We start from the raw sequence: 234,355 nt of genomic DNA on the forward strand, positions 1-234,355 counted from the left end.
ATCTATTTCTGGATTGTCCATGTCATATATTCCTGGTTCCCTGTACATTGCTAAAAGTACCTCATAAGAGTTATTAGAAATGAAAATTATGAGTAAGTGGGATAATTGCGTAGTTACTTCAAAAAAACATTATAAATCTGGTCTAATTCTGGCCAGGGAAGCGAGATGTCAAAACATAACATTTTGTTTTTGGTAGCCCTGATTCAGATTTCAGGTAAGGACAATAGTGATGCATTATTATTCTGAGGAAAACAATGCAATGCAAAAATATATTTTTTTAAATGATGCTGTTTTTTAATTGTGTGTCTTCCATAAAATTGTTTTAATGTTCCCCCAACATACAGTACATACTGAACAGAATATTCATATCGACCTGTTATGATGACAGTGGTTCAGGAGTTGGATCACTGAGTGCATTTTATAACATTGTATTCTGCATAGTAGCAACAACCAATTCCTGATCTTCAAATTCTAAAAGAACTCGAATCACCATGCCAGCTAGTCAGTCATTCAACAAATGCCTACTTTTATCTGAAGTTCTCAATCATTTATGAATTGATCCTGCTGTTTGAATGAAATATCATGTCCTTTTTCTGGTTAAACAGAGATCAAACAGAGATCCACTGATATGGGCTACCATTATGCTGTATTTGATTATCATACCTACAGAGAGAATGTTTGACACTGGGTCTGTGGAACATAACATTAAATTACATCATTGGCATTTAGCAGACGCTCTTGTCCAGAGCGACTTACATAGGTTACAGTTTTCTCTACATGTTACCCATTTATACAGCTGGATGTTTACTGATGTCATTCTGGGGTAGGTACCTTGCCCAAGGGTACAACAGCAGTGCCCTAGTGGTGAACTGAACTGGCAACCTTTCAGTTACAAGTCCTGCTTCTTACCACCATGCTACACTGCCGCCCCAAACGTGGGGATGTTAGAGATCCCGTTGATTTAGTCATGATTCCTCTTATTTTGGAGTAGGGGAGGGACGAGGGGCACTGACAGCACACAGCTCAATGCTGTTGTTGACAGTTTAAAAGTTATTTGGCAAAAAAGTTTGTCATATTTTGTATGTCTCCCCTCCACTTGACACGTACTTTCCCCATTAATTACATCGGTTTGCAAACTTAAATCAGAACAGTATCTGTAAAACAATGGAAGCTCAAGGTTGAATAACCTCAAAAACAAAATTAAAACATTGCTTAGAGATGCTTAATTTTATGAGCATGAATAAATGACATGCTTTTCTGTTCATGTCAGTTAACTTTTGTGACCACACCATAACCACAGTTGTTGAACAACACCAGAAACAACAAAAGATGGATTATATTTTTTTTATTCAATCTGTATGGCTAATGTTACACATTTAAATGGCATTTCAACGCTGTAAACAAATGAACCACAAAACATATCTGTATTTAAAAGAAAATGAAATTCACACATCCTTATCATATGATTATATGATAAATAACCATAAACCATAATGATAAATGATCATTCTCTTTAATATTACAGGGTAAAAAAGACACCTAAATTGATAAAAAAAAAAGAAACAGCAACAATATGTACACCTGGACACAAGAGAAAAATTAAGGCTTTAAGATTTACATTTAAGATGTGAAATGTCTGTACTGAAATTTGCAAAGTTTATCATTTCGTACACAGAGACCTGCGCAATTTCAGAAAATATATACACTGACTGACAATCAATGGAGAAGCCTCTGTGAAAGGTGACTGAGTTCCAACCACTACAGTTCTTCTCAGTTTTCATATTTGTTACACACACTGGATTTGCCGAACCCCTCTTGATTCAAAGTAATCTGTTTCAACAGTGATTGCCTCACTCTCATGGAGATTTTGGGAGACCGGCTCACTCCTGTGCTGGTTAAGTTTATCTGGTTAAGTTGTGCGTCCATTCACATGCTTTGTATGTGGCATATGTGTGAGCTGGTCTGACTGAAATGAGGTACAGGATTGCATGTGCTGCAGCTATGTTTGGAGCAAACATTCGGATGACTTCACACAAAACACACTGTAAACACAATGCTGATCTATGTTCCATCAATTATGGTACCGTTGACACTGAGATGAACGTTTCGACATAATTCAGAGGTCTGTGATAATTTGGCATTTGTCATGTACATGAGGATTTTAGTTCATTTTGGAAATGTGCAGCAGCGTACAAATAGAATGTGTGCTGTGTAGAAGCTCCAGTGTGTAGAGATTTTTTTTTCATTTTCAACACATTGAAAGTGAGCTTGGTTAATTTATCTCATGCTAAACAATGGCTGTGGATTAAGGGAATGGTTGCGGTCTGATTTATGGGAATGGTTGAGACAAAAGAATATGATTAAATAGTATTTGTGTTTTCAACCGCATTTTACAAACCATTATTGCATTTTACAAGCGTTACTGTATTGTGGTATGCACATTTTTATACATTTTAGTTGCTGTCACACAAAATAAGGTCAGTAATTGGGTGTAGTAGCCCATGCAATGAGGTGTTTCCAGTGCGTGTGTTTAACCAAACAAAATGAATGCATCAGCTTTTTTCATGAAAAGCCGTGTTTACACGTTGGTCATTCTGCAGAAAGGTGTGCCGCAGAGCTTACTGTATAGCAACCATCCAGATAGGCACCATCTGTTCTGGGAAGCCCTCTTGCTTCTCGAGTCCTATGATGTTCAGGCCAGCTTTGACAATAATGCTTTGCATGATGTCCAAGTGTCTCATGACACTGCTGTCGATGGGGTCCAGCTTACAGCCCTGCCTGGCCATGTTGTCTTTGATGATGATGACTCCGTTGGGTTTCAGGCTGGCTTTGCACTTGATCAGAAACTCCATCAGGTCCCTGTCAGTCAGGTGACCTGGAAGAGTGAACACGAATGAAATTTCAGAATGAAATAATCCCTCAAGTCACATCGACACTAATGGTCAAGTCCAAGAGTCAAGAGTTAACAGTCATTTTGCACGTCCAATTAATATTTATACACACACATTGGCATCCATCATGCAGTGAGTCAGATGTGTTGCCTGAGAAGATGAAACCAAACACCACAACAAAAGGCAGTTTTAAAAATAGCTTCTCCTTCTATTACGCTTTAGGGACTCGAGAAATCGAGAGCATGCACAACTGACTGAGATTAATGGCATAGCTATGTCTCTTAAGGAGACACCACAGACACCTGTTTGAGCCGATGTTCAATCACAAGCAATCTGGCTGTGAATTAATTGAATCTATTGCATTCAACTCACACACACTCAAACACAAACACAGATGTATGTACACATATGGCACACTCACAATCAGGCACACACACACACACACATGTACATACACAAAAATACAGACAAGACAGACACACACACATGTGCACATACTTACCTATACACATATACTCACTGGTAGATACACACACACACACAAACACACACACATTTAATATCAACTCAGATTAGACTTACAAGCGACCCATTGCATCCAGATGACGTCATACTTCTTCAGTGGGGGCGTGAGCTCCTGCAGGCTGTAGCAGTAGTAGGTCTCAATGCGGTCAGCATCGTCTCCCAGGTAACACTCGTGGGCATGGAGCAGGAATTCCTCCATCATGTCGGCCATTTCCATTGTCTCAAAAACGGGCAAGAGGACGTTCTTGCTGACCCTTCCGATCCCACAGCCGCAGTCCAGGGCACACTTCGTGCCAGCCTTTCCTGGGCCCTGTCACAGAGACGACATGGGCACACAATGCCTAGTATCACAATCTGCCTGTTACCAGGGTAACTCTACTCCTCCTACTCCTGAAATTACTTTCTCTCTGTGAAGTCTCATAATCTGATGTGAATGGGAGCCAGTAAAAGACACTGAAGGAACTATATGGTGGATAAGAGCCACTTCCAGGTTCTTGTTCACAAATTACTGCCACATTTTCACTACGTGTTGCCAAAGACTGTCCAGGTTTACCACTAATCTCAGTTTCTGCGCAATACTGTGAAGCACTTTAATGCAATAGTCTGGACTGGAACTCAGAACTGTTGAAGTGGCTTCTGGAATCAGCTGAATGAAATGCAGTTTCACAGGATTTTCAGTACTGGCTGGTGTCCTTGCACTTTTATTATTGGTTTGAGTTGAGCCACAAGGAGGTCAATGGATAGTTTGTGGTGGGCCTGTAATACTTGCCAGGTCATTCAGACCTACCGCTTTGCTCCATTAGATAAGGACAACCAGCTTTAAATATTGTTGAAAAGCCATTATACTATAAAAATGTAATTCACTAACCAGACAACTGGCCAGACAACCTGGAACAATTATTCAGTGCTTCCCACAGCAATCTGAAGTTTGCTGCAGGTGCGTTTGATTTTGTGCCTGATCTCTATTTCTTCTTTACCAGATCTTTTGTGAAGCCATTTTTTTTCAGTAACAAAATATTAGGTTACTCTTACGCATGTCCTGCTGTGCATGCTGTGATTGTTAACATGTATTATAAGTCCAGTAAGTCATCATGTGGCATGCCACAGAGCCAGTTCTTTCTGCATGTCCATGAAGAAGAAGAAGACCTCATTACCAGGAAAGACAGCAGGTAATTTTCCACTTAGTTGCAGGTGTAGTTTGAGCATGACGCTTGAAGCTTCACTATTACTTCAAAAGTCACCCACAAGGTGCTGGTGGGAGAAATAGCAGTGTTGAATACCAGTGTATCATTGTACTGCCCTTCCATTGTCCATTGAATACTTGGCCTAATCAACAAGAAGGAGACATGGTAAGGAGATATCTGACCTTGTCATATTATAGCAGTATAGTAGGACCGGGGTTTAGAGAGTTTCATTCTCTGTTGGCTTCCTTTACTAACTTCTAAATCCCAAGAGATAACAGTGGACTTGGGAAGCATACCAGAGAAGGCACTATATATAGCATGTCTCAATGGCACACACATTCATACAATTAATCAGCAGACACGCGCGCGCGCACACACACACACACACACACACACACACACAGATGCAATGACCTGACATTGCTGGCCCTTACATTCCTGTGAGAATGTCAGCCATGTGTATTTGCTGAAAAGCTGGCACACTGACTATAGGTGTATGAGGGTTACTGCAAGGAAATCAAGACCAAAAGCGAGGACATGCTGAACTAAAGTCAGGATTACTTTCTGGATGACACAGTATGACTTCAAAATGCATGCACACGAATGGTGAATCATAAAATGTCAAGTCAAAATACAGTGTCAATGTCGGTTATAGGTAACTGAGACATACCCCAACAAACTTTTTCAGGAACTGCCTGGAGCCTTCAAGGTCAACTTCAGATAGTTCTACGAAGTCTCCCATCATCCCCTCCACTGATGGTGGGACATCTTTGTAGAAATCTTGGGCGCGGGCATAGAACTGCTTCTCTCCATCAATGTACTCACAGGTCACAGCGAAAAGTTTGACTGTCAGACAAGGAATGCAAAAGTACAACTGCATACATATGCATTGCAACTGGAGTCCTTAAGCAAGAGGATATGCATGACTGCACAAGGAGATGCTAAATGCTACTTCAATTTCAGGATGCCAAAAATACCAAGATATTTACTGGGTCAGACTTTTTCAGTGTGTCAGAGGTGATACGCACTATAATTCTGTAATTATAACTACAATTATTTTAAGTTGTGGTTGGAATAGGTTTTAGGCCAGTGGTCGAGTGGCACAAGTGTACAGTATATTTTTTGTGCACATATTTTCAGAATTTCACTCCAAGAACCACACTATGTTACACTGCTGAAAAAGTGTAGGTACAAAGGGGTAATTGATTATGGAGCTGAATCATATGTTTATGGAAACCAGGGGTTTTGTGTCATGGTCATGCATGTGTTTTTTCAATCAGAGTCCCAGGAGAATCATGCTGCCCAGTTATGGAAGCAGTCTAAATCCAGAAGATTCGACAAGGTCACGCCTCACACATCACTCAGAGGTAAGATGACCAGCCTGTGGCTGTAGGGGGGAGCTCCAAAAAGAGAGCTGGTATGTGCCTGTGCCAAAGTTTACCATGGCATGATGAAGCTTTACTTTACTCATTCTTATGTTGAGGGATTTGCTTTCAGCTGGAGAACATCCACTAGGCCAAGTGACGTCAGAAACGTGGCAGAGCTGTGTTCCAACCAAGCGCTTGTCTGAGTCAAACCTGACATTAAACATGTAGGAGTGAACTCTCTCATTACCTATGATAATGAAGCAGATCAGATCTGACTTTTTAGAAGCCTGAGGTGACAGAGGTGGTAATGAGAGTGTATTCTGATATGTGTGTGGATAGTCATGCGACTCCATAGTGAAGCTTTCAGATGTGGGATAAGTATAGTCAGAGAGAACCAAGATGCAGAATTGTGGGTTTCTGTCCTCCCCACTCCCCTGGATATAGTCTGATACATGCATATTAATACTAATACTAATACTAATAATAATGATAATAATAGTCTTCATCATAAATACCATTGTATTGTGGTATATATTGGTATATTTATAATGTCATCATCACACCATCACATCATCACTATCATAAATCTGATTAATAAACTAACACCTAAACACCTATTTTGATTTTATATGTCTCTCTAGTATGGATCCCAGTTGATAGGTAAATACCTTTATTTAATAAACTGTGTCAGAACTGTATGGTTGACATTTGATACTGATATTTTCTTTTTTCCTTACCTGTTCAACGTTGTATTCCTTATTGATAAGAAGGATCAGTTCATACAAATGACCACCTTCCCATATATTTAAATGAACAATTTTTTGTAACATTTTGTTGTATGTTAGATCTTTTTTGAACTGATACTGTGCAAGGAGAAATGATAATTACTGGTGAATTTGTCTGGAATGCGCAAATAACCAGTACATAAGTCTCCAGTTGTCAGATTCATATTATTCAACCTCTTAGGTTGTTCCTCTCAGAGTAAAAGCTGACATATTTGGTCATTAATGTAAACAAAATGAGAAAAAAAGGAAATTTTCTCTTCTCTAAGAGAATTTTTACAATTTTTTGGCCTAATAACTTTCATAATAAATTTCCGAAGCAGGATTTTTCATGCAATAAAAGTATGATATCTTTAATTTTTGCATTCCATTCCTGACTGATTAAATTTTCAAATACACCATTAATGCAGGAATGCAAGATAAGTAATACCCTCATCTATTAAACAGTATTTGAATAAACATTGGACACACACTGCTTGGTGCAGGATTCTCTATGTTAGTTTTAGCTGAGTAAAGGATTGAAAAGTGCTACCATTTGCTTTCAAATTGGTCTGTTATGGGCAAAAGACACTGCAGACATTTCCACATGGTTAGCAGCTCTTGGCAGCCCCCACTAAAAATAATCTGCCGCGAACACATAGTACGACGATGGGCGGCAGATACCATAATGCAATGCAAATTTTCCCTCCTTCTCTTACCCAGGGGAATCTGTTCCAGTAGATACAGGTAGCTGGCAAAAAAATCATGCCTGAGAGTGTTGTGGAGGACAAAGGACATGCTGTGTCGGCAGAGATCATTGTCTGTCTTCTTCCAGCGCCTGCGAAAGGCTTGGTGAGCGCCCCTGTACTCCATGCCTGTGGTGCAGCTCAGAGCGTCCAAAGTGCCAAAGTGCCAAGTGTCTGAACGTGTGTGAGACTATGAGCGAGCCCGTGGCTCTGACAGGGGCGACTGCTATATCTGTAGGACCTTGGCACCGTCATTGTAACTGATCAGAAGTGATCCCTTTCCTGGTATGTGCAGAAAACTGTCATGGCTTAACGGATTGACTGCTTCGTGAGGGGGAACACTATCTGGGGCTTATGCAGCCACCACTCCTCTCCCCTCTCTATTCAATTAGACTTGCTGAATGGAAACCGAGCTTCTGACCCGTGCATACCAGAACACACCGAGGGCTATACATTAACTCCAAAGCTGACAGGAAATAGATGCAGCTATTCTTAGCATTGCCATAGGTTACGGGGTCCTTCTTATTTTTGTATGCTTAGTAAGAATGCTTTAGTGTGCTTACCATGCTCTTAAAAGTATAGTGTTTACTTCCGAGCAACACATAATGCAAGGCACCTATGGCATCCATGCATGAAACAGACACGCTTTCTCTCAAAGTGTAAACACACAGGTGCCATTTCCACTGTTGGAATACTCTTCCTGTTGCAAACACCCCAAAGTTTCATGGACTTTTCTTCTTTCACAGATCAAGAAGCAGAGTGGGTCACACAGTCAAAGGGAAACTGATTCTCTGCTTCTAGCTTTTTGTCATCTCAGCATTTCTGGCTTTCTGTTACTATAAGTGACCATGCAATCCATGCAATCCATGCAATCCTGGGTGATGGGTAAATACATGTCACCCATCTGAACTTCACAGTAAATATACGTAAACATGTCTATGGCTATGCATTAGCCTTACTCCCTTAAAAGACTGGAAATTAAAATGCTAAGATAAAGGTTGTTTGAAAAAGCATACACACACCATGAAAAATGTCCTATGAATTATGTAATACCAATGGAATCTGTTCTGCCAAATTATACTGGAAATGCTTATAATCAGGGGCCTACTTATTTTGCAATTTCATGATTATAGCAAAAATGACAAAAATTAATACAACCTGTCAAATTACATTTAAATGTCAATGTAAAAAAAAAAAACATTGAGTAGTAAGAAGTAGGTAGGTAGGTAGTAGCTAGGTTACTGAACTGTATATACATTTGAATGAGAAGTTAAAGAAGTCAGTTGTGGAAATATGGAAATACTTGAAATGAAATCTGAACCCAAGCATAAACAAACTTTGCCATGATGTGATAATCTAAAAAGACTGCATTGTAGTTTCAGTCAGATGTGACCACCACAACAACATGCAATCAGAGAAGCATAATGGAACATATTGCAAGCATATGTTGTAAAATATCATATTATTATTATTTTTTTCTTTAGATGATTATTCCCCCTCCTCCCAACAATCAATAAATAAGTTAATTAAATTTTTTTTAAATAAAATAAATAAATACAAATTTGATATTTTGGTGAGGAAGATAGTAGAAGATGTCTCCTTGGCCCCCTTTGTCAATGGGAGATGGACTTTAAGAGCAAATCCATATTGTCTGTTTTGGTACATGGAACAATCTTGAAAGGAAACTAAGATTTACACAAGACAGCAGAAATGCACAATTAATTTTGCCTTGGTTTCAACACACATGGTAGAATGGTGGAAATGTATCCACCCAGCATATAATTTAAACCATAGCAGAATATATAATGGTTTAAATTAACCACCTGCTGGTATTAAGGACGGGATTATCAAACAAAGAATGTTATCCCCAAGGTTTGATAAAATACAGATGCTTAATGTTCAACTTTTGAGTGACTACGTAAAGCTGGATACACCATTTGAAACCCTCATAAAGTTCACATTACTTTTAAAACCAAAAGGTGTGGCTCCATCTAGTGCTTTTGATTCAGCAATCAAAGGAAAATTAGCTGAAAAATTATCTGAAAATTAGGCTGCATAAATCACTTTCGACTAAAGTTATTCAGCTAGTGGCCCTGAGGCTAAACCTAGCCATGGACTTCCTGTTGGCCCTTTAATCATTGAGAAACAAACAAACAAAAAAAATTAATAATTAATACACCTCAAAATTTGACATTGCTTGAAACTACAGCATAACATTTTCCAACATGTGCAAAATACTTGTACTGTGATTTAATATAATCACCTGTTTTTCTTAATAAGCACGGTATTTCTGTTAGTTTGGTTTTGAACTGCTGTTGATATCCGATTCTATTTATTTTTCAAAATTGTTTCATTGCTCACTAAGAACCTACCTGTTCAAAACTGAGAATTTACCATACATTAGGCACAAGCTGACAGTAATGATGATATTTCCCTCTGAACATGACAGATAATACCCATGAATATGTATAAAATGTGCCTGTAGAGTTTATACACATATGCATATTCCTTATTTGCACATTGTTTCATCAATAGGATGTGGAAAATGTTTGTCAAACCTGTAACATAAAAAATCTGCCCCCCATAAAAGAATACTTGAAGAGTCCTACTCTACATAGGACTTTTCCTTTAACTTTTCATTTAGTCATATACACCCATCTTGGGAATTTTCACTGGCTTCACAGCTAAACACTACAGTGATCTAATTTGTTATAGAGCAATCTTAAAAGTCTAGTTTCAGTTTTTTGAAAGCCCAGCCAAATCCAACTAAAATAATGATAAACAAAACATCTGCAGATATTGCCCTAAGGAACAATCTTGCACAGATATTCAAATAATGACAAGCAGGGTGTCAGAGGCTGAGGTGCCAACGGACAACAGTCAGACTACGGACGCTTCCTGCTGTCAAGAGGTTGTCAGTGTTTATTTGTCATTCCCCTAAAAATATCCACCCTCAAGGTGAGCTGCTAAACTATGTAACGGTATAGCTCGTTCCGTGCTTTTTTCCTCCTGGCCTGTGGGTGGCGTTAAATGTACAACTGTTTTAAGTCTTAATGTAAACTACCCCTCTCGTTCAAAATTGTTTCTCCATTGCATGCTGGGACGAATGGTGTCGGCCCCTAGCAACACCACCGAACAGCAACATTTACATGTAGCCAGATATGAAATATTGTAATAACGAGACAGTTGTCTGATCATTGAAGTATAAAGGAAATATTCATCCCGGTAACTCAGCTTTCGGTAATAGGGGCAAGATGCAGTCGGAGGATGCACGGTATTTAAAAAGGTAAATGGCAAGATTGCTGGTAAATAGCTAGATCTATCTGAACTAGCTAGCTGGCCATCTGAGAATGGATGTCAAGAATGTCAATTGTGAGCAAACAAGATAGCTAACGTTATGGCTAGCTCAATCGATGCGATGGTTGTCCAGTCACCCCACCGGTGAAGAACAGTTTTATATTTAAACATTAACGTCTACATCACATTAATGTACTGACATTAATGTTATGCGATCTTATCTCACGATGTTCGTTTGGCCATTGTAATAAATGAATCACTGTCGTTCACCCGTTAGCTCGCCAGCTTGTTAGCTAACCTGCTTCGATAGAGGCTATCTAGCCAGCGGACTGGTAAGATAGTTAACGTTGACTAGCTGTGTAAATACCATAGTCGACGCACTGATTTTGTTAACGTTAGGTAGCTTGTTTAGCCATCCGTCTTCGGGTGCTGCTGAAACATCCAAATATGGGTCATCAGTCGGTCCCTAGAGACCCTGCTGACTCTGGATGATCTTAAACCTTCTTTTACGTGATTGCTGGGTTGGATTCACTGATCATGAAAGCACAATTTTTAAACAGGAATGTCCATTACTCACAAGACCGCTACCTAGCTACCGTTCAAACTGTGTATTCAGTTTCTGAACCTGTGTGTGTTTTCATTCATAGGAAAGTGAAAGGAGGAAATTTGGATGTTCACCCAACTGAAAAAGCGCTTGTGGTTCAGTATGAAGTGGAAGCCACTATACTGGGAGAAATGGGCGATCCAATGCTCGGAGAACGGAAGGAATGCCAGAAAATGTAAGGAATGCCTATATGTCGTCTGCTGATTACGTTATTTTTTAGCGTGTTTTGAGTCTCTTAATGATTTTGTTTTGAATGTTAGCTAGACATGGCAGTATAGTGCTGGAATAAATGCCTGCTACAAGTGATTTAATAGAACATATGTATTTTGTCATATCATGATTTACTTTTTCAGTCTAGTCCAAATTAACACAAACCCTTTTTGTTTTGCACAGCATTCGCCTCAAAAGCCTAAATGCCAACACTGACATCGCCTCACTAGCTCGCAAAGTGGTAGAGGAGTGCAAACTTATACACCCCTCCAAACTGGCAGAAGTGGAGCAGCTGTTGTTCTATCTTCAGAATCGCAGGAAGCCCAGCGGTAAAGGTGAGCGTGCAAGTCATACCCATCACAAGCTTCCAGAGGGAAGGACACTGTAAATATAACATGCCACAGTACGATACCATGTTCGAAAGACCAGTATATCCTTGACTCGGACTGAATCAGACTGGTTCAGACTGACATATAATTTATCTGGTGTGGTTTTGCATGGTGACAGGTTTAAGTTAAGCATACTTGGAAAACATTTTCATCTTTATCTTTATCTAGCTGTATAAATGGGTAAACATAATGATCCTGCTACACATCGCAAGTGCTGCCTGATTGTTTTGTATTAAGTCAATAGTAAGTATTAAGCCACACCCTCTAGCCCTTAAATAAAATTGATATGTTAGCAATTCTTGCTTGATCAATCAACTCTGAGAGGTTGCCCACTCCCTATCGCTGGGTTTGTCAGTAGTGAAAGAAACATTTTACTGATTGAATAGAGACCAGAGCATATGCATCCCTATAGAACAGAGATTTTTTTTTCTGGTAACTAGTTTTAATGTGTAATTGCTTAAAATGTGGATGACTTTGGATTGTGCATGTTTTATACACAACCTTGATGAATTTACCCTTTTTGTGTCATTTCTTCCATGCAGAGAAAAAAGAAAAAAGACCAATCAAACCGAGAGATCTAACCCCATTCGAAGGGATGGAGGTATGGAGAGGAATCCATGTTGTTTCTTTGGCTTTAAGGTAGAGTATTCAGCTTCTCTCAGCTGATCGATGACCTCATGTTCACAGATTGATGAGGAGGCCAACATCAACAACATTGACGACTATGTGGAGCTGCTGTATGAGGACATCCCTGAGAAAGTCCGGGGCTCCACCCTCATCCTCCAGCTGGCCCGCAACCCTGACAATCTGGAGGAGCTGCTACAGAATGGTATGTCACTGCTGTTGCTAACATTATTTAAAAGCTTCTGATGTTGACTTAATTGAAGGTATTGAAGCTTGTAACAGTGATTACTACAAAACTATGCAATGCTGTCTATTTGCATGGTGCCATCTTGATGCTCTGGAATGCTGAATGTTGGGTCAAGCTGCTCCCTAAAAAGGGGTCTCCCTAAGAAGAGGTCGCAATGAAATGGGAAAGTGAAAATAAATGCAGACCCTGGATTGTGTGAATTAATCATCATAAAAAGGCTGTAGTTTTAGCTTGAGTTTTATCTGTTAATCTAGAAATGCTGTATTAATCGGTAACCAGAAAGCAGTGAGAAATCAGGGCATCGGTGTGCCCCATCACTAAGTTTCGTATGCTGTGTAGTTGATTTGGTCATATTTTTTCTCCTTCTCTGAAAGGAAGACCGGCCCCATTCCTGAGAAAACTCTGCACACATTCAGCATGCCCCTTCCTGACAACAGGACTGTTTTCTTTAGCAACAGCAGAAAGCAGTCATCCATTTTGCCTGTCAGAAAGTGTCACGCATCTGAACAGTGACTCTGAGCCTCACAGGCAGCTGACATTGCAGAAAGTGTGAGAAAATAGCAAGATGAGCAGCAGGAGTGGAAAGCGCGTAATGTGTCTTCCCGCTGCGGAAAAGCCTATCCCTCATGCTGTGAGAGCACTGATGCCACCGTCTCTGTTCCTCCTCAGAAACCGCCCTGGGAGCCCTGGCCCGGGTCCTGAGAGAAGACTGGAAGCAAAGCGTGGAGCTGGCCACAACCATCATCTATGTTTTCTTCTGTTTTTCGAGGTACCCAGGCCCCCTGCTCTTTTGTTTTCCTTTGAACCCCACCCCCCACACCCTTCCTCGCACGTGAACCCTCTTAGCTGATCGCATTCCTGTGAGTCAGCATTTGTCTTAGGAGATGACTATTTCTGTTTTTGGCTTTTGGTTTTGTGGACTTCCTTACACAGGCATGGAAAGATGCTTTAGGGAATAAAGAGGTACATTATCTAATTACAAAGGTAAAATCACTCTGTATTTGAGTAAGTTCAGCTAACTTCTCTCCATTGAAACCATTTAATTACAGAAGACATCAGAATATCAAACTTTCAAAACCACTCAGTCAGTGCTCTCATTTTTGTAATTGGAAGAATGGTAAAATACAAAAGTATGAAAATGTTACATGAAACATTTTTCAAACTGAGCTATAGACTTACTAAATTACAAGCTATTCCAAAGCAGCTGTCAAAGATGATTTAAAGAATGAGACAATACACACTTTTTGAAAACTGATAGTCTTTCTTGGCTTGGTACCACTGCAATATTAAGCTATTGAATTTGGAAATTATTTAGTGTCCCTGGCTGAATGTAAGTGAGAGACACTGTTTGACGGCAGCAGTGGGGTTTTTGACATGTGAAATTAATTACTTGGCTAAATGTAACACTTAGAAATTAGATTATTGCAATCAGACATCCTGCCTCCTTCCAAATGCATGGGAGTAATGCAGCCCAGCTTTGGAAAAACACATTCTTTTCAGACTACAGTAATGTCATTTTAACATTTATATTTTGCGTAACCCGTCAGTCGTTTCCATGTATTTTTTGGACTATTCCCTATAAAACAAACAACAAAATGTTGTGTAAATAGCTTTTCTTTGGTGTCTCAGCTTCTCTCAGTTCCACGGGCTGATCACTCACTACAAGATCGGGGCGCTGTGCATGAACATCATCGAGCACGAGCTCAAGCGATACGACCTGTGGCAGGACGAACTGCAGAAGAAGAAAAAGGCTTATATCCTTCCAGCAATTCAGATTCAGAGATTCAGATTCAAAGGTTTAGCGAGTAGAGTGCCAGTCTGAAGTTCCCCTCAGCATCAAGCCTTTCACCGGCAATACATATCTAAATGAACATCTGGGGTAGGGGGTGAGGTATGTGTTCACTTTAAAGAGGACTGCAGTTTCCTAACGTAGGCCTCCTCTCTAGTAAATAAACGCCTGTCTGAGGAGTGTGATTTGCGCCCCATGTCCTGTCATTGCTGAACCATAAGGCAGTGCTTGTCACAGTACTGTGTATTTATACAGCACTTACATGTGCAAATATGCTCATATTTTTATAGTACAAATATCTTAAGAAATGTGAGGCTAAATCCCATATTTATATTTTTTGTGAAAAAAAAAAAAAAAATTTGATTTATAGCCTATGCTCAGGAACATACACTTTATTTGACAGGGGGTCTTCAGGAACATGTTTTATTGTATAAGCGGGGACAGCTTGTATTGACATTTAAAACATGGTTCACCTATAAAACATTCAATGATGAATACAGACGAAGCCATTGCTTGAGTTGATTGTGTTCATGCTGAAAGTGGTCAGACGCAGGTCTATCGCAGGTCTATTTCCGAAATGGAATAGTGAGTCCCTCCTTGACGCACTATACGTGAAGATGACCCTGATAACCAGAACCTGAAGAAGGAATATGAGAAAGCTTTCAAGAAGTACCAAGGCCTGCTGACCAAGCAGGAACAGCTACTGCGAGGTAAGATGTATGGGGAGATTGTAAACTCGCTGATAGTGCCTGCAGTCCTTCACATAACAATAGAAAATGAAATGATGATGAAGTGAAATATTGTAATAAAAATTACAAGCTGAAATGTACATACAACATGACAATGCACTGACCGAGGGGAGCACATTGTGTTTCCAGTGGCTCTGTACCTGCTGCTCAACCTGTCCGAGGACACACGCACCGAGCTAAAAATGAGGAACAAGAACATCGTCCACATGCTGGTGAAGACCCTGGACAGGGAGAACGCCGAGCTGCTGGTCCTCGTGGTCTCCTTCCTCAAGAAGCTCAGCATCTTCCTGGAGAACAAGAACGACATGGTGAGGCTCAGGTCTTCTTGTGGCTCGTGGCCTTGTAAGGGGAAGCCGCTCAATCCCCTTTGACCCCAGTGTGAGCCTAGCCCTTCGCATAATTTCGAGTGTTTCCTTCCTGCCTGTCTGACTGCCTGCCTTCACAGTGAAGCACTGTGACTCGTGAATGTTGACTTTCTGTTCAACCGTTTCTGCTCGCAAAATACTTGCCATCTTGTAAGTACTTGATCTGATTATTCTTCAGTTGTTCTAACAATTTTCCGCATTTGGACTCAATTCGAGTGAACTGGGTGTCCATAGCAGTGTTTTCAGGCAGCACTGGGAGTTCCGTCTCCTACCGTGGCATGGGAATATTAGTGAGGAGAACAGCAACAGGCCTTTGCACATCACTTTGTGCCCCTGTCTCTGCCTGAAGTTCCCACCTGGAACCAATCTCATGTGCATTTATCAAGCCCAAATTAGGAGCAGTTGTTTTTATCTTCCATTTCCCTTTACTGTATCTTTGGTCCAGATAAAAGAAATGTGCTGGACTTTGAAAATCTTTCAACATGTTCTTACAAAAAAACACGTGTCCTTCAGAGGAGCCTGGTGATTTCCAAACCAGGGGAAAGTGGAGAGAGTTTTTTCCACAGCTATCATCTTCCAAAAAGATTCCAAATATATTGTTGATTGGCCTCATTCGTTAGTGATTTGCCTCCTGATCGTTTTTTCACCAATGAGTAACACCATATGGTTGTTGTCAAATATTATATCATGTTTTTGGCTTGGGTACTAATGAGTTGTAACTAACAATAGATGTACAAAGTTTTTTTTACTGTAAAGTCATGATTTGAAAATGTGTTTACTGGTGTGAAACAACAGCTTAATTGAGGACAGACTTTTACATGGCTTCCACATCCACAATGGGTAAATGAGACCACAGCAGAATGGAGGGAGACAGCAGTTAGACTGGTCAGACACACAGGGTTAGAGGAAGGGGAGAGATGACAGACAGGCCTTTGTTACAGTTCTTTGTGACTGCCAGTTATTTGTACGCAGAAAAGCATGCTTTCATTTTGACACCGAGACCGCTGTATGTTTGGTTTGAACTGTCCTAGCTTTTAGTATTTAAGTTTCTCTTGTATTCTGAAGTTTACTGGAAAATGTTGTGTTTTATTCAGTAGGCAGTAATGCATTATTGTATGTTATTTCCCTTCTTTGGTTTATGGATGAAAATTTAAGTATGAGGTGACAGATAAACACCATTTGTATTTGTCAAAATGATGGTCATGCTGAGCTGTTCCCCTGAGTAAGTAGTGACTGGAGTGGGATGGTGTGCATGCCAGTAGGACTCACTCTCGCTGTCAGAGAACGCCATCATAACAGGACCCAGAATGAGGCACAGGGTCCTGTTATGATTCTGCGGGGCGCAGGCAGGAAAATCTTATTTTGTTTTTTTCTTTCCATTTTCTCTGGCAGGCTGAAATTGATACCATTGAGAAGCTGGCCAAACTGGTTCCATGTGAACACGAGGACCTGCTGAACATCACCCTTCGCCTCCTCCTCAACCTGTCCTTCGACACTGGCTTGCGCAACAAGATGGTGCAAGTTGGGCTGCTGCCAAAGCTCACCACGCTGCTAGGTACAGTCTCACACCTCCTATATCCCATCATACATCTGTCTCCCAGGACTGACCGCAGTGTGAATGCACAGTAAACACAGGGTTCTCACAGGTTGTGGAATTTCAGTTGTTCAACTGAAGTTCAGTTGCACTGCCAGCTCTCCCCACAGAAATGTTTTAGAGCTGGCTAACAGCTTTGAAAAATGGTTTGGAAATGCAAATTTAATGATCTGTGGTAATGATCTGTGGAATGAAAAAATCTAAACATTAGGTGTCATGAGTGGACCTTTGTATAATGTGTGTTTTTAGAGTGAAAAGTTTTACCTTTAAAACCCAACACATTACTTAAATTTGTCTATGAGGAGTCATGGACATTTTATTTAGATGTCACAAACAAGTCGGACAGTTTTGTGTGGAGCCCTAGAGACCTCAGCAAAGAGAGAGGAGTCTGTGGTGCTTGTGCATATAGCTCAGGCAGGGAGAGATCTTGTGCCAGGCTATGTCATTCCCTGGTTATACATTCACATGTCAAATTTCATGGGTAATAAGGAATATGATTGGGTGTAATTGGGGGGCAGGAACCAGCCTTACATCATGTGTAGAAACCAGCTTTTACTGGTTGTAAATAGATTTGTGGTAGTAAATGTCATTTATGATTAGGCAAAGGGTCACAGAATTACAATACCAAAACATAGGTGGGAGTCAAACCCACATGACCAGTTTTTTGTAATTCTTTGTTGTGCATGAGTAAGTTTACTCAAAGATGCCATACCAACATCTGACCTTCCCTCCAGGACCCCTCTTAGGTTACCATGACAGGAGAGTAGAACTTCAGGGCTAGTTTATGCTATCATGAGAGAGTGTATGTCAAAAAATGGGAAAATAATCAGGGTACATCAGTTTATTTTCAGTATAGACTGAGTTAATTAGAGTAACATCTTCAACCACTTTAGAACAGTTTCAAAGTGGGCCCATTCTTGTATCAACCGTAAATCTGTCATATTACAGCCCAAAATGGGGCACGGTTTTGATCAAATGAAATACGGTAATTGTGCTGGGTGAAGCAGATCCCTCTTGTGAGGAGTGGTTTACATGTGGATCCCATATCTTACATTTGGCAGAATGGCCTATTAGAGATTGCTTTATGGTTCTCCCATGTCATCCGTGATGGAGCTGTGTTGTAGATGAAACAGAAAGCAAGAGTGAGTACATGCCCGTACCGCAAGTGTAAACCGTGTTGTGGAGCAGAGGAAAGGGGGTTGGTAAAACGATGTGGCTGGCTACGTTTATAACCTAGAGTTATTGATTTCATTCCAGCTGTACTGAGCAAAGTGCAGAGATAGCTTTGCATTAAAAGCTTATATTGCAAACACAAAGCAAAAAATCAGAACTAGAAGAGCTCTCCTTGACCATGATTCTCTGCAGGTGCAGGTCCTTGAAGGTTTTATGAAACTCTGGATGCAAGCTGTCCCGTGCAGCCATTAAAGAAATTGTTTCCTGAAATTAAATACTGTATATGATTGGCGCAGTCATTTATGGGTAATTTGGCGTTACCAGATTGATCTCCCTTTGAAGCGTCTCTTGAGGGTGTCGGGTATCCCACATAATTAATATAATGTATTTGTTTGAATAACACTTTGGGCCTAAAATAAATGTTGTTTTTCCAGGGCTGGGCAGTGGAAGCTCAGGGCCTTTGAGAATGCTGACTGACGCTCTCTTTAACCTTTTCCTCTCTGGATCCTCGTCATTAATGGTCCGTTTTAGCGGCGAGGTTACTCTTGCGCGACCGGCCTGTCTCTGCAATTAACACGTAACTGCAGACTGCTCGCTTTAAATCTCTCCCTCTCCGTGATTACTTCCTTGTCACTGGGTGAAAATAAACGTGTGTGATCTGGTTTAAGAGGTCGTTCGCGGCTGACGTCTGCCTGATGATGACATTTGGGTCCTCAGCTTTACTGGCTCTGCAGTTGAAAGCAGTAATAGTAATTCTCCCAGGCTGCCTAGGGCCATTAACCGTTTCATTTTAGGCGAAAAGACAGAGTGGGACTCTTTACTGCTGTCTTACTCAGATCTTTCCCAGAGTTCCATGCACTTTAGATCACATTACATGCAAGCAAACTTCCTGGTGTCCAAGGCCATGTATTTGGGATGAAGGAGAAGGCATAACTAGTACTAGCATGGTTACAGTTAAAAAGAACATAGGCAAAATTATGACAGACATTATTTAAAAATATGTGCATTTAAACCTCTGATTTGTAGATGTGCCTGATTGTTTGCAACTGGTCACCATTAACAAAAGAATGGTTGGAACACCTGCAGTAAAAAAATGAAAGTAAGCAAGCAGCACCTAGAAAAAAAACAGATATTCCTAAAAAAAAAAAAAAAAAAGCTGCTGTATAGAATTACCTGTAGATATTCCGTATGCAGTGTATCCCCATTGCTATGCAGAACAAATACATTACACAGGGTGGTCAAAAAGTCATTTCCAAGAATGATCTCAACAGACCTTCTTTGCTCCTCTTGGGTAACGGGTGAAACTGAAACAAGTAGAGTATTAACAGTTGTGTGTCATTTTGAAAAAATACTTTTGTCAGAGGTTTTTCAGCCAAATTAGATTGGAACATATGACCTGCCTTTGTGTGTGTGTGTGTGTGTGTGTATGCCTATATATGTACTGCATTCTTTATCCCAGTTCCATTCAATTTGAAAGGGTTTATTGATAAAGGTAGACAGTGACACGTCTTTTCAGGAATCACATAGATGGTAATACTCAGGGTGACAGTGACCATGAAGGGATGCTAGTGCGTGTGATTACTTTGCCATTTTCCTTGCTGAATTACATCCAGTCTGCACCACTATAACCAAAATATTTTATCATTCCAGCAATTGAATATTGTATTGTATATGTGTACTGTAGGGGAAAAAATTAATCAGTAATTTTGTTGATAATTATTCAAAGGCACTGCTTCATAATTACTGTTATATGTGTGATTTGTGTGATGTTCCTCTCCCATCTCATTCAGCGCGCACATCCAAACACAGTGGGAAGCTGACCTGAGCTAGGACCCTGCCTCAATGGGAGAGCTTCAGTCAATGGAGAGTTTAATGTACAGAGGGAGTTAATGTGAGGCCATAAATCTATTGCTAGTTCTGGATAATCAGTGTGGAGAATCCTGCGTTATCTCCCTGCATGGGGTACTGTTAACCTGAGGGATTACTGCCATTCCTCCCTATCCAGGCACCCCCAGGGGTCCCGCTCTGAAGACAACATTAAAGAGACGTTTCGCTGCAAATCACCTCTCTTATCATCTGCCGGTCTTCCGGGAGTCACCGCCAGGCTCTGAGGATCGTGCAACCTCCGCTCCGATGACAGAAATGCAGAGCGTTTTAATTAAGTGCCGAAATATGTGTTTACTCCAAATTTACGGACTGTAAAATCATATGTAACATGAACTCTAGGAGTTCATCATTCACTTGATTCAGCAGGTCTTAAAGACAAAATTACATTACTTCCAGTTTTAGGAAAATTAACTAGCATTCCTGTTTACAAACACAAAATACTATTAACTCTAAAATGACCCAGATGCCATTAATACGACTGGCGTAATTTTTACAAACATTGGCAGTTTAAATCAAGCCGAGGCATAATTGGAGCTAGCTCTTCCAGTAACTGCCCCAGAACAGTATAATTAATTTTTAACAGCTATTTTTTTTTCCTCTAAAAAACAGGTCTGTGCTGGCTACAGTAGTGTTTTGAGCGTTTAATAGGCCCCTCTTCAGCCCATAAAGAATCTTCAATTTTCCTACCGGTGAAGTGAGGTAATAATGTGGGTCAGATGTTGCCGTGGCCCTAATGGGAAGCACATGTGCCGGCCATCGGGGCGCGCTCAAACCGCGCAGCCTTGCTTCAACTTATTAATGGCAGTAAAATTTATGCTTCCTCCTGTTTTGCCAATTAAACGAAGAAGCGTTTTTTTTTTTTTTTTTCCTCCTTTTTTCCCGGGGTCCCTGTTCCCACATCTGTTTCCAATGTGCTGTGATAACACAGCCTGGAGCGTCTCAATCCAGAGCGGCAGCGTCTCCTCTCTCTAAATGAATGGTTATGTAATGGGTCACTCCGCGGGGCTGATACCGCGCTGTGCGGGGGCGGGCCTAATTGACGGACGGGTTGATTTGAGTCGCTCATTTCGCCGTATCTGCCGCCCCTCTCCAGGCTGTCGGTGAGAGGGGTTGTAAACGCAACGCTTCACAAGAGACTCGTCGTGTCAGAACAAATTATATACACGCACGCACATGCTTGCATGCGTTTGTGTGTATAGTTTGTTTAGCATGTGTTTGGATTTGGCCTATTTATAGTAAAAGTCAATGTTTTTTCCTCTCTTGAAATTTGCTGAGAAATGGACAACAGAAAGAACAATCAGCATTTGATTCCATGGTTCAATGGTTTCCATGTCTCAAGTCCCGCTACTTTACAAGTTATTCAGCTCATGTGCCAGTAGAGCCAGTATTTGTTATTTTGTGTTTAACAGCTGTGCTGCTTTGAAATGGAATACCCAGCCCGCAATGTAGCAAGTAGCAAATTCCTCCTGAAGACGCTTTTGTCTTAGTAATAGTTGGCTTTTTATTGTGTCTGTGTTTGTGTTTCAGGTAACGAGACCCAGAAACAGATAGCAATGTGTATCCTCTACCACATCAGTGTGGACGACAGATTCAAGTCCATGTTTGCTTACACAGACTGCATTCCACAGGTAAGACCACAGACTACATTAAAATATACTGTGTGCATCTACAATTCAGATGAGGAACTATAGGCGCGCTAAAATAATTAGATACATGTGCGCTGAGACCTCCAGGGACCTTAGTTGAGGTTCAGGTTAAATTTTCAGTGGAGTGAGAGTTTATGCCCCTCATTGATCAGTTGAGGAGCCGTGGTGCTGCACCCCTCCCTCAGCTCCCCCCGACTCCCCTTCAGAAGTAGGTCTTTGTCAGTTCATTTATCTGCATGAACATGGAGTGTTTGCTCGGCACATAGCAATAGTCACTACAACTATGTCTGTGAAACTTTAGGACGTTAATGTGGAGGTTATTTGTAGAATGGGGATTTCGTAAGTATGAGCGGCTATCACGGGCTAATTTCGCAAAAGCCATCTGCTGCTACATTTGTCTTACACAGCAAGCTCTTGCTGAATTGAAATGCAGGTCATGAGAGATGTGATCTTGCTCTGGGCTATTGAGGAAAGCAGTGAAATGGGCTGTACTCAAGAGAAAAAAAACATGAAATGGACAGTTGTAAAGGAAAGTCATAAAATGGGCTGGATTTTGAAGGAAAGTCATATAATGGGCTGTATTCTAAATGAAAGCTAGGTGTGTGAGATGCAAGTGAATCTACTGGGGCTGCATTCTTTAACTAGACATACTGTATATAACCTAATTGCTACATTTCAAAGTGTCAGGAGTATCAGGGCCTGGTAATCTTACATATACCACAGATAAAATGAATTTGTATACTCTGAGACAGTGTATATTCACTGGCAGCCTACAAACCCACAGTTCAATTACTTATTGAACACTTTAAAACATTGGCTGACTGCCTAGCTTCATGGACTCGTCATAAACGATACATGTTGATTGCATACAGAAGAAAGACCGTTTATTTGTGAACTAATCGTAGGGCATGGGTACAACCATGTGTATTAGCTAGGAGTATTGACAGGTTCAAAGCTTTACACTTTCATATTTTCAGTAAGGAAGTATTTCATAATATAATAGTTATACTGTCTAAGTAAATAACAAAAGGGGTGCCTGTTTTTCTGAGCACAGCAATGCAGCTCTTAGCCTGTCATATTTCTTCATGAAGATGTTAAGGTATCCGATTTATGAAATAACACGCTGTTGTTATAAATCAGTCCAGTGTGTTGTATGAAACATGTCATGGCATGCTCACTATGTATCCAGCTGAGTACTGTGAAAACAGCCCGTGTTGGGGGATACAGATGATTTCGGAATGACCTACTTCAGTCGCAGGGACTGTGAGGAGCAAGGCTGGCACAGCTTGCAATGCTTGGTGAAGCACAGCAAGTAGACAGGCCGAGAGCAATGGCAAGTGGCAGATAGCGGCTCATGGGTCGTTAGCTTTGCGGAAAGAGCCCCAGCTGCAAATGTGCCTGTGCGGTCTGCGATTTTGACAGGCGCTGGTCAGCACGGGCCCTGCTCTTCCTCATAGCATTGACAAGCATGGCAGGCGTGTGTGCTAATGATATATTTCAACCCGACCCACCTGACTGATTGGAATCAATTAGGACAGAGGGGTTGCGGGGTCAAGAGTGTTTATCTGGTTGCCATTTCAGAGAAACAACATTGTTCATTGTTGGGAACTTAAAAATGTTTTTTTTTGGTTTGGTGAAAATGCCATCCAGATGCTCATTAAAAAGAGGATTTCATAGTTGATAATTCAGCCAACGGGTGAGCACACCTGAGGTCTGATGTCATAGGTGACCGGCCGTGCCCCTGCCCTTACCCCTGCCCTTACCCCTGCCCTGGTCCTCTCCCACCCCCCACCCCCCCGGCTGATCCCGGGCTTTTTGATGTGCAGGCCAGAGCGCCCCGGAATGAGGTGTCCCGGGCCTCCCTCGTGTGGCCCCTATGCCCCTGTCCGGCACTCAGTGAAACAGCCAGATCAAACGAGCAGGCTGGGGGGAGCAGCTGGTCACGGGGACAAATTCCTCCACAATGGAAAGGGTCCTCTGGGTAATCACTCAAAGATGTTGGAGAGGTGGAGAGGTGCGCTCTGGGAAGGAGGGGGTGTGTGTGTGTGGGGGGGGGTCTCAGCCTCCCGTCGCTGGTAAATAAGTAAAGTCAGGTGCCAGAGAGTCTAGACGCGGTGATTTCGGGCCTGGGACCCTGGTATCCGATACTCAATATGGGACCTGTCTGATTGCACAGTGCTGCCTCTTCACAGCCCGCGCTGCCTTTTTAATGCTTTCCTGTTTAATGTGAAATCAGCCGACGATGACGACGGATCATATTTAGAGCCGCTGCGTTCCGTTTGCTCCTCCCTGTACTTCCTGCTTGATTTCCTGATTGCGCTGCTTCCCACCGCAGGTAGCAGCCAAGGTACTGACTGGAACTGACGAGATTTGAGACGACTGCAGGATACCGTTTCAAGCCTTTGAGCTAGAGTACAAATTGGAGCAGGCATCGAAAAAAATGTCCTTTTCCGTCAAAGTCCCTATTCTGCTGTAGTTTCGCCCATGTGGAATTGGGTGAATTGTATTAGGTTTAAGTGGTTATTTTACTTTTTGTGCTAGTGTTAACCAAGATACTATTGGTATTAGTTAGTTAAAATACATATCTCCAGCGAGTACCCAATATATGTTATGTCATTATATGTGTTATATATGAAAATTTACTTTGGGTACTACTGAGTCAGAGTTTGGGTGATGGTGGTTCTCTTAATTTGTTTTTTTATTTATTTTTTTAGCTATGTAACAGGTTGATAAGTCATTGTACTAAAGAACCCATGTGTGTTTCACAGCTAATGAAGATGCTCTTTGAATGTGGTGAAGAGCGAATAGATGCCGAGCTCATATCTTTCTGCATCAACCTGGCAGCCAACAAGAGGAACGCCCAGCTCATCTGTGAAGGTAAAGTACCAGCAATCTGCAGGTGCACGCAGGCCCGCATTGCCATGGCACAAGTACCCACAATGCTTTTCTCTGTGTTTCAGGCAATGGCCTAAAGATGCTGATGAAGAGAGCGTTGAAACTGAAGGACCCTCTGTTAATGAAGATGATCAGGAACATTTCTCAGCATGACGGTCCACCTAAACATTTATTCATAGTGAGTATATGAGGTAACAGTCTTTCAACAGCAGAGCCGAAAGTGAGAGAGTTCTTTAAGTGAGGCGCGCCGTGTTCTGGGGTCTGAGTGTCACACCTGAGCTCTTTTGTCAGGATTATGTCGGGGACCTGGCGGCCCAGATCAGGCAAGACGAGGACGAGGAGTTTGTGATCGAGTGCCTGGGAACCCTGGCCAACCTCACCATCCCCGACCTGGACTGGGAGCTGGTCCTAAAGGAGTACAACCTTGTGCCCTACCTGAAGGACAGGCTTAAACCAGGTAAAGACACTTACAGTAGCCATGCAGTGTCACCCTCCTCAGTGTATCCTAAGTGTGCCTCTGTGACCTATAACCTGTGACCTCTCCCCCCATTCAGGCTCAGCTGAGGACGACCTGATCCTGGAGGTGGTGATCATGATCGGCACCGTCTCCATGGATGACTCGTGTGCCGCTATGCTGGCCAAGTCAGGCATCATCCCAGCACTGATCGAGCTTCTGAATGGTAGGTGCCATTCACATGGTATGAGGGCTGTTTACAGGAAAAGTCCCTGGGAAACCTTATTTTTGACCTGTCTTGTGTCACAGATCCTGTGTTTGTTATATTTTGTAGTTAGTGGTTAAGAGGAAATATTATGTTGTATATTCTTGATAAATTAAATTGAAAGAAGTTAAACAAAAACTATAACTGCACATACAGCTTTTTTTCTGAACTTTGTCAATCCGCTTTTGTGAATGTGATTATTATGTATCACGAACAGGACATTTTGGAGAAAGAAGAGCTGTTATTTATGCAAGGGATTGCGTGTTTAAAGTGCCACGGTTACTGTACAGGAAATCAGCGGGGAAAGTCATGTGGATCAGGCTTTCAGCTCCTGGTCTGTGTGACCTCTCAGTCAGTTAAGGGCCCACAGCTCTCCTCTCCATAGGAAGCCATTCTGAATGAAAGCAACCAAAACTGGCTGTTTATTGAGAAAACACAGCCAGGAAAGATGGAGAACGATCCCAAAATATCCAGTGAAAGAATCAAAAGCCACGTTTTCTCTGTTATCGCAGTGAGGGACAGAATATGTGACACACATGAGAAACGTACAAAAGCTTCATTTAGATTTTGTGCCTGCTTCAAATACAGATCATGAATAGGTTTTTAGACCATTTACATAATGAACTGAATGTGTGGATGTAGATTCATATGTTTTTAGAATGAATATCTCTTGTAAAGTAAGGTACTCACAATAATATTTAAATGTTACTGATAGAAATTAGACACTGAGAGTCTGTTCCACCCTAGCCCAACAGGAAGACGACGAGTTTGTCTGTCAGATTGTCTACGTCTTCTACCAGATGGTGTTTCACCAGGCAACCAGAGACGTCATCATCAAGGAGACCCGTATCCTTCCCTGCTGTACTGTCAGATTGCCTCCCTCGGTGCATGTCACTCTGCTCATCACCACAGCAGGCTGTTTGTGATTGCAGTGCATGTCTCTAATTATGCTGAATAGAAGCCCTGTTACAACAGGGTCATAGTTTTCTGTCAGAAGTGAAAGAACAGTGAATTGAAAGCAGACAAAAGGCTGTTCAATAGCCATTGTATAGCCATTTGGACAAACGTCAAACAACGCTCCATTCTGGTTGTAATTCATTTTTAACTGTTGGAAACAATTGTCTTTTTATGCACAGTTTGTAGTAATGTAAATCCAAATTCAGAAAACAGTAAGTGTGAGATGTGGGTGTTTAGCTTGAAGTAGTGGAATGTAGCTCGGACACACTGTTGAACAAAACAATGCAAGGTCTCTTGCAGCCTGCATGTCAAAGGCAATGTTGAATTAATACACGAATGTGGAAACATTTCTGCCGTTCATATGGTTGTGATAACAGCCATGTGATCAGCCATTTGATGTTGTATTCAGTGTATTCATGTATTCATTTTTCTCGAAAAGGTTGACATGTGATGTCGTCTGTACTGAAAAAGTAACACTATTTCCCATTCCCTAATATGGCACCCTTCAAGGTTATAATTGAAATAGGAGTAACAGACTGTGCTATTTAAAACTGAGGTCAATCACAGATTCACTTTCTATAAGGACAGGCAATGCTAATTTCTCACAGTGAGTTTCTCCCTAACGGCCTCACAGAAGCCCCGGCTTACCTCATCGACCTGATGCACGACAAAAACGCAGAAATCCGGAAGGTGTGTGACAACACTCTGGATATTATTGCCGTAAGTATCCTGAAGCATCCCATCTGACATCTGTCAGTCATATCATTATACTACAAAGAACAGTGTGCGTAGCCAGTGTGTGTGCAGAGCTAAAATGTCAGGTGTGTGCTTAACTACACGTTCAGACTAGGCTGCTTGTGCATTGACGGGAATGATAAAATTGTATTTGTCAAATCACTTTCTCACTGACATCAGATATCTGTAATTACTCCTAAATCGAATAGGGGCTTATTTATTTTTTTTGTGTGAGGAAGTGTTTAATTGAATTTATTAGTAAGCTCATTAAGTTGTAACCACATGAAAGAGAGCAGGGGGGGTCTGGATACTGTCACCGGTGCGTAACAAGACCGACCCCATGAACCTCCATTATCCTGAGTGAGCCGCAGGCGACCTGATTACAGCTCAGAGGCCCGAGCGCTGCATGCTGGGGTCTGGCAGGCCTCGGCCCTTCTTGTCTCATCAGATATATTCCTCTCAGAATCTCTGCGTTCCTGACAGTCGCTTCCAATTTTTACACGAATTCATTTCGCTTTCAGGAAGAATTGTAGATAGGTTCAGCAGAAGTTGAGCAGGAAAGCGCCGCGGGCCTCTTACCTGTGCCGTTGGAAATGTTCTGAAGCCTTATTTTAGTGCACTTTCTTTTAATTCACTTCGCTGGACGCCGGTATATTTTTCTTTAGGATTCTAAGCGAGATTTGAAATTGGAAGAAAAACCATGGTGTACTGTATAATTTCTTCTCCCACCCCAAAATGCCATGAACTCAGTTATTAAAGATTGATTATCCTTCATTTCAGAACGCGAGGCTGATTGTCAAGGGGAAGTCGGGGGTCCATTGGACGGAGTTTTTTGAAAGTTGTTAGTGTGTAATACATTTTTGTATTGACTGAAGCTGTCACAGCCAATTTCGGCGGAATGAGGCCCGTTACAATGTGCTTATTTGAGGGCCGGCCCTCCGAGTCCTGTCAGGCCCGCGGGGCTCTGCTCTCTGTCTGCATGATTAATCTGTAGCACTGGGCTCGCAGTGCAGGGCAGCTCAAAGAAAGGCTTTATCTGCCGTGCCCCGCACTGAAAAGAAAACAGGCCCTATTTTCTCAGCCAAGCAACACAGAACCCATCTGATTAATTCATATTTTTATTAGCTGTTGTGTTGTAACCGAGACAGAGTGGTGCATTGTGGGCCCGGGGAAAGGTGCGCCGTGGCGTGCCCCTCGGAGATAGTCCATGGATGGGGCCTTGCAGCTCTCTCTCTAGGCCTGACATATCTTAAAACAAGCTGTCCCCCCCCCATTGGGCCGTGGCCCGGTGATGTTGGCTCTTGACTCAGGCCGGGATTGGAGAGGGAGGAGGGGGTATGAGGGGTGGGGGCGCCAGAGATGAGGCGGCACATGCTGGCACATGGCTTCCATATCCCGGGCTCGGTGTCACCCAGAACTGCTGCCCCAGCAGAATCCGACACTTCGGGAACATTCATGCTTTCCATGCGGCATGCCACCCATATCAACTGTTTACACCTCAATCATGCTTATATTATTTACAGTTACATGGAATTAGGGTAATTCCATGTTACTGTAAATTAGGGTAATTGATTCGGGAAATTTCTTTAAAGCAACTTCATTCCTACTGTGGAAATAAAAAAAAAAGGCACAATTTGTGTCGATGCAATGTAATAACCCAAAAATGGGTCAGGGTGTTCTGCAGAGGAATAGGAGACGGTGTCTTAATCCCTCAGTACAAGTGCATGTGAGTGAATTCTTTGTAGGGAGAGGAGACTGTGTCCTTGTCCCTCAGTACCGCGCATGTGAGTGTATTCTATGCTGGAATAGAAGACGGTGTCCTGGTACCTCAGTGCAGTGCATGTGAGTGTATTTTTTAAAGGGAAAGGTGACAACGTCCTCGTCTCAGTCCGTAAGGGGGCTGTGTTTCTATGGCGGATGGAGTGCCTTCCTCTCATAGTAGAGATGGGGTGTGCTTGCGAGTGTATTCTTTATAGGGACAGGAAAGAGCGCCCTAGGAACTGAGTAGAGATGTAGTGAGTAAGCATATATCTTCAAGGCATCATCAAGAAGGAGACATGAGTTTTTGCGCTCCCTCCTGCAGGAGTATGACGAGGAGTGGGGCAAGAAGATCCAGAGCGAGAAGTTCCGCTGGCACAACTCCCAGTGGCTGGAGATGGTGGAGAACCGGCAGATGGATGAGGCCGAGCCCTTCATGTACGGGGACGACGGAGAGCCCTTCCTCCACGACGGGGACATCCTGGAGCGCCCTGACCTCTTCTACAGCGCCGGTGAGTGGGCAGAAGGCAGGCATCAAGGATTACATTTATCAGGGCTTAGGTGGAGCAGAACTCGTAACTGAAAGGTTGCCCGTTTGATTCCCCATTGGGGTTCTGCTGCTGTACCCTTGGGCAAGGTTACGTAACCCATAAACCCATAGTAAATATCCAGCTGTATAAATGGATAACATGTCAAAAGTTGTAACCTATGTAACTCGCTCTGAATAACAGTTTTTGCTAAATGCCAGTAATGTGATGTAATGTTTATGTTCTTGTGAATTTCAACACTGAAGTTGAAACACAAAGCTAGTTGATCTCCTTCAGAAATAATGGCACTGTATGGATGTCAGAGTAGGAAACCTGAGCCGCAGAAAGTCTGCCCCTAGCGTTAACGTTCACGACCTGTTTGCAGATGGGATAATCCCAGCGGATGGCGCCATCAGCCCGGAGTTCTTCAACGAGTTCCACACTCAGAATGGAGACACAGGTCCGCAGGCCTTCTCCGGCAGGTGAGGCCACCGGGGGGCGCTCCTGCACACTGCTCTGGGGCCGTACCACACCCTCGCATACGCTGCGGAGGCGCTGCGGCTGCCACTCTCACTGAGCCTGAAGCTTGCAACAGAACACACCTGCATGTTACACTCCCTCACACACTCGTATTGCATTTATATTACACATAACCAAGGGTCTATGTGTTTAGATTCTGCGATGGGGCTGACACACAGGGGAGATCTCTGTATCTCAGCAAGGCGCGCCTCGAAACGTTGAGGCAGATCTCCCTCGCTGGAACGCGGTGAAGCCGCGGAGAAAGGGGGCCGACGTCTCTACCGTCGAGTAATGTTTTCTCGGAGGGCTGCGCTGAAGTATCTGAAAAAAGCCTGGGTAAACACGTCTCTCTCCCAGGAGGCCGTTCTGCGCCTTCAATCGCGGCACTGTAGGCCTGAGAATAAACACATCTCTCACCGCCCGTCTGTGGTTCACAAATGGTATTAGCATTCCTCTCCAGAATATCCAGAGCTTTGAAAAAAAAAAAAAGCTTGAATTTGATTTGTGCCATCTTAAACTTGTCAAGACTTAAGTTGTAGAGGAAATTAATTTGCTGTTCTTTTTAATATGCTGTGTAAATAATTTACAGTTGGAAAGGTAATTTTAATTTGTCTTATTTATTCTAAAAACGATGTTGCGAGATAAAGGCCTTGTTAAAGGTTTTTTGGCGGCCCTGTTTGCTTTGGCCGCAGCTGAGAGCAGGTCATGGAGATGGAGGGTTCTGCGCTGAATGCTTTCCACAGTTATTTCAGGTTTGGACAGCCAGCAGAGGTGGGGGGTGGGGGGCTCACAGCTCTTTGTAAGTGATACATATAAAGTATACTGAGAGAGTGCAGGGAATTAGGATCTGGGAAAAAGAATGTTTTAATTTGACTAGTAAAACCAAGAATGATAGGGGTTAACATGGTAATCAAATCCAGTCCCCAGCTTTTATTTTAAACTTGTGTGAAACGTGATGTCAGTGGAAAAGTTATTTATAGAATCTCTGTTCTTGAGTAAATAGCAGCACGGCAATTCATTAAATGCATAAAACAGGCTAGTGCTACTTTTTGTGTGTAATTTTTCTATTGAAAAACAAACCTGTTTCAGATGTAAAAAAAAAAAAAAAAGTCAACAGTGTATGAATTATTTAGGAGTTCTGCACAGCTATTATTCTCAGGGTCGTTAACATACAACAGTAGTAGAAGATGCTGGTACATTTCCCTGAGAGAAGTTTCCCATTGGTGCCACTAACTGTCCTTTGCATCTTGTGGCCCCAATACTTACTCCTGTGTCCATTAATGAGGGAGCAGTGAATGGAGAAGATTGAAGTGAGATGTCCTGTCCCGGTCAGATCAGGGCCTGTAGGTGTGTAATCAGCCTGGATCAGCAGCAGTAGGCCCCCCTCCGGTGTCTGGCCTGCAGCTCCTCCCCCTGTGTGTGAGAGACTGGACTGAAACACCCATCTCTTGCTCCACAGACCATAAAACTCGGCAGCCTCAATCAAGCGCCACGGCCTCCGGTATGTGCTACAGCTTAGGAAAGGTATTTTGGATTCCGCCAGTATACATGTGAGCCGCGTGTGATTGGAGGGTTTGACCCTGAACCGAGAATGGAATCAGTGTGTGCTTTGAAAGCTTGTCAGTTCCCCTGACAGGAGCTAAGCAGCGTAACGTGTTTCCATAAAAAAAAAAAAAAGAAACCCATGGCAGCGCAATCAGGTAGAACAAAAAAAGGCTGCTGATTATTTAACACTATAAAAGAGGGGTCTGTAACCTGAGAAGTGACAGAGAGCAAGATCAAAGTGGCGGGCCAGAGAACAAGTTAAAGTGCTGCGCTGCTTCCTGTGCAAACGCTCACTTCAGAACCTGTAAAACAAAGTCCTTGTGCTTTTTATGGGCTGTAGCCTGTTACTCTCAGCCAGCAGGGCCAGTCTCCAACACTGATCCCTTTGTGTTTTGACCTCTAAGCTCCATTGGTTTTTAAGCTGCTCTGGAGAATGAGGTGACAAGCTGGGTCTTAATTACTTGGGAAACTCAGCCTTAGATCAGAGTATATATATATATATATATATATATATATATATATATGTAAGTATGTGTGTGTGCGTGCGTGTGTGTGTGTATGTGTGTGTGCGCGTGCGTGACTGAAGGAGTAAGTGTAGGGATGATGGGGTTTTGGACACGTATGACAGACTCACCTCTGTTCTTTATGTTGGCCCTGAATAATCCCTGTTGGTGAATTGGGTTTCCAGTTCATTTTTGTTCGGACTTTGATTTTCATTAATTAGGGTGTGTTTTAGTACTCACACTGCCGTCCGTCATAAAGTAGTGTCCCCCATTAAAGGCCATCCTTTTTTAACAAGGGGACTTCGATTTCAGTCTCGTCCCCTGGGAATATTTGCGTTCCTTTGATGCGTCCGCGCTGAGTGGCGTGTTGACGACAGAGCACCTCGTCTGCGCTCAGACCCCTCCTCAGTGGTGACCAGGTCATCCATCTGCGGTCCACCCCGTGTGTGTGTGTGTGTCTGGCCTGAGAGGCAGGGTTCGGGGGGGGTCATAGATCACTGGCAGTGGCCGGTGTAATCCAGCAGGTCTCAGCCACAAGAGCCTTTTAACTGCGAGCGAAATTCCCTCTGACAGCGCTGGCAGCCCAATAGGAAAAAGACATATTTTCTGCCTGGAGACGGGGGCATTCGAAAAGGGCGGGTGTGCGTAACTGATTGCTGGAAGTGATTTTGGCTAAAAACAACACGTCATTATGTGAGCGCGTAGGGGTAAAGCAAACAGCTCATATTTTACAGGCTATTGGGCTTGGCCAGCGGCTGCCATTAAACCGTAAGGCAGAGGAGGAAGGGGCTGTTAGATGAAGTGCGCTTTATCCGTTGCGCCGGCCGCGTTTTTCCCCGTGCAGCGGCAAGGCGGCGGCGGCGACCGCACCGGTGTCTGCCCTCGTTGTCCGCGGTCGTTAAGGACAGCTGTCCTAACGACATCTGGCTGTCGTGCCTGTTCGTCTTCTCTGTCCTTGTGGTAACCGATTCTCATGCTCTGGCTGAAAACCCTTCCTCATTTTAGAGAAGCCCAGCAAGTCGTGGGGATGTTGAATTTGTTGATTTCTGTTATTTTATTTTTTTCCCCTCTTTTTCTGAGTTGGGTTTTAATTACGATTTTATAGGAAGCTGTTTTGCACGTAGTACAACACTTGATTTAGTAGAGTGATATTAAATACATTTTGAGATTAATCACCATCTTGAAAGATTCTGCTTAGCAGTAGTGCAGGATCCCATTAGATTTTATAATTGTGTAATTGGAAAACCAAAAATTCTTTTATTGATAATTTCTTACCCTTTTTCTGTCATTACTCTATCTATAAACTATTCCCTTACCTAAGCCTGTCACCATCAAACTGCATTAGGACCCCATCTAGTGGTCATGTTGATGAACTGCACGTTTTCGGCATCTCCCTCTTGTTTAGTTTAAATTGTGTGTGACCTTGTCTAATGCAGATATCTCTGAATATTTGTCTCCAGTGCGGGTGGGGATGGATTTGGACCAACGGCAGGAACTCCGGGGCGTCCTGCCACAGCCTATGGCTATCGTCCGGATGAGCAGTTCTACTACGGATACGGATCCAGATAAACCCTTTGCACTTGGTTCATCCGCATGTCCTGTATTCGGTTACACTAACCATAGAGACGCCTCACATACCTGCAAGTCTGACCACTGATTAAGTTGCATTAAAATTTAGGACATCCACGCCAGACCCCTTCTTAACTATTCTAGTCCAGGATGTGAAGAGAATGAAACTGTCTGGACAGCCCTCACTTTCACCCATTTCCTCTGTCCTTCTCTGGCTGTCATTGAGCTCTTCTGCTTTTATTGGTGTACTCATATAACTGTAAATGTTCACATTCAGTATATTACACATCTGAGACCATTTATTAGATTAAGCAGTAAATATAGACGGTAATGGAAGAGTCGCGACTTTTCAAAGAAAGTGCAAGACCTCTGGTGAAGTTGCCCATTTCCATCTTCATTTCATTTTAACACATCCAGGTGGAAGACTGGAGAATTTCCCTTTCAGAAGTAGTGTCACGACATCCATGAAACCACCTTACACCCCACCAAATTTAATGCACTATCCATTGCTCATTCATAGAACACTAATCCGTGTTAGGCACGATCTTGCGTGGCTCTTGGTCTAAACCAAGCCACCCGATAGTATTGCATGGTAGAAGAAAAATGTTAGATTTTGATATGCTTGTGTGAACTTATTTAAGGTGGAGACACTGTAGGTCTACTGTTTGTATACGCGTTTCTGCCTGTGACACACAGATGTTCAGTGAATTGTGGATCACAGAGGTGACGGCTTGGAGATGGCGGAGCAGGCACTACAAAGCCTTTGTATCTTATTTGAGTTTTGTATTTTTAGCACCAAAAAATGACAGCTGCGCATATTATTTTGCTTTTGTTACTGGTTAACAAGATTACATGTATTATTTCCAGATTGTTTTATACTAGTGTTGATGATTTCTGTTTTATTTCATATAATTGTCTGTTATTTTTGTATAGCACTCTTTAAGAGCCCATATGCTTATTTTCAATGGTGCCTGGAGCTCACCTGAACTACTGTAATGAAAAAGCCTTTGCTGCTATGGTGCAATGTGATATTGTTGTGAAGGTCCAATCATCGGGACCAGGCTGAATAAAGTGGATGTTTAATTGTGTCACAGTTGGGTCGTTAAGGATGTCCCGCTTCCTCTCAGAAAAAGGTATGGGGAGAGAGTCTCTGTGAATGAACACCATGGCTGCAACACCGTGCATGCAGTGTTACCTTTCATTTAAACACAGACAACAGAAACAGCCAACATGCTTAAAAGAATCATCGTATTGCTGTATTTTATTATTTTATTCCCATATAACATAGTGTACAATGGCTCCTTTGCAACCTATGATTTTCAGGTAAAGGGATTATAATTACATTAATTTAAAAAGCTTAGTACTTCAGTATTAACGATATTTACACAATATAGTGTGATCCTTACTAGCTATTTTAGTTTCAGATTGTGAGAACTCACAAAGATAAACTATGTTTAATTCTTTCAAATTCAAAGCAATTAGATCTATATCTAGATTTAGCTTTACTTTCGATTTTTTCGATACCACTTACCAATTTAGTTGCTACTCAAATAAATAAGATTATGATTATGATAATTCCATGAAAGGCCAACAGGTCTCCCCTAACAATGTGCTGTACAATCAGCTGAGCATTCCAGATCAAGGTCATTTCCTATTTCAGATAGGTTCACAGAAGTCTGTTGCATTTAAAACCACTGCCTTGCATTCACTGAAGAGGAGTCATTAAAAGGGCTGTTCCAATCCTCAGTGAATAACTGAACACAATTTTGATGTGCCCTTTGATAAACCTTTACACTTAAAGGTAATTTTCTAAAAAATTATTTTACCCTGACTGCTTTAATAGGAGAATTAAATCATGAGAATGATTTAATAAAGCATGAGAAAACCAAGATCTCATCAAGGAGCAATGGAGAGATCAGTGACAGAGGCGAGTAGGGAACAAGGGAGGATTTTGGAGTACACCCACACACATGTCATTGTCACTCCTGGGACCCCAAAAAGGGAGACTTCACAAATAATGTGTTCATACTTCATTGTAGAAAAAATAAAATTAGAATCCCCCCCCACAAGCATGGTTTTGGACGGCTGCATGACTTGTACAACATTCATAGTTTGAGTGTCAAGAAGGGAATGACAAGAATGCATATACATGCTTAGTGTATTCATAATTAACTCACAGCAGTGAGACAAATCACAGTACTTCGTAACTTCCATATGAGTAAAACTTCTCCCTTGCGGTGTAAACTGGCTTACATTGACAGAGGCGCTTTGTGTTCGTTCAGGCACACAACGAACTGAGAATTGCAGCTCTGAAACTTGAGGATTGAGTCCTCATAGCTAGCAGGACAAATACACAACTACACGGTAGAGGTAAGATACACATCTGGCATAACACGCATTCCCTCGTGCAGGAAAACTGCATAGTTTCTTCACGATGAGCCACTTTGACTGCGAGTTTCCCACAGCGTTTGCATACTGGCCCCTATGGTGTCAGTGGACTCCTTTGGAATTAATCTTATCAGAATCTTGTGGTGTAGTGTCTTGATGCTACAAATACCCATAAGTAAGTGAAATATTAGATACGCTTAGTATTAGCTACCTTCTTCCAAACTAAATATGTACATTCCAGTAATTTTTATGACTGCTAATCCTTTAGCAACATTCTTGTAGCGGTCAGACTAAACATTTTTAAACCAGTAAATGTGAAAATACAAATAATCTAAAATATATGTAAAAACATCAATGGCTTTTAACCATAACAGTACAAGTATTCATGTCACATTAGATACCTGGTACTTGGCTAAGCAACTAATAGATTTCCCTTTTCTTCTGCTTGAGAAATCTACTTTATCAGCTCAGCTACCTGTCAGACTAACCAGACCACTAGTTTTTGGATCTCTTTGAATAGCCTATCCAGTTTGTGTACACACCTCCAAGAGAAATGGCACTGAATTGTTCTTGTGATTGTGTCCAGGGAGAGATGAAGGAATATTATGCTCTGATTGAGTGTGCATGAGGCTTGTACCCTTCAAAAGGTACGCAAAGGTACAATTACACTTTGTCCTGAAGCCATAACACAGGTACAGGTAACTGCAGGCACGATAATTCCACTGTTAGGCATAGGTCTGCATTGGCTTGTTTCTGCTGGCTCCCTCTCTTGCCTCTACACGGTGGTTTATGTTCTCATTGGCTGCAGGACTTATGCACTGCCGCTTTCTGGATAGTGCTGCACGAGCTCCTCCACTTCGATGATCTCCACCACCAAGTCTCGGATCTCTCTGATGCAGTCCAGGGCTTGCGGCTTCACCTCGGCGGGCTCCTCTGTGGGTCTGACACTGGGAGAAACCTCGGCAGTGTGTAGGGTGCTCTCTGTAAGCTCCGTGGCTGGCTCTGCGTTTAGGGTAACACCTGTAACCTTCCTTTCTACAACCTCCCCCTCTGCTGTGGTGCCGGCCTCGAAACAAACTTCTGTTTCTTTGCCCTCCAAAATAGGCTCAGTGCTTACGGTAACCGCGCTACCTTCTGTGCCCTCCTCTGTGGGGTCAGAGGTCTGGGAAACGTCACTCTCTGTTGCCTCTTCTGTGGAGTAGGTGCCAGAGGAAGTTGTACCACCTTCCTCAAGCTCCTCAGCCACTTTGACGCATGGGGAGATGACTCTACCGTCTTCCTCTGACTGGGTGGAGTCTTCACTGATCATTCCAGTGTTAGAATCACCAGACGTGGGCTCTTCAGTGTCTGTGACAGCCTGTTCCGGGGACTGTGTGAGGACAGCCTTGGCCTCAGTGTCTTTAACCTCTGCAGTCTTGTCAGTTACAAGACCGGTGTCAGCCTTGGTCTCAGCCAGGGGAGCATCAAGACTCAGTGACACCATGGTGTCCGCACAAAGGTTCTGCTCTCCAGCAGAGTCAGTGTTGGGGCAGGGTGAAGGGGCGTCACTCTGCAGTGCTGTCTCCACATTCTCTGTGTTAGCTGCTCTGGGATCATCCTCTTTCTCTGCTTCACCTACACTGGATGTGTCTTCTTTTGATGGTTCAGCTGCAATGGACGTGTCCTCTTTCTCTGCTTCAGCTACACTGGATGCGTCTTCTTTTGATGGCTCAGTTTCAATGGGCATGTCCTCTTTCTCTGCTTCAGATCCATGGGGCATGTTCTCTGTTGATGGTTCAGTGGCACCAGGCTCATCCTCTTTCTCTGCTTCAGCTACGCTGGATGTGTCTTCTTTTGATGGTTCAGCTGCAATGGGTGTGTCCTCTCTCTGCACTTCAGATTCATGGCGTGTGTCCTCTTCCACTGCTTCAGACACACTGGATGTGTCCTCTTGTGATGGTTCAGCTGAACTGGGCGTAACCTCTTTCTCTGCTTCAGCCACAACAAGGGTATCCTCTGTTGAAGGTTCAGCTGGAATGTTCATGTCCTCGTCCTCTTTCTCTACTTTAGCTGCACTATTGGGCTCTTCTGTTGGTTCAGCTGTACTGAGCATGTCCACTGTCTCTACTTCAGCTACACTGGGTGTGGGCTCTTCTGTTGGTTCAGCTGTAGTGGGCATGTCCTCTGTCTGTACTTCAGCTACAATCGGCATTTCCTCTTTCTTTGGTTCAGCTGCAATGGTCATGTCCTCCTTTTCGGCGTCAGTTATGCCGAGCATATCCTCTTTCCCTGCTTCAGATACACTGGGCATAGACTTGCTCTCTGCTTCAGCTATACTTGGCATGTCCTCTTTCTCTTCAGCTACGCTGAGCATGTCATCTTTCATTGGTTCAGATGCAATGGGCGTGTCCTCTTTCTCTGTTTCAGCGACACTGGGTATGGCCTCTTTCTGCGCTTCCTCTGCACTACGCTGCATGTTCTCCTCAGCTTCAGCTGCACTGGGCAGGTTCTCCTCAGCTTCGGCTGTGCTAATCTTCTCATCTTCAGCTTCACTTGGCATGTTATTCTCAGCTATGGCTGTGCCAGGCAAGCTCTCCTCAGCTTCAGCTGTGTGAGGTGAGCTCTCTGTCTCAGTTTCAGCCGTGCTAGGTATAATCCCAGCTTCAGCTGTTTTGGGCGTGTTCTCCTTCTCAGCATCAGCTGTGTTAGATGCGTCCCCTTCCTCTGTCTCAGCTGTGATCAGCTTGTCCGCCTTCTCCACCGTGTCTCCTTCAGTTGTGGTCGTCGTTTCCTTCTGCACTGGACTCTCCAGTTGGCCATTTCTCAGAGGTGAAGAGGCTGGTGTCTGTGACTGGGACCAAGCAGCACTGGCTGGACTGGTGGGAGTGGATCCAGATGGGGTCCCGGCATACAGGCTGGACTGGCTGAAGAGGCGCATGTCTGCACCATCCACAAAGAGGTTGTGTTTCTTCAGACTGGCTGCCTCCTTAACCACTAAAAACAATTACAACAGAGAAGGACAATGATGTTGAAGCAGCATCTCAGGCAAGACATGGTCAACTCAAATAATATTGTGGCACAGCTGCAAAGTTTCACTATTTCAGAACACTAGTACTGTAGAACTGTAACTAGGCTGGCAAGATAAGTGAAATTTCAGGATAATTTTCTGTTATCTTTTCTGTCAAGTTTACTCCTGCCAGCTCAGCCCACCAGCATCACTGATGTTGGCCTACTTACAAGCGAGCTGTGGGTGGAGTCGGCAAGTTTTATAACTATGTTGCTTGTGTTGTGGTTGGCACTAAAATGTTGGAAATTAACACAGATGGGAAAAAACAGCAAGCTGCCAACACTGATCACAGCAAACAACCACATGTACTTAGAAGTACCGGTGATATGAAGTCTTGTGTTTTTTTGGGAAAACCTCAGCCTTGGATTATAAATGAAGTCCAGGCGGTCTTCTCAATCTGGGCAGATGTCAGCATTTGGTAAGACATCTCGATACAGCTCAGGTTGAGAATGATGCAACGGAAAAGCAATCATGCTGTACCGGTTCAGGCAGCCTCGGCTCCATCTTGTGCTACACAGCCTAGTTAGAGTTCCACTTTTGTCATTTGTAATATTTCTGAAGTGAATTGCAATAAAGCAGGTTTTAGACTTTTTCCCTAATGGACATTGTCTACACCATCATGTGAAATTAAGAGATACCCATTCAGAGAACCTTCATCTTAATACTTGATTTAAATAAATAAATAAATAAATAAAACCACAGACAGGACACAGTTCAAGTGTCGTACCTTTGTTGACTTCACTTTCAAGGGTCTGCAAGAGAACATCCTCATAGACATTTTCCATGTGTATGAAATTTGTATAGTCAGCAAAGATGTACTCATCGAATGTCTGCAATTCCTACAAAGACAAACGCAAATTTGCACAGCATGTTACGAGGGAAATCATGGCTGTATCTTATTTATTGGAACACTCTGAAGACATCACTTAGCAATGTTAAATTTGAAATTTGCAGCATAAAACTCAAAACAAAACATAAAATCAGTGGTTGTATCCTCAGAAAACAATTTATTATATTTCCTATGTGAGGGATGTGTTGTGCCTAAGCTGTTGGGTGGACTCTCTGGCTGTAATGCATGCTATGTGTGTACATATTTGTTGTTCAGTTCTGGACTGTTTGACTGTGTTGTGTATGAGCTGCAAGCCAGACTTCCTGCCTGTGATGTGTGGTATAGAGGTTGTCATACTGTATTCTGGGCTGTGCTGAGTGGGTGCATTTTGGGAGAACTTTCTAGCCACGATGCAAACGTCATCTGTCAGACGTCTTTCTGTGATGTGTGATATTTGCTGTGTTGTTTCTGGATCTTTTCTGGACCAAACTCCAGGGACCTACTGGTTTGCATTGGGGTGCCAGGTTCTTCTTGAGGGCAGGGAGGGTGATCTGCAGCAGAGCATTGTGGAAGATCCTCTTCCTCACTGTGCTGCTGTCATAGTCATATTGCTGCCCAGCACAGAGAGAGCATCATGTAGCACCACGTAGGAGATTTCACAGACTTTTAGACCTGTGTTAACACAGTGACACCTCTGGACTGCGTGACTGATGTGCGTAGTACCTGCAGATGATAAACGTGAGTGAGAGAGCCCAGTGCATTGTGGGTGCTGTGAGGGCGCCTACCTTCAGGACCCGTAGCTTGGCTTTTTCCATGGCGGAGCCCGGCTTGGCAGGATTGTCCTTCAGGGCTATTTGGAGCAGCAGCTCAAATGTGTACACTGCATTCTCCATCAGCTAAAGCGCACATGCAATACAGAGAACAAGAAAGCTTCAAAAATATTCAAAGAAATACAGCAGTGTAGCATAGTAGTTAAGGAGCAGGGCTTGTAACCTGCTGGGGCATACTGCTGTACTCTTGGGGAAGGTACTTAACCCAGAATTGTCTCAGTAAAATATCCAACTGGATAACATGTAAAATGGATAACATGTAAAAATTGTAACTTATGTAAGCTGCTCTGGATGAGAGTGTCTGCTAAATGACAATAGTGTAATGTAATGTAAATACACTTGGCTGTGAAAAGCTTTTATAAACAACAGGGGGCGCCAGATATTTAACTTGTGGATGTCTGGGGGGAGCTGATTGGATTTGATCAGGTTACAGGGTTTTTAGTTGTTGGGTAAATGGAGAAAGAAGGAAAGTGAGAGAAATCATGTGACATGGGACCAGTGGCCCCTCCCAGCCTCGCAGCTCTGGGAAAGGGATGCTCACCTGCTGCATGTCAAGCTGGGTGCTATGCACCAGGCCGCTGCAGTTGGAGAAGTTGTATCGGCTGTTGAGGTCCTGGAGCTGCTCGCAGAGGACGTCCACGTGCTGGTAACATCCCTGCAGGCTGGCCTTGCGCATCCCCTCCAGAGACTGAGCGGGGGGAGAGGGACAGGATTGCTGGCGTTTCACTGGGACACAGAGGTCACAGCTGGACAGACAATGTGGATACTGGGCGGCATCCACCTCTTTTAAAGATACTGGAAGCATAGAGTCACTCCTGATGACTATACAGCGCAGTACTTATGATCTCAGCAGGAGGTCACCCCTTGCCTATGACCGCGGTGCTTAGTCAGTGACAGCTCATTCCAGCATGCCGCACCACGGTTATGACCCGGTCCGAGCTCCTCTCTCTCACCTTCCTGAGCTCCTCGCCATTGCAATTCTCCTGAAAGCCCTGGCAGAGTTGGTCCATCAGCCTCTCACAGAGCAGCCGCACCTCCTGGAACCCCGAGCTGATCGGCCCCATGAGGTCCTCCAGGACGGAGGCCAGGTGCGGCTGCACGTGCTCAAAGCAGAAGCTCTCCGCTCGCCCCGTCACCGTGGCTACGGGGCAGAAACAAGGGGACACACCCTGAACTTGATTCAACCTCTTCTTTTCTACACTTTTTTTTTATAAATGAATACACATACACAACTCATGATTCATTGCAGAGTTTCAGTACATTTCCTGTCCACCCTTAGTCCTTGATGTGTGACTATTAAGTATTATTTTTTTTTTCTGACCTATCACATATGATGAACGGGGTAATGTGCGAGAGGATCCATAAAACCTGCTGCCCTAATTAAAAAGAAAACGCTACGTGTTATCTGAGATATCACTGCTGTCAACACCCTGCGAGTATAACAAAGGGCCTGTTCTGAAACAGTACACCGCCCTGCTGTCCCCCACCCTGCCTCTGGCCCGGAGTGTCTCTCTGCACCACTACCTTCCCACAGCTCTCCGCAGAGTCACAGGACAGAGGGGGCTCAACCTTACCCCTTCAGAGAGAGAGAACCCCCCCCGGGCAGGTCCCACATTCCCTGCTCACAGAGGAATGCGGAACCGCCCTCCACCTGACCCGACAGTCCCACTGTCCAGGTCTGCATTCAAATGCCACGTACTTCAAAAGCCTGATATGTTCCCTACATTGCAAAATGACTATGCTTTCCATGGTATACATAAAAATGTGTATAAGGACATGGTGGTAACTACATTACATTACTGGCATTTAGCAGACGCTCTTATCCAGAGCGACTTACATCGGTTACAGTTTTTACATGTTATCTGTTTATAGAGCTGGATATTTACTGAGGCTTTACTGGGTTAAGTACCTTGCCCAAGGATACAATGGCAGTGCCCCAGTGGGGAATTGAATCAGCAACGTTTCAGTTACGAGTCCTGCCGCTTACCACTATGTTACACTGCCACCCCCTACACTGACTAACATGTTGCTACATTACAAGTAGCACAGTATACATAAAAATGCATATAAGGACATGGCAATAACTGTTGCATTTTTAATATGTGACACATTTTGCTATATATGCCAGGTACATGACATTCTTTATGTTTTGTGCTTCATATGTTAGTGTGCACTAGAGCTTCTCTGAGATGAGTCTGGTTGAAATAGCAGTGAAGCCCTGCGGGACCAGAGGGGCTTCCCCTGGCCACATGCAGTACCTTTCAGCTTCCCCTCCAGGAAGTCCCGTGAGCTGACGATCTGGTCCATGTTGGAGCGAATGCGCGGCTCCTGCTGCTTGGCCATCTCCCTGCACTCCTCCTTCAGGGCTGTGAGCCCCTTTAGGAGCTGCTCCTGGACTAGGATGTAGGCCGCTTCCATGGTCTGCGAACAGGCGGGGCGTGCAAAGATCAGGGAAAATTCCACCAGACACACACCGTCCTCTCCCACACAGAAATGACATTACCACAGACAAGTCTGAACCAGCCACTCTATTCAAACTTCTTTGTGCCTGGTGGTCAGGGCATGACTCATATGCGCACAAACACAAACGTAACCGAAAGAAATAACCACATACAAGTTTAGAGACATCAGCTGGAAGTGGTCACAATTAGGTACTTTTAGGGTCTGTTTAAGAGCTGTTCATTTTATTTTTGTATCTCCCCCTGTGGGATACATCTCCGGTGACATCCCCTTTACTGGGAATGCCCAAGATGGTAACTCTGTAACTCACCGCAAACCAGGCTCTTTTCCTGTCTGCCTTCCTCCCCTTCAGGCGGGGCATCATTTCGGTCTGCAGAGCAGGTAATAACTCCTCCATCACCTGGTTGGCCAAAACCTGAGTCACAACGAACAGGTCAAAAACAAGGTCACTGACTGGACGCACACCACAGAAAACTGTCATAGTGTCACACTGTCACTATCTGAACACATAGCACAGCGCACTGTATTGTCACAGTCTGAACACACATCACAGAGCCCTGTCACACTGTCACTATCTGAACACTCAGCAAAAAGCATGGCAGTGTCACTGTCTGAATGCATAGCACAGAGCACTTTCATTGCCTGAAGTAGCAGACATGCTTTATCGCCGTCTGGGTATACAGCACAAAGCACTGTTCAGCTCTTAGCCTCTGAACACAAACCACAGAGCACGGTCACGGAGTGTACGCAGACAGTGTACACAACGCAAACAAATTAACACACAGCAAAGGGATCTTTCACACTGTCAGCATCCAAGCACAGAGCACAGAGCACTGTTACTCCTGGGACTCCCTCACAGCCCTTCACAGGAGCCCTTGGTCTGTGCATACATTCATGCACAATGCTCATGCACACAGGCCTTTACCAGCCATTGATAAATGCAAACAAACTTTAACCTAATGTGATTTTGAGCCAACCTTCAGTACACTACACAGAACATGCACCTAGCATGTTCAGGCTCAAATGTAAAAAAAAAAAAACCAAGGGTGAAACTGTTCAGTGAAACTCATTGCCTGCTCTGTTTCTCCACACAGCATTGCACACATTCCTCACAGTTCTGTGCTCTGACGAGGTGCCGCATGAATGCGATGTCAACTCCTAGGACAATAGCTGCTGCTGAACTCGACTGAAGGTGTTTCCTGAGCAGCTGGACTTCCTGCTAAAAGATTTGCTAAAAGCTGGCATGGCCTGACCGGCAATCAGACCGGGGGACTACAATGGCACAATGAGGCAGTCAGCTGTGCGGAGCCAAAGACATGTCAAATTGTTTTCAAAAAATTGACAAACACAATCTGTTCCTCACATTAACGTGCTGTGTTTTCTGAGGTAACAAAGGCCGATTCTACCGTGGTTTTGCCATATATGGTTTATAAGACATAGCCACAGATTACACTCATAGCCGTAACTTCTCCTGTTCTTCATTTGGACTTCTCTTGCTCCTCTTGTTTGTAACAGCCTGACTATTCATGCTGGGTGTTTGCTCTCAGTTAAAGTTAACCTGCCACATAGGCATTTTTTCTAGTGGGATGGGTTTGGAGCTCTCACAGTGCAATGACCCACCCGCACATCGCTGCCAATCAGCATGTCCCATGATTCATAGCAACCCTTCTCCTCTCTGTAGAACTGGATCGCCTTCAGGAAGGTCTGCACCTCACAAGCCGTCTTCTTCAGGAAATCTGATGAAAAGAGGAAAGACACAGTAAGTGGACGAGTCATCCATGTGGGATGCTGGTAGATACATTCGTAACTGCTGAAGACCATGGGTTTCATCCCCAGACACACAGCGAAATACATAGTGTTCATATTGGATTTTGTTCATTCACTTGGTTGGATGTGGGTTTGACAATAAGGTATTGTGACTTAGGAGGCTGCTTTTATTATCATGGCAAAGCCTCACTGGTGAAAAGAACGAGAACTCAACATCCCACCTAATCCCACCAAATCTCACCAGTTTTATTCAGACACTGTCCTTAAATCAAAAGGAAGCTGAAGCATTTCTCATTTTATGCTATATTTGACTCTGAATGGGGAAAAATTCAGACTCTTTCTTGTGTAAAACTAGGCCTGAATGTTGCCATAATGTGCTAAAAAGAACATGACTGAGGTCTTTTCATCTCAGAAAGCAGGCCTTATGGAACTGAGTATTTTTGACACATTTCAAAGCCTAATGAAGAGCTTTTACAGACACACCAGTGGGTGCACAAAGCAGGCACTGCGCATCTGTTCACAGCTGCAGCAGCAGACTGCAACCAGGAGAGGGGCCTTTCAGAGCGTTCATGCGCCCTTACACTATCTCCCAGACAACGTTAAGGTGAAATCTGCTCATGGAGAGGAGGAGACCTTCATCTAGTCATTTTATTTTTCAGTTTTTTCATCTTTACTTACACTTACATTTATTCATTTGAAAGATGCTTTTACCCAAAGTGACTTAGAAGTGAGGCAGAGTACAACACAAGCGAAAGCCATACACAAAGTCACATGACAAAGGTTTAACAGTTGGCCAGACAAGGTACAAGCCAGCTCCCCCCAGGCTCTTTACCCTGGTTCTGGTGACGGATGCAGTCGGTCAGGATGGCAATGAAGCGGGTCCAGCGGTCCTCCACGCGAAAACAAAAGTAGGAGTCCCTGCGGTACGGCAGCCGCAGGTACACAGGGAACTGCCCAGGCATGCCCACCATGGGAGGCGCAAACTCCTCCTTCACACCTGCCGTACAGACACAACACACACAGGTGAGCTGAGAGAGCCGGTGGACGGAATGAAACATGGAATTGGTTCACACGATCTGTGAAAACTCCGTACACTGTCCAGTCAGACTGTGTGACACATGTCAGCTGATCAATCCTGTGATCCATAGAATGGCACTGGCATTGGGGTAATATCTGTGTGGTGCAGATAACTGGATCCTCATTTTCTTGTCTGATCTCTGCACGTAGGGTTAATCAAACAAAAAGCGGACATTGCCCCAGGGTTGCACACTTCTTTGGTTTACCCTTTGGTTGCTTCTTTTCTATTATGGCAGCGATTCACCAAGCTCATTAAAATATCTCTTGTGTTTTCAATTTTAAATGTACTTTCCAGAGAAGACTGAAAAAAACTGGCATACCTGCAAAAATGTACAAACAAAATTTGGAATACCAAACAGATATGGGAACTGGGGAACAACAATCTATTTTTACGCAGTTTGGCAACTTCCATAGCACGCATACAGCCGCAGAAGTGGGCAAAGTCCACTCAAACTCATCCAACAGATGGCTACAGTGTGGACGAGCCAACATGCAGTATCATGGACTCCATCAGCCAGTTTCCATTTGTTTTGTCCTTGGGGGGAAGGTCTATACAAGGCAACGAGTAAACAGTTCTTCAAGTATTTGGGAGTCCTACTAATGAGAAGGAAGTGGGTCAGTTTGGGTTCGGTGCAGCAGACAGGTTTCGCTCTTCCACAGACAGGCAAACAGAACTAAAATGTCCTGGAATTTTTCTGTGAGCATGGCCTGACAACATTCACCGCTCCAGCCCCGTACTGTTCTGTATACCTGCCTCACAGATTCCACATGTGGAAGACAGAAGTTTAAACAGGACGCAATGCTGCCACTCCACATTCCAGAGGCCACCGAGCTGAACTCTGGGATTTTTGGGAAATGTGCAGAGATTTCTCTGCTTTTCAGCTCAGCAATAGAGGCCTCTCTCCATTCCTCTGCCTCTTGCTGGTTGTTCATCAGTACAAAACACTGAAGTGAATATCCACTCTGGTGTCCCTGCTCTGTGGGTTTGTGCTCCCAGTCCATCTGATACTCACTGTTGAGGTCGGGGAAACATGCATCCACCATGACCATGTACTTCTCTTCTGATGTCAGCACAGTGCCCCCTGTTGGAAGGAGCTTGTGGCGGGGCGGAACTCCTTTCATGAATGTCTGTAAGCAAACAGCCACCAAAATGATCAGGATCACCACACAAGACTTCATCAGCATGCCTCTCACATCTCAAAATGACGAGGTTCCCCTCACCTCATAGCTGTCATGGCACTCCAGGCTGTAGTTGGCTCGCACCACCACAAACCTCTCTTTCCACTTCCTGGTGTCATCAAAGTACAGCACATTCTCCTCATACAGGACCTCTGCAGGCTTTGGGGGCTCCTGCAGAGACAGACAAGGCTAATCAATCACAGAGCAGCGCAGAGCCCCGTGTGAGCAGTGTAGCCGGGCTTTTCCCCAAGACCCGGTAAATCACTGCTGTCATTTACGACACTGTAGCGGGGTCGGCGATATTCGTGCCCGGGCCAGGAGTCCTGGCCTCGTCCTACCCTCTGCTTGAGGAGCTGGGTCTGGCGCGGCTTGTGCTGCTCCACCTCATCCTGCAGCTTGGAGAAGAAGGCCACCAGGTATTGACGCCTGTAGAAAGGGCTGAAGCTTTCCAGCTCTGCATCTGCCCGGCCTGCAGCGGAAATAAAAGAGAAAAAAACAAAATGTTCACAAAATATACACAGTGTATTATGAGAATGTCACACAGTCACACAATGGAAGCACGATCTTGCAAAATAATGCCGTGGAAACAGTACACTGTGTAACATCTCACATTGGCCGTGGACATGCTGAAGTCAATGGACATATATATATATCAGCACCTCAGGTTAAATTCTGGGCAAGAAAACAGTCTTGGGGTGGCGTTCCGTTCAAACATGCAGGTCATTTGGTCTGTGCATCAAATATGAACAGTTTCCGTTCATGTTACATACACCCTCACAAAACATGCCCAAGCACGAAACACTCTGCATTCCTCTTCTTTGTTGTACTAGCAATCTGTCAATCACCTGGACTAACCCCCTACCTAAATACTCTACATACTCTTGTCTGCATGTTAGACATTAGCATAGCCTTAGCTTTGGGCCCATATTCATGTATCTCTTCTCTTATTATACTGTAAATGCCCTGTTCAAACTTAAATAACATGTCTCAATTATTGCTGTTCTTAACACATAATTAGAATAGGTGCATGTATGGTTGAGCAGTGTGCACACTTCATTTCGAAATCCTGCCCTTCCATGTGAATGCAAATCAGATGCTTTCTATTCTTTGGAAAAACGACTGCGATTCCAGTCATGCTAGAGAGCACTTGTAAAACACTGACATTGGTGTTGGACAAATATATTCTGTTTATCTGCCAAACTGGCAAAAACATTTGACCTTCTGATAGCTTATAGTTTCAATACTGAGAGTATTTTGAAAGCTGTAATACTGTTTTGGGTTTCAATATTGCTTTGGTAAATATCCAACCATATAAAAGATGTGGGATGGAGGAAAAACCCAGGACAAGGGCAGGTGCTGAGGAAATAAATTTGCATGAGAAAAGCAGGGTTTGCTAGTTAGGAAGTTAAGTGACGGCCTCCTGGTGTCCCAAGGTGTGTGTGTGTACAATACATTTTTTCATCTGCATAGCAGACATTCTTATCCAGAGTTACTCACAATTTTCATCCATTTACTCCGCTGGATATTTACTGAGGCAGTTCTGGATAAGCGTCTTATCGAAGGTACAATAACAGTGCCCTACTAGAAATCAAACTATGGGATATGAGCCTTGCACTTTATCGCTACACCACAATCTGCCCCTTCCAGGGAATACCAGACTGCTGTCTGCACACACAACACAGAGTGCTCTTCTGCGAAGCCCACCTACAGTACCACGATGGTGTTTTCATTCCCCCATTTCACTACATCATGCACGGATTAACTTATTTATTATACAATATGAATGAATGAATCCCTCAACATTCTGCATACATTGTTACTGTATTCCACAGGAAAATATGCCAAAGAGATTAATATTAGGCTACACAGCAGAGTCAAAAGCAAAGGAAAGATGAGGCTATACTGTATTCATAATACTGCCCATACCAGTTGTATGTGGGACTTTGGGAGTAACAGGGGTGATGCAACCTTGCCTCCTTTTACCATTAATATTTTTGCTAAACTTTTACAGCAGCTACAAACTGTAGTTATATATTTCTTAATTATGAAAGAGCCGCTCTACCTTTTAAAGGTAGATTATGAGAGTTAGGACAAAGGTTTGATTTATTGTATTTCCTCATTTCCTTCTACAGTCACTGTAAATGGCACAAACCACAGCACATGTTTAGTTTACCTATACAATAGCCAAAAGTTATGTAACGATGAGGTCACCCGTGTTTTTTCCACTGTGTGTTTGAAAAGCATTTATGCTCCAGTGCTTCTGCTGTGAGACCTTGGGAACTTATGTCAATACCCCATCCAAGGTCAGACTGATCAAAATGGTCCTATAATAAGGAAACTAGGAATTTCAATTTCACTCACAATTACTTTAGGTATTTTTGCTTAGCTGTTTATTCTGAAGCTGGGTGGAATTAGTAATTAAAAGCACTTATTTTGTGTGCAAGCAATCAAAATGATAGGCAGGGAAAAAAACAGACTGTTTTCTGTGTTCCAAATTTAGATCAGAACTAAGCAACTGTTTCGTTGGAATCACTTGCAGACATGATTCTCCATTTACTCACTGGATTATTTTCTCTGGAGGCTAAGGTAATACCAGAAAAAAACTGAAACTCCGAAACTGTGCCTCACTGGTAAGTCTTCTTTCAGAATTACTTATTCAGAAATATATTTGCACAGGAATAGCAGCTGCTTACTTGGGGCCAATTGTAGACTTCTGTTTCTTAATTTACTCACTGGACCATTTTCTCTGGAAGCTAAGTTGTTACCAGAGAAATTGTGAAACTGTACCTCCCTGGTAAGTCTGCTTTCAGGATTACTTATTCAGAAATAAATTTGCATACTGCTGTCTGTTGAGTTTAAAGATTGCATTACAGTGTCAGCTTTCAAGACCCCTGTCTATTTAACCCCTGCAGGCTGTACCAGAATGTATGAATTCCTGATATAAAAAATAACTAGGGTAGTAATGACAGCTTTCAGAGAGCTCTTGCCAAGTCTCTGAAGCTGCACTCATATTGTGTTTTCTGTTGTTTTTCCTGCCTTGCAGATGTGTGTCTAACTTTGTTGTTTTCACTCACAGCTGGTTCCTTGTGTTGGCATACTCAGTTCCCCTCAAGAGTCACAGTGTAATGAAGACAATTACACTCATTTGGTGTTGGTCTGCGGGCCGTCGGCATTCACAAAGAGCAGAAAAAGGGGCGGGAAAAGCTGACCTCAGCCTCCAGAGGAGCCATAGGGGACAAAATGCCTCTGAGGAAGTTGGCATCAGTTCCATAAACATTTACAGAAATGTGCAGATAACTTCTGCACTAACAGGGGGTGCCTGTCATGCCTGAACGTGCCTGAAGTTGAGCAAGGTTAATCAGATATCCCCCATCCTGTTGAATGACCAGTGCCTTGAATTATGGGAAATGGAATATTGCTTTCCACTCTGCTTCTGTTTCTGAACAAGACAGCGGGGTGGCACAGTTCCTCCCCTGTGGAGGCACCTAGATTCTGTGGATTGAAACTCCAGGATTGAAACTCCTGCCCTGGAGGGGTTGGACTGTTCTGCAAAGGGTACAGACATTTAATAAAAGTCCTGAGATGACTTCATGGCACCATCAGTGTGACCAGTGAGTCCCACAGCAGTCACAGCTGAATAAACTGACCCTGCAGTATTTTCCACTAAAAACAGGAATGTTTTGGCAGCGAACCAGGCGTCTTTTGACATGCCCTATCCCCGTCCTCATTTGTGAACTTTCACTATGACAAATATTATTTATCTGCAACATTTACAAATCAAATTTATTGCATAGTTCCTTTGAGGTAATAAAGCAGGCTGGAACGAACAGCTGGATGCGGGCCCGACTGCTTACATGGAAAAACATCTCGTTTGCATTCGCTTGCTTCTTTGCGCCCTGATAGGGGATTTCCATGTCGTGCAGAGGCCCTTTTTAGACCGAACCAATTATTACAATTCAGACACCTTTCATCTCGTCGTGGTCAGCAGCTTAGCAGGCCCACCATGGCTTTATCTTTTGCTGCTGTCAGTGTAATGAATAGAGAGAGGTCAATGAGATGGAGCACAGCCAGACGCATGGCTAGCTGGAGCAGCAGGGGGTGGGATGTGCACTGCAGGGTGGGCAGCAGGACCGAAGGATGTGAAGAAGAGAGAAAGTTTCCAGCAATATCCAAAAATTATATATATAATATCTATCTCTCGTTCTATCTATCTATCTATATATATATTTATATACATATTTGAGAATATATTTTGAAAGAGCATGTTACTTACTGCTATATTGCAATATATTTCTGATTTTCATTAATATTTTATATTTTGTAATATGTTGTATTTGCAACACATTCTTGGGCTGAACAATATAACAACACAGCTATTTCTATATACTAACATGAAGGAAAACTCTGAGGAAACTCTGAGGAAACCTCTGAATTTACACTCTCTTATTCCCAACATTTCCAACAGCTGCTGTTGAAAATGACTTGTCATGCATTACTGGAATTATTAACATTTTTATAGACATCTATTGTGTAAAGTTTCATGGATCTGCGCTCATATGGTGGCAGTTTTGCAGAGTGTTTAGCTGTATCTTCTGTATTGCCTTAGTTGTGCAGATGTTAAACCTAAAGAGTATACTGCTCCACCATCTTCTGTTTTTAGAATTTATTAACCTCAAGACAACCATGTATTCAATGAAACATTTTTTTGCATCTGTAAATAGAGGGATTACCAAAGCTTTCCACGAGGAGATAGTGTACAGAAACGGTACCTGAAAGTACAGTTCAAAAGAGCATTTTTCTAACTTGATAATAGTTTTAATTTTGTATAATTGCACTATAATTACCACAGTATGTAATTACAGGATGTAGATAAAGCATGTGGTTACAGTGCAAAAGCACATCATGTAGACAATATTTGTGCAGAGAGAAAGTACCCTAATGTGCTGCACTATATAAACAGCTTTTCTTTGAAGAATGATGGGGGAAAAGTACAATCTGAGAGCTTATTATTACATGATACAAACATACGGTGGCGTTCCCTGTGTCACCTGTCAGAAAGAGTGTGGAAACGCAGTCTCTCCACAAATCACTTGACATCTCAACTGTATCAGGAAATCCGCACGGATTTATTTTGCTCAATCAAGCCTGCAGGATAGACAATGAATAAATCAGAGGATACTGCATCAATGACACAAACACGTGGTCGATTCAAACAAAGAGACTTCCGGGTGAACGGGCCTCCAGAAACCTCCAGTCTCCCTGACTTCCACCCTCCCCACTCCAGCCTCCAGACAGGTGTGGATATCCTGCCTGCCGAGGGAGCGTGCTATCTGGCCACAGTGCGGGAGCATGGTGTCTGAGCAGACACTTTGTAGTGTGGCGATTTGCCCCAGCTGCATACGCAGGAATGCAGAGGCTTCCTCTTGAGGAGGCCGGGAAGAAAGCCTTGTGTCCACAGACACGGCCCCCCACGGAGCGGAACCGTGGTCTCCTGCACATGCTGTCCTGACACAGCGGCAAATCTCTTCCTCCACGCTGGGTGCGTAAGGCGTGCGCGTGCATGTGGCCACAGACTACGATGTCACGCCTGAAGTTAGCGGCTGAACTTTGATGAGTGTCTCATGCTGAAACCTCTGCCTTACAGCACAGCAGGCTGACTGAGGTGACATTACCCACAGGTTATCTGCAGTATGGCTGTAAAGATGGCTGATTCAAGTCCACCTTGTGCCCTGTGTGGTGTATGTAGGTGGCAGTGTGGTGTAGTGGTAAGGAGCAGGGCTCGTAACCTAAAGGTTGCTGGTTCAATTCCCTTCTCGGGCACTGCTGCACCCTTGGGCAAGGTACTTAGCCAAAGTATTACCTTGGTAAATATCCAGTTGCTCTGGCTAAGAGCGTTTGTTAAATGACAAAAATGTAGTGTACGCTATGTACTGGATATGCTTAAACCACATCACATCCTTTTCATTTTCGGTTACACAGTGCTCAGAGTAAGGTCATGCAAGATTAAACCTGTTTCCACAAAAAAGTTGTACAATTGGCGATCATGTGTCTGCACCTTTGGCCCTTTCTATGACCTCCTTCAAAGGAGTGAAATCTAGTCATTAGCCCAGTGAATGTAAAACTGGTGCAAATCTGTTCCAAACCTCAGCAAGTATGCAAACATCCCCTGTCATGGTCTGTTTGGTGGCATGGCTGTGAGTCTCTGAAGCCCCACAGCCCTCAGATTGACTGTAAGTCCGTGAGGCTTGTAAAATTTGAGGAGAGCTGGTTACCGCCCTCTCAACAAAGGCTATGCAGCTCTGGACAAACCTGCTCTACCAGCTGCCTTGAACAAAGACAAAAAAAGCAGGGAAATGGGGTCTGTCCAAAACAAGTACTACCACAAGAATATAAAGTCACTGAAAATATATAGAAAACATTCAGACCATTTGTCCTGAATGCTTGCTGGGTGCAAGTTTCAGAAAGTGTCTTGGCGATGAATGTGAATGTAACCCTCACACACCTTCAGGTCCATTTCCCCTCATATCATACAACAGATGAGTTGTCCACCTACACACAAAACAGCAGCTGTAACAGGGCCTACAGTGCAGGTGTTTTAAATGCTTGCCTTTCCTCATTACAGCCTCAGACATCCCTCTGTATCCTCTGCATTGCTGCACTCTTTGATCTGAAACCTGAATGTCTCCAGCACTTCCCCACTTGCACGGCTCCATAACAAGATGTTGGTCACATAATGCAATCTGTAAGTCGCTCCGAGGTCAACCATTTCCACCCATCACATACTGAATTCCACTGACTGTCAGAAATATCATCAATGCATCCCTTAAGAAGTGGCTAAAAAGCCAAAAGATAAAGAGAGCAGAAATAAAAATAGCTGTTCCTCTCTGAATTAAAAAGGGAGCCAATGAAAAGAGAACTACTATAAGCAGCCTCACTGGGGGAGGCACACTGCATGTTTGATTAATATGCAGAGATCTGTAATCCCTCAAAAAATCTTGAAATTAACATTTAAAAAGAATAAATTACAAAATTTCCTGTCAGATATATTTTCGTTGACATGCTCAGTGCTTTTCTAAGCCTGACCTTGATTATACCCACACAGATAAAAATACATCTTTGAAAAAAAAATAATGTGATCTGTTTTCTCAATTGAAGAACTCTGACAAGTAAAATGCACTGAAAACTCAACATATCAGGTCATTCTTCAAAACACACATGCATCTTAACCTCATGTCACACTTGATTCCAGTTAATGGTATAGTAGTACTGTGGCAAACAACATCAAGCTGCTTCATTTACAAGGATAGCCAGATGTCTGTTTCAGTAGCTGTATCGCAGATTGAAGTGGTTTGGAACATCCTATGAATTTCTGATTGTTGTCCAAATAATTAAATCGTAGCGCAGTGTAATTCTGGACCATTCTCCTGTATTTACCATCCTGTGTGTCTAGACAGATAAGTACTTGAACAAACCCAGGCAAGGTTATGGCCAAGTCTAAGTAGTCTGGCTGACCTACTGGACTGACAGTGTTTTTTTTTTTGTTTCATTTCTCTTCCATCTGTGGAATGAATCTGTATTCCACCAGAGCTGATCCGATTTGGGGTAAGGCATTCTCAGATCAATGCCAGCACTGCACACCTCAGAGGGTTCTTTCTTTCACTGCTGCGACAAGAAAACAAACCTCCAGGCAGTGGAACTTGAGACAGTACTTCCAGACTGTTCAGAACAGGGGAGGACAGCATGTTAGAGACATTAGGCTAGAGACACACATTCACATGTGAATAAATTAACTGCATGTCTCCTGCAATAAATATTCACAAAAGTAAAATATTTCCAACAGGATGTATCATTGATTCCAACAGAGCAGTGACATAAACTGTCAACACGTGTATGTACAATGCTCTGAGACTCTAAGAGAATGGGAAAGAGAGAGAGAGAGAGAGCGAGTTTCTTTGTAACCAGCACAGAAACAAGCTTGGCCTGTCTTTAACGAGTGCATTTCAATCACACTCTCAACAACCAGGAGGAGGAACGCAAAAGCCCTGATCTAAACTTTTGGGGCCTAGTGAGCAAGAATTGTGAGAATGTGTCTCCCCACATTGACAGACTTCTCACACCAAGCCATGATCCCCATAGCATGTCTGTATTCCCAGCCTGTAGGTCTTCTGAACAACCATGGTCCACATTCATGTCATTACGTTGTTATAAGGTGAAGTACACAATCGTAAGCCCTCCCCTTCCATCTGATATCAGGGTCTAATTCTAATCAGGTTTAGCACACCAAATGCTGACTCTCTCCTCATAACTTTGCGCAGAGTGGAAATCTATTTTGAAATGGAGATTATATAATATCTTCAGGGAGAACAGCTGAGGTAAACACATCGTGCCTGCCGTCAGAGCGGAGAGCAGTTCAGGAGCGCGCATACTGCGCTCCAGAGAACACAGCAGTGTGACTGAATGAAGGGAGACAGAACGGCACAGCGCTCATGTGGCCCATTTAAACGCGTGTGCCGCGTGGTTTTGCCTCTAACAGGTGTTTTCACGCCAACGGTGAAATCATCAGATCAATCAAACAAGGGAAGTCTGTCTCACTACATTTGTTCAAGCACAAGACAATCAACGTCTGAGACAAAGGCAGGTTTTAACAGGAATGCGTTGGTTAAGGTCAACTCAATGTTGCCTTGTTGATTCTATAGTATATATGCAGCTGTAGAGGGAAGTGGACAATAATGAATACCAGGGGTACTGGTTCTACTTCTTTAGTGTTTCAAAAAAAAATCTGGAAGTGAATTAAAACTGCAAATGCACAAAAGGCTGACCTCATATAGTTAAACTATTACTCAAGGACCTGCCTGTTTGTCTAGGCTTTGCTCTGTGGTGCAAAAATACAAATGCAGAGTTATGTGGTCACGACTGAGTCCAGGACTACTTTGTGCCAGAGGATGAAAACATCTCACTGGAATACCATCTGTGTTCCACCCAAGTCTGACTCTCAGGGTCTGGCTCAAACTCTCTAACCCGGGACACGCCCAGCTCTCAGAACTCCACACAATTTAAGGGAACTTCAACATTTTCAACACATTTTAATGTTTCAAACTTTAAACTAACATCTTTAGGTAGGTGGAGTGGAGGTACAGATATGACAACTGCTATGAGCATGTACTCTACTGAGTAACACTATAGTTATTATTTAAATGGGCTTAAGACACTATCGTTTCCATAAAAATGAGAAAACAAATGAATTGCCTATTGATGAGCAATATAAATGGCACATTTCAAACACAGTAGATTATTCTTTTATGCGGTTGCCTTAAGCAGCTGCCATACATTCTTGAATATTTAACAAACCAAGCTGCTTATCCTGGCATTTACTACTTTGTCTAACCTGCAGAGCCAGTTTTGTTTGGCGATGACATAATATTGGGTTATGGAAAGTTACATACAACACATGAATGCATTCCCCTTCCTAGACAAGGCTGATTTCATCATCTTAAATCCATTGTATTTCTTTAGATCTGTCTGAAAACACAAAATGCAAAATGTAAATGCACTACATCCTAGCGTATACGCACTAGTACCCATAGACTAAAGACATTGAAAAAAGCTTTGGCTAAAACGGCACGGAATGTCGAGTCATAAGAGTGATCAAAAGAGTGTCTCCTATGACTGCATGGAGTAGAAATGCAAAAACTCCACCCTAGTGCAATTTATTCCTCCCAATCCTTAAGCGAGAGCCAGTCCATGAGGGTTAGTCACTGCCTCAAAGTGAAAGGCCCGAACTGTGTTTTCAGTGTACACGTGCAGGGCAGATGACTACCCTTTCAGAGTGTAGTATGGTTAGCCAAGTGCATGGTTCAAGTAATAACAAGGCTAGTGACCATATGAGGACACGTGCCAGCTAAAAATAACCTCAGCTACAGTACAAATGTCTCAGTCATTTACACACACTAAACAAGTAAACTACGGTACATGAATAATGCCCACTATGACTTGCAGGACACATCCAAATGATAGCATTACAGAGGGGCTTGTGCCTTATACAGCCCTCATAGTCCACCTTAAAAATCTCATTTGTATAAACTTTTTAATGTATAATGGACTTCTCTCTTCCATTTTGAATGAATGGGACATACTATTACAGTTACTCTCTAAGCTGATGGCATTCACCATCTTTAAAATCTAATCACTCAGCAATTATAACAGTTGCACAACTTCAGTTCTCACCAAACAGCAGGTACACCCTAGATATCATTTACATCTGGCTTGGAGTGTTACACATGTCCTAATGTAAATCACAGAACTATGGGAGAACAAAAAACCCAAGATCAGTGATCTGAGGTGTGGATTCTTGAGAGATTACAGGCAGAGGGAAGTGTAGAAGGACCCCAGAAGTGCTGAGCACTGGGTAATACTTCCACTTGTCCTGGTTTCCTGATGCATTCAGCTCTCACAAAAGCCCTGATCTCCCTGGAAGGCAGACCTGACACCTGCTGCTCAACCACCTAAGTTCCAATGCATTTGACTAATATGGTCTGTTATTTGAATATTTGAATATTTCCCATATAACTACAAGTGAGATGAAGTGATTCTGCAATAAATACTAACCTGCTGTATCCAATCAAAATGCTACCATGCAAGCTCTTCTTTTACCCACCCAATGCATTTTCCTTTCAGAACACAGGACAAATGGCCACACCTTCAGTGTACAGCTCAATTGATTCTGAGTTGATTTACCAGCAAGAATCATCCATAAGTGCTCTAGAAATGTGCTTGCAATGTATGGGTGCAGAACATGCACAAGTGAAGAAAATGATTTCTATGCCAACATCACTCTTTCAAAAAAGGTTTTGCTCCTCGTAGCAAGGGAAATGTGTTTATGTGAAAAGCAGAGATGTATCATACCAGAGATTATAGAACCACATCAGTATATCATATTGCATTTAAGCTGTTCTGATGCACTGACCTTGGTTCCAAGGGCTTGTTACACAAATGCATGCCTTTGTTACACCAATATGTTTGAACTGAATGGACTGAACAAACTGAATTTGACAGTCTTCTATGTTTGCATTTTTATTATTTCATGATATTTGAATACAAATTACTGAGTTTGACCATCCAACTGCATTAGCATATACTTTGTACTTACTTATTGCATGCAATTGTATGAATCCTTTGCTTGTGATTAATTTAGACACAGTAATGGCATATCAAACCTTAAGTGTGAAGCCTCTACACTGTTGCATAATGTTGTAAGCAGAAAATAAAAGAAAGCCCTGAAGACTGCCTTTTTAAAAGATCTATCCCTTATGAGCCAATTAAGCTTCAACTGAAACCAAAAAAAGGTAAAAATACAGACTGTGCCATTCTAATGAACAACACATTCATTGGTTTTGTTTCAACTGTGTGTGGTCCTATAACCTTGCAGCAATGGTTCTGCAATACTAGATACGTGTTTCAGTATAGCTGTGCCTCAAGATTTCACCAAGCATATTTCTTGACAGCATTTTGGGGTATTCCATTGCGTTGCTGATGCGCAGCAAAAACTAATTTTAAATGCAAAACATCTCCCTCCCACACCGTAATCCTCACGTGCCGTCGGCAGACTGGCAGCACATCTGGAGACCTGAGAGGTTGCAGTCTGAATTGAGAATTCCCTGCTAACACTAACAGCAAGGTATCCACCCCTCTGAAATCTATGTAGCATTAAACATTATTATCCTGGTGGAGTCTTTTAAACACATTGCGCCAGTACTCCCAGAATGGCCTTTGATGTATACACTGAAGAGATCAATGTAAATATGCCACGGCCCAGAAACGATTAAGAGACATGGCTGCAATTTTTAAATTAGAAAAAGCCAATACAAGTCAGAACAGAATATTTTACTTTACTGTTTCATTTCAGCCTTCAGCATATAGCTTTAACAGAACTAGTGCAACACAGTACTGATTCAACTTACTCCGTATTTGTGTACACACTTCTGTAGTAACTTACACTGAGAAGTGCTGTGAGACCACAGTATTAATGCCTTTGCAAGAATGACGTCTGACAAGTGAATCTCTTTGCTCTCCCTCTTTAGATGACCCCCCCCCCCCCCCCCCCCCCCCGTCTCACACACACACACACACACACACAACCGTTCGAACACAATAGATGCACAGAGCACACACCCTGCTCCACTGTCCATGTTTCACAATCATCCCTGTGGTGGCAAGAGGGGGGAAAAACAAGTTGTGGCACTGCTTATTGCTTATCTCCCACTCACCCACTCAACGCTCAGATCACAGTGTAGAAAGACCGGAGTGTCTTGATCAGACCACTGATACTGATACTCAAAGGCTGTCTATCTGCATAAAGAATGTCTTACCAGAATACAATAAGTGGAAAGGATTCCCTTTTGCTGAGCTAGCACCCCAGCTATCTCTGAATTTCATTTCCTTATGTGGGTCACACTCCTAAGTGTCCCCATGGTGTTTATCTCTCCACAACTGAGCATCATACTAGGCGAAGAAAAATTAATGTGACTAATACATTTCCAAACCACATTACCAACTAGACCAAAAAAAAAAAAAAAAAAAAACACAAGCATGATCTGCCCATTTCTGTAATTAATTCATTTCAAGGACTGTAAAAATCTACCTGTGTGGTATACTCTATTTGGAAGTTGTGTATATCATTTGTATAATACAAATATTACATATACTTATAACTTTTAATTGGTGTTTTCAGCTATTGCACTGCATTCTAATTACTTCACATTCACAGTGAAACATCATTATAAAAGGATTACAGATCAATCTAGCTTGGTATCCTGCCTGGCACACTGTGTTGCTGGGCAACACAGGGGTTACCTGCAATAAAATAGAAGCATGACAGTTGCATAGTTTTTCTTTTTTTGTAGAGGGGCTGAATTATTAAACTAGTGAGAAGAAGATACCAGAAATATCCCTGCTCCCTCGACAAACAATTATCTCAATGTGTAATTCCATGTGATTTAGTGAACACTTTGAACATTAAAATGGTAGATTGAGAGCAACAATTGCTGGGATAATAATAATCATATGATAAATATGAGATGTATTATTGTTATTATTATTATTGTTATTATTATTATTCATTTGAAAAGAAAAGACATATACAGAGTCAAAGATGACAAGGATACAACATCTCACACATGAGTAAGTCTTCCTAATAGCATAGGCTACACCACCTATCACCTATAGTTGATTTAAAATGTTAGAATAAGACAGTGAGAAGAAAGTCTCCAAAGTCTTTAAATGGGCAAGGCCGTAAAGGAGACTTGCTAATTTTATATGTACTGTGATGTCTTTTAGACCTTCATCATATTCATTTCCATTGTGCCTTCATATATAGTAGAGGAATTATTTCAGTGATGGGGTATAACTGGATTGCCTAGACACTCCCAAACTCCAAAACTGTCAAGGTGTGTCCAGTGTATAACTTAGAACAAACATCCTACACTGAAAAAATACTGTCAACAGATTTGGACAATTGGATCACATGGCACTTTGAGTTCACATCCTTGAAAAGCGCAAGTAAAATTTCATTTCATACATATATTGGAAAATAACAGAAATTTTATGTACTAAAGCATTTTACTTAAAACTAACCCACAGCATATAGTGCTCTGTGCAGCATAATATCTACGCTACGTAAACTAGACTTTTTCCAGTTCACATCTAATGTAATATAGTCTGCGCCTGAATCGCGAGCAGTGATTTATTCATTTAATTATATACCTGCATTTTTACAGAATATATCCATAAAACCTACTTTCTTTTCACATGTTTCGATTTCTCATTTGAAGGAGGTTCCCGCCCCGGCATAATTATGAAAAAATAAATTAACCTGTCTCATGTACTCAAGTGAAAGTACAGTTGCTCAACAGTGGCACGTCAACATTCTGCATCGATCCAGGTGCAAGGTGCTTCGGAACACAAAAAATCACACTATAATAGGCTACGGTGCAGCCTACTAAAAACAGATCCATGCATAGACTACCCGATAATTTCTAAAGCTTTTGTTGAAGAATATTAAGCTATACAGGTTTCCCAGAATATTGCAAGTGTGAATTAGTTATACACGTATAGTGTGGTATGACGTTACTGAGTTACCAAATAATGTCGGATAATAATGTCACCATTGTTCGAAAAATATAAAACTCAACATGTAGGTTGCCAGAATTGTAGTTTTGTCGTACAACATGGAACGCATACAGTGCAAGTTCAACAAGGTAGGCTATTATCTTCCATAGTCACAGAAGAAATATGCCAAATATGATACATTTGGCACATGTATACGCATATGCTACTTTAAGTGATTTAACAAATACTTACATATGTTGGAATAAACACCATAAATACGTCGAGATTAGTTGTCCATTTGGCGCATACGCTCAGACCTTTCTGTAGGGCTAGTCTCACCATCAACGTTTACAAAATGTACAACTATAAAATCGTTCTCGTTAGTATTTGATAATTTACCTTTGATGTAGTTGGATTTACTCTCATCCAGAAGACTGGAGGAAGATATTCCCATACTGCAATACTAATTCAGAAAAGATTGTCCCTCGATGGTAGTTACGCTTCAGGTGTTATTCTATTGCATTGAGTGCAGCGCTACACAGCTGTGCCTTTTCTGAGTCTGTCACTTACTGAAGGGCGGGGGAGAGTAACTCGGGCATTTATCGTGGTCTCCCTATCACTTCAGTGTATCGTAAACTTCCTTCAGCTAGTTCGCCGCTTGAAACAATGTGAATTCAATATATTTGGATCAGGCAACGCTTTCTGAGACGCTTCTAACGTCTCATTAAAATGTTATTATTCTGTTGATATTTGTAGTATTAATTTAGAACTCTTTATGGGGAGATAATGATAAATTTTTTGCCGTATATTTTCGGTTTACCTTCCCTGCTAGAAATGTAATGTGATCAGTGTTGTTGCCAGAATGAAACCATGAAATCTAAAATGGTATTTGACGACCATATATCAATTTGACTCAGCTCCGTTGCAAATAATGTTTTTAAATGTTCTTTTTGACGAGAATGATGAATTTCCTATGACAATGTTCTAAAATCAAATTTAGATTGTCTACGATTCAATTTTTAACTAAACCTCAGCTGCATAAAAATAAACTTCTTTTCACATGAATTTAAAGTCATTTAAGCAAAAGGCTAACTGTACAATGTTTCTTATTCATCTTTCTTATTTATTCTAGGAGAAAGGTTTCTGAGATCATGAATATGTATTTCCCTACGTTTCCCAAAGTCCATTGCGTACACATAATCCGCCATATTGAATCTTGAGAGAACGCGCTGGGAGGTACGCGACGGTGTATCCACAACATACAAATTGTAAGTACATAAACAAACTATTTGAAGCAACGTTGTATCGTTTCTGTTCTGCATCAAAAGATAGAGCCGTTGTGCGTATCTTATAAAAAAAGATGAAAGGACCAGGCATAGTTATCATACGGGGGTTTAATTGCGGCAACGTTGCACTGAACCTTTACTACCTTCGTAGCCCATTAGCGATCCTCTTTTTTCGTCTAATAACAGCACATAACTGAAAAGCTAATCATCATATTTCCATAACAATTTAACAAATTAACAATGATTTCGGAGCGTATCTGTCATGTGAAAGAGAAAGCATTCTTTTGTTGACGCACTAACCGTGTGCACAGATGTATTAATGACATCCACCACACAAAGACGACTAAGTGAAGTGAAATGAAAGTGTTAGCTAGACACAGCTTCGTCTCTGATTGAGGTTTTTGGAGAAATCGCGACTTTATAACCGGGTTACTAGTATTGCGGGGCAGGCCTGCAAAATTATATTAACGTTCAAGCTATTGTGATGGCAATTGTTTCTAAAGACGGTGTGGGACTGTTACTGAGTTTGGGCAGTGGAAAGGCGTCGAAATAAAGCGAGCACAATAGTGAGCATTCTGTCGTTTTGCTTTTATTTCTAGTATTTGGAGATTGCGATGATAGATGTTTTATTTTGTGTCATCTAAACAATGAAACTAGTCGTTGTTAGGGGAGATCATACTTGCTAAAACGTGCGGGACGTTACACGTATTTGAAGCTCAGTATTACACACAGATTATATACTTAGAGTGTAATATTTAATGTGTTTGCCTTAAAAAAAAACGTTGGTCGAGAAAACGATTCACGTAGCATTGCTGCTCCGATGAATGAACGCATCTCTCTGAACCGCTTGCCTCCAGCTTGGAACGATGACCCAGACCGTTCAGACTAATGGGGTCCAGCCCCTCAGTAAGACCTGGGAACTCAGCCTGTACGAACTGCAGAGAACCCCGCAGGTAAGAGAGCAAGAACCGCTTGTACTCTGCTTGATCCTTCTCTCTTTCAAAGGGGGGTTCATTATCCTATTGAGACTGGCATTTGCTGACTTCTGTAACAGGCAACATGTAAAACTCAATGTATGCTCCAGACACAGAGCTGTAGTGGACTGTAAGCTTGAATAATTTAACAACACCCGTATCCCATGGCTTCTTTTATAAAGTTTTGCAACTTTGTATGTTTCATGTTGAGGTTTACCTAGATCCCACCAGGGTTTCGTCAAGCTGATTGAAAAACAGTTTAAATTAGGTGGCAACTGTGAGGTGCCATGGCGGTGGTGCGGCTTGTTCAGTGTCGCGTGGTGTGATGCTGTGCTCTGCCCTGCAGGAGGCGATAACGGATGGGCTGGAGATAGCGGTGTCACCACGCAGCCTGCACAGTGAGCTGATGTGCCCCATCTGCCTTGACATGCTGAAGAACACCATGACCACCAAGGAGTGTCTGCACCGCTTCTGTGCTGACTGCATTATCACTGCACTCCGGTCCGGGTGTGTGAGACAGACATCTGCAACTCTAGGAGAAAATAACACCCCTGTGCATCTCTATGAAAGCAGTCAGCCTTCTGGTGGAGGAGGAAGAGCGCAATTTACAGACATCTCTGTGTTGACTGGCCGGCGTTCACCGAACTGAATGAGTGTAACCTGGTGTTTCTTTCAGGAACAAAGAGTGTCCCACCTGCAGGAAGAAGCTGGTGTCAAAGCGCTCCCTAAGGCCGGACCCCAACTTCGACGCCCTGATCAGCAAGATCTACCCCAGCAGAGACGAGTACGAGGCACACCAGGAGAGGGTCCTGGCCCGCATCAGCAAACACAACAACCAGCAGGCCCTCAGCCACAGCATCGAGGAGGGGTTAAAGATCCAGGCCATGAACCGGTGAGAAGCTGTCCTCCCAGCATGGGTTTCCTCCTGCCTTTTTTTTTTTTTTTTTTAACTCTGACCAGACATGCCTTTTAGAGTAAAGGATGTGAAGATTTGTCATTGTCTGTTAATGTTCAGTTAAAGAGTTACATTTCCTCAGACTTGCTGTGTGCTGTCAGCCCAACCTGGAGATTCATGTTCAGCAACAGGTTCCCATGCTGGTTGTATTTTTAACAGCCTAAAAGTGTTTCATATGTGTATATAAAGATGACTTCGGCGCTAGTAAATGAGAAACAGAAAGTGGGTCTGAAAGTTCTGGCATAATATAGTCATTGACTACATAATATAACATGTAGCTTTATAATATGTATTTTTTAAAATCTTTTATTAAAGAGTTTTATTATAATGTGTCCTTGTTATGAGCATTTTCTGTTTTCAGAAAAGTGTCTAAATCACATGTTTGTAGATCATAGTACAGTGAGATTTATGGCATGATACTGGCCATGTACAGTGACATTTTTTTAATTGGTGAGAAAAGCATAGTCCGATATCCACCCGACTCATTGCGTCTCACTGTGTCTCTACAGACTGCAGCGGGGAAAGAAGCACCAGATTGAGAACGGCAGCGGGGCGGAGGACAACGGTGACAGCTCCCACTGCAGCAACGCCTCCGTCCACAGCAACCAGGAGGCGGGGCCCAGCATCAAGCGCACCAAGACCTCGGACGACTCGGGCCTGGACATGGACAACGCTGCGGAGAATGGCACGGGCGACATGGCCCTCGACGGAGCCAGTGAGATTGAGCTGGTCTTCCGACCGCACCCAACGCTGATGGACAAAGACGATGCCGCACAGACAAGGTGGCCATCCGCTGTCACTGTGTTGTCACCCAAGGTTCACTGATTGGCTGTGGTCAATGTTAGCAGTGATTTGACCTAATTTCCTTTTCTTGCTTTAATTTATTTGAAGCTGAAATGGGAAGGGACTTTTCCAAATCTCTTCACTGTGTAGTTGTTAAATTCAAGTTCTTTGCTTTTCTTAACATGAAAATGTGTTGTTTATTATTTGCTCTAATTGAATTGAATTCACTGTTGTTGTACCGCTGACTGCTCTTTAGTCCTTGGACCTTTAGTGCTATCTGTCAGTAACTTGCTGTGGTGTGGGATTTGCGTCTAGGTACATTAAGACTTCCGGAAATGCCACAGTTGACCATCTGTCCAAGTACCTGGCTGTGAGACTAGCCCTGGAGGAGCTTCGTAAGAATGGAGATGCAAGTCCAATTAATGTGGAGGCGGCAAGCGAGAAGCAGTACACCATCTACATACCCACCGCCAACAGTCAGTTCACGGTAGGTTAGGACAGTTTGCTAACATGTTTGTTATCCTTAAACTACATATTCAGAAATAATGTAATTCTGGCAATGGAGTTGTCAGAGTGAAGCTTTGGAAAGACAAAGATCTGTTCTGTCAGTCCATCACTGAACTTTGTACCTGTTCAAGCTCTGTGATATGCAACCTCAGGATGTTTGACAGTCCTTACTCAGGTCACACGTCCCTAACTCACCATCTTTTCCTGCTAACAGAAAGTTATCTGCAAACATAATGATTACAGAATCTTCCAGGGATAAATTAAAATCCTCCTATTGAGAGTACATCCTGGTTCCCAGAACTAGGGCATATCTTAACCTTACCCCAACCTTTCAACACTTAACTACCTCAGTATCCTTTTCCTGGTTTGAAGTTTGTAGTTTCATATCATAGCCAAGAACTGTGTGTACATAAGTGTGACAAGATTATGCTGATCTTATTATTCATTACTAGGCGCTCATTAGTTACAGAATGATATCAATTTCTTGCAGTGCGTTTTTTGCACATGTGTAATGGAACCACATGGAACTAATGGAACTCATGATTAATCAAAGGTCACTAATGTAACACTGTTAGAAGCATTCTGTAGTCATTTCCTCTCTATACCATCTGTTCCAGGTCCTGAATGGGTCCTTCTCCCTGGAGCTGGTGAGTGAGAAGTATTGGAAGGTCAACAAGCCCATGGAACTGTACTTTGCCCCCACCAAGGAGCATAAATAGTCCCATCATGGGACAGGCCAAAAGACTGACATCTTTCCTCTCTTTCGTCCTTTTTTCCCGTTGGATTTATTGGTTTGCAGGAGCACCTGTTTTTGAATAACTGTGGCTGCTTTTTTTTTTTGTTTTTTTGAACTTTTTTTGACATTTTTAAATGGCATAAGGAGTGTGTATGTGGCGTGTGGTGGGTGCACTGTTTTCTTTTAATCCCTAAAATGTTCGGATCAAGCACTTTTTAGTTTGGAAAGGATTGATTTAATCCATTCTGTACCTACAGTTGTCAGTATGTGATCCTTCGACATCAGCCGATATCAGAAACACCAAGCAGCCCCTCAGAAGGCTAATTGTTATTCTTGTCAATAGTTTAGTTTCTTTTTTAAACTGCATTTAGACAAGCATTTAGAAGGTTCTTTAAAAATGAGTCGTCGTCAGTAAGCCAGTGTGCATCTGTGGCCATGTATCAAATTTTCACTTCCAGCCAAAAATCAATTTAAAAAACAGTTACTGGTAAAGACGCATTTTACTGACATTGATTATTTGGATTTGAGGGACATTGTTTTGTAGGACCCGATGGTGTTGCTGCAGGCTATTTACTCTCTACACTTAATGATGATCTCAGAGAGCATATGACTGTTTTAGAAACAAGACAAAATGTAATTACAGCATAGTGTACTACAGATGCAGAATGTGAACATTTGAGCTTTATATAAGTGATGAGCTTGTGTTGTCCTAAACAGCATAAAGGAAACCTGTAAGTGGTTGATGAGAACAAGGCCCAAAGGTGATTTGCAAAAAAAAAAAAAAACAGAAAAAGAGCCCTTGGAATTAACACATCATGTTCAGCTTAAGGTCAAAAGTCTTTTTTTCATAAATATTGTTTAACTTACTCATGTTGTTTGGAAAAAAAATGTATACTGTATTGTGTTGGAAAAAAATGTTTAAAAAAAGACCATCTCCCGCTTGTGTGATTTGCATATCTGTATCAAATGTTATATTGCTCTCAGAACACATTCAGAGTATTCTTAGTCCTCTGCTGTTCTTTCTTCTAATTTATCTTATCACAACTCCCTAGAGATAGTCTCTATTCCTGGATTTTCATGTGCATGTGCTTTTTGTCTGCCATTATGAATTATGAAGCATTGGGCATTGTAAGTCAGGGGTATTTTCAGATGGCATTGCAGAGTGGCATCACCATTTTTGAGTACGCTCTTCAAGTGTTGAATTCCTCAGGGGTGGAGACTTCAGTGACTTCAGTATCACAAATCGGAATCCTGTCCACACTGCTACCCCCGTCTGAGTTTGGTGTTGTGTTTAGAGGGAATGTGAACGGAAATGTGTGTTTTGGTGAGTCCAGCATGTGAAGCGGTGTCAAGGGAATCGGTCTAGAGCAGTGTTTCTCAATCCTACTCCTGGAGCCCCCGTCATGCATATCTTCTATCTTTGCTCCAAACACACCTGATTGAAATGACTAACATGCTCTTGATTAAATCAGGTGTGCTCAGCTAATCAAAAGTGCCACTGATGAGTTGTCAGGTAGGTAGAGCAGGGAAAGATGGAAAACGTGCAGATCAGGGGGGCCCCAGGAGAGGTTGTGGGTGTTACACACATCCTTATCTTGCCTTGAAAAACACACCAGAATAACCAGAGATGTTACATATCTGAATAATGGCTTCTGGGGCTTTCTGTGTGCAGTCTGCATCTTACTGGCATTTGATTTTCCAGGTTTAATTGTATGCACTACACAAATGTATACACTAGCAAACTGCACCTGCTTCAGGCAGCAGCATGGGCATTTAAAATGACTGTAAAGCATGGTGAAAAGGGTGGGTCAGAAGGGCCAACAGGAGCCTATAGCTGAAGGGCTAAAAAAGATGAGCTTTTACAGCATCCAAAATAAGTTCATTTAAGATCACATTCTCCTGTACCATGTCACTGTACCAGAGGTATGGCAAAAACTTCAACAACTTCAACAACTAGGTTCAGAAAACAAAACACTAAATATACTTAATTTATTCTTAAAACTGCATAGTAAATTGTACAACACACACAAATCAAAACAACATATTGGGAAATGAAAACCTTTATCTGTAAAGAAGTATCACATGCCAAAAATTGCTCACGAGATCAATACAAAAGTCACATTTTAATCGAGAATATTGCCTCATAGGTCAAGGAGTCTTGTTTCTGTATACTTGACTTCACAGTAAATGCATCCAAGACCAGGCTCACGCTAGTCAGTAACGCCTCTGGAAGCACTGCAGTGCGCAACTTTGCCTCTGTAAAGTACCATGCAGTTGAATGTGTTTTCCGTTTGTGAATTCCAGAGCTGATTTGTGAAGAGATGAGTGTGAGTGTTGCAGCATGCTGTGGCAAGATTGACCGAGTATGACCTGTGGCGGTGATATTAGCCTCTCCTCACTTCCTTCCCTATTCTGCTTACTGTAAGATGCAATGTGTATTAGGAGAGCGGTTAGTATGCTGTAGGCTAGTAGTCTCGTATGCAGTGACATGTTTTCTAAATGTACGGGTGTAATGTATGTGGTAAGCCATGTGGGTGGGGGGGGGGGGACACAATCACCATTGTCGCCAGTGAAGAAAAGGAATCAGTGCAGTCAGAACATAATTGTGTCAGGTGCTTTTCATCCACTCCAGTGAGTCACTCCATCTTCCTGGCGCCCTCCTCGGTGCTCAGTCCATGGCTGCCTGTCTGGGCCGCAGTGTAGGTGGGCACGCTGTACTTGGTGAGGACCGACTTAAACTGTGCAAGCGTGGCATCCGTACGCACCCCCGTCGGGTCGAAGTGGGTCCGGCTCACTCGGAAACCAGCCTCTGTGAGGTACTGGAGGAATTTGTTCAGCCTGGAGTTTGAAGAAATCCATACAAAAAAGACCACATTTGCTAATTGTGTAGATATTACCATAACATCATATGATTGTTAGTGCATTTCCCAGGGTCATATTACATGTTTGTCAATTTTCAGCAAACATTTGATTAGTAGACTAAGTGTGCAACTAAAAAATTGCAGTATTGTACACGTTACTAAGATCCTTAGTAATCGGAGTACAGATCCTAAGTGCCTGCCCTGTTTCTTGTTTAGATTTATAAAAGCTTACATAGGGACCACTACTTCTTAGTGTCTAGCATTAGTGTCTGAATCAGGGGGGTTTGATACAGTAAGCATTAACCATCCTCTCTGTGAATACTCGCAGTTAAGTATGTGACCAGAGAGACACTAAAGGTCAGAGGTCAGCTGGGCATGGCCGTCACTCACTTGGGCATGTTCATGCCACGGATGCTGTGCCGGTGGATGCTGTAGTAGAAGGGAGGATGCTCCAGCGATGCGTCACATTTAGTCTTCTTCACCACATTCCCAGACTCCTCGCTCATCTTCCTTTTTCCTGCACAGCACGAGCACCTCAGCGACACGCACATGCAATCTGGATATTCTAACAAGCCTTCCAAAGCTCTATAATCAAATTCATTTTTACAGAGGCTTTATTCCAAGCCCAGTAATAGCTGAATCACCAGAGCAATCTGACCACAAAAACAGACGCTCAAACTTTTCTGAGTCACTTTTTTTGGGAAATGAACAGAGCTGATACCTGACTGGTCAGCTGACGTGGCCTCCTCCGCTTTCTGTAAAGTCTTAATGACCACACCGCATTCCACTGTTGGGAAAACATAAGTCCAGTCAATGATCAGCAATGAGTGATCTGATGAAGGCAGCGGTCAGGAGAGGTGACTGCAGATCCGAAGGCCTGTGGCACAGGGCACCTTGGTTGGTGTGCAGGGAGGGGCCATGGATGGAGAAGGACTTGAGGGTGGTGCATTCAGACTCGCAGATCAGCGTCTTCACTAGGGGCTGAATGTCGTCCATGCTGTGGTGCACTGCGGCGAACAGCATTCGTCTGAGGAAGCCAGTGTTGAACAGGGGTCCTGCCCTGGAGACCGAAGACAATGCCATTAACACTGGTACAACAAGGCGGAAAACACACACACACTCTGCTCCCTGCCACTGACCATGAGAGATTACATAGAGGGGTAACAAGACAGGCCGGAACCTACCAGAGAGGCCCCAGCTCCACAGCGGTTTTTCCAGGCATGCTTTCATGACAATTGCAGGGCAGTTGTCTGTAGAGGTTCTCTAGAGAATGGAACATGTAAGGGAAACTTTTACTACTATAAACGTTCTACAGAATTTACAATATAAAGATGCTCATCAGTAATTCATAAAAAATTCTCAGTGAAAGCTGAAAGCTTCCCCCACGTCTCACCCTCCACCATGCTCCCTGCCTTCAGGAACACCCTCTCCTCACACCACTGGCAGTGGATGAGCTGGCGGATCTTCTTGGCCGACTCGTCGGCTTGCGTGGGACCCCTCAGCACCCGCACCACCACGAGAACAAAGTGCTCCACGGCCACGGCCAGCAGCACTTCAATGCCTTTGTTACAGCGAGCTGCGGCCCTGCCAAGACACACACACACATACACACACACACACACACACACGAATCACGCTCTGTTCACAGCTGAGGTCCCCTAAAGCACTACAGGTTTATTTCATCCTGTCATCTCACAGACAAAACACAAAAATACAAAGAGAAAGAGGAGTACAGGTATTTACAGGAGTATGAGTGAGTGGTGACAAGGGAGATTACATTACTGTGACATGTCTGTGTATAAGTGCTTTTGTGTGTGTGTGTGTGTGTGTGTGTGTGTGTGTGTCACTGGGGGATTGATGGAGCCCAGTAAAATATCTTAACCTTTTTTTTACGTGCCTTTCTGTAACTATGTCTTTCTGTCGACACAGAAACAATATATACATTCACCTTCTATGAATATATGTATATGTTTCTAAATTACACTATAAGTATTTGAATCACACTTCTTCTCAAACCTGCCCACCAGATGCTCATACATAGATTGTCTACACATAAATCCTAAGCAACACCCTTTTTTCTGTCACTGTGAGTAAAAAGACAGCCAATTAACAGGACCCTGGGGATATCGCCACATCCCCCACCGAGAGATGTTGTGCTATAATTCCAAGGCCATGAAAGCTTGGAGCCATAATTTGGTCAATATAAGATAAGTTACGTGGGAGGCGGGGGAAAATCTCAGAGAATAAAGGTGCTCTACAGGAGTCAGTGAGGTGGACTCGTGGTCCAAACCACTGTAGCTTGAGAGAGCTGCATCTACTTGTGTCCTTATGCACATGTTCTAATAAACCTTGGTTGCTTATTGGGGTTCTGTCTCTAGCTGGTTCCTGACTCTCCTCATTCACCGGAATTCCTGGGGTGAAGTTCCGCCATATCCTTTGCCATCATGAACAGGATTGAGGAAGTGCAATGGACACTTTGACTGATCCAACCCTCAGAGAAGTGAGTACATTTTGATTACCACCCGCAATAGATTGGCTAGGTTTCAGATCAGAGAAGCGGTTCCTGCATTTTTTACTTTTTTTATCCACCTATTTGGGGTGGATAAGATCAAGATCCTTTGAGATCTCACGGGTCCTCTGAGACTGGTGTACAAGACTTGGCGTGACAGGGTATAACCGTGGGGTAGATCCTCTGAGACCTCAGAAATTGGTGTATAACATTTTGTGTGTGAGTATGGATCAGAATTTATGTGAGCCCTAGGGGTATATCCTAATAAATGTGCAATAGCGAAAGAGAGATTATGAAGCATACCTATGACCTGCCTAACTGAGCTTAATGATTGGTGGTTATATGGGTACACTGGTGAAGCAACATTTGTCTTGCTGCTTGGCTAATTGTTTATACTAACTGGTTGATCAATTGCGTAAATATTGATAAAATTACGTCAAGAGTCACAAAGGCATATGCATTGTGGTTTGTGTTAGTGGGGAATGCTGCACTGATGACACACACACCAAGACTTGTGGGTAGAGTCAATCATGCAGTAAAAGCAAGTACCATCCAGAAGGATAAGGCAAGAAGTATAACCGAAACTGTAAAGTCTTTCTCCTGAGCCTGGGGACATACTGCTGCAGGTAGATTATGGTGTAAATTTACTGTAAGGATTTGCCATAAGGAAGGAAACCAAATATGACCAACACTGGTGTCTGAACTCAGAATTTAACAAGTTACGTAGACAAGTTACATATCTTCCTAGTTCCCAAAGGAAGGTAAACAGTCTGAGTACTGACAATGACACAACTGGCAGACAACTCCAGGAATGCGATAGATGATAGCACGTGTGCTAGCAGAACATACACAGCAGGCAAAGAAGGCTGGGCGGGATCCAACTGCATCTGAGGAAATTCAAGGACAGCGGTGGAGGAGCCACACTGGAAGCCATGGTGATAAAGCTGTGGTGACTGCACTAACCCCTCTGATCAAGTGCTGTGATGACAGTCAGGAGAAGGAAAAGGAAAAGGAGGGGGGGGGGAAACAGCAGACCTGGGAGAGGTAGTGTACGGTACTCTGCACATCTACGGGAACAGGGGAGGCAGACAGTATGGCAGCAGGGCCATAATCTTAGAGAAGAACTTTAACCCTGGAAATCGAAAGGGCTGACCTTCCATCACCGCCTCCACTGTATCTACCACTGAATCACCTGGGGTGTGACCGGTGGACCGTGCAGCTATGTGTAGTCCTGGCAACATAAAAGAAGTGTAGTGGAGAACACGGCACTAATATTGAAAAGGGTGAAGGCACTGGTCCGGCAAAAGAAGTGTAGTGATGCTACTGAAATGGCCCACACTACGGTTATGGGTGGGGCTAGTCAAGTGCAGCAGACAGCATGTCAGTAAGAGATGGCGAGACTGTAACGTGTACTTATAAATATGAGGCCTTCACCCCTGGTGAGCAGTAGCTGATACTTGATTCACTCCCTAAGCTTAAGTGTAATGACAGTAATTTTAGGTTCTGGGAACAGCTAGATGAGCTGTACTCAGCCTACTCTATGGGACCAATGGATGCATTAATCTTATCCATGTCTGAAGGGTTGCTGGATCCAGCAGGCTGACTATCTGAGCAGAACGGTGAGTATCTGGATAGCCGTAACGCATGGGAAGCAGAGGCAGCCCACGTCAGCTTCCAGGAGTCACTCCATAAGGCCTTAGGGAAGGCACAGCCGACTGGCTGAAAGCTTTAGCTGTACAACAGAAGGACAGAGAGCCAGCATCTCAATATGCGGAACGCAAGTTTACGGCATTTTGTAACTTCACTGGAAAGGGAGGAGGCAGGCCAGACCGCAATGACTCCGAGTTTCTTAAAGGGGACAGCTGCCGTGGGAGAGATTCAGTGCTTTAATTGACGAAGCCTAGGTCATGTTTCAAGTAATTGTCCGGAGAGTGTGAGGGGAGGCAAGCCCTCATGCAGCAACTGCAAGAAGGTCGGGCATTCCAGAGGGAACTGCTGGGCGAAGAGGGGATGCAAGGAGGGGCAGGGGCCCTGTCCTGCAGACAACCAGTCCGCGGGCACACCCTTTTTTAACTTTGGGGAAATCCTCAGGGGGTTAGCAGCAGCAGCCGCTGACAAATAGGAAATAGCGGCCTCTTCAGTTGGTGCAGGAGCCCCCCGGATGTATTTATCTGCATATTTACAGGTTTCCATATGCATATGTTCTAATAAAGCTTGGTTGCTCATTGAAGTTCTGTCTTTGGCTGCTTCCTGACTCCCCTCATTCACCAACGCTCCTAGGGCAAAGTTCCAGCCTATCCAGATGATCGTGTGACTCCGGGGACTAAGGACGATTGCTAATGTAGATCCTGAAGCAGCTGGTTATAAGCCATGGTTTGGAGGAATTGAATGTAAATCCAAGATATATGTGGATGGCAGAATAATGACATCTGGGAACAGGCTAAAACAAATCAAACCAATGAGATGTCCATATTTGCTGGAGCCAAGCAGTAGGGTGAAAGGGGTGTACCTTGCCACTGTGGCCACAACCATGCGTGCGGCCAGCTCCCTGTAGTACTCGGTCCTGACGATTTGACAGCTGTAGTGTCTCAGGGTGACGTTCAGGGCCTTGGAGTAGAGGGAGCCCGTGTCCGTGGATGTCACCGACACAATGCCCAGGTTCCGCACATTTCTGAAGGCTGCGTCCAGGTAGTTCACTGCCGTGCCGAAAGGGTCCAGGTGTCTGACGGCATCACAAAAGAGGTCATGTTATTCAAAGAGAGCGGTGCTACCTTGCAGCACTCTCCCACTGTTTTTGGACTGCATAGGTCGTGGAGGTCATAGAGACTTTGGATAAAAGCGTCTGCCAAATGAATAAACGTAAATGTAAATGTACTATCTTTGCCCATAACTGAAATCAGTGGCATTGTTTCAAAAGATTCTAACATTATGAGCTTGCCCTCTTATGTTAAACACAACTGTGCCTGTGGCCTTAATATGCTGCTGTTGCTCATTGCACTCACATGTAGTCAAAAGGCCGTAGGTGCATGATGACGTTGGCGTCCATTTTGACGACCTCCACTGAAGCGATGGGCACCCTTTCCACGTCCCCCGTGGCATCGGTGTGCCGCGGCCCCCGGCCGCCCTCCACTCGGATGTGGTTGAGGTGGCAGTTCTCCCGGATCATTTTGACGCAGGCCTCGTTGATGTCGTTGATGGTCACCTTGACTGCGCTGCGGAGGTGCTTAGCCCACTGCAGGCCCATGATCCCTGCATACAGAGGAGCAGTCACTCACTCACTATTCACAGCACTCACACTCATACTCACACTCTCACAAACACACACACACATCTCCAGATAGAGATGAAATTAGGAATCCTTCCTTGCCTTTTATACATGTCAGATATATCTATTGTCTAGCACAGAGCGGCATGGCTTCCCTGCTCTGTACTTGAAAAGCCATAAAGCAGTGGGTTACCCAGCACTTTGTGAATCTGAATCTCTCTGAGCCAAGAACAGCAGTGACAGCGCCTTAAATGTAGCAAGAGTAATAGAGTGGAAACCCTGCCAAGAAAGCAGGATGGTGTGGAATGCTGCTGATCAGATCCTCACCTGTGGCTCCAAAAGCATCCAGACACTCCAGTGGATTCCGCTCTTCCGCCAGAACAGCCAGGGAGCAGAACACCAGCTGCCTGCAGCGGCACATAGACGCAGTGCTCAAACCGGCACCTGAAGGCACCGCTGACCTTACAGCTACTGATAACGTCTCACTTTGTGATTAATAAACGCACAGTCAATTATAACTTAAAGACATTCTCAACTTGGAAAAGACACTGACCAATAAAAGGGGGGAGGAAAGTGCAGGGGATAGCGTGATGAGAAGTGGTGAAGTAGAGAGGTTCTCACCTGTTCGTTTTCATTTTGCGGTTGAAATAGGTGTCACTCTTCTGCGGGGTGTTGTGGTTGGGAAGGAGCTGCACGTTGGTGCCAAGTTCTTTCATTATTTCGCAGGCCTGTCCGGTGGGAACTATGACAAGAAAACATGTATGTGTTGTCATCGGATATGGAAGTACCGTGCATGTTCCTCATTTCATGAACATTTGTAGAAAAAGATTAATGTCAATAGTTTTATACTGCACACTGAACACTCTTAAAACTCTTACTGAGATAAACTGTTAAAAAATGCCGTGTTATGTTACAATGCACCTCACACTTATCTGTTCTGTCCAAACATGCCCAGCCCACAAGGCAAAAACCAATATTAGTTTCAACACATTCTATTACAGACACTACACTGTGGTTTACCTCAACCAGGGACATTTTACAGGAATGACTGACAGCAGACTCAAATGACAGTGACATCAGACTTGCCTGGATCCTCAAAGGGGACATCTGAGCCACCAGTGTAGCTGGCCTCGGTCTCGCCCTTGTTTACGTGCCGCTTAAGGTGACTGATCATGTCCGTCTTGCGTGCGATGGTGACCGAGCACACCACACAGTGGTAATGGGCCACCAGCCGACCTGGAGCCTGGACAATAAACCTACTTTGTTATACATGTACAGAAATGTGTTTGTGATTGACAGTTCCATCACATCTTTGTAAATGATGGCCATATCAGGGAGGAAAGTTTTGTCAGTATCTGTTAGAAAGAGAGGAACCAGCACTTCTGATGTAAGTGAACTGTATAATGTTTGATTGACAGGGTCCCACCTGGTCTCCACTGAGGCTGGGCTTCAGCTGTCGGCAGGGAAGATGACAGATACACATCCTTTGGCCTAAGTGAGCACAAGATCAGTATCACTGCAATCAGCACAGTAAAACAACAATTGTGCTTAACATCAACCTTTCCCCTTGCTAAAAAAATTATGTTTTTTACACCCTTTTTCTAGCTCTCAGTCAGTCACTGAAAATCTTCAAAAGCACATTGAACACAAACTCAAAAATATAACAAGATCTGAAAGGCGTTTCACAGGTACCTTCAAACTCCACATAAACCTTCCAGTGCAGGTTCTGCAGGTGTCTCCGCAGCTTGTGACTGTAGCAGGCTTTAAACTTCTCCTCAGGGCACAGCGGGCAGGCCTTCCTCCCAGCTGCAGAAACAAGCCACGTATCCTGCTGTAAGCACCCATCCTTTTGCAGTAATGGCATGTACTGAGTGTATTAAACCCAGCACCTGGACTGAGCATTTTCTAGGTAAAGTAACAGTAACCTACCCCCGTTTAGGTCAACCAGCATCTCCAGGCCCTCCAGCTTAGTCTGAATAGACACGTGTCTGTCTGAAAGAGTTTTTTTTTTTTTCAGTCTGGTTTCACTTATTGTACTGCCATAAAGCACTATAACAGTAAGCGCTAACAGCCGCAGTGATACTGTCTTATCTGGGCACAATGACCTTAGACGACCCTTATACATACAAGTCAACCAAAGTTTGTACTTTGAGGAAAGAGAGAAACTGGGCTGTGTACCAGTGGATGGTGCAGATGTGGTCTTCCCGTTGTCCAGACCAGGTTCCATTTTAATGGCACTGCTGGAGGTTGCCACAGCTGTGGCTGATTGGCCGCCTTTCTCTTCCTGTGTGAGTGTGGCACGAGAGTCTCCATCTACAACAACAGAATTAAATGGAATTCCTTTACTGTCCTCAGTGGGCAAAATAAATCACGTGGCATTTACAAAGCACTTGTCTTAGAAAGTATTTACTGTAGATTACCAGAGATAGCACATTGCAGAGGCAAGGCTGATGTACTTTGTAACTTCACAACCATGCATGCTGAAAAATGTTAAGTTACCAGAGAAAATTAACACACTGCTGATGCTGCTTTTGGAATAGATTTTTTCCCGCATGGTCAAATACACAGAAAGTTTAACTCTTAACTCTTAACCCCCAATTTTTTTTCTTGGTCCCTTCATAACAGTATGATGCTAAAAGTCAATGAAAAATCAACAGTCAACAAATCAACTGATGAATCTGGTATCCTCTGGAATCAGAACTGGAGTGGACAAGATGACAATAGGATTCTGAAGTGCTGCATTACACTATGTTTTGAGTCACACTTACCCGTAGCAGTACGACTTCCCTACCAGATAGTTCATTATGCACCACACTTAGTGACTTTACATCTTATGGTTCCTTGTGAAATTTTTTTTCTCAATATTATTTTGAAAATTATGGGCACAAGAATCTGTATTTGCCCCATGTCCACTGTTTTAGCCACATCCAGTGAATTCGTTGTTCTATGAAAAAATAACGGTATTTTACTGAGGTGTTTTGAAATTCCAACAGCGAGCGAAATGGCGCAGAAACAAAACCGGAGTAATTACTGTAATGCTCTACATGTTAGGGGTAGGGGGTCGGATATCTGCATCTTGCAACGAGCACGGTCCTGTTGCGGAGCTCCGTGTTCAGACCATGGCTTAGCCACTGTACTTCAAATTAATAGTGCTTCCATGAAAACGACGTAAAAGAAAACCTATCAAATCTGTACATAATCATACACCGAATGATAATGCATGTCGTGTCCATTTTAACAAACCCCGATAATGTGAAATTATAATTATTTACAACTAGGTCCTATGGCGGAGCTCCGTGATGAGGCCCTCGATTACTTCAGCTGTTATAAAAGTCGAACATAAAGCTACTTTGCCCAGAAATAGCCCATTATACGAAATTGAGATTTTTCCCAAAATTAAAAATGCATTTATTTTGAGTGAAATGTCGACAGTTCCGAGTTTCCTTACTGTTTTTATCGGCGTCCTCCTGGTGTAGTTGAACAGTGTTTCCTTCCTTCTGCTCCGCCATTTTCCTAAACTACCGTAAAATGCGTAAGTGATTAATCCTCAACGCACACTGCGTAAAACCAAAACATGACTAAATTAGAGTTTGGTAATTCAATAGTAAATTAAAAAGTATACTATTTCACTTAGATCAATAATGTTTAGAAAATGTTACGAATTTTATTTATTCGTAAATTCCGAGAAACATAATTCTTTATGAAATAATTGCACATTTAATGAGGTTGTCCAAATTTCATACAATACGAATACAAATATCACCGCGGAATTGTACCACTGTAGCTTCCAGATATTTAATTTTTTCAAAATTCGCGTTTCTATGACCGCTTTTTTCATAGCCGCTAAGTCAGTGTAAAACATCATATCCCAGAATCCATTGCTAAGGTTTCCGGTTTTATACGGAAGAGTCAACCGGATGTGTACTCAGGTTTGTGCATCTGAGGTTTTTAGTTCGAATGTAAGTAATTGACTTGTTTCAGTTTGTCCTGAAATAAGTTAAACATTGTATGAATTATGCTGAGACTGTATCAGTTTAATACTGCGAGTGAAAAGTGAAACAAATATTTTCCTCCGAAAAATATCGTGATCACACAAGAAAGTTCGTCCTGCCCAATAACTGTGCATGCTTGCCGTTCTCGTGAATTGTGTTACCAGCCAGCAACCCGTTGTCTTTATTTGTCAGCTGTCATGGCTGTCACCCGTTACGGCTAGTAACCTGCACTTTAGCTAGTCAATCAAGTCTGAACTTATTAACTAGCTTATTTTAATTATTATTATTATTATTTTAATAAACTACTTCAGACATGGTTTAGGGTCGCTGCCCAGCTATCAGTTCAGTCGTATGCTTTTAGTTCCTCGGTGTGTGTATCTTATAGTTCTTTTTTTAAATGGAAGGAACGTTTGCTAAAATGTCAAAGAAGGCTAAGAAGAAGAAGCAAAAAAGAGAAAGAAAGGGGTCGTCTTCATCAGCACGCGAGGATGATGACAAGGTGAAAAACAAGATCATCGGCATGTAGTAAAAGTGTGCCTTTATGCTCACACCAGACTGTCATACATATCTTGTGCAATTCTGTTTCTCTTGAAATTTACTGTTGCAGCTAACCGCTTTGAGGTATAATGAGAAAATATGCTATAATGCCTTGTATCCATTGGTACTCCATTCAGTATATTTATAAGGGGTATATTCGTTAAATTTCCACTTACCACAGTTAATGTACTTGCAACAGGAATGATTCAGCACTGTTGCTAATAATTTGTATCTTTCGTCTTTATTTTGCTTTATAAATAGAATGCCCATTTGAAATTAAGTTAACGAGGCCTAAGAGAAAACAAACCAAACCTGATAATGTAATAAATAACAGAATAATGTGGTGGAAAATAGTTCATAAGAATTGCCACTTTCACCCCACCAGAGAGAAATGGAGTTTGACATGGTACGGTCAAGCTTGTTACTTGGTGGAGATAATTGTTGCATGAAGATGGTTGGCATTGCCAGTAGATGCCAGTTTTTGATTTTAACCACAGTTATTGACATATTAAATCAGCCATTAACTCTATCTCTACTATGCATGTGGAGATCTGGAAGTGTATAAGGAAACCAGACGATCCAATATGTTAGCCTTAAACAAGCAATATATATCCTATTATACTTTGTATGCATGTGAGCAGAAACTAAAAAGGGTTAGAAGTGTACAGGAGACTGTGGGAGGGGTATGTAGCTGTGAGATATATGCTGTAAGTTACAAAGTACAGCCTGTTGTTGGGGCTGATAATGGGAGTTGGACACTGTCCGGACATTGCCCAGAAGATGGACCTTAATTTTAAGGTAAAAATAATTGGACTCAAATGTTGGGGTTCTTTGTTTGTGCAGTGTTATACAAGAGACTGCTTAGTGTCTTAGTCTCTGATGATGCCGAGTGTTTTTCACTGAAGGGGTGTGACTTGTGGAAATAATAAATGTCAATTAGGCCAAAGCAAGTAATCGGTTAATTTTTAATATAACAGATGTGTGGCCTTGGCAATACTGGTGCGCAGTATTGTTACAATTGGTATTGCTAGGACTGTTATTTTTTACTTATTTTTATATTTTAGATATGTGCGGCCTTGAAGGTAATGGTGTACAGGGGTGGCAGAATATGAAGTGGGCACGATGCCAGAGTGGGAGATAACAGTGTACAAGGAGATGAGGTGTGAAACTGAAGAAGAAGTTTGTGTTTGAGTTCCACGACAGGAGGGGGTTAGGAGAAAAGTATAAAAGAGAGTGCATTTAGACGGTGCTTCGGATTTGCTCCGCACGGACCAGCCCGGTTTGCTGTGATTTTTATGTGATTTGAAGTATATAAAATAAACCTAATTACATCAGACTCTGTGGATTTTACTTGTTTTATTGAAGAAGTACTGAAAAGTGTGGAGGGAACCCTCAGCCCAACTGGCCTGGACTGAGGCTAGTTTTCAACCACAATAACAATGTATAATGTTGCAGCTATGCCATGAAAAGGATTGCAAGAGACGAAAAACCTCAGATGAAAAACACAGTAGCATCTCTAACGTCAGGTGAGCTTTAAGAAACATCATTGCTGTGAACTGTGCTCTGTGGTAAATGATAGTGATAATGATTTCATTCACAAGGGTCATGCTGAAGAAGCTCTGCAACTTAATCTGTCCATCTGCTCTAGAGACAGACCTTTGCTGAGCAGAAAACTGTGATGTATGATGTCTGTGAGCATACTGTGTGGATATGTTTCATGAGGATATGCATAGAGGTTATGGAATTAATTTTGGTGAACGGTTTTTGACCTCTCTTATTGAGAAGCTCCTACCCTTTGTTTCCAGGTCTATGCATGATGAAGAGAGGAAGAGGAAGATGGTATCTTCCCCATCACCAAAGAAAGACACCTCTGAGAGCTCTTCGGGGAAAGACAGGCAGTATAAAAAGGCTGTCTACAGACTGAGCACGGTTATACCTTCAGACAATGACAGAGACCATAGAAAAGATGTTGGAGAAAAGCCCTCTAAATCCAGCAGTGCCAGTATCCATGTAAGTGCAAGCAAGACCTCTCACTGCTATGCAAGGAGCCCGCTGAAACCAGCTTCAGGAGGAGCGTCTCTCAGGACGGGTCTGTCACAGGAACTTCAGGAAAAAAGAAGGCAGCTTGTAAAGCGACGATCAAGGGAAGTAGAAAGTTATAGTCCTTCTCAGGGAAAGAGCACCCACGAGCGCTCATCGGACCCCAGAAAACCACCTGCTGCCTTGGAAAAGGCTTCTACCTCTGACACAAATATAAGCATATCAAAGGCGGTCACCCAAGGGCGGTCTGGGCACGCTGAAAGCTCGAAACCTTCCGGAAGCAGTCAAGAAGAAAAGCCACATTCCAAACCTCGTGAGCGTTTCAGTTTTAAAATATCCAAAAAGACCAATCTCGTGACAAACAGAAGTGAATTATGGGAAGGGTCCTCGCGTAGAGATGGCAAAGCAGGTATCACCAGGAGGTTGTCGGGTTCAGGGCAGCGTCCCCGGGTGGAGAATGTGGTCTCAGAATATACATTTCCTGACAAAAAGACTGCAGAACAAGCCAGGCAGAGCAGTAAACGAAATCCAACAGCAACTCACCATGCCAGAGTTATCTCGCCACCCACAGAAAGACTCCAGGAGGCCAAAGAAGTATGCCCTGGTGTAGACAATCATGGAAGAACAGACAGTAATATTATAACATCATCCAAAGAGGTGTGTTGACTCTCAAGAGGTTAATTTTACTCCCTTGCACTTATAAATCTGTAATGAAACTGTATAGTTCCTGCAATTAACCTATCCAAGCAATTTAGTTTTTTTTATTATTGGTCACAGTACTAACACATTGTCAAATCTACATTTGGGAAACTGCGCTGCTTATATATCTGTGTATGTAATCATGTCATGTATTTACAGACTGTAACCTCAAGAGTTTTTTCAGAGGCCACAGAAACTGGGGACAATGACCAGGAGGTACATATTATTTTATTATTAAGTTAAGAATTTCTAAATATCTGTTATGTCACTAAAACCCTTCTGGATCTCTGTACCCCTCTAAATACAGCACTGTGTATCAGTGACTGCCATTCATAGCTGTATGATACCAGCCTCACTTATGTACAATAGAAAATAGTCATTTGCAGTAAGTTCTAGATAGCTGTGTGCGTTGTGATTTTGTGAGTTGTCCGTGTGTCAGCCATCTCTTAGCTCTGGTGTTATGTGTACTCTAGATGCAGCTGATGGAGGAGCTGCACCTGGCTCGCTCCCAGAGGCGCCTGGAGGTCAATGTGGTGGAAAGCTATGGAGAGCTCACCTGCATGGACATTGACCCTCCTGAGAACATAACCACGCTGTCATTCAGTAAGAGGAATCCCGCCACACAAACCAGTCAGGCAGCCACTTTATGTGCTGTGGCATCTGCTGTTAAGTCACAGATGGCTTTGATTGTTGTTTTTGTTTGAGTGTGCTTTTGTAAGTGTAAGTTAAGAAGTACTTGTCTCGTAAACAGCGCGGGATAGACTTGCAGAACTGTTTTACATTTGTTACTGGATGGATGAGTTAAAAATGAGTAAGATACAGAAGTAAAGCTGTGCTTCTGTTAATACAATTCAGTGCCAGAGACTTCTTTTTGCAGAAAGTTGAAGTAGTTCTGAGTTACACTATGGCACTGGTTGTGGTACAGATGGTTACCAAGTGCTAGCTCATTGGTGAATGGATCACCACTTTGTCAATCAACAGCAGTGTTTATTTCTGTGAAACTGTTCAGGTAAAGGGCATCAGGACATTCTCATAATCCTGGACACCAACATCCTTCTCAGTCACCTGGATTTCGTTAAGAGGATGAGATCACACGGCCTAGGAGGTAGGGGGCAGTAGAATGCAGTGAAGATGAGCACACACTTTCCAGTGACCAGTTAAAGCCTATTGGGCTTGATCCCTTAGAACCATTGCCTTTATTTCCAGCAGTGTCACAGATTTACCTGAAAATGTAACATAATCCATACTCTCTCAGTCCCAGATTGGGGTTGGTGACATACCCTGCATTTTGCACGTGTCACTTATGTACCAGCATGGCACGAGACAGCAGCAGTATATGTCAGTTGTGAGGATGCTGTTTTGCAGCACACATTTGAGATGTAAACCGTCTCAAAGCTCTAGGGTTCCCCATCATCCTGATTCCCTGGGTGGTGATGCAGGAGCTGGACGCGCTTAAGAGCGGGAAGCTGTCCAGCGACGTGGTGCACAAAGCCAGGCCCGCGGTTCACTTCATCTACACCTCCCTGAAGAACCAGGAGCCGCGGCTCTGGGGCCAGTCCATGCAGCAGGCGGCCCGGGGATTCTGTGAGTTCCGGGGGTTTCCGTCATGCCAGCGCTGGTCTCCACAGCCAGTTTGTGTCTTGCACTTACTCGCTCCAATGTGTAATACCAGTCAAAAGTTTGGACACTCCTACTCATAGAAGGGATTTTTCTTTATTTTTACTATTTTCCACATTTTAGAGTAATAGTAAAGACATCAGAACCATGAAACAACATAAATGCAATTGCGCAGTGACAAAATAAGTGTCAAACTATGTATTATTTTACATTCTTCAAAGTAGCCAATTTTTTTTTTAATTAAAGAAATTCATACATAGGCATCAACCTCACCATTTATGTTTGTCTGAGAAACAGATTTCAAGCATTTAAGCACAGCACTTTAGATCAAATGTCTTTGAATGCTTTTTTTCCCCATTAGCTTAATCCAAACTTTGGACTGGTACTGTATATTAGGGTGTTCCAGGCCTCTCCTGGGTTTATGACATACATGGCTGATTATGTGAATTCTGTGATTCTGTACCTGTCAGAGCTACCTGGTTTTGGAGGTCTGCAGGCCTGCAGGTTTCCCAGCTGCCTTTGAATGTTTAAACAGTCCCAGAACTGGGATCAGAGGTTAAATTTTAAAAAAGGGTTTAACAGTCCCAGAATGGCGATGCATGGTTACATTTTTAAATCTTGGAAGAGTCTCAGTATTGGGATGAATGGTTAAATTGATGTAATAAAGGTGGTAATTACATTAATCCAGTTGTTAAATGCTCCTGTGGACAAGAAATCCCTTAGACTGCAGCCCTCCCTGGGTGTGATTTGTCCTTGAAATTACCAGTGAGTTATCCAAGGTCCATGCTTCGTGGAGTCTGCAAAATCCCTTGATGGAGGTTTCCCTGCTATTTTGGTACGATGGGGCATATTGTAACACTCTGCTTTTACCAGCATTGGCAATGAAATTGTTGGAAGAGATGAGGGAGGATGTAGGCTGCTGCAGCCTCTGTAGCAGATACTGCAATACAGTAGTGTACCAGTAGATGGTGACAGTAGCTCGCTGCATGGAGCTCACTTTCGGACATGCAGTCAACTGGGTTTTTGTGGTCTCAAGGACAAGCTGTTTCAGCTACCCACTGCGGCATCACCTCCATATTTGTCTTTCTTCAGATGCCATTTACTCATTCTTCATGAAGTACTTTTCTGCTGAGCAGACGGCAAATTCTGGGTTTTTCCTTCACGTGAATGAGTCATAGGAACAGGCTGGAGAACACCTGGTAGTCCTAAAAGGACACAGATTTATTGACAAAGTCATATCAGGGCTAACACCTGACCTGCCTTTTAACCACATTTTATGTCTGGCCTGGGTTCAGTCACAGGTGTAAAAGTATTTGATATATTTAAGCTTATTGTTTATAAACTCCAGTGACAATGGTGTGATAATGTAATGATAATGTAGAGTGATAATATAATTACTACTGCAGAATTATAATCAATATAAATAAATTTTATCCCAGTCCATGGGCGGATGCTTACTTGACATATTTCAAATGGCAGTAGTTCTATTTGAGTACTGTGTCTGTCCTCTGGTCAGCAGTGCTGTTGGAGGACTGAGTCTGTTTGAGTACACGGTTTGTCCCTTGTAAGGAGTGCCGTTAAAGGCCTGGGTCTGTCCTTTGGGCGGCTGTGCAGCATAGCAGTTAAGGAGCAGGACTCGTAACCGAAAAAGGTTGCCAGTTCGATTCCCCGCTGGGGCATTGCTGCTGTACCCTTGGGCAGGGTACTTAACCCACAATCGCCTCAGTAAATATCCAGCTGTATAAATGGATAACATTGTAAAAAAAAAAAAAAAAAGCTGTAATCGATGTAAGTCGCTCTGGATAAGAATGTCTGCTAAATGCCAATAATGCTAAATGATAATGTCCTGTAGTAGCAGAGACTCTGTTCCCTGGCAGTAGTGTTGTTTGAGCACTGAGTCTGTCCCCTTGGCGGTACTGCTGTTTGAAGCCTGTCTGTGTCCTCAGGTAGGTCACCGTGAGAGCTGAACCGTGTCCCACGCGCCCGCGCTGTCAGCGGCCCCGGTCGCGGCTCTCACAGAGTTTTCATAATGCTCATTAAGAGCTGAGGCCAAGCACTTTCCTGCCACCTGAAACGAGGCAGCGGCCATCTGTTCACATGGCACTCCAGCAGCGGGCTATTAATAAAAACAGCCAGCACCTTTGGAAAGAAAAGTGACTGTTTGGCTGTCTACCTCTCTCCCTCTCTCTCTCTCTCTCTCTCTCTCTCTCTCTCTCTCTCTCACACACCCTCTATCACTCTCTCTCATGTGCTGTATAGTGGTAGATGATGCACAAACTCAATTTAACGGAAAAATAGGGTTATGCCCACTTTTCGGGGTGTTTTTGGTTTTAAAAATGTGCAGAGGCGTTAGCGCAATCCATCATCCCTTGGCCACCTGGTCTCCGTGTGTCAGTTAATGGCAATGGCCAGGCAATCCTGAGTCAATATTTTGTCACAGTGTATCTTTGTTTATCATCTTTGAACCATAACAAGTAGTCTGCCACATCGGAGCGTAATTTCCACAGACACATGCTTTGAGAACCGAATTATTTACTTGGGCACGCCAAGATAGCAGTTTGGGAAATTCACTAGGGGAAAAAAAAAACTTATGGGGTCAGCAGACCATGGAAAGGTTTTAAAGGACGTCGTGTCTCTAATATGGTCAATAAACCCTGTATTATTATTTGGAAAATGATTTGGATGCATTTAGGAATGTTGGGTTTGAAGGTAGTGTGCCTATGTGTGAGGGGATTAAACCACGAGTAGCTATATAGGAGATGAAGAGGCTGTGTTGCTTGGTTAGAGTGCTCATTGCTGTGTCTTTTGTGAAGGTGATGAGGAATCTGTTTCTACTGAAGCAGTAAAAAAAATAGCGCATATGTCTAATCCGTGGTGGTGTGTGTTTCCCCATTCTGTGCTCCGACAGGCGGTCTGAATGCTGAGAGCAATGACGACCGCGTGCTGCAGTGCTGTTTGCAGTACCAGGGTTTATACCCGGGGGTGACTCTCATTCTTTGCACGTGAGTTGCTGGCCCTGCTGCTGAGTGCCCGTGCGTCGGTTTCTGGCTGAGTGTGAGTCATGGGTGTATGGCTTATATTTTATGTATCTGGCGCAGTATACCATATTTGTGTGTTCTCTACAGTGGCATTTGAAGCTATGTCTGTTTGTGTGTGTGCGTGTGTATGTGTGTGTGTGCGCATGTGCATATGTGTGTGTGTGGATATGTTTGTGTGTTTGAGTGTGTGTTGAGAATGAGTCCTGTGTGTGGCTTATATTTTCTGCCTGTGTTCATCTCACTCTTATTTGTGTGAGCGCATCTTCAGCTGTAGCACAGGTGTGTGTGTGTGTGTGTGTGTGTGTGTGTGTGCGCGCACACGCGTGTGCGTGTACATGTGCATATGCCTGAATGTGTATTTGTTTTTGTGTCTGCATGAGTGCGTATGTGTATTTGTGTGTGTCTGAGTATGAGTCATGAGTCATGAGTCATATGTATATGCCCTATATTTTCTGCCTGTGTACAGTTCACTATTCTGTAAGGCTGTGTGTGATGCTGCATGTATGTATGTATGTATGTATGTGTGTGTGTGTGTGTGTGTGTGTGTGTGTCTGTCTGTCTTTCAGTATGAGGATGGTGGGCTTCACATTGTACATGTGAATACCTGCTTCTCAATGCTGTGTGTGTGTGTGTGTTTGTGTGCGTGCGTGAAATTTTTTATCAGTTCTATGAGGATTTCACTTTTTTTCTCTTTCACACTACCTTTCAACAGCAATGACAAGAACCTGTGTAGCAAAGCCCTGCTGAGTGGAGTGAAGGCTGTGAGCAAGGCTGACCTGGTGTCTGAGGTGGCACGGCTGGAGTCCCAACCAAACACCCACCAGGCTTTCCCCCTCTCTGTGCTTCCACAACCAGGTGGGCCAGAGGCAGGAAGCCCCCCAGCCCTTAAACACTGCTCGATGTGTTATAGACCGACTCCAGATGATGACCAACATTTTTATTTGATAGATTTGGGTTTCTGTGGTATATACTGATAAAAACAGCACAGGGTTAATAAGTTACTGTCTGCGGACAATGTGTAAAAACGGCATTAATTGATTTCCAGAAAATCTGCCATCACAATATTCGTGTGTTTAGATTGTCTTTTCTCACCTCCAAAAGAACATCTCATCAGATGAGGGTAATGTCCCTGGTCGGGTTGTGCACCAATGTTAGTGACATGGCAATGAAAAGCAATATTCAACCTTCTCACCTGGACCTCTCTGCTGACCTTCTGTGGTTAAAATTTAGACTCCAATGATTTCCCAATGCAGGTGTGTACATAGTGTTTGCATTTTATCAGCAATCTTTATCTGACTTTACTCGTAATGTCAGTTTGAGGACTCAGGGTAGCTTATGTTGGCTCCTTGTTTTAATTTCTTTTAACTATCATATACTTTGAAAGCCAGCCACTGTTCAACCCGAATGTCACAAGTAAATTTATCTGGCACCCTCTCACAAAAGAATTGTCTCTGTCAAGCAACACTAGCCATACTAGCATTGGGTAAATATTAAATGTTTAAAATAAGACACTGTCACATGCGTATGCTAGCAGAGGAGTGCTAAGATTGGAAACCAGAAGGGTCATCAGGGTGAACAGATGTTTATTTTGGGTGAGAATTCTGTCATGTGTAGATCAAAATAAAAAGAATCCTCAGCAATTTCTTGTCATGGACTTGCTAAAATACTAAATATAACATAATAAATGGAGCCAAAGTCCCACAGTGACAGTAGCTGTCAGATTTCAGCGGGTTCCTGCCTGAGTCTGTCTGCCTCTTGCTCCCTCGCTTATGCTCCCATCTCTGGAGTCGTTGCCGTGACAACCTATGTAGCAGGGTGACTTGCATCAGAACACGCCCTTAACTAATAAGTGTTTGCATGACCTGATATTCTGGCATCGTCGTCTAGAAGGTTAATTTTTCATGCTAGAACCATTTTAAAAAGCTCACATTGGTCTGTAATATACTACTGTACGCTGAATGATATTCTCTCCAAATATCAATTACAAAATTGTACCAAAAAAGACAAGCAGCTCCACTAGATTCCGCCTAATATGGGCCTAAATGTCTCACTGTTCACTGTGTGTTGTCTCAGTGTAATGGAGGTTTTCAGCAAAAATTGAAAGGTGAGAGCCCTCACATTGTGTATTAAAGTTCTATGATTACCGTCCATGATAAAGTACCCTAAATTCATATCAATTAATAATTTCCTCAGCCTCATTACTCATGCTGATCCTCCTTTTCCCAAAAATCATACATTCTTAAGCCATGGTTATATAAATGAGAAACTTGACATTTTGACATTCCCATAGGCAGAATTACTGTCTCAGAGTGTTGTTACCTCAGGCACATCATTATGGAATCAGAAGGTGTCAGTCCAGCCAGGGGAGAGAGGAGAGTCTTAACTCTGTCAAACTGATATGTGCTCAGAGGAGCGTGAACAAACCAGGGATGATACATTTTGATTGTAATTTGTTGAGGTCTTAATTTGCATGCAGCTATAAAAGCAGTGTCACTGTGTGTAATACAGTTGGATCTGGAGGTTTTACTGCTGGATATTTAATCTGTTGCATAAGCCATTTGACCTCCCATTCTGTAGCACATTAACAGATTAGTTGTATTCAACAGCATATTCATTTGTGCTGGAAGTTGCTCTGGATAAACGCATGTAACGTAATGTAATGTAATGTGGTGACGTTTTGATCTTAGTTCCCTTTCAGCGTTCTGTTTCGGAAGTCCTAGTAAGTAGTCCTAATTAGAGTGCCTGCTCCTGTAGTGACGTCCGGTGTTTTGTGCTGCGGACTGTATGTAGCTGAGGATGGGAAGGCAACCGGGACTGAGAATGAGAGTGAGAACGAGAGAAGGCTGGCAGCGGCGGAACCCTGTGAGGTCAGCGCCTCCGTGTCCATACTGGAGGGGGCCCTGCAGGGGGCGCTGTCTCGGGTGCTAGAGGCGGAGATGAAGGCTGCATTTGGTGATCTGTGGCAAGAGGTAAATCCCCTATTCCCTCCTTTTGATAGAATTTTTTTTTGACCTATTTAAACACTTTTAAATGAGGTTTTTGATTCTGTGTCTTTGTGAAGGCTGCGTCAGTGTCTCTCTCGTTTGGACCGCAGGTTGTGTTTGTGAAGCCACCCTGGGCCCTGAATGACCTCCTGCTGTGCTTTAAGAAGCACTGGATTGCGGTATTTGGGAACGTCATTCAGAGGGGTCTGTTGAACTCTGTTGAATACCTCAGTGAAAGCCTTTGCAAAGGTAGGGATTGCAAAATCAAAAATCGTGAATAGTTATAAAACTGAAACTGAATATTCACTGCTTACAAATGAGAATAATGATATTTTTTCCATGTAGGTATTTTGCAGTCTAATCCAGAATCGGCAGTTTTATAGTCATCTTTATAAAAAACAACTTCCAGCTCGTTTGTACCTGTGCCGCCTCCGTTTGCCCCCGGGGACTGCGTCTGTCTTTACTTGAGTGCAGGGAATGTGACTGTGACCCCGTTCTGTCGATCTGAGCGCGTCTTGCATGACTAGTGCATTTCCCTCCACGCTTTGGTTGGGCGTGTGCCAGAGTTTTGCGGCGTAGGGGAGAGAGGGAGGGGCTCCTTTTGTTGTGGAGCAGGACGAGGAGTGGAAAAGTACAGCTCCGTCTCCCGTGCCTGGGTCCGCCTTGAGCCTGTGTACACAGAAGGGGCATGGCCTTATAAACAGGCTCCGGCAGGGGAGAGGGACTGCACACCTGCCAGCTTCACCCCCCCCCCCCAACCCCCGCCGCCCCCACTCCTCGAGAACTTTATTTTTGTGTTGCCTCTTTAACCGCTCTATTCTCCCAGCTCCAGAAGTAGGAGGCATTATAAAACCAAGTGACACTAAAAAATACATTCCAATGTAACATTCCCAGAAAATGAGGTCAGTAGCGGTATAGAGCTACTTCAGTGTTTACAAACATATGTGACCTGCTTGCACATGATAGCCAGACCCAAAATATGCACCCTCTGGCTGCAGTGGTAGAAACAAACTGAAGATTTGAATGTTATTCTGCATATTTAAAGGCCTTAACAACCCAGGACTGGTCATTTGCAGAATAGCCTATTGTATGTAAACACTGTGAGCTGGTTCCATGAGTGATACATTACAAATACATACATTTTATTATGTCTAATAGCAGTGGCTTGCATTTTGAGTTTCTGACGATGTCGTTGAAAAGGGTGGACATCCTGCTGGTATGTGATAAGAATTCTCAATCCATATTGGTTCTGCACCGGCATCCAACAGCTCAGCAAGACATCATAGTTGTTGGTCCCTCCCGATATCCTCCTGCAAACGTTTGCTTGATTATGTTTGGAGATAGTGTTTTGGGTCCAAAGTCTGCATGCATCACAACATTACATATATGTGTTACATGATGTGGCCTGAAGTCCATCTGTAATCGCCATCTGAAGAGCCACTGTCTGCTCAAATAAGAATACTTGTTTGTTGGGTGTGGATTTGGAAGCCCTGTAAATTGCAGATTAACCCTTTGAAATGTTGATTTGTTGGAAATGCTGTGTGTGTGTGAACACCGATGATGTATTCCTCAGGTAAAACTATGGACAGGTTCTCCACCAAACTGGCCGTCCGTCAGGCCCGTGAGCTGCTACTTGCCTTCAGCCACAGGTCGGATTATGGCGGGCACCTCACCAAGTCTCTCTCTGCGCTGGAGCTCCTCCTGCAGGAAGCCCCTCAGGTGGGCATCTCTGAACTACACAGCTGATTTTAACCTGAATAGTAATTAACAGGCAGTTGCAAACTGGGGAACAAATTGCGATCCATTGTAGACCTGCTATAAACGTTCTCTTGACATTCTTCTGAAGCAAGTACGTTTTGTGTGTATTTGTGTTTCTGTGTCTCTCTGTCTGTCTGTTTGTCTGTCTGTCTGTGTGCGTGCGTGCGTGCGTGCATATACGGTGGTTGCAGGAGACCTCAGGGGACCATGCATTGGCCAGCAGTGACGGTGACATACTCATGGCAGTGGAGGAGGGAGTCACGGACCCCCAGCGATTGTATCAGGAGGTGTGGGCCGTGTTTGAGAACATCTGGAACAATGTGTGTCAGGCCAGGTGAGCAGGATGTTCCTACTAGATTTTCGACACAGTGCCTGATGTACGCTGCTTCAGATTCCCAAGACTTTGTTTTTTTTTTTTGTTCCTCCTTGTTGCTGTCAGGTCCACTGTGTTTGCAGCTCTACAGTTCATACCTGACGTTTTAGAGTCCGGCCTGCCTAGCGAGGGGCCTCCCCCATCTGAGGAGGCCTTGTCCTACCTGCAGAAACTCACCACTGTTGTCCGACAGCTAGTGGAGTCTATCCAGAGGTAGGAGCATCAAGAGAAACGCCCCGCACTGCCCATTCCTTATGATACAGGCTGCGCACCACTTCGTAACACCGTTGTACGTGCCAACGCAGGAATGAGAATGTTGAGAAAGAGGGATAGTAGAGCTTCATCTCTGTGTACGTGAAAGGGGAAACCATGGGAAGGAATGAGGGGAGCCAGAAAGTAGGTTTACAGAGAAAACATGAAGGGACCCACTACAGAGCCTTGGGGTACTCCGGGGCAAAAAGAGCTGAACGAGGAAGACACGTCTCCCTGATGTTATCGGAGAGGTTGTATTGCTTCATGCTGGATAAACATTGTAAGATTTACTTTGGTGGGGAAGAGTCTGGCCGTGCCACCAACCGTGCTGCATGCATCCGTGTCTGTGATGACCCAGCAGGGTTGCGTCATCCTGTGACAGAGGCCTGGGCCTGAACCCCGATGTCCTGGGCTAAACACTCTTGCCCCCAGTGTTTACTGTGTGTGCTTGTAAAGGTCACCGTTTGAATGGTACCACTTCTCAGATGTGCTCCTCTGCTTGACATTTATGTGACGGTTAGTAATAAGGCTACCTTCGCCTTCAGACTCGTTCTCACTGCCTCAGACATCTGTCTGACCTTTTCCCACCACTGATTTATCACTTGTCTGATCTAAAGTCAGCTTACCCTATTACAATAATTTTCTGGCACTACATGTGTAAAATCAGGGAAGTGTTATTACTAGAATATGCAAAGCCTGAGATGGCACTTGTCGTCCGTTCCTGTTACTGCTGACTCACTTTGTGTTTGACTCATGATGACTTGCATCCGCGGCATTTGTATGGGTGGGGGGTGTCGGATTTATGGAGCGCTTGGTCACAGAAGCGTTTCAGCCTAAATCCCGGGAAAGTGTTTGATGCATCGCGGTCGCTGAGAGTGCAGATGGCCTGGAGCTTGAGTGTATGACCGTGTTGCTCATCTATCCATCGCTGTCTTCGCAAAAACAAGAAGTCACGCTGCGGATGTCAAATTTTTCATGGGTTTAGTTTACATAACTCTGGTCTGAACCAGCTATTTGCATAGGAAAGCACTCCTGTCCTTTTTACATAATAATTATAGCCATTGTCTTATTTGCATACTCCAATATATCTTTCTCCTTTCAAAAATGTGACCCAGGAAATAGAACTATTTTTATAAAGAGATTGAAAACACATGATTCCTTGTGTAGGATGCAATTCAAAACCCCAAATTTGCTCTGAGTTATGAGGTTTGCTGTCTTCTTGTTTAGCTAACAGCTCTGTTTATGGTAGTAATAATAATAATCATTATTTATTTAGAAGGTGCTCTTATCTAGACAAACTTACAAGACCAGCATGTTAAGATGCATATAGAACATGTCCTAACAAATGCAATCACAAAGGCCCAGGTACAGTACAGAAAACATCAAGCTGAAAAACACTGGAAGGTTTACAGTTGTAATTTTAGTGTATGTGTAGTACATAAAAATAAAAAATAAAAAATCTTGACCAAAAAACAGTACCAAATCTCATTGCATTGACAGCTGCTAACAATGATACACAAGAGCATACTGCCTAACAATGATTTATGAGAGCACTAATTACCATTCATTTTTCTAACTGCACAATATGCTCAATTTTTCATGCTTCATTTTATTGTTTTAACACAGAGAAGAAAGATGGATATATTGTCTTGATTAAATCCAGTGAACTGATGGGGTCTTTTTAAAGAGGGTTGCGCCCTCCATTTGTGAGCTGTGAGGTGCAGACTTCCCTTGGGCCCCGAATGTGAATGTAATCCGCATAACCAGTTCTCCGCCTTTCCAAATGAGCCCGATGAACCCTCTGCCTTTCCATCGCCAACGGCTCACCCATTATTCCTGTCCATTAATCAAAACACAGGCGGGCCAAAACCCCTCCCTCGGGCATTCCCTAATGCTCTCCCTCCCGACGGCAGCGTGTCGGGGGAGGTTTGGGTGATGGTGTCTGCATGGTCTCACGTTAGGGCAGGAATAGCTCTCCATTCTCTATGGGAGCTCTTTATTTATGCCACTGAGGGGTCATTTTGAGCATGTCTTGTCCGAGGGACGATGACTGTTCCTCTGTAAAGACAGGTCAGAATCGTGGCACAGACCATGCATTTACCTCATCAGTACAAAAAAAAAAAAAAAAAAAAATATGTGACTTTCTCTCTGGCTTTTTGTAATTACCTTGGGTGAGAGGCATTTTTGACATCTGATTTGCTGAATTATCTGAGTTTAATTTCTTCGTCTGTTACCTAACGTCTTTTATTTCACGCTTTGAGATGTTGATTGCATACTTTGAAATCAAGACTTTTTTTATTGAGCCATATGGTGCTCTACACAATGTAAAAGTGTAGGTTTTGGAATGTGGAATGCCAAGAATCCAACTGTGGGTTTAATTTCCTGTACCCATGAGGGCTTATACGGCTGAATCCTGAATTATAATGATTGCATTAAATGGCCTGTGAAGTTGCGTTTCACATGTAAAATTGCTCTGCATATTTAGTTGCTTATTATGCATTGTGAAACGGGACATTTCCAAGGGGACTAAAAAAGCGCTCCTGGCTTCCAGCTTTCCAGAGCTGCAGGAAGGTTAAAATAGAAGTCTTTATATCCTGAAATTCTTGGATGTGAAACACACCCAAACACACCATGCCCGTTGCCTTCTGCATCCTCTGGTGTTATTTCAGCTGTTTTTTGTTCATTGTGATATATTTATGAATATTAAGGAGAAACCTGTGTAATGACATTGCTTCCTGTCAATATTATAGCATTATAATGGAGGACGTGCCTATGTATTCATGTGTAATGGTGGCATGTAATGTGCATCCCAGAGACTTTATTTATGTGGTTAATCCCTTTTCTTGACAGTGTATTTGTGCATGCATACTTCAGAATTTGTGATAAACATTTGATTTCATCCATTTGCTTCTGTGCCCCATGCATTTCACATTTTTTTTCTCTGTGACTTACGTTTTGCTTTCTGTGGTGTGTTTTAGCTTTGTGTCTCCTTTGTACTTGCTAGCCTATGTTACATGAAAGCCATGTGTGCGCACACTGGTGTGTGTGTGTGTGTGTGTGTGTGTGTGTGTCTGTCTGTCTGTCTGCCTGTCTGTCTGAGCGAGGCAGACCTCTCCCTCGATGCCGTAGCTTCAGTCATTCAGCTGGAAACTAGATTTGTGAGAGATAACATTGATCGTAAGACAACATGTTACTTGGTCTCCTTAAGATGCCGTACCCAGCAGACAGCATCTAATGATGCTAAAAATGCACCCTGTACTTTATTCAGTAACCCTCTTGAAAGGATGCATGTGTATATGTGCTAGAAGTGCAGGAGAAGTGTGATGGAGGAGGGGGGCAATGAAGCCATAATTATGTGGAGGGTTGTGTGCGTCTGTGTGCTCCTCCCAAGTGAGCCGTAGGGATTGGGGGGGGGAGTGGGGGTCTGTGAGGCAAACTCAGTGAGGCTGCTCTCACGCGGTTCCCTAGGAAACAGTGGGAGACTGATTTTTCATGTGTGCTGAGAAGCGTTGTGACTCATCACTGCCCACACCTTTCTCCATTATTCACTAGCAGGGAAAAGATGGAATTATGTATAATGCAGGGGCAGATTGCTGAAATTGCTTCTCTTCTGTGCCAGCTCTCTTTCTCTCTCCCATTTCCCTCTCTCTGTCCTCTCCTTTGTCTCTCTGTCTGTTTTCCTCCTCCCATCTCTCCTCCTCTGCACTCTCTCTCTCCTTCCCTTTTTTCTATACACTTTACTAAGTGACTGTGTTTTTTCTTGTTGAATAACACTGCAGAGTGCTTGAAACTCTTCAGTAAAAATGTTGGTCCAAAGAGGACTCACACTGTCCATTAAAATACATTTTAGACATATTTTAGTGATGGAAGTCGGATGGCTTTCTTTTAAAGGCATGAATGTGAATATTGACAGACTTAGAGTTCGTATGCATTTGATATTAAAATGCATGCCACCTCTGCCTCTACAGAGTTCTGTCATCCAGCAGCTGCTCTGAAGACGTGCAGTCCCTGCTCACTTTTATCAACACCAGTGAGGTAAGACTGACCTGTGCTAGCAGTCATCTGTCCACTCCTGCCTCCGTTTCCTCTTGCCATGATGAGGAGGAATAAATAATGATCACCTACTGCTCCTCACTGTTGTTATGCTGTATCAACCCAATAATTACAGTGTGTTCTTGCAGTGTTTTTTTCTATCATTATTCTCCAGTGAAGTACATGATACTTTCATTTAAAAAGTACAGTATGATGTAGGCTGCAAGGCTTGTAGAGGCTGTATACAGTTCTGCTTAATGGAAAAAAAAACACCAATGACTATACATTAGATTTTGATGATGCGTTGAGCTTAGCTCACCTGCAGTCCGAAAATGGACAATTAGCCTTTATGTGATATTGAATGGTTTTGTCTAATATAATACAAGGAGTTTATTGCATGTGACAAATCGAATTCAGAAAGAATGTGGCATTAAGGGAGTTGAGTGAAGAGATATTCAGTGGGTTGAGCTGCGTATGTTCATGAGTTGCTACATGTAATTCTTTGTTACAGATTGCTACCATGAAACCAAGCTTCACGGCTAAAGATCTGTTTGATTGTCTTTCTCAACAAGAATACAGGTTGGTGCAATTCAGACTTCTATTCTTTGATTTCTACTCTTTGATTTTGATTAGAGTTTCTAAAAGGCTGCTAGCTTTGGTCTGGGAAAATAAAGCCGAGGAAAGGTGTCGGGCATTTGCGAACCTGCACTGTAAGGGCCATTTCTGTAGGCTGTAGCTGTGTGCTTGGCACATCGAGCTTAACGCTGAGACTGCCTTTTGAACGAATTACTGTTCTACTCTATACATGTTTTAACATTGAAAAAATTTCAACCAACAGTTGAGTATTGCTAACTGAGACAGATTACTAGGTGACCTTGAAGGAGAGAGTGTGTGACCTGTGCGACCTTTCAAGTACAGGCAGCACAATTGAACCCCCTGATCACGAGAGTCGAGCACAACCAGTAGTCCCTTTCAGACCGTGAACGAGCCCGGGCAAGTTTCCATTGTTTTTGTGCCGGAGTCCTATTTCAAGCACGTTCTCGCCACACATTGTTCTGTTGAGTGGGCCTCTCCACTTCAGTGGAGCTCCTGGAAACCTGGCTGTCATGCCATCACAACCGAACGCTGCAAGGTGCATGATAACAAGCAGTCCTCATGGGGGCTCCTCCATAGTGATTGCACCCATCCAAATCCAAACACACCCCCGTGTTCTCCTCACTGAGGAACTCCCTCTGGCCACGTCGCAGGTTGCGATGCTTGTAATTATTTTTTTTTCTTGTAGTTCTTTGTTTCTCTTAAAGTGGGCTAAAAGTATAACTTTTTCTTCTGTTGAATTACAGTCAGGTCTGCATGAACACGGTGCAGGTCTACATGTATTCTGTCTCTTATCTTGCGGTTGACTGTTATTCTGGTTAAAGTCAGTTCAGTCCTTCCATCTTGCAGGTTCTTTGAATTTGCGGTAGACTCAGGCCTTACGGCCTCAGGGTCCTTTGTCTCCAGTGGGCATTGAAGTACAAGTCAGATTTGTTGAATTGTTTATACTTTGCAATCCTGAAATATCAGAAAGGTTTGACTTTAGATAAGAAATGTTAGTACAGGTTTAAAAGGTTCTGGGTACATTGAGTCCAGAGTGATATTTTTATAATCCAGGCAGAACAGGCTGAAGGCTGATGGTTGGAGATTTCATTGTGCTGAGGGCTCAGGGTGTTAATTGGCTGTGCAAAGAGTGTGTGTATGCACATGCCTGTGTGCACCTGTTCTTTTGTGTATATGTGTGTTTCTGCATATGCACATATCTCGATGTGCGCGCATGTGTATGTGTGCATGCTTGCACATGTGTGCAAGTGTGTATTGTGTGTGGGTGTTTGTATGTGTATGTTTGTGAGTGTATGTATGTATGTGTGTGCTTGTATGCACCCGTGTATGTGTGTGTGTGTGCGTATACATGTCTGTATGTGAATGTTCGTGGGTGCATGTGTGTGTGTGTGTGTGTGTGTGTGTGCACACTTCATATTTCCTCTGATCCAAGGGCAGCATCATTGTTCTGACCATGAGTACTTAATGTCCCCCTTCAATGAAAACAGGACGTATCCTCAGCTGAGAGTGAGGGAGAAATTCAGACGATTCAGACAGACAGGCTGCAAAGCTCACTGCGGAAAGGACAGCTCAGGGCCAGAGCTTTATTTATCTGATTATTGTTCCTGGTGTGATTTATACTTCACTTTGCAAAGTGGCCACTTCAAAAGACCAAACTTGCTATAGCAAACATTTGGAAATTCATTCTTTTTCGTATGTTGCAGCATACAGTTTAAGCATACAGGCAATGAGCACATTCATAAACAGTATCCATGTGCTAGACTGTGTCTGTATGGGATTCCAGTCTGTAGGCTGCAGTCCTGTGCGGTGTGACTCCCGATTTTACACTGCGGTGTTTGATTTTCCTTTGGTCAGGCACAGCCGTGCAGCTAGTGGAGTATGGGTAAAGAAACAGGGAGATGTCTGTCAGACACAGTGTGGGGGGATGTGGTCACCCATCCGGCCTGTCAGTGTGGCAGAAAGAGGAACAGGATGGCACTGTTTCCCCTCCGATGAACGCACAGCACTGTCCCTTACGCACACTGCCCAGCACTGTGTGTGTGTGTGTGTGTGTGTGTGTGTGTGTGTGTGTGTGTGTATGTGTGTGGGTGTCTCTGCATGCATGTGTGTCTGTGTGTGTCTGCGTCTCTGCAAGTATGCATACGTGTGTGTACATAAGTGCTTCTAAGTGTCTGCATGCATATCTGCATATGCATGTGTGTGTCGTGTGCACATGGTATTTTCAGTCTGCACCAGCAAGTCTGAACATAGTGTACTTGTGTGATTAGCGATAGCTGTGTCTGATGTAAAGCACAGAGACCCATTCTGGATCGGCTGAAGCAGTTTGAACAGACCGAGTCTTCGAAGCCTCCTCTGACGCCACGCGTCATTCTCAAGTGTTGCCCGTGTTAAATATTCATGCGCACACAGCATTGTGCAAGAAACTTGTGGATGAATACATTTTCCCCTCTGTGCCGTTATGAATCGGCGAAGGAGAGAGAGTTCGAGTTTTCCTGCAGCAGTGCCATGTCGCAATGTCCACATGGCGCTCCAGAACTGAAATCTCATCCTCCTGGCTCAGTGGTGATGGCCCATAGCCAGTCAGTCTTCTGTGTTGCATTGTCTGTTTTCCTGATAATAACTTACTTCCATGGAACAGTGAGGATTCCTTCATGTCCCCGGAGTAAATATGATGTGCATGCTTACTGGGTATGAATTCCATCAAGACCAGCCGACCTCCACCATGCAGACATCAGTTGTTGTGTAGACTTTCCTGTTTGTTGCACACTTCAATAATTGCCATGACTGCAGGTTATTATGTTATTCATTTGTCTTAACCTATGCCAACTAACAATGCCCCTTCAGTATTACAACACTGAAAATATTTTGTGGCCCCCAAAAATGAAGTGGTTGAGAGAAACATTTAGTTATAACAGCATTGTGTGTGAAGCACAGAAAGGGCTATGCAGTGGAATTGAGCTCTAGCTCCTAATAAGTAGAGCGTGTAACAGCTGACTTGAAAAACAATCCACGGGACATGTATATATTGTAGCCCAATTTCTTGTCAAGTCAGGACTTCAAATGCGAAAGGGTTGTTATATAGTTTTATACTTTCTGCAACTCATTTGAGGTTGACATAAATTGCCTTGTTCATGGATACAAGGGTAGCATTCCTCCTGGAATACTCACAGCCCCCAGGTTACATTGAAGTGCTCCAAACACAGTCTCCAGTTATTGCAACTGTAAAAACAGAACAGAACAGAATATAAATGGAATAAAAAATGTTACACTCCCCCACACACACACTCTCTAATTCTAAGCATGGTTATAATTAATGTAATAATAATTTGTTATTTTCCTGTGCTATGTTTATACTGTTGCTGTTTACATTTTGTTTTTTCTTAAGAAAGACTAAGAATGAAATGAAAAAGATAAGTCATCATGAAAAGCTTAAAACCTGATACAAGTACGTCAAGGGAAGTAAGTTGCAGTATGTGAGATTAGCTGGTTGTTTGGGCTTCAAGCTCAGACTGGCTGTGACAAGTCTTTTTAAAGGAGATTGCATAAATCAGTGAGACGGCCTACAGTGAAAGATTGCGAAATGTTTCAAATGTGTTCATTACCGAGGACATTTTCTCATGTTATTTGCAATGGTGTGAGAAGTTGCGCCTCTGTTGACTCGAGTCTGTGGCTTCGGCATTCGAGAAACATCTTCACACATCCTTCCTGTTGTGTACCGTGTCAGGCGGAGGACACTGTAATTCTGTGCAGAAAGCACAGTCTGTGCTAGAAAAAGCGCGAAGATCATGCAGTAACGTGGCTCTGCTGAAGGACACTCACATGGCGAGGGCTAAATCATTGATTCTGCACATTTCTCACATTACCTGATTGCATCTGTCACGTCTGAAAGTTTAACTTGTTCTGTCATTCAAAGCAAAAACACAAGGGATGAGTTTGGGTCAGAAACTGTAGTTTCCTGCTTTCAATTATTCCGAACAAATGTTTGTCTGGATTGTTGTGTCTGTAGTCAAGAAGAAGGGAACACCCTCAGGGCTGAGTGAGAGGCATTTTACAGAAATCCGTTAATCCGGAAAGCTCTTTCCCCAGAAATCTGTGATACCTCAGTCCGCACAGCACACAACTTTCCTGCAACGTCGTAACACCGCAGAGTCGAAACTACTGAGGGAAGAGGAGGGGAGAGGAGCCACCGGATCAGTCCGTGAGGGTTGTGAGGGGTTATTGACTTGTTGCTTCACCTCTCTGCGGTAGCAGTGAGCTGGGACTCCAGACAGACTTGAAACGGGCGTGCTCCGCTGAACGCGCTAGCCTTCAAACGCGGATTTTTGCGTCCAAATGCCATGGGCGTTTCTGGACGCCACTGATCTCCCGCCGAAAGGTGAGAGGAGCCTTTATAACCTGCCAGGCTGCCCAGGGGGAGAGGATGTCGTGCACTGTCCCTATAAATAGATGGCGGCGGATCTCAGGGAGACAGCATTCATATAATATGAAGCTGACCTTTGGAGCTTTTATGAAGCCCGAAATAAACGCAGCAAAATGAGGGTAACTGCATACAGTGAGTGATTGGGGGGGGGGCCTCGGTCAGAAAAACAGCTCCGGTCACCGTACATCCTCAAGCGGCGTCCTGGAGAAAGCAGAATCTGTTCTTTGAAGCCGTATGTAAAGCCATGAGTTTTTCTGCCGGTGGAATAGCGTGGTGCTGTGGAGGTGTTGGGACGGCGTAGGCCTTTTTTGCGCATCTAACAGAACACACCAGGTATTTTACCTGGCACTTCAGAGTGTTTTTGACCAGTTTGAAGCGCGTGTCCAAACCTGTAGCGACATGCGTTTAGTACGTGGGAGTGGGCTTCACCGCAGTGTTCTGTACCATGCTGAAACCTGTCTCCCCGCTGTGCCGCTGTTATATAACCGAGTGGAGACAAGCGGGAGGTGCCTGCTTTCTTTCGCTCTTATATAACATCGAATCAGAAACGAGTGAACAAACAAGCAAGCTAGCAGCAATCACTGGCACACTGTCCTCTGCCCTGAAACCCCCCTCCCACCCCCTGTTGGCTCACCTGTGTGCATGTGAGGGTTCCATGCCTGCAACATGTGACATGGCTCGTGGCACACCACAGTAGGAGAAGCTAGCCAACGGGGATTCGGCTGAGAAGTGAAAGAGAAGAACAGCGACGCAATTCAAAGGATGTGTACTCACTGACTATGCAGCGGCTAAGTCCGCTGAAGCAGTGAGCCTACACCCTCCTCGTGCCCTAATGTACTTACTGTGAACGCTCTGGACAGTGCAGGAAGTGGGGGCTTGTAATGGCCTGAATTTGTAGTGTCTTTCAGTGCCCCTGTGGTATTAGTACTTGTCTCCTTTTTGGAGGTGCAGCAGAAGTTGTCTCCATCAGAAGCACCTTAATCACACGTGAAGTAATCATATTCATCAGATCTTTAGTACTGAGTGTGACACATACAAGAGTTTCAACTCAGAATGGCTTTCGAATGTAGCACTAGGCATACCAATAGTCCAAAATTCCAAAAAGTCCAAAGTACCAAAGTCTAAAACTAGACAATCAGTATTAAACAGGGTCAGTCATTTATGTACGAGATTAATCTCTTTGAGTTAAGTCTATAAAAGTACGGACAGTGCTGATCATATTAGCCCGAAAAGCCAGTTCCACTGCTGTCGAGCAGGACAGTCATTAAGAAGTGTCTCCAGCAGGTGATGTTCCTCATCTGCAGCGCGGAAGCTGTTCAGTTTCATTGTGAATGCTGTGTGCTGACACACAAGGGTGAGATGTTCATCGTCAGGTACACATTTTCCTCAGACTCACGGCAGGGAGAGACGATGAGGCACGCGGCAGGGCTCCGCGCGGGGAAGGTCATTCATTGGACAGGGCTACGTGCTGTGCATTCCGTTCCTGCGTTACCTGGGCCAGGGTAGCCTTCTTCCTCAGTCACGTTCAGTTCCGGTACAGGAGGTCTTAGGGGCTGTAGCAGAAGCCTCCCTGTGAGGTGTACTTCATGTCTGTGTGTTTATGTCTGTAGCACAGTGAAATAACGTCTGAAATTAGAAGGCAAGTGTTCATGCACCGATATGCAGATAATGAAATTAAGCTTGTGACTGGGTGTAGCGTGACAGTGTGCTCCAGTAAATGTGTAATAATCAGCCCGTGTGACTGGTTGTGTTGCTTTGGCGGCGTTTCTCTGGCTGGTGTTGTACAGGCTGTGTTTTTCCTCTGATTGGCATTGCCAGCTGTATTTCTGCTGTAGTTGGTGTTGTGTTAGCTGTGTTTCTGTCCTGACTGGTGTTGTGTCTCCCGTGTTTCTCCTCTGACTGGTGTTGTGTTGGCTGGGTTTTTGCTTTACTGGTGTTGCTTTAGCTGTGTTTCTACCCCGACTGGTGTTGTGTTGACTGGGTTTCTCCTCTGACTGGTGTTGTGTTGGCTGGGTTTCTACGCTGACTGGTGTTGTGTTGGCTGTGTTTTGGCCCTGACTGGTGTTGTGCAGGCTGTGTTTCAGCTCTGGTTGGTGTTATGCAGGCTGTGTTTCAGCTCTGGTTGGTGTTGTGTTGGCTGTGTTTTGGCCCTGACTGGTGTTGTGCAGGCTGTGTTTCTGCTTTACCAGTGTTGCTTTAGCTGTGTTTCTACCCCGACTGGTGTTGTGTTGGCTGTGTTTCGGCCCTGACTGGTGTTGTGCAGGCTGTGTTTCAGCTCTGGTTGGTGTTGTGTTGGCTGTGTGTTGGCCCTGACTGGTGTTGTGCAGGCTGTGTTTTGGCCCTGACTGGTGTTGTGCAGGCTGTGTTTCAGCTCTGGTTGGTGTTGTGTCAGCTGTGTTTCGGCCCTGACTGGTGTTGTGCAGGCTGTGTTTCAGTTCTAGTTGGTGTTGTGCAGGCTGTGTTTTGGCCCTGATTGGTGTTGTGCAGGCTGTGTTTTGGCCCTGACTGGTGTTGTGCAGGCTGTGTTTCAGCTCCGGTTGGTGTTGTGTCGGCTGTGTTTCGGCCCTGACTGGTGCTCTCTGCTCTATTTCAGGGAGAAGTTGCGCGTGGGTGGGAGCCAGCTGGTGGACCTGAGTCTCAGTCTGGAGCGCTGTGCCTCAGCTGCGGCCAGCCGGGCCGGGAGCAGCTCCTGGCCATGAGCACTCGCCCGGACCAGAGCACCGACACACTGTCCTCCAATCACATCACATCACATCACAAACGCATAGCTCAGTATCCGCTCATTCCAGAACCCTACCATGTCACCTCACTTCAGCCGTAGTGTTGAAAGCACTGAAAAAAAAAAAACATTTTTTTTAGGAGTGAAGAGCATTTTGATAAACTGAATCTCATTTGTCATTTGTCATCTTTTTTTGAGTGTACATCATCTGATTTTATGGATCTCAAATCTTTTGTTTATAATTTATTCGGTCTCTTTTGTATTTATTTCTGATGCCTTTTTAAAGAGGAGACAGTACTGTTTATTTTTGGACACTTAGATACTTTATTTATGAATACTATAAATAATTCCTTGAATCCAATTAAAGTTAGTCAGATGGAGCTGGGCAGTCAATATGAGCACAGTCTGCTGTGATCTTTTTGCATGAGTTTATGAAGATATTTGTCATTTTCTATATTCTTTCTCATCCTTGGGAAAGAGCACAGACAGTTATGAGTGGTGGATGAAAAAGGAATGTTCCTGCTTCAACAGGAGGCAGTTATGTTCACAGACTTGTAATTTCAAAACCATATCCATTATATGAAAAGCGTAGCCTCATTAAAACCTTACATATTTAAATAAATTTTTATTTCCCTTTTACTAAATCCCAGTGATGGGGTTTCAGCAGGCTGGTTATGATGAGACATGAATATTTTATTTGCATAGTACCCAAGAGCTTTACCATTAGAAAACAGAACAGTAGCGCTTAATATCTCCTACACTGTATTTGCATTTAACTGCATCTTCCTGCTCTCCAGTCAGAGTTTCATTATACGATGTGTAAAATACTCTACATGGAGATGGTGAATTCTCTTGAATGCATTGTGAGTATGGTTTTCATGATTTTACACACACAGGTTTACATGTTGTCATCTTCAGAATTTATCATGATCATACTCGTGGTTATTTACAAACTGACTTACTTACGCTCTGTGTTCACTACATGACTTGTTGCTATGACTCCCCTTGGCATTAATATCCCAGCTTGTGGAGTTCTAGCAAATAATATGATTGCCAAATATGTGGTTGAAACATGACAATTCTGACCTGATTGTGCAGTGTAAGGAACACTCCCGTGATACTAGTGTGAGGGCATGGATTATTCATTCCACATCAGCTCTTAACAATTATACAGTTATCAAAAATGTGAACAGCTATACTAAGGATGTTCCAAGTGAATGTTCTTTATATTTTGTTCATATTTAATTATTAAACATTGACATTGGAATTGAATTGGTAAAACTGTACACTTGAAAATTTTAATGTGTACATATTGAACATGTGTGTAAATGTAAATAGTTAAAATAACATTTTTTTGCTGATGTACTTGTTACAAATTTGATAATAAAAAAATATCCACAGCATGGCTGCTGAACTTTTAGGCGAGTGTGATATAAGAGTCACTGCTTTGTCACGGTGTTCCACTGAACGTGGAAGTTCCTTACAAGGAGCGGCAAGGCCAGACCGCGGGGGAAAGGCAGATTAGGGGATTTGTGACGAGAGCAGCCAGAGATTACCAGATGCCGAGTTGCTACCGGAGCGGCTGTGTTTTAAGTAAGGGAACACACCTGCGTCATTTTTTTTTCACGGGCAACTCAGACAAGGGAAGTCAAGGTGACAGAAGGACTTTGGGAGCATGACGCAGCAGCTCTGGCCCTGGCTTTGATGGAGTTGCAGAATGCAGGATCAGCACTTGATAGGGCTCTTTTATTTTTCGGTGAAAGACAGACATTGACAGGGTCGCACAGTCTCTCTCAGGTTCAATTTCCAGTTCTCCTTCCTGTACTGAGAAAAACGTTCTTTAACTTTTCTTCTTGTGACAGGTGATAGCACCCTATTTTGTTACAGATTCATTGTTCCAGTGAAACTCGCCCTCTTGCACAGCTTAGGGAACACAGAAGCCTGAGTGCTGGCTTTCCTTTTCTGTGTGGAGAGCACCTATCAATGTAACACATCAACCTGTAACCGTGAACTTTTTTGCAGTCTGCTTTCTGGGTGGAGGGCAGTGGGTAGAGCTCCCTTGGCTAGCGAATACAAATCCCCTTGTGCTCCAAAGCAGACTGGTAATGTATTTGCATAGCAGATGCTCTTATCCAGAGCAGTGTACATAGCTTGCATCTTTTACATATGCAAATACAGTGAAGACTTTGGAGTGCCACACTTGGAGTGTGTAATGTGAATGTAAAATGGGATTACCTCAATAGCATACATGGGAAAAAGAGGACCCCTGCTAAGGCCCCAGTGGAAGCCCCTCATCTTGTGCTTCTGGCCCCATATGCTTCTTAGTCTTCACTATCCTCTTGACCTAATGTGATTTGTAAGACCGGGGATTAGTTTTATTTTTGTGAATGAGGGGGAGGAGATTGTGAAGTGATTGACAGCAAATTAGCTGCCTCTCAAGGCTATGGGGGGAGTGCAGCTGTCCTTCTTGGTCCCTGGTCACGACCTAGACAGGAACCTGTTCTGCTTCCTCTCTGAAGCCCCACCTTGCAATCTAGATTACTGTAATCCCTACAAAATTAGACTGGTGCAAGCAAAAAGGCCCTTTTAATGAAGTCCCTTTGGAAAAGTCAGTTTCTTTAACTGGCAGCATTAATGCGTATGGGGAAATGGGAAATTAATTACCGCTACCTGCCAGAATATTCCCCAGGCAGAGTCAGCAGTTTGAAAATAGAACTGAGAATTAAAGCCCCCACAACCTAGAACAGCTCCGGTTTATCTGGATGGTTCCACAAGCCTACTATTCAGGCTCCTCCAGGAGCATGAGTGTGAAGGGGGGAATTCATATATTTAAGTTATCCCTTAATTTTAATAACCTTTTAGAGGAGATGGATGCATATGCACATATACACTCTAGTAGGAAACTAAAACCAAAACGACAATGTTTCATGTCATCAGGTTGAAATAGTTTATTAGTTAAGAAATATCAACTTGTAACAAATGTGATACAGAATTTCACTTCCTAATTTGCTCTAACAAAAATCAGAATCAACAGGAAGAAAAAAAAAAAAAAAACCTCAAATACCAAACACATTTTGAGCATCCAGAAACAGCATCTCAAATGAATTAGTAAAGTAGCGTAAAATTGCAGTAACAAAAGGTTTTATTAGCAGAAGCTCTGAAGCATGGATGTGCAAGTGTGCATGTGTAACTACATAACTGGCACTGTTTCATCTTAATGATTCAAATAAAGTTCTGTGCGTCTTCCACTTCAGAACATCTATTGGTAAATTGCTCAGCAGTGTATAAAAAATATAAAAAAAGGCCATCAAAAAGATTCCACTGTACTGTTAAAGCAATTCAGCTGTAGTTTAAATGACACAAAACAGCCATGTGTGTTATCTTTGAATAAGGCTTGAACTGCAGATTTTTCATTTGTGAGTGAAAACTACACAAAATGTTAATTAAAAAAAATGACATTCTGTTGAACTTCTCAAATCAACTCAACCAAATATTCTGCCACCAGCTCTATACTTAAAGAGTATTATGTTCCTTAACTGACAAGCAAATGCTAGCAAGTTAAATGAGGAGACAAGGTGACCAATTACGTACATTTTCTTCAACTCTGAAAACTTCCTCAGCAAAAAACAAACCTCAACTCCAAAGACTGCACTAAATGTATTCTAAATGTTGGCATTCTTAGTGAGACAAAACAAAATAGGAAAAAAAAACAATATATACAGCACATAATATTGTATGCAATATGCAAAGGCTTTATGTTGCTTTCAGCAACCCAGTTTAAGGTCCCCCCCCTCCCACCCCAATTTACCACCAGTCTTCGCTGAAGACCCCTCCCCCACCCGCTCACATATAGGACTTCACTAAACACAATTACATCACTAAGCCTGTTAGTTTGAGAAAGGTGCTCCATTCGTTCAGACAGCAGCAAAAGCTTCCACGCAGGGACTCCACTCGTTGGTGTCGGCGTTGTATGTCTCCATGGAGTTGAGGAAGTTGTTGCCGTCGAAGCCTCCGACCGCGCAGATGATGCTGCCCAGCACGGCCACGCCCGCGTTGCTGCGGGCCGACGTCATGCTGCCCAGCATCTTCCACTCGTTCTTGGCCGGGTCGTAGACCTCCACGCAGCGCAGGGCGTGGGAGCCGTCGAACCCGCCCACCACAAACAGCTTCCCTGCAAAGCGCAGAAATGCAGCAACGGTCACAACACACGTACAGGGAAACCGCTTTACACGTAGGCCAAAAGCTACACACTCTCCAATCGAGCCCCTACTTGTCTCTTTTACTGTGGTGTCACAACTCGTGTTTGGCACATGCTGTGGCAGTCCTGTGGTCGGCGGAGCAGTGCTGGGAAGTGTGGAGCTGTGCGAGTGAATGTCACTCACCTTCGTACACAGCCACTCCTGCCCCACGCCTGGCCACATTCATCGGGGCGACCAGGGTCCAGGTGTTGTTCTCTGGGTTGTAGCGCTCCACAGTATTCAGGCAGTTCCAGGACTCCGCCCCTCCGATCACATACATGAAGCCATCGAGCTCACACACTGCAGCCTGGTGCCTTCCTGTGGGAGTGACATTCGCCCCCCCATACAGGTGACTTCTTTAACCTTTCATCACAGGCATCAAAGCCCTACTCTACTGCAGTCAGCACATACAGTACATGAAGCATACTGTTCTGAGCAGGCAATTCAGCCCATCCTAGCTGTGATCTGTAGAGTAAACCCTCACCGCTGCTTCGTGTCCAAGGCTGCACTACAAATCTTGGCAAGTTACTCCCACGTATTTATCTCTCTTTGTATGAAGCAATTCCAAGTGTCAAGTCTTAAGCATGATCCCTCTCCACGGCTCTCGAGTGGCTCATTCTGAGTGCAGGCCGAGTCCCACAGCTCTCATCACCCTGTGACTCGCCCGATGCCTACGAGTCGCTTACATATCAGGAAGCTGTGCCTGTCCTCAAATGATCCCTCTCTGAATCCCTGCTGACAGCTCCCTGTTGTATATTTTTTCCCAGGAATAATCAGCCTATCCCTTAGGAGACTATAATTTGCACTAGTTAGACTAGCTGGCCAGTAACTCTTTGGAATAGCACCAAGTGCTAAAATGCAGTTTTAAATTTTCTGCAATTTGTAGTTTTTATGGATTGAATGAAGATCTTTTAATGGTTTCTAAATCACCTTTTTTTCAGAGATTCCTTTATATAAACATTTCATTAAGGCCACCTATTTCTACCAGTACAACAGAAATTAATGAATAAAAATAAAAGGGTACTATATGTCAAGTATGGGATGGGACATACGGATGTTAAGGGGGGCGCAGTTGGTCCAGGTCTTGGTTACGGGGTCAAAAGTATCACAGTTCTTCAGGCCTTTCTGTCCACATGGGTCAGACCCTCCCACCACATACAGCTTGTTGTTCAGAGAGCAGACACCTGGAAATCGGAACATGAGGTAAAACGAATGATTTGCGTGCTAATATACAGGTCCTCCTCCTGCTGTAGCCACAGTGCCTGCCCATTTGTGCAATGCTGCCACTCCCGTTTACCTGCGTTGCAGCGGTTGGTCCTAAGTTCAGGCACCTGGGTCCACTCGTCTGCTCTTGGGTCGTAGGTTTCCCCACAGCTCAGTTCATCCGAGTGGCCATTGGAGCCTCCCATCACGTACAGTTGACCCTGCACACAGATACCAAAAAGGTCAGTTCAGAGAATTACAGCTTTTCTTTTAAAGAACCCTTCTCAGGTAGTCAACGAGATTCGAGCTACACACACACCATCAACACAGCCATCTGAAAGCGGGCCCTCGGTGTTCGCATTGGGGCGATGAAAGTCCAACGGTCCGTCTTTGGATCATAGCATTCCACAGTCCGTAGGCACTCCTCCCGGTTGTAGCCTCCTGGATAAGGGACAGGAGTGTGTAAGTGTCGGTTGCTACAGTGACGCGAAAGCAATCGAAAAACGCAGAGCGCGTTGCGGCGGTGTGAGCGAGGTTACCTGCGGCGATCAGCTTGCCGGCCAGCTCCACGGTGCCCAGGCCGGAGCGGGCGTAGTGCATGGGCGACAGCAGCTTCTCCTCCAGCTCCTCCGGCTGCGCCTCGAAGCTCATGCTCTTCAGCATGCAGGGGGTGCTGGAGGGGGAGCTCAGGGGGCTGTTGCGGCCGTGCAGGAAGATCACGCACAGGACGCCGTTCAGAACCGCCAGGCACAGGTAGGTGTTGTCTGGAGACACGGAGGCATGTCAAAAAGGAAGTTACGTTCACAGAACCGGACGATCCGAATCAAATCGAATTTACATTTTCGATCACAGTAAATGTGGGAAAGGTTTTGAAAAAAGGTTAAGTCTGGGGGGAGGGGAAGAAGTTAACGTTGCTCTCTGTGTCTCGGACGCTGGGGCAGACTTACTGGTGGTCTTCTCAGAGGCAATGTACTTCCACTCAAGCTTGCCGTGTTGCGGCCCAGAGCTGGGAGAGAGACTTCCAGAGGAGCTGCTGCTCAGCTGCCTGTGGGTGTTCTCACGCAGGGGCTTCTTCTGCAAAACCAAAGGGCAGCTACAGAGACCCAGCCAGAGGCAGCCCCCATCTGCTAGGACACCCCACAGACCAGCCACCACTGACCACCAACACTCACACTGTGCCGAGGGAACTCACTAATAGCAAACTCACTACAATTATGCCTCTGCAAGACTAACGCCATACAAAACCAAACCAGCCTTAACCATGTCTCCCTGCTTCTTAAACCATAGTAAGATCTACAAGTTATTAATCTTGCTTTGCAGCATCAGAACTATACCACTACCAGTACAACTTTGCCAAATAAGCTTTCCATTTCTTTGGCAACACCCACATAACTCTGCCTCCTCCTTTTACTTTGGCCTCGAGGTGTGTTAAGAGGGCCTCGGAAGCTCAACCCAGCAGCCCGTGCGGGTTCAGTACCTGCACAAACTGGATGTGGTCATCCTCATTGCCAAACACCTCAGTCTGTCCCTCAAGCAGACTCCCATCGAGCAGCTTGTGATCCGCTGAGTAGTACAGCGTTTGCACCTGCAAGACAGTAACACAAGACCCATGTGGCTGTCTCCATGACAACAAAGAACCCAGCAACACCAAGCTTGGTTCTCTGGGGAGAGGAGGTGGGGAGGTGTCGCCGGCGCTGGAGGAAGAGGGTCTTTATGTATATCAAAAAAGAAAAAAAGAAAAAAATTCAGCATTCAGCACAGCTTCATGGGAGACTGCTGGACGGCTCATCAGAAAGTGCCTTGCAGCTGCAGCTCCAGGTTGGCCACACCAAGGCTGAAGGTATAAATAGTGCTTCTTTGCTAAAAAGGAGGGGTTTGTTCACAACACCATCACATAGCAGCAAATGATGAACTCATCTTGCTGGAGGGGAGGGAAAAAAAAAAAAAAAGATCCTTCTTCCATCCTTGCATTATCTGACATCCACCATTTTGGGTGTCTTGGCTGTACTGTAAAGGTGGTCATTAACAATATAAAACAAAAACAAAAACAAAACTAAAAACCCAATCCCTGAACCAAAACTGGTTACCCAATAACAACTGAATGATAGAATAGTACAGGCACAACAGCCTGACTACCACCATGTTGTTAATCCCTACTGTGGGTCTACTAAAAGTAATCTAGCACAGACGTGGCAGAAATATAGTGATGAAATGGACAAATACTCCACCTACACCGCTAAAAATAAGACTGAGACAAATGGGTTGAAACAAATCGGGAAAAAGAAGAGTACAGCATTATCAGTAGGCCAGACGCTGTCTACTAGACAGGCACATTGATCAGTGCTCTCAGAGTATGGGCAGGGGCAAGCCGCAACGGCAACAAAGACTACAATTTCCACTAAAGCCATTTCAATTATTCCACATGCCGCCTCAACTGGTAGGAGAACGAAGCACAAAATTGTGCATAAATCATACGTGAATGTTTCAAGTGCGGAGGAGGACCCATATCTATTTCCCATACAACAATGCCGTGTTTGCCCCTTATTTAATTTAGATTACCAAAAATGGACTGAATGTTCTGTTGAAAATGCGAGATGTAAACGAGATTAGTTTGCTGTGCATTGTTCTGTAACAGATGGGAGCACACTGACGCCTTGGTTGAGGACTGAAGCTGCTTCCTTATGACTCATTACCCTGGAGGATTCGGTCTTGCTTTCTTCAGTCTTGCAAATCCTGCTGCTGTTTGCTTAATAAACCTAAGGAAAGATAAATCAATGGGGAGGAACAGCCATTAGAATTTACCTACTTTGCCCAACAATGCAACCTGTAAAGGAAGAACCATCAGTAGAAGCAAACAAAAGCCCTTGACACCTAAAACTGGTGCTCCCTGTGCTAATTCTGTTGAGGGAAAAAAAGTGCCATTCTATCAAGGCAGAAGGTGAACAAAATATGAACGGAAAAAGCACAGACTGACCAGGGTACTTTTCTGCTCACCTGGACAAACCCCTCAGATCTGCAGTATGCAAGGTCTGGCACCTACCGCAAAATTTACATTCTTTAGGCCAAGGCTTTGAAAAAGAAAGAAAAACAAACAAACCCAAACCAAAAAAACAGTACCAAGATGGGAGAACGGACCCTTACACTCTCAATGATGAAGGGGACGGAAGAGCGAGAAGACAGAGGGCCCCACACTGGGCCCCGATACTGACCTCCTCCATAAGCCTCTCCAGCTGCTCCCCGTTCTCCCACAGGCTGCGCTGCACCCAGTTGATCACCTTGGAGTAGAGCTTGCCGTTGCTGGGCAGACTCAGGTTGTCCTCCAGCATTACTTCCAGCTGCAAAGCAAAAGCCACCCACAGAAGATTTGGCAACATGGCCATTCGAAGTTTTACAGCAAAAGGCATGAATGTTAAAACGACACTGTTTTTGGCTACAAGAGCTCTAAATGGTGAAGATTTACGTAAGGTGAGGTGTGGGAGTGACTTAGTTACTGGCCCAGGGTCCCACTGGGTTCGTACACACGAACAAACCTTGAGTCGTGGGAGTTTGAGAAAGTCCTCCTGATCTGAGATCTCCAGCAGGTGTTCCTGGATATAGCCGTCAATCTTGCTCAGGAATCGCACGTCCCCCATGCTGCTGGCAAAGTTGCGAAAGGAGATGGCACTCTGGCAATCCATCTTTGACAGAAGGTAGTCACCACAGATCTGAAAAAAAAAGGGTTAGAAGAGTCATTTTTTTCTTTATCATAATCAGTTCCATGGCTCCATAACTTAAATGGTAGATCCAAATGTTAAAAAAAAAAAAAAATCTCCTAGCCTTTTACTGCTAAACCCACACACTAACATATCTCTGAGAGATTTAAATTTGATATTCCAGTCCTGGCACCTTAAAGGAACAGGTTCAATCCTGATGAAAGGAATGCTTCTACTGTACACACTGCTTGTACAAACATGATACATTATACACTGACATTTGCTAAAAACGATGAGCAGTAAGAGAAAATAAGCTGTACCTGCTTGACTCTTTCCATCTTGAGCCTTTTGGCAGCAGAGTAGACCTCCCTAACCAGTTCTTTATCTGCCTTCAGCCTGTGAAAGAGAGAGGGGTCCCATTAACCACCAGCCAGATTACAATGGACCACTGACTGCTGCAAGGCCTAGCAAGAGGCAATAGGGCGGCAGAAGCAGACTTACTGGGCAGTGTAGGCATAGTTAAGCAAGATCTCCACTGCCTCTGGGTCCAGATCCTCAAACTTCACGTGGGAGATTCCATGGGGTTCTGTGTCACTGTTGAAGATCTCAAAAAGGTAGGGGCTGCAGCAAGCCAGAACAGCTCTGTGAGCCATGAGCTCATGGCCACAGACCTGCAGAAATATCAGACAGTGAGTGAACATCATGAATCTCCCAGCCCAGGGCTCCTGTTAAGTACTAGGTGGCCACTCTAGGCCCTGCAATTCCACATCTTGCCAACCAAAACAGCAGATGAATGACTCAAATGACTCCTGGAACCACAGGTAATTCAAGTATCCATCCAATCAATGGCTTCAAGAAAAAAAAAAAGAAAAAAAATGGACTTCCAGTGGCCACTATTACTTTACATCATGCAAGCACCTGTCACTCTTGCAAAAATATGCAAACCAGCAGGGCTCTCCTTAGCATGCAGGGAGTGAAGTGGGCACACAAGTAGCCTAAAGCAGGTCTAAGAGATTAATTAAAGCCCGTCTTACACTCCAAAAATATATATCTTTTGCTTTATGTTGGCAAAGCATTCCAAGATGATTATGGTCAATGCGTTACCTGGGACATTCGCATTCAGGTGTAAATTGCACAGCCTTTTCAGAGCTACTGCTGCAAAAGGGTTTAGAGTGAAATTTCTGAATGCTAAATCACCCTCATCATGCTAGGGACACAAGTCTGAAATGTTCTAGGAATCCACTCAGGTTCCCTTTTGTGTAATGGGTTTTTTCTGGCAAAGTGCTTTTCCAAAGTGCTCAGATTTCTGACACTCAGACAAGGTCCAAGTATTATTACATTTTAAAGAGACTTACCTGAAGTCTGACGTCACAGAACTGACCACTCTTGCGCAGGGCGTTCATTTTGGCCACAGTGGAATCAAGAAAGCTTTCGTCTTCAAAAATCAAGTAGCCGTTGGGAATCATTTTCTTCAGTTTGTTATTAGCCTTAGCAAGCGAGAGAGAGAGAGACAAACTGGTACACTTAGCGTATTTCAATTTGTCACTACGTGTCCACAATTCAACACCTCCTCTTTAAAAAGCCAGTTTAATTAATTTATGTTTCAATGAAACGGCACATTGAGCGCATTGGGTAATCTTCCCCTTGCATTATTAACAGGCTTACCTAATAGAGAATGATGTAACTTGAGGGACCAGTACGGGTAACAATGGAGGGAGTTAGAAAGGCACCGGCAGAGCAGACCAGGGACAGGGGAGCCCAAGTCTTCTTTTGCAGAGGGGGCAGGCAGAAGCAGTGCGATTCCAGGCAGCGGCCGCACCAGCTCAAACTATCAGGCTTAAAGCCACTGTAATTGAGTCCTCAGGATCACGTTGGCTATAGAGTCAAGTTTTTTCTGTGATAATCACGCATTATAACCTGCAAGAGAGAAAGCAAGCCACCCAGTCAGGACAGAGACAGATGACTATGCCTTAAACCAGATGGATTTGTTCCATGAGGGTTTGCACACATCCCCATCATGGACGTGTGTATGTGGATACAGGTCAATGTGCACAGCTTTAAAAAAAAATAAATAAATAAATACTGACAACAATCTTCTGTTCTTCACTGACTCCATTCCCTTGGTTTTCCCCCCCACATGGTCCACTGGTAAAAAGACTTACGCCCCTGCCCTTGCCACACCTTCATGCTGCAAGGGCTCAGACAGCACTGACTGATCCGGCCCAACCACACCCCCCTCCTTCCCGGCCTGACTGTCCCGTGCTGACTACACACCCTACGGGAAACTTACATGACCCCATTCTGGTGTAAACTGAGACTCGCATCGCCGCCCCGTTATCCCTATCCCGATGGCGGCAGCAGCCAAGGCTTTTACTATTCACCCCTGCAAATGCCACACGGGAGACTTTGGCTGCTGCAGCCGTGAGAGATAAATCACACTGGAATTCACTGGAGTTTCAATGGCTTTCTTTTTTTTTTTCCTGTGAGCTGAGGAACCCGCAACAGCTGCCCCAAAACCCAAGGCCATGCAGGCAAATGGTCCAATTCAGAAAGCCTGAAGTTATGCAAAACGCCAATACAGATGCTTCCAATACTAAAAGTGGATTTGGGAGCGTTTTCACACACGATACACTCGGTGCCCCTGCTGTTTTCACAAGAACAGCGTGAGACAGAGGCACCTTGTTAAGATTGACGCCATATGATAATTGAAAATGGGAAAAAGTAGAAACAGCAGTACCAGTTCCGTGTCACAGGAACATCTGAATCTCCTTCTGGAGGAGTGAGAACCTAAAACATGCAGCTTTGGATAAACCTCAACTCACAGGATATACCGGCACCATTTATAACCAAGACTCTACAGATAACCTTGAGAAGACAAATACAAAAACGCTACTATTCAAGGTGAATATTTCAGCAAAAGTAATCTGTGACAAACCGTTGGTAAGAGACCTTTATCACAATCTGATAGTTCTAATATGCAGTACAGTAGATTAACTTTGAACGCTATCACGACGTGATACTTTAGACTGGTGTCTCCACTAATCAAGCCACTGATAAAGTATTCCCATTCTATTATGAGAGAACATGGAGTTCTTGCATTCACAAACCTGTCTTTGTGTGCTGGCATTACAGTGTCTTAAGGTCCAGTTTTACAGAATTAGAATGAAAATGACATTTTTTTAAACTGAAAGCCACACATGAAAGGAACTTTTGTGTGACTCCTTGGCATCTTGCCCTCAAACTGCACGCTCAGCTCACATATGTGAGTAGGGGTTCTCTATGAATCCTGTAGCATTAACAGGTTTCTGGAAAAGCATTTAAGGAGAGTAATCAGACAAATTGCAATGAGGTTTACTCATGCATATACTGCACTTCTGATATACTGCTAATCTATGATGAATTAGAAAGCAGAACTGCTATGGTTAGAACATCACCATTTTCACAAACAACATTTCTGATGGCACCCGAGCAGTTAATTGTGTGTACGTGATCTCAGATGCCTCGATGTCTCTGCAAGACCTGTCTCAGCAAATCAGTCATGCCACCAGGAGGCTTTGTCAGGGCTCAGCACACCAAGTTAATGGGGACAAAAGCCAACTGATCAGGAAGTCAGGGAAACAAAATTCCCAACAGGAATGTAGTCCCATGAGGGCAATTCCTCACATTGATTAAAAGGAAGAGCACACGGAAGAGGTATTTTGATGAATTCCTGCATGCTAATTTGAAGCTGTATCAGTTTTCTATAAGCAGTTTGAACCAACTTAAGCAGGAAGGCTGAATCTACTGCCATGTTTTAGTCACAGAAAATCAGGTCAGTAGCTTCCAAAAACCACAGTGAAAAACAGCAGAGAAAATGTAACAGTGACACGCAAGTCAAATGTGGAAAGAGTTTTGGAAGCTGGGCGTGCCTCCCCATTTCCAGTTAATGTGCTGGAGGCGTGATGTGGGGGGAGAGCTGGCACTCTGCACATGTGCGTGGTGAGACCATTTCCACTCGTTACGCAACATCTGGCAAGTTCCTCCACACTCAACTGTGTCTCCGCCTCTTTATTTTCCAAAGACCCACATGTCCAAACAACTTTTAAAAAGGCAAAACTAACAGAAATGAAACTTGGGACAACTCCATACATGACAACATACATTGAGCTTAGTGGATCCAAAGTAAAAACATTCAGATGGATCTCATACAGGTGAAGACCCTGATGATTCCTGGCTACTCTCAAATTAATTTTGAAACGAAAGGGTGCAAAGGGCCCTTAACATCAGAGGGCAATGACATGGCAATCACAAAGTTTCTCATTTCAGCTGTCTGCAAAATGCTGATATAGCTCTACCTAGGTAGAAAAGCAAGGCAATCAAAATGTATGCAGATAACATCATCTCACCTGGTCCAAAACAAATTCCAGTTTGTGGAAATACACCATTGTGCAACAAAGGAAAGGAATGGAGATGAATCATCTAAATTTCTCCGCACAAAAACTGGAAACTTGAGCTAAAACACACCAGCTAAATTCAGTTCTCATGCCAAACATTTGTTTATTGAAGTATACTCAGATAGTCAGGGTTATGAAATTGTTAACCATATGGTAAACAGCTCTGAACAGCAGAGCTGTATGGTTCAAATACAACACTATATTATGCACAGTAGTTCAAATGAAGTACAAACATATTTGAAATTAGGTCTGCAAAATCTGCTCAAACCATGGCAAGACAAAAAAAAATTTGTTTGCTACATATTTCAGAACTTTCAGAACATTCTGAATGAACTAGGGGATGAATTCCCCTAATAATCTACAGTAACATTTACGACAATGGACTGAGTGTGGAATAAATCAGGCTCAGCTGGTCACCAGATTTTTCTATTAGCAGCAAAGACAGCTGTCTTCCAAGGAAACTCAATAACCACTACCCCACCAGACTACACGTATGGCACAGTATAACAAAAACCAGCACATTTTTTGTTTTCATTAGTGCCAACACATCTCCCCCAGTACCTGTAAACTACCTCCACGTCAGTTACGAGCCAACAATAAGAACAGGCAATTGGAAGCGGATGCTCAATTCAATATCTTTGGGTGAGAACAAAACCTTGCCACACAGAGCTGCTTCAACTCATGATTTTTCCCTGCCAAGGCAACACAATTTTCCCATTCAAAGTTATTACATTATGGGTTGCCAGTCAGGTACATACAAATCAGACATCAGTCAACATGACCAGCATGTTTTCTGCTGAATTTCCAAGCCATGAGGTGTGCCCAGTGAATAAGAAAACTGGGAAAGGCAGAGGTCACAGGTGTGTAGCTGCATCTGAGAAATCCCTTGGTCAGGACTGCTACCAACAGCACAAGGTCATATCTATCTGCACGGCTAAGACCCTCCTCATCGAATCCGTTTCCTTTTCACAATAGTGATTTTTAAGGCTGAAACGGCTCTAAGGTGTTGCAATATAGCAATCATTGCACTCATCTAGCTAGTCAATTTGCACCAGTAAATTTCCACCAATTAGCTCTTGTTTCGCCAATCTCAGTGACAATGCGGCCATTTCATTAACTACCGAGGTGCACCAAAAAAAAAACACACACACACACATTTGCTTGATATCGTATTTTGGAAAACGTCCTTGCAGCGGTTTTATCGCTGGTGTACACGAATCGCATTGACCGTGGTGCTCGTTCGCAGACGGTTTACACGATGCTGAGCATTTCCAAATGACAGTAAGCAGGTCAAGATGTCATCATGCATCCAAACAGGATGAAGTGAAATTACAGTCCTTTTGCCAAACCGACGAAGACTAGATTTATATTTCCGTTAATTACACATACCGTAATTTCCTGAAGATAGCTCGGGTACAAGTTTGATATCGACACACTATGCAGTTAACCAGCTTATGAACGGACATATTTTTATTCATAATTGGACGTAGCGTCGACTATGAACCCTTCAGGGACCATTATATGCAAATTTATAGCTAGGCAATTATTCGTTTTATTGCTTATTATGTTATTTATAGATCATTTAATTAAAAAACGAAAAGCTTTCCTAGCCAAGTAACGAGTGGATAATATTAGCTGAGAACATGAGCATTCAGTAAAGCACTTGCATTCAGTACATAGTTGCCGCAACAACAGCGGAGTTCATCCAAAATGCAGGAGTAGACCATACAAGTCCCCTACCACCACCCATTTCCTCCTCCTTCCGAATATTCATGGGCAGCTCATACTGTGCTAGAGCCCGCATCTGACCGGTGCCAAGACTTCAAACCACGGCAGTGCTCCCCGCCTCCTTCCTTCCCCACCGAGAGAGAGGAAACTAGGTCAGTCGTAGTCGAAATGTTTGGGCAATGCTGGCATCTTTACGATGAAATAGCAAACGTTACTCGGACACTAGCCCACTACGGCAAGCTCAGTTAACGTTCACCGCCAACAAGAAAATGACAAAAACCTATCAATTTAAACTGCTAGGCAACCGAAACGTGCCCGGAGTCGTAGCTATCCGGATGGCTACCTACCTATCCATGTGAAATACGCGTTAATTATGAGAAAATCATTATATCAGAAAATCTACTGACAGCGTTTTTAATAGCTTGCCAAATTAGCATACGGCTATAGTCAGACAGTCAGCAAGCTAGTCTTATACAACTGCCAGTGTCATCTTGCTATCCGGCCAGCTGTGTAGGAATGGCAGCTCCGAGGCGGGAAAAGTCGCTAGCAAGGTGATGGCAAAGGTCTTGTAAGAGATGACCGAATCAGTATTACCTAGAGAGTTTATTTAGGTAGTAAGCCAAATCGTCATCACTTTACTACCTACCACTGGATGAAAGGCTGATTAGTTAGCCATGTCAAAGAGTAAACCTTCGAATTAGCGGATAACGATAAATGTTTAGTCGGTTCGCTAACCAGTAAAAACAGCACAGCTTGCAATCGTTTTCGGAGCCAGTCAGTTTGACAGGTAATGGTTTAGTCTGAAGTACCACTGCATTTGTGTAGTATCTCAACGACCACCATACCACGCACAGGCTGGTCAGCTACTAACTACATAACAAGCTCATCCATACACCTAACTTTGTTAGCTAACATCAGCGAGCTACCGGGGATGTTTGCTGGTTAGGTATCCAGCTGCCGAGCTAACTTCTTCAAAGTCGAATGACGAATGTAGCTAACGCAAGACAGCTAGCTAACTACACGTTAAGCAAACATTGAGCAAGCCATGTTGCCGGTCAGCCCAGCCCTCTAGCTGGCCATCTAGCTCAAGCGTTTCACTAATTAACGTTAACATTAGTCTAGACTAGTTAGTGTGTCCAGTTTGCCATCTAGGAAATAAATCTGGTGCAGTGTCAGTTAGCTAGGCAGCTAACGTGTCAGTTCAGCTTCACAAACATTTTGTCGACGGAAACGTGCTGTGACACAACGTCTCCACATGTCTCAGGCACATCAGCTTAGCTAGTTATCAAATACATACGGCTAACTGTTGCGAAACGTCAGAAAGAAGCAGCCAAAAAAAAATCTTACCCGGTTTATTTGACAGTAGACGGTAGTAGACATATTTAGTGTAAATTTCAGAGTCGTGTGGTGTTGGTACTGCGAGTCGAAAGCTGTTGGCGCGGTGCGGCTCTCGTTGGCTGCTCTTTCCTCGACGTCTCGTGTCTGCGCCTCCGATCTCTAACGACCAGCGATTCTGACCGAGCGCCTCGAGCTCAGGCACGCTCTTAACAAAGCCACGGGGCAACGCGCGCGACACCGCACTGACGTCAGCCTCTGCCTGCAGAGAGAAGTACGTTGGGGGGGGGCAAATATGTAAATCAGACAAGCAAACAACGGGTTTATTTACATGACATAAGGGGACCTTTTTATATTTTTAATCAATAGATATCTTTATGCAATAATTTTTTAATAAAATCTGATCCGCTCACTGTTTTTTTTTTTTTTTTTTTTTTTACACATGGAATGTATTTTTTACATAGGCAACAAGTCTAGCTTTTCTCTGTTGAGAGGTGAATGGAATAGTTCAGGTTTCATTGAGGCGAAAGGTTGTAGTGTTACAATCACCTTTCTGGAACATCCGGGCTCACAGGCAGCCAGGCCTGGCATATCTCTGACTGACGTCAGCTATGTGGGGATCTAAACCTCTGAACCAGTGAGGCTTACCGCTCAGCAGTGTAAATGGTAATTAGATTAATGGATCAAAATTTCTACTACGGACACGTGAGCTCAACATTGCTCACCGCTGTAATTGTACTAGGCCTCCTTTATATTCAATGATGGACACAGTGATGAACACCAAGGGCTTGGGGGTACACTGCCTTTTGTGTGTGTGAGGCCATGTTAACAGCCTAGCAACAGAAGCTGTCAACACACATGGATCAGTTATCAAACTCATTGTAATCCCTACACTTGAGGAAAGGTATTATTTTAGGGCTTGCACTAAAGTGTATTTTGTTGTGCTGTTAAAATGAGTGGACACAGATTCCCGACAAATTGATGGGTGTAGCCATTTCACATGACTTTGTTAGGTCTCAAAATTGAGGACTTGTTGCCAGGCAGAGCGACATTCCTCGTAACTAACAGCCCTCGTTTGTGTCAGATTTCAGGAAATGTTTGCCCGTCTGCTGGATTGCATCCCATGAATTGACGGGAAAATGACAACAAATGAGGATTCTTTTGTGATAATGTTGTTTTTTCTTCCATCATTCTGTTTTCAAAGTAGTTAAAAAGCAATGTTTATAGACCTTGGTGATAACAAAGACCAAAGGAAAATCAGACTATAGTCCCCTGCAACACACACACACATGCTCACACACACTGACAAAAGCTGATTGAGCAGAACTAGACAGCATCAGCATAAGTAAGATAGTCCCAACCCCTTTCCCCACCACCTAGCTGGTGAAGGTCACTCATGCTGCACAAATGTGTTCTGACAGGAGTTGTATAAATATTTCAGATATTAAGTCTTCTTTTCTGAGTGGTACTGAGGCAGTTCTGGGTATCATGTTGAATTTGCCAGGAAGAAAAATGCAATGCAGTAAGTTTTAACCGTTGATGCGGTTGCACATGAGTGATTAAAAACTAGGCAACCCAGAGCAATGCGTTAGCTAAACACGGAGAGGCAAATTCACTGGTCGTGGTTGCCTTAGTGTGGTCAGTGTCACTATTTTCCAACAAAACAAAAGAAAAACATACCATTTTCAAGGGTTTTGCTTATCTTTATAAATATAATTTCAACATTATTTTATGATTCAGGACTTTACAGAAATATGTCTAAACATTTTTTTAATAAATGTTTTCTGTTGTTGTATTTCTCTTTTTTTGTAGTTCTCTTTTTTGTTTTGGATAAAAATCTCAGTTATTTAGTGATTTTTTGCATTAAGTGCACAATATTGAAATATGTATGGAATGTAGGGATAACCATTCTTTAATGTTGGTTAGTGTTAAGGCAGAGGAGTTCATTTGAAATTAAAACACTTCTGTCCTGACTGCTGAATGAATCAATCAAAAAATAGTAATGCTTTGCAGCTGGTGTATTTATTCCTTTTAGTTAGTGCATACCTTAAGATACCTGCACAGCAATGGTGCAGATTAACACCTGATCAGTCTCCATACTACAATGTGCCTGTGTGATACAGCATTTCATGGCTGTTAATATTTCCATGCATATGTTCATTTTTCCTCATACCTGTGGGAACAAATCTAGAGGCCATGGAGTTCAGTTGGAGGCTACACAAAGCAGTGGTCAGAGCACTGGATTCCTGGCCACAGAAGACTATGTCCAAACATGTTACCTATTTACTCTGGATTGAGATGTACGCACTAAGCCACCCGCCCTGCTGATAAAGACACGATAAGAGGTAGCCTACAATCCTTTATAGACTTTCCTTACAGATAAGGCCAAACAAAGAAGCAAAGCAGCAGGTTGTCTTCATGACAATATTTCAGGAGCAGAAAAAGGATGAGATGCTTTGTATTGTACATACAGATTTGCATTGTATTATATGAATGTATGCTAGTAGGAGTGTGCAGGTCATTTAAGGCATCAGCCACTGACAGTATGAGCTAATGTACTAAATAGGAACACTGACTCCATGCTATTTTTGATTTTGTAGTGTTTTATCTCTTGGTTGTCCCTTCCCCATCTACTTCTCTATCTATATACCCATTTATTACATGAGTGTCAGTTCTTAAATATACTTGTCTGGATGTCAGAAAACATGACCGAGCATGCCTTTCATTCTGGCGCTTTCGCTTTCTCTCTGTCTGTTAGTTTCAATGATCAGAAACATCTTTCCGGAGCATGATCTGAGCCAGATACTTTGATCCCTTTGACCCTGTCTAATTTATGACACATTTCTTTCCTTTTTTTGCAGACTGTCTGTCTTTTTGTCTCATGTCCATCCTTTTGCTTCTTTATTATCCTCCCTTTTTAGCACAACACATGCCACAGCTTACTGACACAGACCTAGTCAAGGAGGTGGTAGACTCTTTACCTTCTAGGTAACCTGACAAAACAATCTGAGTTGTTTAGAGACAAATGGCTGGAAAAAGATCATTTGAGAGTTATTGACAAAAATGGAAAACAAGAACAATAAAACATAATTAATATGATTCTGGTCATTGTGATGTACAAAATGGGTCATTAATGCAAATGGTGAACAATCATCACTAGTTGCTCTGGCAACACATAACTATTTATTTAATTGCTACAATTCAAATTGATAGATATGATGGAGCAGTTATAGCACCAGTACAGATATCGCACTGTACTGTGCTAGAGAAATCAAATTCAAAATCAACATGGCCTTCAGAGAAAGTCAAAATGCATGTTCGACTTGTTCGACCAGGGCGTTTAGTTTGGATTGGGGGGGGGGGTTGGGGGGGCGTGAAATGTGATGCAGTTCATCACAGGTCTGATGGTAAAATAAAACAGGGTGGACAGAGCTGCAAACTGGAGCTAATTGAAATGACAGTGAAAGGCTGAATACTGGGAGCAGCAAAGCGAACAAAGGGTTAAATGCACACTGTAAAATGGCAGATTAAGTGGACAGCCCACATTTTCACATTGCCCGTATTTGATCTCGCAGAGCAAAACAATACCATTGCATGTGCTTTGTCAGGTAGGTAGTAGGTACTTTGTTGGTAATGAAAAACGCAAGTGCAGTCGTGCAAGAATGATTTAATTTCATTGTCAAAACAAGTCACCCCCCCCCCCCCCCCAACTTACACATGCACACACACACACACACACAAGATAAAGATTAATAACCAGCCCAAAGTGAAATATTAGGTTTCCTCAAATACTGGTTGTTGTTGTTTCACCCTGGTCCATTGTATGTACTCCCACCTTCCCAAGAGACTTCCATATTAAATTACTGTCTCGTTTAAAAAAAAAAAAAAGAAGAACAAGAATGTTTCCTTCCTTGACTGCTCACTGGTTCCTGAGCTTATTGCATAAACACACACACACACATATATACACACATGCCGCCTGCTGCTTAGAAGGTGCCAAGAAATGTTTAAATAAAAAATGCTGACTGACTCAAGTGGGAGAGTGTGTGTGAGCATTTGAACACACATGGCCTTTGGAGTGCACTCTGCGTGCCTTCCTGCCTTCCTGCAACGCTTGTTTACAGTACATTCTAGCAGGAACCAAAAATGAAAATGCAACATTATGCGTATGGTTATGATAGAAGACATCGGGATACAGGGGTAAGATGACTTACATTTAATGTCTTATCATTTAGATCCGGAGATTCAGTTTCTTGATGTTATATGCAAGCCTACTTTTTTTCTTGTCTCCTGTAATACCTGCATAGAGGATGCCTCCACTGGGCTGGACAATGACAGTACGTCCTCTTTTAGTAGGTAAGTTAATGTGCTGAAATTCTGCTTTGCCAGCAGTTTGTGTGAAAAGCAGAACTATAACTGGACTTCTGATGTGATTTCAAAACCTGAAAGCACACTACAGCTAGCAGTGACACATCAGATCGCTGGATGCCTGAAGCGAATAGCCTCACTCACCTCCCAGCATGTGACTTGCTGTCTGACCCCAATACGCTATCTGTTTCCATTGGACTTCAGTCTGCCCACTCTGTGGAATCAGCATTACTCTTAATCTCATCACCTTGGGTCAACCACAACCTTAAATGACAGCTTTGTGTTAGATCCTTTTTCTATAACTCACACACAAAAGACATGGCAATCATTCACAGAGGAATGCAGTCAGAGGCATGCAGTGCTTATGCTGTGTTTGTAGTATAAATCATTGCTGTGTGAGTACATACAGTTCAGCTAAATAAAGCAACTCTCAATTAAAGCTGATAGCTCTCACATGGCGCTCATCACATGCCGCTGGCTTCCGAACACACTCCGAGTCCTCTTACTCTGCCATGGCAACCTAATTACACTCCTTGATACCACTGGACTGCCATCAACTGGTAGGATCGATGTTTATGTAATGTTCCTCTTCAAAGCGGCAGAATTATTACAAAGTCTGTTAACATTTATTCCTCTGTCCCTCTGTCGCTCTCTCCCTCGGGTCCTGAAGATATGTGGGTCAGATATTAGGCCATTGGAGAGCAGAACTGAAACTCACATGACTACACACTGATTCACGATCGGCTGCCACAATCAAAAGGCACGGCTGTGTCGAAGTGTTTGTGCCAGTATTGCCCTGGCAGGAGGTCTCCCAATGCGTACTGTGTATATGACCCTAAAACAAAAACTGGACATGAGGGAGGAAGAAATGTGTTAAAATGCGATAATCCCACCTAATTGTGGCTTAGTCTCAGATCTTTGTAATCCGTGAGTCGGGCTGTGAGAAAGAACCGGATATTCATTAAGTGGTTTTCAAATGTAGGTCTGCTCATTGGGGCGTGCGAGTCTGGAGCAGGAGACATGCCATCGTTAATTGAACTAACAGTGTTCACGGTCTTATTTAATGCCCCATTTCTGCATTCCTCCTCATCCAGATTCCGCAGGGAATTTGATTCATCCTTCTCCGCCTCCTCCTCCTTTACGAACAGCAACAGTGAGGGAAAGCAGGGTCCGGCATGCATGCAAACAGGTCCCCATGAATTTGTTGAGGAGTGCTGGTCCAGAATGGGAAAGTCTAATGAATCGGCAGCATTAAAGTGGAATACCAAACAGGCAGGTAATGATACAGTAAAGAACTGTACCAATATCTGCGTTTATAGACAGTCAGCATGGGACACATTCAGTGTGGATGGTGGGATGTCAGAAATGTCTCTGCAGTCTGGTTCTCCATGCTTTTGAAATGCTTAAATGCCATATTTCTTGCAAATTTATATAAGTATTATTTTGCTATCATGTGCTGTTTCCGCATTCATCCCTACACCCCCACCTACACACCCACCCACCCATACACCCACACACAGACACACACACAGTCACACACACACACACACACACACACACACACACACACACACACACGCATACATACACACAGAGTGCCAGACTCTGTCGGCAGGGAAGATAGCACATTTCTGATCAATACGTCTCAGGCCAAAGCATATTTTCCATTCCACCTGTAATGGCACTGAAGTGAAGATTTGAGGATTAAAGCTTCAGGGGATACATGCAGACAATCCCTGGTAGGGGTATTGCTTACCTGAAGATATCACCCAAGCTAATATCACTCATACTGAGCCCTTTACTGCAAAAGGAAATGGACAGAAGGATTCATTTTTCCTTGGACTGTTCTATAAATCGAACCCCACTGAGCACCTCAGGTGGCAGCCATAACCTACTGCAGAATGCTTTTTCTATTGGCATAATGATGAGACAAATTTAATTTTAATAAAGACAATCTGCGGGTGAATTCATGTCTATGCTTGGCCTCTAGCCTGTGTTGTTTCTGGTGTTGAGAGTAAAGATGGTGATGTCTCTCTCTCTCTCTCTTTCTCTATCCCCTCGCTTTGCAACAGCATGTGCACATCTCCATCAGCATAATTACATTGATTGTTTATCTGGAGGCGATTATAATTGCAGACCTCCCCCTTACAGGTACACATATTGTCAGGATGATCACTATGCTCATACATTAAATTATTTTCTGATGTACCGGTGCCCATGACATTGATAAATGTTGCTAATCCATCTATCACCATCACCGTCATTCCCTGTAGTACAGTGTCCCGGGCAACCTCATCTACCCACAACACACCCCACCTATGCATCAACGTTGCAGGTGGCCTCTGGAACTGTCAGTTGGCCACTCAAAAAGCAGATTTCATTTCAGCCTATGCCTCCTCTCTCTCCAGCCAGTTTCTTGATCTCATGGAAACATGGATCATCCCTCACCACACTACCATGCCTGATGCCCCCTCCGTATATACAGTACTGTCGCTTACGTCCTGACCAGCTTTCCGGTCCAGGTCTGGTCATCTCTTCTAAGTTCTCTGTGATCTCCCTCTCCCACTTCTGTATCTCCCCTTTTGAATGTCATGCTGTAACAGTCACCTACCCCATTGCACTGTCCATCATTGTCTTTTACCATCTACCAGGTCTTTTAGGGTGCTTGCTGGATGAAATGGCTGCCCTGCTCAGCTCCTTTGCTGACAATGGGATCTCGCTTATGCTTATGAGAGACTTGAGAACTTGAGAACTCCCAGACAACTAGCTTCCTCTTCCTGCTCTGGTCATTTAACCTCTATCGTCCACCCACAGTCTCTCAGTAGGCTCTCACAATGCAAGCAACCAGCTTGACCTTATTTTTCTCTGGAGCTGTACCACCTGTAGTCTCCCTCTCATCTGCTATGTATACTCTTTGGCCTCTTGTATCCATGCCTGTGCAACTACCTCCCACAGCCTGTGGCTGTCTGACATACTCCCTGCAGAAAGAGCCAAACCATGGGCTGTGGAACAGAAATAGAAAAAACTTCACAACCCAGCTGACTTCTCAGTCTACCAGAGTGTACTGCCTGCCCTCTCACTTACTCTGTCTTCTGCTAAGGCATCATATTTTCACAACTAAATTCGGGAGTCCTTCACTAACCATTACTAATTGTTCTCTTGTTCTCTTTCCACCCTCACCTCTCCCCCCTCTTCTGTCACTGCCAATGACATTGTGCTGTATTTTGATCGGGAAGATGCCACCTACCATGACTCCTTCAGTCAACCCGTGACTGAGTTACTCTACTACCAGCCCTCTGTTACTTTTCCTGCCCTATTCTCATTCGTCCGACTCACAAACGCAGAGCCCTCAGAACTGCAGATATCTCATCACCCAGCTGCTTGCTCCTTGGACCTGCTTCCCTCTCCTCTTCTTAAGAAGATCTTACCACATATTCTCTCATTCAATTCATGTATCAACAACTCTCTGACATCTGGGTGCCTCCCTCTGCCTTCAAGCAGGAGGGTGTCACACATCTGCTCAAGAAACCAACACTGAACCCTTCTGCTTCCCAAAACTACTGGCCTGTCTTCCTTCTACCTTTCCACTCTGCAGCCATGAAATGTGCTGCCTTTAGTCACCTAAATATTCTCATGCAGAATAGCCTACATGACCCTAATCAATCTGGCTTTAAGGCTGACCATTCTAATGAAACAACTCTGCTTTCTATAACAAATGCCCTTTACTCTGTGAGGGCTGCCTCCCAATCTGCTGTCCTGATACTTCTACACTTTTCCATGGCCCTTGACACAGAAAATCACTGCGTGCTCCTGTCTGCTGGTAATTGGCATCTCAGGCACCTTTCTCTGCTGAATTTCATCTTACCTCTTAGGGTGCACCTATCAGGTGTCCTGGAGAGCTGCTGTATCAGCTCCTCTGAGCGTCTCTACAGGAGTCTTCAGAGTTTGGTCTTTGGCCCCTTCTGTTCTCTTTATATGCAAGATCACTTGGCTCTGTTATTTACTACCATTGTTTCTCATATCACTATTATGCTAATGATACCCAACGGTTCTATTCTTTTTCTCCTATCTGATATGCAAGTTTTGTCACACATATTGTCTTGCCAAGCTAGATGTCTCATTGGGGATGTCAAATCATCACCAGAGACTCAATTTGGCCAAGACAGAGCTTCTGTCTATTCCAGCCAAGTCTTTTCCAGTCAAACACATGACCATTAGCCTGGAAAACACCATGGTGTTAACTGCATGCACCTTCGGGGTGACACTTGACAGTGATCTGGGATATGCAGACCACATAGCAGCAGTCAGTATCACCTGTAGGCTCTTCTTATTCAACATCAGAAGAATTAGCCCCTTTCTTACCATCTACTCGACCAAACTCACGGTCTCGTAACCTCACATCCTGGTCGTGTCTTCTGTTTGTCCTGTCCCCCATGTGGTGGAACATGATACCTGTTGTGGTCAGAACAGTGGAGATGCTGGCCATCTTCTGTCGCAGACTGAAGACCTGTGTCTTTAGCCTACACCTCAGCCCTCTCACCCAAGCACAATCTTTTGTCCCTCTTATGTGTAATTCTTTTTGTGGAGGTGTACTTCAGTGTTATGTATAATTATTGTATAATTATTAATGTCGCTATGTGTTAAGGTATGTGTTAGCATTGCATTTGGAATAGTAGAGTCCCTCTGTCGTGTATATAATGTTGCACTTACATGTTCCTCTAGGTACACACTTGCAATTATATTTGACACTCATGCTTGTTCATATGTGGTTAGTGGTTTCCTGTTGTTGCAACTATTCTTACCACTTCATTAGATGCATTTTGTAAGTAAACAGTGTCTGCTAAATGACAATAATTTAATGCAATATTGCTAATGTTTTATCCATTAGAATATTTTTTCTAGGCATTCTTGTGCACACCACAGATCACTTTATAAGGCACATACACAGTAGCAATATTTTAGGAAATAGGAATATTTTTATTCCTATATATAGTATTTTTTAATTGACTCTCCCTGAAAGTAAATCATCAGCCTCTACTCCAGCACACCAAAAAGAAGGAGCTGTTCCTGTTCTTATTTATAATTCACAAGCGATCACACCCACTAAGCTCTTTCACAATGTCAAACATCTACTATAACAAAATCCTCACACAACAAACGAATATGTGAAAAAGACAGGGAGTATGTGCCTGTGAGCATTGCAAAATATATATCACTTCAAAAAGCTCTCAAAATAGCAACCTGCGGTGAAATGTGCTTATGTTCCTCAGTGCGGGCTTTGTGGGCTGTCTGCAGCATACCCAATGCCCAAGGGCCTTGTGACTGACCAGGAGGGTTGTGCTGTTTGAGTCCTGCATTATCTCAGCACACAGGACGGCGTGTTCAGAGTCATCATCCCGCTGTTTTCCCTCAGCAAGGCCCGTTAAGAGCATTTTCGTGTAGTAGCCATTGCAGCATAAAAGCCTTCCGTGCAAAGACACGTGATAGATGACGCAGCAGAAATAGACCCCAGGATTGTTTCTGGCTGGCTGGTTTTCAATTTTTAAGTGTTGTTGCATCTTGTGTGTCTGTTTTTTTTTTTCTGCTTAGCCCAGTCAACATCAGTGGCATCCTCATATATGTTAAGCTCAAATTCAGTTGGCGTATTCAAAGATGGTGTTGAACTGGTTAAACTATCATGATGTAGAGAAAACGTACACTTTCACTCAAGAGATAAAATTGGTGGTGCTTACAAGTGTTAAGGTACAGGATGTTGTGACAGTTTACTAAAAACACACCAGCGCTTGCACCATATCAAAAATGACTTGGGGACTAAAATAAGACATTAAAATAGCCTGACACCTTAACTGCTGTGCGACATGAGCACTGTCTGTATACTGTTGGCTCTATATTCAAAAGCCAATGTCTTCAAGTGCAGTTTGTGATTCATTGCTGGTAATATCATTGAGAGCAATGGGAGCAAGCCAGTAATGGTTTCATTTCTGTATTTTTAAGTAACGAATAAAATGTTTGACAACTGCCTTGAATCACATAAAAATATGAAAGGATGCAAAGTCCATTGGGCTCACATTGCAGCAGGACCAACCTCAGGAGTCTCCTGTCAGGTTCAGTAAATGTCCATCTCAAACCAAGGCAAGGTTAATGATGTGTCACTGTGGAGACTTGAAGTGCTATTGCACAACAGCCGATTGCCAGATGTGACCCCTGTGTGCTTATGCAATGGCTGAGATGTGGCAAGCACTACAACTGATGTCATATCTCTCTACTGGTGAGCATTGGAATCAGAATTTTTTTTCTGCTCTTAAATCAAGTTTAGATAACATTGCATTACATTACATTGCATTCACTTAGCAAATGCTCTTATCCAGAGTGACTCCCAGCACAAAAGAACAGAGGTGTATCCACTCAAGTTGAATGAGCATCAGTTTCAGACCAAGCCAGGAACACTCCCAGACCAGTGAGTGTGAGAATAACACTATTCAAGCCCTACCACAAGTTAACTTGTGCAACCTGACTAGACAAGGGAAGCCAAGCCATACTACCATACACCTTAATAACTGCAACATCTCAGCAGAAAACTGTTATAAACAGACAGAGAGACTCCATAATCAATAACATTTTGAAAGGGTTTGTCTATAAAACAGTGACAGTGGGGTTGGTTTTTCTCACAGATCCAAATAAAAAGCCAGCTGAGCATGAAAATATGAAGTCTTTGACTGTGCCTCATTTGCATCTGCCAGTACTAGACATAATGATGAATAAATATGCTCTGTAATTATGCGGTGCTTGTAATACATATACCAGACAGTCAATACTTTGGTGCATTCCGTAATGAACTCTCAGTATAACATTTTATTCTTCCATCAGAGGTGTACATGCAATGAATTTGTGGCCAGAAGGGATTTGGTCCTCAAGGGCATTTTATGTCCAGTGTGATGCATAAAAGTCTATATTGAACTATTTTTAATAAAAAGGCAAATTTATTCAGGGAATGCAATTGTTCTCATAGTGTGGTAATATTTTCCCTGTTCAAATAATGAAAGCAATACAGGGAATACATGAATATTTCAACCTAGTTGCACATGCAGGCAAATTGCAGTATATTCAAAGAAAAATAAATCAACTCAGAAAATAAATACAGAGACAACAACAGCACATTAATGAAACATTTTTCCTTTGCTTTGCTTTCCATAAATATCTTAACATCCACCATCCTCCCTAAACGTGGATTTTTGAACAATGACCTCATTTTCCCAATAGGCCAAGGTCACAATTTACACAGTAAACAGTTGAAACGAAGTCAATAAAATGTTTAACTTTTAACTGGCGCTGACCTGCTGAGATATCCACATCCTTCAACCCCAGCAGCTCTTCAGATGGTGACCCAGATGAGGTCTAACTCTATCTCTACAGATATTCCCTTTTCCACTGTTCATTCAGCACTGTTTCAATGGCATTATATGCAAAATATGCATAAAAGGGGCATATGGTGCTGGTTATTTGTATACATCCCAATCTGTGCTCACAGTGTACTGTGTGTGAGGTTGTGTCTGCCTTTTGATGTTTTGCAGAAAGGCAGTATTGCGCTATTTTGCTGAAGACTCCTATTTTGAGACTCTTTAGCTGGGTTTGTGTTGGACCACCTGTTAATGTGGGAGGCTAAAGCTGACCATTTAACCTGGCTCTGGACCAGCTCAGGGCCGCAGGCACACACCAATCACAAAAGATCTCTCCAGAGCAAACCCCATTACCATCACCCTGTGCCTGGGAGAAACATGACAAGGCAGAGGCTCTGAAGAGTCTCTCTTTCTTTCTCTCTCTTTCTCTCTCTCTCTCTCTCTCTCTCTCTCTCTCTCTCTCTCTCTCTTTCTCTCTCTCTCTCTCTCTCACATAAACACACACACACAGGAAATAAAAAATACACACTGATACACTGTATCTGTGGCATAAATGTCAGCCTGATGAGATAATTAGAAAGTGCATTTCAGATAGCAGTAATTGGTCTCTGATTTGGGTATTGGGTCATAATTCCCATTTCAATCATTAAGAAACCCTACAAAATCAAAGGAAGTGTAATAAAAATTGGTGCACATAATCATGCTATCAGACAGTCACCCTCTGTAATAAATTCCAAATCTGAGAAGTACTTCATGCCCCATGGACTCATTTTCCTTGAAATGAATCATGCAGGGTTTGATCTGAACTTTCGGAGAAATGTCGTTTTCTTTTGAACTCACATATTCAATCCCATGCCTACCTGGGCCTCCTAGCCAAGTTTCCTTGGTGATGGCAAGTTTACAACATTCAGAAGTGACTGCCTATTCTAATTAGTGAAGTTTTATTTGGCACTCTGTGAATACAGCATTATTCAGTCTCTGCAGTTAAACTGTAACTCAGGAAGAGAGAAGGCCCTTCTCCCTAAATGGAAATAATGATCTGCATTCTATTCACAAATGTAAAACAGACCAGAGAAACAAATATATGTAGCTGTATATTAAATCAAATAAACCTTGCCTTTTAATAATTTACAGATTTGCAGGCCAGAGTACAATTCTCAATGTGATGATACATATTATAATGGTTTGTGAAGAAGCAAGCAATTGATAGCAAATCAAATTTACCAGTTCTATATACTGTATGACTAGTGTTCATTTATCTCAGGAATAGTCTATTGGGAGTTATTTGTTCTGTTCAGTTCACACATTTCATTTCTTTTTGTTTTCAGTTCAACAGTCCAGATATGCAGTGGTATGCAAATCATTAAACCCTGTGGGAAGGTCATGGGCATGGATATGTCTGTAAGACAAGAAGAATCAAAATCAGAAGCCCCACTCCTTTTCTCCCCCAAAATACACTGTAGTGGGTCAACAAACCACTACAATGGAAGTAATTGCACAGTAATTGCAATTCAACACAAGTGGAACCCAGTAGCAGCTGTTCTGTTCATTATATTGTGGTAATTCTGTCACTGCTGCCCTGCAATGCTTATTACTGATATTTTAAAAAGACTAACAGTGATTGTGCAGTAACTCTAATAGATGTGACTGTTTGTACAGCAGACTTTTTCTTCGCGTGTGCACACCAGAGGTGAAACACGTGTGTAAACCCCATAATATTTAGACTGTCAGAGTAAAGGTCAGCATGACATCTGTGACACTTGCTGCTGTCTAAAAAAAGGGTGATATTGATTTCGTCCTGTTTGCAAAAAAGTAGATCACACCTGAAATAATTGGTAAATTAAGACTGAAGTCTTTGATGGTGAAGTTGTTTTACCCCTTTAATTATTGATACAATGTACAGGACATCAAATTTGTCAGAAACAAAAGGCTGAGTGGCCATTTAAGTAAATGATATATTTAAAAAAAAACCTCACACATAAAGCCCTGCCTCTATACGGAGCAGAGCTGATCTGAAGATTCATGCATACTGTATGTTTTTATCATCATAATCATCTGATGTTTTAGCAAGTGCTTGTAGGACCCAGTGTGACCAAGGTTCAGTGCCAATGGATCTCATACTGAGATGAGAAATGTAGTCTGAAAAACCTAAAAGCTGTTTGCTATGGTGCCTTCTCTTTGGACTAGAAGTTAGTTGCACATTTAAAAGTCGCTCACTGTCTTCTCTAATAGTAACCCACAAAGTATTATTAGTATTGCAATTGTTGAAACATAAACCGTAACCTGATTCATCAGGCCTTTCTGTTTACACCAGGCTCTTGCCTCTTCCCTGAAACTGACGTTCATGTTGACAGTCAGTATGCCTGTATTTGGCCCAAACGATCCCATATCCTGCTGTCTTCTGACTCATGCTGACATACCTCCCAGTTTCCATTATGTGCAGTTTATACTGTGACCATCTAAACAGAACATTACCTGGAAATTATGTTTGTCATTTAAAAACACTTGAGCAGAATATGAGTATTTTTTGATGACTTTTTTTCTAAATTGATTTGTTGAAATATGATCTTCATTAGGAGTTGTGCTTACATTTACAAGAGCAGTGCTACTAATTTAAGTACCAACAATCAACTGTGGTACAATATGCACTATACTATACATATAATATTGTGTATATTGTACTATTGTACTATTGTACTCTCCAAGGAGCAATGTCTTCCTAACCTATACATCACTTTTTATAATAAAAGAATACTTTCCAGCAAAATCTGGCAGAAATTTACATGGCAAATGCACTGGTGTATCCTTGTGATTTCACCCATTTGCCTGCCAAACAAAAAAATCAGTATTTCCTACTGACACAGATTTTTTAATGCTCTCTAGCTCTAGCTGGCAAAATCTTTTGGTCATTCCAATTTGGAGACATGAACAGTGTTAAAATTTTTTTGTTTTGCCTGTGCAGCTACTGTACTGTGACCATTTGCAGGGGTTGGCTTAGCACAAAGGGAACCAATACCACAGGGGATTTCAAGTGACTAAGCATTCCCCAAAGGCCATAAAAATGTTAACTTGATAAAGTCTTATTTTTTCAGGGTTTCACATTAAAGGAAGTAACTGCTGGTTTCCTCTCGGGCATGCACACAATATTCCCTGGCTGTCTACTTTTGTTTAGGGCTGGCTGGGGTTGTGACGCACAGGCAGTCAACGGGCCCTATAAGTGCCTTTTCATGGGCCCATAGGGCAGCCTAGACCACCACTGGACATTTATTGTAGGTTTTATGTATCTACTGTTGGTGGCTAATGCTTATTTAACCTTAATTTAGCCTGGAAGGTCAATAATTTATCTCTTTTACAGTGATGGACCTGGAAAAAAGAGATGAGGGAATTCAAGGAATTGCACAGCCTATCAGCCTTAGGGAGACTATAAGATGGTGAGAGCACTCAGGTTACCCCGTCTAATCTCTCAATTCCCAACTGCGACTGGATCTTTAATCACCATAGTGGGACAGAACTTTGATTAAAGGTCTCATCTGAAAGATGGTACCTCTGACAGCACAGTGCCTCCATGGCTGCAAGGGGAGCATCTGTTTTACACACAGGGCACAGTGCCCCCTACTGGACCAATATTACTACATCCTGCAACTGAGAGTTTTCCCAGAAGTCACCTCTCCTAGTACCTACCAAGCCCTGCCCACTTATCTAAAGCTATTTAGCACCCGAAGCCTACATCACTGCTTTAACTCCATCCCATGAATTTATTGCTGGAAAGCAAAAGAACCACAGCTCACTAACCTGTCAGCAAGTTGACTGAGTAGGTCTGCAGAGTCCATAGTCTCAGAGGTTGTTCGCTATGATAGAGCATCAGGGGATGTATTTTTCTAGCTAACTTGAAAAGCTGAGCCATTTGTGTGTGTGTGTGTATTCTGTATGAAACAAGATCTTGTTGAACTGGCCATAATTTGAACACTTGCAATTCAATCGACTCTTTGAAGTTCTTTCGAGTAGTTTGCAACGTACAGCTCAAACAGCTGTTGATGTGAATGGAAAAACATTGTGTTAGGAGTCCACTATGACTGGGTTCCAGGGCCATTTCTAAAGAACACTGACCGGTCGCTTTACATCAGCTTGCAGTTTAACTGGCTATGTGATGTCAGATGCACATCATATTTTGAATTGTAGGTTCCAGACTTCAACGCTGTTTAATTCTATCAATGGAGATAAAAAGGCAATCAGTCCCCCTTTTTCCATTGTCCTACTTAATGCTTGTACACGTAGGCTTTTAAGATGCTCACACCCCATGACAGTACATTTTTCCATTTCCCATCATGCACTTACAGCTGGATTTTGGAAAGATCGCCTTATTCTTTGTGTCTCTGGCGAAGCCCAGAGTAAATCTGACAGGTGTTCCACTGTTTTCTCACCCCCAGATGTCCGGCAGTAGCAGTAAGCCCTCGCCCTGGGGCCCGGCTGTATGTGTGTGAATGGATTTCTCCGGCTGAGTGCCGAACCCATCAAACCCACAGCCATTCTCTCCCTGTGCCCCCTCAGCAAGAGATGCCTGTCCGCACACAATGGAGCTGTCTCTGTCTGTTTCTGGTCTCCTTTCATTGCAGAGTCACATGTCCATCTCCACAAAGACGCATGCACACTCTGCCATATAGAGGCACAAATGGTGAATTAAAGAAAAAAAAGGCCTTGTGTTTTCGATTTGCTAGGCTGCAGTAGTCAGTCATCCCTCTGACTTTGTGATGAATTTGGAATTTTCGAGGTACTTGCTGTGTATGCGTACAGAATTTGTTTTTCCTTCGCTTATTTATATCTTTGTACTTTTTTTTTTCTAATGTCTGTGAGTCAGTTAAAGAGAAATGACTGAGCTTCAAGCTGGTAAAAAACTCCTCACAGCATTTTCTTGACAAAATTACAGCAGCGTCTGAGTAAGATCAAATGCGTGTACCTTCCATCGACAGCATGTATAACCTGGCGCTGTGAATGTAACGTGAAAGCAGTGGGAAATGTGTGAGTATGTCTGACTCAGAGCCTTCCAGGCTGTCCTTGCAGGTCCATCTGCAGGATTCAGCTTGCAATGGGCACCTCTGCTGCCTCTTTCCTCTGGCGGTGATTACGGATACCTGTGCTGACCTTGCTGCGTGTGCCACTCACTGAATATAAATCCGTCGGCTGCAGTCCCCAGTCCCAGTCCCCCCAGAGGAGAAGGCGAAGCGCTCAGAGGGCACGTCGATGCAAGCGTCTGCCGTGGAATTTAAATTCCTCATTATTGTTCCACGCCAATCACAGGACAGCCATTAACCTTATTTGCCATATTCAAATAGCTACTTCCCCTCCCCCCATAGGAAAAAGATTTTCTTTGCAAGGACTCTCAAGGTCATAGAATATAAGCTTTAGTTTTTTTAGTCTGGGGTATGGTGATTCATCTTCTATAGGTATGTTTCTTCAAAAATTTGATTTGAACGTTTTAAGAAAATTCAAACAAAAACAATATTTACTGTTCCCATACAGCCATTAACCTTATTTGCCATATTCAAATAGCTACTTCCCCTCGCCCCATAGGAAAAAGATTTTCTTTGCAAGGACTCTCAAGGTCATAGAATATAAGCTTTAGTTTTTTTAGTCTGGGGTATGGTGATTCATCTTCTATAGGTATGTTTCTTCAAAAATTTGATTTGAACGTTTTAAGAAAATTCAAACAAAAACAATATTTACTGTTCCCATACAATGTTACTTGTATATAATTTAGAGTTTATCTGCTTGTATGACATAACATATATTTATTATTTATCCTTATCCTTTTTTGGATCATAGTAACATAAAACCTTCTTAAAAGAAGGTCCATGACTTGAACAGCTGAATGTTTTGTAAATTTACACCTCTTCCTGTGTGACTCTTGTCCTCTAGAAAACAGTAACCTCTGATGTGCGCCAGAATTTGTGCTCTCAGTACCCAGTAAGCTTGCAGTATTCAGAGCACAGCACTTCACACACAATTGTGGGACAAAAGTATTTTTAACTCCATGAAAAATCACTACAAATAAGATTACTGTTGACCCCTGAACGGATGGAGTCTGAAAAAAGGTTACTTTTTTCTTTGTTTTGTTTTCCTGAGTCAAACTAATTTGTCCCAGCAGTCTTCCATGAATAATATATTAACCTACAACACAGACAGGATTAGTCATCTATATATGGTGCCATGTCTGGGAACTGAGCAGAACCAGCCACCCGGTGCCACCTGCTATCACTTCTCTCTGTGTCAGCGGCTAAATAACAACCCCCCAGTTTGCTTCATTTCCCACCCTCTCTGCGTTTGTGTTAGCCCCACCCCTCATCCCTCCAACCTCCCTCCCCTATCTCTGTGAGGAGTAGCTGTATCTGCTTCTGGCCTGCCTCCATCTGAAACATTCACTTCCACCACAGGATTCATGTCTTCATCGTCTCTGAGTGGCGTGTGTCTCTGTCACTGACTATTCATCTCACTGCTTGGGAGAATTTGAGAACATAAAGTCACAGACATATTAAAGACATATTAAGAACAACATGATACCAGTTAAGATAAAACAGAAGCAGACTGTATATGATTTTGAAACCCTGCAGGCTGTACATTAGTGGTTTATAACTTATTCTGTTTATTTTATGCGGAAGGATATAGCTGAAAGTTGCACCACATCATGGAGTTATAGGTGGGACCAGAATGCATTAGGGTGAAATCACAGATGAAAAATTGATGCTGTGCATGTAGGTGAAGACCTTCACTGAAACAGCCTCCAGCATTGTACAGATTTATTACATAAACCATGACATAATATGTGGAACCAAGTCAAATAAGGTCAGGCATGGCAACTGCAGATTGTCCTCTATTATCTGATGAGCAAGTTCAATGCTCGTTAAAATGATTTTGTAAGAACACAGTATTTGCCACTGATTGCAGAATTTCTCTCCAGTCTCTATGTACTTTGGTGATGTTTGCTGATTTTCATTGAGTCACCACTGCATTGATCCTGCTGCGGTCTGCACCAGTAAGCAAAAGTTTTCCACCTCTGTAACTGGTTAGCTGATTAAAAACAGGCAGATAACACCAGGCAGCGTGCAAAAATTAGCTTCCTGTCAGACAACATTGTCCACTCTGTGTTGAATATGAGGCCTGCTGTGTTTCCTGTTTTGACTGATGCAGGATTTCATATACTTGGTCACTGAAACAGGAGAAGACAACACACTGTATCAGCAGATAACAGAGTTTCCATGTTATTCAAAACACCCCAGGTTATTTAATTATTCCCAGTAAATGGGTTTGGAACCCTGGGCTTTTACTCCTGAATTGCTTAATTCTTTACCTTTCAAAAGAGCCAAACTTCCATACTAAATATCATTCTTTTGAAGAATGGAAATATTGAGATTGAAACACAGTAACTCAGCAGCTGTACTTTTGCATGATAAAGGCACATGTTCCTGTAGCACTGTTTTTGTATCTTTTAAATTGCCCTTAAATTCTATCTCTGAAAATGCGCCAAAAGCATCTTAGTTGCTTAAGAATTAAATAGTTTTTAAACGACTTGACACTGCCGAATAGAGTCTTCTTTGAAGATAACAGAACATAAGTAACTAATGATCGTCAAGTCATTTCCTGCAAATATTTCACTTGTTAGCAGGAGATAATATCTTGTCATGTGTACCAGGAATGTGAACTGTATCCCCATCAAGCTCTCTCTTGGCTGAAAAGTGGCCTCTTAAAAGTGTTGCACTCAGCTCTCGAAGTGTTGGAGGTCACTGGAGGTCCCACACACAGCCACCATTTCCTGTTTAGCATTCTATCCAGTGATACACAGAGCAACAGACACAACTGTGAACCTGGGAAGAGGATGCTCTCCTCTGACCTTGGAAGGTGCAGTCTGGGAATCTGAGACGTTATGAGGATTATCTGGATTTGTTTAGAGAAAAGCATCTTTTCTCACGGTTGTGCGTCCGATTGTTGGAATGGCCACACACTGCATTGTCTGAAGCTATATTGCACTCTGAGATCATTAATGCCGCTTTAAAAACAATGTTTCCCATAGTCAACATCAAACATGCCTGTAGAAAGGCACTTTATGATTAACAAGGCCAGTTCTTGTAAAATGTTTTCCATGGTCTAGTACTTTACACTGATCTGTCTCTCAGTTTGCAAAGTATTCACAGGAAGAAGTCTTTTTTTTTCCAAAATGGCATCAACTTAAAGTAAATGGTTACTGTTGCTATGGTCATTGCGCTTCTCCTATACATTATAATAGCAAATATTCTTGCTTCTTTTTTGATAGCAGCTCTAAAAATTGACATTCTCTGCATTTCAAAAACATAATACAACAGATACACAGGCATGCACAACCTTCAACATACACCATCTGGCCATGCAAAGCCAGTCCATGTACATTTACCATGGGTGTCTTCAAAAATAAGTGACATCTTTGAAATACAATCTAATCTCAGGCCAATTTGTGGACAGTGTTTATCACAGAATTTACCATAACTCTATACAAACAGGTGTAGAAAGACCTCTAAAATCCCCATGGCCAATACTGGTTGCCATATTTACCATTACCATACTCAAACCAGGTACTGCAGAGAAATATTTTCCCCGACATTGTGCTAGTCTTCCAGTCTGATGGTTTCACTGTATGTACAGTGATGAAAGCAAGGATTGCCTGTCTCACCACTGTTTCCTGGCCTCCATTTTATTCACAGTGTGTAAAGAGGACCCAGAAAGGCACTGATGTGTGCATCAACATCATGCGATTATGTAACAGCTGTCTTTTCTTCCTGTCTGGTGTCAAGAAACCTGCTGCCCGGTCGCAATTTCCTGTAGGCACCAGTGGCCCAGCTGTCTGGCTTGGGTCATGCATGTGGGCATATTTTAGTCCCAAACAGCTGGCCATCTGCAAATCCACTCTGGAGACAGCTGTCACATATGTGATGTCTCCTGGAGTGCTTGCGGCATTTTGTACATGCAGACCCTTTCACGGCATGATAAACCAACAGATGGGCAAAGAGAGTCGGATGCACAAGCATATTGATGTGGAGGGTCCATACGGGAGGTGACCCTAATCGCACATTAACAGAGGTAAGTTGGCATCTCATCCGCGCTATGCACCACTACGTGAGGAGGGAGGTGAGAAGTTGTCCATGTGATCATTCGCAAGATGAATAGGATATTCTTAGGATTACTGTTCATGCTTATGGACATTTCCTTGCAAAAAATAAGGGGTAATGCTGAATATACACCCCCTGCCAATAAGAACTGTCAAGCTTCACTGCACACCTCACAATCCCCTAAAGCTCTTTTCAGGTCAGAGAGAAGGGCCGTGATGAGCATATTCACTGGGTTTTCATTATCAGGATCAGAATGTGCAGAGGACACAGAAAGAAAATGTAAGACAACACATTCCCGTTCTTGGTCATGTTTCAAATGGCAGCAGGACAGTGTTTCAATGGGCCTCGTTAAGCTTGGAGTGCAGGCCGTTTGTCTCACTCACTTCCATTCCTTTCTCATTATTTACAAACAAACCCCATCAAACCCCATCATAAAGAGTGGTGCAGACAAAGGGCATGGCACTGTCATCATTTCCCCGCTGCTAGCTGTGTGTGTGTGCGTCTACATCTGCCTGTGGGGGTATCTGCATGTAGCTGTGTGTGTGTGTGTGTGTGTGTGTGCTTGAGAGTGTGTATCTGCACGTATGACTTTGTGTGTGAGTGTGTGTGTGTGTATCTGCAGATGTAAGTGTGAGTGTGTGTATCTATGTGTGTGTATCTGCATATGTGAGTGTGAGTATGTATCTGTTTGTGTATATGTGTGTGGGTGTAAGTGTGTGTATGTGACTGCATATGTGAGTGTGAGTGTGTGTGGGTGCGAATGTGTATCTGTTTGTGTATATGGGCAAGGGTGTGAATGTGTATTTGTGTGTGTGTATGTGTGTGTGTCACTGACTATGCAGGGCTGCTCTGTTAGAGGCACACTAGCTACACTGGGCCCTGGCTGGCCGCCTCTGCTCCAGTCTGACTTTTTGTTTTGGGATTCCTGACCTGCCAGTGGGGCGGGCGTGTCATGATCAATGAGTGGACATGAATAGAGCTGTGCACTTGTGTAGAGGACAGCCCTGAACACTCGCTCAGCCACAGGCAGGACAAAGCTGCGGCTGGGGGAGGGCATTCAGATGGGCTGATGCGCACTATTCTGACACAAAGAAAGGCTTTGCAGAGATTAGATAGGTTTTAATTCAGGGATTTAGAATATTGAATGACAGAGCTGAGGAGATGCAATACTATTCTGTTTGGGTTGGACTGGGGAGGTGTCATGTGTACCCTTTCGTGGCCCGCAGTCACTCATTCTGCGAGTGACTGAAAGCCTGTCCGGGAATGCTGATGTCACCCAGCAAAGCCAGGCCATTGACAGCACCACTATAACAACAACAGCAGCACCAGTAAGAGAGAGGTCTACAGGCCTCAGAAAGCCAAGCCTGAAATAACAGGCTCAACTTCCAGTGATGAACCGCCCTCATAAAAAAATAAATAAATAAAAAGTGTTTATGGAGGGAGGAAGGAACTGGCCATATCTCTGAAAACACAATAGTTCAACATTCAGTTTTAAAACTGTAGTGGCAGGACCTAGAGACTGACTGATATATCCATACCTAATGTCTGTTGTGTTGGTGCAGTATTCCAGCAATGTTGGATCCTGCTGTTCTTGGAGTCTTAGTTTGGGATTGACTGCGTTACCCATTCAGATCTAGCATGTTTTTTATTGGGACCACCTACAACAAACATTTGGGGAAATGGTAGAACATGGATGAGCATTTTCTTAATAACCAAAGAAAAAATGCACCTCATTATGATTGAACAAAAGCTAAAAAATAAAGAAAAGCTAAAAAAGCAAAAGGTTTGATTGATGTTAACCACCCTGTGCAATGCACAGTCTCTTCAGAAACATTTGTACAAAGAAGCTTCCGTGAATTGCCAAATGCAGCATGTCAACAGATCAGATGCTCTGGGAGAAGACTGTGCTCAAAGGTTCCATGGAATGCTCTAGATGGTGGCAAAATACAGGCACATAAACTATAAAATTAAGCATGAAGTAGAGAAACTTCTTGATTCTCCAAGAAAAACAGAATCCAACACGGCTGCCATACCATGTGACCCACTGCTGTCATTCACACACAACTCCTACTGCACAGGTTTCCAGGACACATCAAGTCTCATGGCTCCAGTGCAACTCAAACAACCCAGACTTCAAAGGATCTTGGAAAGGATGCAGTGTAACTGGCTTGACGGTGACAGCGCTGTTTGGAATTATTTAATCTAAAATTCCTGTGATAAATTTAAACGAGCAGAGAATAAAACACAGATCGCTGAGAGATAGCTTGTCAAAACTGTGACAGATGGTGATATTGAAAATGTCACTGAAACATCCAAGATTGCTTCTCCCCCTCCAAGAGTTTAAGATGGGATGAGGTGTGGATGTAGAATAGACTGTTGTTGCAAATGGCTTCTAAGGGAGACAAAGCGCTGGATTCGAAGTGGCGACAGAACTGAACTGCAATTGTACCGAGGTGCATTGGAATTCAGCAGGTGAATGGACGTCCCCTACCCTGAGAGAGAGGGTCAGTCGGCCCTCATTGTCAGTGTTTTTTGGCAGGGGCCCGTGCGGAAAGGGAAACAGGGTGCTCACGGCCTGTTTCCTCTCTTTCACTCTTTTTCTGAGCTCTTTTGCTGCTCTTGGCCACAGAAAAGGAGTTATTAAGCCTCTGGCATATAAAGTGCACTCATTTGAGGGAGAAGCAGTACCTTAAGGTTAGCTGCAAAGGGAGAAGGCATTATGCAACTGCAGGCTCAGCCATTCGGCAGTTTGGTTTGGACCACCACTCTCCAGGCTATGCCAAAGAGCCGAAAGGTGCCTGTTTCTCAGTAAGTCCTGGCTTGAGATCAATTCCTGACCAGAGAGAGAGAGATTCGACACAGATGAAAAGCAAAGCAAGCTCTGATATTCTACTCTGAAATGGCTAGTTGTAGAATCAGAGCTTAACCTAAAGCATTTGAAGTAAGTCTCCAAGAATAATGCCTGAGGGAATCTCTCCACTCTTGAGGAATTTCAATCCATTTACGTGTTGTTAATACAAATCTAAAGAAGATGAAGCTACTTTACCCTGGCTGGAATTTTAACCTACTCACCTCATTTAAACTGCTATATGTGCCCTTTGATCCTGGTCCAAATGCTGATGTGCAGAGTTTATGCCAACAACCAGCAACATCATGGAGCCTTCCCCAGTTAAATGTAGGGGTTGTCATAGGGCAATGAAAACTACTATCTTCTTGCATGATCTAATTTGTAATTCTCAACCATTTTTCGCTCAGTTACCATCTTGTTTACCTATGTTGATGTATTCCTGGTTTCTGGCAAAACTCATTTGCAGTGTATTGAAATTTATGACTGTGAAGTTATGAAAGCTGTCACTAGCTCGTTTGTGATGCAAAGTGCCTATTCGAAATACCCATCACATATTTGAATTCGGTGCATGGGATTTTGTCCCTGATTTGAATCTGTGTTCAGCCTTTACATCTTGCACACAATTGCCTGTTCTGTCTGTTGTGATTGCAGCATACGATTGAGGGTTCTCTTTTTCCTCCTACCAATCATTCACTGTCAGATGAGAAACTTATTGATGACTTTTATAGTTTCGGTAGATGTTAGTACAGTGAATGTGTACCAGACCCCTGAACTTATTAATCAACAAGTCAATAGATGGGTGTCTAAAAACTGCGACATCCTTCCCCCTAGTGGTTTTCTTTTACAATTACAACTAACGGATGTTGCTAACATGTTATCTGTAGATGTTATTAATAAATAGTGCTATAACACTTCTTTATACAATCACTGAATCATATTTCAATTAATAATCAATTAATCAATTAATCAATTAACATCTGTCCTAATATTTACCAAAGAATTGCAAAAGAATTGTAACAATACAGTTTTTTGAGAACTGGTGAAGGTTTCCTTTGACAAACACTTGCACTGCTGCACAAAAGCCTGATGTATTTTGAATTTATTACTGTGAGGCACAAGGAAACTGAAACTTTTTTCATGCATATTTTAGCCCTTTAGTCATTATACATAATGTGTAAGAAGATATAAACATCGAGGAATTATAGCTCCTGAATGTGTCTTAAGAATTTTGCACAAAAAAAGTCAATGAATAAATGAACATTTATGGAAACGATGTCAAACAAGCAGAAACAGTATTAGCATACAAATGCATAAATGAGTAGCACCTGGGCTACTCATTTACTCATTTAAGTTGGGCTGAATGTTCCAGACCTTCTGTTGTAGATCTTAAACAGGACACCACTAAAAGTGGCCTCTGACATCCCCTTGGTAGAGGCATGTCAAATGTCAAAATAGCCTAATTTGACATAAACCATGACAGCCAACAAGTAGGTAAATAAATAAATATTTTAAAATAATACAGAATTTATTAAATCAATGTGTCCTGTGATACAGCAGTGGAAATCATCCACTGAATGTCAGTCTCTGTCCGGTGAAATGCAGAAACGTGAAGAAGGACCTGTAGAGAAGAGAGATACTAGACAAGCCACCTAAGGGTATCCTCTCAGACTGTGGAAACTACTGGAGATTATTTTGCTGGCTGTATGTGGAGAGGTTCTGGATTAAATAATTTTGGAGAGTTAAAATTATGTACTTCAGAAAATTAGTGCTACAAGACCTGCGGGTAGGGTTAGACATGCTGTTGAGATAGTAATGTTATCTTTATACTTTCTTATTTTGCAAAATGGTGCAGGATAATGTTCAAAATATCCACTACAGCAGCTTTTATTAATGTTGATTAATATCAGAAAGCCAGCAAGCACAATTTTATCATGTAGTACAGGAGGCAGACTTTAATCATGGCTGTTCCATCCTTCATGCATGAGCAATTTTCATATTAGATTTGTGGAATATTGTATGTCACATCATTAAATAACTTAAATGATTGAGTGGCATGTAAAGTGAAGCATCATTTATCCTTCCCCTGAGCTGGAAAGAGCATCCAAAGTATTTTACCTTAAACAACGGGAAAATTATGGCCTGGCCATGCCTTTTTGCTCTTGGACTATGTCATATTTTTTCTTCTCCAAAAGAACAACATAACCTTGTACCCTACCTCCTCATGTGAGAGGGCAGACAGACATACTCCTCCCTGACCAAGATAAGCCCTGACAGAGCTGCTTTGATCTAATATTACAATGGAGATAAAGATTTAATTAGGCCTGGATTACTGGCTGAAGGAAAAGGAAATTTGACAGGACGATATCAGTTGTTCATGCACTATAGCAATTCACTTAGGAATTTGTATAAATAGATGGCTTGAAAACTTTTACTTGTTTTTTTAGGGACATCGTTCAAAAATACCTTTTTAGGTGTTGTTTTATTGTTATTTCTGTCACCTGAAGCATGTAAAGCTGAACTGTGCATTTTGTGAGGAAATATGCAATATATACAAAAATGTGCTTTCTTGTAATAACATTTACGGTGCAAATATCTGAGTGCTTCTCTTTTCTTTCATCTTATGAGATTGCATTAATAATCCAATCATCCCTCCATCCCTTCAGGTATCTTTTTTCCCATGAGGTTTGCAGAGGCAGCCTGTTGAATAGGGTGATCCAGACAACCCCAATGCCAACAAGACGCCAGCTCCTATGCACTTCCCAGGTATTCGCAGTCCATCTGAGAGGCACAGTCCCACCAGCATATCCTGGACTGACACTTGAGCTCTGTCCAGTGGTGGGGGTGTTCCGTAACGCTGCTGAGAAACCTACCTTAGGGACAGCGTTGCCAGATGCATGAATCTCAGATTTACTCTGAGGCTGGATAACTAGATCATCCTCACTCTATATTAGATGGTATGCCCCCAAAACCCTGTGGAGAGGCCTTGCATCCACTCTTTACATTTATAATCTCACACTTTCAGTCATTACCCTTACTTCATGACCATGGCTGATGATGGGAACATAGACCAGCATCACAGACCACATGGCACCTGCATTACTAAGTGTTGATGCTGCACCAGCTTGCCAGCTGACCTCATGCTGCCACTTGCCATCATGTGCAAAGGAGACCCAGAGGTACTTCCAATGTTTCTCACAGGGCAACTACTCCTCCATGGGGCAGTTCTCCACCTTTTCCAGGAGATAGCTCTAACCTAAGACACAGAGGCACTGAGTGTCACACACACAAACTGCTGGAGAGTACCCTGGCATTCACAGTTATATGAAGAAAGCAGGACTTATCGTAAGCGAAAAGCAGAGAAGCCCTGCCCCCCTTCCTCCAGACTCTATAAACCCCATAACATGACTGTGGTTGGTTATTTTTGTTGATGATCAACAGGAACAATGGCAAAGACTGAGCATATCTTCAGTAAAGCCGTGACGCCAGCCTTGAATGGTGCGATGCCAAACACCCTGTGCACAGCTCTTGCTCGGAAAATACAGGGAATGGGTTGTGTGCAGCAGTGTCACTGGCACCTCCCAAACAGCTCATCCCACTGCACTTATTGGGTAGAAATGTCTTTATGGAGCCAAAAAACAGAAACAGACCAGATGAGTTTGTGTAATGAGCATAGGTTTATTACTTTAGTAGGATTACCTGTTACAAATGCAGCAGCTGTTCTCCCACATGGTATTTGCACTATGTTGTTTTTCTCAACAATTTGACTTCACACACTACATTACATTGCATTCATTTAACAGACGCTTTTATCCAGAACTACTTCCAGCACAATAAACCATAAGTGTATCCAAGCAAGCTGAATTTATACGCTTATGCTCATGTAAACCTCATGTAGGCATTTCTGTCATGACTATCAGTGCTTAGCTCTTGACAAAACTATCCATATGTAATGGAGTGTGGCTGCCCGGGTGAGAGTAACATAAACTTTTTCCACATTCTAAGTACAGCACATAATTCATTTCTGAAATAAAACAGGACAATCTCAATGCAAAAATGACAGAGTGGAGTCCTTCCAGAATCCTTCCAACAGTAGACTCTCGTACACTGTATGAGTAGGAGTCTTTGTGAACGGGAGGGGATTATGAAGATATGGCTTGCACTGTGGCGTCAAGCTGCTGTGTTCATTCACGGCCTTCCTCAGATCCATCACTTGTCCTCTTTATACCACAAGTCCTCTCTCCATGTTCCCTTTTCCGTGAAACTCCATTCCCCAAGTCAATCTCCAGACTCCCTGCTGCTTAAATCCTCTCCAGGCTCCAGGCCCGTGCATACCACTGTCTCCAACTCTTAATTTCTGTCTCTACTCAAACTCTTATCTCTGGTCAGGAATCTGGACGTATATCTCATGTACAGAAAGGCATGTTGATATGGCTCTGTATATTTTTGCTACAGCCTTCGACAAGGTATTTGAATACCTGGAATAAGAGATCTCCCCACTGTAGAAGTTGATTTTTAAATCAGCATCAATCATTCAGGGAACGATAACATACTTCATTGCATAAAGTATCTTAGTATTCATAAATGGGTATAGATTTGATAAATATTACATTATGAGTATTTGTCACGAAAGTTATCGCATAATTACTTTATCTGGGCAGACTTTGAGCTCGTGGTCATCCTCATAATCAATCGAATACAACACAAGTACAATCCAGAATAATTACATTGGTATTACTCGCATGTAACATGGATGGAAATATCCGTTGACGGAAAAGTAGGTTTCTTAGGAAACCAGCAGGCGGAGCTCTTGTAACAGACTTTACTTGATTACAGCCGGCAATAAACGCATACAAATCCAACAGCAAAAACACACTTTGCTTGGAAGAAAAAAAAAATCCAGAGTTTCAGATTGAATGGATGTGACCAAGAAACAACCATGTTGTCTGTATTTTTTATTTTCGTGGCAAATAAAAATTGAATGGATACGAACAAGAAACGGTCGCGTCGCATGTATTTTTTTTTTTATTTTCGTGGCAAATAATGAACAGTGAGGCAGCAGTTAGACTATGTGACTCGTGCTTGCACTGCAAGTTTATCACGGTTTGTAGAACGGTATCTACCGATTGGAATATACTGGTACGGAATATACAGTTGTAGTTGGTTGTATTTTTAAACTGATTATAGGCCCTTGTGTGATATGTGCCCATATAATATCTACATAGTTGCGTCTATTGTCAAACGCCCTTACATTCATATATACTCAGTTATCACACTGTACTGTTCTCATTCTCAATTCCAACGCAATACTATTCCTCTATTAACAGTGCTACCCATGTGTAGACAGGACAAAATATGTGCATCTCCAAGCGGTCTCTTTACAACCGCAAAACGCTGTGGTCCAATCAGAGAACAGCTGTTCTGTATAAGGAATCAATTTGCCTTCTTCGGCGTCTGGGCTGAGTGTGGGGTTACTAATCTCGGACAAGCGCCCGTGAGTCGGCAGTTCCTTTAAAACTGTGATTGTGCTCGGGCACTATTCGGTCCCTTCGGCGAGAGGGGGTTACGCGCATCGAACAATAGCACCTCAAAGAAGCCGGGATAGCATCTTTGGCACAGACGGAGGAACTTTTCCCCGTTGTTAGACGAAATAAAAATCAGCGTAGAACTTTTTCCTCTATACATCTGTTCGCATTTGTTGAACCAAATGTCTTTACTATTGCAAAAACGCATCGCGAGGTTCAATTGAAAAGTACGGAAATAATTTTAAAACGCAAAAGAAAAAAAAAATTGTTCGCCTGGACCTGCGGTCTGAAAATGGTCTTCGGACCTTTGCCTCTGCTGGGCACGCAGCTGTTGCTCCTTGTGGTGTTGTCCACTTCCCAAGACACTAGCACGGAACGGACAAAGGAAGATATTCCAGAGGGAGCCTCTACCTTGGCGTTCGTCTTTGATGTGACTGGCTCCATGTACGATGATTTGGTGCAAGTCATTGAAGGAGCATCAAAAATCTTGGAGACATCTCTCAGCAGACCAAAGAAACCATTGTATAACTTTGCCTTGGTCCCTTTCCATGACCCAGGTAAGAGATGAGTAGTTATTGCGAGAGTGCATGTAGGGATGGGCTATACTCTTTTGGGAATCTCATGCCATTACGTATGAAACCAGAAAGACACTTATATTATGGATTATGAAATATGAAGTCACAAATTCAGGCGTCCACCACGCGCTGTTTGTGTGTTCTCTCGAAACGAAGTCAATTCCCTTGTGTATATTTTTGTTGACTTGCACTTGGACTTAAATGTTTTATCAATCCTAAAACCAGCGTTGTCGTAAACATTTTATGTAAGCAGTGTGCAACTTGCGAAAACAAAACAAACAAAAAAAAAAAACCAAAACATTTTTTGACCTGTAAATGTGCGCGTTTACGTGTCCTGTAAATCAGAAAACTGTCTCCAATGAATGTGGAAAAATAAACTGTTACATTACTTCTGAGACGCTGTGGGAGATGAGGAAGTGATTTGCATGTAGTGTATATGGATATAGGCTGTTGCCAAGTGAGGATACAGCAGCTTTTCGCAGCTGCGATAACCAAGTTTGTATTTACTTTTAGTCCCAATGTAAGTGGTTGCAGATGTTCTAATTCAAATGAATGAAGCAGGTGAGGCAGAATTACACGTGAGAACGTGAGATACCTTAGTTTGTTCATACAGAACTATCTCGCACTTTGCAGCGGTATCAAAGCATTGTTTCCCCCAGATGTTCCATGGCTCTTTCACTGTCATTATCATTCCGCTCGACTTCACACCTCGACCACAGTGCATGCGGTTTTTGCTTTCGGGAAAGTCATGCAAACGCTTTGACGATAGTTGTCCATTTTCAAATGAACGTCATTAATCGTAGTATAACAAATACAAATGCATAATACTACTGTTCTTACTCCTGAGTACTATCCTTGTACGGGGAGATGCGTCACATTCTAAGGTTAAGAAAAGCACGAATGGGACAGTTAAAGTAGTACCATATTGCTGGCTATTGTCCTTCCTTGTCAAGCCGCCCTCGACAAGCATGCATGCACTCTTTTACATGATTCGTTTAAACTTATAATGCCATTCCAATTCTGTAAGGCGAAGAACGTAATACTTTGCATATACCTCATATGAATAGCAGTCTCGTAGGCTACCAACCTTGATGCCATTATGTGATGTGACAGTGATTTGTTACTGAGAATTTTTATGCCTGTAATAATACTAATATGACGTGGTTGTTTCAGTAGTATGAAGAATGTATTGAAAAGCATATTATGTACACATTGGCCTCCGATCGTATATCAGAAAGCTTAGGGATTTGCTGATGGGCAAACTGTTATTAAGCAAACCGCAGAAAAGCTTGTGTGCGAGTCTGTAATTAGCAGCTGTGAAGAAAGAGGGAATTTCACTCATCAAAATCCATCTTAACCTAAACAAAGTCTCGGCTGGGGTTGTGTACCGGTGCCAAAGTGTGAACAAGAGGTGTTGGAGGAAACGCTCGGTCAACATCAACAGAGGGTAAACAGAGAGACGAGATGTGACGTGAGCGCAGTCTCAAGGGACGCCCGGGGGAAGCGCTTGTTAAAAAAAAAAACAAAAAAAAAACACACACACACACATTGCTTTTGCATAGCCCTCGCGGTGAAACTGAAACTGACATATGTCTTGTTTCTAAACACCATGTGCAAAATACATCTTCCATCTTGTCTTCTGAGATCTTTGGAATTTCTTTCAAGAGTTACTGTATCTGGTTATCGTTTCAAACTGCCCTCCGCTGTAACTAAACCGAGAGATTTGCGACAAAAGGGGAAGGGATTCCACCGAGAAAGGGAGAGAGAGGGGGAGTGCCCTTCAAAGGATTTCAGAACCAGTTTTCCAGATGTGTGGTTGTTACTAATATTATGCTTAAGTCAGCGTGTTAGATTCTTTAAGCATTTTTGAATGATATCATTTCAATCAGGGCTCGTAGCCTTGCGTGCAGTGCCTAGGAAAATAAACAGTTCAAGTGAGGAATGCCTCATATATACAAATATTTTAAAAAATACGGTGTCGGTTTGTACGATATGTTGCAATATGGATTATTGGTAGAGGATTTCAGGTTGCGTGCAGTGTAATTAGAAAAGTATGCGTGCAACTGAAAAAAAATAACGAAGGCTTGCTATATCACACATTTGTTTTAAATCGGTGAATGCATGGACTTCATATTCATAGCTTGCTCTTCATCTCCTGTGTACAATCCCAAAATTGAATGACAAGTCCTAGACTTGAATCTCCCAAAGATCTCACATAGCCGGTTTCAAGGCTAAGTGTTACAATCCTTTGCACACATGTATTTAATTAACGTGATGTGATGATGTTTGGAAACAACTTAATTGGATGTCATTCATTATGCCACTGTCACGAAACAAATCAAGCCCCCTCTAACAGGGACTGGGCAGCCATTCACATCACAAGCAGAATCTTCAGATGAAAATGGAACCTTTGTTTCCAACACATTCATCTTTAAAAAATGGACAAAAATGCATTCATAGTCTCCTCCGTCTGTAGGCACAACCCTGTTATTTCAAGAGTCTTTTTTAAAACAAAAAAAATGCTGTCAAGCTCTGAAAGATGTGGACACATTTTCTCCATTTCCCATCCCACACAGTGATAAGGAAGTGCTTTCTGTTTTATTTGGCTCGCTTTGAATCAGAAGTCAAAACTAAATTTTATTTACTTTGTAATCTGAAACAGTAAACACTGAAGGGGGAAATATGCAGGGTGTTGGGGTCAGCCTGTAAGGGAATAATGCTCAGGAAACGGAGAATGGAACCCGTGAGGGCTCATGGTCAATGGTGGTGTTTGTCCAGCGCTAGCATCTGGAGTCATCCGCTGCCATCCTTACGAAGACGGGCGCGGGATCCGCGGCGTGGGGAACACAAAGAAGAAAGGGTAGCCACATTTCAGCCTTTTTGGGGAGCGCCAGTGTAAAAGCAGGCAGCAGTCACTGTCAGTTGACCTCAAAGGAGTTTGGGTGAAATCATCCGAACGCGGTGCAATAGTTCAGAACGAACAATCAGTCTCTGTAAACATGCTTTGCATATATGTCTATGGAAGCATGCTTCTGCTGTGTTTTTATTTGGTCATGTTTAATTGGCAGTGTTGAAATGGGTTTGCAAGCGCTATTGAGGTCATTTAATTGTGGATTGGTTGGAGTTGCCAGCTCTCTCTCCAGGAAGTGAGCTCATAGGATGCCCCCCTCCCGTGGCCCACCATTCACCACAGCAGCGCATCCGGCAGAACAAAGAGTCAGAGCAAAAAATCCAGAAGTGCCGGTCTTTTATCTGTCATTCTGTCCCCCCCCCCCCCCCCCCCCCCCCCCCTTCAAGTGCACACCAGCGTACAGTGGTGTCACTTTTGGAGCAAAGCTCTGTCAATGTAGGTTAACGGACCTGAGAGCAGACAGCCGCTTCTGACAATTTTCTTCATTTAGGAAGTTAATAATACACTCAGATTCAGAAAGCGAACCCTGCAGAACAGTTCTCAGTCAAAAGTTGTTGTGTTGCACTCCCTGCACACTGCAACAGATGGTAAACCCGGGTGAGGACTCACCGTTCAACATCCTGGACTTCAACGTGAGTTGTGTCAGTTGATTTTTAAGGAAAGCTATTAGTTTAGAGGTTGAAGGGTGCTTGTCTTTTATCTGTCAAGTGGCCCTCATCTCACCCACCAGCTCCAAAAGGTAAGCTGGGAAACCTGTATTTAAGTGGTGAAATAAAGCTCTTGGAATGAGATGGGAGGTGTTGAGGGAGAGCTTTTAAACCGATGCATGTTCAAAGCCTCAGCACGCTTCATCTTTTGTCTTCACCGTCTGCCTCGTCAGATTACAAGGGTCCCGGTATTATCCTGAATAAAGTCAATAATGATGCCATTAGCCTGAATTCCAGAGCAAACATGCCACGATAATGGGAGTGTGTCACCCATACAGTGCAATTTCTCCCTTTCATGTCTTTAATGACGCACTTGGGATATTGCATTGGTTTCCAGTTTTAAAGTGTGTCCTGCGCTTTTTCATTCTCTGCACCTTGAAGAACATTACATGGTTATTTTCTGTTGTTTATTCTATCGGTGGCCTTTTACTTAAGGTAGCTTTTAAGTTAGTGTACACATTTATTTAAGCACGAATCTAGCACACTGATCAGCAGTTTCATTGGGTAGCCTCTGACTATTTCATCATATTCCAATATTGAAAGAGGTGGAATTAATTATCATCAGGGTTTAGGGCATCCCCCAAATTATTTTTTCAGGCAGAGTCTACATAATCTGAAGCCTTGAGGGATTTTGGCTGGTTGTGTGATTTGCGTTTCAGTCCTGTTTTGATTAGATGATAGGATTTACCCTAAATTTTCACAATTGGCTTGATTTGTGAGGCCACATGACCTTCAGATTGTAGCAGGGTTTAATGGGACAAGTGAGACTGTGAGTTTCTATGGGTTAGTGATGGGGAGAAGAACAAGAAAACTATAGAACAGCCCTAACAGACATTAGTCCAAAGGCACATTGTTAAGTGGAAGTTGATTGGAGGATTTTTTTGGCGCAGAGTCTTTACCGGATCATTTAATCTACTTTGAGTTTGTATTCGGGGGCACTGAGTCTAAGGCATCCAAGAGCTGCGCAATAAAAGCTCCTTTTTTCCAGCAAACTCTGATGCACAAATGAATGGTTGCATTTTGCAGGTAATTACTGCGGTCTAATAATACCACTTTGACTGTTTTTGCTCTCATAGCTTACTTTGCACGCACACTGATAAATGGATTTATGTCGTTTTAATATGCACAGTTATGACTGACCTTCTACTAGTGTCCAATTTTTAGATTTCAGATTTATGGTCCTTCCCAGAAAGAGATTTGGTTACACAGTGGAGGCCCATGGGGAAAAAAAAAAACTCTTTCATACTCTAACATACTTCCTTACACTGGAAGCAGTGATACCAGAGACTAGAGAGTAGCTTTCAAAGCAGCAGTGTGTGGAACACTCAGTGTCACTGGTAATGATGCTTGCTCTGTGCATACTGCTGTGATTATTTAGCTCTGAAATGTAAAGGGTGCCAATGATGTTTGGTGCTACACTGCAGATATTAAACCTCTGTGATGATGACAGGCAACTTGGAAAGACAACAAATAATACAGGTTACTAAAGGCTGTGTTCCTCTGCAGCAAAGCAGTAGGAGCCATTTTGAGCCAAAGTTAAGTGAGAGGTGCATGCAGAAGTTCCTGAGACTGAAGGAAGAGTTCCATATCAATAATTAAACCTTGGTATTTAAGAGAATTCACAAGTTTGAAAACTTGTTCTTAATTCAGCAACTGTCAACATGAAAAAATGCAGACAGTAAAAGACTTTGCATGTTCAGTGATCACTTGCTTAAGTTTCTCAAATATGATGGTGTAGTTTAAAGGGATTTTAGAACTCCCCAAGTAGTAAACAGAAAGCATTGTGCCCATATAAATAAAGTGTACTCAGCACCATTAGTAGCTATTTCTTCAATACAACAGTTTTATGGTCAAATTAAAATCAGTTACGCAACAAGATGAATGTCTAGACAGTAGTTACCAAGCAAAGGTTATTTTAATTTAGTGTGTTTTTTTTTTTTAATTCAGTCTGGAAAATTAATTTACTGCTTACGCAATGTAACTCTTTTAATGAATGTTGGCTTCCACGCTGTGTTCCTGTAACATGACAGTGTGACTGTTCATTCATTACAAATGTGCGCTTTCTTCAATGCTGGAGTTGCATGTGTAAAGCAAAGCCAAAACATGTTTGCAGAAATACAGCTCCTGTGCTGAATGACATGCTCCGTGTTTTACGGGCGAGTCAAGCTGGCCACTCTGCTCAGTCCGGCGAGTGACCCACTTGTAAATCTAGGATGGGCGCAGGAGTGTTTTCAGTAGGTCTGTGTGTGGAAGAGCGCAACAGTCCCTGGAGAAGGAAGCTCTTGCTCTCCAGAGCCCTGGCATATTGTTTGAATTACATCTGCGGCCCAGAGGAAGCCATTGTAATTTGGGTGGCTGTGAGGCTCTGGTGTTTTCTTGAGCCGAGCCCTGCCGTCCCCCTGGGAGGCTGCATGCTGCTGAAACATTTCCTGAGCGGCTGCGAATGCCGCTCCACTGGCGCATGTGAGCCCGTTTTGTCAGGAGCACCACGGAGCCGGAACGAGGGGAGCAGGGGGCACGGGGGAACGAGAGGAGAGGGGAGCAGCGGCCGCCGGGACCCCGCGGGTCGCAGGCCTCGGCTCTGTGCCCTGGCCAGCTATCACTTGCAGCTTTGCATGCTCGGGCCCTGGGGGGGGACCGTGTCCCTGATAAACAGCACACAGTGTGCTCCGCATTTATGTGAACCCTGCTGTCCTGGCACTTCAGCCAGGGAGACGCGAATGTGCTTGAGTCTGCAGTCTGGGTGGAGGCCGGGGGAATAGACAGAGTCACGCTGGGAAGGGATGGAGGTGCTGACACAGAGCACACAGTAATGGGAGCAGGCATGGTAACACGGTCCAGGTTTTTTTCGCGCTTGCTAGCACAGTCTTCTGTTTAGCTGTGCTGGTTTGATGGTGCATATATATTGCAGTATGGCTGAAGGAACATTTGAACATAAAAAAATCTCTTCCGCCTCATCCAAACCACAATGATTATATTAGGGAACATATGCGTTTTCTGGCTGTCATTATACTGTTGCTTGTACTCTGAGGTCTGTGCTCTTCAACTGTAACCATGACGCTGCAGTACAGAATGCCTGCATACATTTTACAGGGGAACTGTTTTGACAGTTAACATTCTGACATTCTCAACTGCCAAGAAATCAAGTCCACATGTGTAAGCAATCCATATAGCTAGAGTACTCTCTTTTGTGAATTCAAGAAATGCTAATCAGTTTTTTTTTTTTTTTGCTGTGTCCTATTTATAAAAAATCAGGTCTTATTCCGTACAGTATCACACACGTGCAAATATTTCCCTCGTCCCCCTGTCTCCGGCCTTAGAGCTGATGGGCTGATGTTGACAGCCTTAGTTCCTGCTTATCCTGAAAGCCCTCCTCGTTCCCTTCATTTGAACGCGTAAGAAAAGGAAGGAGCCTGAGGAAAGGACAGGCCAGCAGTAATGGTTCGGTAAAAGTTAAGTATTAATCAGGGAGGCTTTTAAGAGGCAAGCAGACACCGCTCGAGGCCACTGGGCGGCAGACTCTGTGCTGCTCACGTGCTCACAGACACCCCTCACAGAGGTTCAGAAACGGGGCCTTAATGAGCAGTTACCAACCTTCCAGAGGTGCATGTTGGGAAATTCTGCCCAGAAGAACATTGTTGCACGTATGTTGAAAGGGGCCTTTGTGTGAATTTTGCAATAGCTGGCTGTAACCAGATTTTTTTTACTGTTACAGCACATTATCATAGGCAGTGGAAGCTTTAAACCTTTGACATTGCTTTAGGTGACATAGGATTGCTATAGGTGATAGGAAAGTTTATGACAACTGACTATGTCACATTAAATTACAATTTGTATTTTAGCACCATGATGATTTTGACCGTAGTAAATGTTTATGTGGTTAAGGTTTTAGTTGGAGAGATTCTGCTCTTTGTTGCCTCGCAGATCACAAAATGTGACTGATATCTGTAATATCAGTCACCTGTGTAATGTCAGTACTATGCCTGCTATGACATAGATGTGTCCCTGTGTTCCTGTCCTGATAGCTCCTCAGTGAGCTGATACTGCTCTGCACATGTTCCGGGTATCTTTGGCTGTGATAAAACAGTGCAACTGTATGTCATATTCAGTTTTTTCTCCTCTGACATATTTCTTAAAAAACCTCCCCAAGATGTCCATTTCTGATTCGGCCCTTTTGTGTCCCATCAGATTATTCTTATGATTATTGTTTATATTTTTGTTATTTCCAAGTGCATGACAGCTGCTAGTGCCGTGTAGACATGCTTCTGAGAGAACATTGAAAACAGAAGTTTTCAATTTTCATTCCGCTGTCTTTTACATTTTTGTGAAACGACATCTACCAGAACCTGCCCCTCCATTCTGGCCATCGCTGTTCATATTGTTTATAATGGTTTACAGCTGAATTCCTGCATTGTTTATCCAGCTCATTCAGGTTGTGCCTGCACCCATCAGCCAAGCCGGGGTCAGAGGTCATATCTGAGAAGGGATCAATCTCATTGTCATCTCTCAGAATAAGATAGCCTTGAGTGACACGCCAGCCCAAGAATCCTGGGGTTATCTTTAGAACCCTAAAAGAATGTTCAGAGAAAGAAGACTCTGCCCCAAAAAAAAGGGTTTCTCTGACAGCCAGATCGTGAACGTGTTTGTTAGGCTGAACTCAAAGGCATTCACAGTTTTGACTTCTGGAAATCATTGTTATAATGAAATGCAGTTCTGGGAGTATGATTTATTAAACATGAGTTTTTGTTTTTTTTTGCTGGCTATGGAATACTGTACTTTGTGCAGGGTTTGACTTAGAGGAAGTTTCCTACCTCATTATCGACTCCAGGTCCATAGAGTTCCTCTGTAATAGATGTAATACGAGCCTTATGGCGATGGTTTTACTCTCTAATCCAATCACTGCAGGGAATGCAAGTTTCATGCACAAGCTCAGCATTCACATTCAGATCACAATGTATTTAGTGTCATGTCAAAGGGACGTTTTGTGTTTTGGGACACTGGTTTGCCGACCCTGTTAATCTCATTCTGTTATATTCAGTCATTTGCACATCTGAACTGCAGATTGTTATCATTGATGTTTGTAGGGGAAGCTTTGTGTTTGCCAACATCTGTCAGTGTTTTTTCCTGCACTGAAAAATAATCTGCTCTGGCCCTCAATGTTATAATGTTTCATTACTGTGTAACCAATTTAATATTCCTCATGTGCACCTTCTTTGGCTGTCTAAGGCAGCCACGGGTTGAAGTTCTGTGATCCTAGAGTATTGTTGGTGAAGCTGTAATTCATTTGCTGTATGTTGTCCTCTTCCTGACTTGAAATTAATATTATTTATTTTTATAAATCCATTCAGTGCTATAATGCACATGTCAGCCTAGCAGTGTAATGTTTTTGAGGTATGTCCCCTCAACCTCTACAAAATTACAGTACACTACCCGCTGGAAGGAATCAAATCAAACTTCTCTAAGTTCTCTAGAGCTCATCATTTAATAGTTATCCTTCCAGTTCAGGTCCTTCTGTAGCTAAGCTTGAACACTGCCTGCTACCTGATGCTCTGTTTCTCCCACACTGTCGCCACCGAAACTCACCACTTTGTGACGGTTTTACGGGGTTCAGGAACACCGGCCATCAGCGTTACTCAGCTCAAAGCCCTCCTCCCTGATCCCCCAGCTGTAAACATACAGTAGGCCTTTATCTCACGCTCACCAGGCCAAACGCGTCCCACCAAATTGGAACCAGACCCCGGTGGAAGTCCTTGGGGCATATCCTGAGTGGAGACCCTCGCCCCCTTCTCCCGTCGTCAGCGGCGACAGACCACCTCTGCTTCAGCTCGTTAACGACTCCTCCATTAGCTTTGCCCGTTCCGCAGGCATTCCGCCCCCTCCGCAGCTGTCACTGCTGTGTCTCTGCTGACATCAGAGATAATCTCTCCCCGGCAGCACAGACAATCAGTCGTCCCCACGCACATCTCCACCGGTCAATTACTGACTCGAAAAGTGCTGTGAAATAAAGGCCCTGGAATCCGCCGAGCCCTCTCCGTGAACACATTGCTTTTGGGCCATGTTCCTACATTCTGTTGCTTCAGTCACATTACCAATCAATCAGTCAGTCATATTTTTTTAATCTAGTGCCTTTTAGAATGGGATTGGCACAGAGTCCAGACCTCGTCTTGTGACAGATTTGGTCTCTGGCTCTGATACTGTTTCTTTCTTTCACCCTTTTTAATATCATGGTGCATGTGGCCATCACAGACTGAGCTGCCTTACGGAGCCTTGAAACAGTCAAATGAAACAAATTGAATGATTGGTGAACGCTAGCGTGGGTTTATGTTTTTTTAAAGGAGAATGAGGACAGAAGAGTTTCCATCACTGTTACCAGCATGCACTCAGTACGGAGCACAGGGGAGCACTCTGTCCCAGCTAAACCTCCGTCATTAGTGGTTGATGAAGTCAGAGCACAGAAACCAGACTGAAGTGGAAGCAAAGGGGATGTGCTTAGCACAACTATCCCTCCAGGCTCTGTAGTGACAGCACAGAGTCTGATCAAGGAGAGCCTCTGCACCAACACATGAAGTAAAGTATTGTTCTCCCTTATGAGTAAAGAACTTATGTTTCTTGATATATTTAATTCTTCAGAAACTGCATTCAGGTTATTTACATTACATTACATTACATTACAGTGGCTGTGAGCATTTCTCATGCATTCTATATTTCCACATATGCTTGTGCTGAAGAGACCTTTGAGCTGTTTGCTGGGCTGGCCTTCTCTTCTGGCCTTTATCTCTTAAGTGTCCTGCCAGACTCTTAGTTGTCAGCTTGCGATATCCATGCTGTGCAGAGGCGGAACAGTAGTGCGGATTCGTCGCGTATGGGTGCGATCTCTCAACACCTCAGCTGTGCGTCTGGCCCAGGGAGCAGCTGTCCCCCTTTGTCCCGTTGTGGGATACGTCATCTCACCTGCGCGGAGCACGGCAACGCCCTGTGCCCTGGCAACGATTGAGATTACTTCAGAGTTTCAGCATTGTGAAGTTAAGCAGAACAGAATTCCCACAGGCATCGCAGCCCTCTGGTCTGTTTGTTTGTTAGCGTTCCCCTCAACACGCACGCACACACACACACACACACACACACACACACACGCACAAATACAAACTCGCATCCTTTTCTTCCAACCTCACACACCTCCAACAGTCGTCCCATCAGAGGCCAGAAGGCCAGAGAGATGCTGGGTCAAATCGGTCCTCCTGTGGATATCCGGTTCAGAGGGACTCACAAAGGAAGGAGTTCTGGCACTGCCCCACTCCAGCTGATGATTAATTGCCTTGTCAGGGCAGAGCAAGAGAGCGAGAGAGAGAGAGGCTGGTAATTACTGTACAAGAGGAACACTAGACCTGCTTGGCTTCTGGCAGGGAGACCCAGGTGCCTCGTGGGACCAGGTCAGGAGAGCTCTTGTTCTAATTGGGATTATGTTAAGCATGTGTTCCAACCGTATTTGAAGAGTTCTGGTAATTGCGCTACATTATGGGTTGTTGTCCACATGCGCATTCAGCAGCATGGTTTCTGATTTTCAGCCATTGCTGACAGTCTTAATGGGAGTAACTTGCATTACTGCCAGATTTCTTGCTTGAGTCAGCTGCTGGTTTGGCGTACAGGAAGGGAGTGGTGCCTGCATACAGATTTTTATTGATTCTCTCAATTGGAATTTAATATCCACTGAATGTCGTTAAACTTAATTACAGAGGATTGATCCGTCACAAGTTTTCAGAGCAATACCCACTGTGGAGGTGATTCAGAGGTATCAGGGTATTGCATTTGCTGTATCTTATCTAATAATACCCATGTTTTGTTAATCAGTGCGGCTTATGTTGTGTCTTTTCCAGTACTAACTGTGTCACAGTATATTGTTTATACTGTTACCTGTGTTATCTGTTTACAATATGGGGCATTCTGCTTAAAAGCATCACATCTCTCCAGGATGATTTGATTTTTATAAGCAGTCAATTCTTAATAGAGTTCCAAATAAAGGGATAAAATGGATGGAACAAAACATATTTGAAGTCTTCAGTATTTTTCTACAGTGCATTGTTACATATATTGTAGTGGCAAATGCTCCAGAAAAAGGCAGCATTCTGAATTTGGAGGAAGTTCTTATTCCTGTGTTGTCAATGGGGAGCAAGGCTCTGAAGGAAACCTACATAACTTTTTAAATAACATTTAAAGCACTAACTGCAGTAATTAACAGGATATATAGGAGATGCACAATGCTGAAGTACTAATAGCTTCATTTATTAATTTTGTACTCCTTCGTACTCAATTTAATACTGTATTACATGTTGTAAGGATGATGTTTCTTGCATGCATATTTTCTTAAACGGTGTTAGAATAGGAATGATTCTGTCTCCGTGTTTTTGATCTTTCAGCGTGATGGATTCTTCTGTCAGTATTTCCCATTAGTGGAGTGCACAGTATTACCTACATTGTGTATCCACAGTGTTACCTGTGTTGTCTGATCACAGTGTCACCTGCGTTGTGTGTTCACAGTTTTACCTGTGATGTGGAATCATTTTTTTGTGAACGGTAGGGAGCGTCCCCTTAGACCCACATCATAGTGTTAACGGTTTTCCGTTTCTCATGCTGCATTTCGCTCTTCCAAAGGCATTAATGCGCCAAGGCCAGGACCACCCTGAATGCTGTGGTAGGTTGTGCAAATGGCCACACTGAAAGGTTTATTTCTCTTTATTATTGAGACATTACCTCCTTCCCTGAAAAATTTTGGTTTTTCCACAAGGTTTTTCCACATCTGTATGCATCTGCATTGTCTTTGCACTGCAGTCTGTCTCATTGTAAAATATTGCTACCCACATTTCTCCATGCATGACCCAGCTGAGCTGTATTTATATGATGGTAAAACACAGGAAGCTTGTATCTGGCCTGTGCATTTGTAGATTCACTGGCCCTGTGCACTTTATTGTATGTGAATTTGTTTTATTTCTGGGTTTTTTTTATCACTCATTGTATGATAAGAAATTGTGGAGGACAACCAAAAAGGATGTAATGAAGTGTCTTTTTAAATCCATTTTACCCTTGAGCCCAGATCCATTCTGAATGATCTTTGTCAGGTGTGTGGCTGCTTTGAATATGCTAATGTTTGATTTCAGTTGCATGCCAGCTGTTATGTGTGTGGAGCTACATGCTGACTTTGCAGTACACAAAAACCCCTGTTTTGTTATCCTCCTTACTATTTGTTATATGCTGTATTTGCTTGTTGCTGACACGACCTTCCTTGTTTCTCTGGATTTCACCTTCTGACCAAATGTCACAGTCAGTGAGTATATATCTCCTCATTGGACCCTTGACTCGCTCTGGTCTCCATGGCCGTGAGCTAGTAGTTATTTCCAGTTGACATTGAGTGGAAGCTCAATATCAAATGATTTGGTTTTTTTTGCATCAGATGATCCAGCAAGCATTGCCTAAGCACAGCATGGGGTCCATGCCAGACTACACAAAGAAGTTGTAGACAGAAATGCGCTTCACATCACGGTTCTTGAGCTTGTCAGTTGTTAGTTTCAGGCTAACAGAAACAAGCAGCACAAGCTGGCAGTCTCAGTGGTTGTGAAAGGGGCTATTGTTAGGGTGGCACTGAAATTCCAGCTAAAAAGCCTACTGCTTACGAAGTATTGTACTGGCATATAATGTAAATACTGTAAACCTGCTATGGTAATGGAGAATATTAATACTGGAACAAGATGCATGCCTCTCCCAAGTCTAATTCAGAGTGACCACAATTAATAAGACTGAACTCCATTTATAAAATGGAAAAACTAAAAGTACCTGTATCTGTAAGGATAAAAGATCAGACTAGATTATTCAAACACTAAATAAGACAACAAATTCAGTCAGCTACAGTGGGGATGAATGCTTAGGAAAAAGGAAGCATTCCTGTCGATTTATGGCGGAAAGACTCAGATAATAAAAGGGACATCGGCAGAAGGGATTGCACATCCTTGGGATTAAGTACCATTTCAGGACATCTTGTTAAACTATCATGAAGATGCGGCTCAATGTCAGCCTGGAATTCCAGTGTCTTGCACAACTTGAGAAAGAAAGTTTTTTTTTTTAGGAACAAATATGGGGATAGTGGTACATAGTGGGATCTGATTCAAGGAGTTCGATTCCTAAGGGGTTTTGTTGTGATTCAAAGTTAGCCATAAATCACCTTTTTTGGACACACTTTCAATTATTCATTTGTAGAGAGCTCTAATTGTGCATTCAAGAGCAGCAGTTCACCCTAGGGACTGAAGAAAATGAAAACAAATGTTCTGGGCTGTTAATGTGATTACTTTCACAGCTATACAAACTCTGTTGCTTGTGGCATGAGGAAATCTTCACATTGGTTTCTCAGACTGCACCACCGGGTTGGGCAGTGGGATTGCAGGCAAAGACTGACTGCTGCTTCTTCCCAGGGGTTTCCTGACATTTCAGATGCCGGGATGAGTAGGAAATGGTGACCCTCTAATGTTGTTCTCGGCTGAATAAAACATCAATAATAACTTTGACCTTTTTGTGTATGGGACTGGAATTCCCCAATATTCTTGCCAGGAGCAAAGCACATAAATGTGATTCCCAGTGAATTAGCTTAACCTAATGGCCAAAGCAAAGTTTAGTTAGTGCTGCAAGGAGGCCCAGTGCACATCATTCCATTAGCTTCTCTGTTAGCATTTAAAGGACTCACGTGATTTTGTGGGCTAGATAATTCAGCACATTACTGTTGATAAATGCTCAGAGATCACAAGGTGAAATGACCAGAATTAAACTTATTTGTTCCTGTTGTGTGCTGCATGAAGCTTTAGAGAATCTTGGACTCTGTCTTTGTGTATTTTTTTTCTCTAACATGACCAACATTTGGCTTGATTGTTTTATTCTTCGTATTTTTGTTAATCCCCTGGTCAAACTTCTAAGCATTCTTGTGAACTGAGGTCACACATGTGTCCCTGTTTACTCCATTAATGTGTTATTTATCATCATCGGGAAAAGCACTACAGTGATTTCCTGAAAGAGGAAAGAGACCCAAGTTTGCTCAAATTGATACGCATCCCATTTTTATTTCATTTTGATATTTGTTTGAGAATGGCTTTAATTCAGACATGACTCAAACAGAGGGTCACTGTTAAACCCGTATCCAGCCAGTGCATAACATTCTCACAATGTCTCCATAACACCGGAGCAACTTTACCGGATTGCCAAAGCACACTTGAGAAAAATATTTGTGTTATCTGAACTGTTCTCATGATGCTTTATCATGGCAGACCGTACCAGTTTAATTTGAAGAGAATGAAGAAAAAAGTACTTACTTACGCAGGCTTATGAAGGAAACCACTGCAATCAAGAGAATCTGAAGGCAGAATACTTTTTTCCATTCATGAAAAGCAACAGTTTTACTTGCGAACTTCATTCCATGTAGCGCAGCCAAATACATTTCCCTGTTAGTTTTAAAGAGGCTTTGATCGCTTAAATGTTCCCCCAACTTCAGATGTAAGTGAAGCTGCCAAATATGAGCGTTTGGAAATAGTTCGCTTGGATTGTTATACATCATATAATTTTGTTTATATAGCATTTAATATGAAAAAGTGACCTCATTTTTTGTTTGGTCAGTGTAGAAATAAAATGAAAATCCTTCAATAAATATCCTTAGATTCTTGATGAAATTTCTTGGCTTGCCAACAAGTATTGTGCTTGTTTCAAGTATAGCAATGACTTTAAAATCCCCCCCCCCCAACACAATGACCACTACCAGCAACAATCGCAACCAGTACATATACACACGCACACACACACAAGTGCGCACACACACACACACACACACACACACGCACACACACACAAGTGCGCACACACACACACACACACACACACACACGCACACACACAATGTATACACATATTTCTTATTCCATAATCGACTCTGTGGTAGAACAGTCAAATCAGAAACAGGAAGTCATTGGTGCATTGACCCATTATTAAAACATAATTTCCAATCATTTTTGCGTAATGTTTCTATATCTTACCATATATATTGCTTTCTTGAAACCAACTGTTTCTGTGAGGTGCCAACAAATCTATAGTCATGTGTTGTTCTTTGTGGCTGTTTTAGAGTACACTGTGCAGGTTATAAAACTACATCCCCCAGTGTATTTGCAGTGCATCACAAGAATTCCTAAATATACTTTGTGGTGGGGCCCTCCTTTAAATTGTCAGTTTCAAACTAATTAGTAGTTTTAATGCTCTGTGCTTCAGGAACTGTTTGCTTTCCTCATCTCTCGTTGTCCTGTTGCTGGCACAGGTGTGAATGCATGTCAAAGTGGCATGTATTTGGTAATATGCGTTTGATTTGATATCAATGAGTCATTCTGATGGTCAAGTAGTCATCGTCTAACAGTAACAAAACAGCTAACAGAACAAAGTGTCACTGCAGGTGTTCAACTTCGTCGGACTTCGTCAAGAGCGTGACATTTTGCATGCCAGTGCACAGATAGTGCACCTGATCCTTTAAACAAGGAGGCCCATTGATTCTTAATGTCAAAACGTAAAACCCAACTCATATGTATGTACACACCACAGCAACATACTGCAGCTGCACTCACTGAAGTCATCTCATTCACTGTGTGGAATTGCTTAAAAATGCAGCCTTAAGGACTTAACAGCTCATTAAAGTCAGAACAAAGTTAGCTGAGAAACATGACTACTGAAACTGGCTGCAGGAAAGGCATGAAAAGCAGAGCATGAAGTCACTGCAATGGTTTATGCTTTTTAATCACCGAAAGATGTCGTCACGCTGAAACAGCCATGACACAAGAGCATACCTGAGCCATAAGGTCTTCCCTAATGCGGGAGAACAGCTGATGAGGATGGAAATGAGCGTACTGGTAATGAGGAGATGTTGGCCTTGGTGATAGAGCCGTTGCCAATTAGTACCAGCAGGGTGCATCGTTAAAGGGGGTTTTATGGATTGCGTTAGCGGTGTGACTCAATAATATAATATTATTGGAGAAAACTGAAAAAAAAAAATTCATCAGATTATTCACCGTTTAACAATGTTGAGGATTGTGGGATGAAAATGTGCAAACACCATGGCATGTACTGCATGGTTCCTTCACTGGCGCCACAGTGAGACTAGATTCTGTGAGACCTTGGAGTCTCATCCCATGCACATATACCAGTATACATATGTTACACGTGCCTTTCTAGAGTGCTGTTTTACAGAAAGAATAATATGCTTTTCTTATTTAATCCCTGACCTGTAGTTTGACTGTGTAGTTGAACTGTAGTTGCACTGTGGAAGAGTGTGCTCACATCACCCCAGTGTTGTACCCCTTTTATCTTTTTTTTTTTTTTCTGGGAAGGCCCCAGTTGACACGGTGGGGTCCATCCGCACACTGGGCCTAGTTTCGCCGCAGAGGTATAGGCGCTGGTGAGGTGATTGATGAGGGGCTGGCGGGAACGCCATGGCGGGCCGGTATGGCGCCTGAGCACCCGCTGTCAGACAGGCCTCGCCAGGCCATCCATCCTGCACGCCGCCGCGTTCTGTTAGCGTGCAGCCCTGTGGCGTCTCCCAGGGAGGACCATATGGACATCTGACAGGACCTTTATTAGCTGCATGGGGAGGTGTTCCAGGGGGGCTTCCCGCTGGAGAACACCAAGAACCCGCGTTGTGCCAAGATAGCAATGGAAGAAAATCCTCAGAGCGACAATAACTTACTTGGAGTTCTGCAAAAAGGCATAAATTTGGATTGATCATGTTTCGTCTCTGTTTACAGCGAGAGCAGTGTCAGTGGAGCTGAAGCTCTGAAAGCTATTCTTGGTGTCTGCCACAAAATGCCAAGATAAATGTTTTGCAGCAGTGTGGAATCTTGGGGGGAAAAAAAGAATAAAATTGAAGTCCAATAGGTCATTTGTTTCATAATCAGTGCAGTACTTGTTTGTGTAGCTAATGTTTGGTTTTTGTTGATTGTTGCAGAGATTGGCCCGGTCACCATCACCACAGATCCAAAGAAGTTCCAGTATGAACTCAGGGAACTCTATGTTCAGGTGGGTTCTAACCGTGACCTAACTGATGCATAAATCACAACAATTGCGTGTCATTGAGCCACACCACCAGCCATTCTTAATGAGAGACCTGTGGGATGTAAATTCAGTATCCTTTTCAGCTTCACAGGATTATTCATATTCAGCTTCATCACACACCTTTATGAGCAAATGACTGACACAGATTAAAAAAACAGTGCAGTCCAGTGGAATTTTTCAAATGATCACTATGAGAACAGTTTTCTAACTCTTATATCCATTACACTGTAAATCTGGGGCTTAAAAAAAAAAAACGTTTACTGGAGCGTAGTTTTATCCTTTCAATAAATGATGGTTCTGCTAAATGCAGGCAACTGATCTGTTTGACTGAAAATGAGCTTTACAGTAAGCCTGGGAGTCGCGGAGTCACTGTCCTGGGACAGAGCGAATGGTGCATTCTTTGTAACACAGCACTCTCTGAGAGAGTCCGTTTCCCCTCCTGTATCCTCTTCTCACCTTCTCATAGCTTAAAGCTGCTAGCAGTGGACTGCCAAATAGAGGGGAGTCCTTTCTGAACAATTCTCTTATTAGCTGCAGGGTTTTATCTTGACAGAGATGTGCGTATGGCGCTAGGCTGTCCCCAGTTTTGGTGGCATTAGCGGCGGGGAGTGGGGGGGTGTGCGGTGTGATGGAGAGGGACAGAGAGCTCCTTGCATTCCATCCCATCTGCGGGAAACATAGATAGCTCACTTCCAGATGTTCTGGGCCACTTGGCCCGCAGCCATCAGTGTTCTCCCTCGGCCACTCGGCTCCAGGAATGCGTGGAGAAGACAGTTCCCTTGACCTGAGGGGAAGAGCATGTGTCTTTCCCAGTCACTCAGAAACAACTGAGGAACTGCAGCATGTATCAGCTGTGCCACCGTGTCAGTGCACTCCTTGAGAGAAAAGACTGACAGATTCCTGTTGTCACCTCAACTCTCCCCGCAGACCTACTAATGACATACTTTACCTAACTGTTTACCATAGCTGCTCAGACATAAACAGGAATGGATTCCAGCACCAGACGGACAGTTTTGCTCTCTAGATGTATGTTGAACCGCAAATTCTATCCATGGGCAAAGCCCTGTATACTGATGTAGGTTTGCATTTCAATCCTTTTTTCATTGTTGTCTCACCAGGGAGGAGGGGACTGTCCAGAGATGAGTATTGGGGCCATAAAGATTGCCCTGGAAATCTCCCTCCCGGGATCGTTCATCTATGTCTTCACAGACGCCCGGTCAAAAGACTACAAGCTCACCCACGATGTGCTGCAGCTCATCCAGCAGAAGCAGTCTCAGGTGCACCCCCACGGAGCCCCTGGATATGGCCCTGCCTGCTACATGACATTTTTTTACGTGAAGCAGTATTTGCAAAAGATAATCAAAGATAACCAAAATAGGAACATGCTTAATATACATGTACTTACAAGACACAACCCTCAGTGGTGGTATCTAATAATTGCTGTCCCTAATGATAGATAAAGATAGATAGACAGAAGATTCCACACCATTTCTTCCAGATTTGTTCAAAAGATAAATTCCATACTGGATATGGTATGTGTGCACAAAGAATGTTCTTTGCCCTTTCAATACAGCAGATGTTGTTTGCTTGGCAGATATATTTGCCGGCACTTTGAGCTTCACTGTTGATGGATGGTGATTCATACGGCCAAGGAGAAGCTTTAAAGCCCTTTATGTGTGTGTGAACAATTTCTAGGTGGTGTTCGTTCTGACTGGTGACTGCGACGATCGGCAACACATTGGGTACAAGGTCTATGAGGAGATTGCCTCAACCAGCTCAGGGCAGGTCTTTCACCTGGACAAGAAGCAAGTCAATGAGGTAGGTGTCACCCTTTGTCTACTGACGTCTCTCAATGCATAACACATTGGCCCGGCCAACAGTCAAATAAATTTGATTGTTATACTCTTCACAGATCAGTGCTGAAGGTTCCAAAGCTTATCCAAACACATGGTTCTCTTTCACGGTACTCTGCACCGGGAGCTATTGGATTACTGTTTCTGCCTATTGATACCCTTTTAAGGAATAATTGAGTTTACGCATCAGACTGCCTGCAGGGACTTTATTGCTCAATAGAGAAGATCTGTTATTGCTAGACATACTGAGGCCTCATTCTTAACATTTTTTTGCAACCCTGTCCAGTGTAGATTGTGACACTATCAAGCTGTATGGCTTCAATAGAAGTTGTGCTCTTGAATGTTCTGTCATGAAATGAATGTTAAAGCATAATTGATTGCTTAATTACTTTGTTGGAATTTTAAAAGGAGAGGTGTCATCAGTAAGGACTGACCCTTCAGTGATTTATTTATAAATTCAGAAAAGAATGTTCCCAAGCTTGAGTTGATGGAGCCCATCTGATGGTAGAAGCATGCTCGTGTTCCTAGGCGTTGGGAAACTGGCAGTTTAGTTCAAAATTTCCCAGAAGCCACTGAAATAAATTGAGCTGAGGGTTTTATAGCTCTAACTTCCTAGCAGGTGCATTCAAGCCTGTATTTTATGTCTTTGTAGTTCAAAAATTTACTTTTATATGTTTTTGTATCCAAGGCATTCAGCAAATGTGAATCAATCACAAACTGAGGTACCTGTAAATCCAGAATGTTGAACCCAATCTTATGGTTTTTGAATTATCCCATCGTAATTTTCATGTTGAATTTTTATATTTTTTCAGAAGATCAACAGCATAACTTCTCTCAGTAGTCTTTATGTTTTCGTAAGCTTTGCCTAGAAGATATTAAAGCCTTATGTTGTCCATGACCAAAAACAAAATTACTTGGTCATGGTCATGTATTCTTATTTTAAACTGATTCTCCATATTGGAAAAATGTATTTTTTATACCTGTGAGCACATTATGTCCACCTGGATGTGTTTGCCTGTCAATAGAGATTACCAGTTATGTGAGGGCTTTCCTGCATGGCAGAAGAGGGAAGAGAAGGAATTCCTAATAGATCTCTCCCCTGGGAGACAGCTTACAGTCTATATGCGGCTGTGCTCTGCTCCAATCCTTTACACCTGGCTTTGCCTCGTATGACCCTTACTGACAAAGATGTCGGGATATTCTGGACAGTGGCATGTTGGGGAATGACTAACATCCATGACACAGTCCTGGGGGTGGTTGACATGGGGCTAAGTGTGAGAGATCTTTTTTGAGCTGTGCAAAACAAACATGGAGGGGGGGGGGGGGGGGGTTGGGGGGGGTGTGCCCATTTCCCAGAATTCCATGCTCACACATTCCAGGGATGACCTCACAGGCAGGGGGTAAGACGATGGAGAGCTGTTGTCAAATGTTTTCCGTCTGCACTGTGGATAAAAATATACTGTGAGGCTAGCAAATGCACTGTGAAATTTGGACAGCATTCTCTATAATCCTACAGTAAATTAGTCAGCCTCTTCAGACACTTGTGTCCTAGAGTGTGTGCAGTGACTACTGGCTGAAAGCCCCATGCCCCAGGTCTCAGAGTCCCTATGCCCTGACAGGACCCATCAGTTATGAGAGTGGAGTTGTGTTGCCATGACTGGATAGCAAGTTAGTTACAAGTCAGGGTCCTCATACTGTATGTTAGGTTTGAGAGCCTAATATTGTACAATGTGCTGTGTAGACAGATTCATTGCTTCATTGTGTGTTTGGATGTTATGGGTGATAAGCTTGACATTTGTAAATGTGGTGAGTGAAAGGCATATCCACAGAGCTCTTTGGCTGGGTAATTCTGTAGGCCACAATGCAGGACCTTCAGTAATTGGGGGTCAGACTGAGGTGCCATGCCTGGCTGAAACCAGATGTTGTGGTCTATTGAGTTACTTATCTGCAGGCTGTGGGGTGAGGAAAAATAGTTTTACACATTCAAAATGGTCTTTTTTTGCCGCATTTCTTTCTTACTGTCGACTTGTGAAATGAAATTGTCTCATAATTTACTGGAATTTGTGGATCTGTGGATCAGGACTTTTGGTAAAGTAGAGATACATGTTTACTGTTTATACAGTCTACCACAGCCAAATCATGAACTGTCTTCATAATTTATGCATTTTAATGGTTTCTTCTTTATTTTACAACTCTTGCACAAGATGGAGAATATATTTTAAATGGGTTTATGCAAGCACTGCATTCTTGTATGTAATTGTCATTGTTCTGGTATATAAACAGAAAATCAGAAACCTTAATTCTTCCCTTCCCTTACAGGTGCTGAAGTGGGTGGAAGAGGCAGTGCAGTCCTCCAAGGTTCATTTGCTGTCCACTGACCACCGTGGTGGGGTGACCAACACATGGCAAATCCCCTTTGACCCCAGCCTGAAGGAGGTGACGGTTGCCCTCAGTGGTCCCGCGCCTGACATAGAAATCCGGGACCCCCAAGGTAGGGAACAGTTCCCGTTCATTAAGTTGCACCACCCAGCTCCTTGTCCTTTGCCAATGCTGGTTGTGTTAGTACTAATCCAGAAGAATGGGAAATGTTTCGCTGATGGCCTTGATCCAGTGGGAACGGTGGTGCAGCAGTGTGGTGTAAAGGTAAGGAGCAGGGCTTGTAACTGAAAGGTTGCTGGTTCAATTCCCTGCTGGGGAACTGCTGTTGCACCCTGGGGCTAGGTACTTAGCCCACAATTGCCTTAGTAAATATCCAGCTATTAATGGATAAAATTGTATGTTGCTCTGGATAAGAGCATCTGCTAAATGACAATAATGAACTGTAATGTTGTGATGCAACTGCGTTTGTGCAGGGAGACGGATCGAGAAGAACGAGGGCCTGAATGAACTCCTACACATCCCCAACTCTGCCAGGGTCATCAACGTCAAGGACCCGAAACCAGGAATGTGGGCCATTAAGGTAAATGAAACGTTTCCCCAGTGTTTTAAAGCTGTTTTGTTAAAAAGCAACCCTTTTTTTTTTGGAAAAGTCTCAGCTACTTGGCAAAACTTGAAAAGGCATCTGTCCGTTTTGTTAATGAGAGATTTACGGCCAGGTCTCCTGTGTGGGTCTTGGTTTTGGATGACAGGTCCCCACTCAAGGCCATGGCCCATACAGCGGGATGTCTTTTAAATTCGCCCCAATACATCTTTCCTCTGCTGGTAATTTAGCTCTGACGTCTCGCTGTGTGAAGCGGCAGAGCAGAGATTCCCACTAGGGTGCCCACTCTATCAAAGTGGCGCAGGAGGAAATGACACACATTTTTGGCTGAGTGATTTGTGCAGCCGGAGGACCACTGCATCGTCGGGAGGCCCCTGGGTCCACTTACTCCTCTGTAACATTGCCCTTTGTGTTTGTTGTGATGGTGATTTATTATGAGGACTAACAGTGTGTAATCCTCGGCTCCTGGGTGTGTCTGTGCTGGAAACTTGACATTGCAGAGGACAGATTCATAGTTATTGGACGGTCGTTCCACTCCTCTGTTTGTTGATCCTGCATATCTCAGCAGTCGGCTACGTGTTGTGTGCTGTGCTACCCAGGCAACTCACCAATGACAAACCCTGGCAAGTTACTCTTCAAGCACTTTTATTGTAATTGAATTGTAAACTTGCCTTACAACTTCCTCTTCAGACTCAGCATTCATTGAATGGCTCTAGATGAATTAAATTGGTCAGTGAAAGGAACAGGTTATCACTGGCTTTAAAAAGTAGCGTATTTTTTTCAAGAAAATAAGGGAGCTTTTGATTCAGAACTGCCTGTTTGAGGGTTTTTCTTTCTAACTCTCCTGCTGTTTCTTTCACTTCCGAAAAGTCTGAAGGCATTTGTCTTGATGACCTCTGCTAAATACCAGAGGCTGCTTAAGGCAGAACTCTCTCCTGCGCCTGCTTCCTGTGTCTGCGCTGCCTGAACACACTTCAGCACTAGACTGACCCCAGAACATAATACAGCAGACATTCCGGAGCACTCTGTGGGAATGTGTCCAGTGATAACACAGGTCTGTTTGCTCCAAACAAATTGCTGTCATTATTTTAGCAAAACGGGGACCGCAAAAACACAAACCGTTGTTCACCCTCTTCCCTCAGGTTGTGTCTGTTTGTGTCGCCAAATATTGAATACAAACATCCACAAAACTTTGATCTTCTTCTCCCAGAGTGCCCCCCCCCCCCCTCCACCCCACCCGGGGTTGTGTTAATGATATTGACACATTCTGTGTCTCTTGCACTGAATGTGTTTCCAGCCCTTCCGCTGGTGCCAATGTTCTGAGGGAATGCAAAACCTTTCCGCACGTCTCTAAAAATAACCAGAATTGTTGTACTTGTTTGCCACACTTGCTCTGGAAACTCTTTGACGAAAACGATTGCGTTCCTAGCTGCTTTTCCCTTAATTCACTGCCAGCAATGGCACTTTTAGTGTAAGGCAGCGGTGAAGGGTTCATGTGAATGGACTTGGTCTCTTTTTGCTCTGGCTATAACTGGGGGCGGTAGTGGATGGAAGCTGGATACGCCCACCCCTCCAGCTGCCTGATGTATGTTTCAGTAGTCTTGAACTTGATCCTCTGCTGACTCTTGTTCAGGGTTGGATTTGGGCAGCGACGGTTGCCGTGGCCTTCAAGGGCCATTCTTCCCCTCTTAACTCTCCGAAGATTCCTCCTCAATCTTCTCCATACCGTTGACCCCAGTGATGAGTGCTTTTGGCTTCATACTATATTATATTTTATGACCCATGATAATAGTTTAGGAAGGCTGTAATTTGAAAAGTATGCAAACAACCCTGAGGAATTGCTGCATGGCTTTTAGCCATGCACCTTGTTGCTTTCAGAGCGGCAGACGTCATGCAGTCCTTTTAGTTCAAATAAAACAAGAAAAGAAATAGTCAAGAATTGGATAAATAAAAAAAAAAACTTGAGCAACAGCAGTCAGTTTTATTTTTTAGGGACTTGGGGACTGGAGTGTAAGGTTCCTCTGGCCAAAGAAAGATTTTTCTTTTTTTTTTTGAGGAAGTTTTCTTCCTCAGTGTTCCAAGATGGTTCAAGAGCATTACATTGGCATGTTGCTTTAGTTAGGCTTCCCTCTGATCTACATGAGAAAATAAAGCCGCAGTCCGAGGACCGCACGAGGCCAAGGCCCACAGCTGTGCCGGGTCTGAATGCTGCAGGGGATTGCTGAAGGTATTGTTGCAGTGATGGCAGAGAGAATGGTCAAGGTTGTGCCCGCTGCAGCCCCTCCCGGATAAGTGGTGAACTGTCCTCTCCAGCTTTTGAGCTCGGGCAGGCTGGTGCTGATCACAGGGGCTCCAAACACGCTATAGCTTTCTCATAAGGGAGCTTTGCAGGGACTTATTCTCAGTATGGGGTTATTAAGTAAAGATGCGTGTCTTATCCCATTAGCGTTGAATGGTATTGGTGATTTGCTGTACAGAGCATTTTGTTGTTTATTTTCAGAACACGTTTCCTTCTGTTCTCAGTCCATTGTTTCACGTCCTTGCTCAACCTCACTTTTCATGCTCCGCAAAACATTACACAAGCGTTTTTAATATTTTAGAAACTTTACCGATTAATATATGGGTTGCAGTGGAAACAGCATGTTTGTGTCTGAAAAGATTTCATTTTCAAAGCATTGCTTCAAAAGGAAATTTCAGCTTGTTTCCTCACCTCAGAGAAGTTGGACCAGTAAAAGTTAAGGCAGTAGAAGCAGTGCTTCTTCAACAATCACTGCATTCACTTATGGCAAAGTGAAGCCTATTATCAAGTGAAGCCAAGGATATTTGAAATTTTATCTTATTTTTGACACAAAACCCCCAGGACTACATAATGTGTCGCTTCTTCAGAGGGAGAGGGCTTTGGATGGGGATAGTATTTTCCCTCTTCGTTTAGATGTTCCTCTCACTGAAAATGCAAGATCATACAGATTAACACTGTGTTTACCACACAGTCATTTCTGTTAATTTGACAGCAGTGGCCCACCAAATATCATTCTGAAGTATTACTAGGATATCTATAATAATTCTTTAGCAAAATCTTCAACACTGTTGACATACTGTGTTGTTTAAGTATTTCTTACAGTGCAGCATACAAAAATTACACACTTCTATCCGCATGCATGCAATGTGGGAAAGGAAACATGACCCAAAATATATCTGTTAAAACTGCTAAAAATGTGAACACTCTTTGTCTTATTTGAATGAATTGTTCTCCCTGTCACAGGATATATGAGTTTTGTTGACATGCCGTACTTTTGGGCCAACTTTGAAAGTGCTGATATTTGCTTTTAATTCAATGGAGAATGAATGTGACAGGTGAAATGTATATACTGTTCATCACCCTGAAAGGCCAGTGCCTCCTGCACTTGTGTTGAACTTTTCTGGCCAGCCACTCCGTTGGATCTCTGTCAGTCAGCCATCAAGCTCCTTCATTCCTTGACTGCATTGTTGTTAACGCGCAGGGATATATTCGCATCCTTTGAAGTTTGGGCCCAGCTCTCATCTTGGAATGAAAGGGGTCAAGGGGAGGGCTGTGTTGTCAGGGGTGTCTAGACTCAGGTCCACAGACAGAAATAAATCTGTTCACTCATAATGTGGAGTGAAGTATCTCCTTTTTGGCCACGCTGTTACCGGTAATCATAGACCAGATATAGCGGCAAAATACTAAAGAACACAGCATGTTTAAGTGCTTATGGTTGCGTGTCATGAGAATCGCATTGCTTTTGTAAGGAGCGCAGTGCACTGCATATACCTGTGAGGCTTTAAAATGAATTTTTACTGAAGGTTATTGTTCTTCTCATTTATATCATAAGCATTATCATCTAGTATAGGCAAGAATTTGTCATCCATTGACTATTGTGTGCTCAGAGCAACAGTAGTCATATTTCAGCGAATTCAATGGTGAAAACATTAATCTTGGTTGTCATTGTATCTGGCAGACATCCAGTGAAGGGAGGCACTCAGTTCGAATCTCGGGCCTCAGCACCATCGATTTCCGGGCCGGTTTCTCCAGAAAGCCCACCCTGGACTTCAAAATGACCTCCAGCAGGCCGGTGCAAGGTCAGTCAAACCAGTTCATCTCTTTACTTGACTCTTACATAATTCTCAGACATGGGGCAGCAGTGCAGTGTAGTGGTAAGTCATAGGGCTTGTGACCAAAACGTTGGTGGTTTGATTTCCCACTGGGGCATTGCTGTTGCACCCTTGGACAAGCTACTTAACCCACAATTGCCTCAGTAATCATCAGCTGTATAAATGGATAAAATTGTAAGTTGGTCTAGATAAGAGCATCTGGTAAATGACAATAATTCAATGTAATGTAATAATGTAATACACACATTGTTTACATTTCAGCCGTGGCATTTTCACACCAGGTGTGAATGTGTTCCTGTTGCCATTTATTGCATCACCTTTGTGAGTTGACCTTTACTCTGTCCTCACCTAGGCATCCCCACCTACATCCTGCTCAACACGACCGGGGTCTCTCCCCCGGCGCGGGCTGACCGGCTGGAGCTCCTCAGCATCACGGGGGGTGTGCTGAAGACCCTGCCCATCCGCTACTACCCTGATCGCCAGCCCTTCGGCATCTGGAACATCACCGAGTTCATCCCACCGAACGAGGCCTTCTTCCTCAGAGTCACAGGCTACGACAAGGACGGCTTCGTCTTCCAGCGGGTCTCCAGCGTCTCCTTCTCCAGCATTGTCCCAGGTCAGTCCTCACCACCGGGACACTGTCGGTGTCTAGTGCAATCACATGACTGTATGTAAGTCACCTGACTTAAATTTAAATTTCACATGACCTACATATAATGTAAAGAAAAGGACATGGGTAGCCACGGTCTGCCAGTGTTCATCTGTGTCTCTCTGAGGTTCGTAAGACCATAACTACATGTATATTATTGTGTGCCATTTGCTTTGGTCCTTTTCAAATGCTCATATGGTATATATTTCAGTTGCTAAATCAGTGTCAGTTCTGTTGTTTTGAGTATAATGAGCTCTGCAGACCAGGTGGTTTAAGGATTTGTATTTCCTGACGTGTCCTTCTGACGTCTGAGTTGTGTCCCTTACTGTCCCCAGATGCACCCAAGGTGACAATGCCCCAGCGCACCCCTGGGTACTATCTGCAGAAGGGGGCCATCTCCTGCCAGGTGGACAGCCTGATCCCCTTCACTCTGCGCTTCAGTCGAGAGGGAGTCAAACTGGGGGTGGACCAGCTCTTCAAGTAAACACACCCCACCTGCTGCCTCTCTTGCTTTTTCACCCAGAACTGGTACTCTACTTATACTTTGTCCCATCATTGTAGCATGTCGCCTCAGTCGTGATTTCTGTCATTGTAGGGAATCGTCCAATGCCTCTTGGGAGATTGAGCAGGTGTCTCTAAAGGATGAGGGATACTACGAGTGCATTGCCATAAACAGTGCTGGGACAGGAAGAGCTCAGACCTTCCTGGATGTGTCTGGTAGGTCCATAACATTGGTTAATTAGGCCTTTTTCAAAGCACTCTAGATGCTCTGTGTGGTGATTCTGCTGTAAATTATTTAAGTGGTTAGGGGAAGGTTGTCATGTAAACTGGGCTCAACAGTTGTGTGTTTGGTTACTTCTGTTTTTGTTCCAGTACTCTAACAACATTTAATTCTCCACAGAACTGGTTTGAAAGCAGCTTTGTTGCTGTTGTTTGTTTCTATCGTAGTGTACTGGAGAGCTGTGTATTGCGTGGTTTCAGTCCCTGGACAGCTGCAACCCAAAATTGTTGCCGCCCCATAGCAGCTACCCATGCCAGTTATCACAAAAGGATCTAAACTTCAGGTCCCCATGAAGTGGCCCATAAATCTAATTTTACGCAATTAGTTTAGATATGCAGATACACCATCTGCAAACACGTTTAAGTGCGGCCGTGGACATGATTGAGCATCACTGGGCCCTGCAAGTAAATACTGTGAAATGGGCTGTAATGGATCACATGTGTGATTCGAGTCCAGAATCCATTACTCAGAATGCCTTGCAGACTTTAATGGCAGGCCATCTGAACACTGCCATTTTTGTGAGCATGCCCTGATTTGAGGCCTGTCTGATTAGTGAGATGGAGACGTGGCTAAACGTCTTTGTTCTGATGCAGGAGATAATATGTCTGGATTACAACCAGTGCTCACTGGGAGGCTGGCCCCAATGTGGGTTTATGTCACAGCCTAGAGTGACCCACCCCCCCTCCAAGAAGGCATTATGAATACACAGAGTGAAATGTAGCAGAAGACAAGAAAGCTGTGCTCAGTGAAACATAAATTGATCTCTGCACTCCCACTGCATATAAGAACATAAAGAAAGAAAGCAAAAGGAAAGGGCAAAGTTTTTAAATGCCAGAAAGGGCAATAGTTAAAATGATGTAAACATTGTTTGGGATAGATCGTAACTGTGATTCTAACCTTAACCACCTTCAATCCTCTCGCCTCTCTGTAGCCTCCTGCTGCAGGCTACATTTGTGTTGACTTATGAATTATGACTGACAGAGATCAAGCAAAACTCCTACATATGGGAAGCAACTTGACTGCCGTGCTGCTTTTGAGGAGCATAGCCTCAAAGTGAATGTGGCTGCAGGGGTCTGTCATCTCCCATTTTACTGTCTACCATTACATTCTACCTGCATAGAGATCACAGGTGTTTAGCATTTCCTCCTTCCAGCCTCTGCGTATATTCACATAACAGGAAAGCAAATGACTTGGGAAGGTTTCGTGCAGTATTTGTTATTCTTGCACGCTCTCTATTTCTAACCCAAACAAACTATTTTAAATCAACCTGGTCACAGTTAAAATCAGTCCCGACACAGACTTTTTGTGTGCTTAAGCATCCAAGCAAAAGCCCATATTGTTGCTCCTGATTTGAAAAACCCTCCGTACTAATTTCAAAGACCCCCCCCCAATGTATGTCTATATTTTTAAAAATTGCCTTTTGTGTCACAGGTTCCATCACTTGTGTTGACAAAAATATGCATCAGTACGATTTTAATGGCATGAGCCCTTTGAGATCTTTTTACCATTATCACGTTTGGTTTGGTGATGTTTTCCTGCTTACGGGACTGTACCATACATATCTGCTGTATGCAACTTCTTTGCATTTGCATGCGCTTATTTCATGTACAAGCTGCAGAGTGAGTATACTCATTCAAAGACATTAACGTAATCGAAAGACACCAGGGTAAGAGCACTGGCTGGGGCTTTTCGTTTCTTTCTCAATGGCTACATTCTGATGAAAGTGGATCACACTGTGTCAGCTCAGGGATGCACAAGGTGGCTGTTTGCCTTTTCATTGAATCCCCACAGTTGTACTTGACCCCAGACCCCTTTCCAGCAATCAGAGGTCAACTGCCCTGTGCTTTGCCCCCACATGCCAGCATGTGATGTTGTTATAGCGAGGCAGAGTACTGCTTTTGAATGGCAGTTTTTTTGTGCATGCATTTTATTTCCAGGTGTCTCTGTGGAAGCTAGCTTGAAAACTAACATCAACGTTCATGACAAAACTCCTATTCTCAAGTTTCTTACTACTCCATCTAAGTCCTGCTGGACCAAGCTCCTCACCCATATATTTACAAGGGTGCTAACCTCCTCCTTTTCCAAAAGCAAACTGAAACTTTGACTGGTGATTTTTCTTTTTTGTGGTGTTTCTTGCTGTAATGCAATGAAAAGCAAAGACCTTTCTTAGCTGTGCTGTTTATTTATGGAAGGCGAGTGCCAATGAAAACATCCTGATTCCTCATTCCACAATGTCACAATAAATTTGTCTCCTTCAGCTTGGCTGTGTTCAGAATCATATAGGAGAGTCAGCAGAGAAAAGCTGGTCACCACCTGTGTGGAAGCATACCTAGAGTCCGTGTAAACGCAATCAAATCCCAGCCATCAACATGGGAAAGTGGAAATACCATATTTGAAGTTCTGTGAAAACAAGAATGATTTTTATGATGTGCAAAGAAGGCATTTTTTATGTAATGAGCAGATTGGTCTCAAAAATCTGAAAAATAAGTGCTTAGCTACACCAGTTCCATGGTTTGTTAGTTGATAGTACAGTTTAGAAAAAACAGTTTTGATTTGGTCTAATTGTTTATTTCTTTTGAACATGACAAATAAACACCAGGTACATACACAAGTTAAAAAGTAATGCAGACAGAAATAAAAAGCTCAAATTTAACGTCTTGTTGTTCCCAGAAGAAACTGTCTTTAACGGGCTCATTTTAATAGAAATTAAATGTTCTGGTTTTTGGTTTATTTAATCTTTGGGATGTAGTCTATTAAAATTCAGCCAAATATTTAGGGTTCTGTAGCAACAAAACTTGACACTCTATCGTCCCCCGTAGTGTTTAAACAAACACGCTGCAGAAACTGTTTGATTTTCTATCCCTTTTAAGTTTACAGAAACGTAACTGAGGATGCCAAAGGCTCACAATGTTGCTGACCTTGGAGGGAGCCACTGTTTGCAGAAATAAAACATTACCATAACTCACCTACGATAGAGACCTCTTGGGTTTGGTGATTTACCCGGCCTCTGGTGTGGGTCCTTCTGTGTTCTTTTTTCCCTGCTTCTGTCGCCAACCCGGAGGCTCTCCAGGTGACATTCCTCAAATTTATCGGGACCCACCTTAAAAAATGCAACTCCCCACACAGTCTTCCCTCTAGAGCCAGGGCCCTTCCTCGTTTCATGTAGCTGGCTCATTTTTACGGGAGGATTTACGATATTCTGAAAAGCAGAAGATTACATCTGCAGCAGTAAAAAAGCTAGATTGATGTATTGATTCGGTGGACTTTCTGCCAGGGGTATCCTGGTGTTTCTGGTGTCTGTGCCAGGCCTGTATGATGTGCAGTCTGTGATACAATGCGCCTGACAGATAATGACACCCAGGTGGTGACACTGTGTCTGTCACAGTGAGACCTTTTCTCTGATACTCTTCCTGTATAGTGTGTAGTTGTGTAGTTATGCTGCTCTGTCTATCAGCCTTGTATCTTACTCCAGGTCTATGACAGCCTTTAGATGATGCACAGTCTGTGATAAAAGTGTGTGCAGTGTGATGTTAACTCCTGTCTTATTGCAGTCTTTGCTTGACACATATTCCATTGTAAGATATGTGAAGTGTGAGGTGCGCAGTCTGTCATATTGTGACCCGTATGTGGTGTTCATTGCTTTCCAGAACCCCCTCCGGTCATCACCGTGCCCAACAACGTGACAATATCCCCTGGCTCCCGGGCTGTCCTCACCTGCCTGGTGGCCAGCACCGTGCGCTACAACGTCACCTGGCAAAGGGGAGGCGTGGACGCACACCTTGACCCACGGGTGCGCACCATGAGCAACCTATCCCTGGAGATTTACAGGGCCACCACCGACGACGGTGGCTGGTACAGCTGCGTCGCTGCCAATGAGGGTGGGGTGTCTACTGCCAGGGTGTACCTCATCGTGCAAGGTGAGGGAGCGCTGTGTTGGTCAAACCTGCCTCTGCCTGCTCTGGCCTAGCTGTTCTCATTGGTTGGTGATCTCATCAATTCACACTCACCTAAAAAAATTAAATTCTTTATGCTCCCCTTGGAACCCTTTGTTTTTTCATATAGCTGGCTCATTTTTATGAGAGGATTTATGATGTTCTGAAAAACAGAAGAATATGTCTCCAGCTAGACTGATTCGGTGGGCTTACTGCCAGGGGTATCCTGGTTTGTTTGGTAGCTGTGCCAGACCTGTGTGATGTGCAGTCTGTGATACAATGCTTGTGACAGGTAATGACACCCAAGTGGTGATGCCTTGTCAGGGAAGTGAGACTGAGACCTTCCCTGCAATGTTGTGTCTCTGTAACCCTGTGTGTGATGTCATACTTGTCATAACCAAACTAGGGCACCTAATCTATGAGAGTCATTGGATGATATACTGTCTGTGATAACGTGTCTGACATCTGCTGTCTGTGATATTTTATCATACCTTGTGTCTGACACCTGCTCCTTTCTAGAGGTGGAAAAGTCCAGGATTTGAAAGTAAAAGTATTCTCAGTATTTGTTCCCATCACTTGGATGTTGTAACAACTCTTCAGACAGAAGAGAAATGAATTGGTGAAATAAGCTGGTTCAATGCATGGGTGGAACAAATACATATACATACTTCCACTTTTAAAAAGGTTTTCCACATCTGTTCTTTTCTTCTCAGGTCCAGCTTTCATACAATCAGTATTTTATTTGACAAAAATAACAGAAATAACCCATGCAACTATGCAGCATTTACAGGTTTCTGGGTGGCCTGGCTGCTGTATTGTAGCAATAAAAAATACTGCGATGTTGCAGGGTGAATAGTATGCAAAGCATGTGTTATATACAACCTTTCATGGCATCCCTTGTAGCATTTTCTTGGACTTTTCGGTGAAGGCTCATTTTTAATTTTCTTTATTAGAGGTGCGATCACTGAGCGCTCTTTCAAATCTTTATTTGGTGCTGTAAGACGGCAGTGAAAACCAATCAGAGGGGAACTTGAGGACTTATGTGTACCATGGAGTGTTTTATGTAATGACAGGAACGTTGCTGGCTGGAGTGCGCCTTTATGACATTCAGAGATTTACGCCACCGGGAGCAGGACTCCTGGAACAGATCTCAATGCAAGAAACACAAGATATGTTTTCAGCACAGCCACAACAGAATATTTCATTTTAATGGTTTATTGGATGTGTGAAAATAATTTATATATGTATGACTTTTTGGGAAGGTGGAACGCTGACTTTTCCCTTTTTATGAATTTCATTAAAATGTGTCAGTAACACCTAACTAATATAATGTCGAGAGTGCGCTGTCACACAGAGTAAAAGCTTTGTTTGACTCATGCTGATAGTAAGTTACTGGTTAAGATCCACAAGAAACCTGCAAAGAAGACAGCAGTGTCAATCCGTGCGTTTAAACAAACAATTCACTTTCAGTGTGTCCATATTCCTGTGAAAATGGTATAAAGACACTATTCACTAGTGTCCTCACCCTCTGCTGCACTGCAGTAAATGAAAACAGCTTTACTGTATTTTCAGGGGTTGTCCAAGGTTAAGGAATGTGTCAGAGAAATGCATCTCTCGCTGCTTTACAGTAACCTACAGAGTAGTTTGTAAGTATGAAAATCCTAGGGGTTTTGCGTCAGCAGGGCAGACATTTATGTGTGCGGTTGGAAGTCATGCCCTGCAATTAGCCAGCTCAAATTTTAGAGAAGGCACTCAATTTACTCTGAGGTGTGGAACGACATGGGCACCCCTGCAATAGGTGCAGTACAGAGAATGAGGGAGTGTGCTCATCTCCATTGTGTGTGTGCTAGCGTCTCTCTCTCTCCCTCTTTTTTTCTCTCTCTCTCCATTGCTTTTCCTTATAAAAAGCCTTTATTGCTCGGCTACAGAGGGTGGATAACACTGACACACAGTCAACTTTGATTCCTTTGACGAAACTGATCGCGCCCCTCACAAACAGCTGTCACAATGGGCCCTGGAGAGCTCTAATTAGCACCTGCGGAGATGCCCGTCCTAGTCATTAGGCCAGCTTTGAAGTGTGGCTGCTGACACAGGAAAGCCAGTGGATAGGAGAAAAGGCCATGCTTATGGTCCATTATAGCATGCTAAAGACAGACCCGGCTTGACACACAAAGGACTCTTAGTAAGCGTCAAAAAATGCACCTCTCTATTGGCTCACTGGTGTTGTACTGAGGTGGGAGAAACGTCACAACCACACAGCCCTCAGGGTGCTTTTGCTCAAGAGGTGCTGAAAAGCCCAAGACTCATCCCAGTCATCAGTATGCAATTTGAGAACAACCATGGATTACAACTGTTGCCTCCTAGTTGGCACATTTGTGTGTGTGTGTGTTTTTCCTTTTTACATGTGTCAGCTTGGTAGCAATTGTAGCTTGGACTCAATAGGGCAGAATAGCTTGGTTTGCCTGTGTGGCTCTCCGTGTAGCATGTCCTCCTATTGTATACAGCCACAGTGGCCCAGCACTATACATGTGAAGCACACAGTGATCTCACAGTCACCTCCCTTTTCAGCAGCTGAAGTCTGCACAAATTCCTTCTGGCGTTTTCAGCGAGGATCATTCCACACACCAGCCTCTTTTCCACAGACCCATATCGAGGAACACCAGAGCTTTGTGGGGATCATTGGAAGAGCTGGACCAGACTCTGCGTTTTGGCAGCCCTTAAGACCAAACACACCCTTCCAGGATGTGTCACACATCATGAATCAAGAGGGAATCGCCACAGATTTCCACTTTTTAAAAGTGTCTGGAACCAATATTCACTTTTTTTTTGCTCAATAAAATATTATGATAACAGGAAGAGGATGAAAGAGCTCCAATGAAACATTATTCTTTATAGTTTAACAGTAGTAACAGTTTTAGTGCAGCAGTACAGCTTTTAGGTACCCATATGATGTGAAATTGGTAGAGATATTAAGGTGCTTGAAAGTGACCACAAGGTCACCGTATCAGCAGTGTAGGCTGTTGGCTAAAAGGATGAGCTTAAAAATTATGAATGAGTTGCTACCTCTATGTACTTGAGATATTTTTACCCTTCTTGCATACATACCGTTCAATATATGCATCTTGGAAAACTGTATATTGTTCGTAATGTTCTGTGCTGTGTTGAAGTACGATTGCAAGTTAATAAGTCACATCTGTGTGTGAACTCAGCTTGAAAGATGGGACATTTGATAGATTTGGTATCTCTCCGAACCCCTTCCAGAAACTCCACAAGTCACGGTTTCCCCACGCAATCAGAGCTTTCTGGCTGGTCAGGAAGTACGCATCCGCTGCTCGGCAAAGGGCTACCCTGCTCCCCAGGTGGTGTGGACTCACAATGACATGTTCATCATGGGCTCCAGCAGGTACTGTCCCTGGCTTTCTCTCTCTCTTTCATACACACACACACACAAACACATGCATGCACACACGCACATGCATGCATACACATGCACACATACACAAACATGCACCCATGCATATATACTTTTGTAAGTCGCTTTGGATAAAAGCATCTGCTAAATAAATAAATAAAGTAAGTCACTTTGGATAAAAGCGTCTGCTAAATAAATAAATGTAAATGTAAATGTATACACACCCTACACACCCTCTCTCCATCTTGTGGGATTACTGTCCTGGCTTACAGACCAGACAGGACTGAGGTGTGTTTTTAACTGTCTGTCCTGTTTATTTGCAAGGCACCGCTTGACGCCGGATGGGACCTTGATTATAAAGAACACAGTTCAGAAGGATGCGGGGGTCTACGGCTGTTTGGCCAGTAATGCAGCTGGGACGGACACACAGACGTCCCTTCTTGCATATATAGGTGAGTGGCAAGACTCAGTCACCACTGACTTGTGCAACATTAGTGGTAAGGAGCAGGACTCGTTACCGAAATGTTGTCGGTTTGATTCCCTTCTGGGCCACTGCAGTTGCACCCTTGGGCAAGGTACTTAACCCAGAACTGCCTCAGTAAATATCCAACTGTATAAATGTGTAACATGTAAAAAAATTGTAACCTGTGTAAGTCACTCTGGATAAGAGCATCTGCTAAATGCCAATAATGTAATATAATGTAATGTTAAACGGTGTGAATCGTAGTTACTTACATCTTACATCAGCTTGTTATCTTCGCAGTCAATATTCTCTTATTGTTGTGAAAAAAACATATGTTTTTCCTTATTTGTTCATGTTTTTCCCAAGCTTTACTGACATTTTTTTGGAGGAACCTTTACATGTGTAGTCATTCCGTCCACGTGCTGTGTTTTGTGCGCTGCATGACTGTGCATTCAGTAAGCCCCTGAAGTGAGCTGTACATAGTGAGGAAAAGGCAGGTGTGTGAATTCGTTATGTCTCTGTTTCATGCTCACAGAGGCTCCTCGGGTCACAGTTGTCCAGAGCGAGATTCTGATTGGCCTGGGAGATACCACGGTTATGGAGTGCAGGGCGACCGGAATCCCCAACCCGGAGGTTCGGTGGTACAAAGGTGAGGACGCCTCCAGATAACTCTGAATATCTGAGCACAGCTCAGTCACTCTCTGAGAGGCACGAACCCTTTACTGCTGCTGTCAGGACGGGGTTGAACCCCACTCCATCACCAGGCTTTAGCAGCTGAGCTCCTCTTAAACTGTTTACAGCAGCAGGGCAGTTCTGACCCGGTCCCCGCTCCAGTTGTGTTAAGTGAGAATAAATGAGAACAGGGTGTCCGAGAGCTGGAGTAGGAAGTGGTGCATTTCAAGGGGTGCTGCAGCTGTTGTCCTTTGCTCGCGTTGGGTTGATTCTGTCCCCCCCTGTGGGACCCTCAGTCTGTCAGCTGTACTGATAGCTTAAACAGAGCCATGTGTTTTCCCCTCCCCTCGTGGTCACTTTCATCTGACTTTGTGTGCAGGCAGTAAAACACCTGCCAGAAAATAATCCTTTTGTGCTATTCATTTCAGACTTGAATAAATTTGTTTTTAATTACATTACGTACTTACTTTTTGATCTGATTGCTGTCGCGCCATTTAATATCCAGCCTTTTGAAAGACATGAGGAAGCCTTTCGCGAGCGTGGGTCGGCATGTTTTCTGCAAGTCTATCCCCAAGATGAGGAGCATGTGTTCATGATGTCAAAATGCAGCTCACCCATGAAAGTGAAAACGCAGGTTGGGGTTAAGCAGGATTCCTCTCATTTTTAAATAAATGGACTGAAGGAAGTGTTGTTGTTGATGAATATTTCAGGTTAGAAACACTGGACGGGAGAATTCTGTGCTGTCTGGATGTTGAATGTTTGGTGGTGTCTCTGCGCTGGCCAGGTGATCTTCAGCTCAGGCCCTCCTCATTCCTAAGCATCGAGGCCTTCCGAGGGATCTTGAAGATTGACGAAACCCAGGACGCGGATGCTGGAGACTACACGTGTGTCGCCGTCAACGAAGCAGGAACAGCCATGGGCAAAGTCACTTTAGATGTGGGCTGTAAGTCTCCAGGAACATTGATAGCCTGATAGGTGACCAATGTTGACAGCAGTTGTCTGAGGACTGAGGACTGTGTCCCCTTCTCCCAGCCGCCCCGGAGTTCTCCCTGGAGCCTTCTGACGTCTCGGCAGACATCGGCTCCAACGTCACCTTGCAGTGTCACGCCCAGGGCTACCCCGAGCCTCAGATCAGCTGGAGGAGGGAGGACAACGTCGCTCTCTTCTCCCGCCGCCACAGCACCATCACCCAAAGGAGAGGAGGAGACCTGCTCATCAGCAGTGCGTGGGAAATACTGCGCTCGCCTTACAGATTACAGAGGCTGTTGTCTGTTTGTGTCTCAGCTCTCTGCGGATTCACCAAGCAGTCATGTGATTTAGAAATGAAAGGGACAGAGAAATGGAAATGGTGTGACTCTAGGGAATCTAGAGTCGAGCTGACTTCTGACTTGTGTCTGTACACAAAGTAAATCTAAACTCTGCTGTTTGGTTCTATCAGATTTGTGGGTGGAAGATGAGGCCACGTACATCTGTGAAGCTCAGAACCAGTTTGGGAAAATCCAGGCACAGGCTGCAGTCACTGTCACTGGACTAGGTAAGAGATGGGTTTCATTGTGATCACTGTACATTTATATTTTGAACAAGTTTAGGTTTTCCTGCAATATCATTTCTGTAACATCAATTCATGTATAATGAAAAAATAGAACAGAGCAGAAAAAAGCAAAAATAAGTGTCATAGCTGTGTTATTTATTTCACGATAAACCTTGACTCATATGCATTCTATTAATAAAAGATAGTAAATATGAAATATGTTGGAATGCGTACTGTGCGCAGCGAGAGCAATCATTTCTTACACAGAAATGTTCAATTATTTCACTTCAATTGAAAGCAGATACTCCCAGTGGATCTGGCAGGGGGAGCCAACAATGTAAGGAGGCCGTCAGAATGTGAATTATGTACGAAATGCACTGGATTCATTTTGAAGCATCGGAATGTTGATCTTGCCATGAACACACGTCGAGCTATTTGGCAGAATTTGAAGGGCTGAAGATGTCAGTTTGTTGAAGTAATGTAAAGAGCTCAAAGTCAAAGCTACAGGGGGAAAAAGTGAATTATCTGCCAGTCCAGATGTGCTAAATGTTTTTCTGTCCTGATGTTCCTCCAATTTGCGTGTGCTCGGAGTCAATCAGCCGTGTCAAAGAATTTACGGCATGCGCACATTCCTATATCTGTAGGTGATCAAAGCACAAGAGACAATATTATTGCTCTGAGTTCATATTTGGCCTTTTTGATCCTGTGCTTTTGGGTCAATCAGGTTTTTCCTCCCACACGTCAAAACAGTGACAGTGAGAGACTGTACATTCAGACCACTCTCGGCACTCTGGTCTCCATGGGAGTTTCACAGCCTCATTAAGTATTTAACTGCCCCGTTGGCTGGGGAGTACTCAGCCATATGTAGGGTAAAGGTCACACGGTACAGAACCTAAGTCAAGCCACTCTCCCCCATGTACCTTCTCTCTCAATCAGCTATGTCAAGGTTCAGCCTTTTGTTCACTGCCTGACAGGTTTCACGGAAGTTATTAATTGCGGTTGAGATCTGTTCTGAAGATGTTAAATCGGAATCTGTACCACTTGAGGAAACAGACCAGTTTAAATTAATGCAAGATGGAATATTAAAAAAGGTCTCTGAAGCACTTTGCTGCCTTAGAAATTTCACCCTAGTGTGACCATCCTCAGGTTTATCTGAATATAGAGCACTGTGCATTTTATTGATTCCTTCTTCCCCTGCCTTTGGTCACCACATTTAGACTTAGACAGAACGCGAGAGACCCTTTCATGAATGTCGGGCTGGATTCTTTCACACTTTTGTTAACATGTGTAATTGATGGTTGGCTTTTGAAGATGTTCTACTCAGGGGAGGAGGGGGGGAGCTTGTGTGGTTGATTACGATATATTTGAAAATACGCAGCCCTGAATCGAATGTTTAAAACGTAATTAAAACAATTGCTCCGTCTGTTCAGAGCAGCCCTTGATCATTGAAATAACTTATGGCAACCCTCTATTCTCCCTGGTCTATGTGCATGACAGATGTGGTGTGTCTTCCTGGGCGGGCAGGGCGGGCTGGATTCCTAACGCACAATGTGAGAAGTACTGTTGTTCGGCCCTAGCAAGGATGCACAGGCCTGGAGGAGCCTGGGGACTGTGGTCTCCCAGCTCTGCGCCTGTCATCTCTCTCCAAAGTGTCCAGATGATGGTCGTCTGTGTGTCTTGCGCATCGCACGGCTTTTTGATTTCATTCGTCTCGCTAATCAGCGACTAGAGGGTCATTCAGAAGGCCAAGTTCCTGGACATGGGCGCACCGACGCGGCTCATGGGAAAAATGTAAATACAACACAGTGTTTATAGCAACCGAGCCTCCTCTTGGCGGAGGGATGTGGAAACCATATGGGGCTCCGAGCGAGCGGAGCATGTCGTAAAAAACACAGGGCCCAACTGGAGTCCCCGGAGGGGTGGAACCATGGACAAGCTCAGGGGGGAGAAACAGGCAAGCCCCAGGGGACAAGCAAACCAGTGTGTGTACTTAGTGTCCCAGTGGAAGGGCCCCCCTGCCGAGGAGGAAAACCGGGTAGGGTACAGAGTGGTGTTCTTGTGCTGGTGGAAAGGGGTTAACCCTCTGGACGGCCCTCCTCCCAGCCCACGCTTGAGTGGTGTAAATCATCCTCTCCAAACGCAGGTCTTCCAGCCTCACTCAGGAGCGGGGAGAGCTAATGGACTCGGAGCGGAAAGCTTCGTCTGCATCGTTACCCCTGACGTCATGCAGAAGAGCGGAGAGTCAGAGGTTTCCACCGACGGCGCGTTTGAACTTTCATTAAACACCAGAGGGCCCTGAGTCCACCCGAGGCCCTCACGTGAACATCTGGTCACTGAGGCCACATTCATTTTTATCGTTGCCGCTATTGCGAGGTCACAGCTGTCTCCACGGCGATGAATAAATCAAAGCCCCGTGGGCTGTTTTTAAGGTGCCTTTTTAAGTGAAGGCTCACAGTTTCCTATAGATGCAACGTCTGTGAAATTGAGAATCATGAGTGTACAAAGCTCAGGAGTGCTGTATGTGTGTCTCCGCAGTGTCTCCGGTCATTGGCATCAGTCCGGCCATGGTTAATGTGATCGAGGAACAGCAGGTGACTCTGCCCTGCGTGCTGCTGGCAGGGAACCCACTGCCTGAGAGACGCTGGCTCCGCAATAACGGGCTGGTAAGAATGCAGAGAGCCAACTCACGCACAGAGAGCCTGCTCACACCCAGAGAGCCTACTCATACACAGAGAACAAAGTCAAACACAGAGAACCTATTCACACACACAGAGCTTACACGCATACAGAGAGCCTAATCACACACAGAGAGCCTACTCTCACACAGAGAACCTACTCAAATTCAGAGAACCTAATCACACATAGAGAACCTACTCCCACACAGAGAACCTACTCTCACACAGAGGACCTACTCTCACACAGAGAACCTACTCAAATTCAGAGAACCTCCTCCCACCCGGAGAACCTACTCGCATACAGGCAGCTTACTCACACACAGAGAAGCTACTTATAAACATAGAGCTTACTCATACACAGAGAACCTACTCACACACAGGGAGCCTACTTATACTCAGACAACCTATTCAAACTCGCACATGGACAGGGATTCAAATCCTACTCATTCATAGAGATCCCACACATCTATAGAGATGCTACTTGCCTATGCAGATCCTATTCAAGTACAGAGATTATACTTACAGCCCTGGCTTCCCCAGAGAGCCCACTCGTCTACAGTGCACCTGCTCACCCACAGAGGGGATAGGCTCATGCATATAGAGCACATTTAGCCATAGGTCCCTTACCTTTACCAGCACACACAGTAAAAACTGCATTTCAAACACCCAGCGCTGAAGTGGAAATCGCTACAGCAGTTCAGACTTGCAGCCAACTGCGTGGGCTTCAGAAACAATCTCATGAAACCGTAGCCTGATCATTGACACCGCCTTAAGGATCTACCCTGAGCTGGGAAATGATGTGTGGTTTCAAACATTCTGTATGTTTGCGCAAATTGGAAACCGAGAAATGTGTGTGGTAAACCACATCATATGGGGTTTCTCATTAAATACTTTGACCTATATTGTATTATACCTGATATATGATTTCATAAACTAGCTGTAAAAATAGCCTGTAACAAGAATATTTTCCCAGCAACAAGAGTATTTTCCTTTCTATGGTTACACTTAACTTGTTCTGTCATAAATCTAATGATATGTATTGTTTTTCTAACCTTGAATTGTTGCATCTGCAGTACATTGGACCAGAGTATGCTGAGTCTCATAAAGGCTTAGTCTAATAGATCAGCACACATTTTGTGGTTAAACTAAAAGAGATAGAGATCCGAAGAGCAGAAAGATGGTCTAGTCTGTAGGGTTGAACTGAAGAACACTGTATGTGTGTAACACTGGGTACATTATTACATTACATTATAGACCTTTAGCACTCTTATTCAAAGAGACTTACATAGGTTACATTTTTTTTCTTCAGGTTACCCATTTATACAGCTGCATGTTTACTGAGGCAGTTCTGGGTTAAATACCTTGTCCAAGGGTACAACAGCAGTGCCCCATTAGGGAATCAAACCCGCAACCTTTTGGTTATGATCCTTGCTGCTTACCATTATGCTACACTGCTGCCCCGCTGGTTATGTGTAACATAAGGACGGTCTAGCTGTTTACCCTTAAGGACTGCCTTGTGTAATTGTGGTTGATCTGATGGATGGTCTTTGTGGTGGTTGTCTCCTGGCCAGGTGAGTCCCAGCCCGTACATTACGATCCGCCGGGACGGGAGCTTGCACATCGAGCGCGTGCGACTGCAGGACGGCGGCGAGTACACCTGTCTGGCCCAGAACGTTGCCGGCTCCAGCAACCGCACCACCCTCGTCAACATCTTCGGTATGTGACGGCCTCGGATGAACCTTGCCTGGATCCCCTCCTGTTCTCCGCCTGATCTTAAACATAACCTCGCCAGAGCCCAGCAGCCAGAGCGGGAATGAGAAGCAGACTTCACGAGTGCATGTGGCTTGCATGGTTGGAAGACTTAGTGCCGGTGAAACTGACCAGGGTGGCAGTGTCGTAAATGCACACATGCCCTTCCTGCAGCTCCGTTCCCTGAATTTGACTTCTCATAATGCGCCGTTATTTCCTCTGCGTCCCTGTCCATCTCCTCAGAAGGATTTTCTTACTTCATAAATACTATTTGGAGCTTGAAACGCTTTAAAAAAAAACCCCAAACCAGCTGTAACATGTGGCACAGTCTTGAATAAGAAAGGAAAAACCTTCCCCTTTCGTCAAATCCAACTGGCAACTCAGTACCAGTTCAGGTTCACAAATGCAAATCAGTTCTGGCATGCAAAAATGTACAGCCCTTCGAACATCTGAAACTACATGATTCCACTGCTTTAGTATGCAGGACAGCAATTAAGATGAAAGGCACTGGCAGCAAGCTTGCGTCTACTTTTGCTGCGGCTGTACAACAATGCTTTTTTCCACGCTTTAGCATTGTGTGAACCAAAGGGCTAAGTCACTAATTGTATTTTAAACTCTGGATAGTCACAAAGGCTGATCCAAGTTTCCAGCGCTAATGGCTTCTGCAGATGTCCCAGTGCTTATTAATAAAACAGATAGTAAGAGTGGGGAGGAGGAGGAGGAGGAGGTGGAGAGGGGATACCTTTAGGTGTGCGGCCAAGTGCTGCCTCAGCCTTTCAGACGCCACACAGACCTGCGGAAGGGGAGCTTCGGTGGACAATGGTTGCATCGTCAAATAAAATCGCCCCACTGTGGTTGATGGGAAAAGCAGGCGATTCCGTGAATATCTCGCTTGTTTTGGAAAAAACGGGGCGTCGATGGCCAGAGGAGAGACAAATGGAATGCCGCGAGTTCTGAAGCATCCTTCAAATGATGTTTCCTGCTTCCATTAGCGTTCATTTCCGGCCCAGTGGAGTCATGCTGTCAGCCCGCAGAGAGCTTCAGATGAAGAGCTGCAGGACAGCATAGGGGGCCTGGGATTCTCTGGGTCAATAGTCTCTTCCTGCTCATAACTGTCTCCCTGCTCCCTGCTCTTATTCATGATACTCAGTACACTGAGTGCATGGAGGAGTCACCCTGAGCTGAAGAGCAGAACATGAGGACTTTGCAATCCTCCCTTTTCCAAAAAAATGGATTATCTTTATCTTAGGCAATTGTGGAGGTCCATGTCCAGTGCTACTTTAATTCCACTCTGTTTACCCTTAGTTCCTCCCAGCATCCAGCACGGGCCGCAGGTGTTCAGCACCATCGAGGGGACGGCCATCTCACTGCCCTGCCGCGCCAGCGGGGTCCCCAAGCCTGACATCACCTGGGCCAAGGTAAAGAGGGGGCCGCCGCTGAGTGCTCTAATGTCAGTCAGATGTCTAAAGCGTCTCCCTCAGGGTTTGCTCTGAGACAGAGTGCACAAAGGATTGAAGCTTACTCTTATTTCCAAAATGTGCATATAATTCTGTTTGCATCCATTACATCTTTCTTTGTCCTCAGAGTTAGGCAGAGTATGCTGTAATGAGACATTTTTGTTGTTGGTTTTTCTTCTTCCCAAGAGCAGATCTCACAGACAGAACCTTGAAGTCAATACGGGCAACTGATAATGTCCATCCATTACATCTTTCTTTCTCCTCATAGTTAGGCAGAGTATTCTGTTACAAGAAATTTTTGTTGTCGGTTTTTCTTCTTTCCAAGAGCAGATCTTACATACAGAACCTAACCTCAGCTGTCAAGTGTAATATCAGGACATCTGTGTGTTTAAAAACAAGCACAAGCACAAGGACACTATTTTTCACACAGCATCACACTGTGTGGTTTGCGCTGTCATCATTCACGCTTGTTTTTTTTTTTTTTTTTTACTTATGTCTGTTACAGCTTGCACTCTGTGAAATGCTCTTTGATGATTCATTTGGTAAAAGCACCAAATGGTGTTGTCATTGAACTTAACTAGTGCAAGAATACAGAACATTCAGGTGTCAGGGTGTTCCTTCTCAGTGTGATAGATCTATAGTGAGTAACGACTCTAGAGTGAGTGACTTACAGCGACCTTAGAGAGTCAATCTGCCTCACTCGGAGCCTAGATTGACATGGAAGACGGGTTTAAAAAGGACACAAAATTACAGAGCTCTGGTGTTTACTCACCACAGCCCTGTTAATGTGTCACTGTCTGAGAGCACAGATGAGACAAAGGCTGTGGCTGATTCTTCTCTGTAATTGTCAGAGCTGATTGAGTCAAGGAGTGAAATATGTGCCCTTGTAAGAATTACATTTATTGTGTTAATTGTTTATGTTTTGTACACTGACAAAATATAGAATTTTTTCATTTAAATTTCATTGAAATTCTGTTGTGTACAGAAAAAAAAAAACAATAGGAAAAGCAGTGCAGAGCAATAACACAGTATTGCAGAAGAATCCAGTTTCTTTTTGTTTAATATTTGCACTGAAACAGTACGCTTTTTCAGACCGAATATGTGCATATGGTATGTGTCTACATTAATATTCTGGAATGACGTTTGGCTTTTGGTTTTTCATAACCATTGGTGCATGAAGGAAAAAAAACTTAAATCTTTGGAACGGTGAACTTGGCCAGCACAGAAAATCAGTGGCCGTAAATTTAAAATTTGCGACGCTGTCTGGAATTAAGTCATCGTCTCCAATTAAAATGCCATCTCGGTAAGTGTCCCACACCCACACAAAGCACACTTTTCTTTTCAGAGGAGACCATGTAAAAATCTTTTTCCAAAAGCTGGACTGTGACATGCCGTGGGAGCGCAAGAACATGGTCTAAGAACACAGTTATTCTTCCATCGCGACACCTGTGTCTTGTAATGTATTTTTATCCCAAATTTTATTTCCAGCTTTGGATACCGCTATGACAATGGCAGAAGACTAAAGCCAGTGAAAGGCTTTAAACTGTTGCAGTAAATCTGTGTGGCACTGCAGGAATGTGTTTTTCTCCCTCAGTAAGCACAAATGTTTCTGCGACTTGTAAAAATGTATGCTATTAAAGGAAATTGGACTTAAGAGGCGAATGAAACTCTAGCCTGTTAAGTTGTGCACCAGCTGCTGAATTATGATTCCTTTGCCCTTGTTCTGCAGGATGATAGCTTTATTCCATAGATAATGGAATGTTGAATGGTGAAAGGTTCCCAACTTGGTGCTCTGCAAGACCAAGTGCGAATGATGTCATTTTTATGTAGCAAACTGGAGCTGCCCACATTTTTTTGAGCAGCTACGTCCTTCGTCTGGCTACATCAAACTGAACAGTTAGAAATTTGGGCTTCTGTTTCAATCTGTGAGCAGACACCCCCCCCCCACCCCCACTTGCATTGCTGTATGTTTGATTCTCTTGTTAAGTTGTTGGGGAAAAGAAACTGTCACCTCTGACCTCTGTGTGATGTGCTTGATACCCTGTAGAGGGGCGAGCTGCTGGACCTGAGTGGTGAATCCTTCACCTTGAACCCTGACGGCAGCCTGCACATTGCCTCCCCCAGCGGGAATGAGTCTGGCGAGTTCGTCTGCACTGCCACCAACGCCGCGGGGTACAGCTCCAGGAAGGTCCAGCTCACCGTGTATGGTAAGGCAGTTGGCCCTTGTTCACGCCAAATCCTACGCTAAATCTGTAGGCACGAAGGAAACCTTTCTACATGTCTTTGTGCGTGCCACTTTGAAGTGTGCATCATCTTCACTTTAACTGTGCTTTTGTTGTTTGAATGAATGACTTCCTTAAATGAGGATCTCTCACTATTAACCGTCACGCCCTGTGGGAGAGCTCAGTGCGATGGATGTGCACTGAGCTCTCTGTGTTTCCTGCACTCAGTGTCAGGCGCTCTCTCTGTGTGTCTCCTGCAGTAAGACCCCGGGTGAGTGGGACGCAGGGGGGACAGGACAGCACGGGCGGATTGGTGGAGGTGTCGGTGACCGCGGGGGAGGACGTCATCCTACCATGTGAGGTCCAGAGTGTCCCACCCCCTATTATCACCTGGGCCAAGGAGCGCCAGCTCATTTCCCCCTTCTCCCCAAGGTAAGCTCGCTCCCTCCCTCTTTCCCACACTCTCTCCCTCACTCTCTTCACCCCCAGCCGCTCTCCACCCCCCCCCCCCCCCCCACCACCCCCTCACTCTCTCCATCCTTTCCTCTCTCCCTCAGCCCATTAAACCTCCACAGCACACAGCAGCTCCCCCGCCGTGGCACTCCAGTAGAATAATACACTGAAATGTTCTCATGTCTGCCCACAGAGCCAACAGTAGACTCCCTTGTTAAGCTGCAGTGAGAGGATGAGATGATAACAGTTGCCTCATTGATGTAGCTCTCACCGAGCCATTCCCAAAGGCTCTCAGGTCTTCACGGAAAGTAAATGTTAACCGCTGGGAAAAATCAGGCATTTTTTTTTTTCCTCCTACCGCGCTTGGCAAGAGATATATCTCACCGTTCGCCTCTCCAAGTGTGGATTTTGGACTTATCCTTTAAATTGTGTCCATATGTGCAGAAGGCATGTTAAACTGAAGTCAGACTTCTTGTGGCCTTCCAGGGTTTCTGTGCACTGCAAGTGAAATAAACAGTGTAGCTGTGTGCTTGGCAGTGCTGCCGGTTGGTAGAGGGGTGTGGCAGATGACAGAGCACATGGCCAGGGCCTCGCAGAACCATTGAAGTCATGGATAATTGTTAAAGATGTGGAGGCTGCACTTTACACACTGCACAGTGCAATGTGGTTTTGAGCTTGAACAGGTGGTCCTCACAAATGGGCCAGTGTCGTGGGTCTGTCAGAACCAGCGCCAGGTCTTCGCGTCTGGGTTAGGCTGCTGCTCTGCGGTCTTTGATTTTTCATGTGGTGTGCTGGCTGATGATAGGTGTCGATATCTGGTGCAGCCTGTAAAAATTGCGTTCATTTTTTTCACCTGAATGAATTTGTGGAAACGTATCGTTAAGAGATAATGGAAACGTCTAACCTTTTTGTGGGTTTTTTTATTCAGTAAATTTACACCCATTTTTTGCCCCTGGGGAGCAAGTCATTGTGGTCTAGCTAAAATTCCTACGCAATTTAAACCCCATCCTTTCAATTACTATCCCCATTCGGTGTGTAGGTGCCGTATAATTTTAGTACAAGTCCCCTGTAAACCATGTCTACACTTTTTCCCCGCAGGCACTCCCAGCTGCCCTCTGGGTCCATGAAGATCCTGGAGACCAGGGTTTCAGACAGCGGCATGTATCTGTGTGTGGCCACAAACATCGCTGGCAACTTCACTCAGGCAGTGAGGCTCAGTGTCCACGGTGAGTTCCCACGCCTCCAGTGCATCTGTGGATATAATGGACTAAACATACATTTCCATAGCTCCATGGCTATTGTCAGTCAGTTGTCTCTGTCTCTTGCCTAAACAGCTGTGGCTTTCATCCTCATGCTAAGGAAACTCGGTTAAAACAGTCCTGTCTCTCCAGGTTGTCTGCCCTCCTTCATTTCCCAAATGAGGGAGCAGGATGATATGGATATAAGAGAGATACCAAAATCCCACAGACTTGCGGATTGAGACATAACAGCAGACCTGAATGGGTCTGTCTGTGTTTGTTTTTCCTTCTTCTGCATCGCTGCGCTTACCTCACAGATACAATTAGAAAATCAAGCCATCGCTGATGTCATTTGTTTATGCGCTCATTCTCTGAAGTCTTTCAATACGCCACAGTCCCATCGCATAGTCACAGCTGATGCGAGTCTAAATAAAGGAACATGCTGAGCACTCCCCACATAATTCTGTCTCTTCTCAGCTCACACCCACCAGGTGTAACTGGATCTGTTCGTGAGAAGTAGTCAATCAGAACCGACTGAATTAACCCACTTTGGTCACCGTGGGATAAGTTTGTCCGTAGGTTCCAGAGGCGCACCCGTGATTCCCTGTCTAACTGTCCTCCAGCCTATTCCTGTATCATAAAACAAAAGGCCATTTTTAAATTAAGTTTTAAACGAGCCATTTTATTTCCCAAAGAGCATCTGGTGCAATAACGTTTTATTTTGTTCTGTATGACGTACTGCTGTTCAGAATTCATTCCAATGCTGAGAAAGTGACAACATCGCAACATGTTGCTAAACTGCGGTGGAATGATTTTTTCAAAGGTTCAGCTGAGGGCTTCCTGGGGCTATGGCACCAATAAATATGACGCTTGGGAAATGATTAAAGCTATGCTGATTATGCTAAGTGGAATCAGATATTTTTGCTGTTTGAAATGAAAATAAACTGAAATAACAGCTCAGACGTTTTTTTTTGTTTTTATCACATGGCATGTGAATCATTTGAAGAGCTTGAAATCACTGCAGGTGTCTGAAGACTGTAATTAGCATCAAAATTATAATAATCAAGGAACAGGTCAATTGTGTGTTTTTATCAAACCATGAAAAATATGATTCAGTTTTCAAAATGGGGAAATTCCAAAGGCAGTTTAAAAACAATTATGAACATCAAAGCAAAAAGTCTGAAACTAACATCGGCAACCTGCACTTTCAGAATACATAGAAAAACTAGGAAAACAAGGCAAAATGATCATACACCAAAGAGCTAGTTTGTACTTCATTGAAATGGCTTTGTAAGAGGGCTCACTTCATGGAAATTAATGCCATTTCCCTTTTTTTAATCTTTCTTTGTGAAGCACCATACAATAAATTTAAGAAAGGTGCTTCATAAATAAATAAAGTTGTTATGAAATTATTCTAATAATAACTTTATAATTATTATTATTATCTCTGATTAATAGTATTGCCACAGCTCATTATGTTGTTTTGCGTTAATGGGTCCAGATTGTTGAGTGTCAAATGTCGATTGACTTCCTCAGTGCCCCCAAGCATCCAGGCTGGCCCGCGGGTGATGAAGGTCCAAGTGGGGCACCCCATTGACCTGCCCTGTGTGGTTCAGGGGGTGCCAGAGCCCACGGTCACCTGGCTGAAGGATGGCGCCGCCCTGCTGGTGGACGGGGCGCAGTACAGGAGCTTCCCTGACGGAACGCTGACCATCAGCGAGGTCGGGCTCTCAGACGCCGGGGTCTACACCTGTGTAGCCAGCAATGTGGCGGGGCGTGACGAGGCACACATCCAGCTACACGTGCAAGGTGGGTCCCCGGCCCTCTCTCGCCTGCCTCTGGCGTGATTTAAACAGCTGTAAGAGCAGCTGATACTCATGGTGTCAGCTCTGTGCTCCTTCAGTTCCCCCTGTAGTGGAAGTATCCGAGCCTCCATTCAACAGCCCACTGCAAGAAAGAGTGGCCAACCAGCGGATCGCTTTCCCCTGTCCAGCCAAAGGTAGGACTTATAGAAGATTTTAGTTGCAGGGTAACAAACATGGTTATTCTTGTAACATTCCTGTGCATGGATATATTGGTGGCAGTGTAGCATAGTGGTTAAGGAGCAGGACTTGTAATTGAAAAGGTTGCCAGTTCGATTCCCTGCTGGGGCACTGCTGCTGTACCCTTGGGCAAGGTACTTAACCCAACTGCCTCGGTAAATATCCAGCTGTATAAATGTATAACATGGTAAAAAAAACTGTAACCAATGTAAGTCAGTCTGGATAAGTGTCAGCTAAATGCCAATAATGTAATGTAAAAAATATCGTTACACCTGCATGTCTAACCTGTTTACATTTATTCATTTGGCAGACGCTTTTATCCAAAGCAACTTACATAGGTTACAGTTCTTTACAATGTTATCCATTTATACAGCTGGATATTTGCTGAGGCAACTGTGGGTTAAGTACCTTGCCCAAGGGTACAGCAGCAGTGTCCCAGCAGGGATTGAACCGGCAACCTTTCGGTTACGAGTCCTGCTCCTTAACCACTATGCTACACTGCCGCCCAGTGTCATCTTGTCATCTTTCTTTGAGAGGACTTTGTTGCCCCTCCAAGACCTTCCAGAGGTGCTGAGATCTGGGTTGTGCCCCTCCACTCTTGCAGGAACCCCGACGCCGGTGATCAAGTGGCTGCGGAACGGCCAGGAGCTGACAGGGAACGAGCCGGGCGTGTCCATCCTGGAGGACGGCACTCTGCTCATCCTGGCCTCGGTGTCTCCACTGGACAACGGCGAGTACGTCTGCGTGGCGGTCAATGATGCCGGCACTACCGAGAGGAAGTACCAGCTGAAGGTCAATGGTGAGTTTTTGCAGCGTGCGTGCATGTGTGTGTGTGACGGGATCTTTGCTGGTGCAAGGACTAGTTTCTGACCCTTCCCCCTGCCTGTGCAGTGCCTCCGGATGTGCAGGACAACCACACTCCAGCCAACGTGTCGGTGGTCCTGAACCAGCCCACCACGCTGGTGTGTGAGGTCACAGGAAGCCCCACCCCTGTCATCACGTGGTACAAAGATGGAGTGCCTGTATGTGTAATCAGTCATTCTACTGTGATTGTAATTGGATCTAATTAGTTTCACTGTAGAGTGATTTTGTTTTATGTTTTTTTCCTTAAATGATTACTCTGGTATGAATCATTTAATGAAATCATTTAATGAAACTCATTTAATCATTCAAAGTAATGCATGTACATTCCATAGCTGTGTGTATTCTATGTTACCACATAGAAAACTTACTGTAAGAAATAATATGAGCTTCATTAGGGAAAATGAGCTTATTTTCTAACATTTACAGAAGGAGTTACTGATGTATGATTTCAGTTCAAACACTTATTAGGGTTTGTTACTGAATTTGTCCTCCAAGAAAACCATTGTAAAACACAAGCCCCTACAAGTAATGTTTATTTGAAAAGCTGCAGAATTGACCTCATCTAGTAAAACGGCTGTGAGGAAATGTTTGAATGAGCAAGGAAAGGAAGCATTTTTTGAGAGGCTGTCTGTTCACACTGGCTTCTTCTGGCTGCAGGTCATCCCCAGCAGTTCTGTTCAGATTCTGCAGGGGGGGAAAACACTCAAGCTCCAGAAAGCAGCCACGGCCGACGCCGGACGCTACAGCTGCAAGGCCATCAATATAGCCGGCAGCACCGAGAAGGTCTTCAACCTGGATGTGCTGGGTGAGTCGCTCCCCTCAGACACGATCCCTGTCTGTACCGGTCCCTTGGCGGTGGGATGAACTGCCCTACAGGGGACAGGACAACAGAATCAGTAGCCATCTTCCGATGCAGGCTGAAGACCCACCTGCATCTCAGTTCCACCTCAACACCCCCCCCGCCCCAACACCTGCTATTTGTATTATTTGTAGTACTTGCTGTTTATTTTACAAGTAGTAATGCAATGTGATGTATGGTTTGTAGACCCGGCTTCCCTTGTCTAGTCAGGTTGCAACTGTTTACTTGTGGTAAGGTTTGAACAATGCTATGCTCACACTCATTGGTCTGGGTGTGCTGTTAGCCTGTTGTTCATTCTAAGTGAATGTTGTTCATTCTGTTCTTTTGTGCTGGAAGTCACTCTGGATATAGGCGTCTGCTAAATGAATGTAATGTAATGTAATGAATTTGCGCAGTGGATTTAATTTTGACCGTGGGAGACTGACCTGCTCACATTAAGGCTGCTGCTGTGTCGTGACTGCTTGTTAAAGTGAAATGCCCCATTGTGTCCCCAGTCCCGCCCAGCGTTAGCGGTGCCAACACACCCCGTGACGTGTCTGCCATTCTCAACCAGGAGGTCACTCTGGAGTGCAAAGTGAAAGGAGTGCCATTCCCCACCATTCAGTGGTACAAAGACAGGAAGTGAGTGTGGACTCTGTCCCAGTGAAGGTTTACTCTGAATTTACATTTGGAAATCACTGATGAAAACTTCACATCGCCACATATCACCACATATTAATTCTCACATAACGATTTATTTTTCAGTTAAAAAATAACATGCGTGAGGCAAATAATAAAATCTTTACAAACATTTCTTTCAATCTATGGTGTTCTGTGAGTGTTCTCATGAGGATGTCACTGATCTCGGCGAGTGAATGTTTGCTTTTGCTAGGCCGGTGTTCCTGGGCGATCCGAACATCGAGGTGATTAACAGAGGCCAGGTGCTGAAGATAAAGAGCGCACGTCTCGGGGATCAGGCCCGCTATCAGTGTAGCGTGAGCAACGCTGCGGGTAAACAGTCCAAAGACTTTAACCTCAGCGTGTATGGTGAGTGTCAGGAAAGTCTCTGTGGGGGTTGGGGTTTTCTTTTAAAGAAAAGGGGTAACATAGACCTGAGGGCTTTTCTTCATTCTTCTTCCAGTGCCCCCAAGCATCAAGGGAGGTAACGTCACCACTGAAGTGACCGCTCTCCTCAACAACCCCGTGACCCTTGAGTGCGAGGCGCGTGGCGTGCCCTTCCCTGTCATCACCTGGTACAAGAATGGCCAGGCACTCCTCTCCAACCGGCAGGCCCTGTATGTGGACAGGGGACAGTTCCTTAAGATCCCCCAGGCCCAGGTGTCCGACGCTGGCCAGTACACCTGCCGCGTCACCAGCGTGGCTGGAACAGCTGAGAAGCCGTTCGAGCTGGACGTTTATGGTATGAAACATATTCGATTTTCCTCATGCAGACTACAGAATGACCTGAAAATGAGATGTTATGATGAAAAACACAAAAGATAAAAGTCGTGACAACATATCATGAAAATGTCATTAGTGAAACAAAGTTAATTTTTGTCTTGTATGTATAATTGTATTAATTGCATTGTAGCAAGTCCAAATTGCGTGGGGTACAGTGTGTGCTAAATGTAATAGTCTTGTGTGGGTGAATTAACTCAGCGTTTCCCAACCCTGCTCCTGAAGGCACACCGTCCTGCATATCTTCTATCTATCCCTGCTCTACCTACCTGACTGAACTCATCAGTGGCACTTTTGATTAGCTGAGCACACCTGATTTAGTCAAGCAGGAAGGATACATAGAAGATATGCAGGACAGTGTGCCTCCAGGAGCAGGGTTGGGAAACACGGAATTAACTTAATCAGTGTAGGTTAATGTAAATTTCAACTTTAAGCAGTGTGTTGTAAATAGGGCTGGCAAACGGACATTAAGTTTTACTGTAAATACACATGGGGTGATGTCCTTCAGTCCTTCTGTGGTGACAGGGTTATGGTCAGGATCATGCTGACGCTATCTGATACTCAGACTATGTTTTCTCAGTGCCCCCCTCTATAGAGGGGGGTCTCGACACCCCGACGGAGAGGAAGGTGGTGGTCACCAAGCCTCTGACCCTAGAATGCGAGGCGGGGGGTCACCCTCCCCCCATGCTGACCTGGCTCAAGGACGGGGTCCCCGTCAAGAGCGGTGACAACGTGAAGGTCCTGCAGGGGGGGAGGAAGATTGAGATCCTCAACGCCGCTGTGTCCGACTCCGGGAGATATGTATGCGTGGCGACCAGCGTCGCCGGGGAGAAAGAGATCAAGTATGACGTCAGCGTCCTGGGTATGGACTCGGCTCGGTCTCCTCGGATTGGTCCATTCACTTAACGGGCGTTCTGTCTTAGCTCACCCCGCATGCCCCTGCTGCACACAACATGTAACTGAGAGAATGTGAGAGATTTGTTACTCTGCTTTCACTCTCAAGAGCTATCCTTATTTCGCCATACAAAAAAAGTCTCACCTCCAGGAGGTTCTGTTTAGTTCTATACCAGATCTGTAATCTTGAAGGAAAAGGCAGTGCTTAACGCATGGATGCCATGTGTCCAGCACGCATGACGCCGTTTTCCTCCACAGCAATGATTAAAGTGGTAGGGGAGAGGGCCAGGAAGCCATTATCTTGTAAGTGTGTAGATTACAGGAGTTAGTACAAACAAAGCATGTTTGCTTGGTTTTATTTCAATGTATTATTCTTTCACGGAAGTGATCAATCAAAGTCATGACTGAATTCTTGCCTCACAATCCTGGGCACTTCCTGCTGGCATGCTCGTTGGGCGAGGGGTGCCAGAGAATGTCTATTGAACTTCCAGTGAGATAACATCCACTCCCATGCCTTTGGTCTAGGGTCATATGAAATGTCTGGCTGCTAGACCAACAGAGTTTAACATATTTCGCCTGACAGAAAATTAAAACCATAACTCAGTTCAGTTGTGTTGTTTTAACACTTTGAGTCCAGTAATTCCACAAACCACACTTCCTTAAGCCTTGTGCGTGCCAGATAGACATACATGTACATACGTTCATCTGAAGTACTCCTCCACATTACATAACATCTCCTTTTGAATTCTGAATTGTATTTTATCTATGTCTATGCCTATTCTAGACAAAACCAATTAAAACTACTGATATCTCAAAAATTTAAAAAATTGTAAAATGGAGAAAGTTTTTCTCTGGGAGACATAAATCTGTGGTGTTTTATCTGTTTGACATGCTGTTCACAGGAAGTTACTTTGTTGATGGTTGTTAATGTCGTAAAAAGTGAAATGTTCATTGTTTTTGTAGGAACTCAATGTTACTTGAATAAATACAAAGATTAAGATGATAAAAGGGGAATCTCAAGAATGCGGAGGGCTCCTCCAGGGTTCTGGGGTCAAAAAGGGAAGGAGCAGTCTAGAGAGCATTGTTTCTTGCAGATGAACAGTGGACTTCGTGCACACTACTCTATCATTACAGGATTTTTTCAGCCCATGAAACATGTATGACAGAGTTTTGAAATATGAGTTTGTCCCAATCCAGTGCCGCCTACCGTGGAGGGTGGAGAGGACACCACAGACACCACTGTTATCGTCAACAATCCCCTGGAGCTTGAGTGTCACGTCACGGGCACGCCAGCGCCGTTGGTCACGTGAGTGCCCCCTTTCAACCTTCCGGGTTCTGTGAGGTCAATTCGACTCTCACCCCTGCAAGGAGAACGTAACTAGCTACACAGGCTGTAGAATCTTACCAGAACCTCCCTGTTCTCGTCTTCCTGCAGAGTAATTTTTCACTGGTGCCTAGGGCTGTGTTTGGTTTTCGTGTGAGAATAAATTTTTCAGCTGGCCTCATAAGGGCCGTCTATTTTGTCGATGCTTGGGTTTTGGATGATTTAATTAAATTCAAGCTCCCAGGAGATGTGCGTTTTCATGCACGAACGTAAGATGAAATATTAGGGTCATTTTTATGAGAACAGTCTTGGTTGCCTTGTAAAGAAGAGGAGCTTGTCAGGAATGAGTAAATGAAATGGAACCGGACCAAATTCCTTAATCTGAGAGCTTTCCAGGAGCCGCTGAGGTTGTCCTGACGCAGGTCTTGGTCTCCCTGTGTAATGCCGTCACTGGCCCCAGCTTAGCGGACCCTCTACTGTCTGCCCCGCAGGTGGCTGAAGAATGGTCAGCCCGTCGGGCCATCAGACGGGGTGAAAATCACCGCCAACGGGCGGAAGCTGGTCATTCTGCGTGCCCAGGTGTCCGACACGGCGAAGTTCCAGTGTGTGGCCACCAATGAGGCTGGGGACCATGAAAGAACGTTCAGTGTGGCTGTTCATGGTAACCTGAAGTGCCTGCTGCCATTTTCTTTCCTGTAACATAAGGGACACCTTCTGCATGTTAGACTGTCAGCTAACTAATGCTTTAAAGTTATATGCTTTATAGTTATACAATGGACAGTAATACGCACCCAATTTTGTTTGACATGCTTTCCACTGGAAGGGTTTAGTTTTAGGTAAGTATATTTTGCCTTGTTACAAAAATGAGTATAAAAATCATTGCCCAGCCTACTATCTGCCATATCAGCAGTCTTCTGTTCCACTGAGATCACTGCTCAAGAATGCAAGTATGTGAACACAATAAAGCTCTGTCCGACCTCAGAATTAGCATTAGAAGTGTTCTCTGTAGGTAGTATACTTAGCATACAAGAAGCAGCTGAGTTTAACTCTGTCTGTACACACTCTCTTTCTTTCTTTGTTTCTCATTGTCTCTCTCTGTCTGGTTCCAGTTCCTCCTTCAATCCGTTCCACTGGTCCATCTGAGCGTTCTGTGGTCCTCCACAAGTCCATCAGTCTGCAATGTGTGGCCAGTGGCATCCCCATGCCTACCATCACCTGGCTGAAGGATGGACGTCCAGTCAGCACTGCCCAGGGGCATTTGAAGGTAATGTTCCAGACTGGGTGTTCTAGACAGTAGGCTGAGAGTCCTCCAGACTGGCCAACATCCTTGAATGCGGCTCTATTTCGAGTTGCAGTACGGCATATCTCTGAAATCAGCCTGTGTCTACATTGACAGCTGGAGTCGGCAGGCCGGGTGCTCCAGATTGTGAAGGCTGTCCTGGAGGATGCTGGGAAATACACCTGTGTGGCCACCAATGCTGCGGGGGAGGCCCAGCAGCACATCCGCCTCAGTGTCCATGGTACGGGATATGAGCATGCTCGCTGACAGGCCCTGTGGAGGTTCAGTTTTAATCAGTACCCACTGCGGTATGGTTGCCCCACACACTGGAGCCTTTAAAGGGTCGGCTCCTTAGGCGAGCCACCGCTGTGCATGTTCAATGTTCTCTATGCACATACATCCTGAAAACTGCAGTGACTAACTCCTCTCGCTGGGTCCTCAGAGCCACCCAGCATCCTAAACAGCGGACAGACCCTAAATGAGACCATCCTCGCTAGCTTCCCCATTCAGCTCAAGTGCAAGGCTTCAGGGAATCCTCTGCCAGGTAACACCTATGGACTTCTCTGTTAGTCTCTGTTGACTCAGGAATTCATGGTCATGATCACTTTCCCAGCGCAAATATGCAGATGTATTCTTTTTTTTCAGCCCCATGCAGTTTTATTTTTCAAACCAGATGTTTTCAAGATTTAATATAAGAAGAGTATTTTTATAAGAGTTTTTTTCTTCCACCTGCAACCTCTTCCTGAACAATCTGCTTGGCAGCACAGGCAGAGAACTAATACGATACAGGTTTATTTAATGTAGTCAGAATGTAGCCATCTGAAAAAAGATATGGAGAGGATTTTTGAGTCGAACTGATCTGTTGTCAGCCATCACGTGGTACAAGGATGGACGGCCACTGACCGGCACAGCAGGAGTGACCCTCCTAAACCGTGGCCAGGTGCTGGAAATCGACAGCGCCCAGATGTCGGATGCTGGGCTGTACAGGTGTGCTGCGGTCAGCATAGCCGGAACTGCAGAGCTGTTCTATCATCTCCAAGTGTATGGTGAGTCATTGCTGTTTTTGTTGTGTTTTATTAAAGGGGGAAAAGGATCAATTATTTGCTTGTTTGGTGAATGCTTTCGATTAGCACCTTAGTATATGTCTGTAATTAAAAACAGAAATTTTTATAGTTAAAGAGGGGGTGTTTAACCTAGTTCCTGTCAGGGCACGTTCTCCCAGGTTTTCATTGTTCTAGGAGAGGCATCATTCAAAGGGTTAAATTTGTTGAGGTGCCTCTTTTCAGTGTGTGTTAGTGATTTACAGTGAGCTGTAATGCTCGCATGACTGTTATGACCAGCATTAGGCATTCCTGCAAAAATGTCTTTTGTTTGGATTCTAAATCACGATCCAGTCAAACTCCAAGGAGTTTCATGGGAAAGGAAGAGAAATTCCTGTTTCTCTGTGGACCACACTATGAGGGAACACACACATGCACATGCTTGAGCTCAGTGACTCTACAAGTCGTAGTATCTTGGTGATGATGGGGTGGGCACTGCTGCTGTACCCTTGGGAAAGGTACTTAACCCACAATTGCCTCAGTAAATATCCAGCTATATAAATGGGCAACATGTAAAAACTATAACCCATGCAAGTCTCTCTGGATACGAGCATCTGCTAGATGGCAACAACGTAATGTAATGTGATGATGTGATGCTTGTCCGCCTGCCCGCAGTGCCCCCTTCCATCACCAGCAGCGGCGGCACGGTGACGGTGGTGGTCAACGACCCCGTGAGACTGGAGTGTGAGGCCAGCGGCGTCCCTGCGCCCAGCCTCACCTGGCTCAAAGACGGCAGCCCCGTGTCCAGCTTCTCCGAGGGCGTGCAGGTAGAGCCGGGGCCAGTGTCTGGGGAGTCTGCTTGGTGTCTATTAACCCGGACAGCCTGACCGCTCCTCTCACTGTCTGGCCTCTTCAGGTGCTGTCTGGGGGCAGGGTGCTGGCCATCAGCAGCGCTCAGGTCAGTGACACTGGACGGTACACCTGTGTGGCTGTGAACGCAGGAGGGGAGCAGGAAAAAGATTATGACCTGCGTGTATATGGTGAGTTCAGCTTTCAGTTTTACTCTTCCAACGTTTGGGCTACATCACCTAGTGTAATAGGGTGTATTTTAGCTCAACACAATGTTGCCATTTGGTTTACTTCTATATGTGCCAAACAGCATTTTAATGATGAAGCAAATCTATAATTAATTACAATGATTGACTAGAAGGAACTATATTGTTTGTCCATTCCATTTCAGGTTAACTCATTGAGTGCAATTATTTGTGTCATTCACTGTAGAAACTTAACTGTTTACACCCTATTGTCACGAGTTGTGCTTGAACAATATAATTTCCAAGTTTTGAGTTTAATGGACAACTACTCTTTTTGTACAGTGAAAGTATATACCCACTTAAGCAGTCTTTTTATTTAAAAAGATCAAAGGAAAGTGTGAAAAGAAATAAGGGCATATTTGTTGCTGTAATTGCTACCATTCTTTGACAACTTCCTGTGTCTGGGAGTAATGTTTGTTCTTGTGTCTTGAGCCTGCCTTCTTGGCCCATGCTTTGTCTGGAAAAATGGATTGAAAGGAAATTGGCCACCAGTCTTGGTTAAGTTCAGATATGGCCATCACTGAGAATTCAGTGCAGCAATGTTGAAGTTGAGCAGAGGTTGAGTTTGGGGGTGTGGGTGTGAATGGGAATGGGGTTAAGGCCTGAAAAAGCAGGTTGCTGTCTTTTATGATAGTGTTCCAGTATCTCATATTATGTGACTGGGAAGCTACACAGAAAGACAGTTAATGGTTACTGGATTAATAGGTTTTTATCGCTGACAGAGGTCGCAGATAAGGGCATGTGAAAAACAGTAGCCGGTGAAGGTCTTTGCCAGGAAATCATTTCTAATCACTGCTTTAGACTCCTTTCCCCTCTTCTGTGAGGTCATTCTCTGGATTGCGTGGGCGTGCCAGTGGCATGATGGGATAGAATGTTGGCTTACGGGGAATGTCTGCCATGGTTTCCATCTGCCTCAAAGACAGTCAACCTTTGAGCCAGCACCAGAATCAGTCCTTGGCAAGAGGACATAGCCGAGCAGCATTGACCTCAGACCTCTGCCTCCTGTGAATTGGCTGAGGCAGCGGTTGTTGTGGTCGGGTTTTTTTTTTTTTTGTAGACACTTATCTGAGGATCCTGTGATGCGTGTCCAGGCTGATACTCTGTCAGTCCAGAGGGAGGGTTAGCTCACAGAGCCAAGCAGTGTTAGCGGCAGCGGGCCGGAACGAGGTTTACCGCTGGTACCCGCGCAGCGGAATGAAGAGCTCTTTTTGGCGGGGGCGGTCGTGGAAGCCCTTTGTTCTTCTTACCCTGCTCACTTACAGGGGCATCCTTCCCTCTCCCCCCCTCCTCCCTCCTCATTTGCAACCCTGTGCTTTGACAGTGCCACCCAACATCATGGGGGAGGAGATGAACGTGACCGTGCTGATAAAACGGCCTGTGGAGCTGCAATGTCAGAGCGATGCCATCCCCCCGCCCACCCTCACCTGGCGCAAGGACGGACGCCCGCTCTACAGGAAGCCCGGCCTCACTGTGTCTGAGGACGGCAGCACCCTCAAGGTTAGGGTTTCTCCGCCCCTCCCCCCTCCTGGGGACACATTACGTTACATTCATTTAGGAGACGCTCTTATCCAGAGCATTATAGAACATAGCTTATACAGCTTATACAGAACATAAGTGTATCCATTCAAGTTGAATGAGCAATGGTATCAGACCAGGCTAACAACACTCCCAGCCCAGTGTGAGCATAAGTATGATGAACTATGTCTGGAGATATTATGGTACTTTATGATGTACTGGTAAATGTGAAGCTACAGGGGTTGTCCATGGACATCAAAGAGGTAGCAGACTCAGAGATATTTGGCTGGAATGAAAAGGCTGAAAAAGTGCTGCTTTGTCTGAATTTTATTAAGTGTTACTGGATATCTACCATCCTTTAGTAGGCTACCTAGTTTTAGTCATGCACCGTATGATACAAGTCTCACATTATCCTCTGGCATCTCTGTTTAAATATATTTTTTTCCAATTTTTAATACAATTCCAACTTCAACTGCTCGTTTTAATATTTTCAGATTGACAGTACTCAAGTACAAGACATGGGGAGGTATACTTGTGAGGCCACCAATGTAGCTGGAAAAACCGAGAAGAATTACAACTTGAACGTGTGGGGTAAGTTCCTCTATTTTTGCTTGTTAGTATTCATGATGAAAGGATTTGATGGTATTTAAAGGGAATTATATTTGAAAAGGGTTGTTTTTTGCATTTGGAGATCCTGTAAATACCTTAAAGGAATTTTTGGCTGTTAAGGACAGATTGCGTAGTCTTTTCTGTGATCGTTTATGTTTTTGTGGAGCGTTTGCTTTTGGGCAGGACGCACACTATCACTCTATCAGAACAGTTTGTACCCATAAACTTGGGCCTGTACCTGCAGGCGGGCTGGTGCTCCACTCTCTAATCATGGTTCCGCTGTAACCATGAAGAGGCGAAACAGGGTCTAGAAATGTTCTGGCCCTTTCCGGGACGCAGATGTTCCTCTGCGGAGTGGGCGGACAGCGCTGCGGCCCGCCATCTGCAGTGCATCACGGATGGTGATGTCAGCGGCGTGGCGCGACGTGTCATAGCTGTGTGATGAGATGATCTCATCAGTGTGCGGAGCCCTAACCGCCTGCCTCTCCTCCCGCATCCATCAGGAGGACTTCCTCTGGCACACGGCGTGTGCGGTGAGGTCATGCCTCCCTCTCACCCACGTTTATACCTGTCTGCTGGAACTCATTAGGATGTCCATACCGCCGGTGAGATTGCATCTTTCATGCCCTGGCGTGTGTTCCAGCCCCGAAAAGGCAATCGGCCATTCTCAAATCGCAGATTTAAAAGCCCCAGCAGCTCCTAAACATGGGTGTGTTACTTTTTTCCTCCTTTGCTGAAGGAGAGTGATCCCTCGCCGCCGGGGGCCTGAATGAAGCAATGTTCCGAGGCGATGAAAGAGTTTGCGGCTCTGTGGGGAAACGCAGATCCAGCTTTTCTCTCTGAGGTCTGCTCCTTTCATCAGGGCTGCATTGGAGGGACGTGCTCACTCCGCACAGCAGACCACAGCCCTGTGTCTGGGGACTAGAGTCTACCTGCATGTCCTTTGCCTGCCAATGGCCTGGTCTGTCATGGTCAGATGTACCAAGTAAAACTTCTGCAGGCCACAGAAGCAAAGCTGTTTAACCCTGGTGGGCTCCACATCTGACAGTCAGATACAAAGTAGCCAAAAGGAATGGGAGAGGGGTAATCTTTACAGACACAAAGAAAAAAGACCTCAGACAGAAATCTAATGGTTTTAGAACATGTTACTTTTTACAGCTGATTGCAGTCTGTCCAGGACTCTCTGACAGAGGGTGTGCGCTCCCTTGTTGGGGAGATGCAGGGATTGAAAGTCCATTTTTTCACTCTCTCAAAAAAGGGGACATTTTGTAACATGGCCCTAGAGTTTTGAAAGGCTTCTGAATATGGGTTGAGAACAGAGCATGCAGCTCAAGCTGTTTAGCAATGATTCCCAGTTGTTTGGGCTGCTCTGACAACAGTGTTTATACTGGCATTCTTGAAACCCTTGACACATGTAATGGTTGAAACGGATATGGGACGCGTGTCAAAATGCGGTGCTGTTTTGTGCCTTTCTGGTGAAATACCTGCTTCCTTCAGCCCGCATACAGGATACGTTCCTCATTATTTAAATGTGGTAATGTGAGCTCAGATTATATTAGCTTTAAGTTCCATGTGAATCCCCTCTGTCTCATCCACTGCTCTAATGGCTATGCAAGGTATGGCACATCAGGCCCTGCGTGTTAAGATAAGAGTAAGGAGACTGTGTTTGGAGACGATATAAGGGTGTGTCCTTAACTGATGTTGGGAAACTGTAATGTGTTGATGTGTGGAAACTATGTGTAGAGTTGGTGTGGGAAGTGCAATGAAATTGTATAGAATATAATGTAGTATATAATGTGGAATGCATGTGGAGGTTATATAAGGAGTTTCCACGTTGAGCTAGTATAAGGCTTAAGATGTAAGTCGAGAGTGAGGTGAGTTTGTGTAGACTCTAATGTGAGCTAAGGTAGACTCTGTAGTGACCTGGTGTAGACTGTAAGGTGAACTGGGGTAGGGAGAAGTTACCAGAATCCCTTGTGTGTTTAGATGGCGCAGAATGTGTGCTATTCAGTTGCAGCAGACTTTGTGGCGAGACGGTGAAGAATGAGCGAGTTTACCTGAGGAGACGGTGGAACATTTGTAAATTAAGTCAGACGCTCTTATCCAGAATGTTTTCCGGAATCGGGTAACACTAACACTGAAAATAATTACTTGCGTCTATGCCAGGGCATGCATGCTGGACTAGAATGTCTGCTGAGTCCGCAAAAACACATCCACCACATCTAGCCCTTTTGCGCTCCCATTTTCAAATCATAATACCCCTTTAATTTTACTCTTCAGCAGGAGTCTCCAAAGTGGACTCTCAGGGTGGAGAACTTGACTTATGAATAAGTCTGGATTGCCCTCAACGTTTACTAAAGGCCAGAATGCGCTCAGAGTGTTTGCTAATGACCCGAAAGTGTTAGAGCAGCCCCTGTGCGTTGAACTGATGTATGTGCGTTGTGTGTCCAGTCCCTCCCAGTATCCGAGGCTCGGACGAGGTGTCCCCGCTGACGGTGATCGAAGGGAGCCTAATCACGCTGGTGTGCGAGTCCAGTGGGATCCCCCCTCCCGGCCTCACGTGGAAGAAGGATGGTAAAAAAAGCCAAGCAGTAGCCTCTCTGTCAGAGAATCACCCCGGGGGAGGTGTTGCTCTGTGCCGCTTTCTCACTGCAGCTTTGTCCTCGACTGTAGTTCAGCTACTGGTTCTCCCCCTCTGTAGCTTTCTTGCTAGTTCTCCCTTGTAGTTCAGTTACTAGTACTCCCCCTCTGTCATTCTCCTGCTGGCTCTCCCTCTCTGTAGTTCTTGTCCTGATACTCCCTTATGTATAGTAGCTGTCTTCCTGGTGTTCCTTGACTGAAATTCTTCTCCCCCTCTGTAAGGTCTGTCTCTGCATTGTTCTTATTGTGACTCCCTGCCTTCTTCGTGCGTTTATCTGCAGGCGCTGAGCTGAAGTCTGACTCTCGAAGCAGGGTTCGAGTGCTGTCAGGCGGGCGGCAGTTGCAGATCTCTAGCGCAGAGAGGACTGATTCTGCTACCTACACCTGCTTGGCTTCCAGTGCATCTGGTAACGCCATGAAGGAGTACAGTCTGCAAGTCTATGGTATGGAAGACGTCTTTGTATACACTAATTATAATAATCACATTCACACAGTGAAGTGAAATTCTGATTCCCATACAGGACACTTGGATAATTATTTTGTTTAGTTACTCCAACCTCTGAAAACAAAAGTGCATAGGCAAAAAGTATGTCTTGTGGACATGTTTAAGTCATTTAACCGGTCTCTGTTATGCTTATTGAGAGGAAGGAAATGAGTTGTTTATTCACCACAGGGATGTTGTCATGACCTGACCTCATCTTCTCACTCCAGTTCGCCCTTCCATCAAAAACAGTGGGAAGCGTCCCCACGAGGTGACGGTGACACGTGGCAACGATGTCACGCTGCAGTGCGAGGCAGAGGGCGTGCCCCGCCCGGCGCTGACCTGGCTGAAGGACGGCCGTCCTGTGGCGAGCGGCAGAGGGGTGCTGATCCTGAACGAGGGGCGCTTGCTGCAAATCAAGGACTCCAAAGTGTCGGACACGGGGCGCTATACGTGTGTGGCCGTCAATGTGGCGGGGCAGGCGGACAGCAAGCACGATCTCACGGTGCACGGTGAGCCTCTTCCCATTGCAGGGAAGCACTGCTGCTGACCAGCTGTGTCCAGAAAACCCCCAGCTGTGTCCAGACAAGCACAAAATGCTGTAGAATCTGGGATTATTTAAATAAACGCATAATGTTCCTCATATAACAAATTGAACTCGGATGTTCTGAACTGTGACTTTGCCATTTTATTCTTCTAGCACATTTTCAGTAATGCTGAGCTTGTGTGTGCTTCCCTAGTGCCCCCCGTTATCAGCGGCCAGACGCAGGCCCCGGAAAATGTCAGTGTGGTGCTGAAGAACCCCGTGGCGCTCACCTGCGAAGCCTCCGGCATTCCCCTCCCCTCCATCACGTGGCTGAAGGATGGCCGGCCAATCAGCACGTCCAGCTCCGTCAGGGTCATCTCAGGTGGGTGCTGTTATTGGCCAGTCCTTTATGACATCATGTCTGAGAGCCACAGGCAGGGCACACTGCTTATCCTTCTGCTCTTATCTCTGATCAGGAAACACTAAGTTAAGACGTTCACTCGAGTTGCCAAAGAGCGAAAGTCAAGTTGTTGTGATTTTGATGATGTGATAATGCCTAAAAGTCACAGATGAAACTGAACATCAAAGGCTACGTGCGAACTTCAGAATGAGACTGGCAAAAGGCTTTGTATAAAAATATCTTGTGTGGAAAAGTGGTTTTCAACATTTAACAACCTGCAGTCACTGTTCCAAAGCAAATAAGGATGCTGAGGTTGGGCTGAGAGCAACATCGATTGCCTTATGCAGACTTGAATACTGTCCACACTTGTACAGTTGCTCTGTGATCATAAATAAGGGCTCTTTCTATCACATTATTGATATCTGTAAACCATGTGAAAATAATAATATTGAGAGTCGCTTCATTTCATTTGGTCAGATTCCATCACTTGTTAGGTGGCTGTTGAGCAGCCTGGGTTCCTGTAAGCCCATTTTGAAATGTTTACTCAGGTGAGGCTTGCTGTAGCTATAGAGATGTTAATTGTTGGTTTAAAGACCTTAAGGAAGAAAAATGAGATTCGATCTCTTTCATTTTGCATTTAGCTAAATGTTTGAACAGCTGTTAACATGTCCTAGCTGATTTCCCCTGCATTAATTAGATTCCTTCATGTTCCTTGTTTTGCTGCTTGAAAGTGGAACAAGAACCTGAACTGTAGCTGCTTATTCATTTGCTGCTTCATAAATAATGTTTTTTTCTTAAATGAAAAAAATTAAAATTACATTTAAAATTTAATTTATCGGGGTTATTAAGTTTAATGTGTTTGCCTTTCAGGGGGTCGAACCTTGCGGCTGATGCACGCTTCAGTAGAGGATGCGGGGAGGTACACTTGCATTGTGTCCAACACGGCTGGGGAAGAGAGGAAGAGCTTTGACCTTGGAATCCTGGGTAATTTATTGGTCAAATTTCCACAAATTGAATTGCAAGTTCTAAACAGAGCAATGCTTTTTTTCTGTTTTAATGGGAGACAGTGGAGAGTCTTTACTCTTGTTCTCCTCTGTATCTTACCACAGTGCCACCAAGCATTGTGAGTGAAGGGACGGTGGAAGATGTCAAAGTGAAGGAGAAGCAGAATGTGACTCTGTCTTGTGAAGTCACGGGTAAGTTATTTGTTGTCAAGCCATTTGCGGTTGTGATGGTGACATCACAACAGCAGGCCTGGTTAATGAAGTTACCTCATAAATCCTAATTTCAGTGGGGTAATTGTATGAAGTATTGTCTACAATGAAATTGGTGTACTTCATTTAAAACTCAACAGTCAGGTCTATTATTCATTGCCTTTGGCCCTGAGGCGTAGCGCAGTTATGTTTAAATGCAACCAGAATGCACGTGACCTTTCTACACAGGAGGTTGTTTTTGTGAACCATGTCTAATTCCACATATCCTGCCACCTTCCTGAAATTTAGTATGGTTCAAACCATCTGTGATGTGTGCTGCCTGCTGTTGCCTAGGCAACCCTGTGCCCGAAATCAGCTGGCTGAAGGACGGACAGCCGCTGGTGGAGGACAGACGTCACCAGGTGCTGTCTCACGGGCGCTTCCTGCAGATCTCTGGTGCCCAGGTGGCAGACACAGGCAGGTACAGCTGCCTGGCCTCCAACAGCGCCGGTGACCGGAGCAAGCACTTCAATCTCAACGTGCTGGGTATGAACAAACATTCTCTGTTTGAGTGGGCAAGGATTAGAGAGGGGGCCAGTTAAGAGATTACTGGTACTGGAATCGTGGGTGTCCCGATCTTTATGGGAAGTGCTAACATTTACAATAATGCAGGGATGTCTCTGCATTAGTAAATTAATAATGCATAATTTAATCATGCAGAGGCATACAGTTCTGTGAAACTTACCTGTGTTATGTGGCCATTATGTGTAATCATGGTGACATCTGTAGTTAAGGTAATATGTGCTTGTGATGTTGTGTGAGTATAAAGTAGTGAGTGTTTATAAGGCACTGTGTGTTTTATAGGCATTGTGCATTATGATATTCGCAACATTTAGCTTTGGGAGCTCAGCTGGTGTCTCCTGTGTGTAGTGTCGCCCACCATTGCAGGGTCAGATCCAGACGGTTCAGCAGAGGAGGTGACAGTCACTCTAAACAGCCCAACCTCCCTCGTTTGTGAGGCGCAGTCCTACCCGCCTGCTATTATAACCTGGCTGAAGGACGGCACACCCTTTGAATCCAGCCGCAACGTGCGAGTCCTTCCAGGTTAGAGGTCACACACACACGCTGACTTCAGTTGTTCAGTTCGAAAATAGTATTGAAATGTCTCAGCTCAGGGCACAGAATCAGAGGTCTTTGTGTCTGACATGTTGCTACTCGCTCAGGTGGGCGCACTCTGCAAATTCTCAATGCTCAGGAAGAGGATGCTGGGAGATACACCTGCGTGGCCACCAACGAAGCTGGAGAAACCCTGAAGAACTATGAGGTCAAGGTTTACAGTGAGTAAAGTGCTAGCCGGCTGTTTCAGTAGTGCCATCACGTGGCTCAGTCCTGTTCAGTGAAGTGACTGTGCCTGTTCTCCTGCAGTTCCCCCAGTGATAAACAAACATGGTATTCCCGGAGAAGGGATCTCCCCTAAGGAAGTGAAGATCAAGGTCAACAACACCCTAACCCTGGAGTGTGAGGCTGAGGCCATCCCTACACCAACGCTGCAGTGGTACAAAGATGGGCAGGTGGGCACACTCGCTAGCATACACACACACAAACACACCAGGCATGCATGCGCACACACAGACACACTCACATACCGGCGAATATGCACAGACACTAACAAACTAGCTAGCAACATACATACACACATGCACGCAAGTACGCTGTCAAACACCATCTCCTTCCCTCACACATACATACAGAATTCCCCTACACACCACCCCACCCCAAAATCTTGCTTTATACATTTCTCTTACACAGTACACACAGACACATTTGATTCTGTACTCTTACACAATGGCACAAACTTTTTTACACACTCAAACCATCTCTTTGCCACCCTGCCACACATTCTGGGAGTAGCTTGGCAATCAACCACAGATTGAGATTGGTTGTAACCCAGTCTACTTTAAATGCTCTTCTACAGCTCCTGAGAGCTGATGACCATGTGACCATCACTGCCAACGGCCGCATAGTCCAGATCAGACAGGCTCAGGTGTCTGACACAGGCCGCTACACCTGCGTGGCCACCAACATCGCCGGGGAGGACGAGAAGGACTTTGATGTAAATATACAAGGTGAAACGTGTTCCTGTTGTTTGTTCCCAGACGTTTTGACGGTGTCCCACAAAAGGAGATCTTCCCTAAGCAACTGTCTTTTTCTTGTTCCTAAGGTCTCTTGCAGAAATATTTTCCAGACAAATATATGATTATGTGGTGATAGTTTTTGAAATTATTTTGTAGTGATTGATGGGCTTAGTATTAAATGTTGTCATCCTTTTTGTAAAGTATGCCAGCCCTATGGAGCCCTTTCGCATGCTGGCAGGGGTGAAATCTGGCTCTTTCTCTTTACAGTTCCTCCCAGTTTCCAGAGACCTGGAGACACGGGGTCCCCCCCGGGCAGCGGAAATGACATCAGAGACGTGGTTCTGAACAATCCCATCTCCCTGTACTGTGAGACCAATGCTGTGCCCCCTCCGACACTCACATGGTACAAGGATGGCAGGCCGTTGGCCTCCAACGACAAAGTGCTCATCCTGCCTGGTAAGGAACACAGTGGGCATCACAAAGTTGTGGAGGGAAGTTTTGTGTGGTGTGTCTCTTTCACTCATGTCACAGTGGCGTTTATGTGCCCTCTCTGTTTCTCCGTTTCTCTCTCTCGCGTACGTCATGTGTTTGCCAGCGAGAGGGCAGGGTGTTCCTTGTGGGCCGACAGGAGGGAGACTCCATATGTGTGTCACGTGTCTCTTCTCCCTCTCTGTCTCTCTCTGTCTCTCTCCCTGTCTCACTTTCTATGTCTTTTTTCTCTCTCACACACAATGTTGACACATGACATTGTGTATTTCTCTCCACGGGGGGGGGGGCAGGATGTTCTGGTGGGTCCATGGGGTTGATAATAGTCATTCACAGTTTGATTCTCTCACACAAACATCCCTGTTTGTGTCTCTGCAGGGGGCAGAGTGCTGCAGATCCCCAGGGCTCAGGCAGAGGATTCTGGGAGGTACACATGTGTGGCGGTCAATGAGGCAGGGGAGGACTCCATCCAGTATGATGTCAGAGTTCTGCGTGAGTAAGAACCAAGGCAGACGACAGCTTCTTAGCATACCTCTACAAGCTGGGTAGGATGGAAATAGAATATCATCAGAAATGATAGGTGTGCTTGAAAATTTTGGTAACTCACACAAAACAGATTTTTTTCTTTTTTGGTTTTTTTGCCATGACTACTTGAAACCTATGAGGGGTAGAGGATGTAGTCCTTTCTTTTATGTACAGGCTTGAAAAAAGAATGAAAACTATGTCAAGGTTGTTGCTAAATGTCTGATTGAGAGGGTGTAATGTAATTTACTTATCGAATGTAATTTGTCAGTTTTCAGGATAGCCCTTAGATGACACTCATATATGGCATGATATTTGAATCCACAGCGTGAGATTGGTGATTCTTTGCTTTATCACAGTGCCCCCCTCCATAAGGGGTGCAGATGGGGACCTTCCTGATGAAGTGACCGTGCTGGTGAACAAAACCACCATGCTGGAGTGCCAGGTGGACGGCAGCCCCACTCCCAAAATCTCCTGGCTGAAGGACAGCCAGCCCCTGATCCCAGATAGCACACACAGACTGCTGTCCAATGGAAGGACACTGCAGGTGAGGGAGAACCTTAGCTTACTGCAGAGCCATACAGACAGGTAATTTTTGATGGACTTTAAAAACACATTGCATCCCATTATTGTCAAAGGTGTCTTCTGTGCTGCATCCACTGTCACAAGGTTTCCATCTGCATAATATGTCAGGTTTGGTGCAATTTTTGTCTCAACCAACCCACAGACCTTTGCATAAGTATTGCATGAGCGAGCTGATTCCGGTGTTAAAAAACAGTGAGAGAGTCATAGTCATCATGAATGAATTCCGAAGCGAACTGTGGCCTGGAACATGCAACATGCTTGAAAGCAGCTCATTTGTCAGAGGACGTGTACTGCATTTCTATCGAAATAGTTCTCACGCACATCAAACTGCTAGGTTGTGCTCTGATCAAAGCTGTCTGGTATTTGGTGTCAGGTGTTAAACGCCCAGGTGACGGACACAGGCCGCTATGTGTGCGTGGCTGAAAACATGGCTGGGAGCGCAGAGAAATCCTTCAACCTGAACGTGCACGGTGAGTGCAGTACAGCTGCAATGAACAGGTGGTCCTGAGCTAACACACACAACAGTCTCTTATCTCGCATCTCAAGTTTGAATGTCACAGCAATTAAGCTTGCAGCTCTCGTGCTGTACTGTGGCTCTGTGGTGCTGGGACGGAGACGAGTATCCCCTGCTGTTGTGTCCTGCAGTGCCGCCCTCCATTGTGGGAACGAACCCGGAGAATGTCACCGTGGTGGTGAACAACTTCATCTCTCTGACCTGCGAGGCCACGGGCTTCCCCCCACCCACCCTCAGCTGGCTGAAAGACAGAAGGCCGGTTCAGGCCAACACCAATGCACTTATAATGCCAGGTGAGCCTTAATATATGGCATCAACACCAATTCATTAATAGTGCTAGATGAGCCTTAACACATGGCATCAACACCAATTCATTAATTTTGCCAGGTGAGCCAAAATACACTGTCAGCACCTAAGTGCTAATTTTTCTAGGTGAGCCAAAATACACTGTGTCAACACCTGTACTCTCATTATGCTACATGAACCTAATTCATGCAGTCTGAACACCAAAGCCCTCATAATGCCAGGTGACTCAAATCTATATTGTATCAACATATACACTATATGGACAAAAGTATTCGGACGCCTGACCATTACACCAACAAGGACTGTAATGACATTGTATTCAAATATATATGCTTTAATATGGAGTTGGTCCCCCTTTTGCAGCTATAACAGCTTCCACTCTTCTTGGAAGGCTTTCCACAAGATTTTGGAGTGTTTCTGTGGGAATTTGTGCCCATTCATTCTGTAGAGCATTTATGAGGTCAGGCACTGATGTTGGACGAGAAGGCCTGGCTCACAATCTCCGTTCCAGTTCATCCCAAAGGTGCTCGATGGGGTTGAGGGCTCTGTGCGGGCCAGTCAAGTTCTTCCACACCGAACTCATCAAGCCATGTCATTATAGTCCTTGCTTTGTGCACTGGGAGACAGTCATGTTGGAATAGAAAAGGGCCTTCCCCAAACTGTTGCCATAAAGTTGGAAGCATAGCATTGTCCAAAACGTCTTGGTATGCTGAAGCATTAAGATTGCCCTTCGCTGCAGATAAGGGGCCTAGCCCAAACCCTGAAAAACAGGTGTGGCCAAATACTTTTGTCCATATAGTGTATATGATCCCTATACCAAATATACTCATCATAGTGATAAGACCATTACTGCATCAACACAAATACACTCATCAGACCAGCTGACAAACTATTTTTCAGAAAGCCACACCGATGTACACATCATGCTAGAGGAGACTTTTCATTTTTTGTTTAGTAACTTAACATCACACCAAGCCCAGCGTTATCGCTTGTCTTTTTGGCTTTCATTTGATTCCCATGTTTATCTGAAAATGGAATGGAATGGAATGTTGAGTTCATCCCTGCTTCATCTTTTGGTGTTTGCCTCATTTGGTGCAATGGTACCAGCTGCAGTTCTTAATTAGCATGACGTTTATCTTTTCGTCTGCTTTTCTCTTCTATCGTTACCGTCTTGTTGTGAACACAGATTCCATTACCAACAAATGAGCGCCTTGCTGAAAGCAGCTCCTGCGTGTGTGGCTAGGGCTAATGTCTTTTTGGAGTCGCTGAACCTTAGGGTCTTCTCCTGTCCCTTCCCCCAGGGGGACGCACCCTGCAGATCTTGCGGGCGAAGATATCGGACGGCGGAAAGTACAGCTGCGTGGCCATGAACCCCGCCGGAGAGGCCCAGAAGCTCATCTTCCTCACGGTCTTCGGTCAGTGTCCACTTCCACTTATCATCCTCCCCGTCTCCTCCGGTCCCGGGAGGGAGCCGGACTGTATAAACACTGCTGTCTGGAGAGCCTCACGTGTGTGTGTGTGTTTGGTTTCGGCATGTTCAGCCGGGCTATTTTATTGGTGCGGCTGTGATCATATATCTAGAGCCGGTGGAATGCAAGCCATTTCAAATATGCGTGTGAAAGGAGATTATGTGTAAACCAATGCCTCACACTCTTGGGATGAGTTCAAGTGATTTGTAGACTTTGGTCACTTGGGGGAATTTTGGAATGCGCTGTATTTCTTTTAATGGAGCTCAACTTAAACAAAAACAGCGTTAGATCCTCACTGAAGTTGGCTTCACGCAGCTTGGCGTTAACACTGAAGGTGAATGAATGCGATTGCCCTTGCAGTTCCCCCCAGCATCAGGGATAGCGGAGGGGACTCGCCGGTGGTGGTGAGTGTGCGGGTGGGGAACTCGGTGACACTGGAGTGCGAGTCCAACGCGGTGCCCCCTCCCACCATCACGTGGTACAAGAACGGGAGGATGGTCACTGAGTCCGCCAACCTCAAGATCCTGGCAGAGGGACAGATGCTAGAGCTCAAAGGGGCTGAGGTGAGCCCCGCTGCGCTAAGTAACTGAAGAAAAACCATCACCCGTCACTATACTATCACGTTCAAGATGTCACTCCACTATAACCCTTTGCTCTTATGTCATCCAGGTATCTGACACTGGCCAGTATGTCTGCAAGGCCACGAACATTGCGGGACAGGTGGACAAAAACTTCCATCTGAACATCTATGGTAAGACTTTGTGAACGGACACCTTGCATTAGCTGATACACATCAGTCCAAACACACACACACAGCTTTCTTGAGAACCTTAGTTAAGATGACAATGAACTGCAATGGAGAAGGCCACAGTTAAGAACAAATCTGTGCTGTTTCCCTGGACAGTCCCCCCTACGATCGATGGCCCTGCGGATGAGAAAGTGCTGGAGACCATCAGCAACCCAGTCACTTTCGCCTGCGACGCCACGGGAATCCCCCCACCGAGCCTTACATGGCTGAAGAACGGCCGCCCCATAGGTGAGCATGCTCAGTCCAACAGGAGACCGAGGCAGCTCAATATCCCAATGGTCACGTCAGTCCTGAATGTTGTGTCAAATATGTTCTCGTTCTCAGAAAACTCAGAATCCCTGGAGATGCACATCCTGTCAGGGGGCAGCAAGCTGCAGATCGCCCGCACCCAGCTATCTGACAGCGCCACCTACACCTGCGTGGCATCCAACGTGGAGGGCAAAGCTCAGAAGAACTACCACCTCACCATCCAAGGTAGGGGGCAAATGGGACTACACTGTATGTGTATGTGTATACTCTCAGTGCTTGATGGATGAGATTATTTACTGAAAGAGGGTCATTCAGCTAATTATCATAAATGAAAGTCATGAGTGCTTGAGTGCATGAGTGGCATCATGACAGCAGAGATAATTTCACCGGGTCTGTTCTTTTTCTCCAGTTCCACCCAGCATCGCTGGCTCAGAGCTGCCCAGCGAGGTGAGCGTCCTGGTGAATGACAGCGCGCAGCTGGTGTGTCGTGCCCAGGGAACCCCGCCCCCCACCATTCAGTGGCTGAAGGATGGGAAGGCCCTCAGAACCGCAGGCTCTAAGAACATCAGGTGAAGCATGGGTACAGAGCAGAATCAGAGAAATCCACAGGTTCTGACTAATCAACGTCTAACCCAAGTCTCCTGTCCCTCTCAGAATCAGCCCAGATGGCAGTACCCTGACCCTCACAGGAGCTCATACCTCTGACAGTGGCAAGTACACCTGTGTTGCCACCAATGCTGCAGGAGAGGAGGACCGGATATTCAACCTTAATGTGTATGGTGAGTGAACTGTCCTCATTATCTGTCATTGTTGATATATGCTGCCTGCTGGAGGAATAGGTCATTTTCTTTGTCAGGCAATCAGAAAAGAGAGAATCTCTCTTCTCTCACCCTTTTCATCAACCATGCTGTCACATTTCCATCACTGTATTGGTCATCCTATTCTCTGATTTCCATTTCATTTTCCTGTTTTTTTTTTTTCAAGGCATCTGTGTCCTTTGAGTTAAGTTCAGGAAGGTGTGATGTTACATCTGTGCCACATATGTGAAGACATTAATGATGTAGTGTAATGCCAAGTGTGGGGACCCCTCTGATATATAACCGGAAATCTGGCAGTTAAGAAATCAGATGGTACTGCGCAGTGATGTACAGTAATGATGTGGAGTGGGCCATGGTATGGTGTGCACAGTTTTAAGCCTGTGATAATGTGAAGCAGATGGTACACACGTTTACCTTAATGATGCACACCGCATTGTGGTATGGTGTGAGCAGCGGGATGTCTCACTAATGTAATGATGTCTCTTGCATAGTGCCACCAATAATCCGAGGGAGCAGTGAAGCAACAAAGGAGCTGACGGCTGTCCTGGACAGCTCCATCAATATCGAGTGTGTAGCCACCGGCTCCCCACCTCCACAGCTCAACTGGCTGAAAAATGGCCTCCCACTGCCCATCTCCTCCCACATCCGTCTGCTGTCAGCAGGACAGGTCCTCAGGTGAGTCGTGGGTCAGTTTCACCCATTGTGTTATCAGGGTTCCCATTCCCTTTCATCCCCTTCCTTTGGCTATGTACATCTGGCTGTGGTGGTCTGCACTGACCTCTACTGGTTGACCAAGAATGTGTAGATATGAGTTCTTAAGGACCAGCAGCTATGAGTTAGAAATCACCTATTACAGGCTTGACTGTAAAATAATTATATCATGCATGAATTCATTTCGAGAAAGTTTAGAGATTTAGAGAAAATGGATTTTACTCATTTGAAATGTACAAGACATGGTTTACCCATTTTATATGCAACCAGTAACTAGAATCTGTGTGCATGTCAGCATATCTCTGAAGCATATTAGGAATAGATGGATTGATAGAAATGTAATTCATTGACACTGACGTTCATTGATGACTTGCTGACATGGGTCTTTCCTTTCACGATCAGGATTGCCCGGGCCCAGGTGTCCGATGGAGGCACCTACACATGCGTGGCCTCGAACAGGGCAGGAGTGGACAACAGACACTTCAACCTGCAGGTGCACGGTGAGTCCAGTTACATTGGCTTTTTCAGTTTTACTGATGCTGCAGCTGCCTATGCTTCAAGTATTGCTGCATCACCTCAGTGAACGTCCAGCTGTATAAATGGATAAAACTGTAACCTATGTAAGTTCTGGATAAGAGAGTCTGCTAAATGAGAATAAAGTAATGTAATATAGTGTATAGTTTACTGACAGCGCTAATCTGCCAGCTATTGCTGACCCACCTGAAGCTTGCAACACTTACACTGGATTGCTCGGGAGAATCTGATGATGGTAGGAAAATTAGGTCAGGTGTATTGACAGAGCAATCACTGTGCTATGTTCCCTCAGTTCCCCCCAGCCTGGACAAAGCAGGCAGCACTGAGGACGTGATAGTAGTGAGGGGTAACTCAGCAACACTGCTCTGCATCTCCGATGGGACCCCCACGCCTACCCTGTCCTGGCGAAAGGACGGAACACCCCTGAAAACAAGCACCCACACCACCATAGCCAACCAGGGCACAACCATGAAGATCGCGCAGGCCCAGGTGGGCGACACGGGGCGGTACACCTGCGTGGCCACCAACGAGGCCGGAGAGTCCAGCCGCCACTTCAACCTCAAAGTGCTGGGTAAGTGCAGCGTGGATGCAAGAGTCACATACAGAAGCAGAAGCAATATGTGTATTATATATGTCTGTATTCATCACAGTTTAGTCTAATGAGGCCCCCAGATATTCCTCATTCAGCGTAGGTGGGTGTAAAAGTGCTGAAGAGCATAATGGTAACAGTCTAACTCTCTAACATTTTCAGCACTGCAGTTATTGACTGTATAACAGGGCTTGCAGAGATGTTTTGTGTAGCTGAATAAACTGCAGCTGAAAGCCACAGTCCAGTAGTTCTGAGCTCTGCTGTGAGTCACTCTTTTCTTTCTCAGTCACTGTGTTTATGATTGCCTGATAAATGACCAAATATAAATGTTAATGCTGTAGTTATTCTGGACATTAGTTGTCTTACTTTATTGGATAGTGATACCCTTAATGGTGTATTTATAAATAGGCAGTTGCAGAAGCCACAGCTCAACAGTTCTGATTCCTCCTGTACCATATACCCCTCTCACTCAGACCCCCCACGAATAAATGGCTCAGACCACCCCGAGGAGGTGTCAGTGGTGGTTAACAACGTGCTGGAGCTGCAGTGTATTGCCACGGGCATCCCCATTCCCACCCTCACCTGGATGAAAGACGGCCGGCCCCTCCCTCAGACGGACAGCGTGCGCGTCCTGAGGGGTGGGGAGGTGCTGCGGGTCGCCTCGGCGCAGGTAATCAACCAGCTGTCGTCCCTCCCCAACTGTGCTACGGTGTTGTCATATTACACTGTATGAATGTTTCTTTAGAATATTCCTGCATCTCTCTATGTTGCAGGTGGAGGACACGGGAAGGTACACCTGTCTGGCCACCAGCCCTGCAGGGGACAATGACAAAGAGTTTCTGGTCCGAGTTCATGGTGCGTGTGTAGTACAGATCATTTATACTATATCACCAATCAGCACAGTCTTATGAGCTTACTAATTTTAAATGTAAATCAACTGACTGCTGATGTTTCAAGAGGTGCTTCTACAATCTGTTCCAATATCAGAATTTTTGTAGGCTTTGATTTTATGGGCTTATTGTTTGGCTGATGTGAAATGACGCTGGACTGAACTGAAATGGAACTGAAGTGACAGTGAAATAACAGTGATGTGCTGTTGCAGTTCCTCCCAACATTGCGGGTGAAAGTGGCCCTCAGGACCTGTCAGTGCTGCTAAACAGACAGGTGACCCTGGAGTGCAAGTCTGATGCTGTGCCGCCCCCCACACTCACCTGGCTCAAAAATGGGGCCCCACTGCAGGTAAACCCAGCTAAAGTAAAAGTGTTTGTGCAGTGACACATTCTCATCTGGGAGCTCAGTCATAGAAATGCAGCTACTTAAAATGGGAGTGTGCAAGAGCTTAATCCCTTGACTTATCTGAACTTGGAAAAATATTGTTTGAGGGGTACAGTCACTTTTTAGATCATCATTTCCGAAAGTCACTGTTTTTCCTGTTATTATTCTGTTTGTGTGCTGAAACTTTGTAATGTTAGATGAGTAGTTACATGGCCATCTGAAGACAGAATTCTGTTTAGGCCTCTCCACGTGTCAGAATCCTGTCCAGTGGACGTTACCTGCAGATCAACAATGCGGAGCTGGGAGATGGGGCACAGTACACCTGCGTAGCCAGCAACATCGCCGGGAAGACCACAAGGGAGTTCAACTTAGTCATTAACGGTAGGCAGTCCTGTCTGTTTATGGGGTATTATTCCATGAAATGTATCTTAGACTTTCAGTTAGGCTATCTTAGTTTAGTATTACAACTTTGTGATGGACTTTCAGCTGAGGTATTGCCATTTGCTACTGCACTGCAAAAAATCCAAATCTCACCAAGCATATTTGTCTCTTTTCAAGTCAAAATATCTCTTTACACTTAATATAAGACACAGTCACCAAACAAGCAAAATTTCCTTGAGCTACAAGGACTTGTTTTTAGACGGTGCATCTTGAATATTTGTGTATTTCCACTAGTTCCATTGGCAGATTTTTTCACTTATTACTAGCAAAAAACACCTTGTATTAATTATTTTATTTCTTATTTTTGAAGGGCTATTTTTTGCAGTGTGGTTTTTAATTATGTGTATGTATGTGTGTTCCTTTGGTGTTTTACAGTGGCTCCCACCATCCAGGACGGTCCACAAACAATGTCTGTGCACGTTGACCGGCCTGTGGAACTGGAGTGCATCGTCAGCGGAGTGCCAGCACCACGTGTCACCTGGAGAAAACATGGCGCTATATTGGCAGGAAACAACCCCAGGTAATCCCTTCTCATCACTGAGGGTAATTACTCTACAATGCTATGGATGAGACAGTTTTTAAACATGAAGATCATTGTCATGGTGTCGGTCATTAATTTGTGTGGATAAAGTGTGTTTTATGCAGGTCTCACCATGTGTGACAGAATTGTTACAGTTTTTGTGGTCTGATTTTATCTTGACAGGTACACATTTGCTGAGAATGGGTCATTACACATCCACTCAGCACAGGTGACTGACACTGGGCGCTACCTGTGCATGGCCACTAACCAGGCTGGAACACAGCGCAAGAGGATAGACTTACAGGTGTATGGTGAGTGGCAAGTGTCCATACACACACGAACACATGCACAGACACACATGATATGCACACACATCACCATCATCTCTTATTTAATTTCAGTTTACCAGAACAGCCCGACATACCATCATTTTGAATCTGTTTCATGTTCTTATTAATGACTCTTGTCCTTCGTGTTCATTTTATGTCCATACGCACACCTTCTGAGGTTTTGTAATGTTGATAATGTGAATGAGAATTAGTTTGGAATCAGTTTACTGGTCTGACTAATAAATCATTACCCCCTGGGTTTGACGGTAATGTTCCCTTTGGGGTATGGCAGTACCCCCGTCCATCGCCCAGGGCCCCACCAACATCACAGTGACTGTCAACGTCCAGACCACCCTGTCCTGTGATGCCACGGGCATTCCCAAGCCCACCATCAGCTGGAAGAAGAACGGACGCCTGCTCAACACCGACCACAACCAGAATATGTACAGGTTGAGCCAGGTTTTTTTTTCTATTTTTCTTACTCATCTCACAATTTCACATACCTCTGGCTACACATATTGCAATCACATTCTGCTTCTTATGTGGTGTTTGTTGTGGTGTCACATATCTGCATGTCATAGAAATGTGTGTACAGCATGCGGTAAAGATAATTACTTGGTGTTTGCCGTTGACCTCACCAGGTTGCTGTCGTCGGGGTCTCTGGTTGTCATAGCGCCCACAGTGGAAGACACTGCTGTGTATGAGTGTGTGGTGACCAATGAGGCAGGGAAGGATGAAAGAGCCATCCAGCTTACTGTGCAGGGTATGTATAGCACAACATAAACAGTGTTTGTTTCTAATGAGAAAAATGGGAATATGTAAGTTGACCAAGCTAACTTTTTTACATTCAGGTGGTTTCTAGCTTTGATGTCCAGCTGTATTATTCTAAATCTGGTCTTGTGAAATGAACATGACCACACAGGTCTGAGCTGTAATTATAAAGGAGCTGTATCCAGACTGTCCTTCATCCAAAGCAGCTGTAATTTTAAACCTTTTTTCTCCATGGTAAAGTCTGTGCAGTGTAGGCTCAAGAGATTGTGATTTTGTTGTGCAGTCCCCCCCTCCATTGCTGACGAGGCCACAGAGCTGGTGGTGACTCGACTGTCCCCGGTGGTCATCAGTTGTACTGCGTCCGGCGTGCCAGAGCCCATCCTGCAATGGAGCAAAGATGGGGTCAGGCTGCCAAAACAAGGCCAGGGTTTCAAGATCCTGCCCTCAGGTGAGAGCTGCAGCTGTACCTCCTGCCTACCCTGTGACAGTGCCCTGACAGCAGTGACAGTGACCATCTTCTGTGCCATGCAGGTCCGGTAGAGATCTCCGCAGCTGAGCTGAGCCACTCAGGCCGGTATTCCTGCGTGGCCAAGAACGCCGCCGGCTCCGCTCATAGACACGTGCAGCTCACCGTCCAGGGTAGGTGTTGATCCAGTCCTTTCTGTCTGTAAACCGTATGAAGGCTTCCACGGCTTCCAGGAAACATTTGTGCTTAAGTTCTGTTCCTTCCTCCCACACCCCCTCCCCTCTCTCAGAGCCCCCTGTGATTCAGACCCATCCTCCAACACTGGACGTGATCCTCAACAACCCCATCACCCTGCCGTGCAAGGCCACGGGCTCGCCCCGGCCCACCATCACCTGGCAGAAGGAGGGCATCAACATCGTCACCACAGGTCAGGACCCCCCTGACGCGGCACCGAGGGCCGGCCACAGCCCCTTCAGCCTGCCAGCTGAAAGGCAAGGGCAATAAATTCACTGTCTCTGTCCCAGGGGGCGGTTTCACTGTGCTACCCAACGGAGGGCTTCAGATCGCACGGGCCAAAGTGGACGACTCCGGGACGTACATGTGTGTGGCTCAGAACCCAGCCGGCACTGCACTGGGAAAGACTAAACTGAAAGTGCAAGGTACATTTATGATGTTTTCTCTTAAGCCTGTCTTTATGTCATAATCATGGCATGTTCACAAATCATGGCATATTCACAGTCACAATCCAGTGACTGACCGTCTTATGTAGCTGCTGAATACTGTTTTATATATTCTCTTATCTTCTTTGGCTCGACTGTGCTGTACACCTTCAAGCCCTTGTCTAAGGAAGCTGTAAAAATGTGTTTATCACTGGATGCAAGGTGCATCCTAGCCCCCCATTAAGACCTGTTAGTGAGGCCTGACCCAAAATTTGGGAACCACTGCTGCACAAATAGCTTTATATCTACTAGTCTCTGTGGTCTAAACTAACTCAGAGTCTCCAACAGAGTACTTCACACCGCACTTTGAGAGAGGGAATGCATGCTCAACCCCATTCCCTGTGTCTCTGCAGTCCCACCTGTTGTTAGTTCCCAGACAAGGAGCTACATTGTGGCTCTGGATACCTCCATCACGCTTCTGTGCCAGGCGGAGGGCTACCCCACCCCCGAGGTCACCTGGCACAAAGACGGGCAGCAGGTGACTGAGTCCGTGCGTCAGCGGATCCTCAGCTCCGGCTCTCTGCAGATCGCTTTTGCCCAGCCCAGCGACACCGGCCGCTACACCTGTACCGCCGCTAATGTGGCCGGGTCCAGCAGCCTGGAGATGAGCCTTACTGTCCAAAGTAAGTCACTGCATCACTGTACGCAAGAACCAGAACCAGAACATAGAATTGTTCACTTTCTGGACCATTTCACTGTTGGATTGAGTCCTCAGGAATGCCTGTTTTTACCATACTTTACACAACAACTGATTTCAAATAGGATCCTCAAGAGGAATGGCTACAACTATTTGCCATGTTCTGTACTTGGGATGGCAGTGTAGCATAGTGGTAAGGTGCAGGACTTGTAACTGATAGGATAGGTTGCTGGTTTGATTCCCCTTCGGGGCACTGCTTTTGTACCCTTGGGCAAGGTGCTTAACCTAGAATTGCCTCGGTAAATATCCAGCTGTATAAATGGGTAACGTGTTAAAAATTATAACCTAAGTTGCCCTGTATGAGAGTGTCTAATCAATGCCAATAATGTAAATACTTTGTTTTTGAGAAACTGAAGCTATGTGGAAGCTGTCAGACTGTTTCACCTCCTCCCATTGGTGTATCCTCAGATCTCCCTGATGCTTGATTCCTTCCCCCTTCTCTATCTGTAGTCCCACCCTCCATCCGCAGCAGTGAGCTGGAGCTCTCTGTGGTGGAGAACTCCCAGGCCCTGCTCTCCTGTGTCGCAGATGGGGTTCCACAGCCAATCATATCCTGGGAGAAAGAGGGCACGCCCCTCACCGATACCACAGGGGAGTTCACCATCCTACCATCTGGAGAGCTTGTCATAGACACTGCCCAGGTGGGTCATCTTAAAAGCTATTCTGATTTACCTTGAAAAGATTATTAACACTATAATTTTAAAAATTCAGTGGTTGAGCACGAGGCCACAGGCAGATTAAGATTTGTACTGTAGTATGACCTCCATCTGTCTATCTTTGTAGCCTGAGGATTCTGGGAGTTACACCTGTATAGCCACCAATGATGTGGGCCAGGACAGCAAGACAGTCACCCTGTCGGTCCACACTCACCCAGCCTTCACCGAGCTGCTAGGAGACGTGTCCCTGAACAAAGGAGAGCGCCTCCTGCTGGCCTGTGGTGTCACTGGAATTCCCACCCCTACCATCACCTGGGCTTTCAACAACAACATTATACCAGGTATCCCCTTTTCTGGAGGCCACAAAAGAACAAAGCAAAAAAACAATCATCAATCATTCAGTCAGAATGACCACATTTTCCGTTACCTGTAGCTCACTATGACCATGTGAACGGACACAGCGAGCTGGTCATTGAGCGAGTGAGCAAAGACGACTCTGGAACCTACTCCTGCATCGCTGAAAACAGAGTCGGCTCCATCAAGTCGTTGGCGTTCGTGTATGTCAAAGGTAAACCTGATCATAACAGCAGTGGCATTGGGGTTAGCTTTGTGGTGCGGGATATTGGGGCACTGCTGCTGTACCCTTGGGCAAGGTACTTAACCCTCAGCTGTATAAACTGGTAACATGTAAAAATTGTAACCCATGTAAGTCACTCTGGATAAGAGCATCTGCTAAATGAAAATAATGTAATGCAGTGAGAGTGAGATGGAATTAATCGCTGCGTTTCTGCTTCCGTACCCAGAGCCTCCCATCATCGATGGAGATTTCCACTCAAACCGGATCGAGCCCCTGGGAGGGAACGCCATCCTGAACTGTGAGGTCCGAGGAGACCCGCTGCCTACCATCCAGTGGAGCAAGAAGGGGGTCAACGTCCAGATCAGCAACCGCGTTCGCCAGCTGGACAACGGCTCCCTGGCCATCTACGGCACTGTGGTAAAGGACAATGCACTACTCATTGCTTGTGCTACATTTTGTTACACGCCTTGTCCAGATGACCTTTTCACGATGTTGCACCTCTGATTGTGATTGCCAAATTTAAAGGTTCACTGATGTTATATAGCTCTTGTCTATTCAGGTTGCAAGTAACTTGTAGTACGGCTTGAATAGTGTTCTGTTCACACCCACTGTTATGGGAGTGTTGTTAGCCTGGTCTGACGCTGTTGCTCATTCAACTTGAATGGATACACTTCTGTTGTGCTGGAAATTGTTCTGGATAAGAGTGTCTGCTAAATTAATGTAATGTAATGTAGCTCCTGATTTTCAGTGGCTAGTAAGTGGAGTAAAGAGGCTGTTTGTTTTCATTGTTATCTCAGAATGAAGATGCTGGCAATTACATGTGTGTGGCCACCAATGACGCCGGAGTGGTGGAGCGCAGTGTTACGCTGACCCTGCAGAGTAAGTCTTTTTTCCCTTGACATGATATAGGAATGGCCAATGACAAGAGCAGGGAGAGGTGATGACTTGCTGTAGAACAGTGCATTATTTATACAAGATAAGGAGCTGATGTGTTGCACATCATTAACAGTGAGGTCGATGGTCTCCTCTCTTGCCCTGCAGGCTCCCCGACCATCACTACGGAGCCAGTGGAGACGGTCGTGGATGCCGGCACTACTGTGGTACTTAACTGCCAGGCAGACGGGGAACCCCCTCCCCTGATAGAGTGGTCTCGACAGGGGCGCCCTCTGCTGGGCAACGACCGTACTGCCAT

The 234,355-nt window shown here is 43.9% G+C and overlaps 8 protein-coding genes across 8 annotated transcripts in view; 4 read left to right on the forward strand and 4 right to left on the reverse strand.

The window, feature by feature from the left end:
- Positions 1-1,843: 1,843 nt before the first annotated feature.
- Positions 1,844-7,643, reverse strand: mettl11b (methyltransferase like 11B). The gene is made up of 4 exons (XM_036522649.1): positions 7,448-7,643; positions 5,271-5,446; positions 3,474-3,726; positions 1,844-2,875 (listed from the first exon to the last, which is right to left on the reverse strand). Exons 1-4 carry the CDS (start codon positions 7,599-7,601, stop codon positions 2,619-2,621), a joined length of 840 nt encoding a protein of 279 aa, XP_036378542.1. The 5' UTR covers positions 7,602-7,643; the 3' UTR covers positions 1,844-2,618.
- A 2,940-nt stretch (positions 7,644-10,583) lies between these two features.
- On the forward strand, positions 10,584-34,863 carry kifap3a (kinesin-associated protein 3a). Its single transcript, XM_036521960.1, has 20 exons — positions 10,584-10,760; positions 11,419-11,550; positions 11,769-11,920; positions 12,517-12,575; positions 12,662-12,803; positions 13,515-13,614; positions 14,475-14,599; positions 15,246-15,344; positions 15,513-15,691; positions 17,141-17,303; positions 21,930-22,030; positions 24,817-24,925; positions 25,009-25,121; positions 25,235-25,400; positions 25,498-25,623; positions 26,410-26,508; positions 27,254-27,339; positions 29,438-29,624; positions 30,025-30,121; positions 33,667-34,863. The coding sequence occupies exons 1-20, from the start codon at positions 10,729-10,731 to the stop codon at positions 33,773-33,775; spliced, it is 2,376 nt and encodes a 791-aa protein (XP_036377853.1). The 5' UTR covers positions 10,584-10,728; the 3' UTR covers positions 33,776-34,863.
- Positions 34,864-35,303: 440 nt separating this feature from the next.
- Positions 35,304-62,010, reverse strand: niban1a (niban apoptosis regulator 1a). The gene is made up of 14 exons (XM_036520842.1): positions 61,854-62,010; positions 47,690-47,820; positions 47,394-47,522; positions 47,186-47,300; positions 45,928-46,092; positions 44,949-45,064; positions 43,639-43,743; positions 43,127-43,289; positions 41,822-42,009; positions 41,410-41,556; positions 40,824-40,934; positions 40,542-40,649; positions 39,937-40,048; positions 35,304-39,136 (listed from the first exon to the last, which is right to left on the reverse strand). Exons 1-14 carry the CDS (start codon positions 61,906-61,908, stop codon positions 36,975-36,977), a joined length of 3,807 nt encoding a protein of 1,268 aa, XP_036376735.1. The 5' UTR covers positions 61,909-62,010; the 3' UTR covers positions 35,304-36,974.
- LOC118772477 (E3 ubiquitin-protein ligase RING2) lies at positions 61,379-67,541 on the forward strand. Its single transcript, XM_036520843.1, has 8 exons — positions 61,379-61,603; positions 62,587-62,722; positions 63,598-63,693; positions 64,061-64,221; positions 64,391-64,606; positions 65,179-65,451; positions 65,768-65,939; positions 66,577-67,541. The coding sequence occupies exons 3-8, from the start codon at positions 63,607-63,609 to the stop codon at positions 66,676-66,678; spliced, it is 1,011 nt and encodes a 336-aa protein (XP_036376736.1). The 5' UTR covers positions 61,379-61,603; positions 62,587-62,722; positions 63,598-63,606; the 3' UTR covers positions 66,679-67,541.
- Positions 67,542-68,841: 1,300 nt separating this feature from the next.
- On the reverse strand, positions 68,842-78,839 carry trmt1l (tRNA methyltransferase 1-like). The gene is made up of 16 exons (XM_036521259.1): positions 78,779-78,839; positions 77,509-77,643; positions 77,260-77,322; positions 77,023-77,136; positions 76,757-76,821; positions 76,417-76,573; positions 75,952-76,072; positions 75,658-75,737; positions 75,068-75,314; positions 74,575-74,787; positions 70,950-71,140; positions 70,741-70,819; positions 70,450-70,616; positions 70,278-70,343; positions 69,947-70,073; positions 68,842-69,533 (listed from the first exon to the last, which is right to left on the reverse strand). Exons 1-16 carry the CDS (start codon positions 78,837-78,839, stop codon positions 69,332-69,334), a joined length of 2,088 nt encoding a protein of 695 aa, XP_036377152.1. The 3' UTR covers positions 68,842-69,331.
- An 889-nt stretch (positions 78,840-79,728) lies between these two features.
- swt1 (SWT1 RNA endoribonuclease homolog) lies at positions 79,729-104,546 on the forward strand. Its single transcript, XM_036522071.1, has 17 exons — positions 79,729-79,821; positions 81,315-81,385; positions 81,665-82,556; positions 82,758-82,814; positions 83,072-83,201; positions 83,608-83,703; positions 83,994-84,182; positions 87,124-87,217; positions 87,966-88,108; positions 90,044-90,222; positions 90,348-90,486; positions 91,811-91,956; positions 92,187-92,329; positions 92,435-92,581; positions 96,589-96,655; positions 97,164-97,231; positions 104,263-104,546. The coding sequence occupies exons 1-17, from the start codon at positions 79,741-79,743 to the stop codon at positions 104,366-104,368; spliced, it is 2,748 nt and encodes a 915-aa protein (XP_036377964.1). The 5' UTR covers positions 79,729-79,740; the 3' UTR covers positions 104,369-104,546.
- Positions 104,547-108,191: 3,645 nt separating this feature from the next.
- Positions 108,192-121,248, reverse strand: ivns1abpa (influenza virus NS1A binding protein a). The gene is made up of 15 exons (XM_036521188.1): positions 121,030-121,248; positions 115,187-115,438; positions 114,877-115,008; positions 114,023-114,192; positions 113,842-113,917; positions 113,360-113,533; positions 113,039-113,164; positions 111,307-111,414; positions 110,777-110,903; positions 110,369-110,593; positions 110,149-110,270; positions 109,924-110,050; positions 109,679-109,810; positions 108,771-108,944; positions 108,192-108,559 (listed from the first exon to the last, which is right to left on the reverse strand). The coding sequence occupies exons 3-15, from the start codon at positions 114,985-114,987 to the stop codon at positions 108,303-108,305; spliced, it is 1,929 nt and encodes a 642-aa protein (XP_036377081.1). The 5' UTR covers positions 114,988-115,008; positions 115,187-115,438; positions 121,030-121,248; the 3' UTR covers positions 108,192-108,302.
- Positions 121,249-150,575: 29,327 nt separating this feature from the next.
- hmcn1 (hemicentin 1) overlaps positions 150,576-234,355 on the forward strand; it is a 96,823-nt gene continuing 13,043 nt past the window's right edge. Inside the window, exons 1-87 of the mRNA XM_036519993.1 lie at positions 150,576-150,840; positions 168,485-168,555; positions 169,710-169,868; positions 170,287-170,409; positions 172,764-172,935; positions 173,297-173,403; positions 177,402-177,522; positions 177,908-178,171; positions 178,540-178,684; positions 178,800-178,921; positions 182,633-182,902; positions 186,179-186,320; positions 186,654-186,781; positions 187,328-187,441; positions 188,249-188,407; positions 188,497-188,685; positions 188,903-188,998; positions 191,531-191,658; positions 193,242-193,386; positions 194,725-194,837; positions 196,924-197,083; positions 197,359-197,530; positions 198,650-198,777; positions 200,326-200,598; positions 200,693-200,788; positions 201,436-201,630; positions 201,723-201,853; positions 202,353-202,500; positions 203,049-203,175; positions 203,426-203,580; positions 203,675-203,953; positions 204,572-204,853; positions 206,083-206,191; positions 206,701-206,870; positions 207,319-207,473; positions 207,606-207,729; positions 207,931-208,032; positions 208,358-208,534; positions 209,204-209,355; positions 209,445-209,568; positions 210,944-211,119; positions 211,632-211,728; positions 214,198-214,320; positions 214,668-214,829; positions 215,098-215,379; positions 215,608-215,775; positions 216,664-216,777; positions 216,903-216,989; positions 217,341-217,532; positions 217,917-218,090; positions 218,210-218,323; positions 218,412-218,557; positions 218,962-219,112; positions 219,389-219,577; positions 219,986-220,099; positions 220,489-220,676; positions 221,088-221,184; positions 221,360-221,521; positions 222,836-222,949; positions 223,364-223,566; positions 223,673-223,754; positions 223,908-224,039; positions 224,136-224,285; positions 224,470-224,629; positions 224,715-224,839; positions 225,370-225,553; positions 225,992-226,089; positions 226,416-226,694; positions 227,186-227,382; positions 227,486-227,567; positions 227,815-227,951; positions 228,227-228,368; positions 228,804-228,948; positions 229,132-229,259; positions 229,570-229,726; positions 229,919-230,040; positions 230,332-230,496; positions 230,580-230,687; positions 230,804-230,941; positions 231,039-231,173; positions 231,587-231,856; positions 232,381-232,571; positions 232,714-232,927; positions 233,020-233,154; positions 233,390-233,580; positions 233,961-234,042; positions 234,205-234,355. The exon at positions 234,205-234,355 is cut by the window's right edge and continues 119 nt beyond it. Coding sequence (XP_036375886.1) covers positions 150,576-150,840; positions 168,485-168,555; positions 169,710-169,868; positions 170,287-170,409; positions 172,764-172,935; positions 173,297-173,403; positions 177,402-177,522; positions 177,908-178,171; positions 178,540-178,684; positions 178,800-178,921; positions 182,633-182,902; positions 186,179-186,320; positions 186,654-186,781; positions 187,328-187,441; positions 188,249-188,407; positions 188,497-188,685; positions 188,903-188,998; positions 191,531-191,658; positions 193,242-193,386; positions 194,725-194,837; positions 196,924-197,083; positions 197,359-197,530; positions 198,650-198,777; positions 200,326-200,598; positions 200,693-200,788; positions 201,436-201,630; positions 201,723-201,853; positions 202,353-202,500; positions 203,049-203,175; positions 203,426-203,580; positions 203,675-203,953; positions 204,572-204,853; positions 206,083-206,191; positions 206,701-206,870; positions 207,319-207,473; positions 207,606-207,729; positions 207,931-208,032; positions 208,358-208,534; positions 209,204-209,355; positions 209,445-209,568; positions 210,944-211,119; positions 211,632-211,728; positions 214,198-214,320; positions 214,668-214,829; positions 215,098-215,379; positions 215,608-215,775; positions 216,664-216,777; positions 216,903-216,989; positions 217,341-217,532; positions 217,917-218,090; positions 218,210-218,323; positions 218,412-218,557; positions 218,962-219,112; positions 219,389-219,577; positions 219,986-220,099; positions 220,489-220,676; positions 221,088-221,184; positions 221,360-221,521; positions 222,836-222,949; positions 223,364-223,566; positions 223,673-223,754; positions 223,908-224,039; positions 224,136-224,285; positions 224,470-224,629; positions 224,715-224,839; positions 225,370-225,553; positions 225,992-226,089; positions 226,416-226,694; positions 227,186-227,382; positions 227,486-227,567; positions 227,815-227,951; positions 228,227-228,368; positions 228,804-228,948; positions 229,132-229,259; positions 229,570-229,726; positions 229,919-230,040; positions 230,332-230,496; positions 230,580-230,687; positions 230,804-230,941; positions 231,039-231,173; positions 231,587-231,856; positions 232,381-232,571; positions 232,714-232,927; positions 233,020-233,154; positions 233,390-233,580; positions 233,961-234,042; positions 234,205-234,355 — 13,445 coding nt within the window. The remainder of the gene's footprint in view (positions 150,841-168,484; positions 168,556-169,709; positions 169,869-170,286; positions 170,410-172,763; positions 172,936-173,296; positions 173,404-177,401; positions 177,523-177,907; positions 178,172-178,539; positions 178,685-178,799; positions 178,922-182,632; positions 182,903-186,178; positions 186,321-186,653; positions 186,782-187,327; positions 187,442-188,248; positions 188,408-188,496; positions 188,686-188,902; positions 188,999-191,530; positions 191,659-193,241; positions 193,387-194,724; positions 194,838-196,923; positions 197,084-197,358; positions 197,531-198,649; positions 198,778-200,325; positions 200,599-200,692; positions 200,789-201,435; positions 201,631-201,722; positions 201,854-202,352; positions 202,501-203,048; positions 203,176-203,425; positions 203,581-203,674; positions 203,954-204,571; positions 204,854-206,082; positions 206,192-206,700; positions 206,871-207,318; positions 207,474-207,605; positions 207,730-207,930; positions 208,033-208,357; positions 208,535-209,203; positions 209,356-209,444; positions 209,569-210,943; positions 211,120-211,631; positions 211,729-214,197; positions 214,321-214,667; positions 214,830-215,097; positions 215,380-215,607; positions 215,776-216,663; positions 216,778-216,902; positions 216,990-217,340; positions 217,533-217,916; positions 218,091-218,209; positions 218,324-218,411; positions 218,558-218,961; positions 219,113-219,388; positions 219,578-219,985; positions 220,100-220,488; positions 220,677-221,087; positions 221,185-221,359; positions 221,522-222,835; positions 222,950-223,363; positions 223,567-223,672; positions 223,755-223,907; positions 224,040-224,135; positions 224,286-224,469; positions 224,630-224,714; positions 224,840-225,369; positions 225,554-225,991; positions 226,090-226,415; positions 226,695-227,185; positions 227,383-227,485; positions 227,568-227,814; positions 227,952-228,226; positions 228,369-228,803; positions 228,949-229,131; positions 229,260-229,569; positions 229,727-229,918; positions 230,041-230,331; positions 230,497-230,579; positions 230,688-230,803; positions 230,942-231,038; positions 231,174-231,586; positions 231,857-232,380; positions 232,572-232,713; positions 232,928-233,019; positions 233,155-233,389; positions 233,581-233,960; positions 234,043-234,204) is intronic.

The sequence above is a fragment of the Megalops cyprinoides genome, chromosome 2 (assembly GCF_013368585.1).
Source record: "Megalops cyprinoides isolate fMegCyp1 chromosome 2, fMegCyp1.pri, whole genome shotgun sequence".
NCBI lineage: Eukaryota > Metazoa > Chordata > Actinopteri > Elopiformes > Megalopidae > Megalops > Megalops cyprinoides.

Bases quoted from the DNA above. Each gene is read 5' to 3' on its own strand.
- trmt1l (XM_036521259.1), bottom strand. From the start codon at position 78,839: ATGGCGGAGCAGAAGGAAGGAAACACTGTTCAACTACACCAGGAGGAC. The intron at 75,315-75,657 runs GTGAGGATCTGA...CTCTGTATGCAG, and splicing joins GGATGCTTTTGGAGCCACAG to GGATCATGGGCCTGCAGTGG. The intron at 69,534-69,946 runs GTGAGTGACGGC...TTCAAACTCCAG, and splicing joins CGTGGCATGAACATGCCCAA to GCTGAACAAATTCCTCCAGT.
- niban1a (XM_036520842.1), bottom strand. From the start codon at position 61,908: ATGGGAATATCTTCCTCCAGTCTTCTGGATGAGAGTAAATCCAACTAC. The intron at 47,301-47,393 runs GTGAGGGGAACC...GTTTGCTTACAG, and splicing joins AGTGCCATGACAGCTATGAG to ACATTCATGAAAGGAGTTCC. The intron at 40,935-41,409 runs GTGAGCATCCCT...TGTGCGCTTTAG, and splicing joins CCCAGCTTGACATGCAGCAG to CTGATGGAGAATGCAGTGTA.
- swt1 (XM_036522071.1), top strand. From the start codon at position 79,741: ATGTCAAAGAAGGCTAAGAAGAAGAAGCAAAAAAGAGAAAGAAAGGGG. The intron at 88,109-90,043 runs GTGGGCCAGAGG...GACTGTATGTAG, and splicing joins CTCTGTGCTTCCACAACCAG to CTGAGGATGGGAAGGCAACC. The intron at 96,656-97,163 runs GTAAGACTGACC...TCTTTGTTACAG, and splicing joins CTTTTATCAACACCAGTGAG to ATTGCTACCATGAAACCAAG.
- LOC118772477 (XM_036520843.1), top strand. From the start codon at position 63,607: ATGACCCAGACCGTTCAGACTAATGGGGTCCAGCCCCTCAGTAAGACC. The intron at 64,607-65,178 runs GTGAGAAGCTGT...GTGTCTCTACAG, and splicing joins AAGATCCAGGCCATGAACCG to ACTGCAGCGGGGAAAGAAGC. The intron at 65,940-66,576 runs GTAGGTTAGGAC...CATCTGTTCCAG, and splicing joins CCGCCAACAGTCAGTTCACG to GTCCTGAATGGGTCCTTCTC.
- mettl11b (XM_036522649.1), bottom strand. From the start codon at position 7,601: ATGGAGTACAGGGGCGCTCACCAAGCCTTTCGCAGGCGCTGGAAGAAG. The intron at 3,727-5,270 runs GTATGTCTCAGT...TCTCTGTGACAG, and splicing joins TCCTGAAAAAGTTTGTTGGG to GGCCCAGGAAAGGCTGGCAC. The intron at 2,876-3,473 runs GTAAGTCTAATC...TCACTCTTCCAG, and splicing joins CTGGATGCAATGGGTCGCTT to GTCACCTGACTGACAGGGAC.
- ivns1abpa (XM_036521188.1), bottom strand. From the start codon at position 114,987: ATGATTCCCAACGGCTACTTGATTTTTGAAGACGAAAGCTTTCTTGAT. The intron at 113,165-113,359 runs GTTTGTTCGTGT...TTTGCTTTGCAG, and splicing joins TCAAACTCCCACGACTCAAG to CTGGAAGTAATGCTGGAGGA. The intron at 110,051-110,148 runs GTGTGTGTGTAG...ATCTGTGTGCAG, and splicing joins TTCAGATGGCTGTGTTGATG to GGTCAACTGTACGTGATGGG.
- kifap3a (XM_036521960.1), top strand. From the start codon at position 10,729: ATGCAGTCGGAGGATGCACGGTATTTAAAAAG. The intron at 11,551-11,768 runs GTAAGGAATGCC...TGTTTTGCACAG, and splicing joins CGGAAGGAATGCCAGAAAAT to CATTCGCCTCAAAAGCCTAA. The intron at 13,615-14,474 runs GTACCCAGGCCC...TTGGTGTCTCAG, and splicing joins GTTTTCTTCTGTTTTTCGAG to CTTCTCTCAGTTCCACGGGC.